Source organism: Aristolochia californica, unplaced genomic scaffold (assembly GCF_029961685.1).
Source record: "Aristolochia californica isolate CCGP_79_NKW_82.1479 unplaced genomic scaffold, dmAriCali1.0.hap1 SCAF_3, whole genome shotgun sequence".
Lineage (NCBI taxonomy): Eukaryota > Viridiplantae > Streptophyta > Magnoliopsida > Piperales > Aristolochiaceae > Aristolochia > Aristolochia californica.
Window position 1 is genome coordinate 6,894,994 of NW_027181992.1, and position 244,144 is coordinate 7,139,137.

At 39.2% G+C, this 244,144-nt stretch overlaps 11 protein-coding genes and 2 long non-coding RNA genes across 20 annotated transcripts; 6 read left to right on the forward strand and 7 right to left on the reverse strand.

Annotated features, from left to right (window-relative positions):
* Positions 1-6,958: 6,958 nt before the first annotated feature.
* Positions 6,959-42,943, forward strand: LOC137958815 (phosphatidylinositol-3-phosphatase myotubularin-1-like). The gene is made up of 19 exons (XM_068805965.1): positions 6,959-7,102; positions 7,228-7,296; positions 7,695-7,769; positions 15,827-15,898; positions 15,999-16,068; positions 16,960-17,009; positions 21,532-21,821; positions 21,942-22,015; positions 22,126-22,189; positions 22,331-22,396; positions 22,616-22,715; positions 22,801-22,914; positions 23,073-23,242; positions 24,344-24,428; positions 37,093-37,302; positions 37,408-37,467; positions 37,583-37,647; positions 39,431-39,710; positions 41,725-42,943. The coding sequence occupies exons 1-19, from the start codon at positions 7,055-7,057 to the stop codon at positions 42,238-42,240; spliced, it is 2,478 nt and encodes an 825-aa protein (XP_068662066.1). The 5' UTR covers positions 6,959-7,054; the 3' UTR covers positions 42,241-42,943.
* A 1,640-nt stretch (positions 42,944-44,583) lies between these two features.
* On the reverse strand, positions 44,584-50,833 carry LOC137958729 (uncharacterized protein At3g49140-like). The gene is made up of 11 exons (XM_068805825.1): positions 50,714-50,833; positions 50,525-50,627; positions 50,207-50,438; positions 49,654-49,753; positions 49,474-49,541; positions 49,196-49,375; positions 48,980-49,105; positions 47,366-47,665; positions 46,475-46,627; positions 45,508-45,603; positions 44,584-44,808 (listed from the first exon to the last, which is right to left on the reverse strand). Exons 1-11 carry the CDS (start codon positions 50,778-50,780, stop codon positions 44,749-44,751), a joined length of 1,485 nt encoding a protein of 494 aa, XP_068661926.1. The 5' UTR covers positions 50,781-50,833; the 3' UTR covers positions 44,584-44,748.
* Positions 50,834-56,153: 5,320 nt separating this feature from the next.
* On the forward strand, positions 56,154-58,717 carry LOC137958728 (leucine-rich repeat receptor-like protein kinase PXC1). Its single transcript, XM_068805824.1, has 2 exons — positions 56,154-57,679; positions 57,767-58,717. The coding sequence occupies exons 1-2, from the start codon at positions 56,326-56,328 to the stop codon at positions 58,429-58,431; spliced, it is 2,019 nt and encodes a 672-aa protein (XP_068661925.1). The 5' UTR covers positions 56,154-56,325; the 3' UTR covers positions 58,432-58,717.
* A 248-nt stretch (positions 58,718-58,965) lies between these two features.
* On the reverse strand, positions 58,966-63,511 carry LOC137958833 (uncharacterized). Of its 5 annotated transcripts, none has more exons than XM_068806002.1 (7): positions 62,529-63,511; positions 62,040-62,181; positions 61,897-61,950; positions 61,710-61,801; positions 60,251-60,417; positions 59,563-59,715; positions 58,966-59,481 (listed from the first exon to the last, which is right to left on the reverse strand). In XM_068806002.1, the coding sequence occupies exons 1-7, from the start codon at positions 63,437-63,439 to the stop codon at positions 59,384-59,386; spliced, it is 1,617 nt and encodes a 538-aa protein (XP_068662103.1). In that variant the 5' UTR covers positions 63,440-63,511; the 3' UTR covers positions 58,966-59,383. The 5 variants fall into 5 exon arrangements, with proteins under 5 accessions (XP_068662103.1, XP_068662102.1, XP_068662101.1 ...); XM_068806001.1 differs by having other exon boundaries at positions 59,563-59,739; XM_068806000.1 differs by having other exon boundaries at positions 60,182-60,417.
* Positions 63,512-63,784: 273 nt separating this feature from the next.
* LOC137958835 (uncharacterized) lies at positions 63,785-68,989 on the forward strand. The gene is made up of 3 exons (XR_011114016.1): positions 63,785-64,237; positions 64,527-68,670; positions 68,758-68,989. It is a non-coding gene; the product is annotated as an uncharacterized lncRNA (long non-coding RNA).
* Positions 68,990-70,262: 1,273 nt separating this feature from the next.
* LOC137960464 (uncharacterized) lies at positions 70,263-72,481 on the reverse strand. Its single transcript, XR_011114166.1, has 2 exons — positions 72,160-72,481; positions 70,263-70,579 (listed from the first exon to the last, which is right to left on the reverse strand). It is a non-coding gene; the product is annotated as an uncharacterized lncRNA (long non-coding RNA).
* Positions 72,482-73,037: 556 nt separating this feature from the next.
* LOC137959103 (anaphase-promoting complex subunit 1) lies at positions 73,038-121,044 on the reverse strand. Of its 3 annotated transcripts, XM_068806407.1 has the most exons (38): positions 120,686-121,044; positions 119,849-119,912; positions 119,322-119,406; positions 118,797-119,083; positions 117,946-118,051; positions 117,710-117,837; positions 117,133-117,320; positions 116,982-117,051; positions 115,961-116,131; positions 108,476-108,966; positions 107,625-108,087; positions 107,133-107,280; positions 106,942-107,063; positions 106,355-106,438; positions 96,161-96,253; positions 95,977-96,036; positions 95,420-95,518; positions 94,810-94,950; positions 91,235-91,315; positions 85,491-85,562; positions 85,243-85,314; positions 84,601-84,694; positions 84,439-84,521; positions 84,236-84,292; positions 84,060-84,137; positions 78,696-78,817; positions 78,401-78,561; positions 78,080-78,156; positions 77,887-78,000; positions 77,359-77,460; positions 76,678-76,818; positions 76,405-76,578; positions 75,349-75,412; positions 75,121-75,263; positions 74,816-74,973; positions 74,375-74,453; positions 74,185-74,280; positions 73,038-73,848 (listed from the first exon to the last, which is right to left on the reverse strand). In XM_068806407.1, the coding sequence occupies exons 1-38, from the start codon at positions 120,910-120,912 to the stop codon at positions 73,444-73,446; spliced, it is 5,400 nt and encodes a 1,799-aa protein (XP_068662508.1). In that variant the 5' UTR covers positions 120,913-121,044; the 3' UTR covers positions 73,038-73,443. The 3 variants fall into 3 exon arrangements, with proteins under 3 accessions (XP_068662508.1, XP_068662507.1, XP_068662506.1); XM_068806406.1 differs by having other exon boundaries at positions 75,121-75,260; positions 106,942-107,280; XM_068806405.1 differs by having other exon boundaries at positions 106,942-107,280.
* A 3,606-nt stretch (positions 121,045-124,650) lies between these two features.
* LOC137959268 (pyruvate kinase 1, cytosolic-like) lies at positions 124,651-135,485 on the forward strand. The gene is made up of 16 exons (XM_068806655.1): positions 124,651-124,866; positions 125,071-125,167; positions 125,369-125,466; positions 126,214-126,369; positions 127,806-127,883; positions 128,030-128,161; positions 129,393-129,473; positions 129,931-130,002; positions 130,123-130,212; positions 131,261-131,405; positions 131,831-131,919; positions 133,886-133,981; positions 134,136-134,203; positions 134,345-134,444; positions 134,697-134,756; positions 134,938-135,485. Exons 1-16 carry the CDS (start codon positions 124,798-124,800, stop codon positions 135,088-135,090), a joined length of 1,584 nt encoding a protein of 527 aa, XP_068662756.1. The 5' UTR covers positions 124,651-124,797; the 3' UTR covers positions 135,091-135,485.
* A 2,157-nt stretch (positions 135,486-137,642) lies between these two features.
* Positions 137,643-139,779, forward strand: LOC137960444 (protein TIFY 3-like). The gene is made up of 5 exons (XM_068808075.1): positions 137,643-138,072; positions 138,865-138,943; positions 139,031-139,223; positions 139,327-139,384; positions 139,475-139,779. The coding sequence occupies exons 1-5, from the start codon at positions 137,828-137,830 to the stop codon at positions 139,617-139,619; spliced, it is 720 nt and encodes a 239-aa protein (XP_068664176.1). The 5' UTR covers positions 137,643-137,827; the 3' UTR covers positions 139,620-139,779.
* Positions 139,780-140,964: 1,185 nt separating this feature from the next.
* LOC137959894 (protein FATTY ACID EXPORT 2, chloroplastic-like) lies at positions 140,965-143,655 on the reverse strand. Its single transcript, XM_068807302.1, has 3 exons — positions 142,987-143,655; positions 141,492-141,626; positions 140,965-141,395 (listed from the first exon to the last, which is right to left on the reverse strand). The coding sequence occupies exons 1-3, from the start codon at positions 143,420-143,422 to the stop codon at positions 141,253-141,255; spliced, it is 714 nt and encodes a 237-aa protein (XP_068663403.1). The 5' UTR covers positions 143,423-143,655; the 3' UTR covers positions 140,965-141,252.
* A 2,928-nt stretch (positions 143,656-146,583) lies between these two features.
* LOC137960529 (brefeldin A-inhibited guanine nucleotide-exchange protein 5-like) lies at positions 146,584-180,488 on the forward strand. Of its 2 annotated transcripts, none has more exons than XM_068808175.1 (35): positions 146,584-146,660; positions 146,911-147,011; positions 147,355-147,529; positions 154,463-154,523; positions 154,780-155,032; positions 155,371-155,492; positions 155,582-155,640; positions 155,799-155,856; positions 155,963-156,047; positions 156,149-156,388; positions 156,499-156,557; positions 156,688-156,757; positions 156,838-156,906; positions 157,138-157,260; positions 157,406-157,459; positions 157,550-157,638; positions 157,855-157,951; positions 158,057-158,155; positions 158,366-158,557; positions 158,923-159,033; positions 159,118-159,302; positions 165,762-166,376; positions 172,391-172,808; positions 173,174-173,413; positions 174,125-174,248; positions 174,348-174,496; positions 174,924-175,280; positions 175,415-175,581; positions 175,682-175,956; positions 176,048-176,211; positions 177,089-177,205; positions 177,347-177,483; positions 177,568-177,886; positions 178,145-178,240; positions 180,059-180,488. In XM_068808175.1, the coding sequence occupies exons 3-35, from the start codon at positions 147,421-147,423 to the stop codon at positions 180,128-180,130; spliced, it is 5,385 nt and encodes a 1,794-aa protein (XP_068664276.1). In that variant the 5' UTR covers positions 146,584-146,660; positions 146,911-147,011; positions 147,355-147,420; the 3' UTR covers positions 180,131-180,488. The 2 variants fall into 2 exon arrangements, with proteins under 2 accessions (XP_068664276.1, XP_068664277.1); XM_068808176.1 differs by having other exon boundaries at positions 156,179-156,388.
* Positions 180,489-193,370: 12,882 nt separating this feature from the next.
* Positions 193,371-193,826, reverse strand: LOC137958712 (protein SMALL AUXIN UP-REGULATED RNA 12-like). Its single transcript, XM_068805805.1, has one exon. It carries the CDS (start codon positions 193,824-193,826, stop codon positions 193,371-193,373), a length of 456 nt encoding a protein of 151 aa, XP_068661906.1.
* A 7,858-nt stretch (positions 193,827-201,684) lies between these two features.
* Positions 201,685-224,858, reverse strand: LOC137960469 (uncharacterized). Its single transcript, XM_068808101.1, has 12 exons — positions 224,771-224,858; positions 224,546-224,654; positions 223,147-223,227; positions 217,409-217,522; positions 217,091-217,282; positions 216,871-217,005; positions 215,654-216,135; positions 215,325-215,424; positions 203,182-203,241; positions 203,009-203,101; positions 202,750-202,869; positions 201,685-202,470 (listed from the first exon to the last, which is right to left on the reverse strand). Exons 1-12 carry the CDS (start codon positions 224,842-224,844, stop codon positions 202,153-202,155), a joined length of 1,878 nt encoding a protein of 625 aa, XP_068664202.1. The 5' UTR covers positions 224,845-224,858; the 3' UTR covers positions 201,685-202,152.
* Between the last annotated feature and the right edge of the window lie 19,286 nt (positions 224,859-244,144).

A 244,144-nucleotide genomic window follows, 5' to 3' on the forward strand; every position in this document is an offset into this window, starting at 1 on the left:
CCATACTGGACCTTCTGCAGTTACAAAGCAGATGATGACACGAAAATGGAAACAAACCACTGTCAACTCATGCCAAGCAAAACTAAACCCAACTTTTCTTCTTCTGTCAGCACAAAATGGTTTAACATTAACAATTAAGAATTGAAACAGATTAAGTAGACAAATTTAGATAAAAATGGTATTCTGCTTCATTCTTTTAGTCTTTCTTCTACCATTATTTTCCCTTTTTATTTTCCTTCTTCACTCTTCTCCTTACCATAAATACATGGGGATCTGCAATAAATAAATATAATAACAAAAAAGAGATATAAAAAGAGACACAGGGATACACTGATAACTCACCTCTACCTTTGACCTTAATCCACCAAAAGTGATATCAAATGTTCCAGATCCCCATTTCTTTTCAGTCACCATTGGTCTGCAAAAGATGAGCATTATCAAGAAATAATCGTCCAACAACTACCTGGAGAATAAGATGAAAGACACTGCTTTGCTTTCCAAAACTTTTCTGCTTTCACTCTTCAATTATATAAACCTGTTAATTGGAGATTCCATGCCCACCTTGAAATATCTCAACACGTTTTTAGCAATATGTCCTAATCGTTTCAATGGAATCTCATAAGACTTCTTATAACAACAATTATAGTTATGCATCCCATAAGACTTCTTCCAGTGGGTTATGAAAAATAGTAGACAGAAGAATAACTACAAGTATCCTAAGCTTGATCATCATAAAAGCAGATGTAGGGTAGAAACAATAGTAGAAACTTAGATTGAGTTATTTCCTCCCAAAGCATGAAATCCTAAATGATCAACCTTATTAGCAGTTCCTTAGATAAGCTTTAACATCACAGAAGATGCAAGATATCATAGTAGCAAAACTCAGTGAAAGACAGGAGAATTAGAAAAAAATCTGCAAAGAGCAAAATATAATTAGAACCAGACTGAAGCATAACCATTATGGCTTAAATAATGCTAAACTCTAATGCTTCCATTGCAGGGAAACTGGACATAAAAGCTCAATGTATACCTTCCATTCATGGAAAGAACGAGTTGGTTAGGATCATGTAAAAATTCAAATTACTTCCAAAGTTTCTCTTGACTCTCTAATAGGACAATTCCCCTAGCATATGGTTCCCATAATAAGCAGGGGCATATGAAGACCTCAGTTGAAATACATGTACATTGATATATGAAATCCACAATTGCTGATGGGGTAAGATTTTTCTCCAAGTAAACTATCAAAATAAAATGATAAGAAACTGTTGCTTCTGAACCCTCGGGAGGAATGTAGCCACCTCCCATGTCCATGTCCTCTCCCACCTCACTATTGCTCCAGTTTCCTGTAATAAATAACTGAAAGATATTAAGACATATCAGACCTTGAGAAAGCATATCATTCCTTCTCATTTGCAGTTTCTGAAAATAAAAAGAAAAAAAAGAAAGATATATGCTGACCTGTTGTAGCATGTTATGTATCATTAGGAAGCATGGAACTCTCAACCTACAAAAATGGTATTTACGCTCAAGCTATTAAGAATCTGAGTCATTTGCAGAAAACTTATAGTAGAGTCTCTAAAAGAACCTAGAGTAGTTTTAAAAAATTAAAAAAAATAAAATAAGAGTACTAACAGCACATGGATAGGCCCTGCTGGATCAACAATTTGAAGAACTTGAATGGGACAGATCGTGTAAAGAGACTATAGGAAATATTTAAGATATAATCTTCCAATTATTGACCACTGTCACAAAAACTGCAGGAAAATAACTACAATCCAAGCCATTGGGCAGATAGCTAAGACTAGTGGTTTTGTTCAAATCAAACAGACGATGTTACATTTCAACCATTTTGTCCAGATTTAGAGGTATAGACACAAAAGAAAATTTTAAAAATTTTAAATTAGGAGTGCTGAGGCATAATAGCAGAATGGCCATGAATTGTAATACTTCCGAACATGTTTCTTCCAAAGTTAAGCCACCAAACCTACTATTGTAAAAACTAGTCGAATAACTTACATCAGAATGGTGAGTTTGAGGGTTAGAAGGTGTTGGAAGATATGATGTAATTAGAGTGACACTAATGTAATTAGTTTATGTTTATTGTCTCTTCTTCACTCGTACTAGGGTGAAGGGCATAATTATAATATTTATATTTATTCATTTATAAATAGAGCTTCAGGGGGAGGTTTTGGATATAAGTCCATAACCTATTCTTCCTCTTGTTTTCTCTCAATGAGTCTCTCTCTCTCTTTTTCAGAGCAAGTACTCGAATGTGGGCATTTCACCCAAATTATCCACATACCTACACGTGAGGCCCACAAAATTATCCGCGTGCGTACACGTGAGGGCCTCTGTAGACAAATGTGACCACTAGGGATGGCATCGAGCCGAGCTGAGCCCGAACCTGCCTATGTTTTAGCCGAGCTTAATTTAAATATTTCAAACTCCAGCTCGAGCCGAGCCTAGTCTCGAGCCCAATAATTTTTACTGAGTTCGAGCTCCAACCTACATTTAAAACTTTGCATAAAATACTAGACAAATAAATTGTATATATAATTATGCATACATTTCACATAAAATTAGGCATAACCTCTATTTAAAATTGGACATAACCTCTGTATATTAACTATGCATAAATTATTTAATAAAAGCTGCATAATTATGTATAAACTTTATTCAATAATCAAACACAAAAACATTCCTTTGAAAAGCAACGCTAGTTTTGTCCATTTGTACTCAATCAAATCGTTCTGATTCAAGGACTAGAAAACCAGATTATGGAGAGAAAAAAAGTTTAAGAAAAATGGTTTTAGATGACTTAATCGTATGCCCATTTTCATTTTTTCTTCGGAGCATGGATTTATACAGCAGCAGTTCCAAAATGTTACCAATATGTTTTTTCTGAAAAAACTTGAGAAATAGTATCGAGAAAGAGTTTTTTTCAACTTGCTTATGATCTCGTACGATGTCTTTGCCCACAGGGGGGTAACTTAGGTCTCTGGTTTTCAGTCGAGATGACGTGGAGGGAAGGGGGTCTAGTGGCATCGGCGAGGACTTGTCGTTGGGGATAACGGCTGCAACGGAAGCAGCGGCGAAGGCGGCCGTTGAGCAGTTGTCAATAGCGATGAAGGTGGTCACAGCAACAGACGGGGAGCGCGCGGCGGTGACGAGGGAAGGAAGAATTTTCCCCCCCTCACTCCAGCTCCCGCTCCCGACTCCCGAGCCCGTTAACGAACTTGGTTCGAGATCCAAATCAATAGAATCAAACCAAGTTGAACTCAAGCCACTCGCGAACTGGCTCGGTTCGATGCCACCCCTACTGACCACGACTACTAAAAAAGAGCAAGGGGGTCATTTACCCCGAATTGGCCATGTCTCTTGCAAGGAGAGGGCTCAGTAACAAAACTAGCGAAAACAACCAATTTCTCTAATTTTGTGCATAAGTTCATGGGTATCTCTAGACAAAAAAACTCTCACAAATGACGTGACTCCCTCATTACATGAAAATGTGAAGGGGCCCCTTTGTTCCCTTTCTTACTTTCTCCCTCACACACAAGGGAAGCAAGCTTCCATTAAATAAATAAAATAATTGATAAAAAGAAAATTTAATAGTTAATTTTTAAAACTTACAAATAATGTCTGTTAGATTTGAATTACAATGTTGTATTGAAATTCTAGACAACCACATTTGAAATTAGGGTTCTTGTTAATAAATAACCTAAGATAAAATAGTTCTTTATCTTTTTTTTCTAGCATAAAGTACACAAGAAGTAAAAAAATAGTACTGCTTAATGCACCTACATGTCACAGGTTTAATTTTGTAGTGATGTATATGCTTATGAAGCATGCTAGATAAAAAAAATTTATTTATTTTTATTATTACAAACAAGTTTCCTTCTTCTCTCACCTTCCTTATTGTCGAAAAAATTAAAAAAAGTCAAGTTAATAATAGAAAGGACGAGTCTCTATCTACCCTATGTTGCTTTCCTACTCATAGTGCGGAGAGAAAGACAGAGACAAGAAGAGAGAGACGAGAGCCGTCCTTCCCTGCCTTGACCCTCACCACCCTCTTTGTTGGTGGGAGAGGGGAAGGTGGATAAAGGTGGAGCCTCACCTCCTTTGTGATAGTGAAAAGACCGTTTGGCGAGAGAAGGAAAGAACTCTTTCTTTTTTATACAGTAGCAACACGAGCTACCACATATGTTATCATGGCAACAATAAGAATTTTTACTTGTGAGATTGCTAGGTGCAGTTAGTTAACACAGGCAAGGAAAGAGCTAAGTTTAGTCCACACTGAACTTGAATTGAAGTGAATAATTTAATTTAACTTAAATTAATTGATTTAAATTCAACTCATCCTTGGGTGTTAGTGTAGACTAGTTCAAGTGCATTGGAAAACAAATTTCAGTGTTAGTGCCCCCAAATGAAAAGTATGATATAAATAAGAGAATAAGTAATATTTTATAATATACTTAAATAGAACATATATCTAAACAAATAATTAACCAAAATAAACATGGTTACTACACTTATAAGTGATTTAACGTGTAGTATTATAATATATTAATATCCTAATTAATGAAAAACTATATTATATTACTTAATGATTATATTTTATTATAAATTAATACAATAATTACGTGTGACCAGAATAAATTATTAAAAATAAATAAATAAATAAACAATATATATAAGCGAATGTAATAAATAAATAATTTATTTTTAATAACATAAGATATGTTGTAGCATTAAAAACCACTAATTTAATACAATAATAAAAAAATATAATAAATAAATATATATTTATCAATAACATAATTTTTATGTACTATTAATTACTAATATATTGTCACAAAATTTAAAACCATTGGTTTAATTAATTATAGCAATGGGATAATAAACTAAAATAATTTATCAAATATTTATTTTAAAAATATTTTAATTATGACTGTTAAATCACTAATTTAATATAATAATTATAAAATAAATATATTAAATAAATAAAATAATTATTTTATAAATAAAAAATATAAAATATTATTTTAATGAACACTTAGGAAAAATTAAACCATCGTTTTCCTCACGGCGCGCATCATCTTCCTTAGCGACAAGGCAGCGGGCAACGGCGACAGCCTCCCGTGCTTTGCGACGGAGGTCAAGAGGGAGAGTAGAGGGAGGGCAAGAGGGATGCAGGGGGGGGGGGGGGGGGAGGAGCAGCCGAGCCGTACTCTGCGATGGAGGACGAGAGGGAGGGAGGGAAAAAGAGAAAAAAAAAATTGGCCGAAGGATTCCGAGGGGGCAGGAGCAACACACGCTTCAATTGGTTGATTCACAAAATAGGTGTGAATCCAAATTCTCCGATTTTTGCCCGAGAGAATGAAGTGACATAATTCACTTGAAGAGTAATTCATTATACACTAAGGGGGGGTTAGTCGACTTGAAGTCCAAGATGAAGATCAACCGCATAACGCCCTTCATCAGTTGAAGTTATTAGTGGAGCGCATATGACATTTCATCTAGATGTTAGGGATGAAGCGGTCCTTCATCTCCACGTTTTAAAATCATTCATCTCATTGAAGACCATTTTTTATCTTCTTCGAGATGAAGGACGCGCGTGGCTTGGTTTTTTTTTTTCCCCCTCTCTCGCGCGTCCTTAGTTCCCTTTTTTCCTCCCTCTCTCCCACACCCCCTCTCTCGTCTCCCTGCACTCCTGTTGTCGCTACTTCCTCTCTTATCTCGGACTCTCGTCTCCGGCCTCCGTCTCTCGGTATTCTCTCGGACTCGCCCTCTCTCTTGCACCCCCTCTCATCTCCATGCCTCCCTCTCTTCTTTCGTATTCGCTCTCTGTTTTTCTCTCTAGCTTTTTTTTCTCTCTTATCCCTCTTGACCTCGCTTTCTTCCCTCTCATCTCACTTTCAGCCTCCCACTCCCTTCTCTCTCTGGCTATTATCTTTTCCCCCAAAATACCTTTCGATTTCGTTCGATTTTCCCATTTCGATTTCGAAGATGAAGACGAAGACGAAACTGTCTACACTAACACCCTATTACGAAGATTTCAAACATAAACTTGTCCACTGTTGGAAATTTTGATTTTCCTAAGTTAGGAAAAAATTAATGTGGCATCAGTTCAGTGCTTGATGCAACCCAGTACTATATCAATTTTATTACTATATTAAACTTCATATTTAAGTTTTTGGTAAATACAATATAATTAAAGTATGTATTTGATTAATTAATCACTTTTAATTTTGTGAAAATATATTATTAATTAATACCATGTAAAAAACCTATCTTATGTTATTAATATAATACTTTTTTATTCATTAATTATATTTATTTGTTAATTACTCTATTGTATTAGTGATTTAATAGTGGTAATTAAAATATTGTTAACTCAAACACTTGGTTTAATTAAATCATTTTATAATTAATAAAATAAATGATTTTAAATTTCGAAGATGAAGATGAACTTGTCTACACTGATACCCTATTTCGAAGATTTCGAACATGAACTTGTCCACACTAGTACCCATTTAGAAGATGAAGATCATATAGATGCATGAGATGAAGATAAAGATTAAATTTTTAGTTTGTTTACTAACCCATTTGTCTAATAAACTAGGTAATATGGGGGAATTCATTCCACTTAATTGTGGACTATTTTTTTTTTCGTTTTAAAGTGTATCGAGTAAAAAACGAAAGCTTCTCGTTACATTGTTATACGCTCGAGACGAACTATACCGACAGAGTAAACCGGGAAAGGCGCCGCCGGGCGCCCGTTGGATGACTATCCTCTGACACCACCTGCTCCGCACGTGCACTTGTAAGGCCACATAATGCATCTAACCCAACATTCGTCAGTGCGGTCTGGGCCTCTGTGGAACAGAGCCTCCTAGGCTGGTCTCATATAAGAGTCCTTGAGCACGGAGGCGCGCATCAGGTGGGGGAGCCGAGAACGGCGGCCGAGGTGTCTAGACTCGATGCATGTCCTTTAACGTTTCTCCGCTTCTCATCGCCGTTGCTTTCTCGAATTCCGATAGAGGGTGACTTGAGAATGGAGGGGGCCGGGAGCTGGGACGCCATCGAGTGGACCAAGGTCGAGGTTAGCCATTGTCGGGTTCCCTTGTTTTGCTCAAAATTTCCTCTTGGCTGGTGTTTCCGAACGTTGTCTTTCTCTCAATCTCTGGTTGGTTGTTTTTTCCTTTCTCTTTTTTGTAATTGGTGCAGCATGTTGGAGGGTCTGTTTCTCATGGTATGATGGATTTGTTGTTGGAAAAGGAGGAAGTGATCGTTGAGGTAGGTTTTAAATTTCTATTTCTTTTAAGAGAATTTCATCCCGTCTCTTTAATCCCTTCAACTAGATATTACGAAGGAACGTTAATGACTCAAATAGTTAAAAAGCGAATTTTTTATGTAACGGGCAGGAGCAGAAGAGATGAAAGTTGCTGTTAGGTTCTTATCTACATTTTACTATTCTTCTTTTTTTTAAATTTCTGGATATGAAGTGGAATTTTACCAAATTTTGGTAAACTCTATCGCCAAGAAAGGGAACCCACTACAGAAAGCATGCTCTGCTTCTACCATGTTTTGATATCAATATTTATTAATGTTACGGTGGATTATACTTAACATGAAAAGGATTTATTAGGAGTGTTCCGCTGACATATTCTTTTACCGTTGAATTTTCTTTCCAGGGCTATGGTGTTGTGCTTGTTAATACGGATGATGCAGGTACCTTGTTAGTCACCAATTTTCGACTACTTTTTGTGGTAAGTTACACAAACATAACATTAGAGTTGATTTTTTCCCCCAGCTATGCTAGAGTCCTACCCTTCTGATAAGGATAGAGTCGGGGAAGTTTCCAGTAAAAGTCTTCACGGTTGTGTCTTTATTAAAACCTGTATGAGAGGGAAAAAGTTATCTCACGAAGGTATTGAACATCTTATTCATTTGAGTAATTCAAATACCGATACTATGGTTTTTGTATTGATACTTGGAAGTTATATAATTATAGAAAATGGCAACCCCCCTTCAACCTCTCTGTCACCACCATCCTCTTCGAACTCCCAGTCATTACCTCCTCTGAGACAACAAACAGTACCCCTTGTTCCTCCTGCACAACCGGCTGCTCCCAAACTCGGGCTGGCGCAATCTAATGCTACAATTTCCCTTCCCTCAAGTACTCTTTTTGATGGTTGGTCAGCACTTGGGCGATCTATCGTCGTTGCCACTGCCCCCCACACCAACAAGCACACCATTATCAGATGATTCACTTCCTGACTCCAACTCAACTACATACCACATATGTCACACCTCGATTCTCACCGTTGTCTACTTCATCTCTGCACAAGCTCAGACAAATCCTCAACACTATCACTCTCTCCATGCCCCAACTCGGGCATCACAGACATCGGTGAATGGCTCCCCTTGGTCCCCTCCAGCTCTTTCGGACAATAGATATCCATCTGTGGCCTTCCCGTAGAGCTTTGGCAATGTAGAGTCTTCACTAGCATCGCTGTTGTCTTTGGAATGCTCATCTCCCTGGACTGAGACATGGAACACATGCACCGTTTGGATGAGGTATGTTTTCTCATCAATCCTCATTGTCTTTGTTGTGACCATCAATTCCTATGCATCATCATCGACAATGCCAGGTTCTGGATCAGCATATCCTTCGATGACATGGTGGATTTCTGGTTCAAAGATGAGCCCCTGCACATTTTTGGTGAGCTGACTCACCAACCACAGTGTCTGACCACCAACTCACGAAGTCCAAATGCCAATTGGGGTGTCATCCCTTGGTGAGTGAGCCCTGTTCCCAATCCCCATCACACCTGGCAGCAACAACCACCTACTTCCCTCTGCAACTCAGACAAACTGTTGATTTCAGGATTCTATACTATTAAGGTTTTCAACTTAAGGCAATGGAAGAGAGAAGGAAGAAGGAGAAGAGGAGAGGAAGAGAAGAGAGAGGAGACATGATGGTTGACAGAAGGAGGGAGAGGATAGAGCACGCTGAAGAGAGAAGGAGAGGAGAATTAGGGATGTGGACTTGTGTCCTAACCCTCCTTAAGCTTTATTTATAGATGCCAATAATGCAAAAATTACAAGTGTACCCTTTACCCTAGTAGAAGTGAATAAGAGACAAAGATCATAGAATAATTACTTCAATGACACCCAAACTTTTCTATACCTTCTAACAAGAATTGTCACCCCGCCTGATACCCAGACAAAACAGAACACTCCTTGTCAGCCTTATCCCACCCGTGACCTTGACATCCATCATCAAGGTTCACGTACCCTCCTATCCCCGGAAAAAGACACTTCACTGCTTGGCCCAACAACCCCCATCAATTACCCAATCAAACACAACCTGCCAACCCATCCTTGCCCCCTAACATGTGCCTAAATTTGGAACTAAACTCGATTTTGGGCCTACCTCTCTTTGAAGCCCGCTTCCCTTCCTATATCTTTCGATCACCATAACGAAACCACCCCAACGACTTTCCTTCCTATTATGGACACCCCACCTCCATCTGCTCCCCATCAGGTTACAAATTACCAATGCCCCTCCGATTCTGAATCGAGCACCGAAATTCAAAGCCAACCTCCCCGACAACAAAATTTATCCCCCCTTCTCATTGCCACTTACCAGCATTGAAATCGAGCTCAACTGAGGCAACTTCTGCAAGGAGAACCTAGCGTCCAGAACTACTACCCCAGGAACCTGGAAACAAGGGGGCTTCATCTTTCTGGAACTTGGTGAGCACTCCCATCGTTTTGTTGAAGCGCTCCAATCTGAGAAGCATAAGTTCGATGTTGAAACTTGGGACTAGATGATGGAATTGGCCAAATTGATGGGGGTAGTCTATTCTGGCCCTCTACCTAGCGATCAACGCCTTTCTGAAGTCCAAAAGAAGCATGATAAGTGGTTATTGTATTCTGGAATACACACAGAATTGGCTTTGCCAGATGTCGAGCAGCCATTCAAAATCTCTTCTCATCCTCCAAAGCCAGCATTGTCATTCTTTAGGAAACCAAAATTTCGTCACTGTCCATCACCACAGTTCGGGACCTCTGGCCATCCTGGGATTTTGGAAGCGTATGGTGCCTCATTGGATTTTACGGCCAAACAAAGTACCGAGCACCTCTGCCTCATAACCCGCCATGCCAGCTATGTAGGAGTGGCAAACCCCTTATCCGGGTTTCATCAAGCTGAATTTTGATGGCAATTCTCTCGACAATCCTGGCATGGTGGGTTATGGTAGTGTCTTCCACGATTCGGGTGGCAACTAGCTAATGTCCTATTCTGGACCTATAGGCATTTTTGACTCCACTGCTGCCAAGCTTCAGGCCCGCCTCAGAGGCTTCATCATCTTCCGTGAGCACTTATCCGATCCGCTCCACATTGAGGGAGACTTTGGGGTGATTGTTGGATGGTTTCGTTCGCCCTCTTCTCCGTTGTGGTGTCATTTGGATGTTTACTATTCCGTTTTAGACATTTTTCCCTACCTTACCTGTATTTGGTCCCATGTGCCCAGATCTGCAAATTCTATTGTAGATGATTTTGCTAAACAAGGAGCCTCTCTCCATGCCCTTCTTGTAAGGGGGAGTTCTTCTTAGTCTTGTTTTTGTTGCTTCTTGGTTTAATAAAATCGTCACTTTCTTAAAAAAAAAAGTATCGAGACAAGCAACTATTCTGGGACGATCTCCTCATCTTCTGCCAACATTGGCCGCTCCCCCTCCTCCTTGCCGGCGATTTTAATGCCATCCGCTTTTGTCATGAGAGCCCTGCCAGCCCACCGAATATCAACCTCCATGCGGCACTTTGCTGATTTCATTGGATGCTGCGAATTGGAAGAGATTGCACTTTTTGGAAAATCATTCACCCGGTCTAATGGTCACCAGCCGCCTCTCCTATCTAAATTGGACCGCTTCTTTGCCAATGACAATTGGCTGCGTCTCTATGAAAACGTGACTGGTAAAGTTTTCGTGCGCACAATTTCAGACCATTGGCCAATCTTACTTGACACCCACTTTGGGAGATGGGGCCCTTCTTTTCGGTTTGACAACTCCTGGCTCAATGACAACAACTTTGATTCGATCCTCTCAGATGGTTGGAAGGGCTTTGTCGTTAACGGTTCGAGGGGTTGGTCCCTCCCTCAAAAACTTAAACTCACCTTAAATCCTGGTCCTTGGGGCGTCGGTCCAAGTAGTCAACTGAAAAGAACTCTCACCTCAATCAACTTGCTATCTTGGATGCTACAGAAGAACTTAGGTGTCTCTCCCCCCATGAACTATTTCAAAGATTTTTAATTCAAAACCAACTTCAAACTTTCGCTCACAATGAGCTCATTTGTTGGAAACAACGTGCTCGCTTTTAGTGGCTCTCAAAGGGTGACTCTTAACACAATTTTTTTCCACGCTGTGACTTCTGCTAGGCGTCGAGCCAATCGAATTACCTAGCTGTGTGTGAATGGTGAAGTGACCCTCCATTACTAACTCCTTGGTGAGCATTTTTTGCGGGTTTATACACTGATGGTTGCCCATCCCGACCCTACATTCAGAACATTTATCTTTCAAAAATCCCACCTACTGTTGCCAGTCTAATTGAGCTTCCTTTCTCTACCTGTGAGATTGAAAAGGCCACCCTCTTGACTCCCTCATGATCGTGCTCCCGGACCATATGGTTATAACGGGGAATTTTATCACGATGCTGGCCCATTATCAGTGAAGATGCCATTGCCATTGTTCATGACTTCTAGCACCGAGGCATAACATACAAAAGTATTGGGGCATCTTTCATAGCCCTCATTCCAAAGAAGACCAATGTGGATCAACCCTCAGATTTTTGTCCTATTAGCCTCACCACTAGTACCTACAAAATCCTTGCTCACCTTCTCGCCAATCATCTTAAGGCAGTGCTTCCCCTTGTCATTCACCATGGGCAATGCGCCTTCATCAAGGGATGCAATATTCTGGATTTAGCTATGACTAGCCATGAACTTCACTTTTTTAAGACATTGAAGCTCCCGCTCCCTCGCTTTGCTCTTAAATTAGATTTCGAGAAGGCCTTTGATAGGGTGAATTGGAAGCTCCTTTACGACTTCCTAAACAGACTGGGTTTTGGCCAGAAATGGCGCTCTTGGATCAACAATTGTGTATTCTCTGCCACCTACTCCACACTCATCAATGGCACTGTTTGTGGTTTCTTCAAGGGATCCCGAGGCATCTGACAAGGTGATCCTCTATCCCTGCTGCTATTCAACATTTTTGCCGAATATCTCTCCTCTTTGGTGTATTCGACGAAAGAGGTGGGATGGATTCTGCCCACTGCAAATCATGCTGAATTTGATGTCCCAATCCTTCAATTCATGTAATCTGATTGCATTGAAATCCCTCACAATTAGCCAAGGCACTGACCAGAGTTGGAGAAGATCGATCGTGTAGCTCCTCCCAAAAGGAACTGCGTTGATGATATCTGGTAGGGCCGTTGAATCCAGCCAGCCCCCAGATACCTCCCGAGCAACAGTTACGAAACTGCAGCCCAATAGAGAACTGGCCAAGGCAGAGGTCAAGAAGGTCCACATTGCTGGAATTCCAGAGGGCAACCAGACCACCAGTGTGGCCTACCACATCGATGGCACGCCAATCCAAAGTAGGACAAGGCCAAATTTCATGAGCAGTGGAGGCAATCATATTTTGACACATCGTTTCTTGGAGGATAACAATTGAGGGCTTAGAGGAAGCGAGAAAACAACTAATAACAACGTGCTTCGTAGGCAAACTCCTCGAACGTTCCAAGAAACCACAATCATTTCTGTGGCGGTTTACGAACTCCTGTACTCTCATCACCAGGCAGATAGCCTTTGTAGACGACTCCCATAAGTCTAGCAAGATTCATCATATGTCATGTATCATCATTGTAATGGTGCCTCTCTGACTTAAGGGCGACAATAAACTGGTTTGAACGAGCATCCATAGGAGGAAGTTGAGTGTGCTTTGGGGAGCGGTCAGGTTGACAAGATTGACGGCCAATTGATTCCCCTTGTAGGGATGCCTGAGCAGGAGCTCGACTATGCCTGTGATAGGTGGCCAGAGTAGGGGTGGACGATCTCCCCAGCTGACTTGCGCTGGGGACTGTAGTAGCCTGTTGAGTAAATGTTGCAGTGGGGCGGTTTATGAACTCCTATACTCTCATCACTAGGCAGATAACCTTTGTAGACAACTCCCATAAGTCTGGCAAGATTCATCATACGTTGCCATGTATCATCATCGTAATGGTGTCTCTTTGACTGAAGGGTGGCAATAAACTGGTCTGAACAAGCATCCAGAGGAGAAAGTTGAGTGTGCTCTGGGGAGCGGTTAGGCTAACAAGATTGACGACCAATTGATTCCCCTTGTACGGATGCTTGAGCAGGAGCTCGACGACGCCTTTGATAGGTGGCCAGAGTAGGGGTGGACGATCTCCCTGGATGACTCGTGCTGGGAACTATAGTAGCATGTTGAGTAAATGTTGCCGTGGTAGACTCCGAGTCCGAAAGATCTTGATCAGGGTGAGGTTGAGCTGGAGAGGAGGGCGGTGTGGGCATTTCGGTGGGAGGACATGGACTGGATGAGGGGTGATGAGTGCTTGAGCCAAGGGGGGTGTTTATGGGGTTGCGGGAAGTGTCTGGGAGGGCACTTCAAGGGGGGGGGGGGGGCGGGGAGCTGAGGGAACCACATGTCTAAAGGGAGAGTTTCTGCGTGGTTGGGGGTTGGCAGTTGTGAAGAGTGGTGCTGTCCAGTATTGGGCTGAAGGGAGTGATTAATGTACGTAGGAAAGGAGAAGGTTGAAGTACTAGGGGGTCAGGAAGGAGAGGTGGAGTTGATGAGGGTCTGCGAGGGGGAGTAGTGGTGGTAGGTTGTGGTGGGAGGCTTGACTCATTGAAGGTGAGGGGGAAGGGTGGATCTGACAGAAAATTAATGTCAGTGACAAGGCTAGAGGTCTTAGGCGTGGGGTTAGGTGGCTAGACACCAGGTTGAGGGACATGACTCGGTTTGACAATGATTCAGTCAGTTTGAGTCAGCGGGGAGAAATACTGCAGTAAGGGACTCCGTTCCCCCTGTCGGTGGTCGACGCCATTGATAGTGAATCATCATAGACAACCTTTGTCCTAAAACTTTCCTTGCCAACCGAAAGCATGAGATAATAGAACCCTGTCCATTGTTGCCTCGGGATGGCAAGCAATCTTGCCACGTCCCTGCGAGTCAGCGTGGCAGATTCCGACCCCTGAAAGAGAAGCCTTCCAAATGAAGTTGCAATTTGAAGAAGAGTGTCATTCGACCAGAGTTTGACCAGGATGCCCCAAATCGAAATCCATTGTCCATACTGGGTGATAGGAGTCGATGGGTCCCAATCATTGAATCTGGCAAGAGGCGCTTGATAGCAGGATAGGGTATTCAGAGTGGTGGCTTTGTCGTTGCTGGAGAGGAAGGAGATTAGACATACTAAAGGCCCAAGGTATGAGACCTTTGGAAGATATCCTAGTTGTAGTTGAGCACTGAACCAGCTTGCAAGGCTAGTGGAGTTTCAATTGGGGTCGATCATGGTGGCCAATGCGTCATTAGCACGAAGTAATCTCCCATGCGACAAGGAGTTGGGGGGAGAAAGACCTCCAGGGACAAAGATGACGGTGAAGAAATGGTATTTAGGGTGGGGTTGGGAGGTGATGGAGCAATGTTTGGAATGGGCACATGGATTGATAATGGCGAAAAGTGCTCTGGTCGGGATATGGTCACCTGCTGATTAGTTGGAGACTATGCTGCCTGGAGGCTCTGATCGGCTGGAATATAGTCCTTGAGTGCCGCTCGAAATGCCGACCAACCAAAGGATACCGCCTGTTCTAGGATATAAACCCTAGCCATTACCAGCTCTCCATGGCTTTGAACTATTTTACATTCCCATCGTTCTTGGTAGCAGAAGACAAAAAAATGGAAAGTTCTATCCAATTTGAAACTCCTTGGGCCGTGTTCTGCGTCCTCCATCAGAGATAATAGTGTCAAACTATCTGAGGAAAGTTGAACATTCAGTCGTTAGGATGGAAACGAGAGCTCGTTCCCAAGTGTTGTAGATGGTGATTTGAATCAAAGGTCCTGTGCGATCCTGAGTGCGATTGATCAATAAAGTTGAGTCATCAAATCTAAACGACGTTTTCGATGACCCATTTCTTGCTCTTATGTTAGTTTTCCTAGCTTGAATTATCTTCCAACCACTTTCATCGCTTTCTTCATCCAGACTGGTTCCTCTGTAGCTGTCGCTGTGCTGCTGTCCATCGAAAGAAACCTCCTTTCCCCTCACGCAACCCCGAACCGAGACATCAGGGCAAGGAACCCCCGAACTAGCTTCACCCTTCTTGAATCGACGAACATCTCCACCATTCATCTTCCACCCTATCGATCCCCTTTCCTGTAGAAACCATCACCGGATCATCATCTGAGTTGCTGGCCATCAACTTCCTTGTGAGGTGCCAGCGGCTCTCCGAGTTGCCCTATCCCCTCCGTCGCTCATCGTCATCCTCCTTGTTCCAACTGAAGTTTTAAAATTAATTTAGGCATAAAAAAAATCTAGTGAAAATTAGATATTTGACTATGTTCCTATCTACTTACTAATTTGTTTATTTATTTTTGGCATAATAATTTGTAGCTGTAAATAATTCCATTGTTTTAACACCTAGTTGGAATATCACTTTTTTTTTATTTCTTACAATGCTTTGATGGTAAATATGTACAAATAGAAGTTTCTTGTCATTATGACCTGGGAAATCTTTTGTCTTCTATTTTACAGAGTGAACGATCAAGAAACATTATTCCTTTAGGCACTATACCACTAGCAACCATTGAGAAGTTCAGCAAACAAGTGAGTGCTTTTAATTGTTTCTCTGTTTTACTGCATGTAAGATACGTCTTCAAGTAAGGGAAAATGATGTTTTGGTACTTATGCTGAATTTGAATTGTAGGCCATGAAGGTTCAGCCAACTATTCGTCAGTTTGATAAGACTCCACCACGTAGACTTCTCCAGGTTATTGGTATGTTCTTGTTACTACTGGATAATCTTCTAACCCTATAATGTTTTCTTTTTTGCACTCAATTTACTTGATTGGTGAATGCAATGCTTATGTGTGGGCTGTGATTTTCCTTTCTTTGCTGTTCCATTTCTATGAATTCATTTTGTTTGTTTGTTGTTTCGTGTATTAACAAGTAAGGTATATGGGTATTAGCAGAAAAAAATCAACCTCGTTTTCTAACTTTTTTTCCCCTTACAACCTTGTTTTCTCTTCACACACACAACTTTTTCCTCAGTGAGATGTCGATCCAAGACTTCACACTACAAGTCCTTCCCTCCTCCACATGGCCATTGAGCCTAATGTCCAATCCACAATCTTATTTTCTACTCATTTGTTGTATCTTTAATTCTGAGAACCTTGACCTGTAAAAAGTGTCTCGGGTTCAGTGGATGATGTCTTGTGATGCTTTTGCTTGTCCAAGGCATGGGGAAGAAAATTTGTCCGTGACAAAAAATCACATAAAAAAGTGGCTAAAGTAAGATGCAAACAAACAATAGACGGTTTATGTTAAGTGCTTATTTGCTATTAATGGTATTGCTAAATTTGTGTTTCTTTTAGTTCAGGCCCAAACATTTTTTTGAGTTTAAAGAACTTTTTTTTGTGTGTGAAAATGTTGAGAATTTTAAAGAAGCAGGGAACTCAACATTTTCAAAAAACAAAACAGTTCTTCATTTTAAGATGAAAAGCTAATTGGTATTTTTATAATGAAATTCTCACCATTCTAAAAAATGTGCTAATCAGTATTTCAATTCCTATAAACACAAAACTCTTTTTTTTTCATTATTAAAAATTTTCTTTGACATGTACATTCATCATTGCTTCTAGTTCATTTGTTTGTTGTTGCCTTTTCAGGTAAAGACATGAGAATAATTGTGTTTGGATTTCGGCCCCGAACTAAACAGGTGATTTTTATTTTTACATTGTTACTATTTTTTTTCTTTTTGAAATATGGTGTAATTTCGTTAACATAGCCAAAGAACAAAAGGGTCAATCCCCAAGGAGAATGGAGTCATACAAGGCCCATACCCCAAATTTTGCTAAACCATCAAAAAGATGATTAGCTGATCCAAATACGTGTTCCAACTAACGTTAAAATCTTGTAATAAATGATTAATTCATCATTACAGTGCTTATGTTGCCAAACAGGAAGCAAAAATCTTGAAAATGAAGACTTGACAGTGGAAGGATCACCCTGAAAAAAAGTCAAATACAACAATCACAATTATAATAACAGTAACAATGGTGATCATGATTGCATGTCCCGTGGTGCATATGGCTCAAGCGAAACAACCGGAGATTCAACTCCAAGGCTAGCACCCCGGATAATATAGCTTCTCAGGCAGTGGGCCTTATCTTGAGTTGGTTACATCGAAGGAGTTTGCTTCTTTATCGGGCGTCTCCCTTCGGGAAAATTGGGGTTTGATCGCGCACATGGCGGGCCCCTGTAGGAATCCGGTTATGGCCACCTGGGATTCTCCCCCTTACGACTGCACCAAACTCAATTTTGATGGCAGTACTTTAGGCTGTCCTGGGCCGGCTAGAGCTGGTAGTGTTTTCAGAGACAGTAGTGGAGACCCTATTCTATCCTATGCAGGGTCAGTAGGTATTGCTGATTCAAATACTGCTGAAGTGAGTGCTCTTCTATTCGGCCTCCAAATCTTTAAATAACGTCTTCATGGCAAACTGATTATTGAAGGCGACTCAAAGACTGTCATCAGCTGGTGTTCAAAAGATAACTCCCTTCCTTGGCGCCACTGGCCAATCATTGATCGTATTGCTGACATTGTGTCATCCAGTCATTGTAATTGGAACCTCGTTCCTAGATTAACCAATTCTTTGGCTGATAAATTGTAAAAATTCGGAATCTCTCAACAATCTTTCATTGTTTGGGAAGACTTCCCCTCTTGTAATCTGCTCGTTTGAGTTCTCACAATAAAATTCAGCATCATTTAAAAAAAAAACAATGGCAATCATGATAATAATTGACAAATCTTTAAGCAAAACAGTAATAATGGGGTGAATGGCTTCTGGCTTGTTGCTGGCCTGTCTTTGCCTTTTTTATTTGACAGAACTACACCTTTTTTTTTTGAGAAAAACAATACCTTTACAAACCAAGAAATGAAAAGGAGGAAGAATGTGAAATTGAAAAATGAGAATGAGAGGAGAAAATTGTGTCAAGGTAAAGACCTTGTTTTTGATGGTTAAGTGTGTATCTAAATGGGTGTGCAACCTCCATCAGACCTCTGTGGCGTCATTGGGATATGTACTCAGAATTTGTAATTTAATTTCCCATTTGAATTGTATTTGGAAACACATTCCTCGTTTTGTCAATCATTTGGTAGACATTCAGGCTAAGGCGGGCATTTCACTCCAACACCTTGTTGTGGAGGAAGGCCCTTTTTCCTAGGTTTGTTTTGTACTACCCTATTATTTTAATAGTTTCAATGCATCATTTAAAAAAAAAGTGTAATGTATATAAATCTCCTGTTTTCCCTCCTAATAACTATCAAATATGCTTGTAAGTTAAACATGAGAAACTGCAGTCGTGTTTTTTTTGGGAAATTGACTTACATTGGAAATTTAAAGCACTATCGGTTCAGCAGTAGCAGCTGTTCCATTTAAAAATGAAAACAGTTTAGCAGTTGCTCTTTCTTGGAAGCTTCTTTTTTCTTTTTGGGGGCATTTTCTTGAACGCTTCTCGGTCTCTCAATAGTCATTTAAATTTATTTGAGTGCATTGCTACTTGTTAGAGAGAAAATCCTCATGTGATCAACTCAGCTTCATTGCAGAGGTTTTCTTGTTCTCTCGTTGAAGGAAACTGCTGCACATGTTGTACTTCATTGTCCTCTGAGCTTCTTGGTCTGTGTTGCTGTTTAATGACATCTTCATGGAAAAATTTTCATTTGTGATCCTGCATCTTGAATTTAAACTTCATAGGGGCAAGATAAGCTCCAATGCCTCCTTGGTGCTCTGCTTGCATAATTGTCCCTCATGGTACTGACCTCTTGCCCTATGTGTGCATGCTGTCCTGCTCATGTGCTGGTATTGCATTCATGGTCCCTCCTCTGGTGTTGTCCGCTGGTGCATGCGTGCTGTCTGGAGTTTCCTGTCTGCATGTTAGCTCAAATATGTTCTTCATGTGCGTGTGCTGAACCGCGCTTGAGCTCCCAGGGGGCGCATATGTACGAGCAGCTGTATTCCCATGACACCTAACCTTATATAAGGAATCTTACTCCTACCGAGCAAAATCCTTTGCATATATCACTTATTGATCTTTTCCCATTGCACAACGTAGGGAGGGTGGGGGATCTCTCATCTGCTGCCCCTTCCCCTCCCCCGCTCTCTGTTCTCTTTTCTTTTATAGAGAGAGAGAGAGAGAGTAGCTCTGACTTCGAATAAGCGTTGCTGGCTTCTAGTGATTGAACGAATGGAAGGCAGATTAGCCACTTGGCGGGGCAAATTCCTTTCGAAGGCAGGCAAACTCACCTTTATAGAATCTTGCCCCCATGGGATTCCTAGTTATTTCCTCTTCGTATTACACTGCCTTGCTACTGTTGTCAATCGTCTGGAATTCTTCAAGCGCCGTTTTCTTTGAGGAGGACCCAATGGTGAAAGAAAATATCACCTTGTGAAATGGGCTGACGTCTGTCAACTTATGATTCTCGGTGGTCTCGGCATCAAAAGCATTGCGGGCACTAATTCAGCATATTTACTCAAATGGATATGGTGCTTCAACGTCTATCTTTTGCTTATTTGAAGATCGTTGGTCACTGCCAAAGCTGGTAAGCAGGATGGCTGGTGGTTGGAAGGGGGTCGCCGTTATAAACTCTCAGCAATTTGGAGAAAAATCTCCCTCCTCCTCCTCCAATTTTCTGGCGCTATCAAGCGCTTTCCTGACAATGGGCTTAAGACCTCATTTTGGTTGGATGGTGGCTGGGTGACAATCCGTTGACCAACACTTACAACTCCCTCTCGAGCTTCTCCAACCTCCTCTTAGCCTCAATCGCTGATATCTGGTCACTAGAATTTTCAATTGCGTAGAGGTCTCACTGATTCAGAAGCTTTGGAGGCTTCCAACCTCCTTTCCAGCCTTGCTAATGTTAAAATGAGAACCTATATACCTGACACACTAATCTAGATTCTTTGCTCAAAAGGCTCCTTCACTGCTGCTTCTGCCTATAATTATATTCAAGGCCTCAGTACCTCTCAGCCTCACCACCCAGCTGTGCTGGCCTGAGCTCTTCTTGCCCCTACATGGGTTAAATTATCTTTTGGTGCGTCTACAGAAACAAGGTTCTCACCTCTGATGCCTTGCTCAGGCGTGGGACTCAAGTTTTTGATCCGTCTTGCCCCTTTTGCCAAATCACTCCAGAATCTGCCACTCACGTTCTACTTCCTTGCCACTTTGCCCAATCTATTTGGGCCAATCTTCTCAACAGAAGGCATCCAGTTGTGTTCCTCATCTCTTGTCCATGATCCAATTCATCACCAGTTCTTGGCTCCTTAAGTCGGTAAAATGCTAATCTCCAGTTGTGCAGATCACATTCCTTGGGCACTTTGGAAGGAGAGGAACAAAAGGAAATTTCAGCTCAAGTCCTCCACCGTCTCTAAGCTTGGCGAGCACATTGCCAGGCAGGTCTCCACTTGGTTCCTTATGAAGAAAGAATTCCTCCAACTCAGCAACTCTCATTTCCGGGGGAATTGGCGCATTGTTGCTGCAATGGTGGGAACTTCCTGTCCTTCAAATAAGACTGTCTGGGCTCCTCCTTCTGGCCACCTCAAGTTGATCTTTGATGGCGTGCCTTTGGCTGTCCTGGACCTGTGGGGTTTGGCGGAGTAATCCATGATGACAATAACAGCCTCCTACTCTCCTTCATTGGCCCTTTGGGCATATCCAATTCCACCTCGGCTGAACTTGTCGGACTGCTTCACGGCCTTATGATCTATTGGGACCGGTTCTCAGGTCCCCTTATTGTTGAGGGTGACTTCAAAGTGGGCATTGATTGGTGTGCCAAATTCAAGACTCTACCATGGCCACACTGGGACATCTTTTTAGATATTTGTAGCATCTCCTTCTCCCTTGATTTTAATTGGGTTCATGTTCCCAGATCTGCCAATCACCTTGCGGACTCTCAAGCTAAAAGGGGCTCATCCCTCCATATCCTTGATGTGCTGGGAGGCCCCACCTTATAGGTTGTATCTTTTTTTTTTTCTTTTGCTTTTATAAAACGAACACATTCCATAAAAAAAAATACTAAAATCTTTTTGAAAAATAAGAAGTTTTTTTCCCAGAAATTCTTCCCACAATTTTGTTCTCCAACCAACCCTTTCCTGTTTTAAGTGCAAGTCTCATAATTCTTATTGGTGTAAGGACTCTTGTTTTCTATAGAAGACCTAAAAAATGTTTACATTTATTTCTTACAGAGGCGTGCTGTGCTTGATGCACTCTGGCGGTGGACCAGACCACTGCATTTGTGGGATCTTTATACTTTTCAATGTGGACCTTCCAGATTTAATAATAGCAATCCCAAATTGCGCTTGCTAAATGAATACTGTCGCCTACTTGGGAAAGGCTCACACGATGTAACAAGTAGTGCCCTGGAAGATGGGTCCTTCTCAATTTCAAATGAATGGTGGAGAGTAAGTGGAGTAAATTCAAACTATACAATGTGCTCTACTTATCCATTTGCCTTGATCGTTCCAAAATGTATCAGGTATGCAGTTGCAGTGTTTCTCTTAATATTTCTTATTTGTCTAAATTATTTTAGGTGTTCATGATTTCAAATTAATTTGGTTATACTAAAACTGATATTCTTGGTGGGTTGTGATCCCAGTGATGAAGATGTAAGACAGGCTTCTACTTTTCGTGCTAGGTACCGGCTGCCTGTAATTTCATGGTGTAATCCAGGTGTGTACTTTGGCTTTCTGCTGTAGCATGGGTTTCACAAGTGAGTTTTGGGTTGATTAAATGAAATAGCTTTTTCATTATTGCACCGCTAAAATTTAATAATTTTGCAGGCACTGGAGCTGTCCTTGCGCGTTCATCACAACCTTTGGTTGGTCTGATGATGAATACAAGGAGGTATGGTGTTTCCCTTTTTCATCTTCCCCTCTCTCTTCTTTCCACAACACTGCCGCCTTTTCCTCCGCCAAGTTATGCATGGGATCTCTTTATATTGGTTCTTTTCTTGGTTGATTTCGTACTGACTAACTTGTTCTGCAGCAATGCTGATGAAAAACTCGTTGCAGCACTTTGCACTCAAGTAGCTGTTGAGATGGGTCCTCGAAGGTATGTACTAGTTCTCAGTATGTTTTCTTGCTCTTATCAGTTTTGGTTTTATTACTTATTCAGTCAGATAACCAAGCTTGACCTTTTGCTGCTTCAGTATTCAATTGAATCGTCTGTGCTTGTAGTATGATTTATGTTCCTTGTTTGTCATTACCAATTATTTGTTGTAATCATCTTATTGAACAGTATTTAATGTTTTTTTACTGCTGTTTTTCTTAGGAAGCTTTGCATTGCTGATGCACGGCCAAGGAAGAATGCTCTAGCTAATGGGGCAATGGGAGGTGGTTCTGAGTCATCTTCTAATTATTTTCAGTCTGAGGTCTGTTATGGTTTTATTGCTACTGTTTGCTTCTGCAGTTTGCTGCTGAAATAATTCTGAAATTTCTCTCTTCTGTCATTTATAGGTTGTTTTCTTTGGAATTGACAATATTCATGCCATGAGGGATAGCCTTGCTCGACTTCGGGAGTATCTTGACACCCATGGTGCCAATTCTTCTGATGGAATGTCCTCATTCTTGGTCAGTTTTTGCATCACACCCTCTTGAGATTTCATTAACGTGTCTCACTGTTTGTAACTAATATGTGACTCTGTTTCTTTTGTTAAGAAAGGCATGATTTGAGGCTATTTAACAGACATCTGGGCAAGTTAAAAGTGAGTTTACTGTTTTGATTACAGAGAAACGGGGGGTGGACTTGGGGTGGAGGGAACTTGAGTAGTATGTCTGCCTCTGTCTCTACCCTTGGAGACAGTGGATGGTTAATCCATATCCAGAGTGTCCTAGCTGGTTCAGCATGGATTGCTGCTCGGGTTGTGAAGGAATCATCTTCGGTGCTTGTACATTGCAGGTAGATTCCAAGTAACTTTTATTTGCCATGGTTAGATGTCTTTGGGTACAAGGGTTTTGTGTTTTTTCTGCACTTGTTCCTGTTAATAGAAATCATCTCTACTTTGTTTGCACAATAAAACTGGTTCTAGCCCTTCCAGAAAAAAAAAAATAACTACTTTTCTCATGTGACCTCTGAAAAGTTTTCGTACATTATGTCAGGCTGAGGTTGAGCTGAGTGTAGCCATGCTTGACTCCAGTAGACCTAAGCTCCAAACTCGATGCTCAAGATTTTTGTTGATTTTGTTTATTTGTTTTGGTTAAAATATTGGCTCTAACCTTGGGGTTATCATAAATGGCGTTTTAATAGCTTGAGACATGGTTTAGCACAACTATGCATGCGTAAGGTTTGGCTTTGTTCGAGGGACTTGCTCAGCTTGAGCTTCATTTAGGCTTGATCACGGTTAATAGGATTCCAAAAACATTTATAGAAATATCTGATGCCTTTCATAATTCATTGAATGTTTTTTGGTGATAGTTTTGGTGGCAGTTGATTTTTTAATTTAGTGTTTAACCCATGTATATTTATACATACATATGTGCATATACACATGCACATTTATATTTATTTTGTGATTTCTCTTGAAACAACTTTTAGTTGATGATCGGAGAAAGTATTAGACTTAAGTACCTGAGTTGCATGGGATGTATTTTGAGTTTCATCTTTTCATTGTTCCTCAATTAGCATAACTGATTTATATATGTCTTAACCGTGGTACTAGAAAACTATTCTCTTTGTGAGATTCAGCAGTTTTTCATATTCTAAAACAGTGGGTTCCTGAGTGTAATTATTGAAGAGTTATCTCCTGGGTTTTTGGTTCCAGCTGCTATAAGAGGCAATATTTCTCCTTGAAAGTTGATAAAAAATGTGATATTATGCCAAAATTTATTTTATTCTTGCTAGGAGTCAGACTTGTTGTTTTTACCTGTAAATTTAGTTGCTTGTTCTGTACTTCTGTTGTGAGTCACTATATTCGTACAGCCTGTTTTAGCAAATTTTTGGTGTTGCCACACATGATATGTAAAATTTTCTTATAACTAAGTCTCTCTGTTTGGGGAGCAGTGATGGATGGGATAGAACGACACAGTTGGTATCCCTGGCTAGTTTGTTGCTTGATCCATATTATCGAACATTTAAGGGGTTTCAGGTAATGTCAATGTAACTATTGTTTAAGATTAACTGCATTCTATCTTCTATATTTGTTTCTGTGGCTACAAGGGTTGGCATTTGATGAAATGATAGATTGTGTGCTGGTACAACAGATTTTATAAATATCTCCCTCTACGATATCTTTTGAAGGCTGTTTTGCATCATTGATTTTATGCACTGAAAATTATTGGGTTGATACCAGCATAAATATTTAGCATAAGATTGCTTAGCTGTTATATATCTTCAGAATTGGTTCATATGGTATTTTTACTTTGATTAATTGGTGTCTTAGGGCTTCATAGTTTTAGAGATAGAAGACTAAAAGAACTGCACATGCACAGAGAAAAACGAGTGCTGTAGTTAGAGATTTGATGTAGAGAGAGAGGTCATGGGAAGGAAGAGAGGGGATTGAGTAGTTTTCAATTTGAGTACATAAGCTAGTGCATGATAAGACACAAGCCCTTGTGGAAATGGTATTGTATCATCTTCAATTATGTGGGCTGGGCCTAATTCAGATCTCGAATAGGATGTTTTTGGTCTGCCATTAATTTAATTAGTGGCTAAATGGGTGGATTTTGTGTGCCATATAAGATGTGTGATCTCATATGTAGAGGAGGGAGACACAATACTCTTTTTTTTTTTTTTTTTGAAAATGGTGAATTTCATTCAAGGCAAAGTCAAAATAAAACAAGCACTTCCTTTACGACAAGTGATTGGAGGATGGCTCCTTGTTTAATTTGGGAGTCAGCTAAGGAATTAGCTTCTCTCCCTCTCTCTCAAAAAAAAAAAGCTAAGGAATTAGCTGACCAAGGAACATGACTAAAACCAATTAAACAAGGAAGCAATATCTACAATTTCATGGAAAACTGCCCAGTGATGCTAGTGGGGATTTGAAAAAGGAGCACTAGTTGATCACCGCCTTGAAGTCACCTTCAATGAGAAGAGGGCCACTCAAATGATCCCGAAAAATGATTCGGCCTTGGAGGAGAGCAAAGAACTCTGCAGATGTAGAGTAAGATATCCCCAATGGGCTGGAATATGAGATGAGACTGGAGCCTTTAGAATTCCTGATAGTGCCACCAAAGCCGGCCTTATCTGGATTGCCAAGGGCACTTCCATCTAAGTTCAGCTTTAGGATACTGAAAGGAGGGGGGCTTCTAGTATTCCAAGGCAGCACAGCGAGAAGGGGTGGATATTTGAGCTATGACACACTAGTTATCACGAAGAGGGAGTTTTCTCAAGCAATCAAACTCTTTTCTGGTGTGAATCCAAGTAGAGACGACCAATTATGCTGGTGTACACTTCCTCCACATTGGCGAATTTGTAGTGAAGTGCTGGTTATTTCTTTCTTTCCAAAACAACCAAGGGATATGCACTAGACATGCTGAGAGGAGGGTCTTCCTCAACCTTGAAAATTTTGTCCCGATGGCCATCTAACTAATGATAATAAGGTCCCTCGAGAAGCATAGCTGGAGACCAATCATGTTGAGGAAGTGCGGCCAGACCTCTAGGCGAAAGGGCAATGGAGGAGAAGGTGGGAAACTCTTTTGTCTTCAACATTGTAAGAGGGGCATTGGATGCTTGGTCATTATTGTCTCGTTTCCTAATATTATCATCCTAATATTATCAACACTAAGGATTTTATTGAGGGACCTCCACAGGAAGAATCTAACTTTAAGGGGGTGGAGAGGCGCCAAGTAATGGCAGCACAATGGGCTTCAGTGACAGAGGTCTAACCTTTGATGTGATCGTAAGTTGAGGAGACTGAAAATTTGCCACTGTCAGCATGCATCAAAAGCAGTCTATCTTGCTCATGGCTTCGGATTCTAACTGATCCAAGAACTGCAAGAAGGTTGCTGACATCATGGGCTTCTGCGTCGTTCAAGCTTCGTCGAAGGTGGAGATTCCAATTAGCATTGTGACACCAGGATTCAACAACAGTAATGGTAGGACGAGTAGGAAGACTGAATAGGGATTGGTAGGTGTCTTTTTAATGGCCCAGTTCCCCTTCACCAGTCATTCCAGAACTTAACTCGGTGGTCATCACTAACATAGTATCGAACAACAATGGCAAATGTGGGCAACACAGATAAAAAGGACCTCCACACAAGTTCGGGACAAATAGAGGTAAGACATGGGATGAATGAAAGGAAGTAATTTGGTAATCTGACAATGTTGGAGTTGAGAAGCACAAGGTAACCAGCTTTAGATAGGAGCCTCCTCTCCAAGTGGATAATCAACACTCCAATCTTTCAATCATCGGGGTCCATAGGTTTTTGTTTGGTCAACTATCAAACAAGGGGAACCCCAAGTATGTAATGGGAGGCGTGTTCAGAGAGAGTCCCAAAAAGGCGGCCATCGAGTGAAGTTCCACTTCTTCTAGGTGGTAACCCATTAAAGTGGTTTTGCTCCACTTATTCTTCTGACCAGACGTGAGTTTGAATAGGCTAAGGAGGGCTTGATCTTCTTGACTTGCTCAAAGGTTCCTTCTCCAAAGTATATGGTGTTGTCTGCAAATTGAAGAAGAGGAAAATCAAATTCTAGATCAACCCCTTCACCTCCGCCGCTCCTCGATTTCCGAAGCAGTACCACTCGCCTGCCATACGTCAACCTCTCAGTCCACATCACGCCACCCTCCCGTCCTTTCATTTTTAAATCCCTTCCCTCTCCTCTGCCGCCTAAATCTTTCTTTTCCCGAAGCCGTACCCCTCGCCTGACATCCCCGTCCCGCAGCTTCTCTAACTTGATAAATCCCTTTCCCCCCCACTCTCACCCACATTCTTGGCTCCTTATCAAGGATTACCCCCTGCGACCCCTCCTACCTCAAACCTTCCACATCCTCCATCCCAACATCCCGCACATCATCCATCCCAGCATCCCGCTCCTCTTGCCGTCCCATCAGACCCTCCCTCTCTGACTCAAATCTCCCTTTATACGGTCACCCCTCGAGCCCCGCTAAGCCCACCCCTCCTCTCTAATGAATCCACCTGGGATTTCGAACCCCCTTTTTACTCCCCTCCCCCCTTATATATTCACTCTCCCACTATCCTCTGCCCCACCCCCCTTCGTATTCTCTTCCCCCACTCAGACACCATGGAAAACCCAACCCCCAAAACTTTCACCCCTCCCCTGCACACCAATACTGGAAAACAAATCGCCAACACCCCTTTCCGGTATACCTATTCCAGAAAAAAGGAAGCAGGGAAAAATAAAGCCAAATTCTGCAACCCTGCACCTTCCGAAAAAAAACACTGACAAAGATAAAATCAAAGACACTACCCCCCCACCTTCCCCCCCTGCAAAACCCCCTTCTGTCCTTCCATTGGAATTTCCCCCTGATTGGTACGATCTCCCCCCTGCTTTCCCCTCTGGAATCCCTCCAATTTGGTCTGACCTCCCCCCAACTATAACCTCTGAATCTACCCTAGCCAAGACCTTCACTCCCAATCCGCGGGATGAGCTCCTCCTGTTTTTGCTGGAACAGGAACAAGACTTTCCACGAGAGGAATTTTCAGAAATGACGGAGCTTGCCAACATCTTTTGTGCGGGATACTCTGAAGCTGGCGCCGTGGAGCGAAATATCAACTCCCACCGTTCCCCATGATCGTTCTATTATGGAATGTTAGAGGTCTCGGCTCTCTGGCCAAGCGTGCCCTCGTCAGAGCAGCGCTTTTTGATGTTAAACCAAAAATTGCAGTACTTCTTGAAACGAAGATACAGTCTTTTGATTACTCAATTGTGTGTAATTTATGGTATGACTCCAACTCAGCGTGGGCGCATGTGGGTGCAATTGGCCATTCTGGTGGCATAATTGTCATTTGGGATCCAACTGCTTTTGATGCTATTTCCGTCATTCCGGGGCGATACTCAATCGGTCTCCAACTCCTGGATCACAACCTCGGTACTTCTTGGGCGCTAGCTTGCATATATGGGCCTACTCGTTACCGTGACCGAGCATCTTTCTGGGAGGAAATCTTTCAGCTTGTCCAATTGTGGGACCTCCCTTGGCTCATTGGAGGAGACTTCAATGCGACATTACTTTGCTCTGACAAAAGTCCTCCTGCCTCCCGAACCTCATCAACCATGAGAGCTTTTTCTGACTTTATCAATAGCCTTGCTCTCTCCGAGGCTCCTCTCTCGGGGAAAAAATTCACCTGGACAAATTATCAGAACCCCCCTATTTTGTCTAAATTGGACAGATTTTTTGCCAATATAGAATGGAACCTCCTATTTCCCAACACCTCTGGCCAAGTCCTAAACAAAATAGGATATGACCATTGGCCTATCCAACTCAATTCTCGGCCTGTTACATGGGAAAGATCTCCCTTTCGGTTTGAGAATGCCTGGTTATTAACGGAGGCTTTCTTCCCTTCTTTGAAATTGTGGTGGCTCGAATTGAAAAATCATCCGAACCCGGGCTGGGCCCTCCCTCGGAAACTCAAAGCCCTCAAGACAAAGATCAGAATGTGGGATAAAAATCACTGAATTTCTGCTGCTTCCCAGAAAGATTCGATTCGCCGCCGCATTTCTGAGCTGGATCTACTGGAGGAACAGAGGTTAATCTCTCCTACTGATTTTTTTATTAGAAATAATTTAAATGTTGAATACCTTACGTTTCTTTGTTCTGAATCTGTCCGTTGGAAACAACGTTCAAGATTTCGTTGGATGGCTGAGGGTGATGGAAATACAAAGTTTTTCCATTCCATCGCCTCGGCCAGGAGGACTAACCATATCATTGCTCTCTGTAACGGAGACCAAGTGGTAACGGATAGTGCCTCCATTTTTAACCTTTTGGTGAAGTATTTCTCAGAGCTATATTCAGAAGTCTGTTTCAGAAGACCAAAAATCCATCAGCTCGACTTCGAGCGCATCTCAACTGAAGACGTTGCTGATCTTGAAAAACCATTCTCCTCAGAAGAAATTGAACGGGTTTTGGTTGACCTTCCTAAAGATAAAGCCCCCGGACCAGATGGCTTTAATGGTGAGTTTTATCACTGTTTTTGGGACCTGTTAAAAAATGATGTTTGTGCCTTCGTTCACAATTTTCACCAAGTGGGAATTACTCACTCTGGAATCGGCGCATCTTTTATTGCACTTATTCCTAAAAAAACAAATTCGAAGGAGCCTAAAGATTTTTGCCCTATTAGTCTCACTTCCAGTTCATATAAAATTATTGGGCGTCTATTGGCTAATCGACTAAAAGCTGTCCTTTACAAGGTAATTAATCCTTGTCAAAGTGCTTTTATCCGAGACAGAAACATCTTGGACTCTTCTCTAACAGCTCATGAACTTCTTGATTCTTTCAAAAAATCTTCCCTTCCAAGGTTTGTTCTGAAAATTGATTTTGAGAAAGCTTTTGATCAGGTTGATTGGAAACTAGTGGATTATCTTTTTGACCGTATGGGTTTTGGTACAAGATGGAAATTTTGGATGAGGAGTTGTATTTCCTCTCCTTCTTATTCTGTTTTGGTAAATGGGAAACCCCGGGGATATTTCAAAGCTTCTAGGGGGATCAGACAAGGCGACCCCCTTTCTCCATTTATTTTTACTCTCGTTGGAGAATACCTTACCTCTCTGATCTGGTTTGCTAAACGTTCGGGTTGGCTCAGTCCTGTTTTTTCTGATCCAATCCAAGACGTTCCCATTCTTCAGTTTGCAGATGATTCGATTTTTTTTGGAGAAGGGTCCATGAGACAAATCAAACACATGAAAGCAATTTTGAACATCTTTGAATTGACGTCTGGTCAAAAGACAAGCTGGGAAAAAACAACAATTTTTGGATTTAATATTGATGCCTCTATTCTCAATTCAATGGCGAACTATCTGGGTTGTAAGGTAGCATCCGTTCCGAGTACATATCTGGGCTTACCTTTGACTCCGTTCCTGCCTTCGAAAACCTCCTGGTTTCCGGTTGTTGAGAGGCTTGAGAAGCGTCTGGCTTCTTGGAAAGGAAAATTTTTATCCAAAGCTGGTAAACTGGTTCTAATTAAATCATGCCTTCATCGAATTCCATCCTATTTTTTATCTTTGTACCATTGTCCAGCTTCTATTCGGGTTAGAATTGAATTTTTAAAAAGAAGATTCTTATGGGATGGGCCAAATGGGGAAAAAAAATTTAATCTTGTAAAATGGGTAGATGTTTGTAAGCCAATTGTAATGGGGGGCCTCGGGATTCGCGACGTTGCTACCACAAACAAGTCTTTGCTCTTAAAGTGGATTTGGAAGTTCAACATGCAACCCAATCTACTGTGGCGCCGAATGGTTGCAATTAAATCCGGAAAAGAGAATGGTTGGTGGACGGACGGGGGAAGATTTTACAAGTTATCCCCGTTTGGAAGAAAATTGCCAAACTCTTACCTACCTTCAAATCTGCCGTCAAATGCTATATTGGGAGTGGTACAAATACTCTATTCTGGTCGGATTGGTGGATAGGGGCTAGTTGTTTAAAGGAAAGTCATCCTTGTTTATTCCAACTGTCAAGATCTCGTAGCTCAATGATTTCTGACCACTGGCAGTCTTCGGGTGGTTGGAATCTTCACCTCAGGCGAGCATTAAATGACTCTGAAGCTGTTGAAGCCACCGGTCTGGTCAATTTACTTTCTGGTATGGCCTTAAAAAACTCTGCCGATACACTCATCTGGACGCCCAACAAACAAGGTATGTTCTCTACAGCTTCAACGTACCATCATATGATCTCATACCCGCCTCTCCACGTAGAACATCCTGCTGCTTTTGCATGGTTGCTCCCGATTCCTCCTCGCATCAAGTTTTTTATTTGGATGGTATGTCGAAAGAAAATCTTAACTTCTGATGCTTTGCAAAGACGAGGCATTTATACTCCCAATCCAGAATGCCCATTTTGCAACACATCTCCTGAAACAGCAGATCACACGCTTCTACATTGCGAATATGCTCATAAGATTTGGACCGAATTAATGAACAAAATCGGTTTATTATATTGCCCTTCGCCAGATTTGCAAAACACTATTTTAACTTTGGTTAGCTCTCGTCTTCCGAAGTTGGGGAAAATCTTAATATCTTGTTGTGTTGGGCACATTGCGTGGAGTTTATGGAAAGAAAGAAACAATCGCAAATTCAATCAGAAAGCTATTCCTCGGAATATTCTTTGTGAACAGATAGTCGGTCAAGTTAGCTCTTGGGTTCTCCTTCGCAAAGAATTCTATGATCTAAGAGCAACAAATATGAGGAAAAATTGGCGAAATGTTGTGAATATGTCTCTTCCATTGAAGGTTCCTATTATGGTAGAATGGACTAAACCTCCTCCTAGACACTTTAAATTAAATTTTGATGGAAGTGCTTTTGGGTGTCCGGGCCCAGCTGGATTTGGCGGAGTAATTCACGATGATCAAGCGAATCTTCTCTTCACTTATGCGGGTCCAATTGGAGTATCAGACTCTACTTGTGCGGAATTACATGGCTTGCTCAACGGACTGAAGCTCTTCAAAAAAAAAAAAAAAAGGACGGTGTTCTCTTGGTTGAAGGGGATTCTCAAGTTATTATAAATTGGTGCTCCAAGCCATCAAAACCTCCTTGGCGTCATTGGAAGATTTTTGATGAAATTTGTAATTTAACTTCTGGTTTATTATGCACTTGGAAGCATGTTCCAAGATCCGCTAATCATTTAGCCGATGTTCAAGCAAAAAAAGGTGTTACCCTCCAACATCTTGTTGTGGAGGAAATGTCTTTTTAGTTTCAAGGTTTGTAATTTTTCTTATTAAATACATTTACAACTCTTCTAAAAAAAAAAACAAGTGGTCTAAGGTTGTTAACAGAGCGACATGGTGAGCGGGAGAGAACGGCTGCGAGTGAGAGTGAGACTTAGAGAGAGAGCAAGAATCCGCGAGAGAGTTCAACTCAGGGATAGACGAAGAAGTGGACGGCAAGATCGATGACGGGAACCTGCTTCTCCAACTCTACCACTGGAATGAAGACGAGACCCTGCTACTTTTGCCTTGGAGCATCATCATCGCGAAGAACAACCACCTTTGAAGCCCCCATGTGGAGTGACGGTATGGCAAAGAGATCCTTCTTACTCCATCGGAGACACCAACTACTTAGTTGATCGACCGGGACATTGTACAAAATCAATGAGATTCGATTGTGGATCTGGAATGGGTGACTATTCAATCGAAACGACACAGACGGAAGCTTGCTTCATCGGGTCAACAACAACTCAGGACATACCGATCCGGCAACACCTCCTTCAGCTTCTGCATGATAAACAATGGAGTCAGGATAACCAATGCGATTAGTAGAAAGCAATCATTCATCACAATACCGGTCATCGCTGCAAACAACTTTGTCAAGATCTTTGATGCTGTCACAGTGGATTGGCAAACTGGCAGAAGGACTCTGGAGCTTTGGACTAACAACATCACCTTCTACATTTCAGTCTTCCAATATCAGGGGATCGCTGAATGCAAGATTACTTAGTACCGTGACAGAGCTATCATTGCAAGAATCTACATTCCAGAAATGACCAACTCCAAATTTGGCTGGACACTTTTCAAGGATGAAATCATCAAACTCTCCACTCTCATTCTCCCACAACCACATTACCATTACCACCCTCCATCTCCATCCCATTTTTCGCCACTACAATCTACAAATCCAGAAACTCTGCCTCATCACCCAACTCCACCATCTTCCCCTCCACCACAAAACATCACAAACACCAATGCCACCTTTCCAAAATACAAAAAAATCACTCCAAACCCCATCCTCACCCCTCTCTCCATCTCTGCCACCACCTCCACTCACAACACAGCCCTCCCACGCCCCTTATGATATTCCTACTATAGCCATTCCACCTGACCTTTGGGATGTTGGCGAAAAACTTTTCTCCCTATCTATTGTTGTCACTACCACCAAAATTTGTACCTTCATCCCCTCTCTACCTCATTGGATAACCTCCCATCTTCAACTCAAATACAACCCAACATTCTCTTTTCTTCATAACAATGACTGGCTCATCCACTTTCTCACTGGCGATGACAAAAGGACAGCTTTACTAATACCACAGCCTATTCCCCATCCAGATATCACCAACATCACTGACTGGTCTTCCACTCGCCCCAACAACATCCTCGATCAATGGATCTGCGTTTACCGGCTGAACTTTGGCATGATCATACATTCAACATGATCGGTCAAACTTTTGGCACTCTCTCATCTCTTGATACTTCCACCACCATGAAATCGAGACAACAGAGCAAGGCTCTTCATCATTCCAAACAACCCATACCTTGACACCCAATTCATCAAACTATCTATCAACGACACACTCTTCTGGCTCCAGATCACCTTTGAAGACCTCTTCTATTTAATATTATGGCTGAATACTAATCAATGCTGATCTTCACTGCCCACTATCTCCAATGGTTTGAACCCGTTGCCTCCCAGGCAACTTTCAACATTCCTTTGCTGCAATTTGTTGACGACACAATGATTTTTGGCGTCGACTCAATGGAACAAATCTAGCATTTCAAAGCTTTGCTGAACATCTTTGAGATAACCTCTGGATAGAAAATTTATTGGAAGAAGAGCTCTTTCATCGGTTATCACATTGATCCTTCTCTTTTCCAAGATATGGCCTCATATCTGAATTGCAATATCAGCTCCCTGCCCACATCTTATTTAGGCCTCTTGCTCTTTGAAGGTAGATCTTGTAAACATCTTTGGGATGTGGTGCTGGAATGTCTCGGGCGTTGGCTTGCATCATGGCGTGGGTGTTTCTTGTCTAAGACCGGGAGACTTACTCTCATTAACTCATGTCTCGTTGGAATTCCCAATTATTTCGTATCTTTCCTCCACTGCCCAATGACAATTTGCCGGAAAATTGATGGGCTCAAAAGAAATTTCCTTTGGAAAGGCGCTGAAGCTGGTTTCAAATATCACTTGGTCCGATGGAGTGACATCTACATGCCCAAAATCAGAGGCGGGCTTGGCACTCGGCAAACCCAAAATATCAATAGGGGCTTTCATTCTTAAATGGTTATGGAGAGGCCGATGATTGCCTCCTGTCTTGGTTGGACCTCGCCTTGGTGGATTACTGTGGTGTTCTCCACGATATTTTTTTATCTTATCACCCATATTCAATGTTATTGAACTCACACCCCGAGATCAGCAAAATCGTTTGCTGATTCTGTTGCTAAAAATGAAGCCCTCCAATCCCTGGTTGTAGGGGGAGAGCTCCTCTAATCTTCTATTTTGTTGTGCTTTGGTTTTTGCTACTAAAATATCACTCTATTAAAAACAACAACAACAAGATTGACTAGTAAGGGGGGGAGTGGATCTCCCTGGCGAATACCTGGAGTACCTTTGAAGTAGCCATTTGCTATGCCATTAAGGAGGATGGAGTACGATGCTGAGGTTTTGATCTAGAAATGCCATCAGTCCCCAAATCCCATGCGGCCAAGTATATCGTCCAACAACTATCAGTTTACGTAATCCAAGTGTTTCTTTAGATCAAGCTTGAGGATAATCCTAAGTTTCCTAGATCTTTTAAAGTAGTCAATTAGTTCACGAGCTGCCATCACTGAGTTCAATATGCTCCTTCCCTTCACTAAAGCACTTTGACCTTCATGAATAACCATGGGAACAACAGTTTAGAGCCTATGGGCTAGGAGATGGGCCATGATCTTGTAGGGGTTGGACACTAGATTGATAGGTTGGAAATCACATGGGTTTTCCACATCATTCTTTTTAGGAACAAGGGCAACAAACAAAGCCCCCATAGCTCTGTAAGTAATTCCTTTGTGGTAGAAACTTCGGACCATACGTTGTATGTCCCCTTTGAGCGTCGACCAACCTTTTGTAGAACTCACAATTGTATCCATCAGGGCCATGGTTGTTCAGCAGTCCTAGAAAAGTATTCTCAATTTCCTTTGTAGATATGCGTAGTTCTAGCAGAGAAGCCACAATTGGAGAGATTTTGGATAGGTGAATGTTTTGCACTTTGGGCCTGGAGAAACATTCCACAAAATACAGATCTGCAAAGAAACTTATGACGACATTAGTAATAGAGGCTTTATCTGAAGTTACTTCATCATTAACACATAATGAAGTAACTAGGTTGTGCCTCAGCCTAGTTGAGGCAATAACATGAAAGAATTTGGTGTTTTTGTCACCCTCAGTCAGCCATTTAAAGCGAGCTCCCTGCTTCCATTGGATTCGCTTGCAATGAGAGATATACTGGAATTTATTTATTGGTGAAATATGAGTGAGAATTCAGCAGAATTGTTCCTCAACATCATCAGGGGTAGCGATCTGAGATGGAAAAGACTCCTCCTCTGCAATGGCAGCAGTTTGGCGATCCAAGGACCATCCTTTTAGATCGGTTTTCAATAATTTGAGTTTCTCTTTTTTTTTTTGAGTAAAAAGGTGTGAATATATTACTAAAAAAAAGAGAAAATATACAAATACCTTACAGAACAAGGGCTTCCTCCACAACAAGATGTTGGAGGAAAACGCCTAATTTAGCCTGATAACATTAATATTGGATGACCATTCAACAACTAGATTATCAAAATCCTCCAATAGCTAGGAATTTTCAAATCTGAATGGCTTGGCAATCCAGTGTCCTTTTGGTTTCCAATTGAATTGGCTAGTGGTCAGATCCAGCACGGTTATGTACCCTTTCAGCGGCATCTTCATAAAGCCTTAGCCAGTCACAAGTAGCCAAAAATTGATCAAGCTTGGAGAGAATGGGTAGTTGCTGTTCATTCGACCAAGTGAAAGTTTTGCTGGAGAGATTGATTGTGTCGAGGTCATAACTTCTGATGAAATCAGCAAATGTCCTCATTGAAGAGGTGATCTGATTGGTTGGGGAGGACTTCTCATTATAGTAACGGATAGCATTGAAATATCTCGCTCATGGCCATGATTGATGCATGCATTGGGTAAAGGTAAGAAGCTCTTCCCAGAAATTGTTACGATCCTTGTATTGTGTTGGAATGTAGACAACTACCAGGCACCATTGGTTACCAGAATTTTGATGAAGAAGTTTTAAACCTATAGTGTAGGTTCCCAGCTCCACATCAAGAACATCAATTAGATTAGAGTCCCAGAGAGTAAGGACATGCCCGAATGACCCACCATATTGATTGCTTTCCAATCCAAGGTGGTGCAATTCCATAGGTCTCTGGCGGTCGAATCGACCATTTCTTGAGCCTTGGTCTCTTGAAGAATGACAATGGAAGACTTGCTGGAGGCTAAAAGGTTCCTGATTGTGGCTCACTTCGGCTGAGAGCCAATTCCTCAAACATTCCAGGAGGTAATGATTATTTCTTCCTGGATTTTGGTTTTGTGTCTCCCAATTCCTCCATGACCCTATGTTGCTTTCCTTCATAAACCACTCCCATGATTTTTGCCAGTTCTATCATTTGTCTCCATGTTTCATCATCGTACTTTTGCCTTTCGGACTGGAGACATTATACCCTTGTCAAAGATATTTTTGTCATTCTCTATATCTTAGTTAATATCAATTAACAATAGTAGATGTTAGGGTTGCAAATGTAATGAAATCTCAAAAGTAGCATGACCATGAATTTTATCTCTACTTTCCTGGGGTTTGTGTAATATCACACTTTTCTGAGGGTTTCTGTGTAATTGTGTAATAATCTGTTGTTGTGTTCTTCTAGGCACTTGTTGAGAAGGATTGGCTTGCATTTGGGCATCCATTTTCAGATCGTATGGGAATTCCTACTATATCAGGAAATACTGGTGGACCTGTTGATTTATTACGTCAGTCCTCTGCTGGGAGTATCCCAACGTCTCCCCTGCGCACATCCTCAACTGCTGCTTCGTCTCATGCACAGACATCAAGCAATTACTCTCCCATATTTTTACAGGTTATTTAGAAGTTTCTGACTCTGATACTGCAATCATACTTGCAGTGATTTGCAGCTCTGCTTCTAAAACTCAATCTGATTTGGTATATGCTATCTGCTTTGTAGTGGGTTGATTGTATTTCTCAGTTGCTACGGATGTATCCATGCGCTTTTGAGTTCTCCTCGGTTAGTAATCTCATTGAGTACATAAAAGCTTGTTTTTGTTGGCTGAATGAACTATAATTCTGCTGTAAATGGGGGGAGATTTTTCTGATTTTTATTATCTAATTCGGTGATGCAGGCCTTCTTGGTTGATTTTTTAGATTGCATGCTGTCCTTTCGCTTTGGAAACTTTTTATGTAACAGGTACACTTTCTTTGGTATTACTCATTATGCATACTACTGATCCACCCAGTTTAATTTTCCTCTTCTTTTTCTCTTTTTAGAAATGTTATTAAAGAAGACCTTTGATTTCTCACATTCATTTCGTGCTGTAGGTATTTTGTGCTGTGCTGGGTACTTGTAGTAGGGCATTTTTGGGAGTTATGTGCTAGTGCCTCTTAGGTTTGCTTTGGTATTTGGCAACTAAGGTTCTATATTTGAAGGATTAAATAGAGAAATGGGACGAAACATTGTATGCTTTAGTCATTAATATCTATGCACATTAAATTCACTGAGAAGTTACTTAAACAAGATAAAGAAACCAGATTACAACAAAATCTAAATGCATAGTGGATAAAAGGAATATCTTCATGGTACTGTTCATGCTCATATAGCTAATGGTATAATTAATCCATTTCTTCTAATATATAATAAGTTTAGGTTATGGTTTTAAAGGGATATGGGAATTGCGGTCTAAACAAAAGGTCTGTGAGGTTTAAGACTCACAAGTCTTTCCTAAATTTGATTTATTTACCTCCTGAAAGAAGTTAAGTTTAAAATGAAAGAAAAGTAGTACATAAACAGTGTTGATTTTGCAGGGAAAAAATGTGTGGAAAGATTAGGGTTTACAGACCCCTCTGCATTATTTATAACTTAAAAAAAATTATAATTACATCCCTATCACTATAACATATAAATCTTAGGAACTACTTTCTACTGGGAATGACTTTTCTTAAAAAATGAGCACAATCAAATAACATTTAAATTATACCTTCTAACAGTCCCTCTCAAGCTGGATCGTATGACTTCAGCTTGTTACAATTATGTGTCATACTTCTCATATTAAGATAAGAAAAAGGGAATCCTTGTAATTTTGCTCCTTTGAGCCTTTTAATATAACTCAGCATTATTTCAAAAAAGAAAAAAGAAAAGAAAAAGGAAAGTACAAAATTGATCTTCAAAGTTTGCAGCTTGTCATTGCTTTGTGGTCTGAGGAGGTCTTTTGGTTCTTGAACTTGGACTTGTAGAACTTGGAATAAATTTCATCATCACTTGTATTCTTATACTCTTTGTCTCGCTCAAGCTAGGGAAAACATGCTAATTGTCACGCTGCTAGATCGAGCTAGGATTCATTGAGCCAAATTGTCACATGATGCTACTTTACTTCCCTGAGGAGACTTTTAAATTTTGTATGCCATCCAAGGCATGGTGAGATGAGAAGGGAGAAGCATAACTTCTTTCCAGAGTCAACAAAGGGTCAAGTTCACTTTCTGTCAAAGAGGTGGCAATAGTACCTGATATTAAAAGATTTTTCTGCCTTTCTGATAACTTTCTCTTACTTCATTCTGGTTTGTCAAGAGGTTGCTGACAGGCAATTCTGTCATCTAGAAATATGAAAATACTATTCTTCTCCTGGCAAGTGTAACATTAGTATTTCTTTTTTGGCCTTCGAGTCTTATTTTCATCTTTCCGATTGCACCCTTTCATTGGAGGGTAAGGTGCTCTTCCCTTTTCTTGCTTGCCTCTGTAAATTTCTCATTTCTGAAAAAAAGGTGCTCTTTCTTTCTTTAGTGGGTTTTACATTTCCCAAAAAAAAAAAGAGAAGGAAAAAGAGGGCTTGAGAATGTGTGGTCTATGTTTGACTGCTTTTTTGTGGATATGAAACAGTATCTGTGAATAGGATGCCTTCATTTACAATAACAATTTGAGATCCTAAAAATCTTACTGCATTCAAGAACCTTGTTTTGATGATTGTCTTATATCTCAGTGAAAAAGAAAGGCATCAGTCTGGCATTTCTGACAGCTGCGGGTGCATCTGGATGTACTTGGCTGATCTTCGTGGTTCTGAAGGATGCTCTCATACACACTTTAATCCCTTCTATGATCCTGTTAAATATGATTCTTCACTATTGCCTCCTGCAGCAGCACTGGCTCCAAACATTTGGCCTCAATTCCATCTTAGGTGGGCATGTCCTGCTGAAGCACAAGCTGGGGAACTTGAAACACAATGTCGTGCAATGGCTAAAAAGTTTACTGATATTCAAAAGGTGTGTCTGATCTGTTCCCTACTTATTTTTTATGGCAAGAAATTAATTTGGCAATATCAAATTATGATGTTCAATTCAAAAAAATGTTAGTATTCATTTCTACTATTATGTTGGGAAGATGTATGTACGAACACGAGCATTAATTCTGCCATTAACAGAAAAACGAAAATGCAGGCATTTACATTATGTAGGTATGTTTGTATGGAAACATATCTACTATTATGTGTAGCAAAGGTATTGTCTGTTAAAAGTTTTTGTTCACTATGGTTTAGATTAGGTTGATTTTGACTACATTGATTGCTACAGCAGCTGAAACATGTTTAGTTCTCCTTATCAAATAAGATGGAACTGAGGGAATGATGGTTATGCAGATTGGATTGTTAGGAGGACATTGACCTTTGAAATGGGTCAACCTGCTGCTGTTTAAAGTTTTAGATAAAAATTCTGAGAAGCACTACAAGATAGTATTCATCCGGAGGTGTAGTTTTTAGTAAAAAAAGACTGCTAAAGATATGTGGAGTGATGCTTCTCTCTGTATGTCACTAACCTTTCCCTCTTTATATGTAAAAAATTCAATGCCTTGTTTGTAAGCTTTTAGGATACACTTTCTATGTAGGTTCTTTTTGTTATGGTAACAAGAAGCTTTTCCTTGAAAAGAGGAAGGAATTCTTTTTTTAAATACATAAATACACGGGCCAGTGCTATGCTGGTAAAACCAAAGCTTTGTGGACCAAGGTTCATCTCCTAAGCTCAAACCTAAGTCCATGCATGTCTTACTCTGTCATCCGGTTCTTCTTTTCCAGCCCAATACTGGTAGCTTCCTTCATCTATCTATCATTTACCTTCTATCTGACTGAACGTGAGCTACTTTCAATAAAGTAGTTTAAACTCCCCGAGCTCCAATTCATTGCACCTATTCTTGACAAAGGTTCAAGAAAAAACACAAGTCACCTCACCTCTCCTATTCATTGTCGGCAGATCCTTTGCAATCTTTCCGAGCAACTACCCTCAGATTACCCTGCCTCCAAAATCCTCTCACCACCTTCCTGAATGGGCTCTTTCTGATTAGTGACTTAACATGGCCCCCTAAAGGAGTGCTGGCCTGAAAGCATATCAAGAGGACTTTATCAGTAGATGAGCAGTGGAATTCTTAGCAAGCCTCAAGACTGTCCCAAAGCTGTCTTTGCCGGATAATGAATTTCATTTTTTGTTGCCATTAAGCATATTGGTTAACATGATCATTTTATTGTGAAATATAAGAGGTCAATAAAGAGCAGCTGTGAAAGATGAAACTCACTGTTTCTCACAGTATAGTTGGTAATAACTAGGCCTTGAGTCACATGAAGCAATTGATTTAAACTTTACATCGGAAGTTTTACATTTAACAACAAAAACCTGCTAAGGCTCGTTCCTTCTTTTTGTTGGAAAATATGGTTTCATAAGCTTGGTGCATGGACCAGTATATGGGAGACAAGGTCCTTTCTAGGGAAACTTAGCGATCAGATCTGGAGTTGGGACATTTGGTAACTTTTTCCTCTTAGATATGGAAACTCAATTCCATTATCAGAGAAAGGAAAAAGATTATGGCTCTGTTGCTTCACTCGCCGACTCTCTCTCTCAAAATGTATATTCAAGTAATATTATTTTACTTCTGGAAATGTATTCATGCAACTTCAAGCGCACTGAACCCATTGCTCGTCTTTTTCTGTGCTATATTTATGTGCTTGTAGCTTCTTCAGTCTTCTTATTGAAATCAAATATTGAAGGATCACGAGAAACACTGGATGGACATTTTGGTATTAGCCTTCTCAGAACTAAACTATAATGGTAAAGGATGAGAAGAAATGGGCAATTGGTTGTTCATATTTTTGTTGTCTAGAGAAAATGGTGAACAATTGTGGGTTGGGTTTGTTTTCCTTGTGGCTTTAATGTAGTCTATGAACACTGATTGAATGGAGCCAGAGTTTACTTGTCCAGTATGTATTTAGCATTTTATCATTTGTAATAATTTCAGGCAAAAGAAATGGCAGAAGCTAAGGCTAGAGATGTCATAACCAGCATGGAATCACTCACAGTAGAGTTAATGAAGGAGAAGAAGCTCAGCACCTCAGCAATGGACTTAGCGAAAAGAGCCTGCCGAGAGAGTCTTGCTATTAAACGAGCAATACAGTCGCTTGGATGTAAAGTGCATTTTTCGGGCACAGGGGACTCTGCTTTAGATGTAGGAAGCACACCTCTTGAAATCAAGCAGAAATTTGTGTATCCTTCTGCTAAAGATTTAGATGATGATGCACAGCTAGAGGAAGAAACAGATCTCTCTGTTTCTATTTCGCTTGTAGAAGACAACATTGTATCCAACGATCCCGAAACTCGACATTGTGAACCTCTTTGTCCATACCGTACTAGAGAAGGATGCAAGTGGCCTGATGCTGAATGTGCACAATTTGGAAGCCAGTTTGTGGGGTTGAAGGCAAATTTTGACGCTTTTGACCGATTGTCAATTTATGATTGTTATTTTGGGTCTGATTAGAAAGCTTGGGATGCATTGTCATCATTCTGAGGTCTCAGATAAGATTTATTCTGTGTTCTCAAGGAGATCTACAGAATTCAGTCATTCTCAGGCAGGATGAGCGAACTTCAAATTTCAACCTTCTCAAGCCATCAAGAAGAGCTCGAATTGGTCTCATGCAGGATTAGAGCTCGAATTGGTCTCGTGCAGGATTAGAGCTCAGCAGGCTCTCAAGCAAAACCTAGCGAATTCATTCTTACCAGAAGGGCAGGAGCCATGGAAATTCTTGCTAGGATTTTAGTGGAGCTCAAAACTGTTATAAACTCATAGACGAACCAGTGACAACTATCAGAGCAGGGTGCGGGTACAACATGATGGCATGAACTTTTTAACATCCCCTGAGCTAGATATCTCTGCCTTTTCAAGAATGTGGGGAGGTTGTAAAAAGAATAAAGTTTCACCAGAAAGACATGGGAAGATCGTGGCCAACAGTTTTGTGGAAATGGTGCTCCATCCGCCCATTGCAACTGCCTTAAGAGTGGTTTTTTTTAACTGGACAGAAGGTTCTGTGCCACTGCATTTTCCTCGTCTCAAGACATGGAATTTCGGCAACCGAGGCCGTTCCCCTCAATAATGTTTTATTTGATTATTTTTCCCCTTCTATTTTGTGTACAGAAAACACATGAATCAATTTTTTGTGAAGGGTATACTTATTGTTATGATGTGTCACAGTGTCTGCATTTCCTTGGTATTTGTTTGTGCATCTCCAGTCTATCTGCTTTCTTATTTTACATGTACTTTTTCACCTGATTCATTGCGATTTGCAGACTTAAAATGCTTCACAGTGCTAGTCGTAAAGTTAATCAGTGACATCTAGCACCCTTGGGACCCAACTGTCCAGTGCAAGTTTTGAAAAGGAAGTACCTCCAAAAGAATAAAAATAACTCATTCTAAGTATAAGACATTCTTCAACAATACCCATTTGTCACAAATGAGAATCTGCGTTTTGTATGGTTTTTTAATGGCTAAAGCATCAATCGGATGGTAGTTGAAAATACCCATTGGTTACAGAATTCAAAGAAAAGATTTCATGAACGAGCATTTGATGCTCATGGAAGCAGTTGAAAAGATGCCAACTCTCTGTGGCCTCCAGTTGAAAGGAAGTTGGAGACAAGCTTCCATAGAATTCACAGTAAGCTCAAGGAGGCGTATTAAGAAGCGAGCAGCATGCTGCCTCTGGTTAGAAAATTGGGTACCTTCCGCAGAAGACGATTTTAAGATCTAAACTCTCTCCGGTTCAAATGATTACAGGTAAAAAGATTTAATGAACACAGAGAAAAGAGACTTTAAAAGGATATAAGAGTGTAAAGTAGAAGACGTCATTGGAAAGCTGATGATACTTTCTCTCTCACTCAACCTTTATTCCTCAACTTGTGGAAGGCCAAAGTCAGAACCGTTATGAGTATTAACGTTCCTTAATTTCGTAGCCTTTAATGATTTACAAAAAAGTAGGAAATATGGTAGAACAGGGACGGGGTAAGAACGAGAATGAAAATCAAAGTGACGGCAATGGCAAGGCGACGGCGCCCGAATGGGAAAGGCGATTAGGCAAAATGAGGAGAGGGAAAGAATGGGGAATGAGAGTCGAACGGGGATATTTCCCCTTCACCGTTGACCAAGATCAAACGGCCAGAAAGGAGAAAGAAAACAGGACGGATGAAATTGGATTCCAACCCTATCGATCAAAAACACACCCAAAAGTTAACCAGTGCCAGCCTTAAAACATCTCCTAAATGGACCATAGGGTTTTTCAAAACCTGAATAGAATTCACCATTTCTACACACTATCAAACACCTAGCCAATTTAACCCAAAAGACCGGTCTGTTAAATGCGGAAAACCAAATACCTAACCCATCAATGGTGGACGGAACTACCTAGCTCTGACACCCACCATTCCCGTTCCCCACCGCTTCACCGGGGATTCGAATACGGAATGTGGTGCCTAACTTTGATACCATGTCAAATGCCTAACCAATACAACTCAAAAGACCGATCTGTTAAGTGCAAAAAACCAAGTACTTAACCCATTAGTGGTGGACGGAACCACCTACATGCTGACACACACAAGATGCTTTTATACGTTGACAGGACAAGTAAAAGAAAGTAAGAACGAGGTTATCACCACAATGCTCACCTCCCAAATAAAGTTCTCACGAATGATTCAGTTGAAAGAATCATAATCATAATTCATGAATGATCTTACATGTTCATTTTTATGGTCACCTTATTCAAATATCATATTGGGAACGATTTTGATGCAAAGCTCAAAGTATGACAACTAGAGAACGAAATATAGACAAGGGTGATGTTACTGACAAGCCAAATAGGCATAACTTGTATAAATTAGAAAGAACAGCCACAACTTGTGTGAGAGTCTGCCAAGATGCCAGAAACAAAAATGAGAAAAAAGAAAAATGGTTGTCGAGTATTTACACAGATCACAACAGAATCTCAACAGGAGACAGATATCATTCCTCTGGGAACAACATCTTCTGAACTTGTCTTTCAGCAGTGTACTCTGAAGTTGCCTGCGAAAAAGAGAAAGATATTTTCAGCAGGAGAGCTTGTGTGGAAACTACTCGACATTAAGCAAAGGGAACAGTAACTCAAATAAGACTTGCAGAACAGGATTTCTCTATCACCTTACTGAAAACTGTGCTCAGATTCATTACTTTGAATAAACCTTGCATTTCGGTTTGCACAATTATTATATCCAGAAATCAGTCCCAGAAAAAAAAAAAAAGGAAAAAGTCCCCAAAATCAGTGACATTTGGCCAGAAACATGGAAACTTTAAAAACAACAAAGGAGCTGCAAAGAAGGTGACCCAGGAAGGCCTAAATTCAAAATGTTATTCCCTAGAGATTTTTAGCTATCAATGAACTGACGACCATAATAATGTAAAAAGTAAAGAGGACAGTAAAAAGCCCAGCCCGGATTTCTTGATGCATAATGTTTCTGGACCGCATAAAGCTAGATTCTTAAACCATATGGCACTTGGCCTCATAGATAACCCAGTAGCATTCTCTAGAGGACATTTGCATTAGCCATTCTCTTCAAGGTACAAAACTCAGCCTGTTGATTCAAACATTAACAAACTAGCCTTCTACATTAAAGGACATCAGTTGCCAATAGTCTTTCTGATATTAAGATACCTGAAGCTTGAAATAACACTCTTTGTTTTCAAGAAACTGAAAATGAGCATTTGAATTTAAAGGAACAAACATACCCTCGCATCAAATGCAAATCGTAATGTTTGAACTTGTGTTCCTGAGCATACCCTCAAATCCAAACCTAAACTATCCACACCAACTACTGTTGCTTCCTGTTGCAAGTGAGAGCATTGAAAAAGCACATCAGGTGCATTAGCTGACCTTCTATGCAAACACATGCACAAAACTGTATTACAAGATATACCATCCAAGAGAAACATTTCTATCGAGTTTATCTTTTTAATGTCATTGGAAAAATTACAGTAGAAAAGATAAGAAAGCACAGGAAATGGGCGAATGAAAAGGACAGAAACTAGATCAGTGACTTAGTACTAACTAGTTTTAAATGTACAGATCTTGCTCATTGTCAAGGGATCACATCGATAGCAAGTCTGCTTCCTTTTAGACAAAGGTGCCACCACATGTCACCTCTTTTTGAAAATGTATCCAAACCTCTAATATGGTATCTGCTTAATACCAAGAGATACTGAACTCTCACAGTAGTAATCAAAGATGTTTGGGCCTCCTGTCCATCACTCTTTGAGAATGAACTTCTACCCAAAGCCTCTACCAGTTATGAAGGGCATGTAACCAACAGATGATGAGATGAAGCTCTTAAGGTGTAAATAAAATGCTTAAGTTGCACATTTGAATAAGATTCACTCTCCATTTCAGATAGGCTTAGAAGACTTTAACCATTATCACCTGGAAACGAGGGACAACTTGCAGCACACACCTGGAATGATATGTTTTTTTTAAAACATTGATACACAACCTAGTAAGATATACAGCCCATAAGAGTTGAAACAAAATAACACCAATCCCCACCTCCCTCCAATACCTTAGCCAGAGGATCAGTCCTTGTTCCTTTTCAAATAACATGTAATTACCTGAGTCTTGCCAGACCCTAAAACCCATATTACAAATTTAATTGGACTAAATAACAAATGATTTGAAACTCATTTGCAAAACAAAATGGATTACCTGTACTTGGATACCCTTATGTCTCCAGCATAGAGATTTCAGTGCTTGTGTGGTTTTATCTCCACCAGCTTTCAGATTGGACATAATTTTGGCTGCTGAATGGGCAATAATATCTGGTTGAACTAGCTGAAAATCTTCAACTTTTACAAAAATCTGTTAAGTGGTTAAAAATATGAACATCTTCTTAGGAATGTACCCAGATTTCAAATAACGTATCTATTCCATCAGCACAAAAAATGTTAAGAAAAAAAGAAAAAAAAGAAAAAGAAAAAGAAAAGAAGAGTTGTGACCAAGACGAGCAGTGAAGACTGTTTTGCTCAAAATAAGATCCATATAAATTGAAATGCTGAAGCAAAGGTAAGCTGTAGTTCAAAAAGAGTCCAAGAGGGTCCTACTAAAAAATTCACAAAACCAGGGATAAAGAAGTCAGCAAGTTGGAATAACATGCAAGGTTGCAGAAATGGGTTTGTTCCTTTCTGTCTCAAAATTGGAACATAAAAGCAAAATATCACAACATTCATTCCCCAAGAACAGAGGAACTCAGCTGTTCAAACAAAAAAAAAAAAAAAAAAGAAGGAAAAGAATGGTGGAATATAAACAGCATGATCATAGGAATTCACCTTAGAGGAAGTTTTTCTTTGAGAAAGGATACTATGTATATTTTATAGGGGAAATCTAACTGGACAGAAATTAGGTGAACACTGATTATTATAGGAGCCAAGATGGATTAGACAATTGAGACTAAGAACCAAAACCAGAGTAGACTCTTTGGTTTTGGATAGTGGTTTACATGTTTTAATATGTTGAGATCTTGAAAGAGTTGATAAAAAGAGAGAAAAAAAAAACAGATAACTGCAAGCTGTATCAAGCACAAAAGATATGTTTACATGCCTGACTTCCATATGCTGATACAAGCTGAATTTTGGTCATTTCCAGTTTGTAAAATGAACTACCAGTTAAGTGGCTTTCTTCTTTTCCAAATTCCTCTCCCTGAATTGTGCCATCTTTAGAAGACGTTTTAGTGTTCGAATCAAGTTCATACTGACGTTTGCAGCCATCATGAGACTGATTCCGTTTAATGTATTCCCGAATAATTGATTGCTCTTCAATAAAAGCAGGTCTTAGGAGGCCTTGGATAGCAACAGCAGTGGAGGGCTGATCCATCCAATCCAAGTGGAGATTTGATACAACCTGGTCAACAAAATCATACAGCATATAGATATACTTTGATATTGTGGCAGTCACTGATTCTACCATAAAGTTCATCGAACAGAAACGTTGTACAGCTTTAATCTGAGATTGAAGCTTGTTGGGAACAAGGTCCACAATATCACAAACCCAGTCCATGTCTCTATAGAAACAGAGATATACCATTGAAACACTTTAAATGCCAGGAAAAAAAGGGATCAGACATGGATGTAGGATACCCAAGGCATACACATTTCCTAATTTGACCATTGGGTTTCTTATAAATATCCCTATTTTCTACACTCATGAGTTCACATTTAATGTTGGTTTCATACTTTCTTTTCCTTATTTTATTTTTAAATGAATAAATGCACTTAATGGTACCATTATAATATCATGAATTTGCAGTTTTTTAAACAAACATGTGTGCACACGTGACACTTGCATACGCATGCAAACATACATACACAGAAGTATGCACGCACACAAGACACTTGCATATGCCTGTGTTCACACATACACAAAGGCATGTATGCACACAAACGCACAGGCATGTATGCACACAATAGCACAAACATGTATGCACACATAAACACAAACATGTATACATACACATAGACATACAAGAACACATGCACACATGTATGTGCACGCACACACATACATACACATACACACACATACCCAAGCACCCACATATGCACACACAATCACAAACTTGGCCTAAAGCTTGGACTTGGAACCCCATGCCAATAAACTCATGTGACCATTAAACAAAAAGTTCAAGCAACCCCATAACTTTTTGTGATAAATAATATATATATGTTAGAAAAGCTATTGAGGGGTATTTTGGTCTTTTTTCATCAGCAGATGTTATATATTTCTACATCATCTTATCTTACATGTTTTATTATGTCTCTAGACTTAATTTCATTTAGTTTAGTTAAGTAGAGTGGGAGATATAAGGTTTAAGTGGTTTAAGTATGTAAGGGGTATTTTTGTAACTTTTCCCACTAATTAAATAGAAGAAGGGATCAAGTACGACCCCCAATAAGACTCGATTTTGAGTTATCTTTCTCCCCTCTCTCTTCTTATCTCAAACTCTCTCATTATCTTCAATTTCCTCTTTTCACAATACATCATGTAATTTAGTGTTGCGAGAACAAGATATATATAAATTAATGAAGAACCTGAAGAGACTTGTATCATTATCAAATTAAAAATGGCTTATTCTCAAACATGGCAAACTTCAGGGTTAAAATGATTAAAATGGTTATGAAAACTCTTTTAAACAGTTCTTATATTAGACAAAGATACCTCTGATATTTTGCCGGCGAAGTACATAGGATGAGATGAGCGCATTGTCTCCATGTTAGCCCAATCACCCAATGTCTCAGAAGAATCAAATCCATCATCCAAATCATCAAGAATAGTAACCCAATCCTGTGAAAAGCATTCTGTCATATAAGATGGATCTTCTAAATCAAGTGCAAAATTGAGTTGCGGAGAAATATCTTCAAGTGAAAAAGTCACCTCTACATAGTCTTCATATTGGTGGTCATCATCATCATCATCATCATCAACATCATCATCATCATCATCATTTAAATTATTTTCGTCTGTAATTTCCTTGATATTGAAGTCATTATTGGTTTGATCTGATAAGTCCAGCTCGGACAGCAGCTCTAAATTATTCAAGCCTATTATTACTTGCTGCAGTTAATATTGGATTTCAAGTAAGACATAAAACAAACCTGGTGGCAATAAAACGCCATACACATTAGTCAAGATGTGAAGGAGAAGTTTGTTACCACAAAGTTATTTTCTGCACTAAGTGACTGTAGAATGTCTTCATCTTTGTGCACCTCAAAGTATAAACCTGGTGAGTACATTAGAAACAATAGTAAGATCATAGAGGGAATGAAGAGACACACGAGATTCATTTGCCTGAAGAATTGTGCAAAATCTGAAGCAAATTGGACCTACTTTACCTCCTTGTTCATCAGTTAAATAGGACAACTCTGGCCAGAATATGCTCTGGTCTTCATCACCTACTGCCCCTGAGAACATCAAAGTTGCCTTGCTATTTGCCTGTTAGTGGCATGAAGACAGAGGCAGGAGTTTCTGAACTGTCAAGCACATATCAACAGTGAAGGGAGAGAGATGAACTTCAACAACATCTAAGGGCTAGGTGCTTTAAGCAAACAATAGGATACGGGGGTCACTATTCTCCTTGGTATGCGGACAACAAAGTAGAGCAAGAATGACGAAAAATACAGACCATTAAAACAAGTGACTAACTCTACATTGAAAGGATACGAGAACAGTGACAAAGTAGTAGCCACTGGAAAATGGGAGTAGAGATTATAGACACGAGGAAGTAACAAGTATCAGCAGAACGATCAAAAGAAGCAGATAAAACCCAGTAGAAGGAGCTTAAACAGGAGGCCATATCGTCAATTGATCAGTCATAGATTTTTCATTAACGAAAAACAAATATACTCCACTTCTTTGTTAAAAACCGAATAGATACGGAAACCTTACCTCAACTATTGTTCGGCTCATCTCAGCATCTGAAAGCCTGGCGGACTCTTGGGCTTCCACTGGGAGAACCCGTTCCGTTATTTCCTCAAAAGGGTGGTAAGGTGCGTCTCTACTGTCAGAATCAGAGTAGTCAGATGCCACACGAACTCGAACTGTGGGAACGTTATGACTAGATCTGTCATGATGGTTTCCGGTGGTGAAGCGAAATCTTCTCGAAATTCGGCTACTCTTCCTGTAATAATTTGAAACCGATGCACTATTAAAAAGACAACAAGAGACATGACAATTTATCAGCTGCGAAGTGAGTAAAAGGGGTACCAAAGGGTGTCGAATTCTGAAATTCCTCTCCAGTTAAAGGGTCTGCTGCGGGAGAGAATGGGGAGATCATCAGACGCGGAAAAACTCCAGTAGAGGCAGCAGCCTGCACCAATTTAGTTGTTCATTACTGAAAATTCTTTTCACTCAATGACTTGAAAAAATCGGAGAGAAAAAGGACGAATTACTAACTAGAGACACAGCTACAAGAGGAAAGCCAGCCGGTTCGAAATCCCACTGCCAGTGCCGATTCGATCATTCTCTTATTCTTCTTCTCTATCCAAAGCGCTTCACACCCACTTTGAACGTCTGTGTGGATGGGAGGCCTTTGGCGCGTTCCGCTGATGTACGTTTCCTTTTTATGCAAAATTCCAGATGTATGTTAACTGGGCCTGAATCTTCAAGTTTGGATTCGGTCCAACCCATTTTAATTAGGCTACGTGGTCATGGACTTCGTTCCTGTCTCATTAATAACATATAGGGGTTGCACCCATACAAGCCGGTTCGTGAATAGCTCGAGCTCGGCTCAGAGCCGACTCGGTTCGGTTCGAATGAACTCAATCTTAAATCAAATTCGAGATCGGGTTTAAATTCATTAAACGAGCCGAACTTGAATGAGCGGCTATTTGATTCGCAAGCCGGTTCGTTTACTTAAACCAATTCGAAGTATTTCTTTTGAAATATGGGTTGGGAACTAGGACCAGAGGACAAAACCTCTCCACTCTTCAAGATATGTGGGTCTTCGAGCATATCCTGGAGAACCGTTTTGTCAAGACAAGGGTGTAGGGGATTTTTGATCTGGAATGCGATTTTCTCTCAACAACAACTCAAAATCTTGTTGCTTTTCTTATTCAGCCGTTTCTTAACTATTTTCGCCACGTTGATCTTCATCTTCTTCAATATCTTCCTTGCTCTACCAGATTTGGGCGTTACCGACGGAAGACACGGAATAGACCACAACCATAAGTAAACCATCTTTCTCAACTTTATTCTTTTCATCTTTATTCTCTGCCCGTTTCTTCTCAAAATTTTGTTGTCCTTGTTCATAATTTATGCCCTAATGTTAGATGCCAATTGCAAAAATTTTAGAAGTTCCATGAGCTGTTCAAAAATGCAATTTCTCCATGATTAGCGAAGGGGAGAAATGGCTAAAGACAAAAATAGTTCATTGGATTCTTATGCATGGACATCCATTCATGACATTAGAAGAGGAAATATTTAATTTTGTAATGAAGATGATGAATATGACAAATATGAATTACGAAAAAATATCTCGTAAGACCATTAAGAAGGGGTGTATCGAGATGTATGAGACAGAGAAAAAAATACCAAAAGCTTTATTAAAAAAGATTAACAAAATTAGTCTTATCATGGATCTTTGAAAGTTCCAAAATCAAAAGATCGAATACATGGTTATTACTGAACATTTTATTGAGAGTTTTGAAAGATGATTTGTCAAGAAATAGGAAATTGGTTTGTGGTGGGAAGTTATTTCATGTGTGTTTTTGTGTTCATATTCTGAACTTATTAGTCCAAGACGGTCTTGTTCAAATTAAGAATATCATTGAGAATGTGCGTGGGTGTCAAATTCATTAATGTGTTTGAGGTTAGACTTCACATTTTTTCTGAATTTGTGCAGCAGCTACAACTAAGTGGTAAAAAGAGGGTTATTGATTGTCCAACTCACTGGAACTATATTTATGACATGTAGTCTTCTGCATTAAAATTCAAAGATAAATTTTTTAGATTTCAAGATAGAGAGCCAACTTATGATTGTTTGCGAAGTCTTGATGAATGGAAATAGGTTGAAATAATGTGTGAGATTCGAAATTTTTTTAATGCAGTCACTAATATCAGTTTTTGAAGTGACTACCCTTACCTTAGTGAGGCATATAGGGTAAAAGAAGTTTTCAATTTTCATTCTACAAATAAAAATGTTTTCATTAGGACAATAGTTAATAGAATGAAAGAGAAATTTGAGAAGTATTAGGGTGGATGCAATTTATTGATGGTTGTAGTTTCAGTTTTGGATCCAAGGGTCAAATTAAGATTGATTAAAATGTATTTCCCAAATATATATTCTAAGGTGGAAGCTAGAATGAATATAAACTTAGCTCAACGGACCTAATGTGAGATTTATGATGAATATGTATCCATATATAATTTGGAGATTAGTAATAAATGGTTTTAAGTATTAGCTCTATGAGTGTTTCCACAAGTTGTTGATCACATTTTTAAGTTCAGGTTGGTCAAATTTAATGACTTATGTGAATCAAGTGGAAGTAGTGAATTCATCATAGTCAAATTTGGAAAATTATCTTAAAGAAGGTGTGTATATTTGTGAGAAAACTTCACAATATAATTTTGATGTCTTAGAATGGTGGAAAGTGAATAATTTGAAATTTCGTGTATTATCTAAGACGACAGTAGATTCCTTGTAATTCTCATATCTACAATAGCCTCAGAGTCTACCTTTATAGTGATTGGATTTGAGCTCTTCATGGTGTCAAGAAAAATCAAAAGGTGAACTAATTTTAAATAATTATTTATTATGATATTTTTAGTTATTTTTTTATTAAATTTTTGTTTGATGATTGCAGATTGGGAAGAAGCCTGTGGAGATAAGCTACCAGTTACTTGATTTTTTATCTTTTTTTTTATATTGGTAATTTTAATATTTTTCATTGCATTAAGTAATTAGTGGTGGAAGATTATTTTTTTATCAAACAATAATAAATTTTATTCTTTCGTTTTTGTCATAGGTGGAAATTTTGCTCACGCGAACATGGACTTAACATATTGTTTTCTAGAACAAAGAGAAAGAGTTGGAGTTTATAAATTTATATTGGATTTAGAATATTTGTTTGGAAGATTATAAATTTGATATTGATATTTTATTTAAATTTTTTTGTTTGATTATTGAATAAATTTTATGCATAATATTATGCAATGTTTATGTATAGAGGTCATGCCCAATTTTAAGTAAAAGTTATGCATAATTTTATGTACAATTTATTTGACATGTATTTTATGCAAAATTTTAAATATAGCTTGGAGCTTGAACAAACTCAGTTAAAATTCTTGGGGTAAAGCTCTTTAACTTCTTGCCATCCCTACTCTTTAAAGAGAATGTAAATTCGGTCTACTTTCAAAAAGGATTGGAATCTGAGATGTCTTAACCTAAAAAGAGCTCCTTCCAATATTATTTAAGAGAACACCACAATCAAGGATGTAAGTCACTAGAGCGGGTTAAAATGGGAATCCCCCTTGACCCACTCTATATGCCATTTCACTCTTCGGGCAAGGATAAGGCGACGGAATAAATCCCATAATGGTCTCACGGGACCATGCAAGGTTAGAAGTTTTGTAACACCAGGGTGCTAGGTGGGGTTAGGTTTTCTAAAATTTGATCATGCCTTGTTGCCATACCTACTCTTGAAAAGAATGCAATTTTAGTCTACTGAACCTGGTCAAAATAGACACATTATGGTGCCACCTTGTTTGTTTTCATCTTTGAATAAACGAGAATAACAAATGGTGATTGTTAGATTTAGGATCTTATGATAAGGCACTCGGCCAAGGAGGTGTGTTAACTTTTAACTTTTTGCTTACTCATTTTCCCATGCTTAAAATAGGGCTTCGTTTCTTCGTAAAAAAATTCTTCTTTGACTTTAACTCAACATTGTTAACAATCAATGATTTTATTTCTCCACTCCCTTGAGCAATTTTATACTCTTGATGGTCCACCATAATTACAAGTTTTTCTATTATTAAATTGGGTCGAAGACCCTATCCCAAAATGACTAGCTACTTAAGAAACTTTTTTCCCATCTAATAGATACAAGATCTCTATACTCATTAATATATGTGGGACTATCCTTTTAACACCCCCTCAAGTGTAGACATGTGGATAATTTGGGTAGAGACCCTTCACTGGCACTTGGATAATTTTGGGCGGATACCCATATATGAGAATCTTGCTCTGATACTATATTAAATTGGATCAAAGGTTTTATTCCAAAATGACTAGCCACTTAGGAAACCTTTTTTTCCCATCTAATAAATTCAAGATCTTTATAAACACTAATGTATTTGAACTATGCTTTAAACATCTACCATCCACTGTGACCTAAGAATCTTTTATGTATTTATAGTAATGTTCTTTCCATAATATGTGACTACGTGAAAGTAGAAATTGATCAAACCTGCCATGAGTGGAGATGCTTCGGAAAGAATGAGGGAAAGAGATGCCCTTGAGAGACTTCAGAGGCCTGCTGCGCATTCAAATCAATTCGTTTTCTGCTTTGCCCTTTTGACTGACAGACAAAAGCGAAAAGCAGGTAAAGAATGTCTTCATTTCCCCAGACATCGCTCGGCAAAGCGTGAGGATGAAGTTTTAAATCTTTTCTTTTGCAGTCGGTCGCACAGCCTTCTTAACAGTCTTACAGGGATCAAGCGAGGGAGTTGAGTTTATGGAGATCGGACAGAGAGAATCAATCTTCGTCTGTCATTTTTGTTCAGATTTAAATGGTCTGATCAGCCCTAATTCAGATTATAAAGATACAATACAAGCGGCAGAAATCATTTTTCAAAGAAAACGTGATAGAGATCATTATGCATCTGACCTCCTGCCACTCGGTAGGTGAGAGGAGGTAGGAGGGAGAAGAGGCACAGGCACAGGTAAATTTTTTTACCATGGCCGAGTAATAGTGAATTAAAAAAATTAAATGGGAAAGGCAGGTGGTTTAAACTGATGTCTTTCGTTGATTTTCTGATCATCAATCCTCATAGTCATTTCCAGTAATTCCATTCTTCTCAGTAATGAATCAGAACCCTTTTGCTTTTCATGCACACACACACACACTCACAGGAAGAAATATAAGCAACCCTAACACACACCTACTTCTGTCGAGTGAGAAAGAGAAGAGGTCAGTGTTTTCAATTTTCAAATGAAACAGGAGGTCCTGCTTCAGTAACGGGCAAGACCAAACCTGACACTTCAAAAATGAGAAATCTCTGGCCCTCTTTTATCTCTTCGTGGGGCAGGATTATAGCGCCTTTTGCTCCTTGTTAGACGTATTTAGATGACTGTAATCTCATACTGAGGGCCACTGCATTAGTACAAGGCATCCCATGAGCTGCAATGATGAAGCTCACTAACTTGATTTCCTCTCTCTTTATGCAAGCTCAGGTCAACCTTCATATGGCGTAGAATCTGATCCTTTTCACAATTTGAAACTTCACTGGGATCAAAGTCAATAGACATTCTATCAAATAGCCTGTCTGCTCATTTGTCGTCTTTTACAGTTGAATCATTTAGTAATTGGGTGATTAGGTTCTGATACGGATTGGATAAAATAACCGCATAGAAGAAACTAGTGTTCATGATCAATAATTTGGTATAGTTATCAACTCATGGGACCGGGTTACAGCTCAACACAGAACAGTTGAAATTCAAGCAGTCAATCCGGGAGAAGATGAATGATGAGAGGGGTTAAAAGCAGGAAAAAGTAGAGCAGGGAAGGATTCATTTCAGAGAGGACTCTACTCATTTTAAAAGGCATAGTGGAGGGCAACAATCATTTAAACAACAGGCTAATTTGCAAACGCGAGATGCAATCTTTTGGTTTTCATTCTACTGTGTCAACAACCCTTTCTTTTTTCTGCCTTTAATCATCATCTTCTGCACAGGTAAGAGAGAAAATTATAAACATGGGTCGCCTTCTGTTCAGCTTTCTGATGCGTTATACAGGAGGAAGAGACTAGAGAGTGTTTGGGTTCTACTTCCGGCTTCTCACTGTTGTATGCAAACCATGGGTACCGCTTCCTTCTTCTGCTTCATGATTTGGGTATCTGCAAGTGTCTCGTCTTCTTCTCAGACGAAGACGAACGACACTGAAGCCCTGTCGCGTTTCCGTCTGCAAACTGATGCACATGGTGCCCTTGCAACAAATTGGACTACTGGTGGCAACCCTTGCTCCGCCGCCTGGCTTGGAGTCCGCTGTACCAATGGTCGTGTCACCGCACTTTATCTCCCTTCCCTGGACCTACGTGGAGCGCTCGATGCCCTTGCATCACTTGATCAGCTCCGCCTCCTCGATCTCCATGATAATCGACTCAATGGCTCTCTCCTCCCCCTGACTCAATGCTCCAATCTCAAGCTGTTATATCTTTCTGGAAATGACTTTTCTGGTGAAATACCAGACAAATTCGCGCAACTGAAGCGTCTGCTTCGGCTGGACTTGTCTGACAACAATCTCTCTGGGCCAATCCCAGCTGGAATGTCGAAGTTGAGCCGGCTGGTGACTCTTCGTCTCCAGAGCAATGCACTCTCTGGCAAGCTTCCAGATTTCTCAGCATCAATGCCGGGTCTCAGAGAATTTAACGTCTCTGAGAATGAGTTGTTTGGTAAGGTCCCCGACGGATTGCGACGAAAGTTTGGCGATGGCAGCGTCTCTGGCAATGCCGGATTGTGCGGATCGAGCCCATTTCCCATCTGTTCTTTCAGAGACTCACTCTCATTGCCGCCCTCGGATTCCGACTTTGTACCCTCAAACCCAACCTCCATGCCCGGCACGGCGATAGGTGTCGGTGGCAATAGAAAGGAGAGCGACAAGCGGAAGGCACTCAGTACAGGATCCATCGTTGCAATTGTTGTTGCAGATGCCGTTGTCCTTCTGGTAATTGTATCATTTCTCTTGGCTTATTTCTGTGGGAGGTACTCGGGTGCAAACGAGGACGGCAAGGAAAAGAGGACGAAGAGCTCTGGAAGCGACATCTCGTCGACCGGGAAAAAGGTGGTCCCTGGAGAAGAAAGCGATGACAGAGAAGAACATCAGCGGAGCAAGCTGGTATTCTTCGAGAGACGAAAGCAATTCGAGCTTGAGGACTTGCTCAAGGCTTCGGCGGAGATGCTCGGAAAGGGAAGCTTGGGAACCGTCTACCGGGCTGTTCTGGATGACGGATGCACTGTGGCGGTGAAGCGATTGAAGGACGTCAATCCATGCCCGAGGAAGGATTTCGAGCGTTACATGGACCTCATTGGCAAGCTTCGACATCCCAATATTGTTCGCCTCCGAGCCTACTACTACGCCAAGGAAGAAAAGCTCCTCGTCTTCGACTACCTTCCTAATGGCAGCCTGTTTTCTCTTCTCCATGGTAAGCAAACAAAACAAGATAGACATCGTCCATTGCTAAGTGGAAGTGAGAAAGAAACGAAACAATAACCGATTATTTTATCTTAAGGGAATCGGGGTCCAGGAAGAACGCCATTAGACTGGACAACGAGGATCAGTCTAGTACTGGGAGCCGCACGGGGACTGGCGCGAATCCACGACGAGTACGGAGCGACGAAGATCCCTCACGGCAACATCAGGTCATCCAATGTGCTGCTAGACAAGAACGGCATCGCCTGCATCGCCGACTTCGGACTGGCACTTCTCCTAAACCCCGCCCAAGTGGTCGCTCGGCAGGGAGGCTACAGAGCGCCGGAGCAAGCGGAGAGCAAGAACATATCCCAGAAGGCGGACGTGTACGCGTTTGGCGTGGTGCTTCTGGAGGTGGTGACGGGGAGAGCTCCACCGCAGTCCCCGCCACGAATGATGACATCAGCCGAGGAGGAGGAAGAAGAGCTGACGCGGTGGGTAAGGGCGAGGGTGAAAAAGGAGTGGAAAGCGGAAGTGTTCGACGCGGAGCTTCTGAGGTACAAGAACATCGAGGAGGAGCTGACGGCGATGCTACAGGTGGGACTGACCTGCGCAGCTGATGCGCCGGAGGAGAGGCCTGCCATGTGGGAGGTGGTGAAGATGATCGAAGAGATTCGGGTTGAGAACTCCCCACTTGGGGAAGACTTGGACGAGTCCAGGACCTCCCTATCTCCCTCCATTGCTACCACTGAAGATGCTTTCTGACGTCTCTTTGAGAATCGGTGACCGCTGATACTGGACTCGAAGTTCCATCAGTTTCAGTATGGTATAGACATGGTTGATATATCATCGTTGTAGCCGTCTGTGCTTAGCTCCTGTTTAGTTCTGTTCAGTTATCTGTATTTGCTTGAGAAATTGTTTCAGCAACCTTCTGGAATCGTCACAGTTCTGCCTTGATCACAGAGGAACCTTACATGAATCATGAACCACATAAACCGACCATTCAAAGAGATGGCCTTTACCGATCCCCAAATGCATGCACCATTCCAATCGTCAGTGCTTATCTCCTGTTCAGTTCTGTCTTTACTCGAGAAATTGTTTCAACAACCTTCTGGAGTTGTCACAGTTCTGGCTTGATCACGGAGGAACCTTACACGAATCATGAATCACTTAAGGCGACCACGCAGAAACCCTTTGACCTGTTCGATGACGTGAACCACAGGTTCCTTACCCTCGGCCATAATCATCTACATTTCTTGCTACTTAACTCCTTATAGTTAGGTTTTGCAACAATACATGTTACAATAAAAATAATAACTTGATTTTTTAATTTAATTTAAGCTGAAAATAGTACATACACGTGGCATCAGCGTCAACTGCCCTACAATTAATACAGATCTACAAGCATATATTAAGATACAGGTGATACAATGATCAGGATCTAATTCTGGCCTAGGTCTACTACTGCCAACACATGCCCTCATGCCAGGTACATACCAAAGTCAGGTCAGCAACACTAGGAACTACCAACATTTTCATAGATCACTAGGCCGCCCCCTTTCACCAAAAGGAGGGGGTGGGTTCCAACCAACTGGTAAACGAGAAAGACAAACCAAATTTTTTAGCCGTTACTGATCGTTTTCTAGGGTGATGCTAACCTTCTTTGATAGACAACATCTTCCTTAGTATGAGATAACCAGAACCCAACAATATTTCATCAGCTTATCCTCCCTGATTGATCAATCAGAGTACCGACTTGATCCCCACATAATGCTCTGGAGATGTTTCCTGGCTCGAATAAATCAAACATAACAACTGCAACAGCAAAAGAACTGACTTCAGCGATAGTAACAAATCTTTAGAGTACTTTAAAGTGGGTAAGAAAATTGAACCAACCAGGAATGTTGTTCTCTTCACAAAATTGAATTGCTGTCATGTCTATAGAGCTATTTAAGCCTCGGGCAACAAATTCTCTGTATGAGATGTGTTCAGATGAACCATTATTATTGCTTCTAGAATGACAATCATAGAGTCCATCCATATTGGATCCTGTCATAACCACATCAGCATTAACTGGCAAAAAAAAAAAAAAAAAGTGTTTGAAAACACATCAGTATTATTAATCAAGGGCAGTATTCTAGTGAAAGAAAAAATAAATTCTCAAGGACTAAGCATGAAATTAAACGGAAGCTGTCATACATTTTACAATTTCATAAGAAAACACCAACTGGAAAGAAACCAGCTAACATCGGCACTATTTTTTATGACTGTACTATATACCCCAGTTAAGCTCCGACCCATGACCTTGTACTAAAAACCCTCTCATGTGCCCATTGAACCGAAGGCCCCATGTCTGCACTATCATATGGACCCCTTTACAGTTTATAGACAAGGTAGACCAAATAGATAGTGTTCCTGAAATATAGTCCATCCAACTTTTCTTTATATTAAGGCAAAAAATTTACTGAAGAACCAAAGAGAACAAATTATTTAAAGATCCTCAAAATATACATACTTTCAGATGCTCTCAAGACAGCTGCTGTATCAGTGGTGAAAAGAGGATTTCCAGTACCAGCACCAATACCTGCAAATATAACCACCCTTCCTTTCTCAAGATGACGGATGGCCCTTCGTCTAATGTATGGCTCAGCAATCTCTTGCATAGTGAATGCAGTTTGTACACGTGTTTGAACACCCAATTTCTCTAAAGAAGCCTGAAGTAATATGGAATTCATTACAGTTGCCATCATCCTGGAAGCAATATACATATTAAAAACTAGTCAATTTTTATTAAATTGATCATAGAATTAGTTCAGCCAAGGTCATCTAAAAGAATATCTAGGTTTCGATCTGGAAATAACAATCGGCAATACAGAATAAGCAGGTGGAGAGAGAAATCAGTTAAGGCAAGGCAAGATTGACCCTGTAACCTCCATGTTCAGAACAAGCATTGTCATAATGAAGTTACTGACACAAGATTAATGACCATGATTCTAGAAACTGTTTCTCTATTCTTAACTTTATTTGATGCCTTCTCCAGCAAAATTTTCCCTCTAGACTTGGCAGATTCAACCAAGACCCACCTCAAAAAGGATTTAGCTTTCTAATCAGATGAACCCAGTACATTTAGCCAACTTCACAGATTCCCAACCAGAAAATCACCAATAAATACAAACACTTATTTTGGAACTGTCATTAGCAGCATAAGATAGATATACCAGTTTCAAGATTAGTAGTTCAATATGATTTTTCTCCCACCAAAGTGATATGAATCAATTACCATGACTACAATAATCCAAATAGCTGAGATGGCAGACCTAGCATGCCTGGAAAAAAAACTGATTAGGCCAAAACAAAGAACACTGACTAACTAACAAAACCTTGAGTTGCACATTGAGACAACAATCTCCAACTGGAGACTAACAGCTTAAGCACATAGAACATGACACAAACAAACACAGATGGATGCATACAAATACATAAATGTGTGTGTGCGCATGTGCATAAACAAAACCATGAGTTACACATTGAGACGACAATCTCCAACTGGAGACTAACAGCTTAAGCACATAGAACATGACACAAACAAACACAGATGTATGCATACAAATACATAAATGTGGGTGTGTGCACGCGCATAATATAATAGATTTTATATCAATAGTCCTAATTATATTCCAAATCATAACCGTTAAAACTACAAGAAGAGGTCCAAACCAAAAAAAAAAGGTATATGTTACACCACCACTTTGTTTGGAAGACAACAAGAGTACGTCTTTATTAAAAATGAAACTCCAGAAGGAGAAAATAACACAATGATGATAAATGACTACATACAAGCCGTAAAACAAAGGAAAAGGAAAATGCAACTCAAACTCAATTAATTTAAATCGAGGCTAGGTCCCACAATAAACAGTTGTCAGGTAGCCCCACCCCAGCTTAACCATTGGCACTTCTAGGAAGGTGTACATTTAATAAGTTTATCTACAGTTTTAGTAAGCACTGTTGTCAAAAAGAAGAATTATATATCCACATCCACATACCCTATTTGGCATGCTGTAGATCTATCAAGACCAGTTGCATTGACCCACTGATCTCCACGAAAGAAATTGCTCCCTCCAACAACAATTGCAACCTGTGGTTGGAGCAGAGACCTTGGATAAAAAAATAAAATTGAAAACAAAAAACACTGAACTGATGAATATGAAGAGAAAATGCATGAAACAATACCTCAACACCAAGACGGTTTGCTGTAGCAACTTCTCTAGCAATCAGTGTCGTAACCTGAAAACAGAAGGAAGTAATTCATTGAAATGAGGGTTCATGCTAGTAAACAATCCAAGAAGTGGTCTTCAGTAGAACAAACCATTCACCTTTGGATCAACATTCTGAGGGCTGTTACCAGCTAATGCTGCACCAGTAATTTTGAAAACAACTCTATGCCATCTTAGGTTTGATGACTTTGACCTCATATTACTTGTCAAGCCAACATTGTTAGGGCTTGCAATGGGATATCTGCAGACACCAATATCATACATATGAAGGACTAATTAAGATTTTCCAAGATTTAACGTTTAAAAGTAACATCAAAGTCTATTTCAAGGACAAAAACTCCAGGGGTACTGGAGAACACAGAGAAGCTTTGCACAAAAAATGACTAAAATTAAACATCCGAAGTTGCAGAACCACATTTTTTTTTAAAGGTTTCATTATAGTCTTTTTATCAGGTTCTTAATACAATTGTTCTCTTCTTGATAAAGAATTTCGCACATTTCTCATTCTCTGTTCTTTAAAAAAAATAAAAAATGATAGAACTTTTATTGAAAAGACGCTCTCATTATCAGTACTATGGCAGCATATACCTCTTGATCTGCCGAGTGACGGAGGAGCTGCCACCTGCAACTGGCTTATCTTCATCGGACACAACTTTGGAAGACGGAGAAGATCCAACAATCTGCTCCATTTTTTTGAACCAGGGCCAGTGACTAACTGAGAGGCTACCATTGCTGAGCCTGTGACGCTCGGCCTTGTACCTCTTCTTTAGGTTATCCACCTTATTTTTACACTGCTCGACGCTCTTGCCACTCTTCTGCTTGTCAGACCTATCGCTTACGATGGATGCCACCTCCTCCCAGTCCCTACCACGGAGGTTCCCTCGATTGAGCTGCTCGTATTTCTCCGTATAGGCGTCCAAAAGGCAGCCGATTGCAGTGTCGCTCCATTCCTCCCGATCCTTTCGGTAATCTCCAGAGGTGTGAGCGGGAACCTGATTTCCTTTAGGCTTCTTATTGCAAAAATAAGATGACGAACCCCCTGCAGCCCCTGCTCCGTTTCCTCCGCCGCTGTCGCTGAGATCATCACCACGATCCTTCCGTTTTTCGTTGTTATTCCGTCCCATAACGACGCGAGACTTTTGATCGGCGGCCGACGAGTCGTCGTCGGCGCTGAATATGGTGTTGTTGCCATCATCCTCGGGAACGAAGAGGTTATTGTTTACCTCATGAAAAGTCGGCGGACACTTCGCGTCGGCCTGAGAACAGAAAGCAGTATCACTGTACTCGTCAGTGTCGTCAGGATCTTCCGCTCCTATGGGCTTTTTGGAGCCGTTAAGAGGAACGGTGTTGACAGAAGGCGAAGGGTTTTGGGGCTTGCCAGAGGGGAATCGATGAGCAAATGGCTGGTGCTGAGGGTGGGGGTGGGGGTGGGCGGGGTGATGAGAGGGGTGATGGTTGTCTTCGTCACCGAAGCCGAAGACGTCGTCGCAGGAGGCCATGCGCTGGATTTAGGGTTAGGGTTTTCTTTTTTTCCAGTTCCAGAGACGGAACGGGAAAGAAGACGACGTTAGAAGATGGGGAAGGGTCGTTAAGGATAGGGGAAGAGGGCCCGTCTTAAATGCTTATTTGTTGTACCCGCCGTGACTTCGTTGCCGCCGACGGGGTCACGATTAGTCACGGTGCCGTTAATTGAGTGTCCTGGGATACTCGCACGTTTGCCGGCCCACAAGTGATACTCCATTTCTTTACCTTTTTCTTTTCTAAAATGCTGTAATATTATTATTTTAATTACTTTTATCATCGCCTGCTTACGGTTAGGAGGTCTAGACTTACAATTCAATTGAACCCGGTTCTCCTCCGTCTCCTCTCCCTCGCCCTCTCCCTCTCCCTCTCCTCTCTGCCGGTTTTTCCCCTCTTCTGTCATCTTCATCAACCCCTCTCATTTCGTCGCTTTCGTCCCTCTGCCCCAGTTTCCCCTCCCCTTCCGTGACGTTATCTTCATCAACCCATTCGGATTCGTCTTTTCCCCATTTGTGACAGTAGGAAAATCATCGGGCTTGACCTAACTTGAGTGCTCCAGAAATCGACGCTCTCTTCTTGGTTTTTTTCCTATCCTCGCTGCTCTATTCCTGGCTTTCTCCCAACCTCGTTGCAAGACTTGACATTGTTCTCCCATTGACGTTTTAGGCTGCTTCTATCTACTGTTTCTTGACTAGGTGGAGGCTCACGATCTCGGCCTGGTCGGATCTACCCATTGCAGTGATGGCAGCAAGCTTGTCCACCATTCCGAGATTAAGGTATCCATCGTCGCCATCTTCTTCTTATTTAGATGTAAAAATAACTGAGCGAAAATTGTTTTTATTGGTTGGTCAATATCTATTTGAGCTAGTACAGTGTTTCGATTCAATGTCAACCAATTCATACGAATTGTGATAACTATTAATTTGGTCTGTATACCTTTATTTTATGTAATTACTTATTTATTTATCTCTGTATTATGCATCTTTATTTCAATTTTCATTGTGGTTTTTTGTTTCTTATTTTCGTTGTATTTACTAAAGACAATGTATTCCTTCGATTATGCAGTTATTGGATGGTAAGGTGGACAACTTTTTAAATTGGAGATTCAAGTGGCGTGTCAACAGCATAATTCTCTGACCTGTTGACAACTTTTTGCAATATCAACCTATTTGAATACATTGATTGCAGTCTTCTTTCTCGAAATTGCTTGACCATTTAAGAGTGTTGGATTTTTGAGTTGAACTCGATTCACCACTTAGAAGGCCTATTTCTCAATCTTATAACCCATTAACTTTCTTCTCATTTTTCAATGTAGGACTTTTTTCCACTCAACACTCCCCTTCACGTCCAGGCTTAGACATAACAAGCCTGAGACGTGGACACAAACCCTCTAATGGGGAACACATAGACTTTTATCTTATGGAAAACAAAATGGCCTTGGCCCACATACACAACCTGCTCTGATACCATGTTGGTTTTTTTAGTTGAGCCTGGTTACATCCCAAAACGACTAGCCACATAAAGGCCTACTGATCAATAACCCATTAACTTTTTTTCTCGTTTTTCAATGTGGGACTTTTTTTAGTTCAACAAAGAGCTTACAAACTTGGACATCGAAATTGTAGAGGGCTTCCTCAAACAACCGGATGAACTGCCGGGCTTTTGCATCCCTTTCTGTGCTACCATGGTATCTCTTCCGAGCCACGATGCGCGTGATGATATTCAATGTCGTGCCCAAAAATTGGTGCTTCATATAAATTTGCTCTTGTTTATTGAAGACCCATTGTGTGTAGAGTTGCCGCACCAGGTGACTCACCTCGGAGATCCAAAAGTGCTGGATGGATTCGAGATTGGCTGCGGACAATATATGTTGGACTAGCATCTTACGACTCTCTCGCCAAAAGGAAGATAAGGTGCCAAGGCAAAAATAGTTGGAAAGTGTTTGTAGAATTACAGATCCGGCCAGTCAGCCAAGGCACGATCATTGACAAAGAGGCGTTCCTTTGCCAACTCCCAGCTGCTCAAAACGAGTATCTGCAGCCGCCCCACACGAATTGTGAATGCAGGCCCATGCTGATCTGCCAGTTGGGCGAATTGTTTGTAGATGCGGGGGCGATTGGCCAACCAAGGAATGTGGCCAATAATTGGCTAGGAGCCGGAGGCTACCGGCGCTTCTTTGACGTGAGCTGGTTGCCTCTTCTTCCTCCATTGATGGTGAAGGAAGGAGATGATCAGGAGTACAACAAGGAAGGCGGCATAGTACGCTTGCTCATTATGCAGGGTTTTTTATTGATTAGAGACTCTTAAAAGGGTAGCAGCCATTGTAGACAAACACAGAGAAGAGAATAATTGGCACAAAAAGGCGCCGAAGGGTAGCAAGGTTGCCTTTGGCAACAAGACCCAACAACTATCAAGTAGGGGTGGCATCGAACCGAGCCGGTTCGCTAGCGGTTCGAGCTCGGCTCGGTTCGATTCAATATACCTGAGTTCGAGATCCGGGATCGGCTCGTTTAAATTAACGAGCCGAGCTGACCGAACCTAGGTTCGGCTCGAAAGCTTGCGAGCCGGCTCTTTAATTTAACGAGCGGCCCGGGATTTGGGGGAGTCGGGAGAAGACAAAAGAGAGTCGCGTCATGGGAATACGGGAGCAACTCTTCCATTCCGTCTCCTCTGGCATGGCAGCACGATTTTCTCGCGGAAATCGTGGATTAGAGATCAGAATCGTTGTTCGTCAAGTGGCAATTCATCGGAAATGGGGGATTTTGGTCTTCATATACTTCGTTCTCCCTCTTCGTCTTCGATTCCTCACTCTCTATCTCAGACCCAGTCATCTTCGATTTCTTCGTCTGCGATTTCTTCATCTTTTATCTTGTTCCTCTTCAATTTCTTCATTGGAAGTTGTTCCTTGCCAACGAAAGTGACAGTCCGACAGAAGAGGTAAGATGTTTTATTTAATCTTTTGTTTTTTTTTTCGTCGCTGACCTAACCCACAAAAGCTCTAGCTCTCGCTCCGCTTTATTAGTCAGGCCCGTTTGCTTTGTCCATACTGTAATCTAATGAACATTCATCAGCTTGATTTGTTTCTATTTGTTCATCTCCAACGTGCGATTGATTAGTTGAATAGGTGTTGTGTTTTGAACTTCCCTAAGATTCCTCTTGTAAATCAGGTTGCCCACAAATGTAGAATCCAATCTTTAGGACAACAGTCCAGTGCTTAAAAATTTTATGACATCCAGTTACCTCCATGAAAGACGAGATGCTAGGCTTCCACTTTTAAAGTCTTCTTTCAAGTCCTTGAAGTCATCAAGTAGAATGTCCATCTCTGCTATCTTGTTTTTCCACAGTTCACTTTCTTCAGTTTGAATCAAGAAATCTTGGAGTTCATGTTTTTTATTTCACATGATTACTTAAGTTTCAGGGTTCAGGTTATTGATTCTGTCTCATGGAATGGGTATAAAGGTCTCTTTTACTTTGCAAGAAAATAAGTGTGGTTAGGGCTATTATCACCTTCCAAGCAATCTCCAGACTCTGATTGGAGTTGTCCGCGTTGATTCTACATGCTTGTACCAACTGTAATGACAATATAAAACACTTCAGAGATATAATGCCCCCTCTTATTGTAACACCCCAATGCATACGTATACCATCCGAAAGCACAATTGTATAGCATATTAAGTAGAAATCTTAGATGTTACGTGATGTTCACTGTTAGTATTAGATTTTGGGAAAATTTCCCAAATTCTCATCCCTTCTCTGGAAAAGATTTCTAGAGTACGTGGCTTTGAGGAAAAGATAGCAAGAGTAGCTGAGGCAAGTGGGGCTTTCTTGTATCTTACAATATCTTCTACTGCTTCCACTTCTTGAGTTCACAAGTCTTGAAAAGATAATTAATAGCTCTTACCTAAAGCTTGAAGTTTGTTGAGGATAACGTGACTTAGCCAACTTTCTGTCCCCTTGATAGTAGCCCTCCCCACCAGATGGTACTGTCACTTTCCTCTTCCTAACTGTTGCCAATTCCACACAGAACAGCCTTGTGAAGGGGCTCCCCTCCACCTCGACTTGCCGGTAGTATTGTCTCTCAGTCAAAAACAGAGCCAGGCTTATAGCATTAGCCACTAAACAGATTCCATAACCCCATCCCCAACTGACATTATCATCAACATACACAATCACAGTCAAACCAGCGATGAATGCAATATACATGGTGAAGAAGAACCAATTGAAGTACATGTTGTGGTCCTTGGTTTGCTCCCATGGTGGCTGTGTTGAAACGAGTCCCTCCAACTCCTATTGCAAGTAGTGCTAAAGTAGCATACAGGACTGGTTGGAGTTGTCCGTGTTGACTCTTAGTGCAAGTAAGTTGAGGAGTTCTTCTATTTATCAAGTCTTGATGAATGGGAAAAAAGTTGAAATGGTGTGTGAGATTCTAGAAGTTTTTAATGTAGTTACTAATATAATTTCTAGCAACCCTACTAATTTGTACCTTAGTGAGGTATATGGGGTAAAAGTAGTTTTGAATTTTCATTCTACAAATGAAAATGTTTTCATTAGGATAATGGTTAGTGGAATTAAAGAGAAAATTGAGAAATACTGGGGCGAATGCAATTTATTAATGGTTGTTGTTTCAGTTTTGGATCCAAGAGTTAAATTAAGGTTGATTTAAATGTGTTTTCCAGAGATATATTCTAAGGAGGAAGCTACGATGAATATAAACTTAGTTCGACGCACCTTATATGAGATCTATGATGAATATGTATCCTTATATAATGTAGATATTAGAAATAAAGAGATTGCTTCAAGTATTAGCTCTATGGGTGTTTCCACAAGTCGTATGTCATATTCTTCATCAAGTTCAGGTTGGTCAAAGTTAATGAATTATGTGAAACAAGTAGAAGTAGTTAATTCACCAAGGTCAGAATTGGAAAATTATCTTGAAGAAGGTGTATATATTTGTGAAGAAACTTCACAATATGATGTTGATGTTTTAGAATGGTGGAAAGTGAATCATATGAAATTTTGGGTATTATCTAAGATGGCAGCAGACATTCTTATAATTCCCATATCCACAGTACCTTCAAAATCTACATTTAGTGCTGGTGGTAGAGTAATAAACTCATATCGTTCTTCCTTGGCACCAAATACTGTTCAAGCTTTGATTTGTGACAGTGATTGGGTTCGGATTCTTCACGATGTCAAGAAAAATCAAAAGGTGAATTTCTTTGATTAATTATTTATTATGATAATTTTGAGTATATTTTTTATTTTTATTTATTAAAATTTTGTTTTATGATTACAGTCTAGAAAGAAGAGCTTAGAGATAATGCTATCAGTTACATGATTTTTCATGTTTTTCTCATCATGGTAATTTTAATATTTTTAACTACATTAAGTAACTAGTAGCGGAAGAGTATTTTTTTTATCCGATAATAATTAATTTTCTTTTTTTGTTTTTGTCATTGGTGGAGATTTTTCTCATGCAAGGATGTATATTATTTTCTAGCATGAAGAGAAATAATTATAGTTTATAAATTTATAATGGATTTATAGTTTTTATTTGGGTGATTGTAAATTGATATTGATATTTTATTTAATTTTGTTGTGTTTCATTATTGTATGGAGCTTATTCATAATATTATGCAGTGTATGGAGTGTTTAGACAATTTTATAGTGTATAGACAATTTCATAGAGTGTTTATGGAGTGTATAAACAATTTTATGGAGTGTTTATGGAGTATATAGACAATTTTATACAGGTATTATGTATATAGATTATGTCCAATTTTAAGTAGAGGTTATGTCTAATTTTATATAGGTATTATATATATATATATATATATATATATTAGACCTAATTTTAAGTAGAGGTTATATCTATTTTTATATAGGTATTATATATATACGTTATGCTCAATTTTATGTAAAATGTATACATAATTTTATATATAATTTATTTGATATGTATTTTTTTAAAAAATTTAAATGTATGTTGAAGTTCGAGTTCAGCTCGAACTCGGTTAAAATTATCCCCTGCCAACAAATACTAACGGCAGCTGGGATAAAGCCCACAAGAAGAGTGAGCTACAACGTGGAAATATGGGCAAGAGGAGCACTCAGAAAATGCCGCATCAAATAGGAATTGTTAAAGATTCAGATAAAGATCAAAGAAATTAAATTTGTGAATTGACAGAATTGCCTCCGATTTAGAAACAACCCAGGTAGCAGGATCTGGTTATTAGCGTAATTTGAAGATGTTGGACGTTGGCTCTGTGCTCCAGCTTCTGTGTCTACTCGTGAGCATTATTCATAGCATCCTTTCATTTTTGTTAATTATCCGACGTCTCCACGACAAATATCCAGGCCTTGTTGGATGCTGATGTCTTAAAACGAAAGGAATTTTCGGACGTTGCTCTCATCCTTTGTTTAACAGGATCCACTGCCATCAATCTCACTTCTCCGACTTCAATTCTCTTTTTCGTTGAACTTAATTCCATCATGATAACCAACAAGTTGGCGGAGAAATGTAAATTTGGATTCCATCTCCAGGAGCAAATTGAGTTTTTACAATCACTACCTGTGTTCTTCATCTCTGTCCAATAACAGAACATGTTCTGATAAAATTTGAAAAGGGTTAATTACTTATATACTCATAAAATTTTACAAAATGATTATTTAGAACTGAGTTTCAAATTAGGGCTGTCTCTAATTTTGAGATATAAAGGAACATGAATGCCTAAAAACGTAAAATTATACCCTCCATTAAACTCGGTAGATAATCTCTAACCTTGTCCATAAGAAAAATAGTGATGAACATAAAATTATGCACCTTTCTTCCTGATTGAAGGAACATTACTTTCTACATACCCATGAGTAACTACATGAATTCACATAAAATGTTACCCATTGCATTGAATAGAAACATGCAAGAGATGCGGTTCAAACATAGTGAGGAACAATGGATGACTAGAAAAATAACTACCACTGGATGGGGCTTGTCTGATTGGCTTCGTTCACAACTGCTAGTCACCAGTTGGTTCTTTGGGTGACTGTTCTCTATCCCTCCTTTCCACCCATCTAGCCCACAGCCACTTCAGAACCATGAACCCTCCAAGAGCATAAACCTGGCGGACAAAACTTGTGAGAAACATTTTGGACTGGGAACAGAAGAATGGAGATATATCTTGAACTAGAAATAAAGGAATTGGTTAACAATAGAATGAAATTGGCAGAATGCAGGAGCAGCAGTATGAAATGGACTCGCTTCATATAGAAGATACTGAAACCAATAAATAGGAATCTTACAGCTGCTCAAGCATTCTGTCAGATACTTTTTTGTGCATTTCTTTTGGCCTGTTTTAGCAGTTTATGAGGAAAAATGACAGCACCCACCCCACTCAAAAAGAGTGTCTGGCACTATCCGGCAGAAAACATGAAGCAACTCCAGAATTTCAGTCACCTAACAGCTGTTGCTATGCAGCGGCTTAAAGAACTGACAAATCATATTATGATCCATGCATCCACAAAACCTTAACAGGAAGCTCACAGAAAACACCTGAACCCAAAAAACTCAAAAACTAATATCATAAGTGCATCCCATTGCCTACATGCACCAAGAACTATAAACCTCATCCTATTGACCATTTAAAAATTTGATATTTAACTCACAATACACTCTACTGCATTGATGGTTTTACCATCACAGACCTCTACAAAAGCAAAAGATTTGATTGGTTAAATATTATAAATTAGAAAAAGGCAAGTAAAGCAAATGTTAATTCCTCTTAGGTTTCAAGCAGGGCAGCTAAACCCGTTTCAAAAATCAACAATTGACCCTATCATGAAAAAGATTTTACTTCTTTTAATGGCAAAGATGAAAAGATATCATCGAGAATCTCAGTATCAGGGACAGTACAATGCAATACATATTTGTGTGTCGGACCATAAAATCTTCTCTTAGGCTAAAAATTATTAAAAAATTAAAATTGTGAGACATATCGGCAATACATGAGACATATAGCTGATATGCTCATCGATGAAGCATCACAAAACTAAAATAAAACCAGTTCATAAAATTCTAGGGAAAATATCTCATTCAACTGTTACTCTATTTGGAAGGAACGATAAATATTATGTTTTAGCAGGAAGAAGTATGACAGCCAAAACTACTTCTGGCTGAGCTGCTGGAGTGAGTTTTGCTCAATTTAGCTTGTAAAATGATGGTTGACAGTAGACTTAAATACAATGGCCAATCTAGACACCCAAAAGACTATAAATGGACGAATTGGTAGAATACATCTGAGAGAGGTCATAAACATAGAACTGACCCCTGTTCTCATTCAAGCAGTTCTCCCTCCTTTACCACTGCAAAGCCATTGAGTACAATACAAAGACGATTATTTGACAAGTCCATCACGTATCAATGGACTTTCACAGGTAAGCAGAGTGGTAATAACCTAACCAACGGAAAAGTACCCTACTGCAACTCTACTAAAGAGTCCTAGGAGATAACAGAATACAAAACCTGAATTTTCTCTATCACCTTTGAGAGCCTTATTGTTAACCAAGTCCAGAACCAGACTTCTTAAGCTATAAAATATCTAAGTCAATTTGGTTCTGAAGGTAATTCAAAAGTGATTAAAGCTCTCAGAAAGAAACATTCCGAACGAAAAAGAGAGGGAGGAAGCAAAGAGAATAAACTGACTTGCCACATGTTTTTAGGGTTCATTCCTTCCGCTGATTCTTCGACTTCAAGCTTCAGAGGTGGAGGGACAGTCAGCTTCGCGTCCGGAAACGTCACAAAGCCAGGACCTTGCTTCTCGTTGCCAGCGTCGGAAATCGGGCGCTCCAAATCCGTCATGTTTCAAAGACAGTACAACCTACTCCGTCGCTCTTCGCAACCTCAAGCAAAGCAGAGAATGCTTGCAAATCGAGAAACCTCAAACCCCGATTTGAACAAATGAGATTCGCAGAGTCTAAACCTTTTCGACTCGGGTTTTTTTTGGCGACGGTGGGGAGTCGAGTTGGAGCGGCAAATCGACTCGCTCCGGCTCTATAACCAACCCGTCTCATACTCAGATTCCAGGGCAATTGGGTATTTAGGGCACTTCTCCCCCCTAAACGGGGACAGTCGGTATAGGCTTATAGGCATACTATAGTCGGTAATTGTGCACTTATAAGGCATATAAATTATATCATTTCATAGCATTACCAAACTTAGTGGCAAAGAAACTAACTTCTTTCCATCCCTTCATCCTACTTGCCCCCTTCCGGTTGGCAACGAGATAAGAATACTGAGAGCAGAGAAGATAGGAAAAAGGGTCAAAAAGTGAATTCACTGGTCTCATGGAGTAAACAGAGAAAGATTTTTAAGCTCCCTGTTGTAAGTTTGAGAAAAAAGACATACCTCAATAAAAAACTAATATACATATACGCCAAACTAATAATCTCACATAGTGCTGTTATTTCTATTATAACTTTTATTACTCCTAATCATGTTTATCTGTAATCCTTAAGATTTTGAATCCACCCTCGTACCCATTTAGCCACAAGTAATTGGGTAGATAAATAGGTAACAAAATATTTCTCATCCATAAAAACTAGGAAATAATACACACTACATATTCATCTCTGTGCAGTATGTCAATAAATATACAGCTCAAACTACATTTGGAGAAATACTTATACAAAGTACAAATAAATGCAATTTTACATGACTAATCATGCTATGGATCTAGTTTTACACAATTAATCCTGACATGGATGCGCATAATGTCACTCTTCTAATCATAACATGGATATATAATAATGTTAATAAAAACCTGGATCCAATAAGAGTGCCCCAACTTTCTTTCTTTGCAGCAGCCAGAGGTTGCATTCCAGCTTCCACGTACGAATAGCAGAAAAATTAGTCAGGGCATATAGAAACTTGTGACCTTGGAGTATTTGTCGGTTTCTTTGCTTCCTAATGACTTTTAACTCAAAAAACTTAGCCACTAACACGGGAAGAGAAATGCGATTCACTTATCAGACCCAGAGCGCCGACATGAGTTGTTGGTAATAACAAGCGAAGAAGAGGAAGTGAAGAGGAGCCCATCAGAACCTTCCCTCTAACCTTCTCCACTGTTAACCTCAAGACATTAGGTGATGGTATCCCAAACCACTGAACAAACCATGAAAGAAGCACGGCACCTCTTTTATCTCCATTCAACTCTCCTTGTGGCCATTTGCCCTCCTTTAAGTAATTACGGATACTGTCATTTCCTTCCAGAGAACACTTCAAAATGGTTTCAATACGCTCCTTAAGAGCTCCAATGAACATCGACTGCATAATACCTTCTCTAAGATTACTCAATTTTCCACCAACAAGAGCCTCATTATAGGCTATTGCAATCTGCATGCAAACACAATTACAAGACCACGCTTTATCAATTTATCATCGGTAGAAAGAAAAACCTAAATACACCTAGCTAAAAAGAGATAAACAAAAGAACGGGATAATACAACCCAGTCATCATTTTTTTCGTTTTTTTTTTTTGGAGTAAGAATTACCAGAGTTCTATCAATGCCATCCCAAAATACTGTAAGAGGCAGTGAGGTTCTGAAGATGATGAATAGCATTTCTATTAAAGTTTCTACTTTTTTGCCATTACAAAGAGTCTATTGCTTCCCATTGCTATTTAACATTAAAAAATTTCAAAGGTAAGACATTGATGCTTCCAGGAATCACCTTGAGACTAGAAAGAAATAGAGTATCCCCACAGACAGTGCCACCCGTCATTTGCTCAGCCATTGATCCAACTGACGTGTAGAACGAAAGATATATCTGCATATCATTAGTGTCATAACATAATTAATTGGTGATAAGCTATAATGAACAAGTTACAGCAGATAGAGAATTTCATATGAGAATTAAGCACCTCTAAGAGAGCAGGCCTATCCTTGCTCACACAGTCAAATAAAACTTGAAAGCAAAATTCTTTGAAATCATCATCACTTCTGCAAAAATGTGAACAAGGTAAGAATTTTAAAAGAATAGAAAAATGTGACAGAGCATGATCCATAGAAAGATTATTTACAATCTCATCAAGCGACAGTCTTATCAAAAAGAAAGTAACGTTTACGTAATTTGAAGCTTTGCAGGATTCTAAGCATTCAAGGTTATTCATCCTTAAGCTCTAGTTTTCTCCATCAAAGTGAGGTGATTCTCCCATATACTTAATTTTTTTCATATTTAATGTAGTTGGCTAATTGCTATCTTATGTAACTATTGCCATTCTTACTTATTTGCCAAAATCCATGATAACATTTAACAAAGAAGACATAGACTGAACACAATGAAACACTAAAAGCAGCCTTGCCTATTGTTCCAGGAAGAATCGCAGCAAAGTTGTGCAAATGCTATCAAGCTTGGATCAGATGAAAAGGTACTAATCAACTGATCAACCTTCACCGAGCCAGGCAGACTTTTACTAATATTGCTAGCAACAAGATTAGCATGGCTTGTCGTATCAGAAACCTGTCGATGAAATAGGTTATCTATCTTGCATATCAGTAATCTTAGGGGGAAATGAGAGAGAATGTAAACATTGAAAATTTTTGAATTGCTAAGAGAATGGCTCAATCAACATAGGCACCTCCAGTGCAAATAATGACAAATCCTAACCTTATGCATTGCTCGTGATAGTAAGGACTGACGCCCAATTGGATCATCTACATACGAACAAGCTCCAACTTTTCGTTTCACATAAATAAGACCACCATTGAAAGGGTCATTCTTGTCTCCAGGTCTCCACCAGGGTTTATCTGCTTAACAAAAGATCATGTACAACAATTTCAACAAAAACTGAGAAAGGTAAACAAGCCACAAGAATTTGGAGAGCCAAGCTAATACCTTGAGGTTCAATCTCTATGACTTGAGGCCAGTATCTAGGTCCACAAACTCGAACAGTCTTAATCTGCAAGGAAAATAAACAACTTCAGTGCTAAATATGATATCTCTAGCTTCCATTAAATAACTCTAAAAACAAAAGCAATTGGACTTAGTTGGTGAGTTTAATGGTGAATTTATTGTACTAATATCCTTAAAAATACAGTAGTATTAATGGTCAATCATCCTAAAGTGGCCTTAGTTGTTTCGAATCATCCTAAAGTGGTCAATCATTGGATACATGATATTTTTTCAATAGATTTATTCTGTGGATCTAAAACTCTTAAGAGAGGCCTTTGACACTTTTGAATATTCTCAATGTGTTTTCCACATTCTTTTTTTTTCTGATAGAGAAAGAATTTTATTCCAAACCCAAAAGGTAAAAGAACAAAATTAGGGAGGACTTATATAATGAGAGATTGATGGGACACCTCTTGCTTGGTAATGTGATAGATTGAAGGGTATTTGCATGTTCTATTAGATCCTTGAAGTATACATTATTCATTCCAGAGACCAACCCATCAGAAAGTAATAATAATTCTCCAAATGCAACAGGATCTTCCATGATAACTTCCTCGTCTCCATGGCAAACTGCTTATTGAAGGGAGACTCAAAGACTGTAACCAGCTGGTGTTCAAAAGACAGCTCCCCCCTTGGCGTCACTAGCCTATCACTAATTGTATTGCTGACATTGTGTCCTCAATTCATTATAATTGGAATCTCATTCCTAGATCAGCCAATTCCTGGGCAGATAAATTGGCAAAATTCAGAACCTTCCAGCAATCTCTCATTGTTTGGGAAGGTTTCCCCCTTGATCTGCTCGTTTGAGCTTTTGTTTTAATAAATTCAGCATCATTTAAAAAAAAACATACTCTCTTAATAAGGTTTAATAACAAAAACGCCAACAGAAAGTATTGCTTAGAAACAATGTGATCACCATAAAGGAATTGAAAGACAATAAATGAACAACATTTGAGCTTCTATCTACTGCTGAGAGTAAATATGTTTTCAGAAACATACTATGGAACGTTCAGGCAGAATGCAAGGAGTGACTTCACAAAAGCTTGTCTCTGAATGATTTTCAGTTTCTTTGATAGTCACTTCAAGGGGAGCATAAACTGGTAAGCCAGTGTCAACATCAACAGTTTGAACCACACGAGGTTCTGTTGCAAGAACATACAAGTGCCTAAAAGCCTGGACCAAAAAACAAAACTTAACACTAATTAGGGTTAATCCTCTACAAGAAGAAAGAAAGTAAAAAAGGTTGCTTAGCACAAGCAAAAAGCCAGAAACCTGGAGGTGGCAACGATTATCATTTGGTCCAGTCGGTAAACGTGGATAAAGAGTAATCAGCAACATAGCAACAGCACTGTTACCAGTTGAGAAACTTCGCATCCCTCCACCAAGAAACAAGAACCCGATTGCTAAGCTCACCTAAAGAAAAGAGTTGAAAGAGCAAAACAGGCTAAGCCACCACAACTTAAGAGTCAAACAAATGGAATTAGAACAGAAAACATTACGAGCTAGAAGAACTGGTAAAAAGCACAAAGCCATCCACTCTGGTTCTACATTTGTTCCAATAAAATGCAAAAAATTCTTTCTTCTTCCGATTCTTTCCTAGTGGACTCTTCTTCCACCAATTCCTTCTAATTCTGCCACCTATTGAATATGTATTCCAAACTTAATTAAGTCTTTGCAAATCAAACCCAGGCCTTTTCTATCTAAAGTCTCCTGGCTCAAAGAGGTCAGTGGCTGTACAATGGTCCAAATGCAGTATATCTTTCAACAAAAAAAATTCCATGCTTAAGTATCTACAAACATGATAATACTGGTAAAATAAGTATTATCACCCTTTGTTGTATCAATTTTCAATACTAATGAGAGAGACCGATCCCATCCCCTCAGAGCATGAACTAAAAGATTAGAACAAACTAGAAAAATTTTACACAGAACACACAACCATAGGCAACTTACAGCCATTTGGATCCCAAAACTAGCATGCCCATCTGCTGAGTTTCGTCTACGAAGATATCTTAATAAGCGAAGTGTCTGTAAATGCCCTGAGCCAGCCATAACCTGGTCCAGTAAAATTGGACAAATGTTAAAGAAAGAACTGGAACAAAAACACTAGCTCCCTTCATGTCTCAAGCCTATCAAACACCCTCCTTCAAATAAGTACAGCACAATGATATTGACATTCCATCTGTTCTACTAAAACCTCCTTTCACCTCAATCTCGTCAGACATAACATTAATATGTTTATGAAGAACTTTAACTAGGCTCTGATGTTTCAGCTAATTTTACATACTGTTACTTTAGTAGGGGAACTTACCTAGGCTTCTACCCAGCTCTAGCAATTCATTAAGCCCATCCCAATATATCCATCAGTTTATTACTAGTTACAGTTTTTCTTACTGTAGGGCACAACATTGGATACAAGATGAACCCCACCTGGTGGCTCCATGCATTGACCACAAGATGTCAGAGTAGAGCACCCCTTACCACCGAGAGGGAAAGAACAATTAGATGAAGACATGTCTCCAGTGTGGGACGATCTACATATTGTGACAAGCCCTTCGGAAAGGTTTTCCCACTCACAGCAGAAATAGGCTTGATCTGCATAACATGAAAGGAGAAAGAATGTCAGTAGACCACAATAATTAATAAATAGGAAATTTTCACCGAGAATACTTACCTCATTCAACAAATACACAGCATAGCTGTAAAGCAGCTCTTGAGCATCCATATTTCGAGTACCAGCATACCTTAAACCTGTCAATATGAGAAAAAATTTAAAAGAAAAAATAAAACACAGAATATGTATTATTCCCAATTCCAAGACAAATTTCTGTTGCAGAATTACAGTAAATAATAGCAAGATATTACTCATATAACTTAATGCCATTCCAAAGCTCAAAGTTTCACAAACTGAAATAATTTTTCTATAAATTACTAGGGCAATTCAATCATCACTTCAGGACCCAAAAACATGTATCAGGTTTCCCATGGAAATTACCTAAAGAAATACATGATCCGGCCACTATATTTACATATGCTTGGCAGACAGCTTCAAAGTCCATTTCATCACCATCACTTGTCTCATCTCTAATTCTCTCAACACCCATCTTCACAATTTCAGGAATCTGAGATTCTATCCAACCTCTAGAAGGAAAAACTCTGTAAAATCACAGTTAAAGCTTTGAATATCTTGGAGCACATATGTCAACAAAGCATGAGTTCACGAAAGGGTTTACACAAAAAAGATAAGAGAAACGGGCAGGCAGGGGGCAGGGAGGGAGAGAAAACTTAACCTGCTCCACATTATCATATTCCGAGCGAGTACTCGAAGCATTATGAAGTCAGGCCTCACATATTGCAAGCTGAAATGAGTTTGTGGAATAGAAAGTCTAGATGCCACCTCCTCTGATTCTGTCTGTCCAGGTGATTAAACAAGACTATATTGGAGATTTCAATAATATGTTTAGCATGAGTAAATAAAACCAAAGCACATGGACATTTTAAAGGAAGACAGAGATATTAAAATCAACCAACTAATGGATTTCTTCAATGTAGTTACTGGAAAAATGAGGTTTGTTTTGAATGAGGATAAAATTCATCAAGGAAAAGAAGTTACAGAACCATTAGGTTAATTGGGTTTCTTTGTTAACCGAAAGAGATTCTATTGAGGAGAGGAGAGGAGAGGAAAAAGGAAACAAACATTCTAATTTCATGGACAAATTAGACAAATTAACACATTGTTGAATCACATTGATCAATGCATGACATTCTACCATGGCCAACCATCCAATTTCAAGCACAAGACACATTATTTTATTTTATTTTTTGAAAAGGTGTAATTTTATTAAAAGGAAAATAGAGGAGCTACAAAGGAGCCCAGGAAAGATAAGCAGGGATCACAAACAAAACAGAGAGAGCAGGCACCCAATATGAGGGGCCTATTACAAACAAGGGAGGTTGGTGATGACAGTTAAGTTGGGCTGCAGATGACCCAATCTTGCGACTAGTTTCATGCACATTGGCTTCCCGGGGCGCATGATGCCAAGATATTGACATGCAGTCAAACTTGCAGCTCGTTGAGTAGAGGATACACTTCAGACTTATTTGAATGTATGATTCCTAATGGGCCATAGAAGAAGAGAAGCTTAGAACTGGAGTGATCTCTAGTAACACCACTAAAACCCATGGGACCAAGATTAACTAGGAGCTCTTACCAAAATTAAGCTTGAGAACTCTCAGAGGAGAAGGTTGCAAATAGGCTAGGTTCTTGAGCTTGTAAATGTTGTAAATGGACATAGAAGAAATAAATTTCCAAATTTCCCTAATTAAAGCTGTCAGGAGCTCCTGAACAGCTTCAAGCACTGGAGAATAGCATGCATGGACTTCTTGATGATGTGACCAATAGAGCAGACAGCCCAAAAATGCACATTGTTTCTCTCAAGCCAGATGGGCTAAGGAATTGCCTCAAGAGTAATCCTTCAAAAAAAATTCCCCAACTTCAGAAGCAGAATAGAAAAGGAGCTTGAGAACCATGTCCATGAAGCTTGCCAGAATGCACATGGATAAATCAAAGCGGCCGACAGGACGAGGTCCAGACCAAGCTCACAAAAGGGCAAAGGAGAAGTAAATGATCAATGCTGTCTGGCTCAACATGACAGAATTTACAAGATGGAAAGGCATTCTGCCTTTTAATATGCACCAAACATAAAAATTTACCCTTTGGGAGGCAATGAGCTTCCAAGCTAAGGATGCCAAGGCAGAGGCTTCATCACTACCCACGAGAAGACTCTAGCAAACAGCAACTGAGAGGATACCTAAGCAAGTGGTGGTCTAGATGAAGTGGTCCACACTGGAAGGCCGGATATAGAAATTGTCGATCCCAGAGATGAGTCTCCTCATATATGCAACTCATGATTCAAATTTCAGGAGCCACCATCTGAAGCAGTAAAGAATTGGTCGATGCGAATTTAGCCATATCAGGCAAGGCAAAAAAATGTTTGGGAATCCTTTTGCAAGGCAATGATTGCTGATCTAGAAGACTTCCCAAAAACAAGTATTGGGACTAGACGGAGACCCCTCAAGGCATCAACATAGCCTTTAGAAGCATCAATGAAGAGGACAGAATTTTGCTAAGGCAATAGAACTATTGGTTCAGAGTCTCAACCAAGGGCCAAACCCTATTTTCTCCATGGCATATCCAGGAAAGCCTAGTTCATCTTATTGAAGGCTTTCTCAAGATCTAGATTAAGGATGATCTTCAGCTTCTCCCCTGGCAATGGAGGTGGATTAGCTCGTAAACTGCGAGGGCTGGGTACAGGATTTGGCGCACCTTAGGAATTCAGTTTAATGGATGTTAATCAAGCTGCTTAGAACTCTACAAACCCGGTTTGCTAGCACCTTAGTGATGAGCTTGGAGGTGCTGGATAATAGAATTGTGGGTCTAAATTCATTTGAGTGGACTGCTCCTTCCTCCTTTGAGATGAGAAGAAAAAAAGAGGATCCAATTCAGCTGGTAGTGACACCATATTGGTGAAAACCCCTCAAACAATGCCATGGCATGGCCTAGATGAGCTCCCAAATTACTTTGAAAAATTTTGCACCAAATTCGTAAGGCCCACGCACTTTATATGAGGGATTGGCTTGATGAATCTCAATGTCCTTCTTGGCGAGAAGTTGCCTTCAAGGCAAGGGGATTGAGAGGGGAGGAGCACACTGAGTCAGAGGTTGAGCACTACAGGTTTGAACTAGAGGGGGGTTTTGTACAAATCAAGAAGTAACCAAGTGTTGGCGATCCAACTTAGATGCCTTGCACTCCCAGGGACCTGATACCATTCCTTCTCCTATTGGCCAACACAACTACAAGGAAAAATCCCGTGTTAGCGTCCCCCTGCCCCTTGAAACAACCTGGCTCCAAGATTTTCTTTGGGCCACCATTTGATCATATGCTTGAAGAGTTTCAGCTTCAAGAGGAAAGCATTCAAGGGGAGCCGTCGGTTGGGAGCTTCCCTCATGTCTCTGCCAGCCATTTGGGGAAATCAACACCCTGCATCCAAGCCATCTCAAAACAGGAAAAATGGGGTCATGGCATGCCACACAGTCCATTAGGATAGAGAATGGTCAAAGGCAAGCTTCAGGAAGATGGAAGCGTTAGGAAAAAGAGAATCATCCGCGTTAGCTAAATACCTGTCCAGCTTGGATAGAATTGTGAGGGTCTAGTCATTTGACCAAGCGAATTGGCCAACATGGATTGAAATATCCTCCAAGTTGCAATCATCATAAACTAAATCGCCTCATGGTAGTTGTGGTGCTGCTGGCAATTGGGGACTTTCTGTGGGGATAACTAAAGGTGTAGAAGTACCCGCCCCCCAACAAAAGATCCAAGTGCAATTCCAGATCTCAATACAGGATTTAAATTCCTTCCAAAATTTAATCCTTCTGCTGTAAGATGGCAGACCGTAGACCCCACCGAAAGCCCACATGGAACCATTGATTCTAGACTTGAACCTACTACAAATGAAGAAGTCCCCTATGATCATCACAACTGCGTCCACCGAGCTAGGGTTCCAGTCTGATAAGAGGCACCTCGCAGAACTAAAAGCACTAGCAGCAGCCCATCTCCAATTGTAGCAACATACCAGCTCAGTAATTGAGTCAGACATGGAGTCAAGCTGCGTTTCTTGCAAGATGACCAACTGAGGTTTGTGAATCAAGAAAAAATATGCACGACTCCCTTCTCTGTCTAGCATTAAATCCACACATTTCAGTAGTGGATCTTCATGAGTGAGGGGGCATTGGACTGTGCAGAGTTTCCGAGGTCTAGCCTTCTTCATGAGTGCTCATCAGCCTTTTACTTCATCAATCTTCATATCAAATTCTTCTGAGATGCTGACAATTCATGATTTTAGCCTAAACTCCAAATTGCAGACTTCTGGTTGAACCAATAACAGTGAGGGCATATTCAAAGTATCATCATCAACTAAGACAATCTCCACACACCTATTCCTGCAGGGGAACTCACAGCCCAGTTGTGCCGCCTGGAAATGAGATATTGTGGTGCTTGTCATGGGGAAAATGAGCTTATTGATGAGAGAGTGGAGCTTGTTGAAGGAATATTCAATTGCACCAGGGCTCTGAATGCGAATAGTAGGTATCCGTTGTTGAGAGTGTGTTTGGAATGTAGGCAGATAGCAATCTCCCTCGGATGGAGCACTTGGGTCTCATTTGCGCTAATTGCCACTGTGAAGACACCCTTTTGATTTTCTTCATTAATTCTCGCTTGATTGATAACAAGACCTTCTAGGAGGCTCAAGTCCCCCATCTCCAAATAATTTCCTTGATAACTCTGGCTTCCATCCTCATGGCTCATGGAGCAACGAATGTTTCATGGGATCAGTCGTCTAGTCTACAGGAGCTTGTCAAATTTAACCTGGGAGATCACCCCGAGTCCCTAGCTTACCCAGTTATTACTCAGCTGAACTGGATAAAGCTTCCATCTCGAGAGGATTGACTCAAGAATGCAATGGCACTGGAGTTTATCCCACCTCTAGAATCATCTGGCTATGATCTGGAGTCAAGACAACACGGTCACCTCGGGATGGCTCGGAACATTCTATTGGGTTGTGGAGCAAAGACCTTCAGAGCCACACTGAAACTATGGGTATCCTTGTTGAACTTGACGACAACACTTTGGAGGGAAGCCAACTTGATCAGGCCAAATTTAAAATTATTCCGATGAAAGATTTCAACTCAAAAACCTTCAGGGAGGTTATTGTCTAAGTGGGCATGCTGGTATTGAGGTACACATGGAATCATAACGTTTGAGTGAGGTGAGGCCAGAGTTGTCTTGGTTGGGGAGAACGATACAGGCTATTCTACTTCCCACCCTATTCTTGCCGATTTCCCTGATGTCAATCCATCTTGTCTGAGGTCAAATACAAAATACTAAGAATTCAGACCAAAGCTCAGTTCACTATTTCTGATTCATCGATATCTTGAGTTGTTTAATCCTTGCCTTAAAAGCAATGAAAGGGATGCGAAACAAGCCACTGAATTTTTCAGTGCGATCAATATTTTCCCTGAATTTCAGCTTCCTAAGGGACCACTTCAACAAATGCACATCTTTCCCCATTTCGAAAAGGGAAAGTAGGGTACTTCATATGCCTTTTCCATTCTCTTCTCCTTACCATTTTCGACCCCTCGTCTGCTGGAACCTCAGCGGAGATCTCCTAGTGTCATCATGCCCAGAGTGGCAAACCAAGAGGCCATTCAGAAGTCTTGTTGGTTTCCACCAGGCCTATGGAAGGCATCATGGCCTCAATCACGCCTTCCTTCATTGTCATGGGATGCGGAATTTCATTTGCTCCATTTGTCGGTGTCTTAAACCCGTCTCTCCTCGCCTCTATGCCTTCTGCATCGATCATCATTTCTTCTCGCTCTCATCGCTCCCCCTTTTCACCACAATTTCAAAGTAGCCCCACTTTTCCAGGATACATTATTAGGAATACAATTTCCCCTCTATTTTTTGTTAACAGTACATGATATTGAAAAGACTCCTTGATCCAATCCAACTCTTCTTGAATTTAAAAGCATTCAGCATCGAAAAGAGAAAAAATTTATATCAACTTGAAGATATACCATGAGCTAAGAGAACATTTTACCTTCAAAAACATTAGAGCCAATGCAATTGTAGCTCCTGGGGCAGTTACATCAACATTTACCATTGTCCCATCCATCATCTGATAGAGCATGATATATGTCAGTATCAAGGGTAGAATAAATGGCAACAAATAAAGAAATAGTGAAGGCCATTGATCAGCAAAAGAGGACACAAAACCTGCCCAACACTGCAACTTTGATCTTCCATTGCCGGTGCCCTGAGGAAAGACCTATCCTGAGTAAAAGAAGATACAACATGTCTTAGGCTATGGAACAAAAAGACTCTGTAGAGGCAACAACAATCTCATGACCAGAACCTTTAACGCACAACTTGACAAAGGGCACAAAAATCACGATAAAAAGTAATCTCAAAGGGCATACATTAAGAAATTCTTTGCCACCAATGTACTGAAATAGACGTTCTACCACAGCATCCCTAAAGCCAAATGCATCTTTTCCTTGCCCTTCAAACAAAGAAATACTCAGATTGGATAATTTGTGGTTTAAGTGCTGACTTTCATTCATTTGTGTGATGATACATACCTAGCGTCACTAGTCCCAATGCAGATCCAGCAGCAACTGCATATCCCTCTCTTTCAAGAACATTATCACCACAGCTTCTGCGTCCAATTTCACTCTGGACAAAGGACAAAATTAGCAATAACATGTTAGTATTATCATTCTTCTCACAGATATGAGAGTCTAGTGCATCCTATGGTCATGAAGAGATGATGAACAAAGATTAAAGCAACTTGGACTGGCACAAGCTCTTGCTGTTTTTCCTTATCAACCATGTAAGAAGTACAAGGTTGATGAAATTCCTACTCCGCTAGCATGAACTTGAGTTTAGCTAAGTACTTAGTCAGATATTCCACCTAAAATACTTCATATTAACTTCGAAAATTCCTTCTGCCAAAAAAAAGTGTTTTAATGTTATCTGATAACTTATCTCTTGTAATTTAATCATTGTATCGATGACTAGATGTGATCTTTCATACTATTGATCATCCCTTGGATGATCAGAGCATCATCTCTCACTCTATGTCAAATAATAAGATGAGCTTCTGATGACAAATAATAGTCCTTTTCAGACAATGCCTTTAGTTCATGAACAATTTTGGGTAGAAACTACTAAATCAAGTTAAAAAAGACCCATAATAGCACACAGAGAAGAGAAACACAAACCAAAAGAGTTTTCATGCTTAGTGGATGAGCTGATCCTTCATATAGGAGACCAATAGCCATTAGCGCTGCAGACTGAAAAATCAGTAAATGAGGTACAATCACCATATTTTTTTCAAATAAAATATGTGGCAGGAGCTTTCCTCACAACATTAAGATTTCCAAGATAAGCTACAACAAGTATTAGAACTACTGAAATTTTCAAACATCTGCTAGTCCGACACAAAAACATCACTTTGCATGCAATATACCTGCAAAAGTGTTGGTAGCTCCAGCTCTGGGAAGGAAGATGGATGCCTAGAAGGAAGGTGGAGATAAAGCATCTGCAAAGAACCACCAATTATCAGCCTCACAATTCATGATGGAAACCTCACGAGCTAATTTTTATATGTAATAAAATTTTAAAATTTTCTAAGAATAAAAATTTGTAACATGAATGAAAATAAGAGAAAGAGATGAAATAGAGAAGAAGAATGAAAGAAAGAAGGAGAACAAGATAAAAAGTGTTGCAATGTGTGGCACTCAGTTCAGGTCAAAAGTCGACCTCCCTCTTTATTAAATAGGACACTTAAGTAAAAAATATGTACAACATCAGAAATGCCCATCTAGACTAAGCTACTTATACGCCTAGAATACAAAGCATATGAAACTGAAAATTGATCCTAACATCCACCATAACTAGACAAATACTCTCCTAGAGTGAGAACAAGCACAAATATATAAAATTACTAAAATATCCTTGACAACAACTTTAACACTCCCCCTCAAGCCAGAACATATATATATAAGTCCCAACTTGTTACGAAAAATCCAACCATCTCGTTTTCCCGAAGCTTTGGTAAATACATCACCAATTTGACATGTAAATTTGACATATGGAGTGACCACAGCTCCACTCATCACAACATCCCTAATAAAGTGAAAATTGACCTCCACATGTTTAGTCCTTTCATAAAATACAGGATTACTTGCAATGAAGATAGCAGCTTGATTGTCACACTACATTATCATAGCTATTGAATTTATGGAAAAGTGAAATACTTCATTGACATATTATAATTAGAGTACATGAACCTCTATTTATAATAGAGGAAGGTAGTAGAGTCCAATTACAATAAAACTACCTTTGTCCCAATTACACCCAAACTCTAACACTTAAAGATAAGTCTTAGCATAATTAAATAACTCAATATAGATAAAAGACAAACATAAATCAAACTAGAAATCTTCTAGGACAAGACCATAAGATAAAGATGCCTTTGTGAGTCCTTGATCTTCCAACTTATGTGATAAGGATGTCATCCCGTGGTAATCATGGTGGGTCCTACTTCTTATGTGCTTGGACCCATCTTGTGGGTCTTCCTTAGTTGTGTGGCCCATCTTATAATACTCTTAGATATGTGGGTCTTCCTTGGTCGTGTGGGTTTGGGCCTATCTTCTAACACTCTCCCATAAGTTGGGGTTGCAGGAACAACATGAACTCCCAGTTTGCTGCAAATGATGTATAGAATCTTTTTGTATAAAATGGCACATCTTCCAACACTCCCCCTCATGTTGTTGCGTCCTTCCATGAGGCCCTATTGGCATAATATAAGTGAGCGTAAAAATCACTCCTAGCCGGTAAGACATTGCTTCATACTCCAGTCCTAATGCTGGATGTAGGACACACTCCGTCTTCTGTAGGTAGTGTGTCTATCAGCATTGCTCTAAAGTGTCCACCATTGTGTCCCTCCACAGGACAACGACTCTCAAGTGGTAGGAATAATAAAAGCCATTACAAGGGAGGTAGTGGGTTTATTTATAATGGTGTCCCAATCTGGACACCGACTCTCATGGTATCCCAACCGTGATTATTTTTTAAAGTCAAATAAATTATGGTATGAGAAAAGGTACTAAGGCCACCTCTTCTTCAATAATAATGTCTCATCCAAAGAGACATAATACCAACAGCTGTAATGTAACACGACCATCTTCCAACACATATAACACGAACCAAAATAATAAACCTTGTAGAATGACCCATGAAATAATCATAATCCGATATAAATATTTTTTCTTATATGCATAAGCTTCATCTTTTGTGCTCCCCCTTTCTTGAATATTTTGGTCACATAAACTTATCCACAACATATAGAATAAAATACCTATTTCTTGTGCTTCTTGTACTTCTCCCCCTCAAGCTGGGAGGTAATGGCAGTGATCCCAACTTGAACCAAATATCATAGATGCAACAATAAGCCCAAATAACATAGATGTAGTAAATATGCCCTCAAACTAGGGAGAAGTGAGATATTTTTCTGATATAACAATTCAAAAAGTGACGCAAAATAATAGGTTTAAATTCAGATTTTCAATGCAACAGAATACCAGCATGACCTTTGATTCTTCCAATGCGAATATATCTTTAAATATAGATTAGATTGACATGAAATTTTCTTCGTCAAAAACTTGACTTAAATAAATTTCATCCAAGTATAACTTCTCTTCATAAAATATAATTATCAGAAGATAAATAATTTGATAGATTTCGGTCTCTGTCATCTGGCCGAACTAAGTATTGTTTCTCCTTTTGTTCCAAAATGACCATTGACTCTTCCAAGATCAATATCTCCTTATAGAAAAATCATACCGCGAATTGGTCGAATAGGTAAGAAAATAGACTTACATATCTTTCTTTTGATATATAATTCTCCATATAAAGTCTCTTTCTTGAAAGAATAAAATACCTTGGAAGTTGAAGCTTTCTACTACTGCTCAAACCTCTTTTGCAATCTGACCTTTGCTGCTTCAAATATTGATTTCTTTTTGTAGATAACTCAGGTAAAAAATTGGTTGAATAGGTAAAATAATAGACTTACAGATCTTTCTTGGGATATATATTTCTCCATATAAAGTCTAGTTCTTGATAGCATAAAATACCTCGGAAGTGGGAGCTTGCTACTGCTCGAACGTTTTTGCAATCTGACTTTCGCTCATTCAAATATTGATATCTCTCTATAGATAACTCCGATTGGAAAAAATCGTTTTTCTTGGAAAATAGACTCAAATATCGTTCAGTCAATATATAATTTGCAATATGAAAAGCTCAGTATAGAGATGAAAACCATAAAAAACTAACGGGTGTAGGGACTGAAAAAAATAACTACGAACCCTAACTGCTAAAGATGATAAATCAAAAAAGAGAATCTCATTACCTCTGTGGGTTGACCACGTCAACTCACAGAACCTACTCTGATACCATGTTGAATTTATGAAAAAGTGAAATACTTCATTGACATATTATAATTAGAGTACATGAACCTCTATTTATAATAGAGGAAGGTAGTAGAGTCCAATTACAATAAAACTACCTTTGTCCCAATTACACCCAAGCTCTAACACTTAAAGATAAGCCTAACATAATTAAATAACTCAATATAGATAAAAGACAAACATAAATCAAACTAGAAATCTTTTAGGACGTGACCATAAGATAAAGATGTCTTTGTGAGTCCTTCTTGATCCTCTAACTTATGTGATAAGGATGTCAGCTCGTGGTAATCATGGTGGGTCCTACTTCTTATGTGTTTGGACCCATCATGGCGGAGGCTGCGTGCATTAGAATCCATAAGAGTCGTACAATTTCGAGATGCCATAGCGACTAGCATGTGGAATAATCATTGATGGTTGTATCTTATTGCTTTTGAACATGTATTTTGTCGTTCATATGTACTAAACTAGTAAGTTGATGATCCCCCCCCCCCCCCAAACTAACACTTGGGCATTAATAGCATCAAATTCAGCACCTAAACCATCCAAGAATTTTGTAACCAGCAGCAGATTTTGCTGTTTTCTCAACTCATTTTCATCCGTAGTAAACAGATGATATACATTAATCTCTTGCCATATGTCAAGACATGAAAAACAAATACAAACACTAAAAAACACAATTACAGACTTGGATTGACCCCAATACATAGGATTTCTCCCAAAATGACTAACCAAAGCTAGGAGCCATCTTCCCAACTAATAAGTATAAGATATTTTCAAGCCCCAACAAATGTAGGATTATTCTCACGCAAATCCCACTCTTAAACAACTAAACCAAAACATGAACCACATGTACAACCATAGACTGATGGACTTCTTTACCACCACAAAAGTGATCCCATTTCCAAGCCATAACTATCCAAACCTACTAGACCGATCAGGCCTTATGAAACGAAGCAAGAAAGCCATTGCAGGTCAAGCAATTACCATTCTTATTGTTAATGTTGGGTTCTGATCCATCCCAAAATGACTAGTGGAAGTTAGGAGGCCTCTTCCCAAGTATCCATGTGCAAGTAAACAGCTCCCCCCTCAGGTGTGGGCCTTCTTTATGGCTCCTACACGTGGACAACTTAAGGTGGAGGTCCACGTACGAACACCTACTCTGATAACAAGTTAAGGTTGGGTTCCAATCTATCCCAAAATGGCTAACCAAAGTTAGGTCTTTTTTCAAGTACTATTCTTACACATATTACTGCCCACACATCATATCAGAAAATCATGAATCAGTGTCAAATTTCCAAGCCCAAAGCATACTGTAACCAGACATGAAAAGCCATCTGCACCCAAGATTATTGGAGTGTCCCAAACCCTCAAATAAACAGGTCCACCAAAAGACCCCCATCCAGCAGAGGGCATCTATAGATAAACCAGAGACAACATTTTAATACTATTGGGGCAGAACTCTGAATAATCGGGAAACTATTAGAGGAAAACCATGAGTTCATCAAGGCAGATGTCATTTGCCTTGAGAGTCCGAGAAAGAGAAGTTGGGGAGGAGAATTGCACTCAGCCAGACACCCCACATAGAGTGCTGGCAGAAATAGAAGTTGTTAATATAACATCTATGTGTCTTCCTAATGATGAAAATCCCATTAAAATGAGAGAACTTTGAATATTGCAGCCTCTATTACAATCTGCACTACAGAGTGGCAAGGACAATTTACACTTCAAAGTGAGAAGGATAAATAAAAGTTCTTTCATGGAATGCTTGGGGTTCAGGTGCAACCTCAATGAGAGCAACAATCCAAGAAGTTCTGTCACATTACAGAGCTAAAATATTTGTCCTACAGTAACAAAATCACCTGAAATAAATAGCAGACAGTGTGAGGGAAGTTAGGAGCAGAGATGGTTTTGCCTGGAAATATACTCCTGCAAAAGGTTTGCTCGTGAAGGGGAACCAAAATTAGTTGAGGGGTTTTACATGATACACAAAAGGTCTTCATACAATAGATAGAACCATGACCAGAATAAAGCATGGGACTTTAGAATGGGAGAATAGAAAGATGTAAGACAAGAAGAAGTGAGGAACATTTAAAAAAAAAAAAAAAAAGTGAGGAAGAGAAAGTACAGAAGGGAGACAGTTACCCGAGAAAGAGAAAGCAAGAGGGAGGAATGGCTGTCTAGAGATGCCCCACTCAATACCTTGCTATTTATTCATAATTTTTTTTCAGAAATTGCTATTTATTCATAATAGAAACAGTAAGTTGCAGATGACAATTATGCCCATCATTTATAAGGACTAATTACAGATAATTAAGTAAAGAGAAACTGGAGAGAATCACCTATGCTATACTAAGACCTGAACTAGCCAAATTACACCAACCCCTTCTATTCTAACACCCTCCCTTTAGCTATAACTTATAGGTCATAAATGTCTGGCTTGATAATATACAACTTTATAAGAGGCATTTCCTTTGTCAACAAGTCCAGAAGCTACTCAATAAAAATTATATTCCATTGCCTTTTATCTCTAAGAAAGTTGCAATCAATTTCAATATACTTGGTTCATGCCTGAAACACTGAATTTCTAGCACTTTGAAAAACAAAAAGCCCATCTCATATCACACACAGGTTACAATTTTTTCCATGATAACGATCAATGAACAATTGGATACTACTACATATTTTAGTTGAAAAAAGAAACAAGCAAATCATAATGAAAGGAGCATTTTGAGAAGGGTTTAACCTTTGATACTGCTGGTTGCATAGTCCCCCTATAAGATGCAGCCATACCAAGCAACATCCCCACTATTGTGGAATCATGTTCCTGTCAAAAAATAATGAAAATGAAGTGGCAACTAGAGAGATTCATACACATTGTTTTTCTGATGATACAAATGTGGGTCTTTTTGCAGACCGTAAGAGCCAAACATCATAGAACCATAAATTCCTTCAAAACCATGCTGCATTTCCTTCCATCCAATTTTCCTTTGATAAACTTCAAATATTTTATAAAAATATTTTATAAAGAAAAGGAGCCTGACAAGATGATACAAGACTACAAGGATGAAAAAAAAGTGAAAAAAATGACAAAAGACAGCTTGAAAAAACATAAAAAGAAAAAGAAAAAAGACAACCGAAGCTACAAAAGAAATCATGATGGCTCTACTCTACCAACCATATGGGGCCCAATTGGTGAGATATAATCAACTGAAGCTGAAATTCACTCAATTCAGAAAAGGCCCTTTTGTATTTTGACCATTTCTCCAAGCCATTTATCAATGAAGAAAACTCCTCTGTAGTTATTGCTTGGGGCACTGTTTTTTGGTAAAAACTTCCTAAGGACTGTTAATCTAACCTCTTCTTTTCAGGTTTCTTGGGAGCATGTTCTCCACTACATAAATGTGGTGGCAGACTCTAGGGCTGGCAATTTTGTCTGATTACCCGTCTTACCAATTTACTCACTCGTTTACAAATGGTTAGAAAAAAAAAATCATTGTGTGGGTAAGAATTCGAGTAAAATTACACGGTGGTGGCAATATTGGCAATTTTGTCTGATTACCCGCCTACCATTTACTCTGTCATTCACAAACAAAAAGAGAATAAAAATCCTAACCATATAAGAATTTGGGTAAGTATCCGGTTGACCATTTTCCGTTTATTAAACAGTACGGATATGAAGTGATGGTTCTTCTATACCTGATTACCCGTTTATCCAAAAATGTGTAATTTTGAGCTTCTTTTCTCGTTCTTAAATACAAAAACCCTAGAAAATCCTGATGGAAGTGATACGCTCCAGTGAATAGAAGCAGAACTCCGAAATGCTAAGTAGAGAAATCGGACCTCTATTTCCTCTTCCAGCTTCAATTTATCAAATTTCTCTTCGAGTTCTTGTTTTCAAAGAAAGAAGACCGGTTTTTCTCTCTTCCCATACGGTAGATGCCTTTCCTCCACCCCTAATTTTCCTAGATGGCAGAAAAAAGTACTTTGTCATTCAATCTTTTGCCTCAATTGAGATGCTCTTTCTTTTGTCCAATTTTGCATTCTCACTCTTTGTTTTGTCTTTCCAGTTTAAATGCTTGCACAATCTCTCTTGGCCTTATAAGTCTCAAATATGCAATTCCTTGCACTTTTTGTCCTCTCTACAGGTTGGAGTAGGAAGCGTCAATCACCTCCTTCTCCATTGCTCCTTTGCTCCTTTGCCTGGCGAGTTTGGTCCTCTCTTCTTGGCAGACTGAGTGTTCAGTTCTGCCTCTCTAGTGACCTTTGTGGGATGAGTCAAATGTCTCTTGGAACCAATATTCCCAAACTAGGAAAACTTCTATTCTCTGCATGCTTGGCTCTTATTCCATGGTTCCTCTGGAAGGAAAAGAAATAACAAAAGATTCAATTGCAAATTCAGTAGCACCGAGGATGGTGCTTGCCATGTTACTAGTCTAGTGTTTGCATGGCTTCAAACAAGAAAAGCATTTGCTTGCTTATCGGATGTTCCACTCTGAACCAACTGGCTTGTTGTTACCAAATGTTCGTCCCTCCTAGACTCCAAGAATTGTTGATTGGCAGCCTCCCCCTCTGAGAACTATCAAGCTTAATGTTGACAGAAGTGCCCTTGGCAACCCACGCAAAGTTGGTTTTGGTGGTGTGTTTCGTAGCGCGGATAACAACACTCTCATTTCCTACTCCGGTCCTCTTGGCATTGCAAGTTCCAATGTTGTTGAGTTATCCGCACTTCTGCATGGCCTCATCACTTATCAAGACCATCTTAGCCCTCTCATTGAAAGTGACTCCAAAGTGTGATTGGATGGTGCTTCTCCCCCTCGGATCCTCCTTGGTGGCATTGGAATGTTTTTCTTGAAATTTTGATATTGTATCTTCAATTCCCTATTTTTGGTCCCATGTTCCTCGTTTAGCAAACTATTTTGCCGATTTGTTAGCTAAGCAAGGAGCCTCCCAACAATCTCTTGTTGTTAGGGAAGTTCTTCTTTGATCTCTATTGTTTTCTTTAGTTGGAATAAATCGTCACTCTTTAAAAAAAAAAGTCCCAAATATGCACAAATCCAACTTCTCAACTTCTCATTCATTGCTTTGTCACACAACATTCTCTTTGAAAATAAATAGCTTAAGATAGCATTTGCAGCTACATTTCCCTCCCTATTGCAAATTCGAAGTTGAAATGTTTTAGAAGACCATTAGCACCAATTTTCATAGATCTTTTTGAAGGTTTCTTTTTTTATAAATCTTTGAACGAGATGTTAATAAAATCTTGACACTTCTGCTGCATCTCTGAGACATAATTTGGCAATATATTCACATAAGAGAAGAAAACTAATATCTCAACACTGCCCAGAAACAGAGACAACCCCCCTTTGTTCTCACTTAAGGCACAATAATAAAGAAAGAAAAAAGGAAGGTGTAACTTGATGCAGGATTTTAAGAGGTAACCTTATTCCAATCCCACGTGAACTCAGGACTTATTGGTGACAACAAATAAAAACAAAAATAATGGAAATTAGAATCAAGAGAGAAAAAGGAAAAAGAAGAATGAATGAAGAAGGAGGGCGTAATGTAGGAGAGACAAGAGAACAACGACATAACAATACACTACTCGACCCCTCTCTCTGTTGTTACATACTGACTTAAATCAATGGTTAGAGTTTCACTTAAATACCCGGTTATAAAACAAATATAAAAACTACTTGTTGAGTGAGAAAAAGCCCTACATTGGAAAATGAGAAGAAAAAATGGGTTATAAAGTTGAGCAATAGGCCTCCTCAGTGGCTAGTCATTTTGAGATGGAACCAGGTTCAACCCAAAGCCCAACATTAATATCAGAGCAAGTTATGTATGTGGGCCAAGGCCCAGTTTGTGTTCCCTAAGTTATCAGTGTCATGGGCTCCACGAGGCAGGAGTTTGTGTGTTGTCTCCATTAAGTAAGAGTCTGTGTGCCCTATTAGGGGGCTTGTGTCCACCTCTCAGACCCATTATATGTAAGCCTAGACTTGAAGGGGAGAGTTTGGTGGGAAAAAGTCCCACATTGGAAAATGAGAAGAAAAGGTAATTGGTCATAAGGTTGAGCAATAAGCCTCCTAGGTGGTAGTCATTCTGGGATGGAACCGAGCTCAACCCAAAACCCATTAACTTTCTTCACATTTTTCAGTGTGAGACTTTTTTCCCACTAATACCACTAGACATTTATAATCAATTTAATTTTCAAAAAGAAGCATACAGTACTCAAAATGTTAAAATAAGATACAATAAATAAAACAACAAATCATGCAATAGAAAAAGTACAAAAAAGTAGTACTTAGTTCATGATCTTACAGGAGAAAGATATTGATACACATCCGCAATAGTCAAAACACGTAGGTGTCCATGCAACCCAAGTGCAAAGAGCAATCCCGCATGACTCACATTCAAATGTTCTGGCTTGTTATAGGTTATCCAGGTTCTCGACATCTTCACCTGCATATAAGAGGCCAGCTTTGTCAATTGCATGCACTGCACATACATATGTTTGGTTATTCAAGAGCACAACCAATACGAAATGCAGATCATGGTCTCCTTGTGACTTAGGCCTTTGGCTCAATGAACATGCCAGGGGTCTCTAATGTTATGTATTGGGTTCAAGTCTCACCAAGGATAAAGGATATGTAATCAGCATATATATAGTAGATATATATTTCACGGCCTAATCCTATATGGGAACAACACAACCTTGGAAGGAAGCAGATGCAGAACTAGGATTACATGGTTGACTTGTGGAACATGCCTTGTTGAATTCTTCTCTAAACTACCGATATACTTGAGGAAAGCAGATATCATGATTGTACAAGAACTAGTGACACGAGAAACGTGCCTCCATCCATCCACCAGACTTCACAAGCTAAAAACACTAGCCCAACTTCTATTGGTTTCAGATAAAAAAGATAACCTGAAAAGGAGCCAGCTTCAATCCAGCAGCTACACCATTGTGAAACTCTGGCCAAGATCGGAGTTCCATTATGTTCCTCATGTTTGGGTCCAGATTAACCTATTCAGGAAGCAGTGTTGTCAAAAAAAAAATATAACTTCTTTTGTTAATCAGCATAAAAAAAGTGATTGATGCCACCCTACTGCATAATTGGCCAGAAAGCAACTGCTTTTCACAAACATCAAAGAACATTGAAGACGACTGCATCAGGTCTGTGGAGTATATTACATAAATTAGAGAAGAAGGGAAGAAGAAGAAGATTCCTTATATGAATCGGAGTGCTTGTATTTATGGAATTTGTCATTGAAGTTGATTGTACTATTAGAGTTCCACTTTGACTAGGAAACCACAATAGTTTACTTTTATAAATAGAAGCTATGGGATCAACTGGAAGGATGTTTGATCACTGTTCTCTCTTTCACTCTCTGATTTCCAATTGGGCACTCTGATTTCCAAATATAACAAAGAAAAATACTAGTTAAGAATCAGCAACTTCGGTAAATAAAGTAGGAACTTACTGTAGCATTTTGTTGTGCAGGAAGGCGACCTGCCAAAACAAGCTTTGGAACATCAAGCGCCTACAAAATTCATCAAAGCAATCAACATGCCATAAGAGCTCTTAAATACAGAACCAAACATATAAAATCAAAAGGAAGACTTCAATTCGAGATAAACACAGCAAGAAAGAAGAAGCTAAAATACTTCGGTCAATAGTGTGCAGATGCTTGCAAGTGTAAATGCTCCTCGGCCAAAAGGGAGAGCTGTAGTTCGTTGAGCAAGCTGCCAAAGTTGAGCCTGCATGAAGAGAAAACTAAAAACAAATTAAAGGATACATTCCAAGATCTGCAAATTCGGCTGCAAATGTGCTAGCCAAGTAGGGAGCGTCCCTGCAATCTCTAGTTGTGAGGGATTTGCTCCGTCTTCCTTTGTAAATTTTCTTGTTATATATATATATAAATAAATCTTTATCAAAAAAAAAAATTAAAGGATTTTTTTAAAAGAATATATAAAAGTTTACATCAGGATGTTTGATGAAACAAATTGACTACAGAACTAAGTGTGGTTGTTGTAAAATAAGTTTGAGAACAAGGTACCAGTGAGCCACAAGTCAAACTACTTGTCTCTTTCTTTACTACATTAAGATGATGATAAAATTACATTCAAAAAACATGTATACCAGGAATCTCAATGAACCCAATTATTGAAATTGCTTAGGATACCCATTTTAGCTTCTTGGGTCTATTTCTTAGTTCAAGTTCCCTCTTTTTTTTTATTAATAGTGTGTATATTGATAAGAAAAAGGAAAAAAATTACAAACCTAGCCTTGGGGGCCTGACTCCACAACAAGTGTTGGAAAGAAATGCCCGCCTTGGCCTAGGAGTCTGCCAGGTGATTAGCAGAGCGCAGAATGTGATTCCATTTACAGTTTAGCAGGGAAAATAAATTACATATTTCATTGAACATATCCCAATGAAGTCATGGGGGTTGGTCGTGTTTTGCACACCAATTGATGACTACTTTTGAATTGCCTTCAATATAAAGGGGACTAAAAAGGTGGGTAGAGAAGATTTTGAGCCCGTGCAAAAGACCTGAGAGTTCTGCTATGGTAGAATCTGAGTTGCCGAGGGGGCCTACATATGAAAAGAGGAGGTCACCATTTCCATTGTGGACAACACCACCGAATCTAGCTGGTCCCGGGCAGCCAAGAGCGCTTCCATCAAAATTGAGTTTTGTGTGCCCGGAGGAGGGGGGCCCATGTAGCCATAGTTGGGGGGCGAGAGGGCAGCCTAGTGATAGTCTGCCGGTTTCCTCTGAAGTTTGAATCACGACAGAAACTTGGCTATAAATTTGCTCAGTCAAAACCTCAATAGGACAAGTTTTGAATTTGAATTTCCTCCTATTAAGTTCATTCCAAAAAGCCCAGATTATATGTCCAATACAACAGGATATTATCATTTTACCTAACTTTGGAAGTTTGGAGCTAACGAGTGAGTCAGCTATGTTTCAAGATCCCTCTTACTAACTGGAATAAAAGAATTAGTAGATCTGTTCCGCCAAAAATGGGAATGGGCTAGGTTTTTTTTTTTTTTTTTGAAATAAGGATGTGTAAAGTATTAAAAAATGAAGAAAGTACAACAAACCTAGCTAGGCGGGCCTCCCTTCACAACAAGGTGTTGGAGTGAAATACCCAACTTAGCCTGAATATTTGCCAAATGATTGGCAGATCGAAGAATGGGCTGGGGTTATGAACTTATCATCATGGAATCGAGTCAATCATCAGATTATAAGTTCATTCCATACCAGACCAAACCGAAATAGGGTTATGTACATTCCCATTATGAGAAGGGGTCATTCGAGTGCATGTAAATAGATACTATGTTTACATAAGGATCCCTACATCATTACATTCCATTTAGGATTAGGAATAAGAGTAATTAGACCTGGCTTTTTACATATCTTTCGTTATTTGGGTACCATATGAACTTCTTTTGGCTTCGATTGAATCGAGAAATAGGTTTAATTACACATCTTATATATATATATACATATATATATATATATATGTTGTTATATATAGGGTATCCTCTAAATAGTTCAAATTGAAGCAATTTGATGTCCGACTAGGGCCTATATGACATGACCGATTGATAGAAATACTCCAACACTCCACCTTTGCCATATATTCCTTATATCACACTAGAGAGATATCATATTCATGGAATACAATTCACTTTCAAGATGCCTTGATGGTAAAGAGCGTGGAGGTTCGAGTCCTCTTCAAGGCATAATATTGAGAATGCTCATTGAATGAGCAATTCAATAACAAATCTCGGATCTAATCGATATTGATATATCAAGTTTCCGTTGATACGAAGTCTTCCGACAATCCCCATGATCCGAGTCCGGGCTGTTGGAATTGGAATAGGTTCTACAGCGGATCGCGATCTTCTCTATCTAATGAATGAGGAGGCCATTTAGAAATCATCCACGCTGCACCCACCCCTCGAGTATATGCTTCAACAAGAATCACACAAGGCTAGATTGAGACAATAGAAACCTCTAATAAAATGTCCGCCCGTCACCCAGCAGATAAAGTACATTACATAGTCTGTTTTAGGGATTGGTGACTTCCCCATTTAGTGACATTGGCACTGGACGTTGCACAAATGAAAGGACACTTATAATATCAGCTCATACATTGAAAGGATTCTCCTCTAAAACTTCCATATATTTTAAAATTTGGACACTCCCCCTCAAAGTGGTGAATAGATATTAATTAGTCTTGGGTCATTGTATGGTATTCTGCTTGCATGCTTCACCTAGCAACTACAATTTACTTCTTACTCTACTACGTTACAAGGTTACCTCCAATAAGTGTATAATATTCACTCATGGATCTTCTATTTAAGGGAGATCCTACTCGATCTGCATTTGAATATACAACCACCTCAAAATGACAAGGTGATCAATACATCAACCCCAACATAGACCATTCTACAAGCATTTGAGTAGCCCTATTATTGCTTCCCAATGTGAAGTCCTGGGAATGCCAATAAATTAACTTACCATCCCAATTAAAAAGGAAATATCAGGTCTATTCAAAGTAAGATGGATCAACTTCCTACTAGCAGTTTAGTGTGACTGACAGAGAATCACCAAAAAGATCATCATTTTGAAGAGTAAGAGAAGAGAAAAAGGTGGAGAATATTAAATTGTTTGACCACTCACTGCAGATTACAACTTCTCTAGCATTAATAAAAGTCTAATAGAGAAATTCACAGGAGTTTTCTTCAGTGCTACACACAAACAGTGATGGAACTCTTTTTTACATAATATAGTCAAACAAATATCTTTCTGGAGCTTCAAACAGTTTGCCTTCTTTCTGTCATGCACTTAGTATTGGATTCCATTGGAGAATCAATAGGTTTACATCTCAATAGCTTCACACATCTTTAATGTGTTGAAGTACATTAGTGAAGAGAAAATCTGGTATTCTAATTTGTTTATCATCCAATGGATGATTTGAGCATCATCCTTAATCCATCTCATATACATTTTACCAACTTCCTTCTTTGGAGGCTCTTAGTGAAATGTTCTAGAAGATCCTCAACAATAGAGAGTTCCCTTGACAAATATGGACCATTTTAATAAGTTCTGACTACCATTTAGGTTAACATCAATCACTATTAAAAGTTTCCACTTTCATCTCGGAAATAAGATAGGAATTTGATGGATATTTTGAGGGAAAAGAGGCTTTTAACAGAGTAATTAAAATATAAGGAAAATGTACAGCTAGAGGTCGGCTGGAAACCCATTATCAAGGTGGTTGAACAGTACCTGGGTGCAAAACAAAATTGAAAGTTGAAAGAACCCCTTGGAGGGAGAAGTCAAAAAGTTCAAAAATAAATAGGGCAGAGAAACTCCACAATTTGAAGGAGCCGAGATGAATTTTTTATGCACAAATCCATTATTGATCAAAATCCAGCCAAACGCCTCAGTGGCAAGTTTCTCAACTACTGTCTCTCCCTTGTTCCTCACAGGCAAAGATCATTTTCCACATCGAAGCAGTTGAAAGGAGATTTCTTAGGAGAGGTGCTTCTATGAAATTTGAGTATAATCTCATCAATTTGAATGGTGTAGGGAAATAAAAGACATGGCAGGTTGGGAATTAGAAGAATTAAATACATGCACAAGGCTTTTCCAGTCAAATGCATGTGGAGGTATGTCAATGAAATCATATGGAGAAAATTTTTGATTATAACTCAAATGATGCTTGGTTTCAAAACTTCGTGATCCACTGAATGGACTAAATTGGCAGTGTTATGCTTCTCCTTTCGCTGCTGAGGGGATTTCTTTGATGGCCATTGGTTGATCTTTTACTGGTTGACCCTCACCTGGGAAGTTTTGTTAAGTGTATGATAAGGTTATGACTATTTGAGAGAATACTAAACTAAAATGATTATAATGTCAGAAGCGCTAAAGGGATGACAGATTCATTAGCGAGAAAGGCGTTTCTCATCAACATCTTGCTAAGAGTGATGCCTATATATCAGAGCACAAGGATGAAGTTGTTTCATTTCCTGATCAACTTACCTCTTCTACTTGGTGGCGGAGAATCTTTCCTACATGGTTTATTCAGCCAAGAACCTTGGCTGGCTCTCCCCGGTGGCTGCCCAGTCTGAATTCTACGTCCCTCATGCTGATGATACGCTCTGGTTCTGTGAGGGTACTTTGGGGCAACTCCACCGCATCAAAGCTCTTCTTGGGCTCTTTTTTTTTTTTTTGAAATGTCTTCTTGGGCTCTTTGAAATCAGTTCAGGCTAAAAAATCAATTGGTCCAAGTCCACCATCACGGGTTCCACCTACCTCCTGCAACCCTCCAATCAATGGCCGATCCCCTTGGTTGCACTATTGGCTCTCTCCCCGACACCTACTTGGGACTGCCTCTCTTCGACTACAGGCCACACAAAGGCCTTTGGGTGCCCATGATGGAGAGAGTTGAACATTGCTTATCGACCTGGAAAGGCCGGCTCCTCTCTAAGGCTAGACATCTCACCCTCCTGAACTCGTGGATCTCCGACCTCTTGAACTACTACTTGTCCTTCCTACCTTGCCCTGGTGCAGCCAGCCACTACATTGGGCGCTTGAAGCGCCGTTTCCTTTAGCGTGGTGCAAGCAATGGGTTCAAGTCCCACCTCGTTGGGTGGAAGGATGCCTGCAAACAGAAACTCTCTGGTGGCCTTGGAATCCATCCTATCAAAGAAACAAGCTTCACCCTTCTCCTTAAGTGGCTCTGGCATGCCTGGAGAGGAATGGTTGTTGCTGAGTTGTGGACCTCTGGAGGACCCAGACATCGGCTCTCCCCCATTTGGTGCTGCTTATTCCCCCTCCTCCCTTCCTTCCAGTCAACGACTTGTCTCTCGGTTGGTAACAGGCAAAACACTGACTTTTGGAGCAACTAGTGGACCGGTTCATGTCCCCTCAGGGAGACCTATCCCTCCCTCTTTCAACTCAGCCAGCTTCCCTCTACTTTGGTTGCTGATTGCTGGAACCTTCACCCTCACCTCAACTTGTCTAACTCAGAGTCTCTTGACACTTGTACTCTGTTGGATGATCTCAAGGGCATTAAGCTTCGGCCCCACATTGTGGATAGCATACTCCCTCTCTTACCCCGTCTGTTGGACTGCTGACAAGAGCATATCTCATATCCTTATTCATTGCCCCTTCGCTTGGGAAGTTTGGAACCGGCTCCTTGAGAAGATCGGTATCTACTGTTGCCTCCCTCATGACCTCTATGGTACATGTTGCATGCTCCTTAAAGCCCACCTCCCAACGATGGGAAAGATGCTCCTCTCTGCTTGTCTCGCTTTCATTCCTTGAGGCCTATCAATTGAGTGCAAGAATTGCCGATTTCAATGCAAGTTTTTGAATATGGGGGATGTCTCCAATCGTATCTCCTGTATGATGTCATCCTAGCTTAACACTCAGAAAGAGTTCTCCAACCCCAGGGTGCTAAAACTCAACTTTGATGGCAGCTCTCTGGGCAATTTTGGCCCTGCTGGGTTTGGGGAAACCATTCGAAATGTTGATGGCTCCACCTTGATATCCTACTTTGGAACGATGGGTGTTTCCAACTGCACTATTGTCAAGCTCATGGCCCTCCTCCAAAGCCTCATCATCTATTGCAAACACTTCTCTGAACCTCTGATAATTGAGGGCTATTTGTTTGTGGTGATCACCTAGTGTTACTCCTCCTTCCTCGACCCACCTTGGCGGCACTGGCCTACTTTCCTGAAGATTAAAGACATCTCCTCCCTCTTTTCCTGTCTTTGGACTCATGTACTGAGGTCCGTCAATTCTTTGGCAGATTCTCTTGCTAAAAACAGGGTTTCCCAACAATCCCCGATTGTTTCCGGAAAGCTCTTGTAATTTAGTTTTATTTTGTTTGTGTTTTTGTGCTTCTCAATAAAGTTTACCATTTTCAAAAATAAAATAAAAAATAGCCAGCTTAACTTTAGCTAGCTTTATTGTTTTGTAATGTTTTTCCTCACTATACAACTATCTTTTCTCTTAATCAAATTCATATCATTCTCAAAAATGACTCTTGGTTAGCAACCTGTTTGTCCTTTGGAGGGAAACCTGCCAATTGCTGCTTGTCTTCCCATATGAGACCAATTTGGTATCAAAGATGGGTTTTGACCTGTAATGACATTTGGATCAATGAATCTACCCTTGGGCCAATATTTCATAACCCTCCATATAGTTCAAGATCTCAAGCTTTGGGTGGAATGCATGATCAAATATTATAATGGGAAATAGTCGAGAGATTTATTTAAGAAGAGACATAAATAATCAGCTAGTTTGTCTTCTTCCAAAACCCCCCAAAGTATGTTTAACTGGATGACACCAGATGTTACTGCTATTATACTGAACTTCGATAGTAGTTCCTTCGAAACCTGAGATAGGCAGAGATTGGTGTAGGAGTAAAGAATCACAACATGCAGATTCTTTTAGCTTCATCGGCCCCTTTGGTCTCATGGAATCTCTTGAAGTAGACATTCAAGCAATGCTGCATGGTCTGAGGCTTTACAAGTAAGGGTGGCTTCGAACCGAGCCGGCTCGCGAGCGGCTCGTGTTCGGCTCGGTTCGATTCGTTATATTTCGAGCTCGAGCCGAACTTGAACTCAGAAATAGGCTCGTTTAGGTTAACGAGCCGAGCTCGAGCAGAGCCAGGTTCGGCTCGTCGGCTCGTGAGCCGACTCGTTAATTTAACGAGCGGCGGGATCGGGGGTCTCTCTCTCGCCCTCGCTCTCTTCTCTCCCGAAAAAAAAATTTCGGTCTCTCTCCCGCCCTCGCTCTCTTCTCTCCCGAAATTTTTTCTTTGGTCTCTCTCCCACCCTCGCTCTCTTTCTCTACCGAATTTTTTTTTTCGGTCTCTCTCCCGCCCTCGCTCTCTTCGTCTCCTCCTTCCCTTCTCTCTTTTTCCTCTGAAATTCCCTCTCTCGGCCTCCATCTCCCTTCTCCCTCTCGCCGTCGGTGCCCCTTCCACCGCCGCCACACCTAATCCTTCCCCCTTCTCTGCCTCTCATCGTCGTCGCCGTCGACTCCCGTAGCGTCTCCCTCACCTCGTCGTACCCCAACTAGAGCGGCTGCTCTGGACCCTCTCCCGTCGTCGTCACCCCCCTACCACTGCCTGCTGCTGCCGTCAAATCAGCCAGCCACCGCTCTCGTCGGAACGAGAAGCCCCGGACACCTAAAGTTTCGAAGACCTAAGCTGAGGGGGGGAGATTATTTTCCCCCCTCGACGCTCCGTCCCGCATAGCGTGCGAACTCGCACGTGCAGTTCACACATGCGAGTTCACACGTGTGGTTTTTATAAAAAAAAAAAAAAAAACTTGCAAATCCTATTCTCAACCTGTTTTTCGTCTGGACGATGCAATAATACGTAAAAATATAATGTGTTAAAAGTTAGCATTTGATCAAATTTTCCTGTTTATTTTTTTATTTTTTATAATTAATCATGTACACAGTTAATTGGCTCACGTAATTATTGTATTAATGTATAATAAACAGCAATCAATAAATAATATAATATCTAATTTAATTAATTAATATATTAATTATACATTAAATTACTTATTTGTGTTGTAATCATGTTTGTTTTACCTAATTTGGGGTTTAAATATTATGTTTTAATTAAGTATACTATTATAAGTTATTCATTTTCTTGTTTTTTATATTTTTCTTATTTTGGGGCACTAACACTGGAAACTGTTTTTCAATGTATATGAACTTGTACACACTAACACCAAGATTGAAATTGAATTTCACGTAGAAGAATTAAATGAATTTGAAGCAGGAGATGAAGATGAACTTCAAATTTTAAGTTTGTTGACTAACCCCCCTTATAATTCTTATATCCACAGTAGCTTCGGAGTCATTATTTAGTGTTGGTGGTAAAGTAATAGACTCGTATAGTTCTTCCTTGGTACCAAATACATTTCAAACTTTGATTGTGACACTGGTTGGGTTCGGACTCTTTACGGTATAAAGAAAAATCAAAAGGTGAATTTCTTTGATTAATTATTTATTATGATATTTTTTAGTTTTATTTATTAAAATTTTGTTTTATGATTACAGCCTGAGAAGAAGAGTGTAGAGATAATGCTACCAGCTACATGATTTTTCACATTTTTCTCATCATGGTAATTTTAATATTTTTAATGACATTAAGTAACTACTAGTGGAAGAGTATTTTTTTATCTGACAATAACTAATTTTATTTTTTGTTTTAGTCATAGGTGGAGATTTTGCTCAAGCAAGGACGTATATTATTTTCTAGCATAAAGAGAAATAACTATAGTTTGTAAATTTATAATGGATTTATAGTTTTTATTAGGGTGATTGTAAATTGATAGTGATATTTCATTTAATTTTGTTGTGTTTGATTATTGTATGAAATTTATTTATAATATTATGCAGTGTATGGAGTGTTTAGACTATTTTATGGAATGTATAAACAATTTATTGGAGTGTTTATGGAATGTATAAATAATTTTATGGAGTATTTATGCAGGTATTATGTATGTTGATTATGCCCAATTTTATATAGAGATCATGTCGAATTTTATACAAGTATTATATATATAGATTATGCTTAATTTTAAGTATGCCCAATCTTATACATGTATTATATATATAGGTTATGTCCAAATTTATGTAAAATGTATACATAATTTTATATATATTTTATTTGGTATATATTTTTTGAAAAGTTTTAAATGTATGTTGAGGCTCGAGTTCGGCTCGAAGCTCGAGCTCGATAACAATTTTAGGCTCGAGATGAGGCTCAGCTCAAAACTCGGCTCGAAATATTTAAATCAAGCTCGGCTCGAACATAGGCAGGTTCGGGCTCGGCTCGGCTCGGCTCGATGCCACCCCTATTTACAAGGACTATTCGGCTGAACCTTTGATTGTTGAAGGGATCCAAAATGAGTTATTGATAGGATGGAGAAGGCCTTGGATGCTCCTTGGAGGCTGCAACAGTTTTTTTATGAAGCTATGGGCATTACTCAGTCCATCTAATTAACTTGGAATCATACACTCCATTCTACTATTCTTGAAGACTCCCTTGCTAAGAAGTGCTTATCTCATTAATGAATTTACAATTCAAAAAAAAAAAATCTACATAACTTCAACAACATGAAACATCTTGAGGGGGATTGTCAAGTTTATTTACTTAGATGAGTCAAGGAATATTTTTGTCTCATTACCTATGATTAAGTTTAATATTGTTTTAATTTTGAGGGTAATTTTGTAATTAGATTGAATTATAACTTAAGTTTTAACAAAAAAAAGGAAGGCTGAGAAAACCAATTCTGCTTCCAATCTGTCTTACTTCTTCACCACTTTTCTCTCTATTGCTGATTTCTGTACTTCTCTTTATTTTTTCTCTTCACAATAACTTTGTAGGATAGAACCCGGTTCCACCTCAAAATGTGTGATTTAAGAGACCCGTTGCTCAACCTTATATATCAATAACACTTTTTAACACTAATCAACTTGCAACTATTCTCACCCAACACTTCCTCGTACGCTCAGGCTTAAAAATAATGGGTTTGAGATGTGGACAATACACAGCACAAACTGGACCAAGGCTCAAACGGACATTCTACTTTGGTTCCACTATAGGATTGAGTCCGGTTCCATCCCCAAATGACTAGTCACTTAGGAAACCTATTGTTCAACCTTTTAAACCAATAACACTTTTTCACACTTATCAATTAGAGAGTATTCTCACCCAACAACCTTTTTTTCATGTTATATTTGTTTTTTATCTTTGAGGACCAATGCCTATGGCTATAAATCCTTTCAACAAAGGAACAAAAGATTCACCTGCTGGAGTTCTTGATCAGAGGCACTAGGATTAACAGATGTCTGAATTGGCACAAGTCTTGCAGAAGAGAGAAGTCGTCGAACCTGAGATTCACAAAAAATGGCTATTGGTAGATAAAACAAGACACTGAAATTCAAGAAATTTTAGTTAGAGCCATAAACATATACATATAATACAAGTGTATATATACATACACACAAATACAAAGAGAGAGAGAGTGAGAAATGGACCTAGTCTAACTACCAGGACCTGGACACATGTTTTAAAAAATGGAGGGGAAACTTTATAAAATATAAGAGCAGCCCCAGTTTTTCCGTATGTTTGTGTATATAAATATAGAATTGTAATTTAGCAGCTCATTTACTGCCAATTCAGTAGGATTAAAAGCAAGGACTGAGAACCATCAACAAGAATTCTAGGATTAACTTAAGCCGCTTAAATTTTCCATCTTCATGGTCAGAGCACACGAATCCAAGACTTTTATAAATGAATCTATCATGGTCTTAAAAAAAAAAAAAAAACAGAACAAAGCAAAAGCTACCATTGCAAGTAATAAAGCAAGTCACAGAGAATACTAAAAACCAACCTCATTTAACCGCAAATCACGACCATAACGTAATTGCGTGCTCGAATTAAACATATGCTCCATCCCATCAACCATGGATCCAATAAGAGAATCTGACTCCTCCATCTTGACACTTTCAAATCCTGTCACTTCAGAAAGTGAGGGAGGGATGGTCACTGGATGCATATGTAGCATGTAGGGTGAGGAATTACGGATCAAATTTTCAGTGCTCAAGAGTCCATTCTCCCAAGATTTGCTCACATTTTCCAAACATCTTAATGCCAAATCCTCACGACCAACAAGAACATATGCAGCAGCAGGCCAATCAGTGGGAGGTGACTCCCGACATTTATCCAGTGCCTAGAAGTACAAACAGTTAAGTTAGATTTATTTTATTTTATTTTTGAAATGATGCTGATTTTTTATTAAGGCAAAAGTTCAAGAGAGCTTACAAGGGAGGGAAACATTTCCAAACAATGAGAGATTGCTAGGAAGTTCCAAATTTTGCCAATTTATCGGCCCAACAGTTAAGTTAGATTGAAGAAAAGAAAGTTGCCATAGCTGCAGGAGCTGCCTTGGCATCTGACCTTTTGCTTAAAAGGAAATATTGGTCATATCATTTTTTTTAAATGATGCTGAATTTTATTAAGACAAACTCAAGAGAGTAAATATTGGACATATCATTAATACTAAAGGAAACTTACATGTCGCAGAGGGAGAGATACACCAGGAGGCAGTAAGTCTAATTGCTGGAGTCCAAATTTTTCAGCTACCATTGCCAAGACCATGAGCTCCGATGTACTAGATGCAGACCCCACAGCCAAACTGAAGTATACTCCTGTAGAAAGCTTCCTGCCTATTCTTTCAGATCCCAGTAGAAAACTGTAGAAGGACACAATTTTGCGAGCCCAGCTCACTACAGAACTTCCATCCTTGCAAATTAGCGGTGGGAGATCAGCAGAAGTGGCAGAACAAGGGCCACGCAGCAAACTGTTCTCAAGCCATCTCATTACAGATGGAGGATTTCTAGTACGTAAAGAGGAAGCAATTGTACCAAACAACTTTTGGGAAAGATATGGAAAATCACGAAGATAGTGATCCACATAGCTTGCTTCACCCAGTGAAGCCGCTACATCACACAAGAGAATAACTAGAATACTGACATCCCTGTGAGCATAATGAAATAAATAAGATATAAAATTTTTGAGTAGCTTCTCAACATTAGGCCAAATGCAGTTTTTCTTTTTTCTTTTTCTTTTTTTGACAGGACGAAAGAGAGAGCTTTATTAAGGGAAATAAGAGGTTACAGCTACTAAACCAGCATTAAGGACCAGTAGCAGAAAGAGAACAGCAGCAGTCATTTCAAAAAAAAAAAAAGGACCAGTAGCAGAAAGAGAACACAGTAATTTTTTTCTTAGTTACAATTGAAACAGAATGATATCAAATGAGAAGAATTAATCAGAAATTACTAAATCAGTTCAAGAGGAAATTCCACTTCTTACAAACTCCAAGTTTAACATCGTAATATAAAGTTTGCTAGATAGCATCAGCACACCTTTTCCGAAGAATATCTAGCTTTAAACTTTCATAGAGTGCATGCAACGAATCCAACATCTCAGACAAAAGCTGAGCACAGAATGATTTCTCCTGATGTTGTTCACCCAGCTGAAACCTATCGAATACATCAGAACCACTCTGAACTGGTGACATGTTGAACAACTGATCAGCCAAAGGTGTCTGCTTGCAATAATTCAAGTGAAATTTGCTATTAACAAGAAATTCCCAAGATGTCTGTGGTGTCAATTTGGAGTTCTTTTGAGAAATGCATCCAGAGCTTTGACACAGTTCCATTACAACCCTACTAAAAGAACACCATTCTAAATTGATGCAAGAATCAGCAGAAGATAAATAAGCCAAATCATGGTCCGCCCAAAGAAGAGTAACAAAATGATTATAAAAGGATGGATGCATTCCTTCAGCCATGGTTGTGATACAATCATTTGCCAATGAAGAAGATGGGCTTTGCCTTAATGCACATCTGAAAATCTGCAGAAGCAGAAAATTAATAAATAAATGTCATCAGCCACTGGCTCCTGCAAGATGAGATAACTCATTCATCTAAAGCTTCAGTGATAGAACATAACAAACTACCTTCAGAACAGTAGAAAAATATCGACAAAGTTAACTTATATTGGAGTAATAAATATTAATAAAATCATTCTCAATGTTTTCACAAAAAAAAAAAAAAAAAATGAAATCAAGCATTTTGACCCTTTTTTTGTTTTCAAGCATTGTTGTGGCCAGCTTCATCCGGTTGTTTGATTCAATCACCATGGAGTGGCAAACTGACAGGAAAACCTGAAAGCTCTGGACCGATCAAACCACCTTTTACAACTCGGTTTTCCAATACCATGGGGACACCAAGTGCAAGATCACCCAATGCCGAGACAGGATGATCATGGCAAGGCTTTACATCCTGGAAGATACTAGTTTGGGATTCGGATGGGCTTCCTTCAAAGATGAAATCACCAAAGATTTTGCCCTTGTTCTTCCCCAACCGCCACATCCCCACCACCCTCCTCCATCCTCTCCCTTCCCACCACTACTACCCACCCCTACAAATAATCCACAACATCCAACAACCTCACCAACACCAATCACCATACGAACCCCACCAGGTACCATTGCCAACTCCATCCCAACTAAACCCCTACCTCCATCCTCACCCCCAGTTCCAACTTGGCGTTCACACAACTCCTCTGATACCTCTACTAACCCAATACCCACTTACCTATGGGATGAAGGCGAAAGTTATTCTCACTTTCGATTGTTGCTACCATCACCAAAAACTGCACCTCCATCCCCTTTCTTGCCCAATGCTTTTCTACCTATCTGGAACTCAACTATACCCCAACTTTCTCCTTTCTGTGAAACAACAACTGGCTCCTCCATTTTCTCACCCTTGATGACAAGTCGAAAGCCCTACAACTTCTCCATTTTCTCACCAGCCTCACTAATTGGATTAACTCTCGACCCAACAATATCTTTAGCCAACGGATCTATGTTTGGGGACTCCTGACGGAGTTATGGCATAAGCACACTTTCACCTTAATTGCCAAAACCTTTGGTACATTATCATCCCTTGATGCCTCCACCTCCATGAAATCTAGACATGATATAGCAAGACTATTCATCATCCCCAACAATCCCTATTTGGATTCAGGTTTCTCAAACTTTCCGTTGGGGATTCCAATTTCTAGCTTTGGATCACCTTTGAGGACTTCACCTCCTTCCATCGCGCCACCACTATTGCTCCACACCACCGGACTTTTTTCACCAAGTCAACTCAGGAATGTTTAGCCCTAATGATGAATTTTGACCCACTACAGAGTCACCCACCACACTGAACCAACAACCTGGAAGCAACCACCCAAATCCTGCCTTTGAAAATTCAAAAATTCAAACACCCTACAAACCCTACAGCACCCACCAATCTGATCGCCTCTGCTACTGACAGCCATGTCCCCATCCTAACAACTCTGCCCCCCTACACTACGAACATTGAAGGAACCCATGATCCTCAACTACCCTACTCAGAACCGTCCTCCTCTTTTTTTAGTCTCCCACTGACCACATCCCTAATCCAGAAAGCCTGCAAGACCACCCAACTTTCCGTCTGTTGCACTGTCAACCTGCAACAATCAGCATTCTGATTCACACTATCCTTCTAACACCCCAATGTTCCTCCTAAGATGTCGCCCTCTTAACCAAATAATGCCACACCCCCACATTCCCTCAAATGGTTCTCTCCACACTTGGCCGACTACGCCAAATACTTCCACCCATGCTTTTTCCACTTTAAGCTCACAACAAAACTCACTGACCCTCCAAACCATCCCCTCTCAACTTACCCTTTGTCGGACTGCCCAACAAACCCTCCCTCTAACACTAAGTCCACTACTCCTTCCTGTGTCTGAGGAAGAGCTTCCCTTCAACTCATCGAACTCCTCCCAGAAATCAACTCCCCACCCCTCTTTGTCACCTACCAAAGAAAAAGCCGAGCCACTATTCAAAGAACCCTACATGGGGAATCTAGCGATCTAACCCAATCTTTGGCCAATTTATTTTCCCACCTCCGAATGAAAACTCCAAAAAATTAGTTGTTGAGCTTCAATCTGGACTTCACAAATATGATGAAGAATCATAGAGTCAAATGATGGGGAAGGCAAAAATCATGGCCAGCATCTCACGTAATCCTCCCAATGAAACAACTTCTAACTCAGTAGTCCACAATAAATCCAGGGATCAATGATTATCATCTCCTGGAATATATGTGGAATTGGGAACCTTCGGAAGAAAGTTGTCCTAAGAGATCTCCTTTCTTCTTCATCGAACTCCTCCCAGAAATCAACTCCCCACCCCTCTTTGTCACCTACCAAAGAAAAAGTCGAGCCTCTATTCAAAGAACCCTACATGGGGAATCTAGCAATCTAACCCAATCTTTGGCCAACTTATTTTCCCACCTCAGAATGAAACCTCCAAAAAATTAGTTGTTGAGCTTCAATCTGAACTTCACAAATATGATGAAGAATCATAGAGTTAGATGATGGGGTTGTCAAAAATCATGGGCATCATCTCACATAATCCTCCCACTAAAACAACTTCTAACTCAGTAGTCCACAATAAATTCAGGGATCAATAATTATCATCTCGTGGAATATACATGGAATTGAGAACCCTCAGAAGAAAGTTGTCATCAGAGATCTCCTTTCTTCTTCCAAGGCTTCCATCGTCTTCCTTCAAAAATCCAAACTTCAAGTGTAGATGATCTTCCTCACGAACTCTGGAATTGTCCTACTCTCGCCTAGGCTTCTCTCAACGCTATTAGTCATTCTAGAGGGATATTGGCCCTCTGGAACATCGATCATGTTGACATTCTGGAGGATAACATCAAAACTAACTCAATTGCTCTAAAGGTTCAAGACTGCTCCTCTAATTGTGAGTGGAGTGTGGCTGGAGTCTATGGTTCGAATCGCTCCCGTGAACGCAGGTTTGTCTAGGAAAAACTCTCTGCCCTATCCCAACTTTGACCGATTGCTTGGCTCTTCATTGGAGACTTCAACACTATTCATTTTGTAATGACAAATCCTCCCCCCCCCCCACCCCCCCCCCCCCCCCCTTCTCTTGTACCAGAATTTGCTCATCAATGCGAAATTTTGCAAATTTTATTGATTGGTGTGAGATTCAAGAAATCCCTTTAAAGGAAAATCCTCATTTGGTCCAACTGTCAACAATCCTGCCCCATTCTCTCTAAACTCGACCATTTTTTGCCAACACAAAATGGCTCAATGCCTATCAACATCCTACCGGGAAAATCCTCAACTAGTTCTATTCTTTAGTCATTACTGGGAGACCATCCACAACGATGCTTACGCCTTTGTTAATAACTTCCACCAGTGTGGAATTACTCATCGTGCCATCGGTGCCTCCTTCATCACCTTGATCCTAAAAAAGATCAATACTAAGCACCCCTGGGATTTCAGGCCAATCAATCTTAATACTAGCACCTACAAGATCATCACTCATGTCTTGGCCAATCGCCTCCGCGTTGTCCCTACGCAGATTATCCATCCCTTTCAAATAACCTTCATCAAAGGCCGAAACATCCTCAACTTTGCAATGGCCACTCATGAACTTCTCGACTCCTTCAAGTGTTCCAACCTCCCTAGAATTGACATCAAACTGGACTTCAAAAAAACTTTTGACTGTGTAAACTGGAAGTTACTTGACCGTCTTTTCTATCAAATGGGTTTCAGCACTCGTTGGCGTTTTTGAATGTGCAACTATATTTCTACTGCTTCTTACTCCATCTTGGTTAATGGCATATTTGATGGCCACTTCCGCGGCACCGAGGGATCAAACAGGGTAACCCCTTGTCAACCTTCTTATCCCCCATCATTGCTGAGTACCTCTTCGCTACAGTCCGGCGTGCCAAATATATTGGGCTCACCCCCATCTCCGACGACATCAATCAAGACATTGTCATCCTTCAATAAGTTGATGACACCATCCTTTTCGAAGAGGGCACTATGGAACAAATTATACATTTAAAGGCCCTGCTAAACCTCTTCGAACTCTCTTCCAGCCAAAATGCTAGTTAGGCCAAATACGCCATCTCCATCTACAATGTGGATCAAAATGCTCTCCATTACATGACTGATTATCTCGGCTACAAAATCACCACATTTCCCAGCACTTATCTTGGTTTACCCCTGACGCATGGCACTCCGAACAAGCACAACTGACATTCAGTGATTGAACAAATGGAAGGTCGATTAGCCACCTAGCGGGGTAAGCTACTTTCAAAGGCCGACAAACTCACCTTTATTAAGTCGTGCCTTAATGGGATTCCTAGCTATTTCCTATCCCTTTTCCACTGCCCAGCCACTGTGAGAAATCGTTTGGAATTCCTCAAGCATCGTTTTCTCTAGGGACGACCCAACGGTGAAAGGAAAATCACCTTGTTAAATGGTCAGACGTCTGCCAACCTATGTTTCTTGGTAGACTTGGCATTAGAAGCATAGCTAGAACCCAACTCCGCTTACCTTCTCAACTGAATTTGGCGTTTCAATTCCCATCCTACTCTAATTTGGAGAGCCTTGGTCACTGCCAAAGCTAACAAGACAGATGGATGGTGGTTGGAAGGAGGCCGTCACTATAAGCTATCGCCAATTTGGTAGAAAATCTCCCCCCTCCTTCCCAAATTCTCCGATGTTGTTAAGTGTTACCTCGAAAATGGGCTTCAGACAAAATTATGGATGAATTGGTGGTTGGGTGATAAGTCGTTGGCCAAAACCTTCAACTCCATCTCACGCCTCTCCAGCCTCTATCGCTGAATTTTGGCAATGCTCTGGCGAATGGAATCTTCAACATAGCCCTTACGAACTCTGAAGCATTGGTGGCCTTTAACCTCCTCTCCTACCTTGCAAATATCAAAATCTATAACCATATTCCAGACACTTATATGGACCCCTTGCTCCAAAGGCTCCTTCACTACTGCTTTGGCTTATAATCACATTCAAGGCCCTAACACCTCTCAACCTCACCACCCAACTACACTAGCATGGTCTCTCCTCGTGCCAAATTTTTCATTTGGTGTGCCTGTAGAAACAAAGTCCTCACCTCTGACGCCTTGATCAAACGTGGAATCCTAGTCCCTGACCTGTCTTGTCTCTTCTGCCATAGCACTCTGGAATCCGCCACTCATGTCTTACTCCACTGCCATTTTGCCCAATCTATCTGAGCCAACCTTTAAACAGAATTGGCATGCAATTTTGTGTACCCCACAGTCTTTCATCCATGATACAATCCATCACCAACTCTCGGCTCCATAAGCTTGGTAAAATGCTGCTCTAGCTACACGGGTCACATTCCTTGGGTGCTCTAGAAGGAGAGAAACAACAGGAAATTCCAGTTCAAATCCTCCCCTATCCATGTGCTTGTTGAGCACATTGTTGGCTAGGTCTCTACAAGGCTCCTCAGGCAAAAAGAATTCCTCCACCTTAGCAATTCTAATTTTCGTGGGAACTGGCACTTAGTTGCAGCAATGGCAAACCTCTCGTCCTCTAAATATGACAGTGTGGTCTCCTCCCCCCCCCGTCGCCAAAAGTTGAACTTTAATGGCAGTACCTGTGGTTGCCCTAGGCCCACCGGTTTTGGTGGAGTAATTCACAATGAAAACGGCAGCCTCCTTCTCTTCTTCACCAGTCCTTTGGATATATCAGACTCCGCCTCCACTGAACTTGTTGGGCTGTTTCAGGGTGTCACGATCTTTCGGGACCGATTTTTGGGTCCTCTTATCATTGAAGGGGATTCCAAAGTGCCAAAACTAAGCGCCCCCCCCCCCCAGTGGCACCGGGATGTCTTCCTAGATATTTGTAGCATCCCCTCCTCCCTCATTTGTACTTGGGTGCATACTCCCAGATCCACCAATCACGTTGCAAACTTTCATGCTAAATGGGGATCCTCCCTCCAAACCCTTGTTGTGGAGGGTGGCCCCACCCTATAGGTTGTATTTTTCCTCTTTTTCTTTTTTCTATAAAATTCAAACATTCCATAAAAAAAGCAAGTCCTACACAAGCATGACATGCATAAATTGAGAAATGATCCAATTTTTTTGTGGCATAGGCCTTTGGCTCAATGTTTACATGGTGGGGGGTTTTAAAGTCTCAGCAGGGGTAAGTGGGTGTGTGCATATGTAATGAACACTAAAAACAAAAGGGGACAGAAACACTACTTCTGACCAAGGAATCTGCAATTGGTACTTGAAGGAGCTTTAATCCTAGAGATAGTCAACTCTGACTTACGTACTTAATCTCATAATGAGCTGCATGTATGCTCAAGAGCAGACCCTTTTCATAAAACCCAAATGATAACAAGTAGCTAAATCTCTTTCAACCATAAGGGTTTGAGAAATCTTTATAGACCTAATGCAAATGGAGAAAGGCACGCATCACTCCCCCTCAAGAATCACAGAGACCAAATGGAGGTGAGTAAATCAATTGACTATTCCACTCCTAGAGTCCAAGAATACATAACTCGCCACTTGCTGGCATCAGATTCCCCTTAGTGCTGCAATCAAAAGTCAAGCTTGAGCCGAGTATTTTTAGAGGGCCCCACTTAAAAGAGCAAAAAACCTAAAATCAGGCAAAGAGACTAACATTCTCCAATTGGCTCTGATAAAGGGCCAAAGTTTCAAATCCGAAATTAATAAAGGTAACAAAACTGTGTACATATATTTAGATATCCCCAAAGTTGAACTCACAATCCATCAGGATGAAGTCAGAGCATAAGCATTTATTCTCAACTAGTTGGACCTTTTGCATCAGACCAGGAGCATAATTGCAAGTAGATTAATAAAAGAACACCATTTCTTCAGTTACTGATCTAAAGGCAATAAAAGATGAAAATTTTAGTCCCTAGAAAGTAAATGCAGTTAACTAAGAATTAACATACTAAACATTAATTTGCGCAAGAATACCTGGCCATTACTAATCATAACATTAATGCGTCCATCAACTGCATCTGCTACATCTAGTAACTTTAAGCCATGACTTGAAGTTGCCAAATCTGTTTGCTCCATCTCCTTTGGAGCCAGACCTTTTCCCAAATATGATGGAAGTTGGTATTTGCAGAGGCACTTTTTACCTGTCTGCAGTTTGTAAAAAAACAAATTTTCACGTCTCAATAAATGATACTAATTCAATACAACCACCAAACAAAAAGAAGGAAAAGACTTATTCTCAAAGAACTTTAAGAAAAAGGAAAAATATTTATACAGCATACAGTGTCTTAAAAACAAATCATAGAAGGAAAATCTCACAAAATTCATATAAAAGTTGAATTAGTGTATAAGCAGAAGTCAATTTATGATGATTTTATTGGCATATGGGAGCACCGTCAATTTACTGTTAGAAGTGCAAACAGAATACCAAATTATTTGGCTAGGATAGGGTTACACTCCAACTTTCTTTTTTCTTTTTTCTCTTTTTTTTTTTTTTTTGAATACTGAGGTTGATATTAAAAGGAGAAGATGTACAAAAGCAGCTCCCCTCAACGGGGGAGCACCGAACAAGCGAAAAGAAAGGACAATCACAATTTGACATGCATGAGTAATCCTAAGGTCAAACGAAATTACATCAACCCAAAAGGACCAAGTTATTGAACCCTTCTCGGCAAGCCAATTGATTTCTTCTTCCCTCATAAGAACTCCTTCATTCACACACTTATCACCTCCTCCGCTTCAACATCTTGTTGAGAGGGATTCCTTTGCCACAGATGCTGTCATGAGTTTGATGCATTTGTATTCTGTTTTACAGTTTTTCTTCTTTCAATGTATTCTTCTTTTGCTGGTTTGCTGTACTGCGTTGCTAACTTGCTGATGCTAGCTTATTTTGTGTTTTTTGTATTCATTTGTCCATCTTGTGGAAAGTCCACATCATTCTCAAAATAAATTTTCAAAGGAAAATTTTAGCAAATGAATATTGGTAACCCATACTTACATAAAGAAGAAGACTGTTTTCTGGATCCAAGACAACAATATCTGTGAAAGGTAGCAGTCCAAGTTTGATTCTGCAAATGCCAATTCGTATGTCCCTTTAGTTTTAAGTTAAAGCAGAGTATAGAAAGCTCAAAGTAATGAAGACTCACAACCTTGGACGTGTCACAATTACAGAAGCAGCAGCAACTGCAGGGATACTCCAACTCATATGAGATTTAACATCATAAAGAATCTCATTATTGTGCTCATCGGTTTGAAGCCTGACAGAGAGTAGCCCTCTTTGTTCTTGGAGTAGGAAACAAATAATAGGCACTCCATCATCGTCAGTTGCTAAAAAAACCTGAAGAAATATAGTAGAATGAGAAGTACATACATTATAACATGAGAGGTTAATGTCACTAATTTACCGAAAATTATAAAACTCTAGAACCCGCTACTTTTACCTTACACTATGGGAAGAAAGAATGCTAGAAAGAAAGAAGAAAAGGAAAGAATCTCTGGTGATAAAGAAAAAGATCTTGATAATATTGGACAATGGCCAATAACATTGTCCAGAAGAACCAGAAGCAGACACTTCTCATATCAGACTAGTGGCAACAGCCGTGCTCAAAATAATGATATGGAAATAGAATAATCCCATGCAATTAAAAAAGTGGGAAATCCCCGTGACTGTGCAACAGAAAAATAGTGTGTATGGACCTCTATAACAATACATGAGCAAATAGAGACCTTACTAGCAGCCGACTGGGAGCACTTTCCCTGCCATATCCTCCGAAAGGAAAACTGGTTCACTGGGATACTTGTGCTGGCTTTCTCATCGACTATTTCAACAAGCCATGCGGAATGTTGCATCTTCCCTGGTAAAAGAAGGAACTTTAAATGATCTCCTTTTAAGACAAGATATAAATGTCAATTAAATAGTCAAATGGCTTTGCAAATATAATCACTTAAGAGATTGAAAAGACCTTTATGATATGAAGCCACCAAGGGAATAGAATCACTGGTCCATATGGTCTTCTCATCAAAGTCCTTCATAATACTAAACTTGCCCTTTTCATCCAAAAAAATGGCCTGCACAAAGTAAGAAAGATTAGTTTTCTAGATTTAAATACTACAACAAATAAGATACAGAAATCATGAAGCTCCCGACCATGAAGAAGCTAAAGGCGTGAGACAAACAAGTTCTTCATGCTGCTTCTCCAGTTTATTTGCAACTAAGGAGTTCATGAAGCATGAGCTAAGCCGAGGAATGTCAACGTATAGTGGCATGGATACCAAGGAATAATGAAGGATTATCGGGAAAAAGAAAATAAAATAATACACCAATTTATTAGAGAAAGAGTTGGACAGTATCAGGTTCAACAACGGATTCCCACCATCTAATTGATTAGAAGTCAAGCTAAAACATTATGACTTGCCAAATGAAGCTCATCCCCAAGGAATGGATGCAACGGAAATCCAGACAACAAAAAGATCCTCATTAGGCAAATACTCAATTGGGCCTTCCACTATTAGTTATTTGGATAGATTTCCCACTAAATGACAATATTTTTATAATGCAAAAAATTATTATGGAAATCTCAATTAACCTGAAAAAAGAATACACATCATAGAGAGATTACATCATGTTTCAAGAAAGAAGTCCAACAAAAGAAAAGAAAGGCAACAATAATACTATCTTGATGAGCTCCAGTGTATCAAAAGTGTCTTTAAGATAACTAAAAATATAAACAAATAAAATGGATCAAATGCACAGAAGCAAAAAAACTGAAGAACTGTTTCACCATATGGGAATTGGCAAAGCATGAATATTTACCTGAGGCTCTTCCAAAGGATGCTTCAAAATCAAATGTGACGGAACCATGTATTGATCCGAGGAGAGGTTATGACCAGCTGCATGTAGTGTGTTGAAATTTAAGTGAGGACTGGATCCAAATTCCCGTATAGGGCGAGGCAAGTCACGCATGTTTAGCAGCTGGTTTGGTGATGAAAAATGCAATTGGGGGGGGCGAGTCCCATCAGCTGCTCGTTGGAGTAGTAAACCAAATGGAAGAGGCCAAATTGATATTACAGTATGAGCAAGTGGAACTCGAGTAACTGCACCTGAATAAGTTGAATCTATGATGCATTAGTGAGAATAAGATAAAACATACCACATTTTAACTTGGACTGTCTGGTATGGGAGTACACTGGCATCAAATAAAAACATGCAAGCATAGACTACAACACTAACAATGGGTCATCAAGGAAGATTTTTTAAGGCAAATGGTGCACCAAAAAAAGATGATAAAGGGACAAACAAGAAACAGGGACAAAGATATCTACATAAAAGTCTACTCACCACAGACATTGTAGATTGTCAACGTATTAGCTTGTAAAACACAGAGAACGGGTTCTGATATACTGTCCATCCGACACCAGCAAGCCTACGAGTTACATATAACAATAAGCCAAATAAGCAGATTCACCCCAGGAGGAAATTTATAAGCTACTTAACATGAGTGGCAGCCCTAGAGTCTCAAACAACTGGCCTGCCCGTAACCATCAACTTAGAGACTGTCCATATGGACCACTGTTATTTCATCATTCATTTGGGTGTCATTGTAAGATCATCCAAATTGAACAGACCTCTGAGATGCAGAACATCCAAGGTCAAGTTTTCCTTTGTTTTTCTTTTTCTTTTTTAGACTTTTTCAGTTTTTCAAATTAAGTGTGTAAATTATACGTTCTTGCCTTGCTGCTAGGAATTAACAAAGTCCCTGAATTGAGTATTCTAAGCAGCACACTGTCCATCCACTGTTGGGGATATAGAAAGAACAAGCAAGATACAGAAAACATTAAGGAAGTTTTAACATAAACTAGATGTACCATAGTGATAGGAGCATGTGATGTGTATCTTCTGTGCACACGGGAACCTGTACTCCATATCATCCTGTAAGCAGTACATAAAATGATGTAAAGGCAACAATATCATAATAAATCAGTAACCAACAAACACTCAGGAAAGAAAAAACAAGCAATTAGCTCATGAATTTATTGCATGGAATTTTACATCTAATTAGATACACATATCTCAAAGCTGTATGCATATTAAGAAGGATCTTTGAATCACATGGAAATAGTTTTGCACTCAACATCAATTGATTAAATTTTAATCTTTCTCTGTAAGACATGTCTAGGCTACTCAATTGAAAGGTTAAACTAAATTACAAAAGCAAACTAATGAGAAACACTCGGTGTACAAGTTCAGTCGCTGAATACGTCTCCAGGACCATTTTTCAGAATCACAGGGCAATTACTATTGTCATCAGAAATAACTGACGAAAAGTTTCTTAACATTTTCAGAGCGAAAATTCTTCAGAGTACTGGATACAAGAGGCATGCATTACAGGGTTGTAGTTTAGATCACTTTCTTCACCAGTTTAACGTTCAAATTTGACATTTAGACATGGAGATCTGCTTTGAACATACAAGATAACTCATTCCGAACAAGTAGCTATAAACCATCAAGGGCAACTAACAAATCCAACTGCGTCCAACATATCGTCAGCACCGGCTACCTTAACTCCTCTTCTTTTGAATTTTTCCAAAAACAAATTACAGAGAAATTAACCATGCATCAGAGGAAATGATGCATTTTGTGAAATAAACCTGAGGCTTTCACAAGCAAAAATCACACACACAATAAAATGACACATTTTTTACCGGCTTCCCCTGATAAATAGCTCATGATCACCACGATCACAAGACCCAGGCTCTGAAGAATCACAAACTGAAAAGTCATCTCGCTGGCGAGTAATCTGTGGGTCAAACAGGAAGTAACTGTAACTCTCGTTAGAATTCTCGTCCGGCTTCCCATCAAGAGCTTCAGCAATCAGGCCAAAGGGTTTGAACTCGCCGAGGACCTTCAAAGGCCGAGCCAGTACCGGCATTCTTGCATAGATAATCCTCGCGGCCGAGTGTGAATAGTTAAGGTCCTACTGGATCAGAAGGTTCTCCCGCCTTTTCTTGGCGGTTTGAGTGACAAATGAGCGCGCAGCGGGAGTGTGCCAGGAAACCCTAACGCTCTCTTGCACGCGTGTCAATGGCAGTGAACCCGCAAAACGTTAGTTGTGTCTAGTGAGTTGATACAAGAGAAAAAATAAACGGGACTAAACTCGTAGTCAATCGATTAATAATTAATTTAAAGAAGAACTAGATAGTAATTAATTTAATTTTTGTCCTTATCTTAAATTTTATAAAAAAGTTGTCGTCCAAGTTACAGAGTTTGATATATTCTTAATTTAATATCTTGTCTGTATAATAATATTGAGTTATGCACAAAAATCTTATATCTTTCTGGCAATTATTAGAATATTTTCTTATAAATAATAAAGATTTTTGTGTGTATCAGCATGACCGACATAATTATACCGTGAATCATGCAAATACTCTCAACTGTCTCACTCGTATATTTTAAGCAAACTCAAATTAATTTTATCAAACCTTGTGAGTCGGATGGCGATTTTGATTTTCTAATGTCAAAAACCCAATATGTCCCGTATGTTACACATTACTTAATGTTTTTTATAGCATGTGTTAAGTCGTTTATATAATATGTTATATATAGATTATTTTTACTTGTCAAAACAAAAGACAGGGCAAGGGATTACCTATGTGATTAGGGGTGAATGCATTTGTTTTTACACTAAGATGTCAATAAAATATATAGTTTATATTAAATATAACTATAAAAAAATTAAATGTCTTTATATAAATACTATGAAGTTTAAATTTATCAATCTTTTTTCATCTATCCGTGTTTTTTATTTTTGCCTTTCAAAAATTGGGAGAGTTCGATTGGGGGAAACACTCCTAGACACCAGAAGAAACAAATCATATCGAAGTTGATTATCATTATATCAGAGAGAACATGTCACATTTCAAAGGCATATTGCTTATATACTCAAAAAATAATTAGCTCAAAAATTCTCTCCACTGTATGCACTGAGGTAGGAATCTACGATGTCTTTTCATCACTCGCTTGAGGAGAAGTGTTAGAAAATATGAGTAAGTTTGGGTGTCATTTATGTAATAAGTCTATGATATTGTCTTTTATTCATACCTATTAGGGTGAAAGGTATGGATGTAATTATTATAATTTGATACTTATAAATAAAACTCAAGGGGGAGGATTAGGAATTTAAGCTTACAACCCTAATTCTCTCCTCTTTTTCCAACATGCTATCTCTCTTTCTCTTTTCTTCACTTAGTCATTGCTCTCCTTTTCTTCTTCCTCCTTCCTTCTTTCACTACCTCACGTTAAAAATTAAAGCATGGAATCCTGAAAACTACAACCTCCATCTTCTTTCTTCTTTTGTCTACTTCATCTTTGCTTTGTTTTTTTTAGCGCAAACAAGGGTGAAGGAGAGCATTTTTTGCCATTGTTGGTCGAAGGTCTTCTCCCTCGTGTTTTTTTTTTAAATTATTTAAATTACATGTATTTAATATATACAAATTTTATTTCATTTTTGTTTTTAATAATATTCAAGGATAATTTTGAACACATTATTTGAACTATGTGTAGTTTTGTACTCATTGATTAAGTAACATAGATATTGTTAAATAGTAACTTGAATATTTGATAATTACTTGGTAATTATTATATAAAATAAAAATTATTTTATTTATAATTTATAATTAAATATTTATAAATTTCAAGATTATTTATCATTACTAATTTAATTTATAATCATATAAAATATTTTATGCAATTTTAAAACACTAATATAATATACCTACACTAAAATAGAATATAATTTTATTAAATATTTAATTTAAATGTGCTATATTAATTAATCAATAAAATAATAATTTGGTAGATTTATATTTATGGTATTAAATTGAAAAGATATCTTATAATATTGAATGGCCAATAATTACATGAGTACCTTATTTTCTTAGTTATTTTATATCAAATATGCTTTATTCATGAATTTTTTTGACACTTTATATAATGTTTAAATAACACAAAAAAAATACTTTTCATTGCACTTTCTATGTCACATACTAACGGGGAAAAGCGCATCCTTTATGAAAAGTAGATCTCCCTAGAATTGGATTTTTTCTGGACCAATCTATTTAAATATAAAATGCTAAAAACTAGTCTTGCTCTTATTTGTAACATTAGAATGGAGGAGAAGAGAATATCGTCTTCTCCGTATTTGATATGATTAAATCATTAAACATTGTTAATAGGGGTTACTTTTCATTCAAAGTAGGGTAAATTGATTCATCTAAGTCTTGGTGTGATCCAACATATCTCATGTTCATATTCTTCCATATATTATGGAGGAGATGAGCTACCTCCCTTGAATATAAATTTTGTATTCTTGCTCATAATTTTTCATGATTCCATCAGATATATTATCCAAATACAAAAAAAAAAAAAACTATGCATATTCTCAAACTAGATAATACAAAATTGGAATCGTAGATATTTTTTTAATCACAACTATACCAGACTTCAATTTTGAAATTCATATTCAATAAAACCCACAAGTAAATTGGACAAATCCATGCATTTTTTGTAAAGTCCCCCTTCCTTATTGTCGTATTCTTACTACACTGGAACACTTTATTTTTCAAATATATATTTATAAAAACCACATTTAAATTATAGATTTAAAATTATATTTCTTTTTGTGTCATCCCCATGTTAAAAAAATGGATGAGATTTCCTACAAATTTCAGACTTAAATTTGTATTTTTAATATTTTTTATGTTCCAAATATTATATTTTTATAAAATCCAAGGACTATAAGATAATTTTTTTTTTGTGAGTTAATGTTGTAAAAAAATGTATTTGGATGGGCATGTTAGATTCTTAATACGACAACTATATCGGTTTGTACACTCTCTTTATTGGCGTATTTCTTTGGTTTATGATAATACTCATTGGGTATGTAGATTATTTCTATCAAATAGGAGTGGGTTAACAATCTCATAGGGTCAATATGCATGCCGAGTTTATTTCACCCAATGTTGTCAAAATCGAACCAAATTGGCCAGTTTAACAAGGTTAAATTGAAATTGAATATTTTATTTTTATTTTTAGATAAAATCATATTTAATTTTAAATTAAATAACTCGACCGATTAGTACTAATCGACCATAAATTGGACTGGTTAAATCAAGTCAAGTTAAATAATCAATTTAGGAGACTTGGAATTATTTTTGTTGGAAAGAGAAATTAAAGCGGAGGCCAAGCAATACATGAAAAATATCACACCAACTTACATATTTATTACATTGTGTTAAATATTATTAAAATAAAATAATAAATCTAATGACAATATCCCACTTTGGTCCAACTTAAGGTTAAACCCTGAAATAATTAGGTCAAAACTAACCATCGTAGTGACGGTGGTTTAACCCAAATCTATGCATCTCCCATGGGCCACACCGTACACATGGCCTTTTGAAGCATGCACGAGACAGTGGCATTTCCGTAAATTGGAAAAGAGACTACTTGTACACAGAATTACATTAGTGCCCTCGTCATAGTCATCGGTTTCGACTTTCAATTGGCGGAAAGACCGAGCGGCGCTCCCGGTTTTCGTTTATTTAGCAATTAACAAATGCGAAAGCTAAGCGGAGAATTATAAATTTATTTATGAGTCGTCCAGACCTTGCGAATATACAAGAGAGGTTTTTCCAAAGCCTGAAGAGAATCTCTGTCCCCTGCTATCCCATCGGCTCTCCCTGCACTCGCTCCTCGCTGCTCCGGGGAAAGTCTTCATTTGTTCCTTTTCTCTGTTCATTGTTGGTAGCCGAAGATGCACGCAACTCATCTTCTTCTCGAAGAGCCGATTCGGATGGCTTCCATCCTGGAGCCCTCCAAGCCGGTACTGATCGGAATTCAGTTTATTTTATTTTTATTTGTTTTGGCGGATTTTTTTTTTTTTTTTGGTTTTCAATGGTTCTGTCTTGGCTAAAGTGGTATCTGAGCGAAGAGGCTACCGTAAAGCTGATAGCAGTTAGTCTTTTGTTGTGATTTTTGCACGAGATCGCAGCAAGTACAGTTTTTAAATGCTTGGATGATTTTGCAGAATTTTTTTCCTGCGATGACGAAGATTGTGGGAACGCTAGGTCCCAAGTCTCGATCCGTCGAGGTGATCTCCAGCTGTCTTAAGGCCGGGATGTCAGGTACAGCTTCTGAGTTTTTTATCTCTTTCTATTTATTTTCTGGTTTGACTGGAAGAAGTGCGTTCAAAAGTATGAAGTGTTTCGAATCAGGAACTTTTCGGTTTTGTTGCGTCAAGTGGGCTCGTTCTTGTTGTTTATGGGCATGTGTCTTTGATTTTTTTTCCTTTTGATATAGTTTTATTTGACTTTATTTTGTATCAGTGGCTCGGTTTGATTTTTCGTGGGGGGACACGGACTATCACCAAGAGACATTGGAAAATCTGAAGGTTGCTGTCAAGAGCACTAAGAAGCTGTGTGCTGTAAGTTGCATCGTTTTCGCATGTCTTCTATCACCTGTTATACCTTTAAACGATAAAGGAGTACGTTTGTCCCTCCTGATACATGATTTGTGAGGCTTTGTAATTTTGGCTGGCTTTGGTGGGTATGATTTCGTTCTTTTCATGGTTATTTTTTTCTTGTTTTATTTTTCTGTTTGATTAATGTCTCTCAAGTATTTTCTATTTAAAAAGAAATGTCTCTCAAGTATTTTCTATTTAAAAAAAATGTCTCTCAAGTATTTTGATTGAGTATTTTTTTTTTTTTTTTTGGGCAACTTGTACTTTTATTGCTCTATGTGGATTGGGCTCAATGGTCACACTGGAGGGTTTCTAGTCTGAGTTCTTAGCTTCAAGATTTACCGACGGAAAGGGGTATAGTGCGTGGTATTGTTAGCATTCAAAAAATATTTTGTTACTCTATATTCCTTGTTCATTACTGCTCTGATTAGAATTATGTTACTTTAAGCTGTTTTAGTGCTCAGTTTCAATTATATGATGAATCAACTAACTTAATGTATGAAAGACCGAGAGTCTGCCGAGCTGCTCTTGTTTTTGATTCCGCTTCGGAGTTCTATCGATGAAGCAAAGTTCTTTCAGCTTTCCATCATAGAAGGGCTCACTGATCATTTCTATTGATAGTGATTTTCTATTTAGAGACAGATCATGCCCAATTGAATGTGCAAAAGATGGAAAACCTGACAGCATTACCGTATCCTCTGCACGTTTCAGGTTATGTTAGATACAGTAGGTCCTGAGCTGCAGGTCATTAACAAAAGTGAGAAGTCTATTTCACTTGAGGTGGAAGCATTTGTTACTCTTACACCAGATCAAAATCAAGAAGCCACTTCAAAGATATTACCCATAAACTTTAGTGGGCTGGCCAAGGTAATTGAATGTCATCATTTATTTATAGTTCTGATACTAACACCATCTTTATTAAAGCTTTAGTGCATTTCTCAGAGTATTTTTGAATTTTTGTGAAAATTTAAATAAACAGCTCAAGGTTGTGACAAAGCTGAATATTTTCTCTGTTTTGTGTTACTTTATTCATGTGAATTAGAGATTCAGCCTATACTTTATTTATATCCCAAAATAAGAACTTCATTTTCATCAAAATTGTGAGCTTTTGCACTCATAATGGATTATATCATTATTTTAGTTTGAGCCAGTAATCATCCTGTTCACTAAAAGAAGTGTTTTTGTGTTTCATAAAAAAATTTAGCTTTTGCACTCGTAATGGATGAGTTATATCGTCATTTTAGTTGAAGCCAGTCATCATCATCTGTTCACTAGCAGATGTGTTTTTGTATTTATTTAAAATTTTAATATCGGGAAAGTAGTGGTTTGATTTTCTTTTACTTTTACATCAGGTCTGTTGCTAGACTTCACATTTATGTTCATCTCCATGCTGGATTTAAAATATCCTGCATATCTTTTCTCTCATTGTAATATGGCCATGGCACTAATAAGGGTAATCTGTATCCAAAAAAATAGTAAGACTTTCATCGTGTACATGCTGATCCCTGCTGTTATTGATCTTTTCTTCATGTTTTGGTTGTTGGTTTTTGAACAAGTTGCTGGCTCTGCTCTTTAAGTATCTAGTCTACTATTGCGTCCATGCTTAGATGCGTAAAAAATGGTGATTGTTTATGTGGTTCTAATCTTTGGTAGACAGTATTGGAGATTTTGAGTTTGGTTCACCTTCTGGTGGTACACATGCTGGGCATCCTGTTTAAGCTCTTGATTAAATTTCTGTTCATAAATGGGCTAAAGAATCCAATAGGTTAATTGGTTGGAGTATCGTTATCAGAAAAAAGAATAGAAAAAGCATCAACACCTGAGATGTGTGAATCTCTTATTCTTCTAAAGTCTTTTCTAACTGTTCTGGGGTCAGCTGCATCAACTGCATTCCTTTGATTTCATACTACAGAATATTAAAAAGTAGTAGCAACTGTCATCCTACCTTGTACAAGTATCATCATTTAATAGGGAGTTACTTGTTTTCTGAAGCTTCTTAAATTGAAATTATAGTTAGTTTAACTTTTCTTAATGCATAAAAAACACTATTTTTCTTGTAGCTGCTGCTAATTTTCTCTGAACACCATGCAATATGCTTTATAAGTTGGAACTATTATACTGCATCTTTTTACGCTGATTTTATTTAGTTTTTGAAGTAATCGTAAGACTTTTAAATGAGTCTGGACCATTATGATTTCTGGCCTCCTCTGATTTTGATGGAATCCTATCTCCGTGATAGTGAGACGTGCTCTGGAATCTTTATGCATTTGACATTTTCCTTTTTCTTTCCTTATTTTCTCCAGTCAGTGAAGCCAGGGGACACCATATTCATGGGTCAGTACTTGTTCACTGGAAGTGAAGCCACTTCTGTTTGGTTGGAGGTAAGCAAAGGCAAAGTGGTGACTACCTCCTTATATCGTTTCCTGTTCCTATTTACCAATGGTTTTCTGCTTTTCCAGCAATCCAAAGGCTTTCTGCATCTTTTCTTGTGCTCTGATCTAAAGTAATTGTTTTTTTTTAATTGCAGGTAGCTGAAATAAAGGGGGATGATGTAGTTTGTGTGATAAAGAATTCTTCTACTTTGTCAGGATCTTTGTTCACACTGCATGTATCACAAATCCGAATTGAGTTGCCTACCTTGACTGAGGTTGATAAACAGGTGAGTGCCAATACAGAAGTGTGAATGGACCTCAATATTTTATTCTTTTATTCTTTTGGGTTTGTAGAAGAAAAATGACATAAAATACCTCCACTTTTTTTTGTTAGTTTTTTTTTTTTTTTTGGTACTTATTAACTCTTGCGGCTTTTGAAGATTGCTGAGACAATTTGAATTTTTTCAGTGGAACCACACTGTGATTGACCGTGATGACGAACTGTTATAATAGGGATTGGTGAACCTTGAAGCTGATCTGTTATGCTTCAAGGCCATGTGTTTACCAATATACCACTTTTTGTAGAATACATTTCAACTCCATGGCCTCTTGTCTTCATGCTGTTTCGAGTTTTCCTAAAATAAACACGGCATTTAAAAAAGTTCAAATTTGACCTAAAAAGAGAAGGAATATTTTTTTTATTAGTTAACACATGTATGAAAAGGAAAAGGAAGAGCACTAAAGTATGGAAAGTGAACGGTCATCAAATGCTCTTATAAACTGATTGAAGAAATAAGAACATCATGATGAGGTATACTCAAAAAGGAAGAACATTTAGAACTGGCTTGACCAGAAAGGAAAAGACAAAAGATTCAAAAGAAACTGAAGGAAAAAGTAAAAAACCAGATCTAGTAATCTAGTAATGGTGGCAAGAGGAATGGCTCCGAAATCTGAACCTAGTATCAAATCCTAATAGGCTGAATGCCTGTTGAAGACTATGTTTTGAACATAAGAGTGCTGAGATTCGTCCTACCTCATTATTACAAAGACTTGACCCTTGAACATTATCAGGTGGTTCAAGGGTGGAATGACAGAATATCTTTAATGGCAAGATGTTAACTAAGCATTCATATTTTAAATGATTTATCTATCACATGTTCTTATATTTTTTTTATGCCAAGTTCTAGTTGAAAATGCGTCACATAAAACTGAAAAGTTTACCTGGAACAGTGTATCTAGGAAAGGTTGATGCATTTGTCGTTGATTAATCCCTTATGAGCTCTCTCTTTGAAATGCATTTTTTTTCACTGCTAAAAATCTTAGAATATCTTATGCACACTGTTGCAAGAAGTACATGTTCTTGTTAATATGCATAAAATAATTCTTGTTAATATCCATTTATTCAACCTGAACTTTGAGGGTCTCTGGTTCCTTGTTACGGTCATGGCAAAATTGGGTTGACTGCGTCTAGTTCCTGAATGCTGTGCCTTGTCTTTGACATTATCTTTTTTTTCCCAGGTCATCAGCACATGGGGTGTTCGAAATAAGATTGACTTCCTCTCCTTATCTTTTACTCGACATGCAGAAGATGTTCGACATGTAAGTTTAAACCAAATGCATGTTTCCAAAGTTGCAAAAAAGTAGCGTGCTGCAATTTTAAGGTGTTTACTCATGGTATGAGGGGTGGCAGTTAATTGGGTATTTCACTATTGATGTCATCATGATGGTTACAAACAATTATTTCCCAAAAGAAAAAGATGTTTTACTATTCTTATTGTTATAATGTTAATAACAACAATAACAACAATGGCAACGACAGTAACAAGAACAAGAACAAGAACAAGAGTAATAAAACAGTAAGAATAATAATAATGGTAGTAATAATAATATTTTCATGGAGTAAAAAAAGCGGACCTGCTGCTGAAGTGGTGGTAGATCCAGTTGATAGTGGTTCGATTGGGTTCTGTTACCACTTGAATTATTATGATGTTGTTATGTGCAATAAATGTTTTTCCTTTCTCTTTTCAGCGTTTCTCATTGGATTGTTTTGTTACAGGCCCGAGAATTCCTTTCTAAGTTGGGTGACCTCAGCCAGACTCAGATATTTGCAAAGATTGAAAACATAGAGGTAATTTGTGTGGTTGCTTTCTTTTTCTTAGGCGAATGATGCTCTGCATAATAAAAACTATTTTGTCAGGTACAAATATTGTTTTTTTTTTGGGAATTTACCCTACTTATTTCTTGGCAGGGTTTGAATCATTTTGATGAGATTCTTGAAGAAGCAGATGGAATCATTCTATCTCGTGGAAATCTAGGGATAGATCTCCCGCCCGAGAAGGTTAGACTTTAGTTCCAGCCCGAAAAGCCAAGATAACTAATTATACCACTTTATTTTGTAAATTTGGTTTAGGGACCATTTAGATTGCCATGCAGTTTCTACTGTCCGTCATATTTGCTTGGTGGTGCTAATTTCTATGTTACATGACTTATTTAAACTCTTATTTTCTGGATCCATTTACAATTTTTTTTTTCCAATTCCATATATAGCATATATAATGGTGAAGTTTACTAGGATGTCCTGGTGTGGAGTTTATGACCTTGTCACATAAGAAAATCCTCGTGTCTAATCAGGAGTGTGATTCTTTTATGAGGATGTTGTTGAGATATGGGGATATTATGAGAGAACTTAAAAAATTGACATGTTTTAACTAATTTGCATGTACTAAATAGGATTCTGAAGATTTGGGCTTGCATGTGACTTTCTTTGTTTGAATATATTCAACTTTCTTGGAAATTCAGTAACGATTACCTTTCTTCACGCATTTAACAGAAGGTTACAGAGTGCGATTTCTCATTTAATACTTAAAGAAAAGGTGCTTGCTGTAAGGTAGTAGTTCATAGGTCATATATATAGCAAACTTTTTTTTTTTTGAATTTTGTGTATATATATATAGCAAACTTGATGTTTGCTTTTGCCATCTTAGAAGAATTTATATTGCAGAAACAATTTATGTGACTTTCAGTATTGATTGACTTTTTCTTTTTTCAAAAAAGTTAGAAATTGTTTTGGCTGTGCTACAAGAAACTATTTCATCCAACACAAATCTGATCTTTTTTTCTTTAGCATCATTTTTTTATTTTAATAATATTGATTTCTTTTCTTTGGCAATCAAGGCCAGTTCTCACTTTCTAGAAGATATTTATCAAAATTAGACTGAATAGGATAAGGTAGCATTACTTAAGTTTATTATCTTTTTATGAGATGCTTTTATGAACCCTGAACTGATCCGATTTCCTATCTCTTCAACACTGGGGCGGAAGAAATCCACCAGTTGGGAAGCATCAACCAGACGCTGATGACAAATGCTCTGTGATATTTTTTGCAGGTGTTTCTATTCCAAAAGGCTGCTGTTTACAAGTGTAATATGGCTGGCAAACCTGCAGTAGTTACTCGTGTTGTGGACAGCATGACTGACAACCTGAGACCAACTCGTGCAGAGGCAACTGATGTAGCCAATGCTGTTCTGGATGGTACTTTCTTGTTTCAGAGATCAATTACTTGAATGCTGCATTATAATACAATTTGAAGTGGGACCAGAAGCAAGTGCTTTTTGCAAGGCCTAGCCCACTGGCCCAAAGTTTTCTTCATTTCAGTAGTATTAGGTACCCTACATACATTGAAGAAAAGGGTATTGAAACCAGAGCATGGGATAACAGTTCTGCATCATTCCATTTTATGAAGTCTGTTAATGCAGCCAAATACACCCTTTGGATTCATGACAGATCAACTTTCTTTTCGATATCTGGTGTTTTTTCTTTAGTTTCTAATGCGTCTCTGAACTTTGGGTTCATGAGTTTTAAATTACTTGAGTCTTGGACATTCCCTATAAAAAGTCAATGATTATAAGAGAGTTATGTGGGATTTAAATGTTCCTTGTTGTGTTGAATGTGTGTAGGAAGTGATGGCATTCTTTTGGGTGCGGAGACTCTCCGAGGATTGTACCCTGTTGAGACTATCACAATTGTAGGCAAAATTTGTGCAGAGGTATGCTTTTCCTCCTTATCGGCAATTACTAACCAATAGCTGTTGTCTTTTCTTTCCAAAAAATATTCTTTATATTCCTTGCATCAAATATGATTGGGAATTGGTTGTTCATCTGTTGATTCTGACTAATTTTATGTTGTCCATGTCTTTTGTTAAAATACAAGTCCAAGAGTATTTTGGTCATTTTCCATATTTTCCGCATTACATTTTTCTCTTATAGTATGGGTATTAGATAGAGAATGTCTTATTTTATCTCTAGTTAAATTTTCATTCAATTTAGACATGTATTTTAGGAGATATAATTTTGAGTATTGATGGGCATTTTTGTCCTTTTGTAAATTTTCACTTAGACCCTGATTATAAAGAAGTCGGACAAGCCTTTTTGGCTCGGTTTCCAAGGCAGCAACTGCTCCTCTTCCAAAACTCTTTTTGCCTCTCCTATGCTATAGTTACCAGGTCGTATATCTCATTTGATGTGGGAGTTGTGAGCCCATTCATGGAAAATCCTCAGAAAGTCCATGTAGAAGCTTCTCGGAGGATTTTGAAGTACTTGAAGGGTGCACTTGGAAAAGGTCTTCCGTATACTTAGAATGGGAAAGTTGATGTACTTGGGTATTCCGATGCCAATTATGCTGGGTGTAAGATGGATAGACGTTCTACGTTAGGCTACTATTGTTTTTTCAGAGGCAACATAGTAAGCTGAAAAAGTAAAAAACAAACAGTTATGGCTAGGTCCAATCTAGAGGCCGAGTATCGAGCAATAACTCATACAGTTAGTGAGCTTATGTGGATTAAGTATGTGCTTCTTGAGTTTGATTTTATGTTATTTGACCCTATGGTTATGAATTGTGATAACCAAGTAGCTATTCTTATTGCCAGCATCCATGTATTCCATGAGAGAACGAAACATATAGATGTTGATTGCCACTTCATTAGAGATGTGGTTATACAGGGGAATGTGGTAACTCCTTATGTAAAGTCTTCAGAGTAGTTGAGAAATATATTTACCAAGCCTTTGGGAAGACGAGAATGTGTATCCTTTAGTGACAAGCTGGGATTGTTTGATATAATCTCTAGTTTGAGGGGAAATGTTAAAATACAAGTTCAGGGTATTTTGGTCATTTCCCATAATTTTCACATTACATTTTTCTCTTATAGTATGATTATTAGATAGAGAATGTCTTATTTTATCTGTAGTTAAATTTTCATTCAATTTAGACGTGTATTTTAGGAGATGTAATTTTGAGTATTGAAGGGCATTTTTGTCCTTTTGTAAATTTTCACTTAGACCCTGATTATAAAGAAGCTGGACAGGCCTTTCTGGCTTGGATTCCAAGGCAGCAAGGCTGTTCCTCTTCCAAAACTGTTTTCCCTCTTCTATTTGTCTCCCCAAATCACATATTTTTCTTCTTTATTTCAGCAAATTATCTAGCTAATTGCATTGTAAAAGGCTTATTAAGAAAAGCATTGTAAATGATGCCATCCGCCAACTGTTGTACCACTGCCCAGTTGTAGTCTTGCTTGAATCTTCCTCTTTTATAGCTTATTCTGTAACCTATTCTTCGTCCCTGTATATCTCTCTTTCATGGATAAGGTAATGTGAGAAAATGAATGTTTCCATCTAAAAAATAAAATGCTTAATTCGGCCTGCTTTGTTTGCTAATAAAAATTGCTAGTCAAAGGTACTTATGCCCAGGTGTAAGTTATACACACAGGACATTTACTTTGTGTCCAGTGATTTTATCTCCTATATCGGCAAATGTTACTTTTTAATTTGTTTGATAAGCAAATATTTCTCGTTCAATATTGTTAGTGTTGCATTGGCACCTTATCTGTCTTTGATTATCTTTGTTGTTGAAAGTTTGACATTGCCTGGACTCTGCAAAACCTTTTTGCCTCTACAGTTTAAGCTGTACCTTTTTAATACTTCATATATGGTTGTCATAATGAAATGCTCAATTTGCAGGCAGAGAAGGTTTTCAATCAAGATCTTTATTTCAAGAAGACTGTAAAGTATGTTGGTGAACCAATGACACACTTGGAGTCCATTGCATCTTCTGCGGTATGTTTCTTCTGTTTGTGTGTTTCTCTTTTTACAATAGTTGGATTTGCAGGTCTTTTAGATCAAGCATATAAGCAAAAGAGAAACTTGTTGCACGAACCAATTACATCATGAGTTATGGACTAATTTACTTTCTTTTGATATACAATTTCAGGTACGTGCTGCAATTAAGGTGAAGGCATCTATTATTATTGTGTTTACATCATCAGGAAGAGCTGCAAGGTATAAGTCTCATTTATATTATCTGGGTTTTACTCTTTTATTTTTTTAAACTTTTCATGCAACAATTGGAAGCAAGTTTTTTGCTTGTCAACTGCGATTTGAGCAAGTAGTACAATCTCTCTTTATCTTTTTTATGAGCAGGCTCATTGCTAAATATAGACCCACAATGCCCGTACTATCAGTTGTCATCCCCCGACTCAAAACGAATCAACTTAAATGGAGTTTTAGTGGTGCATTCGAGGTATGTTACATTACCAAGGAGAGCTAATTAGCTATATAGTTGGTTTCTCTAGATTCTGAATATCCTTGAAACTGGATACGGATATTGCCTCTTTCAAGTCATAGGATCATTCTGAAAAAAAAAAAAAAAAAAACTCTGGAAACGAACTGATATTTCTCTTGATTTTATTCCTATTTGTTGAAGCCAAGTGATATTCTCCGTTTCCATTTTAAGTAAAAAACTAATGAGGGTTCAATCTTCCATCTCACACAGGCTAGGCAATCGTTGATAGTGCGAGGTCTCTTTCCAATGCTTGCAGATCCTCGTCATCCTGTAAGTAAAATTTTCTTATTTATACTTTATTTGTTCATAAACCTCCGATTATGTGGGATGGCTGTCTTTCAAAGAAGGCGCAAGCGGCGCCTTAATTGCTTTTGACAAGCTACATTGTTCCATAAATTTTCGTATCCACTAATCACCACGATGTGCCTATCTTTGTTGGATGATTTTTCAGGCTGAATCTACAAGTGCTACAAACGAATCGGTCTTGAAAGTGGCTCTCGACCACGGCAAAGTTTCTGGTTTGGTTAAATCCCATGACCGAGTTGTTGTTTGCCAAAAAGTCGGAGATGCATCAGTGGTCAAGATAATTGAGCTCGAAGATTGAATCGATTGATCCCTTTCATCTTAGAGACAAAGAGTGAAGGTCGATTTGTTGAGTTGGACTTGCTAGTTCCATACTCAAACAGCAAGTGTGTTTAAAACATAGAGTGTACACTGAGGCAATTTCACCCCAGATACGCTAAACTGTATTTATAGCAAAGCGAAACTATGGGCGAGATATCCATTCATAATGTCATCTGAAAGCTATAGAGGCTTCTGAATTGTTTCTTTAAGCTGTGCTGTATGACGGGCTGGTTTTGGAAATGCAGCCTTTCTTACTTTTTTTCTTTACTGCTGCTCTGCTGTTTCCTTTCCTCTTTAGTATTCTCTTGTAAAAAAAAGTTTAACGCATTGAGCCTAGTACTTTTTGGATGTGAACGTATTGAGTGATTTCTATAAGTCTTTAGCTGAGAGATTGTTGATTATTTCATGGTAGTAGACCTTATTCTAGTTTCTGTGCCTGTGTGATGCACAGTAACGAGATATGACAGTACATCCTTCAAATAGCCAGGCGCAATTCTGAGATCAGGTCCATGCCTCTCAACGTTTAAGAGTTCTTCTTGCCAGTTCATTGCCTGTTACATGCACTGTGTCATGAATTTCAATATTCAGGTACATGCAGTTTCCAGCAAAAGGACCGCATTGGGAACTTGGGAGTCAAAACTGTTTTCAGGCAAATGATTCAGTTTGAACTCGGAAGGTCTTCAACAGGGTCGATCTTCAATGTCTTTGTAAGTAAAATGATCAATAACAAACATACATTTGGAGTCAAAGAAATAAGTGCTCTATCTGCTCACCTTTTTCCTTCTCTTCCTGCTCTCCTTTTTTCTTCTCTTCCTCGTCAAATTTGTAGTCGTTTTTTTTGTACATGGGTTTCTCCTTGCTTTTGTCGGTGGGAGAGAGCAAGTTCTTGGTGAAGGGTTTAAACCCGTTTGCTCTCCAGCATTGGATTCTTCATCTTCTAAGCTGATCCTGTCGGGGTCAATAAAGGAAGAAGTTCAGGCAAATTGCGGAACCACTTAAAATTTGTTTGTATACTTTTGTCTTTTATTTTATCTTTTTATATCTTTTGATTTTTTTCTTCTCTATAAATTGAATCGTATTTTACATAACATGATCCAGTCGAAACGGAGAATCATCAAAACACTCCTCGACAAAAAAAGTCCAGGATAACAAAATCCATCCTATTTCGTGCAGGTTTCTGTAACGATGAGAGACAAAAGCTTCCATCGTATTTTATTCTTTTCCTCACCAGTCTACATGGCTTCACTTTTTCTCCTTTTTCGTCCTTCTGCTTCTTTATTCTCGCCCAAGAAACATTAATTTGTGGGCTGCCTGCAATCTGTTTGCTTATTTTCCGACGTGAATCTTATGGCTTGGGAAAAAGTGGAATGAACTGATCTCTCGTTTCTGTAATCTGGACCAGATGGACAAAGAGGTAAGATATCCATCCATGAACCTTTGTATTTTATGAGAGTAAGGCCTGAACAGGGATGAGCTTGTCCATATGGAATCCCCTTCATTGACTATCTCATGCTCTCAAAAAACCCTTCAAAAAGGAACCTGAATTTGTTGTGATCTATGCCTTAGTAAACCCCAAATACAGAAGTTGGGGTGAGAACCACAATGGAACTCAGTTGGGTGTGATCATAATTTTCTGAATTGCTAAATTAATTTGTGATTTGGAGGAATAAGATCACCTCGTCTGAGTCTTGACTCGGGCACAGGTGTAAGAATGAGTTATTACATAGGTATGTTTAATTTCAGTCATCATATCTGTTGTTCTCTTTCCAACCGGGAGGAGGGATTTCCCTGCTCAGGCATTTATTTCTTCGAACACTTTATAATTCCTTTATCAACCCCATCCAAAACGGTAATATTTAAAGCTAAGGTAATTTTTAAATTAAAAAAAAATATTTCATTATTGGAAATAATGGAAGGATAGTGATAGTGTTAGGTCGGGGGGCAACGTCAATGCGCCCACTACGACTAGCAGCCGGGAAAGGCGTGCATGAGAAAAGCGTGTCTATAAATGTCACGTCACCTAACATAATAAAAGTCTTTTTCTCTTATAAATAATTCATGAAGCTGAACTGCAGGTTCAGAGAAACCCACCTAGGGTTAAATTTAATATTTAAATAAAAGACCCGTGAGTTGTCCAGATGGGTCTAAGACCTGCTGTACTTTCCGTGTTCCCCGCCTAGGAACCTGTGAGTTATCGGATCCACCACCCGACCGGAGATTCTCTGTAGGGTTTCCCCCCCCCCTCCTCTCATCTTTCCTCCGTTCTTTTCGGTACTCCGATACTGCTGTTGTAATTATCGCAAAGTTAGAGGGCATTTTATAATAGCCTTTCCATTGACAGAGGCAGGAAAGCTGTTAATTTGGTTTTTTATCAGTTACATGGATTAAACAACGGGCCCCACCTCCGTTTTCAATACGAATTCGAAATTGCAAAATAAGTCACGTGCGTGAATTCAGGTCGTCGGTTTCTGCTTTTTCTGTTTTTTTTTTTTTTTTAAAACGTACGCGAGAATAATTTTCTGTCTCAGGTTTCCGGTTTTCCTTGCCCACGCCAGACCTACTTTACATTTTTTTTTCCCGTAATTTTTTCGTTATCGGTCACAGCGCAGGTTGAGGATCTCTTCCTCCCCCCCTCTATTTCTTGATTCTTCAAATCCTGCTCGAGTTGAATAGCTTTAGCGTCTGGAGAGAGAAATCGGAGCTGAGTACGTGAGTCGATGGATTTCTTGGGAGCGAAGAAGGTGTCCGGGAAGGAAGGAATCGCGCCGGAGAAGGAGGTCTCCCGGGTGGCGGAGGAGGTGGAGGCCGCCGTTAAGGAGGCCTCTGAGGGGTTGAGTGTGTTTCCCAAGTACTTTGGGGAGAAGGCTGTGAAGCAGGAGGCGGTTGTTGAGGAGGGGTTGGCTTGTCAGCAGAAACCGGACTCACCGATGATTCAGCTTGGGAATCTGGGCGGTAACTTCGGGTGAGCCCTCTGCGACTCTTGTTTGACTGTGTCTGTCTTTCTTTTCGTCTCGCTTGTTCCGATGTCGTCCGTAATCCTTTGGGTGCGCGGATCCCGCTCTGGGACGTTTGTGTCGAGCGGCGGTTAGCTTTTGCCGCCGTGACTGGTCTTCCGGCGGGGTTATTTTGGGTTTTGAACGAAATATCGCTTCGGTTGGGCGGAGGGGATGAAATTGCCGCCCCAAAATTACAAATTTGCTGGATGTCGACTCGGCAAATTGCCGTCCGAGTCGATTGGGATCGTCTGGCGTGGCGGGTATGGCAAAAAGAATGGGAACTGTGTTCTCCACCTGACGCTACCAAGCGGTCCAGCCCTCTCCTGTGTTTTCTTCCCTTCTTCTCAGCCTTTATGTTTTCTCCTTACATGAGATTCCTCGATTCTCTTCATTTGAACGGAACTCGTAAGCTTTCTCGTCACATTAACAAATTTTATTTGCGGGATTGCTCCTAATTTGGTCTTGTAATTGATAAGAAACTGGCTGATGAATCAGAAGTCTATGAATCACCCATTGATCTGCAAATCGTCATGGTTATGAAAAATAAATCGCTAACTAGAAGAAAGAAAGTAATTCCATAGGATCAATCTAGCGAACATGGAGAATTATCTGTCAAATACGGCTGTCTGATACAATGAGATGATTAGATTTGCATCTCATGTTCTTCTAGAATTTCCCAGCACCTTCTTCCTTGACCTTCAGTTTCACTAACATTAGATAATTGATCTAACAAATCTTCTGGTCTTAATTTGCTTGAGGTCGGCTGCGCGTCCCGGGCAGTTCACAATTTTCTATTCGGGAACTGTCAATGTTTACGACGGAATTCCGCCCGAGAAGGTCTGATCTTTTCCTCAAATCAAGATAACCCTTTTTGTACCTCTGAATCAGTGAGTTATTCATGCTGTTTTCCGTTGCTTTGATTAGGCGCAGGCAATTATGCTCATCGCTGCTGCAGCGGCAGCTGCAAATAGCAGTAACCAGAAGAATGTGACCGTAGGCCATGTGGCTTCTCCTGTGCTCACTAGATCTCCCTCGCTTCAGAGCACCACCGCAGCAGCATCCTCACAAACCCCATCCCTTCCGAGTTCGAACAATCCCATCAGCAAGCTGCAAGTTGGTAAGCAATCGCATCCAAAAATTTGACTGTTTTTCTTCCTCTGGTTTATGGGTGTGTGATCCTGAACAATTTATATATTCTAAATAAATGGTTATTCTTACAGAACTCCCCTACGCGAGGAGGCACTCCCTGCAACGCTTCTTCGAGAAGCGTCGAGACAGGTAAAAGCCACAACTACCCAGAAACTAGCCGCGTACATTTTGGAATTCAGAATATCGTATAGTTTCGTTGACATAATCTTTTTGTTCCAGGTTGGTGAACAAAGCTCCATATGCTGCAACGATAACGGCAGACAGTAAAGGAAGCACCCAGTTTCCAGGCCCCGTGGGCTGCTTCTCTGAAACAGGCAAAGCTCAGGAGGAAGTTCCTTCGCCGGTTGCTACAAACTTGTCCTGATGCTTAACTGTACTCGACTAAGGCACAATTTACCATGACTCTGGGGAAAAATCTTCGAAACTTTAGACTTCAGATATTAGACAAGATCGTAAAATGTTATGTATTATTGTTCACTGTTGTTGCATCCTGCAACTCTGTAAGAAGCTCCTTTTATGTCCAACGACTTACCCCTGTTTTATCTTCTACAATTTATTTAAAAGTCTGGTTTTCGAACTACGTAAAGATGAGAGAAAGGATGTGATTGGAAGAGAGAAGTGGACGAAATAAGCTTCCTTTAGGAGGCTAACAATTAGACTGCGGAATCATTTGACCAATGCTCCGTCGTCTCAGATCATTAGTAGTCAAATCTTTCATTCACGTTGGATCAATCAGGAGTCAAAGCGCCGTTAGATGAGACATGAGATACTTTTGTCTGTAAAATTATTTTCGCACAGGGATCGATCATCTTACCTCCTAAATATCAGATATAACTTTTTTTAGTGATTTTGAATAGTTAAATTTGATTATCTTGGGCAATGGTTGCTTCGCCAAGGCCTGATTCTTGGAGGGTGTATTGGCAATGGAAAATCAGCCGGCCACCCAGATTTTCTTCGACGCTTGAAATGGTGGTAGAGCAGCCCACGTTAACTCGAAGTAATTAAAATATAGGACGCCGCGTAATGGCTTGTGCAATGAAGCAGGTAAAATGGGAACTAAAAGACAATATTGAGACGGCTGTGGAGGAGTTCACACAAGCAGGTCGATGACAAACCTTAAAAAAACGCGTTTCCATGCCTACAGCAAGCAACCGAATCTTTGAAATCTTGTAAGATCCACAATGTGAATATATATATATATTTTGAGAGAGACGTGGCGCGATTCAAACTCATGACCTGACGCACACAATGTAAACAAAATACCACTAGACCAAACGGCATTAGGTTGAATATATATATATATATATATATATATATTCAGTGCAACAATCTCCTTACTAAGTGTTGTTTCATCCCATGTCCCTTAGGGTCTGGTTGGAATCCTATGGAAAAGAAAAGAAAAGAAAATGAGAATTTGATCATAATCTCATTTTCACTAACTATTTTAAGAATAATAATGATCAAATTCTCATTTTTTTTTTTCTTTTCTAGGGGTTCCAAACAGACACTTAAAGGTGACATATCGGTTCAAAGTTTAGCTAGTGGCCATTGCAAATCAATGTAAAAAAAGGTATCACTCATTTCTGGTAACAAGTTAAAAGTGGTCTGCATAAGCTCATTTATCACATATCGTTATGGATTTGCTAGACAAAAACTTCTCTACCATGAGAAGGATCCATGTTAAGATCTCTAATTGGTCATTGAATAGGAAGAAAATCTACCACAAAACAAAATTTAGATCACAAAACTTTCAGAGCCAATATTTCATTATTTAGCAATCATCCTACAGGTCCACATGAACTGGATGATAACCATTTGTTCTCAAACCTAACTAGCATATTTCCGACTTAAGAACAGAGGATAACAGGAAAGTACAAAAGCAAAGGAACTACAGGTGTGAGAAAAAAGTAGTTCCTGTTACAAGCTACATAATGTTGAGCACACAACAGATAACAAACACAAAGCCAGGATTCTGTGCACCTTAACTCACGGTTCTTTCACCCACTCAAACTGCGAAGAAATCCATGGAGATAACCACCAGCCATTATGAATGACGCAATGGACACAATACCCGCTGGGAATAACTTCCTGGACCTCTTGAAGCGAGAACCCATAACAGCCAGAAGTGCAGCAGATAAGCCTGAAAAAATATACAGATAATTAGCTAAAGATTGTAGAGACAACAATCTCAACTTATTGATCTGGATATTGTACAAAAAAATTTCAGTTCTCTCACCAAGCCCAACAGATGATGCCAAAATTGGTCTGACAGGAAGTTCATTATATACAGAGACCAACAGAAGGGCAGACAACCCCCCAGCAGCCAATGACTTCTGGCTGCCACTTTTTAGGTAACCCATAACTCCTCCAACTGTCAAATCACAAACCAAAACCATCAGTCGCATTCTGATACTTCAAATCTCTGACAATGTAAAAAGGTGTAGCTTGTAAATAGAAATGTTGAAAAAAACCTAGACTCAACCTCTGAGTCACAAGTAGAATTTGGTCCATTCAGTTAGACATGCATCTTCCATACATCAAGTATATTTATCAATTACAGCTGTGTTATCACTTCAAACGGGTGCATTTCCTTAAGGCAGATGTGCAAGGTCTGGTGTTCTAGGCGGCCGGCCGTACTGTACTAATGGATAGTTAATTATCAAAAAATAACCTCCATTGCCTTATTCTTTCACGAGTATTGCAATAAAAATTTCACCCTATATATGAACTTGCAAATTTCTTAGAATACGCCCAACAATATTTCAAACAACAAAATGGTCCACAAAGAATGGCACTGTAAGATGTAGAGATGAAGACACTACAAATAGAAATAATCAGCTAATAATCTTATTACAGCAAAAGTGAAACCAAGAGTCATCCAATGTGCTAGAAACAGCTGAAATGTCATTGATTTGCCTCAGTTCCTCGTGAGAAGAACACAGCTCACACAGACTTGCATCATGAAGGCAAAGATCACTCGAAAGACTACAAAGGCAGAGATCAATAAAGTTCACGTCAAGCCTAAAACTATACCAAGTCAAGAACTACTACAATACTATAAACAACCATCGTTAGAGATTCCCCAATTAAGACCTTCTTGTGGCCAGTATATATTGCTGTTATCCTCGATCATCTAAAAAACTACTTTGGGGATATCGACTAGCATGAAGCAATTGCACACAAAAATACTACAGATAGAATATTCGATAGTTATTCAACAAGATTCATAAACTCCAAGTCTCATCTATCTGAAAAATATAAAAGCTAAGCACCAATTCAACACAAAAAAAACCCTTGATAGGATCCACTTAAGATTATTCTTGTGATCATATATACTTGCGCTTATCTTATATGATCTCAGTAAATGCCTCAGGGAAATCGTGTAGCATGAAGCTGTTGCACAGGGTGCATAAAATCTTCGATAATAATTAGACAGCTTAAGAAGTTCCAACACTCGTTAAGTTGCATCAGAGAGATTGCAGGGAACGATAAGAGAGGACAAACTCCGGTCACAAGTGAAAATCCTATAGCATTACTCTCTCAAAACAAGATAGAGAAAAACATAATTTCTCAACCTCGGGGGCAAATTTGCTGCAAAACCTCGAAGGAGACGAACCTTCAAGATTGAGGTTAGCCTTAGATCAACAAAGGGACACTCCAATTCCATCCACATAGCTACCAGGGGGACTGGAATGGCAAGCAAAAAACTCAGTAGATGACTAAGAACGAACCTCCGACCAAGGCAGCATAACCCAAAGTCAATTTCTGCGACATGGACATAGACATTTTCTTCTTCTTCTCGGGTTCTCCTTCCCCGTCTCCGTTATTCTCACCACCGCCGCCTCCGTTACCCTTGTTGTTGTTGTCGTCGTCACCACCACCGCCGCCGCCGCCGCCCAACTCGATCTCTTTTACCCATTCCCCAACCTGGCGCTCCGAATCGACGTCAGAAACAGCCCTAATACTTGACCTCCAGCCTCGATCGCCCAAAGCAGTGGAAACAGAAGGTCGAATACTGGTACAAGTCAAAGAAGCATTCCTGTGGCCGTAGAAGCGGGTAGGAGTCGAGAGATTCAGAACCGACAGCACCCGCTCTGGACGGCACTGGTTGGAAGGTTGAACCACTAGAAGGGACGACTGAGAAACCGTGCACAGAGCGGGAGCCATTCTCCTCTCTTTCGAGATGGTTGCTATAAATAAATCGATGCTCTCTTAATTTCCAGTTTCCCGGTCAGCCGTCAGGCTCCACCTGTCAAGCCCCTGAGCTCCGTTGCCTTTCTTACAAATATTTTTTTTATATTTTGTTTTCGGCTTTTGATTTTCAAATAAGAGAATAAAACTTTGTAATCTTCAATTTTCTTTCTCGATTCCGGAACGAAGCCTATCTTGAACTCAGAGCAGAGGTTGAACATGTTGAAGAGCATCAAAAGTGCAGTTGTTCTATCTTATTTGCCATGAGTTTGGAGCTATCTCCCATCCTCTCAACTGTTAACTTCCCATTGCTCTGTTAAGCTAATATTCCGCTATGCTGGTAGATGAGGTGATCGTCAAAGGCAAGATGTCATCATCTATAGTATCTTCCATCTTGGACTACCTTGAGCTAGCAAGACACATTTTTGTATCATAGTAAACAAAGTCACGCAACATACATGAACACAATTAGAACATTAATACTCTGAACAACAAATAACTAGTTCTCAAGTATTTCTCTTGATCACCGATTTCTATGTTTGTATCAGGCCTTTAAAAAGTCTAACTTTGAAATGATATGGGAGTGATGCTATCAAAGTGGCCATACTTGTTATCATCCTTCACCCAATATGCCTTGTCGTATTGAACTGGTTCATTTAGATGTGACCACTTGTCTAAATTCTCACCAAGCTATAAAAAGCGAAATCAACAAGATAGATAAATTCATTGTTTCAACTAAACTAGTTTTAGAAGTCGTATGTGTTATATTTCTTGCAAATAACTGCTCTTTGGAGGTTGAACAACAAAAATACAAGAGACAATAAGTAAAAAAAATCAATGGTTGAAAGCTCAAACCAATATCAACAAATGACTGACCAAGTAAAAGAGTTTAGTGCACAATAAGGATAATATGACTCTATTGGGATTTTGAACCCAAATCTCTAGTTGCCTGGTGCCATTCAGTTAGGCCATAAAGTCTTCTCAATAGAATGAAAACAATAAAACTAGTATACAATATAAGGCATCCGATTATATATACACCTAAAACCTCAAGGCACTAGCAAAAAAATAAAAATAAAAAAATAGTCTATCTCTAGGCCGTATGATAACATAAGACACTAGTGAAAAAAATAAGTATCGCAAATTACTACATCTGAAAATCCATAAATCCTAACAAAAACATACACCTAACTAGAATATTTACATTGGCAAAAAATTATAAAGCAATTTTAGAAGTATTCATAAATATATGATGGAAAAACTTGTTACTCCAAGCTTATAATAAAAAAAAAACAGTTAAGAGTTTAGGTTGGGCGGGTAAGAAGAATTTGGAAAAATGATGTTAAAAGAAAGATGTCGGAATTTAAACTTCCACTCAAACAAATAGAAGGATTAGTTAACTCCTCATATATTGCACAAATAGCCCTCAACACTGCATTTTCTCTAGTTTTCTTAGAAATAACAAATAAATAAATGTTCTTAAAAATAACAAATAAGTTTCAATAGTCATCAATAAATATAGTTTTGGCTAGTTCATGCTTCAACTGCTCTCTGGTTTGCTAAGCAGTTGGGAGAAGGGAATCAAAACCAATCTTAACGCTCATATTGAAAGTTGTCTTTTTTTCCTCCGCTTGCCTTTAACTTGAATTAAATAGCAGTAAGGTCAATCTTTTAAACACTCCACCTCAAATTGTACTCCAATAAGCTAAAGCTCCACCAAAGTTGCATTCCTTAAATTCTTCAATCATGGTTCTAAGAGATGTAAAGTAGAATAGAGTTTCCATATGCTTATGTGGAAGATCAATCAAGAATTTGGTTTTGGCTCCATAAAGAATGCCGCTTGCAAATTTTGTTATAAATCACGGTTTGAAATCTCAGCGGCATCTATGACCACGGTCTCGAAATCACGCAAACTGCAAATAAAACAAAAATGAATACAATATAGACCCATTAAACTCCAACCCCATCAGACCCATTGCACAAAATTCTCAAAAACATAAAATAAAAATAAAAATAGCACATGCCCATTTAAATTCCATCCCTATAAGACAATTGGCTCAAAGCAAAGAACCAAAAAAAACTAAGACCAAAAACAGATAGAAAGGATTAGATAAGATTTTTTTTTTTTTTTTATGAAGTGTGTAAATTTTTTTATAAAAGAGGGAGATAATTATACAAACCTAACTAAGCGGACCTTCCTCCATAACAAAATATTAGAATGAAACACCCATCTTAGCTGAGAGTCTCTACCAATCCTAGGGATGAGTGGTGGCTTGCCTGTTGTTCTTTACTTTCCTTGTTGGTGGAAAGGAAGAGGGAAATGCTTCCACCCTTTGCTATCTCACTTTCCTTTGAAATAGAGAAAAAAACAAGAAGCAAAGCTTGAGAAGGAAGGTCTAGTCCCCCCCACCTTATCTTACCACTAGTGGGAGAAGAGGAAGGCTCCGGACCTTCCTCTTCCTTTGAAACAAAGTGGGAAAAAGAAGGGTACTCACTTCCTTACCCTTATGCTAGAGGGATGGGAGGGAAGCTCTTAAGCCCCCTCTTGCCTGAGGGAAAAAGGAAGGGTACCCACTTCCTTACCCTTATGCTAGAGGGATGGGTGGGAAGCTCTTAAGCCCCCTCTTGCCTGAGGGAAAAAGGAAGGGTACCCACTTCCCTACCCTTATGCTAGATGGCTGGGAGTGAGGCTCTTAAGCCCCCCTCTTGCTTCTCTCCACCTCTTTGGGGAATCAGCCCTCATGAAGGCCAAGGAAAAAAAAGAAAAACCTCCTTGACATAAGTCATAGACTACCAAATCTTCCACTATCTCACAAGTTAAATTTCTTACTTGTGACATTGCAAGTGTTAGTTACTTGAGGTTTTCGAGTGGGTTGTGTTGGAACATCCAGTGGACGACGACCAGATCTAGACAAGACAAACGATTCGAGCCTACTTGACCGATCAGATCCGGCATTAGGAAACGGTCGGGTCCCGTCCCGAGTCGCAAAACCTTGGTTGATAGTGCTGGTTAATTGGGCCGAGTCCAATTCCTTGTCCGAAGTAATTAACTCGTCGTTCCGACTCGAGCTGTTTGCGAGTCTTTCGACAAAGTTACTCGTATATGCATTTTCTCGGATCCGCTGTTTTGCTCTTCCCTCCCATTCAGATCTGTAAAAGTGGAGCTCCCCACCAGTGCAGGTGCAATTTTCCTCTCTGCCGTTAACTATCGCAGGTGCCTCTCGCTTATTTTCTCTGCAGCTCACCGACTTTTCCATTTGTTCTGTTTCATTTAAACCGTGTTGTTGCAGCTTCATATAAAATTTTCACGATTTTTATGTTACTTTTATTATTTACACTTGGATCTCAGTAGAGTGTGTCCGACGAGTATGTGATGCCACCAATCTAGAAAACACGAATACATCTCTTCTTTGCATCTGAATTCATCGGCTGTAGTTTCTGACAGTTAGCAATTGTCTCTTCAGCGGATCAGAAGAGAGCTTGGATGGTCGATATCGGAATTTGGTACTAAATTCGCTTCAATATTGTTTTCACCTATTCGGGTTTGGCGGACTGCTTCATATAGGTATAGCTCTACAGTAAAGGTCACCTGGTCGTCTTACTGTCTTTTATAATACGTGGCTTATTATACTCTTATGGTGCTCCGCTTCTCTTAAGCGCTCATGTTCTCTCCACTTTAACAAGCTCCGACTACCTCTGTCTTCTTCTATTGCGTGTTTCAAGTGCGATTCGCAGTGCTTTGTTGGATCGTCCAAGTACGGTCGTTTGGTGTCTGCATGTCGCTTCAGCTCTCTTTCCTAGAACTTGTTGCGATAATTTGATCTCCACTTTCTCCATTTTGTTTGACATTACATTTTCTGTTTAAAATTTCTGTTTTTTTTCTACCAATTGGGGAAAATGATCTACAGCTGATGAGGAGAAAGGCTTATGTGAGAGGGTATTGAAGAAGAACCGTCTGGGATAGCACGATCCAAATGGCTGGGGCGGCGGGAGGCTTCGTTACACGATCGTTTGAGTTTATGCTTAAGGAATGCTCGGGCAAAAAGTATGTGGAACTTAACAAGGCTATTCAGGCCTATTTTGGTAAGTACACTGCTTTTCCTGTTTATAATTCTTTCTTTCCTTTATTTTTTCCATGTTTAAGCAACACCGGTTCTTTTTTTTCTTTCCTTTTTTTTGTGATTATCTAACACCAATTTATCATTGCCCTAATGGAGCTTGGTTTGCTAAGATGATCTAATGAAAGGGTTGCTTTCTATTTTCCTTTTTGAGTTATAAGTAGTGCAGGATTGAGAGGTCCAAAGCTTGTCAATTTCAATGAAATAAGGTTTAGAAAAAAAACACTGTAACAGGCACACTCTGAAGTTAGGGTTACAAGCCTCAATGCTTTTTGCCCCTCTGAATAGTAGCACTAGACAGGAGGTGAACATCAAGCTCCTCCAACCTGAATTTGCTTTTGACAATTACTTTCGGTTTCAATTTACTGAAACAATGGAGGACTGTGGTGGGTCTCTGTAGGCAATTACTCTACCTTTGGAATCACCAGTGCAGGATTGACAGGTCCAAAGCTTGTCAATTTCAATGAAATAAGATTTAGGAAAAAAACAATGTTACAGGCGCACTCTGAAGTTAGGAATACAAGCCTAAATGCTTTTTACCGCTCTGAATAGTACCACTAGGCAGGAGGCGATCATCAAGCTCCTCCGACCTGAATTTGCTTTTAACAATTACTTTCGGTTTAAATTTACTGAATCAGTGGAAGACTGTGGTGGATCTCTGTAGGCAATTACTCCACCTTTGGGCTCACATGTGTTTCATTATAGCTCTCATCTGAAGTTCAACTCTGGGAGCGTGGAAGAGAGGAAGTTAAAGGAGCAAACTTCTTGATTGACATGATCCTTTCCCTGAACTGGTCAAATCCAGAAAATTTTGATTAAGACTGAATAAGGTTGCCAAATATGACTGTCAGCTACATGCCATGATTACCTCTACAGATCCCACAGTTATGGTCACTGAAAGTGTCTTTTCATTTTTTCAGCTGAATACTCCTCAAGAAGTGCGGAAACAGTGCTAACCAGGGAGTAGAGTTCATAAATTGACTAGGCAGTAGGTACATCAAAATTAGATTAACCAACACATAGTGCAGAATGCAAAATGGGACCAGATCTGGCAGTTCAGAGTGAATGTTAGATGGTCTGCTCAGCATCCACTGATACATGCAGCGAGCTGTCTCAAGAACAGCTCTTCAAATGATACCCTCTAATGGGAGTTTTTTTTTTTCTTGGACAGTGCACCAGAGGAAAATTAGAGAGATCAAAATACACTGTACTTATCTTAGAGAGATCCATGTACACTGTACTACCTTAGAGAGATCAATATAAACTGCACTTAGTGAGCCTTTTGTTTTTGATGAACAGCTAAGCAAATAAAAATGGTGGGAAGTCTTCATAGGGAAGCAGCCTGGGGAGCAGGAGTCAACCTCGTGAACTTTGCCTAAATGTTTCTCTGTAGCTAGACCACAATTAGTGATGCTGTACTTCTTGAACTTATCACTTTCGCAGAAGTTGTCAAATCAGATGGTCTTATTGGACATGTGTCGATGTGGAGAAAAGGTTCATTGATCTTATTGTAATGTATGTAGCTAATCTGTGATGATATGTAACACAGGTTTCTGTAGAAGACTTGGCTGGTGATCCTAGGATATTTTTGAGGTTGGGGATGATTGACGTAGAACTCCCTTCAAAATTTTAAACCCTGTCAAGGAAAATGGGAGCCTTGGCACCACCATTCCTCTTGTTTGTGATTACTGACTTCAAACTCGGTCTGGTATAATAAAGGGCAGCTATTAAAGCTATCTGTTTGAGTCCATGCTTTCGTACATCTACTAACACCAAATACATGGAATCAAACATAGATTGTGGAGCTTAAATCCTTAGGTGCAGATTCATTTTAAAAAAGAAATGCAGTATGCATGTGTCTGTGGCCGCTAACCAAAAGAACTGCATGCATGGCAGAGTGCCTTGGTTGCAAATGGTGCAATATATTTTCGTAAGAGGCATCCTCTTGCTGGTTCTAAGGTGTAACTTTCTATAGATTCACTTTTTTGGAGGCAAGAGAACTGACCTATTACCTAGTCAGGCTTTTATTTTTGAATAATGTGAAAATTACATTAAAACAATAAAAGTACAATAAACTCAAAAGATGGCCTTAAGTCTTATCAGAAGTAGATTTATAGCAAATAGAAGCCCATAAAAACTAGGATAGGTCTGCCATGTGCAAAACAAAATTGCTGCAGTGATGTGCCATCCTTGGCTAAATTATGAGCCACACAGTTGGCAGAGAAAGGCACATGTTACCAAGTTACACGTAAACCACCGAGCAGGTCATTAATTCTAAGACATTCTTGATCAAATCTTCGTGAAGGCTCTGATGAAATCCCCTGCAATAAATAATGGCTGTGAGAAATGATTCTTGTAAAGAAGAATCTCTTGAAGAACAAAACTGACTTCAACCATGGTATAGTCCCCTTCTCCAATAAGATTTGAGTACAAAAGAAAGGACTGTTCTTCTTGATTTCTAACAATCCTTGCAATCCCGAAGCAGGTGGTATATTCAGAGGTCACAATGGAGACCCCATTCTTTCTTATGCTGGTCCGGTGGGCATTGCCGATTCTAATACTGCTGAAGTTAGTGCTCTAATGTTTGGCCTCCAAATATTCAGAGATCGTCTCCAAGGCAAGTTAATCATTGAAGGCGACTCGAAGACGGTTATTAGTTGGTGTTCCAAAGACAGCCTCCCCCCTTGGCGCCACTGGCCCATCACTGATAGTATTGCTGACATTGTATCTTCTTTGCATTGTAATTGGAATCTCATTTCTAGATCAGCCAACTTTTTGCCTGATAAATTGGCTAAATTCGGAACTTCCCAACAATCTCTCATTGTATGGGAAGGATTCCCTCCTTTGTAATTTGCTCTTTTGAGCTTTTGTCTTAATAAAAATCAGCATCATTAAAAAAAAAAAAACAATCCTTGCAATCCCAACCTGTTCCGATTTCCCATGAGAGTTCCCGTCAAAATTTACTTTGAGATATCTTAAAGGAGTTAAGTTTCCATATGGGTCTTCTCAGCTAGACCACAAATTGCTAAGTCCTTCCAATTTAACCATACAACAACTCCTTTATAATCTTTGAAATCATCTGTAGTTTGAGCGAGTTCTGATTATGACACCTTTATTAGAGAAAACTTTTTCATTCCTTTCTAACAATAAGCTCATAGTACAATAACAACAATTAGTCTCCAAAGTGTTTTGCCCAAACCTAGGGGATGGATATGCTGAGATCTCAACAAGCCAGTTGGTAACGCTTTCTGGTAAGCAGCATGTGGATAGTAAGAATTCCGTATTTCAGCAGCAAATGAAGAATGTGGAAAAGACTGGTCAAGTGATTTCTGTTGATGGTTGCATATAATATAGATTATTATAGGTGGTTGATGATCTTGGTGATAGAGTTATTCACATTTGGACAGAGTCCAAATGGAATCTTTATAGGCAGTTGATGACCCCAACTATGATCTGTTCACATCTAAGGAATTTACTCTTAAAGATAGTTCAAATGAATGCTTTAACTTTTGGAGGCCAGCAAATTTTAAGGCTTTTGAAGCAGAGTTTGAGATGCTTGAAATATTTTCCACCAAATCGTCATAAGATGATCGAATCCTAATTTTTCCCCATTGATTCAGCCCCATGATATTTCATCTTCCTTCTAACCTCTATAGTAGAATGACTGAAGAAGCTTATGCAATCTTTTAAATTCAGAAGTGTCAACAGTAAAATCATTCTTTATGGAATTTATTTGCCAATCATCATTCTTGTATGACCGTTACTGTGCCTGTAGTGTCAAGGGCAGCCATGAAGACTGTGGGAAACTCATGCAATAGAGGCCTGGGCCCAATCACTAGTCAAACCAAAAACTGAGTTTCTTAACCGAATACCAAAATTAAGATTTTTTTTGAAAAAGTTCAAACCAAAACAGAGTTTTCCAAAGAGAGGAGGCAATTTTTGGCATAATATTAGGATGGAGCCTATTGTATAGGCTATTTGATATTATAAAGGAAAGCTATTCCATTGCTTCTTAGCTTGAAGCACTGGAGAGAAAAAAATTTTGGGTGGCTTTTTTGGGAGGCCTCATTAGCATTTGGCGAATTGTGATGAAGTCTGCCTTCCTAAACAAATGGGGGGACTTGGGATTCAAATGCTTAGACCGTTCAATTGTCCCTTCTTGATGAAATGGTTGGAGAGAATGTTTGTGTAAAATATAATATTCAACCAAATAATTGACTCCACTATAATGCTATTCCATGAAATGCCTCACCCATTTGCCATGCCAGTACTCTAGTTTGAGCTTGTTTAAAAGACCCATAGGATTTGGGTTCAGATTTGGTAACTCAATTAGTTTCTGGCATGATGGTGGATTGGAAATATGCCCCAAGTTTAAGACTTCTCCTTGATCTTCTCTGTTACCTGTCACACTGAAATTTTAGTTGAAGACTCCTGGTCCCTTGTAAATGATGATTAGAGTCTTAACATTGTAGCTGATAGAGAGCTCCTTGATATTGATGAGCTTAACAAATTCCGGTCCCTGTTGAAGTCATTATTTTTTATTTTTTTGAAATGGAAGTCATTCTACTATAAGGGTAGAGAATTTTTTGGACTGCTGATTCATAAGGTAGATTCCCTGTTCCCTCTTCTTATGATAACTTTGATTTCTTAACGCATGCACTTCCCACCCTCATTCAAAGGCTTGGAAATTTATTCACTCTCCAAATGTTAAAGTCTTCTTTTGGACTTTTATTTGGGAGAAATTCTTCCTTGTTATCTGCTTTGCCAGAAGGGTTTTCAGCCTTCAGGGATGAACTGTAGACTGTATAATATTGATGCAGCATTGATCACTCTTTTCTACACTGCTCTTTTGCCACTGAAATTTGGAGATCATACTCTTGTCATTTTGGTTTCTTCCTTTGCCTCCCCGAAAAGCTTGTTTGTAAGATTTTGGAGATTTTTTCATTACCTTTCCCAAGTTGGTAAAGACCCTTTGGAGGCTTACTGGTGCTGCGGTGATTTGGAGACTTTGGTTAGAAAGAAACGACAGGGTGTGGTAATTGAAAAGTCCATTCATTTGGTTCTCTCATGTGCTCAACTTCCCGAAGATTTAAAAAATTATACGGGTTACATTGAGATTAAATTGGATAAACCTAGCTATTTGCTGTCCCGCTAGGGTGCTTCTTATGGAAAGCTTGGACCCCTCCTTTCAGTCATCTTAAACTTAACTTTGGTTGGAGTTCAAGTGGAAACCCAGGGCTGGATGGAATTGATGGAATCATCAAACTTGAAAAGCTTTTTTCTTCTCTCTTTCTCGCATGCTGTTGGGGAGATGGGCTTTCCAATGGCTGAAGTGAAGAGTAGTTCTTGAGGGTATTTGTCTCTATCGAGAACATTTCTCTCAGCCTTTGACCATTGAAGGGGATTTTTCGCCTGTAATATCATGGGGAAAGGCCTGGCTGATCCTCCATCATGGTTTGGTAGACACCTCCTGCAAATTGCTCTCTTTGGACCTCATGGCACCACATGCATCATTCAGCAAATTTTTGAGGTGGATTTCGTAGTTAGGGGAATCTCTCTTCAACACCTAGTCGTCTCTTTGAAATCTTCTTCTTAGTTGTTTTGCTTTTCTTTTCTTTTTGCTCTTGATTATAGTAACCCTAGACTATACTTATCATAGGTACTATGATTATTAGTTAAAATAAATTTGTCTTAATTAAAGTACTATATGAAATTAGAAACAAATTCCATCCAGGCAGGTGGTGCTGATTATTAGGTTTTTAGTAAGGGTTAGTAAAAGCCTCCTATAAGTTTTGGACTTGTAAGAAATTGATTGAATAAGAAATGTTTATTATAAAATCTTGGAACGAGTTTCATTTTTTGTTTTGAAATGGATGTCTTGGGAAATGCTTTCATGCATAGAAAAAGAGTTACCTATAAATGTGTACGATGTCATTGGCGGAATGCAAAGGGAGGGAAGAAGTTTCTCCTTGTTATGGATGCCGGAACTAATCAAAGATCTTTAAGGCAGAGCTTGAGAGATAGGTAGGAAACTGTATTTGTTCTATAAACATAACATGTTGCATCTGTATACCCTCTACTATAGTGGTACCTGTTTCAGATATTTTTTGTCCTTGCTGACACCAACTTTTCAAATCTGTTGTCTCATGAAAAAAAGTCAACTCTGTGAGGCTTTTTTTTTTTTTTTTTTTTTTTTTGAAAAAAGGTGAGAATTTTATTAAGAGGAGAACAATAGGGGCTTAACAAAAAAAAAGGTACGTCTTAGAAACCAGCCTACATCAAGCAGGAATGAATTACTTTCAACAATATGATGAAGAGTAACTCCTTTCCCAGCTAAAGATTCTGTTATGCGATTTTCCCTACAAACAATATGAGACCAAAACAATATCTAATGAGTTAAATATATCGCAAATCTCATCATAGTAAGATAAGAAATGCCACGGAGGTCTGTGATCTGAAGAAAACCATCTGATGACAACAGCTAAATCTCCCTACGCCAGTTACTGATATGAGAAATGCTGCTGAAATAACCAAATTCCATGAGGAAGAGCACAAAGCTCTGCCTTTGTAGAGTCACAATGCCTCAGAGGAATTAGAGTAAACATGAAGGATCATACCTGTATGGTCATGTAGGACTCTCCCATATCAGGTGGGCCTTGGATTTCCACTTGAACTTCCATCCAAATCTGTGAGATTAACGTGTGTATGCACAAGTAGTAAAAAGCTTTTCCTGATGTCTGGGATCCTAGTAATTTCAGCTTGAAAGCAATTATGTTTCATCATGTTGAATATATGGTATAGTTTTAGGTAATTATATTCCTTATTTTCCTCATTTGCTTCGATATATTTACTGTTTATTAGTGACTTTTGTTATTCTTTTTACATTTCTTTCCTATAGACAGTACAAAGGAGATTAGTCAACAACCAAATGAAGTGGCACCTTCGTCTGAAGATGACAGGTTCGTTGAAGGCATGATTTTCAATCATCATATGTTTGTTATTGACTCTTCATGTTCTGGTAACTGAGAGAGATAGAAAGAGAGGTTGAGAGAGAGAGATAGAGAGAGAGGGAGGGATGGAGCATGTGTCAATATTTAATTCTGATCTATCAAAACCACAATTACTGGTTGTTTGATAAGTGAAAGTTATCAAATTTATTGGTTCACATTAGCTGCTTCCTGAAGTTGTTTTCATATCCGGTTTATGTTTTAATAGCATCTCTACTGGTGGAGGCGAAGCACCAAATGACAAAAGCAATCTGGACGGTCCTGGCTCAATGTCAGATACAGTTGTTGGAGCAGAGCACAGTCAGAAGTCAGTGCAGTTGAGCCCAAATATTAATGCACTCTTGTCAAGTGCAGGAAACACCCTAGAGGGGGCTGATGCAGAACTTGTTTTACAGCCACTTCGGCTTGCATTTGAAACAAAGAACGTAAAACTTGTTGAATCTGCTCTTGATTGTTTGCATGTAAGTATTTTTCTTCTAAGTTATGTTGTTTTCATTACTTAAAAATTCATGCTAATGCTTCAAAATGAAAGAAGAAAACGGTACTACTTCATTTTTATTTGATGTACTTGTCTTTTCATATATGACTTTTAAGATAGCATATTTAGTTGATTCCTGTATTTAATGTGATAAGTTCCTTTCTGGATGTTTGGGGTTCTAATTTGTTAGTCAACTTCACTATAAATTTTGATGCGGCTATGATGATGGTGATTTTGCAGACTGCATTATCTATAGACATGTCATTTGCTTCCTATGTTAATAACTAAAGATTTCTTCTGATGCAAATGCTCTAAACACAGAAACTCATAGCATATGATCATCTAGAAGGAGATCCAGGTCTAGAAGGTGGCCAAAATTCTCCACTATTCACTGATATTCTTAACATGATCTGCGGATGCATTGATAATTCATCGTCTGACCGGTAAATGCTTATTTTATCTCTATTTGTTCTTCTGTGGCGTTTTCTAGCTATACTTGTATTTTATGGATAAGTTTCTGTGGTATTTGCAGCACTATCTTGCAAGTCCTGAAGGTGCTTCTTACTGCAGTAGCATCAATGAAGTTCAGAGGTATGTTAGAGGATGTATGCAGGAAGTAAGCTAACTTCTGTAATATTATAAAGTCTGACGAGACTCAATTCACAGTTTTTCTAACATGTAGCACTAGAATATGAATTTATTCCTTTCATTCAAGTTACATATTCTAATGATATGAGTTGCAAATGTAGTGCATGGTGAACCTTTGTTAGGGGTGATCAGAATATGCTATAATATTGCACTAAACAGGTCTGTTGTTCTTATCTTTCTAATATGCATCTGAAATTTTGAATTGGAAATACTACTCCTTTTTCATGTTGTTGAAATGATTCTAATTCTTATATGGATGTTATAGCAAGAATCCTATAAATCAAGCAACATCTAGGGCAATGTTGACCCAAATGATCAGTATAGTGTTTAGGCGAATGGAATCTGACCAGGTATGGCAAACTAAGTGCTCTGCCTCTACTGTCAATCTGTCTTAAATCTGCTGGTTACTTATGGTGATAAAAATTTTATTAGACATTTTTTTCTCTCCCAGAACCTCAACAATGTCTTGTCAGGTATGCAGTTTTCTGTAGCTTCACCTACTAGTGGTTCTGTAAGTGGAGATGTTACTCCTGGAGAACAGCTACAATCAAAAGATGGAGAGATCACGGAGCATGAACATGAAGAGAAGAAAACTACCCTAGGAGATGAACTTTCTCTGAACCAGGCAAAAGATACATCTCTTGCATCTGTGGAAGAACTCCAAAATTTGGCAGGTGGTGCTGATATCAAGGTGCTCTTTTCTGAAGATATTAGTCTGTGGTTCATGTTCCTCTGACTATACTCTTAATTGTCATGTATTTTTTATTTAGTGCGGTTATAATGGTGTAGTTGTTTGTTCAGGGTCTTGAAGCTGTTCTTGATAAGGCAGTGCATCTTGAGGATGGAAAAGCGATATCACGGTATGGAGAGGGTGATATTTTGTGGGGTTTTATGTTCACCTTCTACTGCTACAATATTGTGATTGCTCAAGGTAAATATTATTGTGTTCACCTAAGTTTTTGATCTGTTATGTCCTATGATTTTCTCTAGTGGGATTGATCTTGAGAGCTTGAGTATTGGGCATCGTGATGCTTTACTGCTTTTTCGTACCCTCTGTAAGGTATCTTGCTCTACACTAGTCTTCATTGTAGTACTAAACATTCTTCTGTATATATCTTATTCTAAATGCATATGTTTCAGATGGGCATGAAAGAAGAGAATGATGAGGTTACTATAAAGACAAGACTTTTGTCTCTTGAACTCTTGCAGGTTCATTCTGATTCAATTTAAGTTTTTTTTGTTTTTTAGTATGTGTGATGTTTTAAAGCATGGAAAAGATGGTTATTGAGACTGGCTGATGTGCAAAATTGCTTACCTTGATTAAGGCCAGTTTCTTGCTTGCAGATGTGGTTTCTATAATTTTTGAGGATCGTTGTTTCTGTTCATTTGGTGTTTATTTAGTATGCCATTATGGACTTGAGATTTTTGCTATATTTGCAGGGTTTATTAGAGGGGGTGAGTCACTCCTTCACCAAGAATTTCCATTTTATTGACTCTGTCAAAGCATATCTTTCTTATGCGTTGTTGAGGGCATGTGTTTCTTCATCTCCAGCTGTTTTCCAGGTTCAAAAGTATTTCAAGTTGTCTGTTCTTAGTCAAGTCTGACTTAGATTATTTGCTCAATGCACATATGAGCATCTTCTGGCATGATAGTTTACTTTGCTTAGACAGTAACCTCTTTGTGCTTTCCGTCTTCTCCTTCTAACAGCATGGAACTGGAATCTTCACTGTGCTTCTGCTAAGATTTAGAGAAAGTCTTAAGGTGTGCTTTTCAAATTTGACCCCCTATTCTTGTCTTGCATAAGGTTTACAGTCATGTTTTAATTGTTTGTTTTTACAAATCACTTTCCAGGGTGAAGTTGGTGTCTTCTTTCCCTTGATCATTGTAAGATCCTTGGATAGCTCAGATACTCCCTTGTACCAAAGAACAAGTGTTCTACGGTAGGTATTTTTGGATGAAGAATGAGGTTCTAAGGTAGTATAAGCTTCAATTAGGATGAAACTGTGTGTTCTTATCTTGTTGGAGTCATTTGGAGTCTGTGTTTATTCGGAGAGAAAAACATGTTTTTCTATGGATACCATCATATGCTCTGATCAGCTACCCAAAAAAATCGTTCTTTGCAATGATGTTCTTTTTGTTATTATTTTGGCTCGCAGGATGCTTGAGAAAGTTTGCAAGGACCCTCAATTGCTGGTTGACATATTTGTTAATTATGATTGTGATCTCGAGGCACCTAACCTGTTTGAACGCATGGTAACAATGAACAACTGACTCCTTTGGTACTGACAATTATGAAAATGGATTTCTTCCTGAGTATTGTGTATACTGCTAAGACATGGTCTTGGTTGATTGCTTCAGGTTCATTCCCTGTCAAAGATAGCACAAGGGACCGTAAATGCTGATCCAAATGCAGTTAATTCATCGCAAACAACTTCTGTTAAGGGTTCATCCCTGCAGGTACTTTGACTTAGTCATCACATCAATCATATGAAAGTGGTTTCTGATTTTATGATTTGCTACATAGGCTTCTGCATGTTATATAATTGCTGCCATGACGTTTGCATAAGCATGATGAAGCGAGTTAATATATTACCTTCCTGCTTTGTTTTTTTGTTCCCTCAATCTATTATTTTATTGATGAATGTCTCACTTCGTATCCTGTCTTAGTGTCTTGTGAATGTCCTTAAGTCACTAGTGGATTGGGAAAAATCACGAAGAGACCCTGAAAAACATAATAGGAACATCCCACTTCTGGAAGATGATGCTGGTGCAGATGACTTAAAAGGTAGAGAGGATGTGACAATTCAGTTTGAGAAGGCTAAGGCTCATAAATCTACATTGGAAGCTGCAATCTCTGAGGTAATAATTTTGGTTTCACATCTTTTGGTAGCCACTGGCTTGATTGCCTTTGTTGGATGTTTTGGTTACCTTGGAAAGAGAAGAAAATGTTTTTCCCCTTTCAAAGGCAAAAAGTTCTTATCCTGAGGTTCCACATAGCTGACAAGTAGGCATTTGTGCAGCCTTCAATGTTTACAAAGGCATAGAGCATTTACTGTTAAAGAGAAAATGCAATTTTTTGTCAGCATCTATTATCGAGCTTAACCTTCATTTGTGCAATATTTGGAACCTGTACCAATTTATGTTCTGCAGTGTTTCTGACATCTAAGGTTGCTAATTTAATGCCATCAAATTTTCTGTGTTCGTGATGGTCAAATTTTATGTAGTTCAATAGAAGGGCATCAAAGGGAATAGAGTACCTTATATCAAATAAGTTGGTTGACAACACACCTATATCAGTAGCTGAGTTCTTGAGAAATACATCAAGTCTGGATAAGGTGATGGTACATATTCAACATTTTTCAGACATTTTCATTTTTTGTCTTTGGAATAAAAAGAATTGACATAAAAAGCTTCTGCAGGCTATGATTGGTGACTATTTGGGGCAACATGAGGAATTTCCGCTTGCTGTCATGCATGCTTATGTTGATGCAATGAAGTTTTCAGGATTGAAATTTGATGTTGCTGTTCGTGAGTTTCTCAGAGGGTTTCGCCTTCCTGGAGAAGCCCAAAAGATTGACCGGATCATGGAAAAATTTGCAGAGCGGTATGTTTCATTTGGCATAATATACCTGTCTTGCTTTGCTGCAAATGTGCTTCACCCTAAATACACAAAAAGTCTTGAAGATTGACCAAAAATATGCATAATAAACTTTATCTAATGGTTCAATATCTTTTCTTCCTTGGTCAAAGATATTTGTACAACCACAAACAAAGTAGAGTGAAGAAAAGCAAAAATTGAAAATACATAAGATTGGGTTTTATAGAGGGAAACTCATAGAGACGACAAGGTGTTGAAGCGAGATCTAGGGAGTCCACCTCAGAATTTTTTGAACAATGTGTGTGATGCAAAAGATCTGTAGAGAGTCTGCCAAGTCGGCAATTTGAAGAAGTTGCTTGTCAAACCACCAAGGAGGTTTGGTGTTGCCCTTTCCCGCTGGATAGATAGCCATAAGAGTCATCTTCAATTATTAAAGGAGAAATAATCCCTAAATAGGCGAATCCCCTCTAGAGCTGCTCAGACTACTGCCAATGTGGAATCCAATCACTATTTTTTATTTATTTATTTATTTATTTATTTATTTTTTTTGAGGAAGCTTTGATTTATTTAAGCACAAAGGCAAAAATTACAACAATGGGGGGTCCCTAACAATGGAGATTGGAGGGAAACCACCTCTATAGTGAGGGAGTCAGCCAACCTATGAGTTCCTCTATGAACATGGCTCCAAATCCAAACAATAGAATTAACAAGCTCCATAATTTCAAAGTAACAGGACGAGTGATGCCGGGGAGGCTCTTTCTTCCTCCAGCATCAATTGATCACAATGAGGAGAGGGCCTTGGAACTTATCTCCGAACACCAAAAGGGAGCCGACATAGGTAGCCATAATGGTACCCAAGGATTTTATGAAAACAACACCAAATCCAGAAGGTCCTAGATTGCCAAGAGAAGAACCCTCAAAATTGAGTTTTTGTAGTTCTAGGCTCCAATGGCTTTTAGACTTCACCCAAGGGGGGGCTTAAATGAGAGAGGTGGGATACTTGATACAAGCAACTACTGACACGATCAGTGCTTATTTCTTCATAGATGGAAAGAGAATTAAGTCAAGCAGCGACCTGAGAGGGTGGTCCCACCCTATAGGTTGTATTTTCTTTTCCTCTTTTTTAATATTCACACATTCCATAAAAAAAAGCAGCGACCTGAGAGGGGTTTTTTTTCAGCAACTTTAAGTCATGGAGACGCATTGCTCTGGAAGATTCTTCGATTCCTCTCATTCCATAGGTTCCAGGGAACAATAGTAAGACAAGCTTGGGACATGATACAACCAAAAGTAGGGAGCTTGAAGTCGGCACCAAGCTGGATGAGGCTTTAAAAAGAATCAGACAAGCAAAATGGAATCTCAAACTTGCTGAAGAAGAAGCACAAAATGCACCAAGAGCGCTAGCAATTGAGAAGAAGGTGGTCAATTGATTCATCAACAAGGTGGCAAAGAGGACAAACCCTGCTAGGGACTTGAGATCCATGATGAATAAGAGCATTTTTCGGTGAAGAGAACTCCAATGAATGAATTTAGCCTTGGGAGGACCTCAAATTGCCCAAGAAGATGCCGTTGAGGAAGGAGAAGTGTTCTCTGTGGTTATTGTTGGTGTAGCATGAAGAAACAGTGAAGGAACCATGGGAATTTGAGCACTAGATGAGCCTGTTGGGGTGATTATGCATTATGAATTCCTGGCTTAGTAGGCTCATTAATTTACTTATTTACAACCTCCCGATCATTAAGATCATGCATGAAAGGCTGGCTCCAATCAATGCCATTGAATGTACCATTGATAAGTATGTTGGATAGAAGAGCATTTAGATGTCTCGTGAGGTTGAAACGCAAAGAAAATTGATCTTCTAGAGGTGCATCAGTGGACCGTCTATCCAGCCAAAAACGAATATGAGAGCCATCTCTAGGGAAGTATCTGATGTGGGAGGTGAATTGAGTAAACTTTTTGTTTATGTACCTCTAGATAGGAGAGGCGGCTAGAGGAACCATGCCCAATGAGCCAAGACTCGTTGTTTCCTCCCATTTTCTTTCAGGACAAGGGGATACCAGGGAAGGTTTCTGTGTGTGTTTATCGTCTAACACCATTTTGTTGGTTTGGTTAAAATCATTGAATTTCCTTATGGATGCAGTAATGCATTGGGCAAGAGGAGATTTCTCACTGCAGTATCTGATTGTACTGAAATCACCTGCAAGAAGCCAAGGTGATGTCCAATCATCCATGAATTTTGAGAGTTTCTCCTGGAATTCAGCACAGTGCCTACAGTTACAAGGCCATAGACGCCTCTCAAACACCAACTGGTCCGGGCCTCCCTTTCCTTGAATTTTACAGCTACAGTGTAATTTCCAACTCTACGATCCAATGCTTCCAAAATGGCGGTGTTCCAAGCAGCCAGAATTCCGCTGACAGCACAGCTAGCATCACGGGCAGTTCAGTGGGGTTGAGTATAGGGTAGAGGTATCTAAGGAGTCTGTCATGGATTTGATTTTTGTTTCTTGAAGGATGATGATTTGAGCCTTTTTGAAGTTGAGAAAGGCTGAATTGCAGCTTTATTTATTGGGCTGTCAACTCCTCTGACATTCCAAGAGACGATGATAATTTTTTTCTTTTCTTTTTTGTGCTACTCTAGGTTTTTTGACCTCCTTGTTCATGGGCGAATTGAACTTTTTAGTAATTTCAAACATCTTTTCCCTTGTTTCACTATCATAGTAATCTTTTTGATTGGTGATTGACTTAGGCCGGGATTTTTGCTTGAGAGTTGAGGATCTTCTCTTCTGCTGGTACCAACATCAATTCCTTTCCCTTTTCTCCACTTGTAACTTCTTCTGGCTGCTCCTCAAAGTTATGTCCTTTCAGGTTTAGAGCACTGGTGGCTGATAAATGTTTGAATTTGAAGGTTAATATCCATGATTTGGCCTAGAATTGTGAGGAGAGAGGTGTTTGCTTGTTTATTATGATTATTTTATTTGGGTTGGGTGTATCTGAAAGAGAAAGTCGAAGCATTGCATGTGGGCAAAAGTAGTTTCAGGTGTATGCTGGTTTGTATATTGTCTTTGGGTGTAGCTGAAAGAGAAAGCCAAAGCATTGGATGTGGACAAGGAGGTTTTGGTAAGGGTTTGATGATGTGTTGCCAATTGGGGGGTTTCACTTTTGTCCATTCAGAGATATGCTTTGGGTGGTCTCATAAAAGTGCCTTGCTGGCAGTTGGACAATCTTGTGACATGTTGACCGAATTTTGAGGGGGAGTTATTGGGTTATTATGGTGATTGGGGATTGCCAAAGTGCTTTCTTGATTTGGTAGGTCATTTATTGTTTTGGAGGGGAGTGTGGAAAGGTTAGGTGATGACAGTTACAGTTTTGTTTGAGAGGTTTGTTGATTTTGGTGAAAGATGTCAAAGATGTGGTTAGGACTGTTAGGTAAGCCAGGCTGTAAAGCAATTATTTTGGCAACGATGATAGGTGGGCAGTTTGGGACAGAGTTCTGAGGGCAAGTCAGGGTTGTCTCCATGGATTTGAAATTCGAATTTGGCTCATAAATTGTTGCCGCATAGTGTGCTAAGGATGGAAGTGTGATTGGGTCGGAGTCACCTTCACTAGATATTGGATGACAAACTCCACTTTGACTCGGTCTAGCCTTTTTTGCTTCCAAATATTGTTTTTTTTGTGCTTCTTCTAGGGTCCAGTGCCGGATTCTGGCATGATCGGGACTGCAAATAAGTTTGATCCTAGAAAAATATCCAAATGAGTTTTGGTAACGATGTGGAAAGGTTGAATGTGCAGTCGTGCAAAGTCAAGCCTCTTCTTCAAGCTGGTGGAGTCATCGATCTTAACGAGTTTGCCAAACTTTCTGGCAATGGCTTGGAATACTTCATCAATCCATAGCTCTCGATAGGGAGGTCAATCACTATTAGCCAAACTCCAGAGGGCTCCATAGGAGTAATTTTATGCCATTCCACAATTTTGGTGCATGAAATCAGACACTCACTGTTTCAAGTAGAAAGGATCTAGCACATTTGAATAAACCATTTTCCATTGCCCAAAAAGAAGGTTGTGGGTGAATAAGAGAGACTCCAGTGTTCTGAGATTTGATCTCCAAGCAATTCCGCATTATGTAGACTCCATTTGATTGATGTAACCAGGAAGATGGAATATTTTTGTCTTCCCTTTTCATGAAGAGATATGGGAAGTTGAATAAGAAATTGGTTTGGAAATGAATCTGACAAGTGGTATTGTATCTGAATATTGGGTGACGTTTTTCAGACAGGTGCTTCAGGTAGTGTGTTTGGGCTTGTCTGGTGGTTTGAATCTGCACATGATGGTGGAAGAGTATCTGTAATAGGTGTTTGCGAGGTTTTTGTAGGAAGGTTTTTAAAGTCATTAAGATGAAACCAGCTGAAACCATCATCTGTGGACTGAGGGATGTGAATTCTGGCCAATATATTGGTTGCATGAGTGTGGATGATCTACATTCTGTCCTTGGGAAGTGGAAGATGGAAATGACATATTGTGAGTCCCTCGTTTAGACCTCCTTGCTGTGTATTCTTCCATCGTAAGTTTGTAAGATTGATTCCATCTGTTGTACCAATAGGTGACCAATATCTACTAGAATCTTTATGAAGGAAGACTTATCTCCATTGCTGACAAAGATTTTGATCTTCTTTTGATTTTTTGGTCCTACTTCCTCAATCTTAAGAATTGTACCTTCATAGTGAAAACACCTACATTTCATTACTCCTTGAAACTACTTGCCATCCATTCTCTCCTTTCCACTCCGCAGCGAACTCGGTTCTACCATTGCCTTCAAAAATCCCAAACAAATCAGCATTCTCTATCTCTCGATCTCCTCTTGTCTTCCTCCATGCTGATCTCCATTCTCCTCCTCACTCTCTTGCTCACAATCTCTTCTTTTAAACCCTGATTATAGAGAAGAAAGAAGGGCCTTTCTGGCTCGGATTCTAAGGCAGCAAAGCTGCTTCTCTTCCAGAAATCCATTCTCTTCTATTTTCTCCCCAAATCACCTATTTTTCAGTTCTCGCTCTTCCCCTTGCTCCCTCACTCTCCCTTTCTCCCTCATCTCTCTCTCAATTCACCAATTTCGCCATTCAAAAAATAAAAAAATTTATTATGTGGTATTAATCATGTGGATGAGATATATCGAAGATTAAAGGCTATAGTGGCTAGTATTTCTCTTCGAAAACTTCAGTTTAGTGGTGTTAATCTTGTTATTATTCTATTGTTATACAAAATGAGATGGTTTATCAAAAACATGTGCACATCATGAGAAACACATAACAAAATTCACTTTTGCTGAGTACACAACTCTTTCATCTTAGTGTCATACAAAGTCTTTTCTAGCTTAGTTAAATGACATAATTTGGGAAAAAAAAATCGTAAGTTAGAGCAATTTTGGTTTGGCCCTGATAGGCATCCAGTTTGGTGCTTATTGCATTTCTTTGGTGAGGTTTGTCACATTACTAGTTGTTATCAGATCTCTTGGTTGCATACTTCATGGAGTGCCAAATCATGCCAGATCAGCTAGCCTGTGTAGTTGTTACTCAGTCAGATTGGTTGTGGGAGATTAGTTTCCTCTACTTGATCCTACATAACGTCTTTTATGTATTTTTAATTATTTTCATATTATTATAGGTAGGTAGGCTAGCCTATGAACATTCTCCTGCTTTTATGAAATTCTCACTGTTTTCGTTAAAAAAAAAACAATGTCGTAAAAACCCAATTTTTTTTGAAACGGTGATCGACGAGGTGACTTGGTCCCTTTAAACCCAGATCAATGGGGTTTCACTGCTGGTTGAACTGGATAGTGTCATTTATGATTTAAAAAAATTAAGAAAAGAGAAAAATACACATTGGGGGAGCTTTTTTCCCCTGCCCTGCATCTTGGGGAGGGCCTTTTGCATTTTTAGCAATGGGAGAGAGCCTCTGCCCTTCTCCCCATTGACAGTGGGGGCAGGCTAGGGTTTCTTCCCTGCCAGTGATCTGAGTGACAGGGGCCCCTCCCCTGTGAGGTCCCTACACAAGTGCATATTAGGTTGATTAGGCGCTTCAGCTGGTTCACTGGTTGAATCAATAAACCTAGCCTGGTCAACCGGCTTGACCCAATTGCGGTCTTATGTAATTGTGATCTGGGAGATGGACTGGGTCCTGTTGAACCAGGTTCAACTAGCCAGTCTAGTCTTGAATTTTATAACACAGCTACTGGTATCTCATCATAAGCACTATTTCTATAAGAAATCACACTTAAAAAACTTCAGGGTGATCACATCCATGATCTGATGCATATGAAATGATAAATAATCTGATCTGTGATATTGTGAATGTTAGGACCTACAACTGTTATTATGTTCTGGGGATGAATGATATTCTGTAGAATAGCTTTTTCGTTGCCAGTTCAGGTGATCCATGCACATTATGATTCTTTCTTTTATGTGATTTCTTTGCAGATATTGTGCGGACAATCCAGGACTGTTCAGGAATGCAGATACTGCATATGTTCTTGCATATGCAGTGATTATGTTGAACACCGATGCTCATAATCCAATGGTTTGGCCTAAGATGGCTAAGTCTGATTTCTTGCGCATGAACATGATGAGTGATGCAGAAGATTGTGCTCCGAAGGAGCTCCTGGAGGAAATTTATGATTCAATTGTTAAGGAAGAAATAAAGATGAAAAATGACACAAAGAGTAGTAAACAAAGGCCAGAAACAGAGGAGAGGGGCAGGCTGGTCAGTATTCTTAATTTGGCTCTTCCAAGAAGAAAATCAGCAACTGACATTAAGACAGAGAATGAAGATGTTATAAAACAGACACAAGCTCTTTTCAAAAGGCAAGGGGGGAAAAGAGGTGTCTTTTATACTGCTCAACAGGTTGAACTTGTGAAGCCAATGCTTGAAGCTGTAGGGTGGCCTGTGCTTGCTGCTTTCTCAGTCACCATGGAGGAAGGTGATAATAAGCCCAGAGTTGTTCTTTGTATGGAGGGTTTCAGGTCAGGAATACACATCACTCGTGTTCTTGGAATGGATACCATGCGTTATGCCTTCTTGACATCTCTTGTGAGGTAAATATTTAGTCACTCTGGTAGACACCATTTGTGCTGTAATTATTTCGAATTTCTTTCCTGGAAGGCACCAAAATAGTATTTCCTGCATTGTGATCCAGTGAATTTGTGCATATACTTACTCTTTTGCCATTTTAGGTGGGCCCCGTTGTCAAAGGGCCAACAAGAAAAGGGGCCTGTATAATAGCTCTAGTAGTTTGATCAATGTGCTGCAAATAGTTTTTATTTTTTATTTTTATTATTTTCATGTACTTATTTATTTTTTATTTTTGGGCAGAATGGGCGAATAACTTTATTGCCTAGAGAAAAAAAAACAATACAAACTTAAATCTTAAGGCTTCAAAAGAAAATTACAGGTCATAGCCCAAAATTTAAAGTTAGGCAGAGCTTCCAGTCACTGAATGGGGCAAGAGATACCCTTTTTCACCTAATGTGTTAGAGTATGAATTTAGGGGGCTTTTTTTTTGCAAACCTAGAGATCCACCATTTCTGAATCTCCTTCTACAATTATCAGAGTTGAAAATTTTTGAGTGAAGAAGGTGACAGTTTGGAATCGGAGGCATGGTATTTAGCACACTCACCCATTGCAATAGACCAATCTTGATTTTGCTTCACAAGTTTTTTATTTTGTTGAATTTCAAATTTCCCTTGGAACTGCTGCCAAAGCCAACCCCTAAAGATGATTTCCTAATCTGGGGAAAGGACCTTGCCAGAATTGGAAGATGAAGCTTACACAAAATTGGTGATTAAGAAGATAAAGAAGTGGATAGATGAGAGATGAGAGATGCCCTCAATCGGAATCACCACCCGATCGCAGCGACAACCGCCAGCGTCCACCCCACCGTACTCGGGGTCAAAGCCTGGCAGAGCAGCTGAGGTCACCTCTACGGCAAGACACAGACAATAGAGACATGACCATGGAAGGTCCGTCCATGCTTCTGCATCTCTCCATTGCTGCAACGAAGACGACGAGATCATGAGCTCTCGGCTAGGCATTCCGTGTGACATTTTGAGGACCGACGAAGACGACACTGACTGAATTACAGTTAGTAGACAACTGAACCAAAATAGACCTCCCCACGATGCCGAACCACCCTCCGCCATCCGGTTCCGGTTCGTCTACTGCCCCCACCGTGCTGACAATCACACGGGTTGCTCTCCGTGCCATTCCATGCGTTCGCGTGACGGTTAAGACTAGGGCGAAGCATTCCTTCATTGTTGTCCCGACTGTGGCCTGCGCTTCCTTCATCACTCAGTTCACGGAAGCTACCAAGAACGACCATGATTGCCCACCAAGGTCCAAGGAGCTCTAGACTTGTCCTTGGCACTTTAGCTTCATCACTGCTTATCGAAAAAAAATGCCACCAAATGCCGCATTGTCAAGTATCGGGGCCATACCATGATGGCCCGTGTAGCCATCCCGGAGGCCACTCACATGTCTTTCGGCTGGTCTAAGTTCCTCTATTGCATGCGAAGCTTCCTTCCAGCCTCACCAGTCACCACCCTTGCACCAGACTTTCCTCCATTTCAAATAATGAGTTTTTTGAGTTGAGCCTAGTTTTATCCCAAAATGACTAACCACTTAGGAGGCCTATTGTTCAACTTTATAACCTATTAAATTTTCTTCTTATTTTTCAATGTGGAATTTTTCTCACTCAATACGCCCCCTCACGTCCAGGCTTACACATAATGGGCCTGAGACGTGGATAGACTCTCTCATGGGGAACACAGATGTTGGAATGTATGATGTAATTAGGGTAGCACTGATGTAATTAGTTTATATTTCTTGTCTCTTCTTCACTCTTATTAGGGTGAAGGGCATACTTGTAATATTGATAGTTTTGATATCTATAAATATACCTTATGGGGGAGGGTTTGGATCAAGTCCATAACCTCCAGTTTTCTCCCAATGGTCTCTCTCATTTTTCTCCTTGACCTAAATCATGGAGTCCTGAAAATCAACATGGTATCAGAGCATTGATTTTCAGGACTAGCGGTATGTTTTTTTAGAATTCCAGAAACCAATTTTTTCTTTTGTTTTTTATTTTTTGTCATCGCTGGAACTTCACTTTATTTTTTTTATATTGCTATTCTGGTTCTCTGGCCTCAAAATAATCTCAATATTTGCTGGTGCGGAGACGACGAAGGAGCATATAAGTAAATCCTTTACAACAGATTTTTCCTTTTTTCATTGTTGTCCTGCTGCTGTGTGTTTTTATTTTTGGAAGTCTTCCACTGTCTCGCCTAGATTATTGCCATCAATCTCTATTGATTATACATGATCGCTGCTAATTGATTCATGACTGCTCTTCTATTTCTGGAAGTTCTATCTGCTCGGCTTATTCCTGTTGTGCATTGCTCTTTGCCGGAAGTTGCTGATAAATCGTATCCTACTGGAAGTTTTTTTGGAACTTAATCCATCATTAGAAAATCCAGCCTGGTACTTCGAAGCCCTCTGCTGAATCTGCACGGCTCTCTGCTCTCATGATCGCTTATTGCTGGACCATTGCTGTCATCGTTATTATTTTATGTTGCTGCTGTATCTCACTGTTGTCCCGCTCTGTTCGGAAGCGAGTGGGGAAGAAGGAGCCGTCGGCTCTCTGCTGTTAAGCTGATTAACAGAAGATTTCGGAAACTCCTTTGATTGCCATCTCTATTTTTCTATTGCCGTTGGCATTTCCATACCGAGAAACAGATCCCATAAGTTTCCGATTTTTTTATCTTTCTGTTGGATTGATTTTTATTCGGTTGGAGCTTGATTAGAAGATCGTGATTGACTTTCCTGAATTTTCATTGCTCGTCACTATATGCTACTCATCGCTATCTCTGGTTTTGTTTGGCGCCGTGGGGAAGAAACACTGTTACCGAATTAATATTTCTTCCTAAGTTTGGAAGCGCAGATTAAATCCGGGCCAAGCTTGTTCTGGTCAACCTGGACCGTGCCGAGTTAATCCGGGTCAACTAGGACCGTATCATCGTCTCTCCTGATGCTGTCGCCTATCACCATTGAAAACCACAACCACAGTCGATGCTCTCTTCACCGTCGCCACTGTTGGCCTCGACATAGTGTCGACCGTGCCCAGCCAATCGGCGCCGCCACACAGAACCCCCTTATCAGAGCAGAGCTCTACCTCTGCTTATTTCGCTCCCGTGTTTGGCCAGGAGGTTGAGCAAGGGCTTTGTTTCCATTTGGGAAAAATAATCTCGCGGATTTGCGCGAATCTCAGTCTTGTTGCCATTGTTGGAGAAGATAACCCCAAACTTCGTCGATTCATCTTACCGCGATGCTGACTCTCTGCAATCACTGGTGCCGTGGGGAGGAAGACGAAACGTCTATCTGCCAGTGATTTATTTCAGGCACTATTGATTTTCCATTATGGAAATATTTGCCTCAGCCGGCACCGCAATGATCTTTCCCTCTGGTTTCTGCCATTCCACTCTGCAGGAGGAACATCATGAAAAATCGGATTTCCTAAGTTAGGAAACCTGATTTAAACCGCCGGTTCAGTCGGCTGTTGAGTCTTGGACCGGACCCGCCGGGTCAACCCGACTTAGCCCACTTGTGTTTCTGGCTCGTTATACAGGTCCGGGTCATAAGGTTTTTACCTATTTTTCCTGGGACTCAGCTATATTGGTTTGATATATTACTCCGTTCAACTCGGTTTTTTTTTCTCCGGCTAGATTGTTATTGTGGATTATTACCCGGATGTGGTGCAACTTCCTTATTTACTGATGGACACGTTGCGGATTATTTCATGTGTCCTTATTATTCTTAAGGATTTCTATTATTTACCGGTTATCCGCTACTATACAACTGCACATATGGTGCATGTTATTTGGGCATTGGCCCATTTCCGCTACTGCTATTGTGTCTCTTTGATTGAGACATTATTTCTGAAGAAGAACTCCTCGGTTGCTTGCCTTAGGTTCATTATTTGCTAACTATCGTTGGCATTGGTTCGTTTGATGCAAATTCTGAATTTCTTCGACAAATAAATCACATGGTGGCCTTAGCATTGTATATTCCTCTTTACCCATTACCCATTACCCTTTGGCACTCCTTCTCCTACCATCCTTTATTTGACTCTCACTTACCCTTATTGGCTACCCCTTTTAAAGTATTGATTTGGTTGGTCCCTTTTATTCATATGGGTGTTTTAAGTCCATTGAAACTTTTTATATATACCCGTGGGTCTTTATCGCCGTCTTGTGAATGCCAGACATTACCCACTTTAGTGATTATTTTCACTATATTCGTTCGAAATCCTTTGAGTTTGGTTTCGACTTATGTTTTATCACCCATTTTTACCTTTTGAGAGTTTGTGTCCAGTTTCGTACTTATCCTTGGTACATCGCTACTACCAAGTTGGGATTATTACTACATTTATGTTATTTGGTTCAAGTTGGGATCACTGCCACTACCTCCCAGCTTGAGGGGAGGGTGTTGGAATATATGATGTAATTAGGGTGGCACTGATGTAATTAGTTTACATTTCTTGTCTCTTCTTCACTCTTATTAGGGTGAAGGGTATACTTGTAATATTGGTAGTTTTGATATCTATAAATATACCTTATGGGGGAGGGTTTGGATCAAGTCCATAACCTCCAGTTTTCTCCCAATGGTGTCTCTCTCATTTTTCTCCATGACCTAAATCATGGAGTCCTAAAAATCAACAACAGACTATCTCATGGAGCACATGACACACAAATAACTTGGGGAGCTCAAACTAGACCTTGACTCATACATTCAACTTGCTTTGATACCATGTGAGTTTTTTGAGTTGAGCCTGGTATCTGAAGGTGTCTTCGTTGGCTTCCTTATCGTTCAGCCCCCCGGCGAAATGGAAGACTCCAAGACTGATTGCTCCATAAATCTGCCACTGAGCAGCTAAGGTTCCTAGCCACCCTGGATAGCCTCGGGAAGTCCTTTGAGAGGGAGCGGGGGCCGCACCACTCATCTGCCCAGAAGAGGAGAGTCCTCCTATTTCCAGTGAAGAAAGAGGTTGCAAACCTGAAGACGGGGAGCAACTTGTATACTGATTTCCAAATCAGGGATAAGTGACGGGTGGCTCCACCCTCTCTCCACCAATGCCCGAAAAACTGTAGGTAGAACCTAACCATATCTCTCCATAAGCTGTTGTGCTTGACGTTAAAATTCCAGATCCATTTGGGCAGGAGGACTCTGTTCATATCCTTCTGCCTAAACCACCCCTATTGTGAGGCAAGCAAACCTCCTTCCAATTAACTAGATGGTATCTAAAGGTGTTTTTGGAGCCTCTCCAGAGAAAGCGTCGACAAATGGCATCAATCTTGAAGCAAACTGAAGCCGGACACCGCATGAATGATAATCTAGTGTGAGTAGATTGTAGGAATCCTTTTTGTTACACCTGATCCCTGGTTATCATTTGGACTTGACTGGGAAATTGTTTTGCTGAAAGATGAGTGTCTTTCACTCTCGTGAATTGCAGCAAGTCAGGCTTGTGTCCTGGGCTCGTCTGAGGTGACTCCGGCACACATCTACTTGCAACCCAGCTGGATAATTAAATTGCTGCCAATTGTTGCCAATGAAGAAGGTCTCTGTTCATCCAGGGCTTCTATATTCTCTTCTTCTTGCTCTTGATTTTGGGCATCTGTGTTTGTTAGGCAACTATTTCCAGTAGGAATGACCCGTGTTGAGTGATAGTTTAATGTGTTGAGTGCTACAATTAGTTTAATTGGATCATTCTTCTAGATCTTGCTTGTTTCTGGACTCATGTACTGAGATCAACTACCTCTTTAGCTGATTCTCTTGCTAAACAAGGTATTTCCCTTCAATCTCTTATTGTAAAGGGAACTCACCTCTGGTTGTTGTTTGTTCTGCATAATAAAACTTTCAAAAAAATAAAAATAAAAATAAACCAGTCTTGTAGAACCTTCATAGATCCTCAAAAAGTGTCTTGATTACAGTGGGAATTTTCTTGTCATTGCTGTTATGACTTACTCTACTTATAACATTTTGGATTACATTTGTACAGATTTACTTTCTTACATGCTCCAAAGGAGATGCGGAGTAAAAATGTGGAAGCCTTGAGGACTCTGTTGGGTTTATGTGATCTAGGGATAGACTGTCTACAAGACACTTGGAATGCTGTTCTGGAATGTGTTTCTCGGCTGGAATACATTACTTCTACTCCAGCTATTACCTCGACTGTGATGCAAGGATCAAATCAGATATCCAAGGATGCAGTAGTTCAGTCTCTTAAGGAGTTGGCTGGGAAACCAGCAGAACAAATATTTGTGAACAGTGCGAAATTGCACAGTGATTCTGTGGTGGAGTTCTTTGCAGCTCTCTGTGGTGTATCAGCCGAAGAGCTTAAACAAACACCAGCTCGTGTTTTCAGCTTGCAGAAACTTGTGGAGATCAGCTACTATAATATGGCTAGAATACGCATGGTATTCTCTTTCTCTCATTGTACCTATTCTTATAAATTCCATGGTATAGATTGTCTTACCATTGCAAATGTATGTTAACATGAAAGCCAGGGCATATCATGTAATAATAAAATCCATTGGGGTTATAAAGGAACTTTAGGGAAATGCTTAGATGGCCTAAGGTATATACACAGATAATTTGCCTGTGCTTATACAAAATTCTCTCTTGAAACTGGACTGGGATCAGTAAAAACAGTTGTTATCCTATTGATTCAGGTAGCTGAACCAAATATTATTTTGGCAAGGCATTGATGACACTGACTAATGAGTTTTGTGCTACCTTATGATATAAAGATGCTTAACATTTTTCCGAATGAACATTCCAGGTCTGGGCAAGGATATGGTCTGTCTTAGCTAACCATTTTATCTCTGCTGGGAGTCATCATGATGAAAAGATTGCAATGTATGCTATTGATTCATTAAGGCAGCTTGGTATGAAGTACCTGGAACGTGCTGAGCTCACTAACTTCACTTTCCAGAATGACATTTTGAAACCATTTGTTGTTCTCATGAGGAACAGTCGTAATCAATCTATACGTGGTCTCATTGTTGACTGCATTGTTCAGGTATATCCAAGTTTAACAGATTTTTAGTTTTTCATTGTTTGATATACACATCCTTTCATTTATCAATGGAATTGCACTGAGGAGAGCTTTATATTAGGTAAAGAAAAGATAAAATCTTGATTCCACCTCATTTTTTCTTTTTCGCTAAACTTTGTGGTGATGGTACATAAAAAACTTTACTATTCTATGGCCTGTATAAGTAGTCCATGTTTTAGGCTGTATTTCTACATGTGAGAGGGGTTGTTAACGGGTGAGTAGTACACTTTGGTTATGGGTATAGATGATCCAGGACATATATGTCGGGAAGAGGCTTCTTACTTTGGTTAATCATTTTGGAATAAACCTGTCCTAACTTTTAATGCTATTGGAACAACTGAACCCAGGTTTGTTCTTGTTCTGTGGCTTATCTATATATTCTCTATGCCCTAAGTCGGTTTGTTCATTTGGGCTTGGATGTGAGGAAAAGTGTTACTGGGTAAAGGCCCTGCCATTCTATGGCGATAAGTGTAATCAGTGTCTCAGGTTGGTTATTTGGGCATTGTGAATAGTCCCATAGGTTAGGAGTTTGGATGATGGTAGGCTTATACATTGGGAATAGGTCTTGTAACTTTGGTTAGTGATTTTGAGATAGATTCTGGCCAATTTTAACATATTGCATATCTGAAATAAAATGAAAAACGAATTATCAATTAATTTTGGTTTCTTTTTCAGATGATAAAATCAAAGGTTGGAAGCATAAAATCAGGGTGGCGTAGTGTCTTTATGATTTTTACAGCTGCTGCAGATGATGATTCAGAACCCATTGTTGAAAGTGCCTTCGAAAATGTTGAACAAGGTAGGAACCATATTTGTGCGTAGGTTAAAAGACACTGTTATATTCTCTATTTATAATGAAGTAACTTGATTACATTGTTTCTTATGCCATGAATTGCAGTGATTTTGGAACACTTTGATCAAGTCGTTGGTGACTGCTTTATGGATTGTGTTAATTGTCTTATTGGTTTTGCCAATAATAAAAGCTCTCCCCGCATTAGCTTGAAGGCCATTGCTCTCTTGCGTATTTGTGAAGATCGCCTTGCAGAGGTCTGACTTTCCGTGGAGTATTTTTGCTATTCTATTTCTTTTCTCTTATGTTTAGCAAAGAAAAAGCATGGTCACAAATTCAAATGCTTAAATAGTTTTCTGTCTTGTGTCATCCTAGAGGCACCTTATTTTTATTTTGACATTCCAACTGATTAGGGAAATTGGATCTTTTTATGTTTATTAACCTTTGTTTCATTAGTGTCAATCTGGTGTATTGTCAAACTTTTAGAATAATTTATATCTCAATATTCTAATATTTACAGCTATCGGCATTCCATACTGCATTCTTTGGTGGCATTCCCCATTTTATGACTATGCTTTTTTTAAAATAAAAATAAAAATGACAATGCTGGTACCAGGTGACAGTTTGATTCATAAGGCAAACTTGGGCTAAAACTATTTTTCTTTTTAATACTTTATTTTTCAGGGTCTCATTCCTGGTGGTGCACTCAAACCTGTCAACACTGGCGTGGAGTCAAATTTTGATGTTACTGAGCATTATTGGTTTCCAATGCTGGCGGGCTTGTCTGATCTGACCTCTGATTACAGAGTTGAGGTCAGAAACTGTGCACTGGAGGTTCTATTTGACTTACTGAATGAGAGAGGTCATAAGTTCTCCTCAACTTTCTGGGAGAGCATCTTTCATCGAGTTCTCTTCCCAATTTTTCATCATGTGAGACATGCTGGTAAAGATGGCTTTGTCTCTTCTGGTGATGAGTGGCTTCGTGAATCCAGCATCCATTCACTTCAGTTATTGTGCAATCTTTTCAACACTTTTTATAAGGTATCTACACTGGTTTGCATGTCTATGTTTTCTGAAATTGCTCAGCTAATGGAAAAAGCTAGTTTATTTATTGCACTATCTAAATGAGCATTTCTGTTCTGTTTTGATTTCTTTTAAACTTTTATTTTGCATAGGAGGTGTCATTTATGCTACCCCCACTCCTAGGATTGCTGTTGGATTGTGCCAAAAAAACAGACCAATCTGTGGTCTCAATTTCTCTTGCCGCATTGGTACATCTAATAGAAGTTGGAGGTCACCAATTTAGTGATAATGACTGGGACACTCTACTGAAAAGCATTAGGTATGACTTCGATAGTATAAAATTGATCAGTTACCATTTTTTTCGGTTCTTTTTAACTTTTTGTTTTGTCATCTCAATTTGTTTGATCTGTGAACATCAGGGATGCAACTTACACAACACAACCCCTGGAACTGCTCAACTCTTTAGGTTTGGACAACCCAAGTGGCCATCCTACTATTGCAATAGATTCAGCTGGTAGCCAAAATGATGGTTCATCTAATGCTGATAGTGGCAGAGTGGGTCCTCAGGACAATGGAAAGGTCTCTGAGAATCTTATGAGTGATAGCGATAGTCCTCAGAAAGACCTCAGCTCTTTGTTTAGGCTTGATAATAACAGACAAACGGCTTCCCAAATAAAATTGGAAGAATCTGAAGGTTTGGAGTTAACTTTTTTTTCTTGTATATGCTATTGTTTTCTCAATAAGAAATGATTCTTGCTCAGTACTACTTGGTGGAAATTCTATAGGGCCCTCTTCTCCTAAACCTGCTGAAACTGAAAGCTTGGAACGGAGTCAAACATTTGGTCAAAGGTTAATGGGTAATATGATGGACAATCTGTTGCTCAGAAATCTCACTTCTAAATCTAGGAACCGTCCTGCAGAGGCTCTTGTACCATCTTCACCTACCAAGGTATTATTGTAGTGTTTCATTCTCGGTTTTTGCTGTTGTTCTGAGTTTTTGGTTAGGATCCTACATAAGAGGATCCAGTAAAAAAAAGCTGAAGTTAATATAAAATTTTCGTAGGTACTAATGAGTCATTTAGGAAAACATACTTCATAAATTTCAAAGAGCGAAGATTTCAAAAAAAAAAAAAAAAAAAAAAAAAAAAGCAAGGAAAAGGACAAACTTAAGGCAAGTTAGGGTATTGAATATCCTGAAGATCCCTTTGTAACCCTTGATGTTTTTGTAAGTTACCCATCACCAATTTTGAGCTGTCAGCTTGCGTCTCCTACTTATGTTTTTGCTGCATTGTCAAAGAACACGGACATTTGTCTGTTCAAGAATTGGTGGTTTAGACTATCCTTTTGGTGAGATGAAGTATTCAAATCTTCAATAATTTGTCAGTCTCTTTTCTTTTTATTTCAGATGTATCTCAAAATTCTTGTTTTGTCTATGTTGGGATTGTCTACAAGAATTATTTTCCTCCTCTACAATCTCCAAATAAGAAGTGATAGGATCTGTATGTTCTAAGCAAAAGTCATACACAGCTTTTAATCTGGCATTAACTTCTTTTAATTGGGACTCAAAACTGAAAGTTAAATATTAACTTCAGGAGTTTTTTTCATTTCAAAAGACAAGTGAGCTGGGAGTGCATTTTCCTTTCACATATTTGGGTTTTTTTGTACTCATTCCTAACATCCTAATTTTAATTATTTTTTGGTGTACTATAAATATCAATCCATGTCTGTTCTATTGCTTTTTGTCATTTTCAGCAGTCACACTATTACTAGTAAATACTTGTCGTCTCTGGGGGCAGATGATTCCTATCTCAATTAATATGTTGCAGATTCCAGATGAAGTCGAACCTACTCCCACGGAAGAGGAGGAAAATCCACTGCTAGGGACAATAAGGAGCAAGTGCATAACTCAACTATTACTGCTTGGTGCTATTGATAGCATTCAGGTTAAAATCTTTCTAAAACTCGTTATCATGATATGGTGTTTTCATTTCATCTTATCTATTTTTGTCGTGTGAAAATTTAATAATTTCTCACTGGTTACATGCTATATGCATTACTGAGGCAGTTTTCCCAAATGATTTCAGAAGAAATACTGGACCATGCTAAAGGCTCCTCAAAAAATTGCTGTCATGGACATTCTGCTGTCGGTACTTGAGTTTGCTTCTTCATATAATTCATATTCAAATCTTAGAATGCGTATGCATCATATACCTTCCGAAAGGTAAATACATATTTCTTGAGTTGTGTTTCTTTCTGCAGCGCGTGAGCTGGATACTTATTTTTTTATCAATGTATGGTTGTCCAGGTCACCTTTAAATCTTCTTCGGCAAGAAATAGCTGGAACTTCCATTTATTTGGATATCTTACAAAAGACAACCTCAGTTTGTGATACTGGCAATGAAGATCAGATGAACAACAGCGGCTCTTATGCTGTTGTCAGTGACTCCGAAAGTGCTGGAGTGGCTAGCAAGGAGGGGAAGCTGAAGGCCATTGCTGAGGAGAAACTGGTGTCCTTCTGTGGGCAAATACTGAAAGAGGCATCTGATATCCAGCCTAGCACAGGAGAGACTTCAGGGGTGGACATTCATAGGGTTCTTGAGCTAAGGGCTCCTATTATTGTAAAGGTATGTTACATATTTGCTATCTAATTCTTTCTGTAGTCCAATTATTTGTAGTTCATCCATGACATAAGATGAAGAATGAAGTGCAAAACTGCTAGTATCAGGCACTGTAAAAACTCCTAGTCTTTGATCAGTTTTGCTGTTATGAGAAGTTATTTTTCTCCTTAAATCTTTAAAAATTGTCTCATCTTTCTTCTATTCTTATAATTGCTGCTTGTTCCATTCAATGAGGAATGCCAATGATTGTGCCTACTCTTGCAGGTGCTTAAGGGGATGTCGCTGATGAACAGTCAGATATTCAGAAGACATTTAAGCGAGTTTTATCCTTTGATCACTAAACTAGTTTGTTGTGATCAGGTAATCATTTCAGTACCTATTTGTTGTTTAGTATTTTTTGTATGGTTGTAAACAGATAATTTGTAGAACTGTCAAGGGTTATCCTACTCTCATTCTGTTTATCCTTAATTTCATTACCCATTTCATTCGGAATGGGTTAGGGGTCTGGTTATCCATGGGTAAATAAGCATATAAAATTTTTAAGACATAACTTAATAAAATATTCAAATAATCATAAAATTACAAAATAATATTTTAACTCATATTGACTAGACATATAGGTAACTAGATTGTAGCTACATATTTTACAAATCAAGTGATCTATGACATCATTTTCAGAAAAGAAGTGATCTATGACATCTAAAATAGTGCTATAAAAACCTATCTAGTCATTGACATGGTCAGGTGAACCCAGGTCAAGCCGGTTGACTTAGAGTGACGTATATGATGTCATTGTAAAAAAAATAATGAAAAAGGAAACTTGAATTGAGGGAGTCTTTCCCCTGGTCTGTTGGAAGGGTGATATGCGGGGATTTGCTCCCCTCCCCCATTATGTTTTTGCATTGGGGGAGGGATCCCTTCCCTTCTTGCCATTTCATGACTTAGGGAGGGCAAGGGAACCCTCCCCTATTGTTCAGAGGAGATGGGGAGGGGTGGTGTGTCTAAATTTTCATGGTAGACATGGTCGCTTATTTGGCATGCTGCGGTGTTACATGTTATATAGACCAGCTCATTGGGAGAAAACCTCAAACTTGCCTTCTTTCCTTTTTCCTCCCCATTGATTTACCTTTCTTTTTGCAGATCCACCCTTTCTCTTCTTCATTCTCTTCTCTTCTCCTCCTGTTTCCTTCTCTTCCAGTTGCTGGTCCATCTGTTTTCAGTCAACCACTACAATGTTGCTGCTGTTGGTGGTCAACTGCTAGTTGCTCCTAGCTTTCTTTTCTTAGAAAGAGAATGGGAGAAGGAAAGAAGATTAAGAGGGGAGGAAGAAAAGAAGGAGAGAAGAAATTTGAGAAAAAACAAAAAATAGAAGGAGAAGAGGAGATCATTGGTGGAGGTGGGAGGAGAGACAAGGGAGGAAAGTTAAGACATCTTTTAGTTGTGACATGGAAAACCGTGTAGACTGCCAGAATAGGTGTCATACTCCAGGCTTCGTTCATTCTTGTGGAGTAATTTTCCATAATGTTTTGAAGAGGAAATTTGGATTTGAAGCAAAAGAAGCCTTTTTCCACTTGTGTGGGAAATAACTATGAAAAGCTTTAACAAATGTATTTTATGAAAATTTTCTTTTTTGGAATCTTCTCTTTGTCTAAGGAAATAAGGCATTGTTGTTGTGAGTGTAAAAACCCGTTAAAGATTGCTACTGCTTTTCTGATCTGAATAAGAAAGAAAATAAAAAGTGAAGGGCTTCAGTCTTAGCTATCATTTCTATGAAGCACAATCTTACATTATGTTATTCATGCTTGTGAGTCTGCTATTCACCTTTAGAAAGAACTCTTTGACACACCATGTAAGCCCCTTCATGCAATCCTAGGCATCTTACCTTGCATGCTTCCCCAAAGCTGGACAACTTTACATTTATTTAGGTTGATAAGGTATTTAAAGAATGGAAACGGAGTCCATCAATCATGGAAAGGGTGGGAAGCAGGGGATTCTCACTTCCAGACTACAAGTGTAAAAATTTTTTGCCTTCAGGAAAAAAGTACTATTCCTTCATCTTTCACTGATTTGCGGTGGGGTTTTGTGATTGGTCGATCAGTAAATAGATTTTCTCAGTACATATTAAAAACCTGCATGTTATTGAACTATTGAAGATGCTTGTTTGACTATGTTTTCCAGATGGATGTCCGAGGAGCTCTTGGAGATCTATTTACAGCACAGTTGACTGCACTTTTACCAACATCATGTTGATGATACATACACATACAATTGTCTCTGTAAAACTGTGGTTTTTTCAGAGCAATATGCTTTATTGCTGTGTGGAAGCTGGCACAAGCAATGTGCCTCTCACCTGCTGCCTTGCTCCAGCGCTTTGAAGATGATATCTGGACATCGTCTCTTTATCTCATTTGAGAAGGGATTCTCAAGTCCTGGCGTTTTTTAGGCGATGCAGTGTAAAAGACTAACAATGAGGCGGGGAGCTGATGGAAGTCTAAGAGTTTGAAATTGTTTAGATATTCTTACTTGTGTGACAAGGCTAACGGTACAGTATAAAATAATTTCTCCTTAAGCTCTTATTCTTTATTATCTATAGAGTTGTCTTCGGCCATTTTCCGTTTTACTGTCATGTTTATCAAATCTGGCATTATTATCTTAAAACTGTTTTCAGATGACAATCTGCAGTTCCTAGGAAGGCGATGGCGATGGCGATGGCGCATGTGTAGCAGTTCCCAGGTCGCTAGTAAGAGGCCAATTTATTATTGATTTTAAGAGTCTTTGTTTCTGCTAAAAAGGTTATTAAACTTATTATCCCTTAGGCTGGCCTAATTTAATGGACATACCCTGTCCGACCCATAGGTTTATATCGGCAATTTTTTTTCACTTTTTCAAGGGAAAGTTTAGTGTTATCAGACCTGGATCAGATCAGTTAGTTGGATTGCGTTTAATTGGATCTACTTATTTTATTAGGTTTAATAGAGTAGAAAACCAATAACTATTCATAACCTGGGTGACTAAATAGATTTTGATAGGTTTTTCACTTGCCTAGATAACCTAGTCGGGAGTGGTGATCCCCATCTATAGGGGAAGTACCCCCCTCTTTCCTACTATGTAGGATATCCCGTTTAATTGTTTCTTTTTCTTGTACTTCCGTATTGGCACAAAAGCATAGTAAGATAGAAGAATGGGATAGATAAAAGAGATAAACCAACACTAAATTATCTTGAGATCAAGATGATTGCAGTGTCTTCTTTTCCCTTGTTTTCTACATATACCCTATGAAGGCAGGGTAGACCCTACAGACTTTTCCAGTTTAAAGATCTGGAGGTGTTGATTTTAGGCCTTCATCATGTTTGTTTTCTGCCGTGCCTCCCAGTCCAAACCTTCAAAATTCAAATCTGCTGAAGGGGAGCAAGGTTCCTTGCATACAACCTCCATTAAAGGACTAACTCTTTCATTTGGCCATATTTGTAAGTACAACCTCTAACCTCCTGTGTTTACCCTTATGTTTTGAAGAACTTCAAGAAAATGGTTGAATTTTAAAAAATATTCCAGAGAGCTTAGATAAATCTTGTTTTTTTTTAAAATAAGATCAATTGCCTGGTTCAAATAAGTTGGTTGATTCATTTCAATCCATTTCGCATAAAAACTTGAGTTCTCCAAAAAATTATTTTAATCTGGCTAAACCCCTTGTGCTAATTTATTTTTGGTTTAAAATGGGCAAACTTTCATTTAGGTTTGGATCAATCCACTTAAAAATTTGGTTAGCCACATTAGAATCTTTAAACAACACAAGTGATTTCACTATCATCATAAATAGATTAAAAATAATATTTGATCGTGTCACAGCCATTAGATCATATTAAATAAAATCGAAGATAGAAAAACTGGTTAAAGAGTCTGCGCCAGACGGAGTTTCAACAGTTCCGGCCGACTCTCTCCAACCTGATTTCGCAACTCGCCGTCGGTAACAACAAATTATTTCGTCATAGCACAGCGTCTCTGTACGTCAAACCTAAAATTCCAGAAGAAATCACACATGGTTGGGGCCCTCGCCGGGTCATTCTCCCCCTTCTCAAGTTGTCTCTCACCAGCTAGTCGTCCACGCGTGAAGGACACTCCTCAGTCGCAGACATCCAAACCTGTTTCAACTTTGATCATTTCCATTGAAGCTTCACATTAACCCAGAAACTGTCCTCCCCAACAGTGGCAGAGGAGTAAGGCCACCTGTTGCATCCGCGTCTCGGCCGCGTAGAAGAAGTACTGGCCATGCTGCAGGAGAGCATGGGCGTCTCGGCATTGGCTTTGGCATTTCATCAAACATGTGGTGTACGACAAGGAAACATGTTAGCTAATTGCGTAAACCGATCATCTCAAACGGTGGGTCTATCTCTTTCTTCCCCCTCTCATGGAAGTTAGTAACAACTTTTCTCTTCCATTCTTGTCTCTCCTTTTGTCGATGTCTGTGTAGTGTCTGTACAGTGCACCCTCGTGAATTTCAATACCAGTTTTTAAATCCCAGATTTGAATGTTTAAACTAACGGTGAATTCAATGATTTATCCCCCTGAACAGACTCAAGGATGTTGACCTGAGATCACTCTGTCGGAGCCTGGGATAAGAACAATCCTTCTCTCTCTCCCGTCTGGATCAGATGGGATCGAATCAGAATCGGAATTCAGATATCACAAGTTTCAGAACAACCGCTTTTAATTTACAGCTCTTCCTCTTTATCAGTTTATCCGACTTTATTATCTTCATCAAAATCAACAAAACCAATTAAAAATTTAAAAATAACCCAATACAACATCCAGCAACCGAGGATGAGGCGGTGTACGTTGGTTGCTTTTCCGGTTTTCCTCTTGTCGCCCCTCTGCTGTGGCCTACTCGCCTGTGGTAGCCCCTGTTTTACGCCACTAGCAGCTTCCGTGGCGTTCGTCTTCTGGATTTTTTATACCCACTCTTAACCTTCATTGTCGGGCTTTCTTTTATTAATTTCGAGAGATTACTTGAAGCTTTTGCCCTTACTTTAGAAAAGTTCTTCCTTTGTAGGACTGTTCCGTGTTTTCTTATTTCTGCTGAATTGATTGTTTTTCCCAATTTATCATCATCGCCAGATAGAACCAGCGATGTAAGTGGGAACAAATATGATATAGGATGACCGTAAGCTGTCTGCTAGCAGCTAGAATGCAGAAGGACTTCTTAGTTCTGAATGACCACTGGCCAGATTTCCAGCGAGTATAGAAATTCCCAGAATATAACTGCCATTTGGGATCCAATTCTCTCTGAAATCCCAATAAAATTACATCTTTTCCTTCTGGTAAATGTCCAATAGAATCGCAGTTCCAATCCGACAAAACACAGCTCTTGCAATTTCTGATGAACTAAAAAAATTTCAATAGAATTTGCGGAAATGGGTTTTCAGCAGAAGCGTGTGATTGAATTATTTATGTATAGTCACTGATCGATCGATTAAGAAGAAGAAGAAGGATGCAAAGGCGATGCTGAATTTGTGAACGAAGCTTCCGACATGAGTCTCTTCTCTGCAAAATCAATCAGAGAGGAGACCAGTATGATCTTACACCCCAATGACAACTTTATCTTTCGTTCTCTGATTTTTTTATCCGATTTTTTTAATTCCAATCACCGACATGATTATTCCTAAACATCCCAACACCCAGCACAGAGATTAGAATACTTTGGGTACACGTTCAGGGTTGGATTGAGAACCAGTACATACAGGTGCTTTCCCAGAAAAAAAAAAAAAAAACTCGTCTTCTTCACGAAGAGTGAGTTAAATTTCGCGAGCCATCCGAGTCATTTTACGAGTGGGAGGAATGGATTACTGCAACAGTGAATTACTGTGATATTTCGTAATCTGGGGGTTGAGACGTTCTATTAAACAATGAATTACTAATTGGAGAGCGAGCGAGAGAGAGAGAGAGAGAGAGAAAAAAGCACCGCCTTGGAATCCATTAATTAATTGGAAGATTTACAGGGAAGTGGCTGTATATAAGTCGAGAGTAGCGTCTGAGGAGAGAGAGAGGGAGCAGGGGCCGAAGCCGAGTGGAGAGGAAAGGAAAGGCAGGCTTTTCTCTACCATGGCTACAAAACTAGCCAAAGAGTGCTGCTTGTGCGGAGACATTGGCTTCTCTAAGGATCTGGTTCTCTGCCCAATCTGTGGATTCCGCCTTCAACACACGTAAGAAAGCTCTCTCTCTCTTCGCACTCTTTATTCCTCTCGCTCGGTCGATTTGGGAATTGACTTCAGTCAGTTTTTGGTTCTGGAAACTCTCAATCCCGAGACAATTGGAGAACTCACGAAAGAAGAGATCCCTGCCTGTCTTCTTCCCTTCGCTTGTTAGAGAATGAGGTTTTAGATGATGGTTTCGAATATCTTATCGAAACCCAACTGGGATTTGCAGCTTTCTCTTCGCAAACAAACTTTCATTTTTCTAAATCTATTTCGCAGTGATTTTAGGTGTAGACTTTCTTCTTGCTCTTCGTTTCCCATTCATTATCTCCCATTTTTCTCCTGTAAACGCAGTTTGGATTTCCGCCTCCTTGGTAAAAACAGAATACAGTAGAGCAAGGACAATGGCCATGCTTATTCGGTTCATCGTTTTAATGCCAAGAAATGAATATGACTTCCGCATGAACACAGTTAGAAATTCTGGCTAGGTGGAAACTCATTAAAGAAGTTGCTTTATTTTGCACCGATATCTTCCCAAATTTATTCGAGACTGATCAAACTTTATTCGACACGTGAACGAATGTGCAGATACTGCAGCAGATCATACCCCGGAATAGATATGGATACGTGGAGATGCGAGTGGTGCGTGTACGCCCAGGAGAAGCGTGAGGCTGGTAGCAAACGCGGCAAACCGAGTGAACTAGCCTTGGACGCAGTCGATCAGTCGCCGTCCGGCGCACGAGACGGCGACAAAGCTACCGAGGATTCTAACGGAAGCGAGGAGATCAAGAAGGTCCGCCGGAAAAAAGACGACGATAGGCGACAGACTCCCGGCAACGGCGTCAGTCCCAGGTCGAAGAGACACAAAAGCGGCTCTGATCGATGGAGGAAGCTCAACTGCAACTCCCCGTCTACTCGAGTAATGGGCCGCCGATATAAACTTCTCGCCGATGTTCTCTGTTAAACAGAAAACAGCAACCGAAGTTTTCTGTAAAAAAATAGACAAAAAGATTCAGAAAAAAAAATCTTTTTCAGTTGTTTCTCTGTCTGTCCTACTCTGTGCAGTTTTTCTTAGATTACTTGTAAAAACCGGCAATACTGAATAATATTTTGAGTGAGGAACAATGTAAGAATCAGCATAAACTTCCTCTTAAGAACAAGATTTCCCAGATCCACCCTTTTCTTTTTTCGTTTTTCAATTGCTTTATCGTTGATGACCTAAGAAGTCCATTTTTGTACTTCATTTGCAATCAGTAAGAGATTCAAGCTATGATTACCCCACCCAGCGATCAAATATTTTAAAACAGAAATCTCAAAATCTAATATTTCAATACTCATCCTCTCATAATCTTATGGAACGAAAACTGGAGTTCTGTGTCGCATCGTCTTCCTGGGAATGGGTACAGAGCCGGAGAGGATTTTTTCTTCCCTGGTTCGGACGGGACAGAAAGGAGGCTGGATCAAGGAAAGTGAATGCACCAAACGGAACGTGTCCGAAGGGAGGTTTCATCCGCAGAGTGGCGTCTGGTGTTTGATAGACAACTGCAGCTCGTACAGATTTAAAAGCTGCCGCATCGATTGGACGGTATGAAAGCACATAAATATGGAGTGGTGTCTTCGGATGATCAAATCTGCCGTTTCTCAGACTCAGAAAACAGGAAACAAACAGTTCTCTGACATTGAACTGCTGTGTCTGTAGTGAAGTGCTACTGAAAAGTACTCTCCAGTTGCAGACGATTCATCAAGTCCGAGTTAGTCCGGCTTGTCCCGATTAAGCAATTAAATGATGGCTTTTAATCGGCAGCAACGGCTACTGGACGAACCAGGCTTCTCTAACGCATAAATTTTAACAGGTTTCTGTATCCGACGTGGGTTCTCATCTGTTTCACTGGAAACGATCCGATTGTCTGAAAATCTAAACAGGGAAGAAGGGTACAAGGATCTGGTGGCTGCAAGGATTGGGTTGTTGGAGATTTAGAGATTCTGGTGGGACATTCAATCATTAATGAGCTCCAACTAGTTACCGCTCTCGACTTTCACCGTCGTTCTCATCTCATTTTCCGCCATTAACTTTTGGTCTGCAGTTACAACAAATTAGGGGAGAAGGACCCATTTCTAGTCCCGTCTCCCGATCACGATCCCTATCCCAGAGGAATTTCGACTGTCTCCATCGTTTTCATTAAACTATTGAGATCAGTATTTTAAGACCAACAATCCAACCAGACATTGCACCACAAAAGGAGTTGTGAATGCCAGTTAATTTGGTCCAACCACCACGCGTATTAGTTTTCGAGGCCGATTCACAGCAAATTTCTAACCTGACGCATTCACCATGAGAATCCATTAATGAAGCTATAAGAAAGACCTCGAAAAACCTCAACATGGGTTTTTTTTCCTCGCTCGTGATCATTCATGTAAAGGAATAATCGCATCATCAATTTGACATTCCGAATAGAATTTGGCTTTTCCAGTGTGCGAGTAGATAGCCTGGATCCAGTTACAGTGATTATCAATCCAACCATTGGAATCACTGGATAGTGGATACCTTCATGCATGCAGTTCAAGCTGCAATAGGTCAGAGACTCTCGAGTGGCGCCCCACAGGTATCTGGAAACGGACACCGGATGATTTACAGAGAAGAACGTCCATGACTTTTACTTTTTCTGAAAAATTTAGTGAAGGAGACGTCGCCATGGCAAAGTCGATCGATTACAGTAGTGGGGTAGGTTAGTTAGGTAGTATCATATTCCTTTCGAAGCCTCTATCGGCATTATTGCTAATTGTTTCCGATTCCTCGTCAAACCCATTATCAGATCAGATATTATACACAGAGAAAACAAAGGCATCAATCCGGGAATTGCAATCTCGACTCTCGAGCACGTAAGCAAACAGTCAAGTCGATGGAGTTTGCTTGAGCTGCTGCACCACATGGAAACTGTTTTGCACGCCTAGATTTCTTGCGGGAAGCTGAAAATTTAATGGAGTGAAAGCTTTTGGAGAGTCGCATCAATGTGACGCGAGACAGTGCTGCTTTGCTCTATGAACCAAAATAGCTGAGGTCAGATCCATGGCTGCTACATCACAAGAAAATTATTGATGGGTTTTCAGAGAGTATAGAAATCTGCAAAAAACACGAACAATTTAAAAGAACGATCGATTCGTGCTCGGCGGAAGAAGTTTCAAATGCCCATGGCATGCAGTTATCTTTCTTCCAAGTTAGCAATCTTTTTCATGCCATGGAAGAAGAAGAAGAAGTATCATCAAACCTTCATAACTTCGTCAAGATCTGGTTAAAATTTATGCAGGATTCACCGACTTCTTTAAAAATACAAATAAAACAAAAATCTTTAAGAGGGATTTTATAATTTTCATCACTAATTAATCTATCCATTTATTTATCCAATTCACAAACTTCAGAGAAAAATAAAATTCCTGTAAGATTGCATGCGCATGACTCTACTTTCACCATTAAACAACTACTGGAAACGAGTTTGAAATTTTTTGTGCTAAATCCAAAAGTAAAACTGAAGGCAGTTAATCTTCCAAATGTAGACATTACGATATTGGAATTCCACGCACCATGTCTGAGCCTGGCAATGCCGTCACCAAAACGAGAAGATGACCCCATGAAAGTTCACAAGTCATAGCTCTCAAACACGGAAGAAAAAGCAAGAAGATGACCCCGTGAAAGCGATTGATGCGGAAATGGAGAGATACTCGGTCCTCACGCTTCACGCCTAGGTCTTGTTCCTTCTTTTCTTCCTCCACCTCCATTAATAGATAGCGTATTCTACCCATTAGCAGTAACTTACAGTTCTTCTCCGTTTCGTTTTTCTCCACTTGGATCCTTCTTACTTTTGTTGTTTCTTTTCAAATTGGCCAATTAATTGGAGGAGAGTGCGAACTGGGAATGGACTGCAAAAGATAAAGCGGAAAAAAACAAATAAAAAAATATTCATTTATGTAAGAAAGTCTTTTTCGAAATAGAGATTCCAGACTGATTTAACTACCTGTTTTTAAATCTTTAAATTGAAGAATCGCCTCCCTCAACGCAACGTTATAAAAACCAACTTGATCAGTGATCGGATCAAATTGAAGATGATCAAGCAGGTTTGAATGGTAAATTGACCCGATGCACACATCTTTAAAAAAAAAAAAATAGGGAGGCACAAGCGTTTGCTCCCTCAGGCTCTCTATTACAGAAAAATTGCAGAAAATAGAAGGGAAGGGAGCTCCTACGATCACATCAGAAGACGATGTTCCCTCATTCTTGACTTGTGTAATTATTAATTAAGAAAATAACTTCCTAATCGAGTTAAACATTTTAGGAAGAAATTCAATCAACTTTAACACTACCCGAATTTATAGATCAGCAGAGATCTCAATTCCTTGTTTTCTTCCAGCAAGAAGACTGTCGAATAAGTTATCACAGGCTTTTCTTTATACGGAAAATAATTTAGAAAATGTTCCTACTGCGTGTTCACCAACAGACCCAGTAAATTGAACAAATTCATTTTAAGTTTGATCCTTTAAAAAAGACTGCACCATTGAAGTGTACCGAAAAGAAAAGAAAAAAAAAAGAGATTTGATTCCTTAAAAAAGAGTACTGCACTGGTGAAGAAAACTGTTACGGAAAAGAAAAAGAGGAGATGGGGCTTGTTCCTTGGTGCCCAAGTAGTCTGAACACTTTCACAGTAAAGAAGAGTTTTTTAAAAAAAAAATTATTACATGCAAGGACGGCAAGAAACAGAAGCGAGACAGCAACAACACCCAAAGTAGGATTTAAATAAGCTTAAAAACCTCCTTAAAACCCTAACACACGTCTTTTACAAGAATACACAGAATCAAAGCTGTCTCTGAATCTGTGTGGGACACGCTGAGGACTTCAAAAAGAAGTTGTTGACGGAAGAAACCTAATGGTCGAACCAATCTTCTTGTTTTGTTGCGTAGAGTTTTATTGCCCTTGGGGAATTGACGAGGACGGAAACGATGAGAAAACTGCAGAGAGATTGTCAAACACGTTACTCTCAGTCTGGGGCTGGGATCAGAGTTCAGACCCAGAACCGATTTCAAATTCTAAAGATTACGCCGAGAAATCAAAATCGGTTCCTATAAACGCTTGGATTCAAATCGTCGCTACCAGAATTGTCCAATCTTACTCAACTGACCCGCCACGGCCCCGGCGCTGAAGATTCCAACACCAACGCCAGGGAGGCTCTCTTCTCCTGGGTTTTCTAGTGCATTTAAGGGATGTATTTGAAATTTTGCCAGAAATATGTAATCTGACTAATATGTTATATTCAGAAATATGACATCTAAGAGGATCTATTTGAAAATAACCCTAAATACTATAGAAACTCAATCGAAACTATTATATATTATTTTGCTTATATTAATTTATTCGATTTAAAGTATTATTTACCTATTTATTGAATGATAGAATGGATAATAAAATTTACTTAAAAAAAAACATAATCATAAAGAATTTTTATTTTAATGTATAAAAATCATTAAAATAATATAAAAAATTATAAAGAGAAGGAATTATATGAGTTAATTAATTATTCTTACTTATAAATATATAATTATTTAATTAGAAAAAAAATTTAATGGTTAATTAGATAAACTTACCTGAATACCTAATTTGGTAAGAATATTTATTTTGTTGCCATTCCATGTAATAAATGATAAATAAAAATTAATAAAATGGATAATATCAACACCACTAAGCATAAGAAGACTCAATTGAGTGTCTAAATCCCAATTTAGCAATGCCTTACTTTTGATGTCAAATAATACAATCATATTTGTTTGTAAATAAAGTACTAGTAGTTAGGCTGGTCCCTTCCAATCACATCAATGAGAAATGAGTCCGATCGATCTTTCATGTGGTTGAAGAGGACCAACCCAATGTTAATACAACAACTGTATTTATAGTTCTTACCCTTCAAATGTTAATACACATTGGCAATTTTTAGCTTACTTGGGATTTTTTTTTAGTTTATAGTAATTCTTGACTGGAACTCCCACCATAATTCTTTGGTTTGCATACATCAACCCATTTAATAGGACTAAAATTTAAGCCATCTGATCACCCTTCCATGGATTGATCCACTTCCTAGTCTTTGTTCTATTTACCTGTTTCAAGGTTTTACTCTTGTAGCCAACAAAGTATGCTCCTACCTTCCATAAAAATTCTTTTTCTCTCTCATGCACCCAAACCTGTCATCCAAGATTACTCATCTATGAAACTACTGACTACCCACAAAGTAATTTTTTGAAGGATTACAACAAGTGTCGTTATCTACAACAAAACTGTATAGTTTACAATTCTTTAAAGTTATAGAGTTACACAAACCATCTTGAATTCTATCTGCTTTTATCTTTATCTCTATCATGTCCCCGCAAAATAGAGCTCTGAGAGGATAGTCCAATCTTGGTCTTGAAGAAGAAGAAGCGTGTTCGTGGAAGTGATTTGGTGAGAGCATCTGCTAACTTATCAGCAAACGAAGAGTACCATTTTGAACTTGTTCTTGAATGAAATGGTAATTTAAAGCTACATGTTTCATGAGTTTTCTAATATTGACTGGGTAGGAAACAATTTTTATCTCTATCGGCTACCACACAGGTAACTATCATCTCATCTAAAACGTTTCAAAAGTCAACTGACCCAACTGGAAAAAGTTTCGGTTTCCATACGTAGTTTAGGCGATTGGAATTCCATTATCTTGAAGATCTTAACCCAAACACACTACGGCACTGGTGTTTGATTCAACTCTTGACTTAAGATCTCGATGAAGCTCATCATGCACCACGACGTTTTTGAATAAAAAACTTTCTTCTCCTCGTTTCGTCAAACACTTGATCTCCCTTCTACCCAATAATCATAATATCTGGGGATTAAAAGTTAACATCCTCTTGCGTGTTGACTACATGACCTTAGAAATTGTCAAACGGAGGAAACCTGAGAAATTTCATGCTGCGACAATCATGAAAGATTGAAAATGGTTGATGATCTCCCCTCTAACACTGGTTTAGATGAGCACCCACCCTTGCTTCTTACGTGAGTCTAATTTTCGTTAAAATCTCACTATAGTGGAACCAAACAATAGCAATCGCTGCGTCGTCTTCCTGACACAGCGAGTCCCCACCATTTGAATGCGGCTCTTCGTTCATGCCCTGGTGCTGTCTGGAGTGGAGACCCAGGTTTGGAGAACCATGTCGGGAAGCTGCCTCATGATGAAGCCCATTCAATCATGCTCGATTAGATTTTTTAATTTGAATATCTTGATCGGAGCCACCTAGATTCTTTTCTATCAAACTTACGAAAAACAAAATGATAACAGCAATCTAAAAGATCCAACGTTCATGGCCCAATTGAAAAGATCAATCTGGGTGAGCTTATCTGAAAACTGTTTAAAGTACCCATGGCCATGCCTGTGAAATGTGATGAAAGGGTGCCGTTTAAAAAATGTAAATATCTGCTGTTGACCTGTTGGATTCATTCCTTTTCTTTAACCTAAGTTTGTGATTTGCTAGAGCCATTCAAGGTTTCTCCATATTAAGAGTGGGCATATATTAACTGGGTTTCCTCAACCTCCAATGCCGGGATGAGTTGGGGATGTGAGGAAGGATAAGACTTGGAGAGCAAGGGAAGACGATGAGAATGGATGTGAATGAACCGATTACAATCTTGTTCACCTCAGTTGCTACCAATGTAGGTTCTCTTCTATATCTTTTCATCGGACAATGTAATACCGTCTGCCCCAGCCTTTACCAGTACCGTTACTCTTCTATATCTCTTCACCGGACAATGTGATTTTGTCTGCCCCAACCGCTACCAGTATCGCTGCTCTTATATTTCTTTGTCAGACAATTTGATTTCGTCCACCCCAACCGCTACATTGTCACTGCTTTTTGCTTCCAAGAACCTTCGAAACAAATCACCTTACATAGCCAATATTATGTTCACAGTTCCAATTACTACGAGATGACCTATCTAACAAGTAGCCTAAGGGCCATGATAAGGGATAAACATAATCCTTTCAGTTATTGGATAAGTTCCCTTTGGATTTATCTCTTATTGTATTTATCTTATCATGTAAAACTTATTCTCTATTCTAAATTGTATAAATACAATATTTACTCAATTATAAATGTGTGGTTCAATTTAACATGAACAACCCAATGAAACACACCAAAAGTGAAATTTTCAGGGCAAAATTTAAATATTAAAGACATGACCCATTTCCTGAAATATAAATTTGTCTTCACGTTTGATTCTTCTTCCAAAATGTATGTTTTATTTGCATAGATTTACAGGAGCCACAGGACCAGATAGGTGATCAATTCAATTCCGATGTCCCCTTTCCTGGACTTCATCACAGTGATCGAAAACCAAGTAAAACAGACTGCGTTCATTTCATTTTAGAAGCGGAGACTGAAGCGGTTAGAAATCAGAAGGCAGATGCAGTAAGAGAGCGAAAGAAGTTCACATGCAGGGGCGATATGCTTGTCTCAAGCTTGTCGGGGGCGGGGCCTCCCTTCCTCCCCGACCCCGGTTAGTCACCCTCCTTGGCTCTCCTCCGCTCGTCCCCACCGTACAGAATCTAAACAAGAGTCTCTCCTCTCGCCTCCTGGCGGAGCGGTCGTCGCGGCAGGCACTCAAAAATCTCTGCTCGAGCTAGCACTGGCCAGCTACTAACTTTACCTTATCTCTTCACTGTTCCACTGCTCGCTCTTAAATTTTATCTGCCCTTTTGGTACGATACAGTGTCCATGTTATGCTTCCGGGGAAGCAGAAGGCAATCAAATAGTTGAAGAAGATTCAATATAAGATGAAACCCATTAATTACAGTTGCAACCTCCCTTTTTCTCTGTATAGAAGTTATGGTATTAGCATTTCTCTGTACAAGAGCATGAGTAAAGAGACTGAGCTTGGATTTCTTCACCAACATGAGAGAGAAGTTTCAAATCTATCATTTCATTCAAGATGTTTTCACCCAGATAATGAGATAACAGCTTTTGAGGATGCAACAAGTTAAGAAGACTTCTCCCTAGCCTAAAATGTTTCTGAGAAAACCTGCAAATGTTAGCCTAGCTAGCCAGATTGCAATACAATCAAAGTGAGACTCTGATGGGGGGTCTTGATCTAAGTAGCAGCAAGTACTGCCATGATTAGCTTCCTGTCAAGTTTCTGTTGCAACTGGCTTATCCCCAAACAGCAGCTGGGGAACCAAAAAGAGGCAGTAAAATGGTGTTTCAATCAACTGAACCAGTGTCAACGAAGAGAATTCAATCTGTCATTGATAGAATTGGAGGAGCTCGTCCATCTCTAAGCTCTGTACCGACGGATCCTGCCTACTGACCAGCCAAAGAAGATGTTCGAAGAAAACCGTGTCACAAGGCAATCTTATAGCGCCAGAGTTGCTGAAACCAAATTCTTCTTCCGCTCGGCTCAGTAACGCCACGAAGGCCTGGAGCTTGAGGTAATTCAGAGGGATCACGTATCTCTTCCGCTCCTCCCCAACGCATACGGCAAAGAAGCCTTCCGGAACGTCTGCAGGAACGGAGAGGGACTGCACGGAGCTTGGGGAGGCTTCGTCGTCTGATAATTCCATAACTTCTCCAAAAACAAGAGTGCTCGTCGGAGACTCGGGCTGAAGCTCCACCTTGTGTCCGTACCTAGCGCTCGATGATGGAGACTTGGGCTGAAGTTTCTTCAGAGCTCCGGTGAGTTTCATTCTTCGCAGAGGCATGGCGTCTAAGGAAGATAGAACAAGAGCTTTTGCTCTCTTGTACAGAGAGAGAGAGAGAGAGAGAGAGAGAGGGAGAGAGAGAGGAAAGGAGAAGCGAAGAATGGTACAAAAAGGAAGGAGACCGGGGGTTTTATAGACAGCCGAAGGGAAAATTAACGGACAAGGCCTGCTGTTGCTCGGGTAAGATTTATAAGAAGATTTTCATCCAACTCAAAACAGTCAAATCTGTGTTAGCCTATAAATTTTTCGGTTTCTTAGAAGGGTGTCTGCTCCTGCTCCTTCACCCTCTACAAATTGAAGAAAGGAAAGAGAGAGAGAGAGAGAGAGAGAGTAAGAATTTAAACGTCTAATGTCCATCAATGAACAGGCTGGGATTTGCCTCACCAAGGTCTCTCGTCCTCGTCTGAGTGATAACATTTCTACTGAGACGTGACAGAGTCAGGAACTTGGTATTAAGCTGATTCCTTTCGTAAACACGATAATGACAAGGATGAAGTGACCCTTCATTCTCCTCTAATCGACTTCAAACAGATCCATTTGTTAGGAGAAGTTCTCATCATTGGGTGGCATCACAAAACTGTAAATTCTTTACGAATAAAAACCCATTAAAAGCCCTGGAGATTTTCTGAGCCATGTCCCAAACTGAGAGGAGAACTCTTATTGATCTGTCTCATACTAAAGGATCCCTTTTTTGTGTAACCTGAATATGTAAAATCTAAACAAACGTGTTGACCCAATTATTCACATCGTACCATCAATCTAACCACAAAAAACAAAGCTGAAAAATGCCCTCACATGAAGGGCTGGAGCCAATGAGGACTGTGTTGTCAAGTTCATGAACTTGGTGAAGCTTGTCAGAAGGGGACTCCATTGATGAACACCAGCTTTTGAATACAGGACCCATGTGAAATAATATCACGGCCTCAATTTTCTATCGCACTTCTTCAAGACCAGGGTGAATTTTGCTGGTAATTCAAGGGAAGAAACTAGAAACTGTAACCCTTCAAAACTGTATCACAGCAGTGATTCGGAAGCCAATTAAGTCTAGGCTCCATGAAAAAAAAAAAAAACAAAAAGAACACAAATTACAGAGATTGATTCCCAGGAAAGATGTCTTAATAAAATCGAAATAATAAGGTAAGAAAGAATATAAATGAGAGAGAGAAGGATAAAAGGTGGTACGGATAGAATACATTCGGAGCATTCCATGTGGTTTCATCACAGTTGAAAGCGAAGTGTTCTTCTCTGATAATTGGAGAATGGAGAGGAAACAGGTGGCATGTTGCGTGCTACCACAGGCTCTGTAGGTGGGTCAAGCCTGGTCTGATTGGCTATGAAATGGTCCTCTTCTTTCGATTTCACAGTTTACACCCAGATGTGTAAAATCGGCTCTTCTTTTACCCGAATTATAGAAGCACCCTTCTTTGCTATAAAAAATTATACTCGTATGCCATGATTAATTGTTAGAGGTTATTATAATCAAAATTATGGCACTTAGAGGGGTCTTGAGATCTCACTCCAACATTCACCCTTTTTTTTTTTAATGATGAAAAACACTCATTTAAAAGTTAAGAGCAAATGGCATAATGCCCATGAAATGCATGGTATTTTAAAAATATCTCTAACCCCCTCACTTATTACTTTAATTAATATTTGTAAATTTAAAGTCCTCTTAACTATGAAGCTTTAATGGAAATTGAGTTCATGTTACAACTTCTTCCCCTTTCTTAGATATTCACTTTCATCTATGTTTTATAAGATATAAAGAACATAGTCTACTATATAAAGATAACTATAATAATGTAAAAATAAAGACAACAATTATGTCTCCCACTCACTAGACATAGTATCATTGGCAATGCAATTTTAGGTTACTCCCCCAAATGACAAAAGTGTTCTCACTAAGCCATATTGTGCTCACTATGGACTCAAAGAATAATTTTTATTTTTTGGCAATGACACCATACAAAAGTATATAAATATTAGCATTGTTAAACAATAAAAAATATTTATATTACTTGGTAGTAGAATACTATGCTCTGCTTTGTGAAAAATATTCTTTTTACATGAAAGAGAAGGGTTCCCCCTCTTTCTCAGTATAACAAGAGGAGTAGCTATTAGATATTAAACTGAACCACACCTTTATAATTGATTAAGAGTGGTTTTTATACAATGTAGAATAGAAAAGATAAGTTTTACATGAGAAGATAAATACAACATGAGATAAATCAAATGGGATTTTATTTAATAATTGAAGGAATTATGATTATCCCTTATCATGCCCCCTCGAGATAGCTACTATTAGAGAGGTCAATCTTATCTCATAACAATTGAAATTGTGAATTTAGCACTGGTTGTGTAAGGAGATTTGTTTTGAGGGATCTCGGAAGCAAAATGATTGGAAGAGCAACGGCACTGGTAGCACCTTTGGCCGGCGGAATCGACAGGAGAGCATCATCCTGTGAAGAAATGTGGAAATACAGCAACACCGATAGTGGTTGAGGTGGACGAAATTGAAGAGAGCACATCGTCCAGTGAAAAGATGTGGAAGAGAAATAGCAATGGTAGCGGCTAGGGCGAATAAGAGAGAGTGCATCGTCCAGTGACAAGATGTGGAAGAGCAGTGGCACTAATAGCAGCTGGAGTGAACGGAATCAAAAAGAGTGCATTGTTTGGCTTGGGAGGAGAAAATTTGTAGTGAGGGTTTTTTTTCTCGCACGTGTGAGTTCGCACGAGCCCAAAGAAGTCAGCGTAGGGGGGACAAGGAATTAACTTTTTCCCCTAGACTTAGGTCTCCCATCGAATGGCGGCTCCGCACGGCGTTGACCAAGAAAACGGCAAATATGTACCGACAGTCAAACAACATCGATGGAGGTTCATGTTGATGGCGGCATAAGGGTGGAGGGATTTCGACGGGAAATGAGTGACATGACAACTGAGGGAAGGAAGTGGCGGCCTTTGGTGACAGCTTTGACGATGGAGATGAAGGTCAATGGCTACGATGACGACGATGTCGTAGTCGACAAGGCCAACGATCTCGGTGAAGGTCGGGGAGAAGCCAAGGAGTAAAATGTCGTAGAAGGTTTCGCCTTCGGCAAGACGGGATTTGTAGAGAAGGAGACGGAGAAGAGGGAGAGAAAGGCACAGAAGGGGCGAAGGGTCTTCACCGGCGATAGGGAGTGGCAACGGCGACTAGGGGTGGCTTCGAACCGAGTCGGCTCGAGCCGGTTCGATTCGGTATACCTGGATCTTGAGTTCGAGATTCAGATAAAGCTCGTTTGTGTTAAAGAGCCGAGCTTGACCTAGTCATGATTCGGTTCGAAAGCTCGCAAGCCGGCTCGTTAACGGGCTCGAAAGTCGGGGAATCAGGAGCAGGAACAGGAGAGTGAGAGGGGGGGGGAGAATTTTCCTCCCCTCCTCAGCGTCAAGCCCCTCCGTCCGCTGCTATCGCTGTCGACAGCTGCTCATCGGCCACCTTCGTTGCTTGGTTCTCGTTTTTTCTTTCAATTTATTCCTCCCCTCATCTGCCTTCGCCTTTGTTTTTGTCACCGAGTCATCCCCGACGACAGGTCGTGTGCCGCTAGACCCCTTCCCTCGGCGTCGTCTCGGCAGAGAAAACCAAAAACCAAACCAGAGACATAAGTTAAAAGGGGTTCCCTCCCCCCCCCCCCCCCCCCCCCCCCCCCCCCCCCCCTCTGTGAAGACAATTTCGCACGTGTGAGATCATAAGAAAGTGAAAAAAAAAAAAACTCTTTCTCAAAATCCGGTTGTCCCTTCATCGCGGCTCTTGAAGAAATTGAAAAAATATTTTAGTAAAATTTCTAGGGACTATTAGTGGTTTTTTATTGAAAATACATTTTTAGTAGAAATACGTTTCTAGGGACTATTAGTGGGTTTTTTTGTTGAAAATACATTTTTAGTAGAAATATGTTTCTAGGGACTATTAGTGCATCTTATTTTTTAGAAACATTTTTCTAATTGAAAATTCTTATTAAAAAATCATATAATTTTCTAAATAAGATTTTCCTACCAAGATGAGCTAAAAAACCGTAAAGAAAATTTTTGAATAAGTATTTGACAGTTGATGTTGTAAAACTTTTAGCATGAGGCAATTTTCATAACAATTTTGTGTTTGACATTTTATTTGATTAAAAATTTATCAATAAGTATAGTAATATATTAGATTGATTATTAATTTTTATTTTTTTAAGAGGTCTATTTAACTTTCCGAAGAAAATTTAAAAATATTTCTTGTAATTTTCTAGTAAGTCACTAATAGTAATAGGATTTTATTTAAAGGACTTTTTGAAAATATGTAACATAGGAAAATATTTTTAGTTTTTCCTAGAATATAAAGTTTCAACCAGGGGCATTAAGGAGGTCATAGTAAATTTATGGCCAAATTCAAAAATTACAAAATAAGTTAAACAACATTTGGGGTAAAAAAGATTAATATTGGTGCGTTCTAATCCATTATCGAGATTCAATCCTGAACCTCCCTTTCATTCTTTTTTTAAAATGTATGTATAATTTTATAAATAATTTATTTGACATATATTTTATCTAGAGTATTAAATGTAGGTTAAGCTCGAACTCGGTTATAATTATTAGGCTCGGGCTCGATTACAATTTTAGGTTTGAGGTTAGGATCAGCTCGAGCTAGAGTTTGAAATATTTAAATCAAGTTCGGCTAAAACATAGGAAAGTTTGAATTCAGTTGGATTTGATGTCACTCTTATGCCCAATTTTATGTAAAATGCGTGCCCAATTTTATGTAAAATTTATGCATAATTTTATATACAATTTATTTGACATGTATTTTTTGACAAGTTTTAAATGAATGTTGGAGCTCGAACTCGAGACATGTATTTTTTGAAAAGTTTTAAATGAATGTTGGAGATCGAACTTGAGACATGTATTTTTTTAAAAGTTTTAAATGAATGTTGAAGCTTGAGCTCTGCTCGAACTCTGTTAAAATTATTATGCTCGAGTTCGATAACAATTTTAAGCGAACCTAGGCTCGGCTGAAGCTCGAGTTCAAAATATTTAAATCAAACTCCCCTGGAACATACATAGGTAGGCGAGAAAAGATGAAGTGGCTTAAAGACGAAGTCGGACCAAGGACGACGGTGATGATGGACATCGAACCAATGAGTCCGATGGGAATGCCGGGGTTCTTGGTCTCCTCCGCCATGGTGGGGACGGCAGAGGCTTCGAAGATGTCACGGGGGCCGGAGGGTGCAGTCGGAGAGGTTAGAGGGGTGGGAACGGGTGAGGCCGGCGAAGACGTGGAGAATGGAGGCCACTTGATTGAAGCGGGAAAAAGCTGAAAACTGCTCCTGCTCCGATGATAACAGTAGCTGCCTTCGATCAGAAAACAAGGGGAGAAAGCTTCATCCCCTCATCTTTTCTGATGTCTACATGAGACCTGACAAAAGGAGGAGGGGATCATTGCTCTTTTTCTTGACGGGGCGGTTATACAGGGAAGGATCGGGGGCACCACCCCTCAGGTTGTAGGTGAGGGAGAAAAGGAAAGAAAAAAGTATTTGTATGTCTTCCTTGAAAAGACCTTATAACTAAAAAGGAGAAAGCAACCATAACGCACCCTTGTTTGAGATCGTGCTGTCAAGCTAATCTTCCAAACGTTTGTCCACCTTCCAGTACAGGAGCTTCGTACACGTTGTTGGGGGCACCCAATGGATGTGAAATATCACAACTACTTTGGCTTTAGCATTTTAAGAACTCTAACATCAGTCTCTATATTTACTTTTCAGATTCCAGAAAAAAAAAATGAGGTTTCTCAGTTTCAGTATTTTCAATCCGAACCGAAAGGGTGAATCTTATGAGGAGGCTAGGAAATAAAAACTACCAGAAAGAAAAGACGGGGTCCTTCACTGATCAATCCTTGGTCCTTCACCAATGCCTCTCCCATTTTTCATCACGCAATAGTAGAAAAAGGCTCTCATGACTCGAGAGTGAAGACTGGAGAGGACAGGTTGGTGATAGTCCGCTTGGAGAGACATCTCATTTAACACGCGCTAAAGCCTGAATGGAAGCGAGCGCTTCTCGCTCCCCTCAAGCGCGTCCAGACCTGTGGCTCTCCGCTTTCGGCGGCTCTCTGCCTTCCGAAATCCCGAACGACAAATTAGGGATGCGCGTTTATAGCAAACAAAGCAACAACAAATTCACAATCGTTTTGATTGGAATTTGGAATTAGGACGCATCAATTCCAATTCGTATTCCGTTCGCTGGTTGGGAAACAGATTGTGGACCTGCTCCTCCCCGATGCTTCTCCTGAAAGCGACTCCCTCGATGTGCTCTAGTTTTCGTTTGCCGAAGATGTTGATGCTTTGGTAGCAATTGCCACGGCCCTGGTGTTCTGTGCTCATCATCTGCCGACAAGCGCCGTGATCCGGTGGACAGAGCTATTTATTAGAGCTATTTCTTAGGGGGGTTAGTCCACAATTAAGTGGAATGAATACCCCCGTATTATTTAGTTCATTAAATAATAACGTTAGTAGAATAAATTATATTAAAGTGAGATTACACCACTTTATTTTTTCTCAGGCAAAAATCGGGAAAAATTGATTCATACCTGTTTGTAAATCAGCCGATTGAAGCGGACGACGCGCATTGCTCTTTCCCCTCCTCCCCCGTTGCTCCTTCCCCTCCGCCCCCGCGATCCTTCATCAAATTTTTTTTTTCTTGTCCCTCTTCCCCCTCTCCCATCAGCCTCCCTTTCCTCTCCCTCTCCCTCTCGACCTCCGTCGCAGAGCACGGGAGGTTGAGCCTCTGTCGCAGAGCCTTTGGATTTCCCGGTCTCCCTCTCTGCGCCGACCCTCCCCCCCCTTGACCTCCGTGGCAAAGCACATCTCGGCCTCCCTCTTTTCTCCTTCTCGGCGTACCGTCGGAGTGTCGTCGTTGCCCGTTGGCCTGCCGTTAGGGAAGATGACGCGCAGGAAGATAATGTTTAATGTTTCCTAATTAGGAAAAATTAAACCATCGTCATAATTGGTTTAATTATCCAATTATTAAACCATTAGTTTTTATTTTTTGTTAATATATTATTAATTAATAATATGTAAATAATATATTATGATATTGATAAATTAATATATTTATTTATTTATTATGTATTTTTTTATTTTGTATTAAATTAGTGAGTTTTAATGTTAAACTATATCCTATGTTATTACAAAATAATTTATTTATTTATTATATTCATTTTTAAATTTTTAATTATTTTAAATAATTTATTCTAATAACATGTAATTATTATATTATTTTATAATAAACTAAAATAATTAATTAATATTTTATTTTATTTTATTAATTAATATATTAATATATCTTAATACTAGAATCACTCATTGATATTATAACCGTAATTATTTTAATTATATTTTTTATTTTAAGACACTAAGCCGTGAATCTGACCCTAAACGAGGGTCCAGGGATAATAAGCCTACTTCAATTCTCGGGAACATCTTTAGCTCGACCAGAATTGGATTTTATGGCGACACGCAAGGGCCAGAGTTTTCTGACCCGGAGATATGATCCACTACTTCCGGATCAACCTACCTTTTTAAAGGGGAAGGGTTGGGTGGAGTGTTCAACTTGTTTCTAATGGTATGATTTTTATCAGAATGCCTCCTGCTCTCAAAATGATATCAACAAAATTAAAGACCAGATCATGAAGTTACAGCTTCAACAAAATTTTATCCAGTACAGTAATTAGTACTTGGATAAGACAGAATTTAGTTAAGCTTAAACCAAACATACAATACTCAACTCATCATCTATGAGGATTTTACTTTCAATTAAAATTTCAACAAAATATACAACATTATCGCATAAATTTCACAGAGAAACTAGTATTTGGCTCATGTAATACAATGATTCTCACCTGGTGAAAGTAAAACACTGAAAAGTGAAGATCAACACTCAACCATGAAAACAAAGCAAACTGTATGAGCCTTGCAGATTTCTCCACAGCAAACCTGAAACAGCTCTGAATAGAGGTGGTGCAACATTGATATACAATTCAAGTGGAAAAGAAAAAGAATGCAATGAACGGACTTATTTATTGATCACTTCATTTTGATCCAAATACCTCTTCAATCTCGCCTGTACACAAACCTACACAGCTAGCTCTCCTCTCAGTCCACAGAACCGATCACAAAAAATCAATGCTGGTGCAACCATCACAGCCCATTGACTGCAGCCTCTTGCCCCTGCATGGATATTACCCAAATTGTTCTAGGGCCCTGGTTTCCAACCACTGAAGCCTAACTTTACAATAGCCAATCCCTTCAAACCAAGGGATCTAACAGGATTCATTTTCCAGCAAAAACAGGTAACGAAATCTTGAATCGAAAGGGACAATGGTGAATCCCCTAGCACCTAGGAGTCTCTGCTTCCTATGTGAGGTGCAGTCTCGAACTATAGATGCCTGTTCAGGGGAAAGGTAGCTACAAATCCAGTCTGCCAGCAGTGAGTCCTCTACTATACCTTTGGCATAACAGTGTAGTAGCTTGGGCACCAGCAGTTTCCCTTTACTACTTATACCCACTGATGCTTGGATATAATCCCTCAGGGACTCATGGAGCTGCTCTCGAACATCATCCGGCGTGAAGATTTTTACCTGTGCCAAATATAGACAAGTTTGACTTTTTACATATAAGAAAAAAAAAAAGGAAAGCTATATCCCTACTACTGGATGTCAAATTTCTGAAAAGAATGGCACATGACTCACATAATCTAATTTTTGTACACACTCTAATTTTTCTTCTGATTTTTGGAAAGTAATGTCTCCACAGTTTACTGCTGTAGCAGAGTAAAAAATACTACTTTTTACAGCACTACCTCTAGCCACATGATCATTTGTATAACTTAACATTCAAAGGAAACAATGTTTACTTACAGCAGGAGAAGAAAACATCCCACAGCTAAGAGCAAATGCAACCATGGAATCAGAGCTATCGATGGAGTATGTCTGCCGTTCCTCAGATAACTTGAACTTATGCAAAGCCAGAACCAAGGCCTGAAAGGAGAAACAGGAAACTAATATAGAAGGGTTGAATACAGTCCAAAAAATAAGCACATAAAAGACATGCATGTGTAGGCCGCCAAGCAGTTTGCTAAAATCATGCAAAAAATTGAATAAAAGAAAATAGTCATACTATTTGTGGGCGATGCGCAGGAGGTTTCATCTTTAGAATGTTGTATTCAATTTCAGCAGCACTGACCGAATGCTCTCCGACAGTGTAAGACACCTATGAAAATTTTGACATCTCAGTCTGAAGAAAATGGAACCATCAGTATTATGGGAGAAAAGTTTGATTTTCAAGCAAACCTTCTGCATTAAAGAGGAAAACTTGATCTCACTTTTTGGAACTCCATATGCAAGATAAGCCTGGAAACATATTATCACACATCTCAGCCAAGGTCCTGTATTAAGAAAATAAGGCGGGCACATCACCTCAAAACATGACATGTGAGACATGAAAGTAAGAAAGTCAACCAGCAATTTTTAGGCAAAAAAAGAGTATGTGGGGGTAAGAAATCAAAAAAATTTCCACCCTAAAAATCACATAGCTTCTTCAGGTTTCAAGTCCTGAAAGAAGATCGAGTCATCCCTAAACTTAAGACTTGACATTATGCATATCCCTGGTTTCCATGTATAATGAAAATCCCAGCTGGCACAAATGCAACTATCTTTATAGCACTCAGTCATTTTACAGGTGCAAAGCACAGAAAGGCATCATTGTGTCAATACTTTAAGACTCAACCCAGCCACTGACCAAGTGTCCTGGCCCAAGTCAGGATCAAGCCAGTTCAATAGGTTCAAGCACAGCATGAGCCATACGATGTCCTAACATTCAGGTAGTTTTGATGTTATTACAATTAAAATACATGTATAGGGACATTTTGGTCATTTCCTATTTATTTACATGCCCTTCTAGGAGTTGCAGTAAGTTAGTCATCAGGGTAGCAGTTTATGTTTCAAATTTCTATTCATTCTGATAAGTATTTAGGGATTTATTGGATTTTATGTAATGATTTATCTCATTTTTTATTTAAGTGGTCTATTTAGAAGAAAGGGCTCGAGTTTTCAGCCCCAACATGTGCCTATTCAACGCACACTTTTTTCTCCCTCTCATTTTTCTTCTTCCTTCTTCTATCTCTCTATCTTTGCGACTTTTCATGGTATCAGGGTAGTGAAGTGCGAGCCTTATGAGCCCCATTCAGCCTTCTTCTTCCTATTTACAGACTTGCGACCTCTACTTTGGGGATTTCACAAATTTTTCACATCTGAGTAGAGGTTAGATCTCTTCCTTTTGTTTTCTGCCATAACAACTTGGTTGATGGCTTGCGTTGCCTTTTGAGTAGTTCCTATGCTTGGTTGTACCCCTAGAAGGTTTGGCCTGCCATGACCTAAATCTGGTCAGGCCTATACCTGCGCAGACCGTGCTTCTGTATGCATAAATTGAAGATTTGACTTGTCATTAATGCTGATTGGTGTTCAACAACGGTTGAAATATTGAGTTGACCGTACTACAGCTAGCCCTAATTTGTATGTTGTGGAACCCACTTGCATCTATGCATAGTGCTCAAGACCAGTCTGTTTTGCTCTTCATGTTCTTTTGTGGTTTGTAGTTTGTGGTGGTTGTTCTTGAATAATAGTATTATTTGGACTGTGATAAGATGGCTGATTCCAGAGAAGTTATTACCTCTGTTATCTCTTCTAGAAGTTCTGAGAGCAAGGATTCTTATTCAATTCAGATTACTTCAGTCAAATTGTATGAGAACAATTATTTGAATTGGCCTCGATCAGTTTTTATGTTCTCGAAGGCAAAAAGGAAAGAGAAATAGCTTAAGGAGGATCCCCTAGTCCTATGACAGAAGACTGGGAAGCTGAAGACAGCCAGGTTATGACTTGGTTAGTTAATAATACGGATACCAAATTCAATGATCAAGCGATGAGTTGTGAGACCTCTATTGTGAGACCTCTAGAGAGATTTGGCTAACCTTGGAATCTATTTTGCTTAGGAGAGTAATTTGTCAAATGTATATGATCTATATTCCAAATATTTCAGCACGCGACAAGGTATCCATCACAAATCATATTACTGAGATGAAGGGTATACTACAAGAAATCAATGTTTTCCATCCGTTTACCACAAATGCAGAGCAGCTTCAGAAAGAAAAGAATCCAATTCAAATAGCACGCTTCCTAGAAGGACTCAGATTAGAATATCCGAGCAAAAATGTTAGTTGATGATGAAGTAGTTACCCTTGAAAAAGCCTTTAATCCTGTAATTCAGGCCGAAAGTGTGTGTAAATAACGGTGAGGAAGAAGTGGCACCAACTGAAGCATCAACACTTGATCTCAATTTGACGGACCAGGTCATGGTGATAAGGGTGATAGAAGATGTATTCACTATAGGAGAAATAATCATTTTTCTGACAAATGCTGGAAAATTTTTGGAAAACCAGCATGGGCAAACTCCATTCAGCCACAGATGAGAAAAAGCCCAAAAGTGAAACTCAAGGGGAAATTCAACAGCTACTTCAGCGCTTGAGCCAATTGACACCCACTTCATCCTCCTCCACGAGTCAAGACACCAGACCTTCATCCATAGCCAATACAACGATGATGAATGCAGATATTATTGCATTACATGCGTCAGTCCATCCTCGTTCATTGATTTTGGAACACCTACACATATGTCAGGTATGCCTACTTTGTTCTCATCATTTCTTGCCTCACAAAATTACTGGACTGCCACTCTTGTTGAAAGGTCCATGGTGAGAGTTACAGGTGCCTTCGAAACAAGCCAGCTCGTGAGCGGCTCGAGCTCGGCTCGGTATACCTGGATCTTGAGCCGAATTCGAGATCCAAGATCGGCTCGTTTAAATTAACGAGCCAAGCTCGACCGAATCAAGGTTTGGCTCGAAAGCTCGCGAGCCAGCTCATTAATTTAACGAGCGGCGGGGGATTCGGGGGATTTGAGGGAGTCGGGACCGGGGAGCGGGACGAAGAGCTGGTGCGCCGAGCGGAGCGAGAGCTTCTTCCTCCCCTCGTCACCGTTGAGCCCCTCCTGTCCGTTGTTGTGGCTGCCTCTCCCGCCGTCGACAGCTGCCTCGCCGGCCGCCTTCTGCCTTTCCGTCGCCGTCGATTCTATGGCCACCGCTCAATTTCTTCCCCCTCGTCTGCCTTTGCCTTTGTTTCTGTCGCAGCCATTATCCCCGACGAAAGTTCCTTGCCAGCGCCGCTGGAAGCTTTTCCCTCCATGTAGCTCCTCGTCCTCGGCGGAAACCAGAGGACCTAAGTTAGATTAATTATTAATTTTTATTTATTTCCCTAGAAGAGGTAATAAGAGGTCCATTTAACTTTCCTAAGAAAATTTTAAAATATTTCTTGTAATTTTCTAGTAAGTCACTAATAATAATAGGATTTTATTTAAAGGTTTTTTTGGAAATATGTATCCTAGGAAAAATATTTCTAGTTTTTCCTAGAATATAAATTTTCAACCAAGGGCACTAAGGAGGCCATAGTAAATTTATGGCCAGATTCAAAAATTACAAAATAAGCTAGACAACATTTGGGCTAAAAAAGATTAATATTAGTGCGTTCTAATCCATTATCGAGATTCAATTTTGAACCTCCCCTATCATTCTTTTTATAAAATGTATGCATAATTTTATATATAATTTATTTGACGTATATTTTATGTAGAGTATTAAATATAGGTTAAGCTCGAACTCGGCTAGAGCTCGAGCTCGATTACAATTTTAGGCTCGAGGCTAGGGTCGGCTCGAGCTCGAGTTTGAAATATTTAAATCAAGCTCGGCTCGAACATAGGAAGGTTCGGGCTCAACTCAATTCGATGCCACCCTTATGCCCAATTTTAAGTAGAGGTCATGCCCAATTTTATGTAAAATGTATGCCCAATTTTATGTAAAATGTATGCATAATTTTATATACAATTTATTTAATATGTATTTTTTGAAAAGTTTTAAATGTATGTTGGAGCTCGAACTCGAGACATGTATTTTTTGAAAATTTTTAAATGAATGTTGAAGCTCGAGCTCAACTCGAACTCGGTTAAAATTATTGGGCTCGAGCTCGATAACAATTTTAGGCTCGAGGTTGGGCTCGGCTCGAGCTCGAGTTCAAAATATTTAATGCAAACTCGGCTCGAACAGAGGCAAGTTCGGGCTCGGCTTGGCTCGATGCCACCCCTAGTGAGAGTGTAGTACAAACCACTCCGCATATGTCTCTATCAAATGTCTTATTGGTACCTACATTTCCAACTAACCTGTTATTTGTTATTAATATTACTATATCCTTGAACTGTTCTGTAATTTTTTATCCTACAAGTTTATTTCAGGATTTGCAGATGAAGCCAAGATTGCTTCCGAACATGAGAATGGTGGACTCTATTTGTTGGATGGCATGAATGTTCCAAAGGTTATGGCTTTATCCACCCATACTTCACCATATACGTGGCACTTGCGCTTGAGACATCCATTTACGGGTAAGCTTCATCATTTCCTTCCTTCTATGCAGTTTGATCTATCTTTCGAGTGTAAATCATGTCAACTTAGAAAGCAACAAACACCAGAAAAACTATAATCCAGATGAGCTTTTTCATGACAAACGGAGAATGATCAATGTGGCTTCAAGAAAAATCGAAGGACATCACAACTTGGTTAAATTTCTCAAACTATCACTAACTTTGTGTAAGCCATAAATTGCCTTCTTCAGCTTGTAGACTTTTCCAGTTTCCCCCTAAGTAACATACCCAGGAGGTTGCTCCATATAAACTTCTTCTTCTAAATCATCATATAAGAGGGCCAATCCTGGTTGACAACAATAGACACCCGGAACGAAAGGAAGCCAATCCGGTAACAGGTGAGAATGCCTCAAAAACATCAATACCATATGTCTGAGTATATTCCTTTGCAACAAATCGAGCTTTATAACTCTCAACCATTTGCTCTGTAGTTAATAGTGTCTATCCAACAACAGCCCACAACATTGGCACCTAAGAGAGTATCACACAAGCTCAATGTACCTCTATAAATCAACACCTCCATCTTAACATCCATAACCTGCTTCCATGGAGGTAAGAGCATCATATACAGAAGAAGAAATAGTATAGGAAGACAATAAAAAAGCAAATTGCTTATACTTGTCAAACAAGGAATCAAATGAGACATAACTGGACAATGGATGACGAGCGGACAAACGGACACCTTTACGACTAGCAATAGGAAGATGAGATCAGTTACCTATCTTTGCTTCCTTTGGATATAATCACAGTCTCTACCCGCATAACTTTGTTAGAGGTTGTAGAAAGTGATGGAACATCATCTGAGGCTAGCAACTGAGCCCCGTCCCAATCCATCTAAAAATTTTACGAAATGTGGATACCGTAGTTGCTTAAGAAGCTCCTTTTTATCAGTGATGAAAGGATGAAACATGTTGATTTCTTGTAGGACACCTTGTAGTTCACTATAATAATCATCGACTAATCTATCACCTTGCTTAAGGCTGAAGAGTTTAGCGGTAGACTCAAGACAAGTGGCTCTCCTGCTCATATAATGATTCCAAGGACACCCACATTTCCTTGGTTGTTTCACAGTTCATGATTTGATTTTTCAACCTTGAATCCATATTGTTAAATAACCAGGTCGTGACTTGATTGTCTTCTACTTCTCAATCATCGATAAGGGAAATAGGAAGATCATCTCAAATAAACAAAGATGAAAAGATTTGGAGCAACTCGAGTAATTTTCAACTTTTTTGTGATAATCAAGATCATATCTTTCGCTTCAGAGCCCCCAAACTCTTTTGAGGGAGTAATTATCTCAACTGAATCAACCATAGGAAAACGAAACAATCAATTACTAGATTTACTTCAACTATATATTGCATAGACTATGTGAACCCCACTATGCAGAATAGGGTTTTTGTCAAACAGTTACAAACAAGCCAACAATACACAAAGTCTGGAATAGAAGTAATTTCAACCAAAAAGTACCAAAATGGGCAAAATCTAGGTTAACATCAGCCCTCCTAGAGGCGACACAAGTACCAGGCCGTGGTTTGGGGATGCGTGCACATTGGACATGGGAAATTCCCAAGTAAAGAACCCTCTTGGGGGCAATGACAGAGAAGAAAGATAAAAAATACCTTTGACTTTCAACCAATGTAAAAACCTGAGCTTCCTTTCTCTGAGAAGATGCTGGATTAAAAAAGAAGAGAGTTTCACGGACTTGAAACCAGAGCCTTAGTGCTCTGATACCATGTGAAATTATGAGGAAAAAGTGTATAAGAGAAGAAAGAAGTAGGGAGAACAAGGAGGTGCCAAAAGATATTGTAAGTCAGCTATAGATGGGAAGAAAAACCATGCTCCATCTCTCTTTTAATTCTCTTTAAGTGGATAGATTTACAACAACAACTTTGCCCCGAGAGAGCGAGAGCAACGTGAGAGGTGATTTGCATGAAAATCGAGAGGAGATCGATGTGTATTGTGCGCTGTTAGCTTCGAGTGCGCTAACGTGCGCTGATTTTCGAAAATGAGTCGGGACCCTTCTCCGGTCACCATCCCCACGGCTGGTGATCAGAACCCACGACGACAGACTTCTGGCAAGGACACAACCACCTTCTCCGACGTCGTCTCACCGAGAAGACACAGAAGATCCAACCTAGAAAAATGCCACTCCAGACGCTCGGAAACCTCCTACGAAAGGTTTCAACGCCATTTGGAAGACGATCTCTCGACGAAATAAGAGGAACCATCCTTTTCGTTTCAGTTACGAAGAGAACAAAGTTACAGTGGAGATAGTCGCCCGGAGCTCCGGACAGGTGATTCGCATCTCCTCTGTCATCAAATCGAAGATGTCCTTCATATGTGTTCCGATGGAAGCCATTTCAAGCTTCGTACTTCAGTTCCAACGAGTCACGAACGAAGCCAATCAAACCCATGAACTTTGGACAAGGGATTCGATTTTCTTTCTATCGGTGAGCTCCTTTCGGGGAAGAAGAGAGTGTCGTACATCGGCATGACTCAACAGTGCTCGCCAAGATCTATATTCCCGAGGCCACCAACTCGGGATTTGGCTGGAAGAAAGTTCGCAAAAGCCATCTAGAGCCTCTCTCCGGCAGGGGGAGCCCCCAGCTCCAGCGACAACACCAGAGCCTCCCCTACACACCCAGAATTTCCTACCTCAACCCTGGCTTGTTCATTTTGAAACCCAGCAAGAGTCTTCTGTGGCCCTTGCTCTCACACCCCACACCACCTTGGGCATCATTGGGATATCAAATTGGCTCCCCTCGACTCTTTCTAGTCAATTTGGGCAATGGGCTACAGTCATCGGCCTCCCTGCGGAACTATGGCACAATGAGGTTTTCACGAGCATCACCTCGGAGTTTGGCTCCATAATTGCTCTGGACCCTCTTATTGAACACTGGCATCACCTTGATGAGGCTCAGGTCCTCATCAATCCTATTCGTCCTTGCGAAGGACATTACTTCCGATGCATTATGGTGGATAATGCCCGATTCTGGATCCGCATTGGGTTGGCAAATATGGAAGACTTCAAAAATGTGACCTCAAGCCCTGCAGCTGAATCTAGAGATTCTTCACAGCCTGTCCGCACATTGAGAGCGGCAACCCCGGTCTCTTCTCCCCAGCAGATGCGTCCTCCCCCAGCCATTCTTACAACTGGCATTGATGTTATTCCAATTGCCTCCTCGATAGTCCCTCCCTCCAGCCTGCCATTCTCTCTTGGAATGTTCGTGGAATTGGATCCGGCGTCGTCGTGCCTCAGTTCGGGACCTGCTTGCTTCTACCAAGGCAAATGTTGCTATTTTTCAAGAAACCAAGGCGGCTTCTCTGCCCCTTTGATATATCCGGGAGTTGTGGCCTTTTAAGGAGCCTGGATGGATTTTTGTGGATGCGATTGGATCGGCTAGTGGCATTCTGATGGTGTAGGACACTAATACCATTGAGGTGCTTGATCATTGTTGTGGCACTTACTCCCTTGGAACCAAGCGGAGAGAAAAGGATCGGGAAACATTTGGTGCCTTATGGGTGTGTATGGTCCTACTAGACACCATGAGAGACATCTCTTCTGGGATGACCTTTTGAGGACTTGTCAGAGGTGGCCCATTCCTCTGATACTTGCGGGGGATTTCAATGTTACCCAGGGGATTTCAATGTTACCCACTTTTGCCATGAGAAATCCCCGCCCTCCAGGAGAATCACTACCTCCATGAGGCTATTTGCAGACTTTATTGGCAGTTGGGATCTTGATGAGGATACCCTATCTGGGAAGACCTTCACTTGGTCAAATGGCAAACAGCCCCCCGTCCTCTCCAAGCTTGACCGCTTCTTAGCCAACAACGATTGGCTCCAATTATACAGCAATGTCACAAGCAAAGTTCTCAATAGGGTCATTTCCGATCATTGGCCAATTATGGTTGATACTCACTTCAGCAGCTGGGGCCCCCCCTTTCAGATTCAACAATGATTGGATGGTGGACCCCTCTTTTGACCCCTCCATCTAGTCCTTCTGGGAGAGGATGGTCGTGGTTGGCCCGAACAAGTGGACTTTCCCAGCCAAACTCAAGATGTTGAAGCCGTTGCTGCGATCTTGGGCCTCTGTGAGAAAGGCCTCTTCCTCAGCCGAGAGAGCCTCCGTCCTTTCTCAGATGTCCACTCTTGACTCTGAAGAGGAATCTAGAAACCTCTCTTCCTCGGAAGTAACCCAGAGATATGCCCTCCAAGGGTAAATGCAGTCCTTCGCTCATAGTAAGCTCGTGTATTGGAAGCAGCATGCAAGATTTAAGTGGCTCGTTGAGGGGGATGCCAATTATAAATTCTTTCATGCAGTCGCCTCTCCACGGAGAAGAGCCAACAGCATCACCACGCTCAGCGTTAATGGTGAGATTAACTCGGATCGATCCCTTATTTCAAACTCACTGGTGAACTTTTTTGTAGAATTATATTCTGATTGCCAATCAATTCGCTCTTTCTTCGAAAGGGTTCATTTTCAGATTATTCCTTTGGCTTCAACTAGTCTCATCGAGCTCCCTTTATCCAGTAAGGAAATTGAAAAAGCAACACTGGGTCTTCCTTTGGATCGCGCTCTGGGCCCGGATGGTTTCAACGGAGGATTCTATCGCCAGTGTTGGCCCTTCATCAAAGACGATATTGCCTACATGGTCCACTCGTTCTATCAGCATGGCATCAGATATAGGAGTATCGAAGCTTCGTTTATTGACCTCATCCCTAAAAAAGAAGGGGCAGAACTTCTATACTTCTGGCCGATCAGTCTCACCATTAGTGCCTACAAGGTGCTTGCGTGCCTCCTTGCCAATCGCCTTAGGGCGGTTTTCCCTATTGTCATTCATCATGGCCAGAGTCCTTGTATTAAGGGAAGAAATATATTATATTCGGTCATGGCATGTCACAAGCTCATTCACCATTTTAAGGCTTTAAAGCTTCCCAGATTCATCCTAAAGCTTGATTATGAGAAAGCCTTTGACAGAGTTAATTGGAAGCTTCTGGACACTCCCCTAGGGAAGATGGGATTCGGGGAAAAATGGCGCTTTTGGATTCAAAGTTGCATCTACTATGCAAGCTACTTTGTTCTTCTCAACGGAACGGCCTACGGGTATTTTAAGGGATCCAGGGGAATCAAGCAAGGAGACCCCCTTTCCCCTTTGCTCTTCAATGTGGTCGCGAAATATCTATCCTCTTTGATCTATTCGGCCAAGAACTTGGGTTGGCTCCTCCCCACGACGGACTGTGCAGCCTTTGATGTGTCGATCCTTCAATTTGTAGACGATACCATTTGCTTTGGGGTTGGCACTATGGATCAAATCCGAAAACCGTGTGTTGTATTGGGACTATTTGAATTGGCTTCTGGTCAGAACATTAACTGGAAGAAAACATCCTAGGCTATCATATCGACTCACCTGTGCTTCGGGGTATGGCTGACAATTTGGGGTGCTCAGCAAGAAATTTGCCAGTTACATATTTTGGACTCCCACTCTTTGACTTTCGGCCTTCGGCGACGCTTTGGTCCCCCCTTATTGAGAAATTTGAGAAGAGACTAGCTACTTGGAGGGGCAAGTTTTTATCTACTATAGGGCGACTCACTCTCCTCAAGTCTTGTTTGACAGGACTGCCAAACTATTTATTATCCTTCATGCATTGTCCAGCCTCCGTTTACAACAGGATTGACACCATCAATCGGGGTTTTCTCTGGAGATGATCAGAGGACACCTTCAGATATCATTTGGTGAGTTGGAATGATATTAGCATGCCCCACAATCAGGGTGGTTTAGGCATCCGGCCTACGAAGGAGATGAACAATGCCCTTATGCTCAAATGGATCTAGAATTGCAACATCAAGCATAACAGCCTATGGGGAGATATGATCAAGTTCTAAATTCAACCTTCGGGTGCTTGGTGGAGGGAGAATGGCGCTACTCGCCTCCTATCCCTGATATGGAAATCAATTCAAAAGGTCCTCTTAATATTCAGAGATGCAACTTCCTTTCACACCTCCTCTTTTGGTCGGATGAATAGTGCGGCCCCCGCCCCCTCTCCGAGAACTTCCCGGGGCTCTCTAGGGTGGAGAGGGACCTCTCTTGCTCAGTGGTTGATTCTTGGAGAGATCACTCATGGAATCTCACGTTTCGCCAGGGATTAAATGATGAGAAAACTTCGGTTTTTTGCTTTTTCCTCTCCAGACTCAGCAACATTACTATTCGTGAGCATGCAGTTGATAAACTGGCATGGAAGCCCCCGATCGTACTTGTCCCCTTTGTTGTGTGTGCGACGAGACAGTCCAACATGTTCTCTTACATTGTGACTTTTCTTGGCAAGTTTGGATGAAGATATTTCAGAAGATTGGACTCCAAATGGGGCTACATCAGGACCTTTTCGGCACCTATGAGATGGTTATGGGGATCCGCCTTCCTAGGTTGGGCAAGATAATTCTCTTGGCATGCCTTACGCATGTCCCATGGTGCCTATGGCTCAAGCGAAATAACCGGAGATTCAACTCCAAGGCTAGCACCCCGGATAATACAGCTTCTCAAGTAATGGGCCTTATCTCGAGTTGGTTACATACTAGGAAGGAGTTTGCCTCTCTATCGGGCGTTTCCCTTTGGGAAAATTGGGGTTTGATCGTGCATCTAGTGGGCCCCTGTATGAATCCAGTTATGGCCACCTGGGATCCTCCCCCTTACGACTGCATCAAACTCAATTTTTATGGCAATGTTTTAGGCTGTCTTGGGCCGAGTGGAACTGGTGGTGTTTTCAAAGACAGCAGTGGAGACCCTATTCTATCCTATGCTGGGCAGGTGGGTATTGCTGATTCAAATACTACTAAAGTGAGTGATCTTCTATTCGGCCGCCAAATCTTTAAAGAGCGGCTTCATGGCAAGTTGCTTATCGAAGGAGACTCAAAGACTGTCATCAGCTGATGTTCAAAAGATAGTTCCCCCCCTTGGCGCCACTGGCCAATTACTGATTGTATTGCTGACATTCTGTCATCCATTCATTGTAATTGGAACCTTGTTCCTAGATTAGCCAATTCTTTGGCTGATAAATTGGCAAAATTCGGAACCTCCCAGCAATCTCTCATTGTTTGGGAAGGCTTCCCCTCTTGTAATCTGCTCGTTTGAGCTCTCATAATAAATTTCAGCATCATTTCAAAAAACAAATGACAACTTTGCCCCTACAACATGTACCTCCTTATATCTTCATAACTACACCTCCAAACAACATGAGACTTAGACCATAAACTATTCTGAACATGCTGAATCAGATGAGACTTAAACTGAAATATACAGACGATGAGAAATGACCAAACTGTCCCTTACACTACATTTAACAAATAGCTTATAAAGGTAGGCAACGAGTTTGAAATTTGGATGACCTAAGATAGATTAGAGATTTGTTATGATGAAGAAGCACATCACCTTCAGCTACTATCGCACATTTCAATAAACTTTTTCTTTTTTTGTTTGTAGTAGTTGTACAAGACAACATCATATTAACTTGTTCTCCAGCAATAGATTCTTATATTAGGAGATGCCAGGTTCTCAAAGTTAAAAAAATATATTCACAACCTAATCAAAAAATGTTCAACACTGTTCAAATATGATTTAATACTTTGTTTGGTCATCTGAAAGGCTTCATAAAAAGATGCCAACAGCAAGGAACCTTGTACCCAACAATGAGGTTGCAGGTTCCAAGTTCCAGACCTTGTTCACCAACTAAAAGATATACAATAAGGCATAAAAAAGAAAGGAACTCGGACAATAGATCAAAAGATTTTGTTTAAATGAAGCATAAATTAACTGGCAATAACGGCATGCAAAACAAGGCTGTAAGATGAAAAAACAGTAGCACTGCCAGCAATTTATTTTCATTGTAACCAGGAAACGGTTGAAAAGGCACTCACATGCAGAATCAAGGCATTGTATATGTTGATCCAAAAGGCAAGTTTTTCATTAGAGGTCATGCAAGCTGGGTTAACTTTCACCAACTGTTCAACAAGAAATCTACATTACACACGAAGGAATCACATGATCAGAAAAATTGCATAAAATTTTTAAAATCTCCAACGAATAGGTTTATTCTCCTATAGATCATCAACAGGAAGATTTCTACCATATAACAGATAAGTCTCATTATTTGATAATAAATTTCAAAAATAACAATAACAATAACAACAACGATAGGAATCAAACAAGTAAATCTTAACCAATGCAGGTAAGTGATTTAAAGAACCTGAATCCTTTAAGTGTAACAGCAGCATATTCTAGCTGTTTTTTCCCAACAGACATCCATGACACCTCAACTGCTGAACTGTATCTTCCTACATTAACCCGATTCAGCTTTCCATCAACTCTGTAAGGATCAAATGCATCCACACCAGTTACTCCTTCATAACTATGCTGTGACTCAACAGACCAACTCCTAAAGAGTGATGGATTCACCGATGAATCTGAAGAGGATGTCAGGGAAGATGAGGAAAGGATTCCACGGGGCGAACGGAGAGAAGGGATATCCTTGGAAGAAGGCAGCTTGGATTTGATGTTAGAGGAATGAGCAAGACAGAGAAAAATATTTCTCATGCACCTCACCATCTCTTCTGAAAGCTTATTAGGATGCTTCCAAAGGCCCTTCATATCCAGCTCTTCAAATGCATCTGACTGTGGATCCTGAATGCCCATCAACTCTTCAACATTCCTACCACATGATTCTGCATCCTGTGCAGAAAGTCATGTGTTTTTGTTTAATCCAAGTCCAACATTGTATTCAAAAGTTAAATAAATCACATACAAACACAGAAAAACCTTAAATGGTTCAAAAAACTCAAAACGGCAATGAGAGGAAAAGGTAAGCCTGACATTTGAATTTTTTCTAATGAATGTAGGTTAGACACAAATAGGCCAAACCAGGACCGGTGAGACAGGCTAAACCCAAGATCTCACACAAGGAAACACCTCACATGCCCATTTAGCCAAAGATGAGAGGCAAAGGTAAGCATGACATTTGACCTTTTTTCTAATGAATGTTCGTTATACACAAACAGGCCAACAAGACCAGGTGATACTTAAACTCAAGATCTCACATTAGGAAACCCCTCAGATGCCCATTTAGCCAAAGGTTCAATCAACAGTACTAAAGTTGGACAAATTTCTCCCTAAATGACTAGCATAGGAACTTTTCATGCCCAAATGAACAAGGGATTATTCTCCTATACAAAGCAACTCTTGCTCTCACACTAGTTTGAAACATGGAGTATATGTACAACTATAGGCTAGTGACTTTTTAACCCACCAACAAACAGCATTGGCATTTCACTTGAACAAAAAAAATAAAAGAAAGAAACATAGTGGACAAATTATAGGAACAACCTAGATTGTCTGTGGTATAGTTCAAATATCTATGTGATGTGAAAAAATGTAGTTAGATATAATGCTTATCAAATTTAATAATACCTCTTCTCTTGTGGACACATTATTTGGTCTGTCAATAATAACCAATTGGGGACATCTAACTCCAGTAGCTAAATCTAGCTGCAGTAAATCAGCCATCCGAGAACCACAATGAGCTGAAGTTCTTGAAGGAGACATCTGACAATGAGAAGTAAGAATCGATCAACAAGGATGAAAAATCAGACAACATCAGAAAAAAGCAAAGATACAGAAAAGAAAATACCGCTTTGGTTAGATAAGTAGGAAGGCAATTTAGAGGTGATGGTCTACTTGATGTTAAATGCCTCAACTGATACTCCGCAAGCCTACGCTCATTCCTTTCTTGACTAAGCTGAAAATGCAAGGTAACTAGTTCTTCTTCAAGTTTCAAAACTGTCATCTCTAACACTTGTATGTTGGCTAAAAGCTGTCGAGTCTGTTAATTCAAGAGAAATTAACAGTTACAGAAGAAATACAGATTCCAATAGCAATAACATATGCAACCTACAAATACCTGAAAAGCATAGGAAATCAGAATTAGAAGCTACAATAAGGAGAGTACCTTATCTGGAAGTTTGTTAAGAGAACCAGAAGGTGCAGCAGAATGCTCAACAGCTCTTGCCAATGCAACATGCAAGTCCATCTCTTCCTCCAACTGCTTTTGTAACTGTGCCACCTGTAATTTGCAAAAGAACATCATTTCTAGAGTGAAAGGAGATGTTATGCTGCAAAGAGTCATTGGTTGACTACATATACTAGTCTCTATTTCTTCAGTTGCTTTTGATAAAAATAGTTGGTTTTGCATTCAAACAAATGCAGTTCATTTCACAAAGAGTTTCACACAATGACCAAACAACAATATCTCACCCAATTCTTTAAGAAATAAACTTTGCAACACAAACAAGGAACATGATATGAGGTACCAACATAGGGGGGTTAGTCCACAATGAAGTGGAATGAATTCCCCCCGCATTACCTAGGTCATCACAAATAAGGCGTTAGTGTGATTTGAATTGAAGCGAGATAACACGTTTCATCTCCTCAGGCAAAAACGACGGAAAACTGATTCCGCCATTTTTTTCGAATCATTCACTTACCACGAGCGACGGCGTCGCTTCCCCCCCCCCCCCCCGAAACGAAAAATCCCTCTCATTTCCTCTTCTCCTCTCCTCTCGCTTGGCCTTCGTCTCCTGACGAATTTTTTTGCCCGACCTTCTTCTCTCGTTTTCGCTCTCTCTGCTCCCTCTACTCCCTCTGTTGGCTCTCATCTTCGTTCTCTACTCCCTCTACTTTCTCTTGTTATCTCTCGTTTTCGCCCCATCTCCCTCTCTCGGCCTTTCTCTTCCTTCTCCCTCTCTCGTCTCCCTCTCTCTTTTCCCTCTAGGCCTCCATCTCTTCTCACTCTCGGCCTCCCTCTCCCTTCTCGTTCTCGCTCTTCTCTTTCCTCCTCCCCCGATTTCCTTTGATTTAACCTATTCCGGTGTCGATATCCTTCGATTTCCTTCAATCTTCTTCGATTTTCGACAGTTAGGCGTCGATTTCTTCCATTGGGCTTACATTTCCCCATTCAGTGGTGATTTCCCCCAAATTTCAGAAGGTAAGCCAAAACCCTAAAAAAAATTCAACTAATTTAGTGTTGTATTTGAGTTAATTTTAATTTTTGTGCGTAACTTATCTTGATTGTGGCCTAATTGTGGGATTTAGGGCTAGGGTTTATGGGATTTAGGGTTCAAATTCGTGTTGATAGGGTTTAATTTCAGGATTAGAGTTGGGGTTTGGGACTTTTAGGGTTTTAAGGTCTAGGGTTTAGTCTTTAGGTCTGGAATTAGGGTTTATGTTTTTTTTTAAAAAAAACATAGGGTTCTCGGTTTTTGGGGTGATAGTGTTTTAAGTTCTTAGGGTTTAGTGTTTGGGGCTTTTAGGGGTTTTAAGGTCTAGGGTTTATGGTTTGGGGCTTTTAGGGGTTTTAGGGTCTAGGGTTTAGGGTTTAGGGTTTGGGACTTTTAGGGGTTTTAAGGACTAGCATTTAGGGTTTGGGGCTAGGGGTTTTAAGGACTAGGGTTTAGGGTTTAGGGTTTATTTTAATTTGTAGGTTTCTCGGTTAGGGTATAGGATTTAGGGGGTTTAATCGAGTTCAAACAAAGCTGATGATGTACGGTTCATAGTGCCTGCGAAGTCATATGGGGCTCTACCAAGGGTGTTTGGTGAATTTGGACTTGATGAGTTAGTTTTTGCATTGTTCTAGTAATCTACAATGAAATTAGTTCGATTAATTTTGAAATATTTTAGAATGTTGTTGAATATGTTTGAAGTGCTATGGAATGTTTTTGCCATGTGGTGAAGAGATTTTGGAGTTATAAATATCCACCACATGGTCCAATTCAAACAAGGCTGAGTCGCCTACACAGGCGTCCATTAGCCAACGAAACCCGACCCCCATCAATGACAATGTATGATTCGTAGTGACTGCGAAGTCATATGGAACTCTTCCAGGGGTGTTCAGTGAATTTGGACTTCATGAGTTTGTTTTTGCATTGTTCTAGTCATCTGCAATGAAATTAGTTAGATTAAGTTTGAAATGTTTTAGAATGTTGTTGAATATGTTTGAAGTGCTATGGAATGCTCTTGCCATGTGGTGAGGAGATTTTGGTGTTATAAATATCCACCACATGGTATTTTGTTATTTGTTGGTTGTGTTTCTGTGTGTCCCTAGTTACTACGACGGGTAATGGTTGTCTGATAAAAAAAAATTCCATGAGGATCATCTCGGATTTAGATTATAAATGGCTGGAAGAAGACAACAAACTCCTCGATCATATGACATTTGGACCTTAGATGATGACAACAAAATGCTCGATCTCTTGGTTGAGCAAGTCAATATGGGGAACAAGATGCCCAATGGGGTTTGGAAGCATGAAGTATATTTGGACTGTGTCAATAGGTTCAATGAAGACAGCTAATAAAAAAACTATTGAGCAGCTCAAGAATCGAACAAGATCATGGAAGAAAACTTACCAAGCAGTAACAAGCTGTCTCAACACTAGTGGGTTCGGTTGGGATGCAACCACACATCGAGTTACTGCATGTCATTTTGTATGGCAAGACTATATCAAAGTCAGTAAATTATGATTGATTGTAAAACATTTTGTATGTTTTCCGCATTACTAGAACTCTATTCCAAGTCGTCTAAATGATGTTTTATCCTTGAAGGAGCATAAAGAAGCTGAAAAGTATAGACAACAAGGTTGCCCTCTTTATGACAAATTGGCTTTGGTAGTGGGAAACGCAATAGCCATGGGGAGAGCAAGTCAAAATGACGAAGACATGTGCAATGATGTCCAACATGAGGAAGAAAATTCACGCTTGGACATGCTCGAGGATGTCGATTTAGGTAGAGATACTCCTTCGCCATTCTTTACAAAAAATGAGTCGGCACCTGATCAGTCTCCAAGTATTAACCCGTCAACTTCAAGTCGTCAAAGAAAGAGACCGCAAATGGCCACCGTTCGTTGATACAATGACAAGAATTGCCACCCTATTGCAATCTTTACAACCTAAAGATGATAAAACCGCCAGAGAGAATTGGTATGAAGCCCTCACAGAAATCCCGGACCTGTCGATAGAGATGAAGTTTCGCACTCCTCTATTGTTAAATACACCAATGAAGAAGGACATGTTTACGAAGCTGCCAGTGGAAGAGCGACTTAATTAGCTTAAATACTGTGCTGGTGAAATGTAGTCAATAGTTTTTAAGTACACTATGTATTTTGGAACGATTGTTTTAAAGTTTAATTATGTTTTTTTAATTATGACTTTATAAGACATATCATTGATAGATTATGAATGTTATTATGGTTAAGATTTGGGTTTTCATGATTGTTGTATTCTTATTGTGTGGATGAATATTGTGGGTGTGTGATTGGAGATGGTTTTATATAGGTATGATTGAAAATAGGTTATGATTGAAGATAAGGGTATGTTTTTATGTTTATGACATTTAGGAAGAAACAGGAATTATTGTTGTAGTCGTCATTGTGGTTGTGGTGATTGTATTTGCAGGTTTCCATGGAAGACAAAAATAGGAATACAAGAATGATTTTATTGACATGTCTTATATACATGATGAGAAGATACTATTTCAACCTAGGTATAGACGTGCATTACGTCCTCGTGGGATTGGGGATGAAGGCAACCTATCAACAACAATGCGGAGGCGTCGTGCATTAGAATCCACTAGAGCTGCACAATTTCGAGATGCTATAGCAACTAGCATGTGGAGTGATTATTAATGGTTGTACTTTATTGCATTTGAACATGTATGTTGTCGTTCGTATCAACTAAACTAGTAAGTTGACAATGTTAAACGCACAAACTCGTTGTTAAAAATAATTTACTCTAATTATATTCGTTATTGTCTTATACCTTTTTGTCACGTGTTTTAATTTTATTTATTAAGTATTTTTATACTATATATTATGTTATTACAAAATAATTTATTTATTAATTATATTCATTTATGTTATTTTTAACTGTTTTATGTACTTTAAATAATTTATTCTAGTCACACGTAATTAGTATATTAATTTATAATAAACTGTAATCATTAACTGGTTTAATTATGCAATTTATATAATTAATTAAACAATTAGGTTTATTTATTACATTCCCTTATGTTATTTTTTTAACTTTTATTAATTTTATATAATTTATTCTAGTCACACGTAATTAGTATATTAATTTATAATAAACTGTAATCATTAACTGGTTTAATTATGCAATTTATATAATTAATTAAACAATTAGGTTTATTTATTATATTCCCTTATGTTATTTTTTTAACTTTTATTAATTTTATATAATTTATTCTAGTCACACGTAATTAGTATATTAATTTATAATGAATTGTAATCATTAATTGGTTAATTATCCAATTGCTATAATTAATTAAACCATTAGGTTTATTTATTATATTCCCTTATGTTATTTTTTAATTTTTTATTAATTTTATATAATTTATTCATGTCACACGTAATTATTGTTTTAATTTATAATAAACTATAATCATTAATTGGTTTAATTATCCAATTGTTATAATTAATTAAACCATTAGGTTTATTTATTATATTCCCTTATGTTATTTTTAAATTTTTTTACTAATTTTATATAATTTATTGTAGTCACATGTAATTATTGTTTTAATTTATAATAAACTATAATCATAAAGGTTACTCATTCTCTTCTTTATTTAGAAAATGACACTGGAATCTGTTTTCCGGCTACTTCAACTGGCTTGGACTAACACCCAAATATGAGTTGAAGTGGAAGCAATTCATCTCACTTCAATTCAATTTTCCACTTCATTGTGGACTAACCCCCCCATAATTAGCATGGATTGACAAAATTGCAGAAACTGGCAAAAGACATTCTCAAGCTCTAGTGCCAGTTTTAAGTTGCCCAACTCAGCTCATAGTTAAGCAGGAACAGCGGAGCAGATATTGAGAAAAACTAGCCCACAAGTGCAGCATTACTACCAACCCAATTATAGCAGATTCCATGTAGAAGAACTCTAATATCCTGTGAAGCAATGCTAACAGTATTGTTCCTTATGATTGGATTAATCAGAATTCACTTATTAAAAGATATAAAACAGAAGACCAACATTAAATAAGTGTTTGAGATGTACAAAATTTGTATGAGATGTAGGTCATAGTCAAAACTGACAAGATAAGTGTTTGAACTTTTCAGACTTCTTGATAAATAGAGAAAACTGAGCAATAACATTAAATAGGAGCTTTTAAATAGTTATGCCTTTTCTATTTTCTAATTCAGCTACCACTCAGGTCTCAAAACCAGCTCATGAAGAAAATTAATTACTAGAACTAGACAGGTCTATTCAGAGGCACCTCGAGGCAAGCCCTCAACAGATTAATCAAAGAAAAAAAAAGATTAAATCTAGTTCGAGTTAACAACAACCAAGACCAACTATTGCTATGCCTAAGAACAAAGCCATGCCACTTTCAAGGACTTTTAGCTAGATTGTACAACGGTGACAGTGGTTGCCCTAACTACTGAGATAAGAAAGATGCTTCTAAAGCACAGATGCATGTCTTTGCAACAAACACCCAGAATATTTGACTTTCTATGTAAAAGACATTGAGCTTCATCAGCATTGTCACTATCATAACTTCTCCAACTAACAGAGCTTACTCCAAATTAATCCATACCCTGATTTCATCCCTTCCATTGAAGCTATCAGCAGGTTGCTTTTTATATGAAAACAGTAAAAAATAATTCACTTACTTCTCTTTCAAGCTGGGATCTATAAAGGAACGTCTTCCTGTCATGCGTTTGCCCTTTTATGTCACTGCCAGTGCGAATATCCTGGAAATACATGACAACCAACCAGATCAGCAAAAGCAATACTGAAGAATGATAACCTCTCAAAAATATCAAAAAATTAAAAATTAAAAAATCTGTCATATAGTAAAATATATTTTTTGACTTTCTGTTTCAATTCTGAAAGAGGGTGCAGAGTATGGATTCTGATACACAAAATGGATGGCTTCCCCTAAATTAAGTGAGCAAAGATATTTACAGATTTACTGCTTCTATTACATATACAGCAGCATCTCTTCTCCCATTCAGTGTTTCAAAGAAACCAGCTAAATCAACAACAATTAGAATATAAAACGTGCAGGAGGAGAGATTGAGAAAGAAGAATAAAAAATAACTCCTTCAATTTAAATGTAGTGGCAGTTAAAAATTAGGAGAAGCAAAACTTTGAGTCCAAATTCCTCTTTGTCATTCAATAACCGCCTGTGAAAGATATACACACAGGAAAATCCAACAAGAGCATCGATGAGATTAAGCTATTGCACCCAACTTAGATTCATGCTTCAAGTAGTCCTTCCTTACTAGCTGAGAAAAACTAAAATGGAAAATCTTAACCAATTATACTTTTTTTTTATAAAGATATATTTATATTAACAAGAGAAATTACAAAAGAGGAGGGAGCAAATCCCTGACATCAAGCGATTGTATGGTAGCTCCCTGTTTGGCAAGCACATCTGCTGCTTAACCAATTATACTTTGCATACTTGTCTAGGTGTTTTATAGGAAATGAAAAGCTTGCAACCCTTACTCTCATGACTTTTACATGAGTGGTTAGTAGAGGATCTGTTTTACTATATGATCAGAAACTGTACCCTTAATAAGGAGGCCAACTCGATCGATCATTGAACAGAAAACATAACAATAACAACAATTAAAAACATTTCCATTTCTTCGAAACAAATTACAGTATCAAAGAGAAGATGCCTTGTCAAAAGGATTCTTATACATCTCTAATTCAAACAGACAAAACGAAAAAGTAGGTGCTATTTGTTTTTTAAATATATTATCTGAGGCTTCATGCTTTTCTATTCCCTGTAACTCCTCCTTTAACAGCACTTCAAAAAATTTCTTATCATGTTTCAACCTTGACTGCAATTTCAGTGACCAGTAAGCAAATATTTGGAATCTAAAGGAAAAAAGAAACGGAACCGTCTTCTTTTTAAATCAAGTGTTTCATCTTCCAGAGAAAAAAAAAAAAATAACTCTGGTCGTTGAGAGAGGACAGAAATTACCGAACAAAGCACAAACCACTTAACAAAAAATTAAAAAAAAATTAAAAAACAGGCATAGATACATCGATACCCACCTCCACTCCAGATGAACTCCCCGACCCATCTCCCCAAGAAAACAGCGAACGCTTTGAATGAGTAGAAGTCCTATCACTCTTTAGTAGAAATTTATAAACCGAGGTGGTACTGTTCCCAAAACCAAATGAAATAATAACAACTATCAGAAACAAACAGGTACACCAAAAAGGAAAAACAACAGTCACTGAAAGAAAATTAAGATAAGAAAAAGAAAAAAATCTCACAACTTCGAGCGCAGAACCTCGCCATAAGAAGGATACATATCGTGTTCCAGAGTTTCGGTCTTGAGACACAGCATCTTGACGCATATGATATAACCCAGAAACCAGAGTCTTCGAAAGTCGAAATTTCCAGGAGCTGAATTTTCGGGTATTTGATTTTAAGTTATCACATCTGGATCACCCGCATTAATGCAAACTCCCCGACTCCCAACTCAATCTTCTCTCCCTTCTCCAATCCACTCTCCACTTTCGTTCGTTACACGTCCAACTCCTTCCCGCTGCCGTTAAAACAACCGCCAAAACTCGCCGACAGTCGAGTTTGGAGATTCGCAAATGCTGCTTTATTCCGCTTTCAGTAAAGCAAGCAAATGCCCATGGAGCCGTAGAAACACCAAATTACCATAACACCCCATCTCATTCCTCTGCATTAACATGACCGAAACACCCCTCTAAGAAGGGAACAAAACAGACAGCATCGATATAGAATTGTGGATAATTTGGTGAAATCGCAGAGGTGACCAATGTGACAGTACGCATTCCCACCAAGCGTGGACCCCGGCTGACTCCCCCCCCGAGTCACAGCGGCCTCCATCACTGTCATGCGGAGTTTCTTTTTCCTTGAGAAGAAGACAACAAGGAAACAAATGCAGAAGAAGAAGGCTCCAATCCAACAGAACAAAGTCAGATAGCTCCAACATCTCTTTTTGTTCTCTCTCTTAAGATTTCCCTCATCTCATGTTGTTTTTACTCAAACTAAGGCAAAAAACAAAAACAAAAAGCAGATTGAAAGTAGAAACGACAACGTAATTAATGCATCCATAATGAGATTTACTCCACTCCATTTCCCAACAAAAGAAAGGTCCATCACATCATGTTGTTTCTGTTATAATCACCAAAGTGACACCAATCTGGGATCAATGAAACCTGGGAAGAAGTGGGTCAGTAGAAACTGGCAGTAATCATCAAATTAGAACCAAGGTCACGGCAGAAAGTGACCAGAGCCAAGATTTTTCTTTTATCCTTTTACCATTTCTTGAGATTGTGGGAAATCCTTCTGGATTTGCAGAATGATCTTTGAATCTAAAAAGGGTCACAAGTGATTCCTCACAAAGAGAAAAGACTATAAAGAAATCCAAACGGTGATCAAGAAGGCTTTAATGCCACTAAAGCAAAGATAAATGCAAAACAGTTTTTTATGCATATCATGAATTCTGCTGATAATGAGAGCATAACTAAACAAGACTACATTGATGGCTTTACGATTCTTTAGGGATTTCAATTCCTTTTTTCTTTGATAAAGCAAGGAAAGGAGACTGGGACAATGAATGAGACTAGCACTATCAAAGGAATTTAGACTTACTGCAAAGTACCCTTAATTGGCAGTCAAGGGACTTTAGATTTGAGGCAGATGGCCGCCCTATCAGAAACATTCTCATACTTCAACTGGTCATTATTTAAATCCAGAAATAAAGACATAAATATGTGTAAAACAACCTTTTCACACACTCCCTAGCCCCTTCTCTTATTTATTGATCGAAAGAGAGAGAAGCGCCATTGAAACTCTGCTACTCATGGCAAAGTGTAAAGGTGACTTCTGGCCCAGAAACTCATTTAGATTTATCTATTTTAGAGATTGCATTCTCTTGGGACAGTTTGATGTATCACTGCAACACCATGAATTTTCAATTCTCCTGTATAAAGTGGCTTTTGTGTACAGGTGATAACGGGAACTAGCATTAAATGCTTCAACAAAGCAATATAACAGCAAGCTAGTGAAGTTTGACAGAGAAGAGTAAGAGGAATTTTTCCGAACACCTGATAGGTCATCATGTCCAATTGAGCTATCCCGGTTTTCTGGTCCACCGGTACGAGCCAAAATGTAAACTTAAAAAGGGTTCCGCCGGCAACTTTTGACGAAGTCAAGTAGTTTTTGTTGAAGGCAGTTTCTGTTCATAAATAGAGGTAAAACAAGTTCAAGTAGAAACGTCATTTCAGACAACCACAAATGCAACATTGCAAGCACTACCTTTTCTTCTGCAAGTCAAGAGTTTGTAGTTTATTCTGGGAATGTGAACAAGTTGAGAAAGAAGAAAAGACAGATCATCATTACCTGCCAGGTAGAAACATAAATGCAAAGTGGACAAGAAACATAATTTTGAATCTGAAACATAAATGCAAAGTTGGCATAAGATTTCGGTAATATCATCGATATCAGCGGAAGAAACAAAGAAAGAACAGAGCATCTTCTTTTAAATGATATTGGCCTCCTCAACTGTACGCTACCTGCCCCATCAACAGTAACTTCATCTAGCCCATTCATTTTACATGGACAGACTCTCAAGTCTCGATCACTTCCATGAAGCAGAAACCACTGAATGCCTTTTTGGATTTCCTTTTACAGTAGGAGAGAAACCCTAACGGAGCGCTTTCAGTCCTTGTCTAAAACGAAGTTACTGTATGTTTCGACAGCCAAATCCAGGAACAAAGCCATCTCAATTCTCAACAGTAGAGATTGTAGTTTTGGCATGAAACCCATTTCACCATGCACACCAGAAAGTTGAGAGAAATGTGAATTTAGGGAATTGTCTCCTGCTGTTCATTCATGTAAACAGTTCCATTAAGTTCTCGAGACCGCTCATTGAATGTTTTCCATAATGAGGGGGTGAGTCTGATAACCAGACTCGAACCGTGCATCCATTTCCTTCTTCAAGTCTGTTACACAGTGCATGGAGTGAATGCTGTAAATGACCATTATCTGAGGAGGTACCTTTCGCTTTGTGAGAGTCGAGATGGTAAGTCAACTCCATTAATGTCCTAGGCAAATCGAGTGCTATTATCAAATCTTCCGTTTACTTGCCGGGAGGAATGACTTGGGTTGGAAGATCCTTCCCCCCACCCACCTGAAACATAACTAAATAAATAAATAAACCTTAAAAAAAAAACTCTTCCTTAATTTTTTAATTCATAAATGTAAATGAAAATCCATTGAACATACAAAATCCTAGCAAGATCCAAGGATTTTTTTTAGGCACCTCATGAATCTAGCCTAAAATTCATCTCTATGAAAAACCTATCACAGGTTTAGAATCTAATTCCATCCTCACCCTTTGATAGGTTTTTGGTGCCCAAAATTTGCATAAGTTTTCTACCTCACCTTAGTTGTACTCTATGAGGTAGGAGTAAACCCCATCATCACCAAAAATGGGTCTTGTAAGGTTAGGTTCCACACTTAACATAGCCTATGACCACCCCCAATGTATGCATATCACAATAGTTATTAAGAGATTACCCTCTAGCCCTTGCATGTAGTGGTATAATCACCTGGGGGTTGATGATGTCATCTTTAATACACACAAACAAAAAAAAGTTTACAAGGCTAAGAGTGACTTTGGGAAAAGATTAGGAACTTTTGATGAAATTCTTCATTGTTAATAACTACTTCTCATTGCCATATTTTATCTGTGATCTTATCAAAGAGAGAAACATGTAGTTGCTAGGACTCTTACATGAGTAGGGGTGTCAATTTTAATTGTTTAGTTGAATTTTTGTTTATCGTTTGTTAAATCGAACAAAACAAAACAAAAATTCTTACTTGATTTAAGTATTAAGGTAATTTTAGCCAATTATCCATTTAAGATTTATTAAATGAAATAGATTACCAATCGGTTACTTAATTATATATAAGAACAAATAGTTAAATTTTTATTTGAGTGAATGTATGTTTGAGATAAAACATGATTTATGTATCTTTTGCAAAGGATTATGTAATATTATTTTAATTTTTTTTATTATATATTACAAATTCATTGTTACCTAGGCTTCTGTTTGAGAGATTAGGTTATTCATCCCTTCTCTTCAGAACTAATTCTAAAAAATCTTTCCCTTCTTCAAAAGGATTGTGATGTAACTCCCAAGTAGAGAAAAACCATAACAAGTTTAGTTGCACGTGCAATACAACACAAACAAGTATTAGGTAGCTAGGTCGTCGATGGTAAAGGTCTAAACAACATATAAACAAAATGGAATTTGTTATTTTGTTTATCATTTCAATTACGAACAATTATTTTGTATATCATGTTATCCGATAATTCATATGTTCATTTATTTTCCCATCTATGGCACTAAGGGAATTTTTGAAAATAATAAGAAAATAAAATAAAAGGGGAGAGAAAGTTATTTTTCGTTGTTTGACAGCATAGAATCAGTAAGAGAAAAGAAAATAAGAGAAAAAACCACTTTCTCTCTTAATTAATAATTTTTTTCTCACAAAAAGATGGAGTTTGGAGAGAAGAAACAAATAGAAACTTGAAAGAAAATTTGAATCATCAAATTTTGAAAGTATTACTAATTTATTTTTTTCAATTTTACACGTGTATCCAAACAAGAGAAACTATATTTCTTTCCCATTTTCTCTTTCTCTTCGTTTTCTTTTCTCTTAAATTTTGGTGTTCTAAACACAAATTAAGAGAATAGGTAATTTGAAAAAAAAATCAAAAATTATAAAATATTATGCAATTTAAACAAATTACATAATCATATACACAAAAAAAATATAAAACAATGACACTCTAATGTATAATAAAAGTATTAAAAATATAATAAAATCCTTTAAAAAGTCTTTAGAAATATATAAGGTCTCAAATATACATACAAGGTACAAATAAAGAATTGCCCTCATATATAACCAGGTAACCCCGAATGGAAGAACCGCTACTCATTTTTGTTTCATATAGTAAACGGTAAACATGTGATCGAGTAAAATTACTCGAATACCTAATTAGGTAAGAATTTTTTATCAATTTTAATTTCATTTAATATAAATACGTTAAAATCAATGAAGGGGTAAAACTATCACCCCTAAAATTTGATTGGAGACCATCAAATGTAGATAAAAAATTTATTTATACTGGTGCCTCTCTCCTCACTCTATGTTTTCCCATTTTATTAATTATAATTTTCTTAGGGTTTGTGTGGAACCCACAGAAAAGAAAAGAAAAGAAAAAATGGGTATTTTGTATTGTTTGGAAGAGAGAATCGTTGAGAGAAAAGAACATAAGAGAGAAAATCAATTAATAAATTTCTCGAACAAAATGATGGAATTTGGGGATAAATGACAAAAAATAGAAATTTGAGAGAAAAAATTAATAATTAATAATTTAAAATATTTTTATTTTTATTTTATTTTTATTTTTCTACATGTATCTAAACGAAAGAAACCATATTTCTTTTTTTATTTTCTCTTTAATTCATCATGGGCATCCAAACAAGTAAAAAGAAACATTTTTTTCTTTTATTTTTGTTATCTTTCTCTTTCTCTTCTCTTCTCTTTCTTTTCTTTTCTTTCCACTTTTTGTGTTCAAAACACAGCCTTAGTGATTATGTTGTCATCCCATTTCACAGGCCCTTCCGGTTGAACCACTTGACTTGGACCTAACCACCATACTGAATCTATGGCTATTTTGACAATAATGGGTTTTGGTAGTAATTGAATAATCTTCGTGATAAAATCAGAAAAGAAAATCCTTCAAACCTTCAAATTCAAGATCAGGCAAAAGAAAACACAAAAGAAAGTTGATTTCAACCCATGAAGCTCACAAAACTACCCATGACAGTGTCCAACACTGCCTGAATTAAGGCCATCGTGCTCTCAAATCTAGAACTGATTTGAATCATATTGACCCAAATCAAAAAGAGATCCGATTAAAGAATATATAACCGCGTGTGTTATTCCTCTACATATGTTTCACATGCCAGTATCCCTACTCACTCCTCGAGTGACGCCAAGAGCCAGCAGCAGAAGCAAACAATGCCCTTTGAGCTTCTGGATGGAAACTTTTCAAGCCGTCTTCAACTGTCATATGATACAGAAACTTTAGAATTAAGAAGAATGATAGGAGATCTACTTGACAGAGTTTATCGTGATTTTGGTTACATGGGTTTTGAGCTTTGACCCTCTCCAGTTCATGCTCAGCTCTGCTCCCAGTGAACAAGGGACAAGATCTCTGTAACAACAGCTTTGACTCTTTATTAAACTATTTATTGATTAGCTGTCACTGAGGCCAAAGAACAAACATATCACATGGCCTTAATCACTTGAGAAGATTATCGCCAGTAAACCAAGAATAGATCCCACTGGACATGGCTGACTGCAAATCTCTGCTGCTGGGCTATTCTGATCTTATTTTGTTATAGGATATTCTACACTCGTCAGGCCTTTCTCAGCCATGTTTGCCGAGCTGTGGACAATGGTAACTCCCTCCAGTTGGATCAAATCTAGTGATTCCATATTGCCCAGCTCTGGGCGTTAATATCAAACCTGTTCCAGTTGGATCAAATCTAGTGAACATGGAGGAATTTTAACTGGTTTGAACACGAAGATATCCCAGGCAGATATACCCACAAATCACATGGTAAAGAAGAATCTCCAGTGATGAATGATCGTGTGGAAAGTCTAATACCATGACTTCATGCATGATAGAGGATGAATACAATAGGACGAGCAAATGCTTCAAACATCCAGTAGATTCTGACAGTGGTTTTGACGTTAATTGTAAATGATTAAGACAAAAATAGTGTTGATTAGAGGACTGTTTTGTACAGTTAATCAAGTTGCAGTCTAAGGTGATTATAAAAAATATGGTGTATCAGACTTCAAATTACTAATCTAATGTGAATGGAAATCTGTAGAGAAATTTGACCCAATCAGTAAATAAAGCTGTTAGTAACAACAACAAATACATAAAGAACAGGTTTAGGTTATGTTGATTTGTAGGAACAATATATAAACACAAAAGATCTCAAGAGAGAAAAGACTAATTCTAGCTCTTGAGAGAGGGGAGAGAATAAATCAAGGGAGACAAAAATGAGGAAAAGAGAGAAAGGTGTATGGACAAATTTGATCCAAGGAAAAAAGGCTTGAATAATCTTTTACCCCGTGCATTGAGATTGTATTTATAATTGTATGAAGATGTTTACTATAACTACAGTGCCCTTAGGGTTACCTTATCTCCCTTGGTTTCTTTTATCCTCTCTCCCAAAAGCTAGAGTTTCTTTTTTTTTTTCTTTCATTTGAGATCTCTTTTGTTTATGTGTTGTCCCTATAAATCAACAGGTTAACTTTGTGATAGTATTAATTGTTAGTGTTTGTGGTCTGTGTTAAGACTTGGCTTTTTGCACCTTAATCGACTAGTCTTTTCGGGTTGTATTGGTTAGGTGCTTACATGGTATCAAAGCAGGTTTGTCCCACGTCCCGCATTCGAATCCCCGCGCGTTCGCATGTTTGGCGCGGGGACTTTGCATTTGCATTTGGCGGGGTGGGTGTTAGTGTTTGTGGTCTGTGTCAAGACTTGGCTTTCCGCACCTTAATCGACTAATCTTTTCAGGTTGTATTGGTTAGGTGCTTACATTAATATCCACCAAACGCTCTATAATTGAAAGGAATAGATGTTATAACAATTGAAGTGAGTGATTGAGAAAGTACTTAAGCGAAGTCTTGCAATTCGCCTGCTTTTATCAGCTGCCTAATAACATTGATTATTGTCTTGCATTTCACAACTTATTTATCACAAACAGATACAAAGTGCCACATACAAAGTTCACAGAGAGGGAGAGGGAAGGGAAGGAGTCTGAGAGAACTGAACTGTATACTTCTAATTTAGATATAGTCCATTTATAACCTAAAGTTACAGCATTACACCTTTGTGTATAATAACATGAGGAATGCCACCCCATGTCAAAAATACAAAAAGGAAAAAGAAAGAAATGTGAAAAAAAGGGATTTTACAGTAATTGTCCCTTCCATCTACAAGTTACACCTCCTTTGCTACAACTTTGTTGTTTGATCCCAACCGGTCCGGTAAAAAGCCAAGAGTGAAGCCACAAACTCCTCCCATTTCCGTAAACCCAACCAGCCTTTCAGCTGACTGCGTGAAAAAAGGAGACAGGGAAGGAGATGAAGATCAATGGCAACATCACCAATGCTGTATAACCGGAAGAAGAACAGGCTGACACTCTCTAGAAGTTGCATCATCTACCCAGAACAGAAATCCCAAAAAAAGAAGAAGAAAAAAAAGGAGATAGGGAAGGAGATGAAGATCAGTGGTTGCCGGCCTCCCGCGGCTACTCGTCTCCATGAATGTACCAGCACAGAAGCATGGTGGCGCAACGCCGGAGGATATAAATTCGAGCTCGCTGCTCCTTCACGAGGACAGCACACCTTCTGGAGAAGCCATTGCCCATTCTCTTTGAGTGAGCTTTAGCAAACTTTGCTTTGCTCTCAGCCATTCCTGTTCAGAGACCTCACACCGAAGTGCTAGACCCTTAAGCTGTTATTGTAAGGCAGAATTACATTTATATAGGAGCCTGGAAGAGTAGTAAGAAAGGTTGACAAGGCTTAAAGAAGAGGGCATGAACATGGTCAGGTTCGAAAATTGGGACAAGGACTCCATCGCATGGAAAGGTGCAACACTTGACATTTTACTAATGTGGCGAACGTGGAGCTTCAGTTTTTTATTGTAAAAAGATATGTTAAAGTAAGTGCATGAAGATTACAGGAGTGGCAAAGGAAGCTTGAGAAGAGGAGGGCTGCTTAAGCAAGACAAGGCAGTGGATTTGGTAAGGGAACACTGTGCTTCCTATCGCTCAAACTCCTAGAACCCCTTGTCATGTTCGATCATGACTCGAAGCTAATCTTTTCTTAATCCCCTACTTGTTAAAGCAAATTTGATCCAGTTAACACTGTTCATGAAGATTACAGAAGTGGCAATGGAAGCTTGAGAAGAGGAGAGCTGCTTAAGCAAGACAAGGCAGTGGATTTGGTAAGGGAACACTGTGCTTCCTATCGATCAAACTCCTAGAACCCCTTGTCATTTCGATCACGACTCGACGCTAATCTTTTCTTAATCCCCTACTGGTTAAATGCAAATTTGATCCAGTTAACACTGTTTAAACTGGTTCGGGTTGTTGCTTTGTCTCCATTAGCAGGTAGGCGTTTACCTAAAACACTTCTGTAATGCTTCATTAAAGAAGTGAATTAAGCATTCAAGCCCCTACTGGCAGCAAGCTGTGGCAAGCTGAATAATTCATAAACCACCCAAAAGATATATTTCCAAGAGTCGTTTGATGACTCAGTGCCAGTTTGAAGGCATCAACCCAACGCAATCCCAGACGTCGATACCCGTCGGCAAGCTATCAAATTTTGCATTCTTGGGAAACCCATCATTCAAAGCATTTGTTCACAGAGTCCAGTGTAATCTTAAGGATTATAATAGAATCCGGTCTATAATAAGATATAGAACGATGTCTGTAATCTTACAGACTAAGCTGCAATATAATAAGGACGGTCCATTGCATTTGTCTCTTGTTCATGTCCTGAGAGGATCGTCCCTTAGCTACCAAGCAAATAATGGGATTTTTGCTTAGAGAGCCAGCCATTTCAGCAGTGAGATTTTCGCCTGAGATGGGGATCCACATGATTCGCTCTGCATTGGTCAATCTGCAAACAGTTTGATCAAGCTTGGATTTGGATGTCGATGAGAGATACGTTTGTAGGGGAGAGAAATGCAGGAGCATTTAGATTACATTATCTTTCAAGAGGGCAAATATTCTTGCAGACCCAACATCATGGGAGAGACGGAAGAAATAAGTTAGGAGTCTACATTGGCCTTTGATGACAAAATTTAAAAATATTTCTAAGAGTACAACAAATAATTTTGTGAGAGCTAAGAAGAGTTAGCTTCCAAAAATAATTTTCTAGGAGTTTAAAAGATGAAGAAGATAAAAAAGATGAACATGTCCCACATAACATACCAAAAATTTGTACGATTCTATTCTTTTGCTACAAATTTACATTTAAAAATAAATGAGTAGAAAGTGGAACACAAAATTAATCGACTTGTGACAATACCATTGGTTGTTACAATTAGATTTTTTTTTAACAAACACGAAAAACTTATTTTTCTCGATCAATCGGAGGATATAGATATGATATCTATGATTTTTTAGCTCAAAATGCTAATGTGGCATGCAAGAGTAGGTATAAGTCTTGGGTTTAGATCAACAAAATGGTAGTAGACTTCAATTTTTGATTGCAAATCATAGTTCTTTCTCTCTTCTTTTGGATCTCTATCTCCCCTCTAATCTTCTCCTTCCTTTTTATAAGGCCCTCCCTTGCTCATTATAGGGGCATAACAAGGGAGAACTGTTAGCAGATTTAAACACTACAAGGGGTATGAGTTACAAAAACTCAAAATTTAATCTGAGTCTGACTTGATTTGGTTCTGGCTGGGTTTGATCAAGCTGGGCCAGTATTGGGTCTTTTGGAATTGTCTTCTGTTGGATTTTTTAAGTTTTGGGCTTTTCAAATCCTTGTAGACTTAGTTTTGTGATTTTGAACCATTTTTCTTTTTTTGTCCAAAATAAATAAAAATATTTTACACATCAAAATTTCAAAAATTAGACTTATGTGGTCAATTTTCTTTTCTACTAATATATATAGTTAAAGACACTTTGACTGATCGTAAAATTTCAAAGAACTAAGAATTTTAAGAAGAAACTTGTTCGTAACTCATTTTTGTAAGAAGAAGAAGATTTCGTAAGTGTATCTATGAAACTTTTAAAACCGCCCTCTTATAAAAGATTTCTTAAGTGTACCTATGAAGAAAAATATTTGATGGCGTAAATGATATTATACAAAAATATGTCACAAAGAAATATGTTTATGTTAGTGAGAAATATACTACTATGGAAAAGATTATGCTTATTAAAAAAATTGTCATATATGATGAATAACTGCAATTTCATCAAATTGGTTTTTTTTCCTAATATTTATATAAGTAGACTATTTTTTTCCTAAATGTTTCTCAAGTATTACTTAGGAGCCAAATTCATGTTCCATGCTACATACTTCTCAGTAATTTTACTATTATTTCATCAGTAAAGTCTCCTACATTATATTATTAACTATTATTTTATTTAATTAAATTAGCCTATATTATCCCAATCAAAGAATATCAATTTAAAAATTAGAAGCAATTATGTTTTTGACACAGGTAATAATTGGGCAATTAAAAATGTTTTAACTTAGTCAAGAAATCCTTATTGCAAGTGGTTACGACCCATTTAGAAAGTTAATAAATGCTTGTCAAACCTTACTAACAAGTTAAATTTAATTTTCACATTGAATATTTATCATATTTATTTCACTTGTAACTCTTAGGGCATAGAACTAGCAATCTATGTGGAAGGGTAAGAAACATAAAAGGAATCTTAGTTACATAAATTACTTAATAGAATTGAGTCTCATGTGTTCAACATGTCTCTTATAAACAACAGGTGGTAGACCTTTTGTGAACAGATCAACGATTATTAATCCGGTGTTGATGTGTTCTAAAACCAACTTGTTTGCTTTAACATGTTCTCGAATAGTTAAAAACTTTATGTCAATATGTTTACTACAACTTATGCTCTTGTTGTTATTGGCCAAAAATACTGATGCGAAATTGTTGCAACAAATCTTTAATGACTTATAAATCGTGTCAATAATTTCATGTCCTGAAATAAAACTCCTCAACCACATAGCCTATGACGACGTTTCAAAACATGCTACAAACTCTACTTCCGCGGTAGAAGTATGACATGTTGAACATATGGAACTCAATTCTATTAGGGGGGGTTAGTCAACTTGAAGGACAAGATGATCTTCAACCACATAACGCCCTTCTCCACTTGAAGTCGTTAGTGGAGTGCAGATGAAGCTTCATCTCGATGCAGGGGATGAAGGGGCCCTTCATCTCCACGGTTTAATTTCAATCATGTGGAAGAAGGCCCATTTTGATCTTCTTCGAATTGAAGGACGGGCGACGCCCTCGGCCTCGCTCTCTCTCCTCGCACCCCCCCCCCCCCCATCGTGCGTCACTTTTTCTTTTTTCTTCCTCTCTCCCGCAATCCCTTCCCTCTCTCGTCTCCCTGCGCCCCCGACATTGTTCTCGGCCTTCGTCTCCCTGCGTCCCCGACGTTGATCTCGGCCACTATCTCAGTTCCCTCTCGTCTCCGGCTTCAACTCTCGGTCTTCTCTCGGCCTCGCCCTCTCTGTCGCACCCCCTCTCTCGTCTCCGTGACTCCCTCTCTTCTCTCGGACAAGCTCTCTCTCGCTTCTCTCTGACAAGCTCTCTCTCGCTTCTCTCTCTATTCCCTCCCGACCTCCCTTTCTTCTCTGTCTTCTCCCTCTCTTCTCCCTTTCGGCCTCCCACTCTCTTATCTCTCTGGCTAGTCTCGATTAGGCATCGATTTCACCCTTCGGCTTCGGATTTCCCCCTTCGGCTTCACCCTTTGGCTTCGGATTTCCCCTTCGATTTCACCCTTCGGCTACGGATTTCCCCAAATTTTAGAAGGTATGCCTAAACCCAAATTTTTTTTCATTAAATTAGTGTTTTATTTGATTTAAATTTATTTTCAGTGTGTAATTGGGGGTTATTTGTGCATTATTTTGGGATTTAGGGTTACGGTTTAGGGTTTATGGTATTTTAGGGATTAGGGTTTAGGGTTTAGTGCGTAATTAGGGTTTATGGTTAAGGGTATTTTAGGGATTAGGGTTTTAAAGGTTTAGGGGGTTTAGGGTTTTTAAGCTATAAGGTTTTTTGGGTTTAGGGTTTGGAATTAGGGTGTAGGGTTTAGGGATTTTAATGTATTAAGTCCTGGAATTAGTGTTTAGGGTTTAGAGTTTAGTAGGTGATAGGGTTTAGGGTTTGATGGTTTAGTTTTTTTTTTATGGTTTGTGTTTCGGGTAAGGTTTAGGCTAGGGGTTTATGGTATTTTAGGGATTATAATTTTTAAGGTTTAGGGGGGTTTATGGTTTTTAAGGTTCAGGGGGGTTTATGGTTTTTAAGCTCTAGGGTTTTTTAGGTTTTTTTTTTTTTTTGGGGGGTGGGGGGGGGGGGGGGGGGGGGGGGGGGGGGGGAGCGGAGGGATCTGGGGTTTAAGGTTTTGGGCTTTTAAGGTATTAAGTTCTGGAATTAGTGTTTAGGGGTTTTTAGTCCAATTCAAACAAGGTTGAGTCGCCTACACGGGCGTCCATTAGCCAACAAAACCCGACCCCCATCACTGACAAGGTACAGTTCATAGTGACTGTGAAGTTATATGGGGCTCTACCAGGGGTCTTCGGTGAATTTGGATTTGATGTGTGTGTGTTTTCATTGTTTAGTGCATATGCATTAGTGAAAATAATTTAATTAATTTTGAAATGTGTGAGAATGTTGTTGAGAATTTTTGAAGTGCTATGAAATATTTTTGCCATGTGGTGAGGAGATTCGGGTATTATACATATCCACCACATGGTATTTTTTTTATGGTTTGTGTTTCGGGTTTACGGTTTAGGCTAAGGGTTTAGGGTATTTTAGGGATTAAGATTTTTAAGGTTTAGGGGGTTTATGGTTTTTAAGATTTTGGGGGTTTTGTGTTTTTAAGCTCTAGGGTTTTTTAGGTTTTCGGGAAGAGGGGGGGGGTTAGGGTTTTGGGTTTTGGGCTTTTAAGGTATTAAGTTCTGGAATTAGTGTTTAGGGGTTTTTAGTCCAATTCAAACAAGGTTGAGTCGCCTACACGGGCGTCCATTAGCCAACAAAACCCGACCCCCATCACTGACGAGGTACAGTTCATAGTGACTGCGAAGTTATATGGGGCTCTACCAGGGGTCTTCGGTGAATTTGGATTTGATGTGTGTGTGTTTTCTTTGTTTAGTGCATATGCATTAGTGAAAATAATTTAATTAATTTTGAAATGTGTGAGAATGTTGTTGAGAATTTTTGAAGTGCTATGAAATGTTTTTGCCATGTGGTGAGGAGAGTCGGGTATTATACATATCCACCACGTGGTATTTTTTTTTATGGTTTGTGTTTCCGTGTCGAGTAAAGGTTGTCTGATAAAGTTTTTTCCGTGAGGACCGTATCGGATTTAGATTATACATGGCTGCAAGAAGACAACCAAGTGGTCGAACATATGATATTTGGACATTCGATGATGATAGCAAAATGCTCGATCTCTTGGTCGAGCAGGTCAATCTAGGGAACAAGTTGCCTAACGGGGTGTAGAAGCATGAGGTATACATGGACTATGTAAATAAGTTCAATGAAGACACAGTCATGAAAAAAATTGTTGAGCAGGTGAAGAATCGAACAAGAGCATGGAAGAAAACATACCAAACGGTAACGAGCTGTATCAACACTAGTGGGTTTGGTTGGGATGCAACCACACAACGAGTTACTGCATGTAATTCTGTATGGCTTGATTACATAAAGGTCAGTAAATCTGTATGGCTCGACTATATGATGTACTATAAAATATTTTTTATGTTTTTCGGGTTAGTATAACTCTATTCCAAGACGTCTAAATGATGTTTTATTCTTGTAGGAGCATAAAGATGCTGAGAAGTACAGACGTGAAGGCTGCCCCCTATACGACAAATTAGCTGTGGTGGTGGGAAACACAATAGCGGTAGGGTCAGGAGCTGCAACCTTTGTAGATCAGGGCGATAAGGTGATCCGTGAATCGGAACATGTCCTGATGGATGAGCCAGCGGATGTTGATATAGTTAGGGATACTCCATCACCATTATTAAGCATGGATGAGTCTCTTGGTAATCAATCTGAAAGAAGTAAACGGTCATCTTCAAGTCGTCGTAGAAAGAGAACCGAAATACCCGATAACGACACTAGTAGCAGAATTTTTGATGCAATAGATCGAATTGCTCAGACATTTCAGAATTTCATGATGAAAGACGATATTGTAAGAGGTTGCGTCAACGCCCTCAAGGAAATCCCGGACTTGCCTACAGAATTGAAGTATCGCGCTCCTTCATGGTTGGATACACCAACTAAGAAGGTCATGTTTATGGAAATGACAGTGGAAGAGCGGGTTGAGTGGCTTAAATTTTGTTTTGAAAACTAATTGTAATGCGTTATAAATACACTATTTTTTTGGAATATTATTATGTAGTAGACATGATATTTGAATTATGACGTTGCAAAACTTATTAGTATGGTTTGTATTTAAATTTGATATGTTATTGTGTTTATATATTGCATAGATAAATATGGTGTTTTGAGTATGGATGTGGAATGTGATTGAATGTAGGATGTGGATGAATGTAGGATGTGATTGAATGTAGGATGTAGAATGTGGAAGAATGTAGGATGTGATTGAATGTAGGATGTGTGAATGTGGATGAATGTAGGATGTGTAAATGTGGATGAATGTAGGATGTGATTGAATGTAGGATGTGGGAATGGGGATGAATGTAGGAAGTGATTGAATGTAGGATGTGGGATGTGGATGAATGTAGGATGTGGGAATGTCGATGAATGTAGGATGTGATTGAATGTAGGATGTGGGAATGGGGATGAATGTAGGATGTGATTGAATGTAGGATGTGTGAATGTGGATGAATGTAGGATGTGATTGAATGTAGGATGTGGGAATGTGGATGGATATGGTTGTTTATAGATGTGATTGAATGTAGGATGTGGGAATGTGGATGGATATGGTTGTTTATAGGTGTGATTGCAAATAGGTTATGATTGAAGATTGATGTTTACTCGTGTTTATGAATTTTAGGCGATTGAATTTGTGGATTTCCATGGATACTATGACAGACGATGAAAAGGTTGCAATTATGGTTGCATTCACAACTTTGATGATCGCCATGGAAAGATACTATATGTACCATTGCAACAAACGTGTACCACGTTCTTGTGGGATGAATGGTCCATTGTATTTGCAAAAGGCACTAGACAAATCTCTAGTTAAATTTCGTAAAGTGTACAGGATAAACCAACTGGTTTTTCACAAATTCGCAGATATACTTTCTAGTAAAGGGTTTTTATCAGCCACAAAGACCATCTCAGTTGAATAACAACTTGCATATTTCCTCCTAACTGTTGGTCAAGGACAAGTGTATAGTGTCACAGCAGAGATGTTTGATAGATCAAACTGGACGATAAGTAAGTATTTCAACAAGGTGTTGGATGCAATCCTCAAACTTCACTCTGATTACGTCAAACGGCCTTCGGAACGCACACACTCGAAGATTTTAACAAATTCAATGTTTTATCCCTACTTCAAGGTAACATCACTTCCTATAACTAAATAATTTTACATTAATATACAAAGTTAGTAAATATTAATTGAAAATGTATAATTAGGATTGTATTGGAGCTATTGATGGAACTCATATCAAAGCCAACATTCCACTTGAAGATCAACCAAGGTTTTGGAATAGAAAAGGTTATTATCTCTCACAAAATGTGATGGCTGCATGTTCATTTGATATGCAATTCACTTATGTACTTGCTGGATGGGAGGGGTCAACAGCCGATTCCCGTGTATTGAAGGATGCATTGACTCGTCAAGATAAAATCTTTGTACCTGAAGGTAAGTAATATATTTTTATGCAGTACTTTTTTATCTATTTTATCTTTAATTATTTTATGTGGTATATAATTTTTATTATAGGAAAATATTATCTAGTTGATGCTGGTTATGCAAATCTTCCGGGATTTTTGGCTCCATATCGAGGAACCCGATATCATCTGCAAGAATTTGGAGATAATATTCCTAGAAATGAAAAAGAATTATTCAACCGAAGACATTCATCTTTACAGAATATTATTGAGCGAACTTTTGGTGCTTTAAAAGCTCGATTTCAAATATTAAAAGGCACTCCTCCATTTTCTTTTAAGATCCAGGTGAAAATTGTACATGCTTGTTGCATATTGCACAATTATATACGTGCAGAAGATTATGATGATATATTTGAAGATGAAGCTGATGATTCGGGTGGCGAGCTCGGTGGAGGAGGTGATGCGGTCCAATTAGGTGCAATGGATGATACAGGCAGTGACGATTGCGATGATCTTGAGGATGTGGGTAGCCAAGTAACAAGCATTCGGAGGCAGAGTGCATTAGAATCCACAAGAGCCGCACAATTTCGAGATGCCATATCGACATCCATGTGGAACGATAAATGATAGTTTACTCTTATTACTTTTGAACATGCGTAATTTATATGTACTAAACTTGTAACTCGTTGATTGTAATATTAAAGGCACGAACTCGTTTAAATAAATTTTTTTAGGTTATTTTAAAAGTTGTATATGTATTTATTTATTATTTTATTTTATTTTATTACTATATTAAACTTCATATTTAAGTCTTTGGTAAATAAAATATAATTAAAGTATGCATTTGATTAATATATCATCATTAATTATGTCAAAATATATTATTAATTAATACAATACAAATCTATCTTATGTTATTAATATAATATTTTTTATTCATTAATCAAATTTTTTTTTATTCACTCTATTGTATTAGTGATTTAATAGTGGTAATTAAAATATTGTTAACTCAAACATTTTGGTTTAATTAGTTCATTTTTATAATTATTAAAATCAATAATTTTAAATTTCTATAAGATGAAGATGAAGATGAAGTTGTCTTGACTAACACCCTATTTCAAAGATTTCGAAGATGAAGTTGTCTTGACTAACACCCATTTCGAAGATGAAGATCATATAGATACATAAGATGAAGATGAAGATGAAGATGAAGATCAAATTTTCATTTTGTTAACTAACCCCCCCTTAGGTAATTTATGTAATTGAGAGATTCGCTTTATGTTTGTAAATCATTTTCATAATATTTTTTAATATTTAAAAGAATTTATTTTTATAATTATCTTATATTTAAATATTTTATAAACAATAATTAAATAGTCTTGTAGAATATTAAAAAAATTAATTATTTTAAAATAATTTTTTTATGATAATTCAAATCATCCTCGTTTTTAGCTATTTTAATATTATTGTATGATAATCTAAAGAAATAAAATGTAGAAATCAATAAAATTTAACTTATTTATTTGATTTCAATTGTTGTGAATAATAATAATCTGATGGCATAAATCATGATACTTTGGCATTCGTGTAACATATTAAGGAAAAGCAAGCAAAATTATCTTGAACTCATTAAGCTTGAAATTTCTCAGAAAGTTGATTAAGTTCCATCTGTTTTTTTTTTTCATGGATACGACTGTTTTGAACTCATGGACATGTCTAAATCAAATCACTCGGTAGCTTTTAAACAGTCCCCTCGCAAAAAGCAAGCCAGGTGCATTGATGGCTTTCCAAGACGCCTGCAAAAATGCCGTTAAGAACCAGACAGGAGCTCTGTTCGCGGAGATTTCCTACAAATGGACGAGGCTCTCCAGCAACGCTCTAGCTCTGGTTAACCGAATCACCTAGCGCCCCCGAAAACACATCCTACGAGGTTTTCCTGGCGTGGGTGTCCGGGAAGAACGCGGCAGCGGCTGGGGAGACACGGCGGCGACTCGGGATGGACGAGGACAGGACGCGGAAGAAACACGGCGGCGACGCGGTGGCTACATCGGACGCGGTGGCTACACCGGACGCGGAAGTAACACGGCGGCGACCCGTGCGTGACGCGTTCAGGACGAGTCGGCGACGCGGTCGCAACACGGCGGCGACGCCGACTGGACGCGGGGACGACGCGAACTCGACACGGGCGGAACGCGGAAGCAACACGGTGGCGACGCGGGCGGTACGCGTGGTGGACGCGGTAACAACACGGGCGGAACGCGGAAGCAACACGGCGGCGACACGGGCTGGACGCGGGCGAAACACGGTGAACGCGGGGACGACGCGGACTGGACACGAGCTCTACGCGATAGCAACACGGCGGCGACGCGGGGTGGACGCGGGCGAAACACGGGCGGTACGCGTGGTGGACGCGGTCACAACACGGGCGGACGGAACGCGGGCTGGACGCGGGCGAAACACGGGCTGAACGCGGAAGCAACACGGTGGCGACGCGGTCACAACGCGGGCTGGACGCGGGGACGACGCGGTCTTGACACGGGCTCGACGCGGTAGCAACACGGCGGCGACGCGAGTGGTACGCGGGGGCGACTCGGGGTGGACGCGGACGGGACGCGAGGACGACTCGGAGACGACGCGGTCACAACACCGGCTGGACGCGGGCGGGCGAAACACGGGCGGGACGCGGGGACGGAAATTTTTTACCGTCGAGAGGTTTTGGGCGCAGGCGGACGACGAGAAATTTTTTGTGTCTTTGCTCGAGTTACGTGGGAGAGGAGAGTGGCGATCCAACTGTCCCTTCAATAGCTCATCAAATTTTGTACGGGTACTCGCATCTCCTGTCCTCGTACTCTACTATATACTAGACTTGATTTGAATAAATAATTTAATTTACTCAAAATTTATGCAAATCAATCACAAGATATTTAAATTATTTATTTTACCTTTTTCTTATTTATATAGTTATTAATTATTTTTAATAACTCCAAAA

Excerpts from the sequence above, each read along its gene's own strand:
- LOC137958729 (XM_068805825.1), bottom strand. The coding sequence starts at position 50,780 with ATGATCGAATCGGCACTGGCAGTGGGATTTCGAACCGGCTGGCTTTCC. Across the intron at positions 49,754-50,206 it reads TGAGCCGAACAATAGTTGAG|GCAAATAGCAAGGCAACTTT; the intron begins GTAAGGTTTCCG and ends TGCCACTAACAG. Across the intron at positions 46,628-47,365 it reads TATCAGCATATGGAAGTCAG|ATTTTTGTAAAAGTTGAAGA; the intron begins GCATGTAAACAT and ends ACCACTTAACAG.
- LOC137959268 (XM_068806655.1), top strand. The coding sequence starts at position 124,798 with ATGCACGCAACTCATCTTCTTCTCGAAGAGCCGATTCGGATGGCTTCC. Across the intron at positions 126,370-127,805 it reads ACTTTAGTGGGCTGGCCAAG|TCAGTGAAGCCAGGGGACAC; the intron begins GTAATTGAATGT and ends TATTTTCTCCAG. Across the intron at positions 128,162-129,392 it reads TGACTGAGGTTGATAAACAG|GTCATCAGCACATGGGGTGT; the intron begins GTGAGTGCCAAT and ends TTTTTTTCCCAG.
- LOC137958728 (XM_068805824.1), top strand. The coding sequence starts at position 56,326 with ATGCAAACCATGGGTACCGCTTCCTTCTTCTGCTTCATGATTTGGGTA. Across the intron at positions 57,680-57,766 it reads CCTGTTTTCTCTTCTCCATG|GGAATCGGGGTCCAGGAAGA; the intron begins GTAAGCAAACAA and ends TTTTATCTTAAG.
- LOC137959103 (XM_068806405.1), bottom strand. The coding sequence starts at position 120,912 with ATGCCGGTACTGGCTCGGCCTTTGAAGGTCCTCGGCGAGTTCAAACCC. Across the intron at positions 107,281-107,624 it reads TATCTCTCCCTCTGCGACAT|GCACTGGATAAATGTCGGGA; the intron begins GTAAGTTTCCTT and ends TTGTACTTCTAG. Across the intron at positions 78,562-78,695 it reads AATATGATAATGTGGAGCAG|AGTTTTTCCTTCTAGAGGTT; the intron begins GTTAAGTTTTCT and ends GTGATTTTACAG.
- LOC137958712 (XM_068805805.1), bottom strand. The coding sequence starts at position 193,826 with ATGCCTCTGCGAAGAATGAAACTCACCGGAGCTCTGAAGAAACTTCAG.
- LOC137960444 (XM_068808075.1), top strand. The coding sequence starts at position 137,828 with ATGGATTTCTTGGGAGCGAAGAAGGTGTCCGGGAAGGAAGGAATCGCG. Across the intron at positions 138,073-138,864 it reads AATCTGGGCGGTAACTTCGG|GTCGGCTGCGCGTCCCGGGC; the intron begins GTGAGCCCTCTG and ends AATTTGCTTGAG. Across the intron at positions 139,385-139,474 it reads TTCGAGAAGCGTCGAGACAG|GTTGGTGAACAAAGCTCCAT; the intron begins GTAAAAGCCACA and ends TTTTTGTTCCAG.
- LOC137960469 (XM_068808101.1), bottom strand. The coding sequence starts at position 224,844 with ATGCTGTGTCTCAAGACCGAAACTCTGGAACACGATATGTATCCTTCT. Across the intron at positions 217,283-217,408 it reads TTAACAAACTTCCAGATAAG|ACTCGACAGCTTTTAGCCAA; the intron begins GTACTCTCCTTA and ends TTGAATTAACAG. Across the intron at positions 203,242-215,324 it reads ACAATGCCTTGATTCTGCAT|GCTTATCTTGCATATGGAGT; the intron begins GTGAGTGCCTTT and ends ATATGTTTCCAG.
- LOC137958815 (XM_068805965.1), top strand. The coding sequence starts at position 7,055 with ATGGAGGGGGCCGGGAGCTGGGACGCCATCGAGTGGACCAAGGTCGAG. Across the intron at positions 17,010-21,531 it reads TTCGGCCCCGAACTAAACAG|AGGCGTGCTGTGCTTGATGC; the intron begins GTGATTTTTATT and ends TATTTCTTACAG. Across the intron at positions 22,397-22,615 it reads GTTGAGATGGGTCCTCGAAG|GAAGCTTTGCATTGCTGATG; the intron begins GTATGTACTAGT and ends TGTTTTTCTTAG.
- LOC137959894 (XM_068807302.1), bottom strand. The coding sequence starts at position 143,422 with ATGGCTCCCGCTCTGTGCACGGTTTCTCAGTCGTCCCTTCTAGTGGTT. Across the intron at positions 141,627-142,986 it reads TTATGCTGCCTTGGTCGGAG|TTGGAGGAGTTATGGGTTAC; the intron begins GTTCGTTCTTAG and ends GTGATTTGACAG. Across the intron at positions 141,396-141,491 it reads GGCATCATCTGTTGGGCTTG|GCTTATCTGCTGCACTTCTG; the intron begins GTGAGAGAACTG and ends ATATTTTTTCAG.
- LOC137960529 (XM_068808175.1), top strand. The coding sequence starts at position 147,421 with ATGGCTGGGGCGGCGGGAGGCTTCGTTACACGATCGTTTGAGTTTATG. Across the intron at positions 156,758-156,837 it reads TTTTTCGTACCCTCTGTAAG|ATGGGCATGAAAGAAGAGAA; the intron begins GTATCTTGCTCT and ends CATATGTTTCAG. Across the intron at positions 178,241-180,058 it reads AACTAGTTTGTTGTGATCAG|ATGGATGTCCGAGGAGCTCT; the intron begins GTAATCATTTCA and ends TATGTTTTCCAG.
- LOC137958833 (XM_068805999.1), bottom strand. The coding sequence starts at position 63,439 with ATGGCCTCCTGCGACGACGTCTTCGGCTTCGGTGACGAAGACAACCAT. Across the intron at positions 62,182-62,528 it reads GTCACTCGGCAGATCAAGAG|ATATCCCATTGCAAGCCCTA; the intron begins GTATATGCTGCC and ends TGGTGTCTGCAG. Across the intron at positions 61,951-62,039 it reads CTCAGAATGTTGATCCAAAG|GTTACGACACTGATTGCTAG; the intron begins GTGAATGGTTTG and ends TTCTGTTTTCAG.